We start from the raw sequence: 268,417 nt of genomic DNA on the forward strand, positions 1-268,417 counted from the left end.
TTATGTGGTGAAACATTAATGAAAGGGCTTAGCTGTAAACATATTGTTACTGTCTATGAGATTAAAACTACGCACATACATCTATGCTCTAGATTCTACGTAACTACGTACTAAGCCCTTGCTAGCATAAATTATCTCTTACATCGGAATTTCATGCAATTTGAATTTATTGTTTAAGTGTATTTTTTCTCTTTACTTCAGTTATCGTTTCGTAATTACGAATATATTTTCTATATTTCAAATTTGTTAAAAAAACTCAAAAGCACTCTCTTCGATGTAAAATGAGAGTAGTAGTCTGTTTGTATACCAACAGTAGGCTGCAATAATGAACTGTGGTCAATACAATATACTTACTTTCCGCCCAATCCTAAAACTGAGATGTAACCTGTGAATGTTGATCCGTACCGGAAATCGCATGACAGATAGATCAAAGGGTTATCCTGAAAATCATTTAAGAATAGGCATTGTCTTTGGATATTTAACTCAGATTTTAAAAGCATTTTCTGACACTTAAATCTGAAGCATGTAGCTCCAGACGTATGTGAGTTTAGTTTATAGCAGCTGACTGTAAATAATCAAGTGTGAACCAGATAATCCAGCGATCAACAGCATGAGCATCGATCTACGCAATTGTGATACGATGACGTGTCAACCAAGTCAGTGAGACTGACCACCCGATCCCGTTGCCGTCTTACGGCAAGTATGGGTTGCTGAAGATCAGTTCCAATCCGGATCTTCGATCACGAGTCAGATCCTGACGTATGCTTTATTTTTATGTAGTTGAAATCGTCCATGTTGCTTTTCATGGCCACAAACGCAGCATACGTCACACATCACTTTATTGTGAACAGAGGTGAAGGAACAAATTTTATGGATGATCAACCTCTTTATTTCCACAATGGCGAGGTTGGTTATCCATAAAATTTGTTCCTTCACCTTCAGCTCAGCAACTTCTAACATGCCTCTAAAATAGTTAAAAGTGAACAGGTCCTGAAGTTAGAATTGCATGCTTTGCATGATGTTCTTGCTCTTACGATGCTACTTAAGGAATGCAGACTGTTGGACGTCTTCACTCGTATTTCCATCCAACAGTGAGCGTGCCACGTTTCAGTCAGTATCAACACACACACACTGTCTTTGACCACCCTCGTAGCGGACGTCCACGTGTGACGACATACCGGCAATTTAAGACCGATACATTGTGACCTCTCACTTGCGAAATCGCTTCATACCAGCTACTACAACAGCCCGTAACGCCATAAGTGAGTGAGCGAGTTTAGTTTTACGCCGCACTCAGCTATATTCCAACTATATGGCGGCGGTCTGTAAATAATCGAGTCTGGACCAGACAATCCAGTGATCAACAGCATGAGTATTAGTTTGCTCAACTGGGAACCGATGACATGTGTCAACCAAGTCAGCGAGCCTGACCACCTGATCCCGTTAGTCGCCTTTTACGACAAGCACAGTCTCCTTTTTCCGCAAGCATGGGTTGCTGAAGGGCTATTTTACCCCGGGACCTTCACCGGTCCCATAACGCCATAAGAAGGCATAGCAGACCTACCAGCGACACTATGTCGCCGTCTCACCCAGGCCAGTTTACGTTGCCGTCGACCAAACGTTGGTTCACGTTTAGCGGTAGTAGAAAAATGTCATGTTTTCACTCACTTACAATATCATCATTTCACCCTATTCGCGTTTCTTTTCGCGGCGTGTATATTTCTCACTAAAAAGGGAACATATATATATATATAAGGAATAATATTCATGATATGTTTGCCCTCATACTGTGTGTAAATGTAATGTACATTGTATAAGCATACATTGTACGTACTTGCTGTGTCCACTGTGTTTGAGACTCGGTGCAGTTAACGCCTGTTGACCACTTGCCGTTGGCCAGACAGGTGGACGTGTTGCTGTGTCCACACAGGCTGTAGCCCTCATTACACCTGTACACCGCCTCCGCTCCAGTATGTTGTCCAGACAAACTGACCAGCATTCCATTGCCCACAGCTGACGCCACCGAACATATGTCTGAAACATTACAGAAAAGCCTACTCCATTTAACAAAGCGGCCTTAGACAGTCTAAGTAAACGTGTCCTCAGTACTTTTCGTTAAACTCCACTACTGAGTCTAACAAGATCCGAGATAGAATGGATCTTGTTGTAAAAGGCTACTAACAGGACTGGGTGGTCCGAGATAGAATTGATCTTGTTGTAAAAGGCTACTAACAGGACTGGGTGGTCCGAGATAGAATTGATCTTGTTGTAAAAGGCTACTAACAGGACTGGGTGGTCAGGCTGGGTGGTCATCCTACCCCAGTTGCGTAGATCGATGCTAATGCTGTTGATGACTGGATTTTCTGGTCCAGACTCGATTATTTACAGTAGTATTGCTGAGTGTGGCTTAAAACTAAACTCAGGCAATCAGTTACGTGTAATTGTTATACATTATAGTAGAGAGGGTGCCTATTAAAGGCACAGTGTGACACCACGTATCTCTAAAACAGTGCATTTCTCTCAGTAATATTAAGTACCAACCCTTAGAGAAGCTACCATATAAGTTTTTCAAAAAAAAACAAAAAAAAAACATACCGTAATTATATTACAGTATTAAAATCAATTAAAAAGTTCAAATGAATGAAAGTTACGTTGCACTGAATCGACTCTCACGTACTCCACCGGCCTTAACTTAGTTAAGTCCCTTGGCACACTCTTTACGAATATCCAATGACGCAACATGTCATTGTTGCCAGTTCAACAAACACCGACAACATCGCGTGCGACTGTTTTCGATTTACGGAGCAACTGTTTACATGGCAAGTGCTAATGTACAAAATATAGGTCAAAATATTGTCGCCAGCTTGTAACATTGTGTCTTTAAATCTCACCTCTATGCGACTCATCCTTGTAAACCACTGCTCCGCGTTCATCATCACCCATTGTCTCGCTGGGCACCGACTCCAAGACGTAGCACGTTCTGTTTCGGTACGCGAAGAAAGGTTTGTTGGAGGCTGCTGAAGTCGATGCACAGTCGAGAAAGGATTTTACCCTAGCGATGCGGTCAAGGGCCCTAATCTGTTTCAATCCGTAATTGTGAAAATCTGCCATTTTCAGTTGTTGCGAAACATTTAGAACGTTAAGAAAAATAATAAGGATTTGTACAACCATTCTGTCCCTGTCTCAAAGCGTTGAGGTTTAGTACACACACTGCAGCAGTATTTGACATTTAGTTCCATACTTTCACTCGGTGCAGTGTTCAGATTGGAATTAGTGTAAACAATTTAGACGGTTTATATCACGCCGGTCAATTAAAAGCAGCTGATTAAACGTATAAAAATATTTGAACGTCGTTTTAGCTGAATAATTCATCGCGTAGTACCAATTCCATCAGTTGAAAACACTAAAGGATCCGATTATAAACCATTTCCACTACAGTAACTAGACGTAGTTTTTTAATGGATGTTTCCATAGTTTCATAGTTGTAATAGTTTAGAGGTTGTGAGAGGCCAGTCCACCATAAAGAGTGAATTCGAAGTTCAGCATGATAAGGTCTGTCACAGATTTGTGATAAAATAGATGCGTTATTAAACTTACAGTGTCAAATTCCATGCATTTTATGAGTATGCTTGACCTGACAAAAATTGAAACATACCATGGACAAGAAACGTGATGACGGAGTAATACTTCCTCTTTGGGGTTGACCCTGTTCGTCATTGTTCCACTGAGGAGGTGGAGGAACATACAGGATAAAGCGTTCGATCGTCATGCCGAAGACCCGGGGTTGATTCCGCACATGGGTACAGTAAGTGCAGAACATTTCTGGTATCCCTTGCCGTGTTATTGCTGGACCACTGCGGCGTATAACCGACCTCATGGAAATACTAAACTGTCCATGCACCAGTGAAATGAATTGCATAGTGGTGATGAACTAATTGCATTTTGGTGATGAACTAATCGCATCGTGCTGATGAACTACAGGGGAAGAAAAACCTATCACCTGATTTTGCGGCTCGTAAAGAAGACATCAAGGCATATATGAGAAATAGTGTTTATTATACAAAATTTGACTATTTACCAAACATGAAACAGAATCATCAACCCAGTCAAGTCGATAGTAATCTGGTCACGGAATCAAGCATTGACGATGGTCGCCGGATGAGGTCAACAGGAATCCTGTGCCACAGGATCCAAGAGAACTTGTTCGAGTTGCTGTCGATGCTGGTTGGGGTTAAACTGCCGTTGTCTCAACTGAGTATCATTATGATCACAGAGATGCTCTGTCATATTCATATCCGGAGATCGTGCTGGCCAGGGCAATCCGTTGATGTGCAAGTTGTTTAGGTAGTCTTGTACGAACCTGGCAAATTGCTGACGTGCATTGTCCTGTTGCAAGATCAAACCCCTCGGTTGTTGACGAACAGCTGGTCTCAATACTTCGTCTCTGTACATTTGAGCCGTCAAATATCCATTAAGGATGACAAGTCGTGTTCTCTGCTGACCACATATCCCACCCCATGCCATGACATCTCCTCCACCAAAAGGATGCACCTCTTCGAAATAGTCTTGGGCTAGTCGCTCACCTGAACGTCTGTAAACACGAACTCGCCCATCGTTTTGGAACATGTTGAATCGAGTCTCGTCTATAAACAGACCTCTTTCCAAATCACGTCGCTGCCACCGACGTACAGTTCGAGCCCACTGTAACCTGCGTTGACAGTGTTAATGGTTACGGCCATTCCACAAAAGGGACGGTGAACGCTGATGCCAGCCATGGGGAGTTGTCGTAGTGTAAGGTTCGTATGCTGATGGGGTGTCCCAAGGTCGTCAGCGCCGTTGACATCGCCGTGATGAATCTGTTCCGAACTTGTGTTTATCTGGATGAGACGGCTCTTAACTGGATTGACAGCCCTTGGTCTATCCATTCTGGGACGTTTTTGCGTATGGTCTGTTGGTAGCGGCTCAACAAGTTACTGATGGTTGCTTGGCTACAATTGAAGACTTGTAATGTGAGGCAGCCCATTTCTGCCACACCAATGTTTCTGTCACTTTCGGCTTGGGAAAGTCTCAGCATTTTAGTGTGATGTTCTTTTTGTTATTGATGGGTTGCACTGTTTCACATCTGTATTAATGCAACAATTGTGCACGGGTATTTTCAGCAAAGTGCATTCATGCTGGTTTGGGAATTTACCATGCCAGTACGAAATTCACTTAATCACGAACTAACGACTTGCTACCCGACCACAGAACGTGTTCTGGCGAATGTTTTCTGAAACCATTTCAGTATCGCTCATTGCGAAAACGTTAACGTAAAAGTGATAAGTTTCTTTTGCCCGATAGTTTATTATTCGTTACATGTTCGGGTTTCAGGAGGTATTTACATTGATGATGCCACAATTGAACAATGCCTTCTTTGAACAATGAAGGTAAATCTAAAGTAACGTCTTGTATTACGGTAGAATCATCAACATCGTTGAAACTGAAATCAGTTGATGTAAAAGACAAGTAAGTAAAGTGCAAATGGATCAATACTTGTTTGCTGTTTGACACTGCACGTGCGCCTAAAATCTAAAATATGATTAATTGATCTCGTTATTATAACACAGATCGGCATAATTGATACAATGTGTTACTACCATTGTTGCTAGAACAATGTAAACGCCCAAAGCTAAACAACGGATGTCAGTAAATGTATAGTATAGTAAATTTTAAAAAAAAAGAAAAGAAACGCAAAATCGAAATATCAATGAAAGTTTGCTGTACTTCAAAGACGTGTAGATGAGAAAACAAAGTTACATGAATGAAAATTTTCTGGAGCAATGCATTGCTATCTTGTCCATATTCAATTAGAATAGCAGGCATCACAGTTTACCATCACATCGCCTGAGGGGATAACAGGATTCATCGCTAAAACATATGCACCTCCAGTATGCCAGGTTCCATGGCAGTACCTTGTTACTACATCTCACTCGTCGACGTCGATGTAGTCGTGTCAGGGAGGGGGCAACTTTTGGACGTTTGGGACGTATTCCTACTTCTCGGAGACGGTTCTTGATTGTCGGACACTCTTCGGGCTGGAAAATGTTCTTGTTCTTGTCCCGGGCGGTACGATGGCGGTCATGTAGGTGGGTTACCCGGATGAACCGATCTTGGGCAGGTGTGGTGACTCTGGGTCTTCCTGATCTTGGAATTTGTCAAATTTGTTTGACGAAATCGATCCCACAATCCCAGTTATTGTACTGGGATGAACGTTGAAGATCCTTGCCACCTCATTGTTTGATTCGCTATCTTACAATCGTCCAACTGCCTCATTTCGATCGGCAGCGTATTTGTAACTGCCAAGATTCCCGTTTTCGTGTACAGTACTTGCATAGATTGCGGATTCAGTTGGGTCTTTCATAGTCACATGTTCTACTCATGTTCTGCACGTGAGAAACAATCATTGTGCCTGATATTTGTGTTGCATGACATCCACGCACATCATGACAATCCTGATTGATAAAACAGCTCAAAATCATGTTTGGTTGCGTTCGGTTAAGCATGATCTTCCAAAACATTCCAGAAACAATGTGCAACCCTAAAAATGTTTACGTTTACATATGTGTACAAAATTGTAAGTATCATTTTTGAATTTCATTTTGCGTTTCTTTTTTTTAAAGAGTGTATACATATAGACTTGTTACAAAACCTGTCCTGTTTGGTAACTGATCCTTAATCATAAAGAAAATCTTTAGACTTAATTCTACCGTGACTTTAGTAAATACTGGATTGTGATTGGTTAATCAAAGTCATTCTGAGGTATATAATTACGTTATATACCTCTCATTTTCCAACACAGTATGTTTATCTCCTAAATATGTTGCCTCCAAATGTAAACGTAACACATACATTTACAAATACAGTTTGTGGGCTGATTTTACAAGAGCACATTAGGAAACATACACACAAGTCAGCCACCATGATCGGGCGTCAGCAAATGTTTCCAGTTTGTCTACCAGCAGTTCCGTTCTGGAGATAACACACGGGATGATAGTCAGGATATAAGAGTGAAGGAGTCAGTCAGTCGGGTTTAGCAATATTCAAGCAATATCACGCTGGAGACTCCCTGAATCAGCTGCACACACTGTATCTATGAGCGGCATTGAATCCGGGCCATGTTGACATGCCAACGCTTGAACCACTGGGGTACCAGGCTGTCCCTGGATATAAGAAAACATCTTATAGCCGTCTAGAGAAAATCATTGATCATCACTGTGAATAGTCACATAAGCCAAAGAGAAACTAGATTTGCACTGACAGTGTTTCAAAACAAAAATCTGCCAACGCCATCGTTTTCCGGTATGACAAACACGCCGATGCAGCCGAAGCAAGAATCACTTCTTTCCTGTGGAAGATTTGTTGCCTCTCCTTCGGGAACCTTCCGCAATGCACGAGGTAAATACAGGACTTTACTTTGTGCTACTGACAGAAGTTAAATATACAGAAGTTTAAGTATACTTTAAATCCGAACTAACACATAATCCTGAATTCTTGAATTTGAAATCTACAGGCTAGGAAATTGAAACCATTAATTTATGTAGCATTTGCACACAAATTAGTTTTTCCAACTTAAATTTACCGCTATATTTCTAATTCCAGTAAAAGCCCAGAATTTCTTTTTCCTTTACGGACATAATTTCATCAGTTATAGGAACGTGCTACAGAACGTGGGTTTGGCAGCCCATGATGTAAATATTTGTAACTGCCAAGATTCATCTTCCTGTCTGTGTGTAACCTTAGCCACATCATCTTTAATGATGGAAGCAACAACCTTCAGTTGTGAATGAAGATGAAGCATGTGCCACAATAGGGTCAAAAGGAAACGCACCCTTTTAAATTCTTTCAGGGTGGGTTGCGTCAAGATGTAGCTACCACTGACAGAACGCACAATTCTAATCAAAGAACAAACAGAACTGGATCCGAGTTAGCTATCACCCAAACACCTTCTGGATAACGTTAGTATTTATTAGTAAAACAGTTGTTCACACTGTCATGGCCTAAAAAATAACCATTATATCATGGACTGTTTGACCTTGGAACGTTCGCAAGAGACATGACAAAGGGTAAGTCATATGTTAATTGAGGAAAACATTTTCCAAATACATACATCAGCACCATCATGCTATGTCATGCTGAATCAATGTCCAATCCTCTTTGTACTGGGTTTTCGAAAGTACATTAACATTCTGTAAAAGGATTAATTAATCGAACACATATATCCAGTCAAATAAAGGCACTAGCGAAATGCTGTCTCAAAGGCTACACATTTCTAATTCAAAAGGGAAATACCTTTCTCAGTATTTACAGAAAATATATCAGACAAGAGGGAATAATACTATGAGCCTTCTCAAAACAAAAAAAGATATAGTTGTCTTTTCATAGTCTCAGAAGAAAATGCATTTTCATTTCTGCCCAAACTTAATTTTTATACATTTTTCCAATTTTGAGAAACATATTCCATGAACCATGAAGCTTGTGTTTTGGAGACATTAGATATAAGTAGTTATCTTACCTCACACATAAATGTCACTGTCTGATTGGCAGAGCGCTCTCCTATTATTTTCAATGTACCCTGCTGCCAATATCAACTCCATGGTAGTTATCTCGAATAACATTGCATCACGCTTGATGCACGGAAATTACCGATGTTTTACAAGTGCAAATCGATGGAAGGGAGATAACTCTCAATCTGCTTTTCTTGTGCCGTCCGCCATCTCACGCAATGGCTATGAACAAATTTGCCTTGCATTCCAATGAGTACAGTTTGACAAAACGTTCAAATGTAGTCACTGTGAATATTAAGAAGGGGAATTACACCGCGTCGACTTTACTAAGACAATACATACAGGAGATGCAAGGTTTTAATCGTTTGATTCACACAGGTTGACTGAAGTGTACGATCCGTTAATCATGATTCAAACAGTTCAAAATTAACATTAGGGGGTTCAGTAAGATATATACGTTGTTCACTGGTCCCTAGGGGCCCAGCGAACATAAACAAACATCGAGGGTACCTCAGCCCATGTTCCCCTCGTGACCAAGTGAACAACTTTTAATATATCCCTTTCCGGAGATCCAGGACAATGTGTCACAAATGAAATCATATACTATATCTCAAAACAGCAACATGCTCGACTGCCAAATTGATACTATGTGCGTGAAAAGATAGAGTAAGGCATTTAGGTCACAGGAAGGTATCCCAACAGGCTACAGTTACACAACCTGTTTTGTTGATCGTCCATGACACAAGAAACAGAACACACATTCCTACCGGGATGGCTTCGAAACCCAGTTTTCTCTCATAATCCGCTCGTTTTAGTGTTAGATTGTGTATTGTGCCCGTGATGGGCGTGCGCGGTAAGAATGAGAACTTGAATCTTAAGGATAGAACAGCTGAAGGATAATTTATAAAGTTTGCAAGTAGTCTTATCATTGTGAATTTAATTCAGTGTGTCATATGTTTCATCGGAATATTTTAAAGTGTGTTACACTACGTCTGTGGAATTGTTTTGTTTGTTTTTATCATGTTTAAGTGTATCTAGTGATGGTTAAAAGAGATATATCTATTGTATAAATCTTGACGGTGACAAATGCTCAAACGTCGAAAAAGTTGTCGCAACACAGGACCAAAATAGTGTCTATTTTCGTAAATGATTTCGAATGGTTTGCGTCGATTCTCTCCTCAAACCAGGCACTGTACTTGTATTGCACTTGCTGCGACAGTTCGATTCCGCAGATCAAGTAACCGTAAGTACCTATCCTGCGCTGCACTGAAGGTTTACCACTTTGAGGCCGATCTTGCGTAGAACTTGTATGTTGATATTGGCCCCAGAAACTAGTGATTGTACTCCGGGGAACATTGAGGCGACGGGCAACAACAGGCTAAGACTCCCAAGCCTACGACCGTCCAATGGCAATGACTCCATTAACAGCAGTGAGTCGTGGCAGGAGGATATTCTTAGTTTTAATTTTGCTAAGAAATGCCAGTGACTAACTTAAAGCCTATTGCCTTATATATAGCAATGTCCCTGCTCACGATTCCTCAGAACTACACTGCAAACCACATTTTCTCTATGACATCTTCATGCAAGTTGGCACTTTGAAACGTAAACACTCATTAAAATGTCAAAATATACTTTTATTGTGCTGCTGTTGTTCACAGACCACCATTAAAATGGCGAAATTATAACAATCACACTCTAATTTTGAAACATTTTTACAATGCCATATGTCAATATCACCTTCGTCTTTCGTTTTGGGATAGTATAAAATGTTTTGCCGTTCTAGACGTTTGTGGATGAAACAGTTTCGTAAAACTCGTTGGGCCAAGAAGAGCAAGAAGGACACAAAGAGCAAGGGGAAGAACACAAAGAGGAAGAAGAGCATAAACAGGAAGAAGAAGAGGAAGAAGAGTACAAACAGCTATAGTAGGAAGAAGAGCAAGAACAGGAAGAAGAACAAGAACACAAAGAGGAAGAAGAGCACGAAGAGAAAGAAGAGGAAGAAGGGTTGCAAAGTTAGGCCTTAAATTATTTGGATTGGATGCGCTATTCTGGATTCGAGAACAGACCTGGCATTGTTTTTTTCTTTTCCGATGGTCCGATTGTAGAGCTGATGATAAATGCACAAGTCACAGATGGGACTAAAATTTTTATGTCGGTGTGGACAACTTGATGGATTATACAGATGCCTGTTTTGACAGCTTCCACTGAAAATTCAATTCATTCATGTGTTATTGTAAGTTGTTCTCTGGTCACGAGGGGATTTGATGAATGCTCGATGTTTGTGGATGTTCCCTGAGCCCGAACACGAAGTACCATATGAAATTCCCACAGATCGGTACTTCAATTGGGTACCATAAAAATTGTTGTATACTGGGTACATAGATTGGCTCAGCCAATCAGAAAGCGACATTTGTGTGTCAGGTAAGATAAGTGCGCTAGTGTAACTGCTCCACTGACCATAAGGCGAGTATTAATGCAAAAACTACTTCGAGGAAGATTTATTTAATAATATGATACAAGGAGAAACTGTAGGCACACATAATGCTATAAACAGCGTGCCAATGATTCTCATTCATCAACTAACTTAAACAGGAGATGTTAGAATTTGTATTTCAAACATTTAAATCCAAGATCTGTCGTTCATTACTTGACGTCTATGACTGAGTGAGTTTAGTTTTACGCCACACTCAGCAATATTCCAGCTATATGGCGGCGGTCTGTAAATAATCGAGTCTGGACCAGACAATCCAGTGATCAACAACATGAGCATCGATCTGCGCAATTGGGAACCGATGACATGTGTCAACCAAGTCAGAGAGCCTGACCACCCGAACTCGTTAGTCGCCTCTTACGACAAGCAGAGTCGCCTGGTATGGCAAGCATGGGTTGCAGAAGGCCTATTCTACCACGGGACCTTCACGGGTGACGTCTATGATATAGTGTTGCAGGGATCGTAATATTTCACGTAAGGTAGCACGATATCTGTTGCATGTCTTCAGCATTACCTGTGAGAACATGTATCTGTACCAAGACGGCACAGTAAAATAGTAACAGGCGGTGTAGGCTAGTGGGTAAAGCATTTACTCGAAGTGTTGTTTCCAAGTGAACAGGGCTGACCGGTCCATGGAAGTCCATGAACGGTTTCCTGTGTGGTCGCTGTTCCGTCGAAATATTCAGCTGCTCTTGATTTGCACCATTATGTGCTAAGTAGCTCAGTTGTGACAACATTCATGGATTTGTTAATGCGAGTATTGCTATTCTGACAATTATGGGAAAAAATGCGTAAATTCAGAAACAGAATGCCATTTATTCTTTCAAATCTGCCTAAAATCAGTATAGCACATAATACATGCATATCTACGTCCATCTGTGTTCATGACTGGAGGTGGAGCAGCAAACGCTCATCGTTTCGCGGACATCATCATTATCACCATCGTCGTCGTCGTAGTAGTTGCAAAGTAATATTAATATTCAATAAACATGTGCTTCTTGCAATTGCTTAGTGAGTGGGCGTGTGTTTTTTTTTCATCATACCCACTCAATATTCCTCCAGCGGAGGACACCAGAAACTGGCTTTGCATATCGCACCCATGTCCTCCGCGTCCTCAATGTCCACCGCGTCACAATCAGTTAATAGACTTAGCTGTTGCATCTCTGAAGAGATCTGATCATGGAAAAGAGTGTGTCCGTTTTTTTTCCAACTTTTCGATGTTTGCTAGGAAATTGGATATTTAGCATGTGTTACTTTACGTTAATATTTGAAGGTGACTTTGTCAATCTTCATTTTGCCTTTCACGCTGTAGATACTAAATCCACATGGCAGGTTTTTCGTCGTATGTCGGAACAAATAGATTTGTTTCCCATTCAGGTAAACCTGCAAAAGAAACGACAGAATGTTAGACAATAAGACCGATGATCTCAACGTATATATTCAACAGCACCCCTGCCCTCGTATTCAATGAAACATCGAAACATACATTCATTTACGATTCGAACACAACCTTTCATAGACACTCTGCAGGTAACGAAATGGGATGTGTGTCGGTGTAATCTCTATTCATATACAGTCCATAGAATAAATGATGAGTTTGAGTAAGCAAGTAAAGGGATCGGGTAGTCGGGTTCACTGACTTGGCCGATACATGTCACAGACACTCGACAAAACAATCCAGTGATCAACAGCATGAACATTGATCATCCGGGAACCGATGACACATGTCAACCAAGTAAGAGAGCCTGACTACCCAATGCCATAGTCTCCTGTTATGAAAAGCATGGGTTACTGAAGATCAATATTCTAACTCGGGCCTTCATGGGTTAATGCCATTATGTCAATCATAAGACCCGACCAATTACAGACAGTATTTATCTGGAATATTGTTTCGAGTGACAGTGTTACATTTACACGTTGTTATTCAATGTCTCAAGTTTCATGGTTTATTAACCATAAGAACAATTGCGTATTGTCATTCAAAATCCATTGACAACTCACCTGAAACCCTCTTTCTGAGTACACAAGGGCATATTCAAAGAGACGATTTTTCTGAAAGTTCTTCTTTACTCGAATGCTTCCTGCAGACGATACCTTTCCATTGACCATCCTTTCAAACCTAATGATTTTGGATGGAACTTGGAAGATACTTCTCAGTATAATATTGAATCGACGGTCAATGATATTCTGGAAAGTCCTGTGAAAACATGGAAAGGGTTTACGTGTAATTTAGGTTTAGATGTTTTCTTATTTCCGCCATGATCTGTGAGACATGTTATCGGGAGCTGATAAAATTATTTCATAGTGATATGATTCTGAAAACTGCCATTTTACTATAACCGCTGTTTCACTTCAGCATAATTATTTAATTGTGATGCAATAACCCTTATCAACCAAGTCAGCGAGTTCGCCTTTTACAACAAGCATTGACTGCTTCTTATCTCCGCTATGAATCTCAGATAAGCATATGCACAGGTGTTGGATCAGGGTAATTGTTTGTTGCTGGTTATGAAAATAGGGAAAGTGGGGTGGCCGAGTGGTTAAAGCGTTTGCCGAAGGCCCGGGTTCCATTCCAAACGTGTGACAGTTGTGTGATAAAGATAACTTACAATGCCAATTTTCAGCGTTGTATATTATGGATGTGCAAAAAATGACATCAAAAATTGAAACAATGATTAACCGATGACAGAGAAATACTACCTCTTTCCTTTGATTCCAATGTCGTATCGTCCCAGTTCATACTTGTTCCATGGAAGAGCTGCAATATTGCTAAAAGCGGCGTAGAACCCAACTCACTCACTCATTCGTCTATGGAGTAGGTGGCATAGCGCTCGTCATGCCGATATATAGCAATATTCCTCCAATGCTACAGCGGTGGACACTACAAACTGGCATCGCACATTGTACACAAGTGGGGAATCGAACCCAGGTCTTTGGTGTGACGAGCCAACGCTTTAACTACTAGGCTACCCAACCGTCCGTATACCGCTATAAGCACGGCTGTTTATGTGCTGTAAGACACGTGTAAAAGAATCGGTGGTGAGACTCGCTGGCTTGATGCATGTTTCCCAATTTCTTTGTGTCATGCCTATGATGCCAGGGTTTAAATTCTCCGGTTCTGACTCTATTATTTAAAGACATACAGCTAGCGTATTGCTGAATGTGGAGTCAACAATCAGACCCAACATTATGACGTCTGAATAGGGTGATTTAGAAACAATTAATATTTATGTAATATATACTGAGTTTTACGAGGCTTTTGAGAATACTCCAGCAATCCCACGGTGGGGTATACCAGAAATGGGTTCGCACTTGCATCCCCACAAAAGGCAGTGTTGAAACCGGGTCTCAGGCGTGAGGATGGAACGCTTTCACCACTACGCTATCCCCGACGCCCGCATTATACAAAAATGACTTCAGACTTTAAAACAACCTTTCGCATTGGCAAATTGAAGTGATTTTTACCTGACCATAATCTTCGTCAGTGCAATGGTAGCTGAAAGTGATGTACCATATTTGAAGTCACAGGGTAAAGTGATCCCCACGTTAGTCTGAAAAAAAAAAACAAAAAAAAAAAAAGAAAATGAAAACGTGTGTGAAATTTCAATTCTACAGTAACGGAAGCAAATGTCCGTTGTTGCGATCATATTCATATTTAGAGTTGAGAATTGAAGTCTAATTTTTCCTATAATGCATTAAGTCTCGAAAGTGTGAGTGAGAGGCATTTTTTTAAATTCGAGCAATGTCTACCGACTCAATATCTTCTAGCGCAGAGACGAAGATTTGCTAAGAGTACTGCTCGACTCGATCTTTCTCCGATTCTTCACTCAAAGCAGTTTTTAGGCGTTACAGACACAGTATCAAGCCACACGTCTCTCAAAAAACAACACTACATGTCTTCCATTAATACTATCAGCCTCCTGCGATGATACCAAGATTATTCCAAAAGAAATTATGCATAAAGACTGCAATAAAAAATTAAATAGTTCGAATGATTTAATGCAACGTTGCAATGAATAGACAGCTTGTAGCATCTATTTGCGCGCCTGTTCTGTTAAAGCGGTGGGTGTATCCTGAAGCGAGCTTCAGGAATGAGATTCGAGGTAGTTGTATGAAGGTTGTATAAAAGTGAAATCGCTAATATTATCCTTACAAAACTACTGTTGGCTGCACCAAAAAATGTTTCGCGGGCATTCTCTTTCAAAAGAGACGGGTGAAAAACACCTTTTTATTTTCTACTTTTTTCACTCAGAAATACAGCCTGAAAAGTTCAGAACGTGTTAGTGAGTTGTAGACACAAATGGATGATCGGGACGCGGCCAAGTCAATTATTCTTTCTTTTGCCAAATCGCAATTAAAGATTGTTACGCACACAAATAGAAGTGACGCGCCGGTGCCCGAGAAACATGCCACTTTTTTTTATTTAGCCTTACATGTGTAGTCAGTTGAATTATGATTTACTCTGTGTTGGTTTAAAAGATAGCCCAAATTGTGCTTGTGGAAATGTGTGCGAAAATTCAGATCGAGAAAGGGTCCTCTCAGTCAGTTCCACACTGTTCCTGACTACAGTGCTGAAACTGACGATATGAACCAAATGCAAATTTACAGTTTGACGCTATCGGGCAGCCGCAGGTGTTGTTCTGGAGCTGTCAAAGATCTGGAACTGGGTATTCGTCTCCTGTCTGGAGCAAAGCTTCATTCTTTCCAAGCTCTTTCATCATGGTGCACTACGTTGTTGTACAATGGTTTTATGAAATGCATTTATCACTGTTAGATATTCCTCGTGGAGGCATGAGTAGGTACACACGGAAAGAAATCTTAAAATTGAATACTTCCGGTCATTGGTCACCACTCGCCCCTTTCCATTCGTAACTGCTCGTCTCTTTCCATGACCTACAAGAAGACTCGTACCCCTCTCGTACGCCATCATTGGCAAGAATCGTGGCAAACCAATCAAATCGCGCGTAGTAAAACGCATTTCAAACCATGAAAATGGCGGGACTGTTGAACTTTGAAACTTCGCTAAGCTATACCGCTAATATAAACATAAACTTTGAGCTTAAAATTGGACAACTTTCAACACTAAAACATATGTGCAAAAGTAATGATAGTATTGCGGTTTTGTCCACGGGATGTTGGATATTCTAAATTCAGAGTCAGTCTAAGTAAACCTATCCTCAATACTTTTCGTTACATGGGAACAATGTGTGAAGCCCATTCTGTGGTGTCCCTCACCGTGATATTGCTGGAATATTGCTGAAAAGCGGTGTAAAACTAAACTCACTCACTCACTCGCTTTTCGTTACACTCCAGTACTGAGTCTAACAAAACCTTATAGGAGGTCGCGTCAGGTAGCCTTTGAGACTGACCAATCAGTACACAGCTTACCAAATCGCGAAAGTGCACATTCGCACATACCTTTTGAACTTTTTATCTCGAAAACGTACACACCCAAACGATTCCGAATGCTATTTAGCGTACGCTCGCTTCCGGGTGATGCACACGGTATACGTACAACCATGACAACGGTGAGTAAACAGTCGCGGAAAATAGTGTTTTGGCAATATTAAAGGATGTTATCTTGCGAAAATATTAGCTGATGGTAACCATGTCAATTAAAAGAACCCTAAAACGTATATACTGCGTAACGAAATACACCGAGACTAAGTGTACTTAGACTGAATTCAGAGCTATCTTTCCTTGATAATAGTACTAGACAATTTTTATCTCCATGCGCGTTTGCGCTTAGACAGGACCCAGTCATAAACATGGCCGCCAGAGGGGTACGAGATGCCACCCGGCTTGCCGGATTGACACGAGTAGTTACGAATGGCCCCTTTAAGAACTCGCTTGTCCCGGAATAACACGAGTTGGTCACGAATGGCTTAGATTATCTGGCGGGCCAGGTTCAGGTCATTCTCTTCCCACAGAGAAAACTCCTGTCATATCTTCCTATGTATTGATCTGCCATTACATGACTGGGTTCTGTCTAGACGAAACGTTGGCGCATCGTGCTTGGGTTCTAGTTTTCCCGAAGCACACCAGAAATCACTTTGAAAAAACGTCGCTGATGGCTCATTTAAATCTGATTGAAACCAAAAATGACTCCAGAACAGTTGCACCATGAAAGGGACGTATTAGTTCAGAGGTTACATGGGAAGACGTGGGATAGAGAATGGGTTCAAGTACACAATCAGTTCAGTTTCATCTAGCTTGAAATTCCTTTAAAAAAAAACAACCCAAAATATACCCCCCCCCCAAAAAAAAAAAAAAAAACAAAAAAAAAAACAACCAAAAACCCCCCAAAAAAACCAAAAAAAAAAAACCCAAACAAACAAAAAAACCAAAAAAAAAAAGCAAAACAAACCAAAACCAAATAAAATAACAAAACAAAACATACAAACAAACAAACAAACAACAACAACAACCACTCCCTCCCCACCCCTCCCTCCACCACACACACACACAAAATGATGGTGTGTGCATTGCTTGATCTCATTGCTTGTTGTATGCATTGCTTCTATCGTCACTGAATTAAAAAAAAAGTATCGTGGGATATAACGTGAGTCAAATCTGGATGTCTAGATCAATGAGTTATCTACACGTCGTCAATGTCCGTGGTATCACATTCACTGTCTTAGGGTTTAAGAAGTTCGGACACATGGTCTGTGTAGGCGATGCCCCTTATGATGTTTTTTTTCAATATTGTCAGGGTTTAGAGTCGGGAATCAATGTTCATGTAACGTCTTTTCCTGAGTAGGGTTGCGCCAGTTGCCTGACTCAGTGAAGTGATTTTTTTTATTTCAAGACTCACTCAGCAATATTCCAGGTCTGTTGCGGCGCTCTGAAAATAATCGAGTTTGGACGAGACAGTCCAGTGATCAACAGCATGAAGATCGATCTGCGCAATTGGGAACCGATGACATGCGTCAACCAAGTCAGCGAGCCTGACCACCCGATCCCGTTAGTCGCCTCTTACCGCAAGCACAGTCACCTTTTATGGCAAGCATGGGTTCCTGAAGACCTATTCCACACCGAACCTTCACAGGTCATAATACATAAATACTTTAGCTTAGGGGGTAGAACATGTTTAAGGTTTTATTTGGTGACGGGCCATCAGACTAAAGTTCCTTCTGAATGAAACGACCTACCTGCTTTGTCCACTTTATTTCACTGTCGGTGCAATTAACACCTGTTGTCCACGTGCCGGTGTCCAGACAGGTGGACGTGTTGCTGTGTCCACACAGGATGTAGCCCTCATTACACCTGTACAACGCCTCCGCCCCAGCATGTTGTCCAGACGAACTGACCAGCGTCCCATTGCCCACAGCTGGCGCCACCGGACATTCGTCTGAAACAACAGAGAAGATCCGACTCCGGGCGAGTACAGGTGTTATGAGCATTTCCTGATTTTTCGAAAGTTTTCCAAGATGTTGAATTATTTTAATCACTGCTTGACAAGCATTAGATGAGCCACGACCTGACAAATGGCCGCGATTTGCATATATGGGAACGCCCTGCAGAACATTCCATTTGAAACAAGAGTTGAACAAGTTAAGTTGTCGTCTAAATATTGCAAAGTTCAATTTCCTCGTGCGAATCGTGTCGTGATGGTGTTTTGGTAAACTAAATCGTTCTACGAGACAAGTGTTAAACAGTAGCGGTATTGATTTCACGCCACGGTCAAGATGTATCGCACATGCATAATCGCCAATATACCTGTAGCAACCAAGTGTATTCGTCCAGATTACTTGCCCCACCTGCTTTTCACAAAGGCTTTCACTGGCCTGTCTCATCTGAGTCTTCTCAAGCAGTATAAACACTGGCGAGCAAGGAAATTTGAAAGTTTGAAGCGTCGGGCCAAAATTCGGAAGAATCCAATAAATGGTTGTTATTTCATCCATCAAATGCAAACAATCCGATTTCCCGAGTAAGCACAAATGCAGTACCAAGATTACAGATTTTGAAGTGAAATCAATATTGTCCATGCTATATGCAAACCAAACCATATACAGGGCTAGAGGGAACTAGAACTGATCTTCAGTGACCCATGCACGTCGTAAGATGCGACGACCTTGTCGTCTTTATTAATTAATAAAAAACACCCCAATCCTAAAACAGTAAACAGATTTTGACAAGTTCCATCACAAGTGAACCAAATACTAAGTCTTGGCGACATTGTAAGTTCGATCCACTAACCATGAAGGACTAAGTGAGTGAGTGAGTGAGTAAGTTAGTGAGTTTAGTTTTACGCCCCACTCAGTAATATTCCAGCTATATGGCGGCGGTCTGTAAATAATCGAGCCTGGATCAGGCAATCCATTTGGTCAGTATATAGACAACAACATGAGCATCGATCTGCGCAGTTGGGAACCGATGACATGTGTCAAGTAAGTCAGAGAGCCTGAGCTTGATCCCGTTAATCGCCTCTTACAAGCAGAATCCCCTTATATGGCAAGAATGACAAAGTAAACGTCGTGACATTGCAAGGCATAATGTTAAACAGCAGTCAGAAGGTTCATAACTCAGATATGCGACTATAGTTCGCTATTTCTAGGTTTGTCCATTAGAATAATTCACACTTTTACTTGTGGTTACTTCTAAGTAGCGAGTATGGTTTTACACCGTCTGTAGAAATATTCCAGCAATATTACGGGGAGGGATACCACATATTAGCTTTAAGGAAACAGTGTTAGAAAGTATCTGAGGGCACTAAAGGACAAGAGGCGTGGGTGCCTCGATTCGGTAAACAGACTGAACACCGTAAACCAGTATTACTCCGGGGTTTCCTCCCTCACACCCGGTTGTAACTGGACAACATTACTGCAAAGCTATTGCGTATATCATTTTCATCGATAAATGAATCCATATTCCGAGAAAGTACTTGCTGACATTCGCAGAAAGTATGCCTGGGGCGCAGTATTTGGTGCGGGACAAATGTTCGCTTTGGTCAGTATATAGACTTGTTTGCGAAGCATATATATATAAGCTATCTTTGTTGTGATACTTAGGGTCTGTGTGGGTGCAAACAAACAATTCTGATCCCCGCAGATGTCCTACCAATACAAAGAGGTTACATCTTCAGGAAGGTGCGTGCCTGACTGCAAGCGTGTGTATTACGCTTACCTTTCACCGAAGCATCCTTGTATATCTTCACATGACCATGTGCGCTGTTACCATGACCTTCAGACGCCAAGATTCCAGACATGGGGAAGCACCTCCTGTTTGAGAATGCAAAGTATATTTTCAAAGATGACAGAGTCAGGGATGCACATCCGACGAGAGAGCTTAGTTTCGTACTTTCGTCATGGTTAAACTTGTTCCTCATGCCATGAAAGTGAAAGTGTCCCTTTAAGTCACTCCCGAAAGTTCCCTGGACAAGAAAGAACACAAAGAAGGGAATCGCCACCTTTGTCTGGACGTACTGCATTTCTCTATATGAAGTTAAAGCCAGTATATTTGGCACTCGATACTGTATTTAACACCATCAAACCAAAGGTTCGCCGACACATCTTTTTTCTGGGCTTAGACTGGGGTCTAAATGTTGATAACCTTTTCTAGTTTTGAAAAACACAGTAACACCAGACATAAGTCATCTTAGGAGGCTAATAAAAATACCGAAATTCGAAAATGCTGTAAACTGATAATCAGCATCAATATTAAATGAGAAATGCTGCTTATGCTAGTTGTGGAGATAAGGGAAGGAGGCGAGTTTGCCCTATCAATAACCGGTAAAGTAGGATCTTAGAGCTTGTTTGTCATACAAAGCTGAAAATAAACGTTATTTTCTTTCTTTAACATGTTCACCAAGGGTCGTACCGAACAACAATCAAGTTTTATGGTGCCGAAACTTGAAATTGAAATGATACTTTATTCATTAATGATTGTTAATGATGGTTTGATGTCGAACAATTTAGAATGCGGACAAAGCGAACATGTTTCGGCTTAACTATCTTTGGACAGGCACCTTGAGGACTTAAGGGAGTACACGAAAATGAAATATAAGGCGAGTGTGGCGTAAAAACTAACCAAACAAATTGTAGCCATAATTTGCATTTTGGTTCACTGTGCGTGAAGGTCCGGGGTAGAATAGGCCTTCGGCAACCCATGCTAACCACAAAAGGCGACTGTGCTTGTCGTAAGAGGCGACTAATCGGGTGGTCAGACTCGCTGACTTGGCTGACACATGTCATCGGTTCCCAATAACGCAGATCGATGCTCTTGTCCTTGGTCATTGGATTGTCTGGTCCAGACTCGATTATTTACAGACCGCCGCCATATAGCTGGAATATTGCTGGGTGCGGCGTAAAACTAAACTCGCTCACTCATTGGTTCACTTTGATATCTGATCGGAGGCATTTTCATCGAGTGATCAGCTCAGCTGCAGTGGTGTAAGCTCGTTAAATCTCAACACATAAACAGGCGCGATAACTCTTTAGCCTCCGTGTGCACATGCAGGAGTTTATAGCAGTATTCCAGTAATATCACGTCGGGGAATACCACATAAGTGTTGCATTGTACCAATGCAGGGAATAGAACTCGTTACGACCGAACGATTTATTAGTATCCACTATGGTACCGATGACTTGATGTGTGTTGTGGGCCAATAGGAATCATTGTGATGTGACGTGTACCACGATATTTGGTTAAACAATTAACGATGCTTACATTCATATTTGTGGTCAAACGAGAGAGGTAGTGGTGCTTACATGTGCTAGTTATGTCCTTTAGACCTTCTCAGTGGTACAAGCAACACTTTTTTATGTATGGAAGCCAGACTGCGTAATGGCCAGCTGGGGCACAATGGATTAATTACAATACTGTTACAAACCCCTTTAAAGGACATTCCTGCGGTTCATCCTCACCAATTCCTGGATCCGCCCATGGTCACAATTGCAGTCTGGGGTTCATGCCAATCGGTGATGATCGCTTTTACCACTACAGAACCACACGAAATACTCGAAGCGTGACATAAACTGCTTGGTCCGGTTTGGGGCAAATGCTTCACAGCGTCTGCTCAATTTTCAGCTTACAAGGTGAGTTGGGTGAGATGACTACTACAGGTGGTCGGATTCCAGTACTTGACCAATGCACTTACGCCATGCTTCTTGAAGCCTGTTGGCCGTGATGGCCAAGTGGCAAATCAATGTATTGCAGACACTGGCTCATGTAGCATTGTAGCACACATCTTCTCCTGTCATCTGAAGGACCACCTCCAAGGTATAGAGGGGTGAGCCTGGACAGCCGAAAGCCATGGTCCAAAAGACGTGACAATATGGCTTGCACTTGTTGGTCCGTGCCTGGCGTTCGGCACTAATGGGGACAAGGACTGGTCGGCTCGGAGTCAGTATAATGTGTCCGAGTTGGGTGTCATGGTATCTCAGTGAGCTAGCACTATGAAAAAAAACAAACACCCCCCCACCCCACCCCCCACCCCAAAAAAAAAAACAAAACAAAAAAACAAAAAAAACAACAAAAACAAAAAACAAAAAAAAAACAAAACAAAAACACAAACACCAAAAGTCTGGTAGTACATGCAGCCACACATACACGTCGTCCTTAATATTCTTAAATACAACGTTAATCCCTATTTCAGTTCACCTTTTTTTCACTCACTACTCGCGTTGATAATGAGACCTCGCGTGTACTTTAAGAAATGACACGTTTCTAAATCATAAATGCTTTTTATTCCAACTTCAATCTGCATTGTTCATCTTAGATGCAACACAAAATAAACCCATACACTGAAATGTAACATACTTCAAACAAACACACAGAGGAAAGTTATACTGGACACAGCTTCTCATCTAGACCTATCTTGTATAATACAAGTACCACTATATTTTACATATATATAATACTCATCTTGTAAGAGGTAACACATCACTGAACTATATGTCCTACTTGCAAGCCTTACTTCCTTCTTGATTGTTACCTGTAGGGATTTTAGCCTTGTGTCTGCTACTGGTTTGCTAGTAACCTTTAAAGTACTGCCTGCTAGAGGCTACCATTACAGTGCTGGTCTTTCTACTGGTAACCCTTAAAGCACTGCTGTCTGCTAGAGGTAACTGTTACTGTGCTTGTGTTGCTACTGGTAACTGTTAAAGCACTATGTCTGCTTGAGGTAACTGTTACAGTGCTTGTGTTGCTACTGGTAACCGTTAAAGCACTATGTCTGCTAGAGGTAACTGTTACTGTGCTTGTGTTGCTACTGGTAACCGTTACAATGCTTGTGTCTGCTACAATAAACATTACACGCATTTTCATAAGATTAACTACAAGACTTTATCAAGCATGACTGATTACTAAACATTTACGATCCTCAAAAATAATTTGGCTTTTCTTCCAAATTAATCCAAAATACAGCTAAATATTTCTTTGCACTTAAAAACAACTGATTACTGTTTTTCACACAATATTTACATTCAGTTCTTTAAGACATAAGAAAATAAATAGTCCTATACAGCAAAAAACCAGCACCTTGGTTTAACATAATATATTACCAATATGTTGTCTGGTGCTGTCCACTAACAACATCGAGATTCTTGTGGATAACTAGAGTGGGTTATTGTGTCACTTGAAATAGATACAAGCATTGGATATATACAACTTTTTGTACATTGCACATTTCTGTTTCAATTGTCATGTTAATATATTTCACAACCTAAATTGTGATGTTTTTTCTCCTATTCAGTTCTAGCCCATATAACACTTTAGCAAGATAATTTTTTACTAGTTGCTGACTTAACAGTTTTTGTACTGTAAATACATATGCTAAAACTGTAAACAAAACCAATCATAAAACAAAACTGGATTTTCTATCAGCAAGTTGTTTTATCCTAAAAAAAGGGAGAAAAACAGTTTTTCGGCCCAAAATGAAACGGGTCTATCACTCTAAACTCCAGGTTTTAAATTTTGAAGCAGTTTCTGGTAATAAACATGAGTCCACGGTTTATGGAAAAGAAAACATATACATGATGACTAAAAATTTGACAAGTCATGAGTAGCATGAAAGAATTTGATTACACAGTACAGGACTAAAATAGATCTGTGACAACATTCCACAATACATCAATGAAAAATGATTTCCATATCAATACCCAAACTCTCTAAAACATCCCAAACCCGACTTGACTGAACATCTGAAAACATCACTATTTAACAATAAATGCTTAACAAGTAAATATGTACAGTTTTGCAGTGAATTGTCTCAAGTCCATATCAACAGGGATGGTTTGTGACCACTATCTACAGCTTTAATTAACAGTGCATACACTTTGTTTCAGAGTCACTTTGCATGAATTCTACTGTAAATGTCGATATGCAGTTGCAGATCTACAGCTGTGGATCATCATTTGCAGATCTACAGTGTGGATCTGCAGCTGCAGATCTACACCTGTGGATCTACAGCTGTGGATCTGCAGTTGCAGGTTTACAGCTGTGGATCTGCAGTCAAGTGTTATCACAGGCAAGGAAATAAATAATTTCATCTTTCATGTCACAAAGCTACACATTATTCATGCATTTTCAATTGCGAAAGATGTGTTTTGAAAATGCCAAACACCAATATCAGTATAATATAAAGGGAAAGTATAATTGAGCAAAATTGTGAGAAAAAATAAACATTGCCTCTAACTAAACAGGAAAAAATAGGCTGTTTAGGCCATTTCTCACTAAACATAAATGCTAACATCATATGCATGTGGAAAATAGTAGTAAAAAAATTTCAAAGGGTGTTAACCAAGGAGGAGATTATTTTTTGCAATTAAAGACTAAAAGATGTGCATTTGTGTTAAATTGTGTGGACCTTACTGCAGGGTTTTTGTCAAAGGGCATTATTTGTAGTTTGATGCCATGAAAAAAAAACTGTACTAAATCACAAAACGCTCATCTCAAGACAACATACATGTAATGAAACTGACAATGTGTTGGCTAAGATACTGAGACACCAGTTTAAATCTCACACAGATGGAACCAGTGATGACAGAGTGGAAAGTACAAAAATAACATGAACATTCAACTTCTATTATCTGCTAAAATTATCTGAATGTCGACAAACAATCAAAATAAAAACACTGATAATTACGACCTCATTAATCCAATCAACATCTATATTCTGGACATTAGCTGTAAGGAGTGTCTGATCATCTTAAATATGACGTTACTCCTTGGAACTGTCACTCTGGACGACTTCATTGGAACCGGCAGTGTCCGGTATATAAAGGTTTCATTGTAGGTAGTTTCACTGTCAGGGAAGATGTAACAATCTGAGAATATTGCACTGTAGGTTGTCTAACAATTATACTTTTAAGTGACACAAAACAAAACAATTCATGTGTATAGTTCCTATACATTGAAAATGCTGAAAGTGTCAAATTTGAACATTGTCAGAGTACATATCTGTGGATATTAGCATCCGGATGTAGACTAGATGATGTTCAACATTGTGGCCACATTAAATATATTGATCAAGTTTATGGCAAAGAACAATACAGGAATGTCTCAATTCCATAGCATAGCAACATTGCGGGGTAAACAGTTTTATCAGGGCCCTGTGTTGCTAAGATGATTGCAACTCACATGCTATAACAAAGACTTACGATTGTTGTTGTGCTTTGATCGCTTTGAGGATGGGCTCTCGATACATGCTGCAATTGCACATGATTTTCTGAACAAAACCTAGAATAGCCGAAATATCACATAGAACATCTCTTCAGTGTTGTTAAGTTGGGAGATCCATTGACGCAGTATAAATGCCTTTTCAGGCAACTAAGAGGTCAAATTTACATGTAGCAAAACTTGGAATGTTTGTACAACAGTTAGGAGACAGGTTCAAAGTGTTGACTACTACCAAGGTAGGTCTTTCTGTGTCTTACAGATTTCACACTTCTGACATTATCAAATATATAAGTATGATTCAAATCAGTGAATGAAGCCAGATTTAGAACTTCAACTGAAAAGGAAAGTGTGACCAGACCCTAAAATCAGGTTTTTTCACAAATCATCTGAACATTTACTCTTGTCTGTCTCAAACATGCAAATTTTTCAAGTGAAAAAGACCTGGTTGTCCTTCAGAGAACATATCAATTAACCTCCACAACAATTTCTAATAGTTTTGTTCAATACATGAATAATGCTGATCCTGTGGTTCAAGAATGTCTCCATCTATTTTGTTCCTTGTGAGACAAAATAATAATATTTTTATCATATTTACAAAAAATTCTGTTTTTCACATACTTATCATTAAAACAATCTGTAATAACAATGGACAGTATCATGCTGATATACATTTGACAAAGGACATAGTATGGGCATTTTGTAAACGTGTCATTCAACTGTGACAAATATACTACTCAAAACAAGTTTGGGAACATCTGGTTCTTCCATACTACAATACATCATCTGTTATGAAACACAGACTACAGTAATACAAAAGAATTGATATTTCTTTTCTCATTTTAAGTAAAATGTATCACAAGCCCAGTGGTACTGTTCATAAGCAATATTTCAAATGAAAAACTTGTTACATTATCCCAGACTATGATCAGCTTCCCTGCTTTTTACCAAAGGAGGAGCTTTTGATTGAGGCGCTTACCATTCCATTAATTTCATTCCCTTTATTCATTCAACACTGAAGTCAACAGCTATGGAGACAGTGTGAAGGGTGAAAGTTCACCCCTGAATATCTCCATACAAGAGACAGTCATATGAGAATTAATCTTCATAACAATGTGCAGGTTGATTACCCTACAGATCTTCATTTCACATTATGCAAAATGTATCCTGTTGCAAGCCAAAGGAAATTTGAATTGCAAATGACATCCCATATTTGTCCATATTGTATTTGATATTATGTATTTGAAGGAACTTTGAATTGCAAATGATATACTATATTTGTCCATATCATATTTGATGGCATGGTATTTATAAAATTTATGAAACCTCTCCAAAGAGTTGTAGAAAATGACTGATTCTGGACTGTTTTTACTGAGGACTGGCTTTTAACTAAAGGGAGACAACTCCTCTTGGCTTGCTGATTTGGGTCTTGGACAACGGCATCAGTCTGACTCCATTGTTGCTAGCTGCAACAGCTTGCATTCTTTTTCTCTTGTTCTACATAATCTGCTACATTAAATTTCGGCTCATTGGGACGACGTGTCTTCTTCATTTTCAGATCTCTGGAAAATACATCAACATATTCGTAGATTAGGAAATTGCACTTCATGGCATTAACAGTGGATAACTGGAAGGAAACAGAGTCTGTAGACTGAACACAGAACATGATTGCTGAGTCATCTGTCAACTGACCCCAGCCAGCACCATACTTGTGGAAACTGCTTACCCAGGAAATATCTAAGGATGCATCTGTCAGAGTTTTCTTGTCGTAAGGACTACATGAAGATGAATAATCAGGTTAACTTATCCTGACATAAGCTGCAGTTTTCTGTTTGACTTAAATCCAATGACAAAGACCAAAAATATGCCTCTTTCCCTGACTGGGACACTGTCATGCTTACTAACAAGAGTTATCTTTCTTTGACCCTACCCTTCCCTCTAATCACTCACCGTGATAGACTATGCTTGAAATATGGATTCCATATCCGTGTTTGATCTGTTTATAATTCTATATGAATAAATCTATTTAAGGGCCTTTTGAGAGGATACTGCCTCATGTTGTATTTATTTTTCATTACTTATCCAGAGTGCAAATACCAATATATGATCTCTTAGTAATTGAAAAATGCCAATTATGGGATTTAAGAAAACGTTTTAAGAGATAGTACTTACCTAGCTACTGCCATAAATGCTAATTCTACATTCATGCCTGTTTTGGCACTGGTCTCCATGAAGGCAACCCCATATTCCTGGAAATTGAACAACATATTTACACCTGATGGAAGAAACAGTCATCACATAGGCGGATCCAGATGGGGGTTGCAGGAAGTATTCTACGATACTTAAGGAAAAATGTCAAATGTTTATTTGAGTACTCGTACTAAAGCATGAAAAAATGCATTTAATGTTTCATTATCCATGGTTACAGATTAACTGCTTCAGTCATTCGACGTAAAGGTCTTACCTTTGCTAACCTCTCACCATCCTCTCTCCTAATAACCCTCTCTCCAGCAATGTCTGCTTTGTTGCCTAGCAACATGATCACAACATCTTCTTGTGCATATTCATTAATCTCAGCTAGCCAGGCCTGAAATGCAGATGTATTACAAGAATGCATTAAGATGGCTTCTGTGTACACATCCAATGAGGCAAATGCATTCTTCACAGGCTCTTAGCTTGAGCTAAGAAACTTGCAGTCAAAGTGACCCAAGTTACTAAATTAAACCGTCCTTATATGAAATAAGGGGTCCTGTAAAGTATCGAAACTGAGAAGTCTACAAAAATCATAAGATTTATTAATTTAATTATCTTAATTTCAGGAACCAATACTTCTGGTCAAGTGTTTCATTACAATGAATATTCTTTCACATCCCTCAGAACACAACCTATATATATATATGCACCCATTCTTTAAGTTGCTTACTGGAAACATGTTGTGTAAGACCCTGCAAGAACTGTTGAGCAGGGTATCTGGAGACCATTAGTAATGTACAATGTAGACAGTTAAACTTTATTTCAAATTGAAGGTTACACCCAAAAGACCGAAAAGGTTGTTTCACAGTTTAACATATAATCCATCTTGTTAGAGAAGATACCGATCCTCAAATTGATGTTACTAGTCACGTTTACTATTACATCATTTCCATCTAGTTTCAGTTGTTTGAGTAGTCGCAAAACTCGATCATAGACAAATCATGATGAATAATAAATGGCATTCGAGTAAAGGAGGTTGTGGTTTGTGAAATGGTAGAGCAAATTGTGTCCTATTTTGCCGACTTCCCCACCTCCCCACTTTCCCCCATTTTCATATCCCAATAAACATGTTTTCTCGTCATACAATATTACCCAAATCCCTTTTCATCCTCTCAATAAGTTTTCACCCCTCTCTATAATATATGATCAATCCAATTTTTGTCATGACAAAGTTTTGAAAAATGACCAGTCCCTATAGGCTGCCATCTACTTACTCTGATAATGTCAAAGTTGGTTTTATTTGTGACATCTACTTACTCTGATGTTGTCAAAGCTGGCTTTATTTGTGACATCTACTTACTCTGATGTTGTCAAAGCTGGCTTTATTTGTGACATCTACTTACTCTGATATTATCAAAGTTGGTTTTATTTGTGACATCTACTTACTCTGATGTTGTTAAAGCTGGCTTTATTTGTGACATCTACTTACTCTGATATTGTCAAAGTTGGTTTTATTTGTGACATCTACTTACTCTGATGTTGTCAAAGTTGGTTTTATTTGTGACATCTACTTACTCTGATGTTGTCAAAGTTGGTTTTATTTGTGACATCTACTTACTCTGATGTTGTCAAAGCTGGTTTTATTTGTGACATCTACTTACTCTGATATTGTCAAAGTTGGTTTTATTTGTGACATCTACTTACTCTGATGTTGTCAAAGTTGGTTTTATTTGTGACATCTACTTACTCTGATGTTGTCAAAGTTGGTTTTATTTGTGACATCTACTTACTCTGATGTTGTCAAAGTTGGTTTTATTTGTGACATCTACTTACTCTGATGTTGTCAAAGTTGGTTTTATTTGTGACATCTACTTACTCTGATGTTGTCAAAGCTGGCTTTATTTGTGACATCTGCTTACTCTGATGTTGTCAAAGTTGGTTTTATTTGTGACATCTACTTACTCTGATGTTGTCAAAGTTGGTTTTATTTGTGACATCTACTTACTCTGATGTTGTCAAAGTTGGTTTTATTTGTGACATCTACTTACTCTGATGTTGTCAAAGCTGGCTTTATTTGTGACATCTACTTACTCTGATGTTGTCAAAGTTGGTTTTATTTGTGACATCTACTTACTCTGATGTTGTCAAAGTTGGTTTTATTTGTGACATCTACTTACTCTGATATTGTCAAAGTTGGTTTTATTTGTGACATCTACTTACTCTGATGTTGTCAAAGCTGGCTTTATTTGTGACATCTACTTACTCTGATGTTGTCAAAGTTGGTTTTATTTGTGACATCTACTTACTCTGATGTTGTCAAAGTTGGTTTTATTTGTGACATCTACTTACTCTGATATTGTCAAAGCTGGCTTTATTTGTGACATCTACTTACTCTGATATTGTCAAAGCTGGCTTTATTTGTGACATCTACTTACTCTGATGTTGTCAAAGCTGGCTTTATTTGTGACATCTACTTACTCTGATATTGTCAAAGCTGGCTTTATTTGTGACATCTACTTACTCTGATGTTGTCAAAGCTGGCTTTATTTGTGACATCATATAGCAAGAGAAGAGCTGAAAATATAACAACATTTGACAAAAATATAACTGACATAAACTACTATCAAACATATCAAAATCTGTAATATATCTGTAATCATAGGAAATTTTTGCAAATTGTCCACCGATATTTATGAGATACAAATAAAATCTCTTCATGTGAACTGATTAATTTTGGTTAGGTTTTAAATAAGGAATGCATTATTGATTTATTCGATATGTAAAGATGAATCCTTTCAACGTGCCAAAATGATTGATCATGGGTTTCAAGGTGCGATTCAACTTAATTTTGTGTCATTAGCGCCATTCATGTGCAGGTACGTTTTCATCAAAGAGCTAAATTTATGAGATCTCCATCACTCCTCCCTTTCTTCCAGAACATGCCAATATTACATGAATCCCTTTCAGTCCTCAACTGATATACTGTTGAAAGATGCGATAAACCGACTGCACTCAGACACACTCCCTCACTTTTATTAAAATGAGATTCTTCTCGGGATTTGTATTTCTTCTCTTGTAATTCTGCCACCAAACGCCCAAACTTGACATTTGCCAGTAAAATCCCTCGACACTAAGCTGAGCATCACTTATATAACATTCTCTAACAGCAAATATTTAAAGGTGCTTTCTTTGATTTCAAGCTTAGTTCGATGGAAAAGGAAATAACTTTGATTCCGAATATTTGGAGCTGCTCTTCGTATGGTAATAGGTGAGTCTTTGGATACTGTGTTCAAAGTATTAAGCACTCTGGGTGTTAGATAATTTGATTTCAAAGGCGGTGCTAACTTGGAAAAAGTCAAAACAGTCAATCACCATGTACATTTCTTGGTCATATTCTATGTGGAGTTATTAAAATTAACAACTCTTCAAACATGTCAGAAGAATAAATAATGAATGGCATGAACAGTTAATACCAGAATATTTTGCAAATCAGGGAAGGATGGTACATGTATTTCTTGCTATATGAAACTACACAAATATTAAAAAAAATACACAGTTGTGTACAGAAATAATGAACACACAAATGGAATTCCTAGATATATGCATTGAAATGAACAGACAACACCTGACTATACACTTGTTACACATAAAATCCAGAGCTGTGCACAAAAACATGACAATCCTCATTTTGCTGAGGGCTGTCAGGAAATGAAATGTGACAGGCGAAATGGTATTATTAGTAGAACCGCAGTATTTTGCCTTGTTTCGGTATACTATAATGCAATCCAAAAATTTGGCAATTTCAGGTTTTGTACCATCATTTCATTAACCTTTCTATACCTTCTCTAAATGTTTAGAAATCTAATCATTTTGTTAAAATCTATGTATTTCCTTTTTTATCTGTATTATGATAGTATTTCTTATACCAAAACAAAATGGACCAACCTGAAGGCCTTGTTACTAACTGCCAGAAGTACCGTATAATGGTAATAGTGTACCATTTCACCCAGTGACGTGTGCATGTCATGCATAAACAACATAGCTATAAATTGTACACCATAACCATATCAGTATGCCATGCATGTTGTACTGACATGCGTTCTGTGGAGGAGCAGTAGACAATAAGCAACCAAAACAGAGGTTGTCAGGGGTGTTACAAGAGTGTATTTTCTGTAAATTGTATTATTAATTGAGTAATAATTATTATGGATCACATTTCATATCATAAATGTTTACTATTTTCAGTATTTGGGTAGCAGGCTTTCAGGAAGTGCTTTAGAGTTACCTCCTCTTGAGTTTTTGTTTTGATTATTTGTGCGTATTTCTGTGAGACTGCTAGAAGATTCCACGTTAATGGAAATGGTCGTAAGTCCTTGAGTGAGTGAGTGAGTGAGTGAGTGAGTTTAGTTTTACGCCGCATACAGCAATATTCCAGCTATATGGCGGCAGTCTGTAAATAATCGAGTCTGGACCAGACAATCCAATGACCAACAACATGAGCATCGATCTGCGCAATTGGGAACCGATGACATGTGTCAACCAAGTCAGCGAGTCTGACCACCCGATCCCGTTATAGTCACCTCTTCATAAAAGCATAGTCGCCTTTTATGGCTAGCATGGGTTGCTGAAGGCCTATTCTACCCAGGGCACTTCACTGGTCTGTAAGTCCTTGAACTGTAGGGAATTGATGACTGATTGTATGAATAATGCTGGTAGTCGTGTTGTCGACATGGATACACAGATTAACAGGAGTACATAACTCTGCATCTCTGTCAACACTTGATCTACATAACCGCTGCCTCACTGCTCGCTGTGTTACATTCTGGGAACTGATCCTTGTTTTCAGAATTATATATACTGTGACTGAAACAAAGATCAATTATCCGCCTAAAAACTGACCAAATTATACAAAGGCATATCTTATGGCTTTTTGGAAAATTTGAACAATGAGGTAGTCATAAAATCTCTCAGCGTCTGTCCATATACATGATCAACGCCTATAAACATATATATTCGATAGACAACCATGATCAGGATCTCCACAGTAAAACTGGCTCCCTGCAGTTGTGTCCTTTGAAGTGGACATCACATGGCTGGACAACAAATAATGGTAAGACTAGCCACTGACCATGTCAGTCGACATGATTGCTTGGTGAGAATTAGATTGTGTTAAGCTACAGGTTCATTAATATAATTGACAACCTCCTTCTCTGTACATTAGTGGTGTTGACCTTCTGTCTACTGCCCATTAACAATACAACAATACTTGATGCATTTGCTTGTAATTGCTGACAGTGCTATGTACAGAGGTGTGGGAATGACTGTTGATTTGTCATGTTGATTTACAAAGCAGGAATTCACTTTGATCATTGTCTTTTTCTAAAACAACACCCACACCATGCAGTTGCTGGAAATTGATAACACTGTCACATGTTAAACTTCAAAAACCACTCAAATAAAATCTTAGTTCATGAAGCAGGAATGTCTATTGATTAGGTCGTTTTTTAAAAACACTGACAGCATGCACTCTTTTTAAATTGACAAAAGTGAGATTGTGCCATTCTCTGTGACGAAAAAAATTAAATTTAGATTATAGTTTCAAATTATGCATTTGTAGCTTTGATAAAAAGATATTGACAACACTGCTGTTAGTATCTAGTCTACGACTAGCAACAACACACTGAGTTATACACCACCAAAATCATTGATTGTTAGTCATAGCTCCAAGTTGACAGTGAATCGCATTTGAGAGTAAATTTTGAGATATGCAACAAAATAATGTGAACGCTTAGCTTTAGGCAGTTGAGGTAAAAATTAACATAAATTTAAGCAGTTATTCCAGTTTTCATCATAAATAGTTCAACACTGATTTATTTAAGAATTCAATGATAATAATTGCCATGTTTAGCAACGTTTGACGTACCAAGTGGCTAGAGTCTAAGGCTCTATTTACAAAATATATATTAATAAAGATCTCTATTTGTGGAACTCATAATATATGAACAATAACTGAAAATACATATGACAACATAAATATTGGCAAGCAAATTTTCATTTTAAAAAAATAGTCAAAATATGACCTTGGAGCCCAGGTTAGGAGAATAAAAATATAGGACAGAAGTGTTAACACACTGACAACAAGCCATAGATAATATTATGACAGTGACAACAGCTAGACTGGTGCTAATGATACCATGGGCATCTCGGTAGTAAGCATGTGTAATGCTGCGGAATCGCTCTTGACCAGCAGTGTCCCAAATCTGCAATGATAAACTTGCTGTACATTTCACAAAATCATTGTACATTTCATGACAGTCGTAGCATTGCCAACCTACCATTCGCATCACGGTAATAAGCACGAGTGATGCTTCTGAAACGTTCTTGACCAGCCGTGTCCCAGATCTGAAGAACAGTGTTCATGAAATAAAGAATTCATCTCTGGCAGAATGAATCAGGCAGTGTGAGTGAGTGAGTGCGTGTGAGAAAGAGACACAGAGAGAGTTTATTTTTATACCACACTCGGCAATATTGCAGCTATATGGCGGCGGTCTGTAAATAGTCAAGTCTGGACCAGACAATCCAGTGATCAACATCATTAGCTTCAATCTACACAACTGGGAACTGATGACATGTCAACCAAGTCAGTGAGCTTGACAAATGGGTCCCAACAGTTGCCTCTTACGACAAGTATAATCGCACTTTGTGGCAAGCATGGGTTGCTGAAGACCTAGACTACCCTGGATCTTCATTGGTCAAATGTACATGATGAATATACAACGCTATTTAGAAAGTGGTCAAATGTAAAACATTTTATATTTGGGATTACACATTCTCGGTAAAGAAGAGATTCTAGTACCATTGTCCCATCTGGGATTTGAACACACATTCTCAGTCAGGCACCTAATCACCAGCACGTCAGGTCAGCTGTCTGACCCTCTCAGCCACCACAGGTTCCACAAATGAAGAGTGGGTTACATACCTGACTGTGTGCAGGCAATTACCAACCTGCTAAATCAACATAAAATTGACTCACTTATCCGCACAAAAGCTTTGACCTACCGCTGATTGTGTGAAGTGAAGCGCGAGTGTAACTGTGTTTTGACACAAGAAGAAGGTCTGGTAATATGGATTAATGACTGATCACCAGGGTATTGGTGGTGATAAGTCGGTTTTATGGACACTGAGTGAATTGTGACAGGCAAATTAAAATGACCAGGTTCTTTTGAAAATGATTCTAACCACAAAAGTGTAAGCTCACTACTATTTCAAAAACAAAGCCTGAATGACAGAAATCCAGATATGAGGATATTCAGTTATCTGGATGATTTGTGCAAAAACAAATGCGTCAAGATATCGAGGTCTCACTGTACATGTTGAAGTTCTCAACTGCCATGCTGCATGTTTTGGTTGTAAAACACTTATTCGCATAATCATTGATGATAATGACGGGATAAAGGTCTCTATTATTCATACTTCAGTCAAACCAGTGAGCATGGCATGGTGGGACAGATCCAGAAACATAATTCAGTTCAACTTGGATTTGAACCCCAATCACAGCTTCCTGGCAACTCCAAGGGATGTAACTGTTGGAAAATGGCTGCCTTAGACAAATTGGTCAGCCATGCTAGATGTAAATGAGAGAGATTTTGTTTTGTATGTCACATTAATAAGAAATGTATGAAACATGCAAACGTTCTAAGATGAATATCAACAACTGACTTTGCTATGCTGCACGACAGAGATAGAAAGAACTTGAATTTTGGTATACTGTGCCATTATAATCCCAAAATCACAGCTCTCTCAGACAAACCAGTGGTTGATAGTGTCAGCAATAGTTCACTGGAAATACAGTCAAGCTGTGTCGGCATCATACCAAGTGTTTAACTGTAATCCAGTGATTGACTGCTCATGAGACAGCTCTAAGGATGAGAGCCTGGTGTGGTTAAGAACAAACCACTTGTCTCACGCAACCCTTCCTTGCTTCCAAAACGCATGCTTGTATACAGCAACCCGTGTTTATCATAACAGGCACCTTACTGGACTGGGCGGTCTGACTCAGTAGCTTGGTTAAAGCATGTAAGTGCAATGTATACATATTCCATTTGTAAGGATCGATGCACTGATGTTAATCACTGGATTGCCTGGTCCAATCGTGATTATTTACGGTCTTCAGTCTTCAGAGAGAACTCATACATACAACGATGATCCTGACGTAAAATGCAGTTGATTTACTGTAAATTACCATCAGATTTTAGCTTGCTTAATTGCTCGGCAATATTTGGATCAGATCTCTGTGTGAACTTGGAACAATTATGTATTGTATGCTTCTATTTTGCTGCAGGATAGTTCCAGGATTCAGTGCCAAATTAATATGGCATGTTACCATGGTTACATAATTTGTTACTGAAAATGTCATCAATCTTCATGTGATAAAAAAAAGTTACAAAATGATTCTTGAGCAAATCTGGTGCAAATGTTAAAAAACACAACATATTTGCAGTCATCCTCCAGGTAAAAATCTACTAAGGACAGATCCAGGTTCAACTGGATTTATCAAATTGTGAAACAGTAGCAAATGATATGTAAACTAATGAAATTTATATACTCGGTCAGACAAGGATGACAATGTCAGAGATTGATTGGCAAACAACCGCTTGTTCATGCACTATGAAGTTGCTGAATATTTTATGTGCTGTCTTTTTAACAAATCTGTCTAAAGTAGATTTTAGTTTAAAACAGAAAGTTCTGCAGTTAGCCCCATGGTTAAAGCATTTGCTCCTCATGTCCATGACCTGGGTTCAATTACCAATATGGGTACGATGAGCGAAGACTATTTCTTGTGATCCCTACTACGATATTGTTGAAATGTTATTAAAAGGAGTGTAATAGTATAGTCACGCACTCAGGTGACCCTGGTTTGAAGTATCTATGTTAGGTATGTGTTTGTGTCCCAAACACTGAAAGTTTGATGTTGAAGTAGCCTCATTGCTACTTGTTCATGTTCTAGCAACATTACCTGTTTATGTTCTAGCAACATTACATGTTCATGTTCTGGCAACATTACGTGTTTATGTTCTGGCAACATTACGTGTTTATGTTCTAGCAACATTACGTGTTCATGTTCTGGCAACATTACGTGTTTATGTTCTGGCAACATTACGTGTTTATGTTCTAGCAACATTACGTGTTCATGTTCTAGCAACATTACGTGTTTATGTCCTGGCAACATTACGTGTTTATGTTCTAGCAACATTACGTGTTCATGTCCTGGCAACATTACGTGTTCATGTTCTAGCAACATTACGTGTTTATGTCCTGGCAGCTGAATGATGTTGTGTATCACATACCCTTGTTCCTTGGTCCAAAGGGTTGATGTACTCTTTGCTTAGTTCTTTACAGTCACAAGATGTATGATGTTGAAGTGCCTTTTTTGTTCCAAAAGCCCCCAAAAGTGATGAGAATGTGGCTTTTTAAAATTACATTACGGTCCCAGAAGCCATGTGGACCTATGACATAACCTTCATATTTTCTCTAACAAGTGCCAAGTCTATAATAAGCGCCAGACCCAAGTAAGTAATGATGGTAAAGCAGCAATATAAGAAATAAGCGCCGAGTCCCTACTAAGCACCTCGTACGTTTTTCATAAATGTATCCACATTTGAATCAAAATCCAAAAATAGATTTATGAAGGAATAGTCCCTGACTTTGACACAATGCTCACTGACAATTAATTACACTCAGTAAGCATAATAAGCACTGAGTCTCCAATTAGTCTGAAAGTCCATTGAAAAAATGTGTTCCCTAGGGAAAAACAGTGGAAGCTGTCTAAACTAGGCACTCATGGGGACTTAAGAAATAATCCAGTTTAAACAATGTGCTCGATTGTAGAGCTGATGAGATTTTATGCCAGTGTCGACAGATACGGATTGGACAGATACTGGTTTTGACAGCTTCCACTGTGTGGTACTTGATAAATTACATTCAGCACTAGTGACCCTGAAAGAGCTATCAGGATATTTCTACAATACTAGATAAACAAACTAACAGATGTTTTAAATTACTTTCCCAAATTTGAACAGCTGTAAACTACTAAATTGAGCAGCTGCTTTGCGTTCGGACGAAAAGTCTTGTTCATATCACAAAACTGACTCTAAACCATAACAAGCACATACAAAGTGAGGTTATTTCCTGAGCTAATTTATCCTGGGAACAATCAATACCTAGATAAAACATGCCTCTCAGTGCTTGGAAATACATTCCTTTCATTGCATGAAATGTACGAGTTAGCTGTTGCACACCTACTGTAATCAATAGCAGAGTTATGATAAACAGTCGTCAATTTCAACATCTGGCACAAAACAAATCAGCCATTACACTGATAGTATTCTTCCTGAATACTGAGTTGGTTTATGTTGTGACGTCAATCTGGCAGTCACTCTGAGATTGTGGATTCTACACTTGTACACATGATACTGAATGAAGGATATTTATAGTTGCATGCTCAGTCAGGTCTTGACAGCCTCATAAAGTCATTTACTGGTTTACGACAAAATTTTGCTGTTTGTTGCATGAAAGTTGTTTGAAGTTGTTTTAGAGGGTTTGTTTTAACTGAATCATCGATAGATTGGAGGAGATGTGAGCATGGTTACCATTTTTGGCTTTGTTTACAGGAAAATACACTGATAGTCATCACTTCACATAAAAGAGAGCAGGACAGGAGATATAATGTCATTAGTAAATCATTATGTTTAAAAAATCTGATATGTACTTTTTTAATTAAGCCCAGACCAATTTTATTTCTTGTTTTACAAATCTGAGAAGAAATCTATAAGAAAATATATGAAAATGAATATTCCCCACTCAAAACAAAAAAAAAAGTCCTAATGTTTGCATTGGTCAAAAAAGTAAACTTTCAAGAATTTTTTTTAAGATTGGTTTTTACAATAAACACTTCATAAATTGCTCAAAGTAAATTATTTCAAGTATTTAGAAAAAATATTACTTTGACTGGTAATTTTCTGCAACTGGGATATGAGGAAATTCATCAACCAAGGTAGAAAGCTTGACCCCGGATCCTGTTCGTCACCTTTTACAAGAAGCATGGGCTGCTGATGACCAAATTCTAACCTGGAGATAGGTTAGGATGTATCTTACCTGTAATTTCACCTTTGTTCCTTCCACATCAACGACTTTGTTCTGAAAACAACAAAAATAATTATTGAGCATGTATGGAGGTAACATGTTTTGGGGGACATAAATACCCGATTATATCTCAGATGAAGATACAATTATGTCCCCTGGTATGGTCGGCCCTTGCTTTGGATGACATTTTGCTCAACACCATAACAAAGTACAAGTAGTGTCCGTAAATGACAGTAACAGCTGATTACTGTTCTCTGTTTGATCGATGTTTTAATGCCACACTCTGCAATTAACAAGCTATATGACAGCGTTGGAAATAATCGAGTCTGGATGATACAATCCAGTCATCAACAGCATGAGCATCACTATATGTAAATAGGATACATAATACAATGACATGTCTACCAAGTCAGTGATCCTGACCACCCGATGCCATTAGTCTCGTGTTACGACAAGCATGGGTTACTAAGAAGACCAGTCTCCTAACTCGTGTCACTGTGTCAGTCATAAGACCCAATCATTTACAGACAGTATCTATCTGGAATATTGTTTTGAGTGACACTTGACAAGTATAATCTTGCATTTGAGGTATCATGGCCTGTAGTGCCAAACATACAATTCTAACCCGTATCTTCGCAGCTCAACTGATTACAGGTATCAGATGTGTGACAGAAACTAGTGGTAATTAGTTTTTGATGGAACTGTTTCATTACATTTCATTGGCAACATCAAAATCAGTTAACCCCAAGTGTGATTAAACACCACTCAAATTGAGTAATTTCCTGATCTCACTGACAAAATGGGTGTGCAACCAACCCTCACCTATCCTTGTATAATGTCGTTGAATGGCAATAAAATGTTTTAATATCAAAGACATGAAACAGTCTTTGAGGAGTGTTTCCCACATAAAATTTGGCCTTGTATTACAACCTAATTGCTGGAGGCAATCAACACAGTGTAATCAACAACTGAAACAGACGACAGAGTAATGGACGACACTCCAGTCTGCAGCACTGGGAGGCTATCAGATTATGTGTGAATGAGGGTGAGGAGATATTGCCATATGATTGTCTTGTCTGGTGATGGAGTGGACATCAATCTAAGATGGCCTAAAGAGTATTATCAACGCCAGTGTGAGAACAAATTTCTCTGAATTGACAAAATATTGCATCCTGGGACGTCCATTCAGTTTATCAATATTGTAAAGATATTGACTATCGGGACACTTTTAATTACTGCATTCTCAACGGAGAAGCCCACATGCTCTAGGGTGAGGCTGAAGTTGTTGGGAGATCCCCCTGAGAGGGATTAATAGCCATTAGAGATAATCCAACCTTCTCCGCTGGGAACATTTAACATAGAGTTGAAACTGTTGTAGTGATCAATTCACACCTTGTTTTTGGTGCTCGGCTTTGCATGTTTATCACAGCAGCATAAAGTAATATATCCAGATTTCTTATTCAACAATATTTGAACATACTGTATTCAGCAGTAGAATGCATGAATCACATCAACACTTGTCATTCTTATGTTAATATCACATTGACAGAAATATTTCTGTCAATGTTGCATTAAACACATTTGTATTGATGTCTGCATGGGTTATCTGGGTTCACTGTTTCAGGAAAAGACTAATTATATCACTCCTGGCTCCTTTGTCAAGTTTGCTGTAAGGCAAGTCTGCTGTAAGTGTTCTTTAAGTTTAGCGGTTGGGAAATAAGTGCAAAAATTATAAATAATAAATTAGAAACATCAATATCAATGCATTGAAGTGTATCCAGCCTGCTGTCATCCTCGATATCTCCAGGGTATAAGTTCTCATGAACCTCCACTCTACCCTGGATGCATCTATTGCTTGGCCCGATAATTTTATTGCCTCCCTTAGCTGGCTTTTTATCCAATTAGGAGCCTACCAATCACATCTCACTTTCACTTTTTGAATTATCTAACCGATTAAACATGGCAACACAATTCATACAGAAGAACTCAGAAAGAGGTAGACGGAGTTCTTGCATATATTTTTTCAGAATTTGGGACCTGACAAATTGTCTGTATGATTTCCCCCAAACTCTGAGTCGGACTGCGAACAAACCTTCACTGTTGCTACTGCTATCTTAGTTGACACTGGCTAACTCAGCTAACGTGGGCGTATCTGACTGTCTACAGAAAGAAAGAAGAGCCAGCAAAGGGAGGTTATAAAATTATTGGGCTGACCTGTAGGTGCATCCAGGGTATAAGGAAGATTTATCAGAACGTTTACCCTGGACATCCTGAGGATGGCCTACTGTGTACTAATTAGGAAAGTATTCAAAATCCGGAAGACAAGAAAACCGCAGACTTTGAAAAGTGAGTGAGGGAGTTTAGATTTATGCTGCATTGAGCAATATTCCACCTATATGGCGGCGGTCTGTAAATAATTGAGTCTGGACAAGTCAATCCAGTGATCAACAGCATGAGCTTTGATCTGCACAATTGGGAACCGATGACATGTGTCAACCAAGTCAGCAAGCCTGACTACCCGATCCCGTTAGTCACCTCTCACAACAAGCCTAGTCACCTTTTATGGCAAGCATGGGTTGCTGAAGGCCTACTCTACCCTGGACCTTCACGGGTCAGAATTTGAAATGTGTTGATTCAAAAGTATATTTTTTCATTGAAAAACATTTTGCTTAATAAATGAGCCATTCCAGCCATGGCATTTGTTGAGTATTTTCTGATTCCCACAGCTGTAAATGTTCAGGTTTACCCTCTACCTTCTCAGAATTTTATGTAAAATCCAAATTGAATTAAAAACTGCTGTCTAAACCTTGATTTGGTAGCAGAACATCTATACCCCCCCGAAAATTCATACTTTGATGATGAACCTTTTAGATTAACATTTCTAGTGTGACTGAATGTATTTTTCACTTATCCAACCGTCGATAATCTCTACAGGTATATGTTATGATAAATCTCCACTATACCCTACATGCATTCATGGCTCAGGCCGATAATTTTGTTACCTCCCTTTTGCTGACTCCACATTCTCAAAGTATAACAGTCGCAGCTGCAAAGGTTTGTTCACAACAAAACTCAGATTTGGGGGAAATCATACAAACACATGACAAGTGACAAGTCTTTACAAAAATATATAGGACCTCTTCTTCATCTTTCAACGTACCTCTGCATAATATGTGTTTTCACATTTAATCAGATAGATAATTTAAGAAGCGAAAAAAGTGAGTTCAACTTCCAAGCGTAGAGACCTGATTGGATAAAAAGCCAGCAAAGGGAGGTAAAAAATAGATGCATCCATTGCATAATGGAGATTTATCATAAGGCATACCCAAAATATATAAAAAAAAATTCAAATATGCTCTATGAATGAAGACCATTGCTTCAGCTAAGAATGTTCTACAAATTTATAGCACTGAAACTGAAAAAGAACATACCAAAATAACAGTATCCATACATAGAATTCCAAAGATACAGAACACTAAATAAAAAAGTGAAATGTTCATCCTGTGTGTCACTGAACATATTAACAGCAGCAATTGATGTCAACAATGAGCTTTCAATTATTTTCTGCTTTGTGAACATCCTTCTGACGGTTCAGAGACACTTGATGTGTGTGTGATGATCATCAATAATCTCTGCTTATAATCTCACCTCAAGCAATGTTTAACAACTTTCATGCATGAACATGAAATAGACATGGTACCATGAGGTGGGTGACGCATGTCTCACCTGTCCATCTGAGTTTCATGGTGATGTAAGCTATTTATAAGTGGAGACTTTTAACTGCTTGGCCTGGGTGACACTGCGTGCATACTGAGGCTGTAATGATTAACTTCGCAGAAGTGAATTTAGCATCACGCCAAACTCAGCAATATTCAAGCTATATTGTAAATAATCAAGTCTGGATGAGACAATCCAGTGATCAACAACATGAGCATCAACCTACCCAACTGGAATATGTTGATGTCCAAGAAGTGGAACAGTGTCATAAATCAGAGCAGGTGGAAAATTAGTCAGGACAAATTACTCTCCTGAAGTCAGTGGCAAGTGACTTCGAAAAAAAATCTTCAACCTCTGTGCAAGTTTGAAAAAAATGAAATCTCATAAAATGGTTAAACTTTTCTGTTTTGATGACAGACGGAACAATTCTCAAAGGATATGTACACGCATTTGATGATTTTTTTTGTATCTTATTGAAGTGGTTTGCATACAGTAGTATAAATTATAAATAGAAAATTTAGAAGCATAAGTGCAGCTTAAAAACAATCAGCACTGATCCCTGGAAATCAGTCAACAGATTGAACAGAAACCATACAGCTTATCACTTCTGTCATTACCAAAGAGTTTGACTTCGTCATCATGCATGGGGTTTAATGTATTTCATCATTTATCTTACAAACTGTGATTTTAAACCTGATCCTTGGTTCAAGATGAAACCTACAATACCAATTTCAGAAAAACAAGACACTTATCTCCTACTGTCACAGATGTAATGAAATAAGAGGTATCATTTTCCAAATTAATAATTTAACAAGCTCATTCACTTGTTCTTTGTGTGTAAGGCTAAATGTCATCATTTATCCTCTGAGGAGTTCCTGCTATAAATCATCTTCATATTTATCAGTTCTTGAAATGGTATTCTTCAGTTTTGGAATCATTTGTAAATGCTGAAAAAACTTGATTGTTAATCTTAGGACCGTTACTACAAATTCTGAAAGAGTTTACACTGTTTTTAGCAATATTCCAACAACATCTTGACTAGGGACACCAGAAATGGTCTTCACACACTGTAGCCATGTGCAGTGTGTGCGTTTTATCACCGCTTTTAGCAATGTTCCAGCGCCATCTTGGCAGTGGACATCAGAAATGGTCTTCACACTTTGTAGCCATGTGGAGCGTGTGAGTTTCATCACTGCTTTTAGCAATGATCCAGCACCATCCTGGCGGAGGACACCAGAAATGGTCTTAACATAGTGTAACATAGGGGAACTGAACCTATACCTTCAGCATGACAAGCAAATGATTTAACCACTGAGCTACCAAACTGAACGGTGAGGCTACTGAATACAACCTTACAGGGCCAACTTCTTATATGCAGATACATAATCAGTATTATTTTACAATAAAAGCATTGTTTGAGAAACCACATAAAAAAATGATTACGTTTTGGACTGCCACAAAATATACATTTTGTGATACATGCTATAGTGTTTGACTATTTCTGCTCAAAATTTTAACAAAAGAAATATCTGGTTTCATAGCAGCTGCTGAAACTTATCCAGTCTTCATCTAAAATCCCTGCCTCCTTGTCAAATTCCACCGGTCATGTTAACACAGAGGATAAAGTAACTATTTATACAGCCCGGAAGATATTGACGATGTGCCACCACGATTCAGGTAGGAACAAGAAGGGAGGGGCTCTTACTATACAGATTATGATACACCAACACTTTCCTGTAACAGATGTCAGTTGATCTGGAATAACTCAACACCTGAGACAAGGTCATGGCACATTATGGTCGTCTGTGCCAGCCCTTCTCCAGGTACGAAGGTAATGATTCTCAATACATTCACTCTGACATTACAACACAGATTGACTAAAGTAATGATCTGTGACAGACATTTGGAGACTGGTTTTTTTTATAAAGGTCCTACTTGCTCAACCATGGCCAATGTGTACTGTCATTATTCTGGAATGCTAAATGGTAGCCACATCTGTGTGACGAGCGTAGTTTTGTCACTGCGGAAATACTTGCGAATGGTATTTGAGAGTCATACTATGAATATGTATTTATTTTCTGACTGATCACATGACCAGAATAGCAGGTATAGTGATATAGTGATATTCAGTATATTCATACTTGATATATGCATTTACTTATGATATTAGCACGATAATGAACGTGATTTTTAAATATTTTAATTAGTATTTAAACACATGAACAAAACACAGTAAACTATGGGTATACAAAGAATTTAACTTGAGTCTTTTAATATCAAATATATCACCATGAGTGATCTTGCATAAGCAATATCTCCTGTCAAACAAAGTTTTGGGTAAGAAAACTGATAAAACTGTATGAACAATTTAAACTAAAGTAAAATAAACAACACGTTCTGCTGAATATGTAGGAAGACACATGTGTTATGCACACTCTGGAAGCCTTTCAGTATGACTTGATGATTATCTCTCAGATTAACACTGCCAAATAAGGGCTCATGTGACTTAAAGTCAAGGACCTCTGGCTGGCTGTTCTGCCTTGCATTTCCCATAGAGCTCAGACAATAAGATCATCATGACTTTGGAAACAGTATGATGAAATGAAATATTGCTGACCCTTGCATTGTTTTCACAAGATGATAAAGCACATGAAATATTTTTTCTGTATTCATACAAGACAATGCACTTGGTAAATTACACTACTTGCTACTCTGTCAATGATCCTCATGTTTTTTGAGTCAGACATTGAAAAATGAGTTGTAATTAACATTTTCAGCTCACTACTAAAAGTACCCACTACAACCATTTTCCTAAGACTAACTTTCCTTCTGAACATTCTCTGAAATATTTAGATGCAAGTACATTTAACAGGAATAGACGTAAATGGGTGAATGCAACATACATCTATCTGCAATATAAATTCTGTACTGGTGTCCTGTTGACATTCCATTGTTAATTATGTTGTTTATCTAAGTGAGCAACAAGAAAATTGGCTAGTATAGTGGAAAAAATATCAGGGCAAGTGATTTTACAAGTGCCACTGTACCGGGGTACATTAGCAATTCAAGAATTATCTCCATCCCTGATCATACTGAGGCCTTTGAATCATGATAGGCATCATATCTTGTAATGTCTGTACTGTTTTAACCTTGGTGAACAGCCGCTGTTATGCTCTAACTACTGTCATGGCCAAATACTCTAAATGAAATTAAGAAACATTAATCATCTTTACAAGGCAATCTGTTTACCCAAGAAATACATGTCTTGAATATGTCAAAAACCGATTCCGTGCAACATTAAATATACATACCAGTAATCTAGGTAGTGTCTTTATCATGAACATTTATCACCAGTGATCTCTTGTCATCAGATCTCTCCTAACAGATCGTCTCACTCAACTCATGTCTCAATGATTTTAATGGGAACTTTATTGGCTGAAATGTCAAGTGTGAACTACATGGTGGGTGTCTTACCCTAAAGTCTATACCAACAGTAGATATAAAACTCCCTGAGAGAAAGGTGCCGTCTTTAAAGCGGACGAGGAGACATGTTTTCCCCACGCCGCTATCACCAATCAGCATCACCTGTAACAAACACAGAAAGAGTCGTTACACATCTACAGTCAAAGAACAAGAAAAATGTTCTAAAGGACAAGAAATTTGAAATTTTCTATTAAAAAAAGCCTTATCACCATTATAATATAGATACAATTCCCAGAAGACAAAGCAAATCCTTTATAAGGTTATGCGCTGAAGATCTTGACAAACACACAATGGTTAAGTTTCACAACAATCTCATTTTCTGAAAACAACAAGTTATCAATAATGAATATTTTCAGGAAATTTTCATGACACTTAATACTATGTCGTCATATTTTCATTAAAAAGAAATAAAACCCCAAATATTCACATTTCTAAGCCCGTAACATTTTGGTTCATATGTACATGATAGTCTATGGAGTTTTGTACATTGATGGAAGGAAAGCAGCCTTTTGTCCTCTGTAGATATTAGACACATGCAGATTGGGAAAGTTTACACGGCAGAAGAAATTATGCTGTACAATTACTTCATGATAAAGTACTGTTGTTCTCATGAAAGAGGAACAAGCAGTGCTGGTCAATGTCAAGCTCTCGTGTTGACGATGAAACACATGTTTCTCTGTTGTTTAAGGGCTAACTCAATAATACATCTACATGATGACCGCCCTAAATAACTGAGATAATCCTGTGATTGACAGAATGACTATCAACCTTCAAAATTGGATTACGATGACCTGTATAAAAAATATGATTAAGACTGACAACCTCAGTTCCATCTTCCAGCGGACTGGGGTTGTAAACTTTTGTTTGTTTCTATAAGTTCCATTTAAAGTTGTACAGTTGGCAGGTAACTGGAGAAGAAAGCTTCAGAAATTCTTATACTGGATACCAATTCTCACGTGACATGGATTCCCAATACTTTCACAAGTAGTACAGAAATACCTACAATCTACTACTTAAATCTTGTCAACAAGAAAGACATCTAGGACAAGGATAATAAACTGAACAGGTAAGTCAGTGAGTCCAAATCAATTCTTCACAATGTTACGTTATGCTAATAATTGAAAAAGATCTGCTATTCTTTTGAAGAATATCTTTGGTGAACGTGATTAATAATCAAATCCATGGCATTTACGCCATTTTACACATCGTATTGATCAAACCTTGATTAATCATCTCTAGATCAAAACAGACAGTTATCATGGTAACATATAAAATACACAGGTATGACAAAGCAAATGCACTGAAATAATTAAATACCTATTTCAGCAATTCAGTCTTTCACATCCATTTTCTTTGAAAGTTCTTTCAGTTTTTTGTAGTTCTATTCTGTGTTTGAAATATTTCTGACATATCAACGCCGCAGAAATCAAAATAAACTGCAATCACTATTCCAAGAGTCTGCACTCGCAAGTAAGTGCCCCACCTTGCTTCCAATCTGTGAGTAATAGCTACATTACTGAAACAGTCCTTGGTCACTAGACCACGTACGTGTACATGCAAGCTGAAAGTGATGAGTAAATGCAATCATACTATTGAAGAGGAGGTATTAAGATATTATTGGAACAGTCCTTGTACAGGTAACCATGGAAAAAATGTAACCATGGTAACATGAATTCATGACTATTGAGGTTGCTTAAGTCGACCACATAGAGTGGCTGAGCACCTGTAGAATGTGTTTCAGCTTGAGCCAGGAAGACGATCTGCAAGAAGCAGATGTTCATGAATGCAATTGAGTAAAATCCAGCAATCCTTACAAAATCAGCAGATCCTGGCAGAAAAGGGACACAACTCCTAACACACTTGTCAAACCAGCAAACTGAGTTAACGAGTATTGTTTTACACTGATTTCACCAACATTATAGCAATGGCAGCGGGGATACCAGGAATGGACTTAACAGCTTGTACCTACGTGGGGAATCAAACAGGGGTCTTCAGCATGACAAGCTAATACTTAACCACTGGACTACCCCAAGCTCACTGAAGTGATATGTGTGTTAACGGGAAATCCCACCTTTCATCAATCATCGCTAGCTCAGGTGTGCTTGTGCAAGGGAAGTCCAACACCTGTTATTACCTGTGAAAGGCAGGTGTTACATAATGCAACACAGGACTTGGTAGAATCTTGGGTGACTTTATAACCTGGTTTAAGAATGTGGTTTTACTACAGTTTTATCAATATTTCAGCAATATCAAAGTTTCCATTACATTAATGACTAATTCATATTTTCCAGACCATCCATGACTAGTATTACAGAAGCAGTTATAGAAAACAGCAATCAGTGAACTTCTAAGAATCAGATAAGGAGAAACTTTATGGATGAACAACTTCTTTATTTGAGTGAAGTGATGTTTTGATACAGATTCTCGCTTCATTGTCAAGCAAGTATCAATGATACAAGAATCTGTTTCGAAATGTCGAATCACTTTAATAAAGAAGCAGTTCATCAATAGCATTTGTCCGTATTTGATACAGATACTTCTAAACATGCCATTCAAGGAGGTGAAATTCTACCAAATCATGCATATGATCATAAATATACCTGATATATACTGAAGGCAACAAGTAAGGGAACATGACTTTATGGCAGAGTTCCTTTATATATTCTCAGATTTCTCAAACAGCACTTTCGAAATCTGGTGAAGAAAACTGGAAAATATTAAAGGAACAGTTGAATTTTTCTGTGTTCCTTTGTTTCTCTCAGCATATTTCCCTACCTGACAACAACAAAGTGTTAGCAAATAGTTTGATAATCTGATTTTACATATACAGCACACTTAATGATTAACCATATTGACATAACCATTATCATTCTACCTTCATATCCAACAGCTGACTGGTCACGTGATCACTATCCAACACCACCGACAAGTGAGTCGAACATCAAAAACAAGATGAGGACTATGTGATACACGATGTCACCAGCTGATACAGAATTAGTTCATAATGTTCACTTAAGACTAAATAAAGTTCAAAGCAAGAGCACTTTCCAGTAATCTCGTCTCCCAGCCTCCATGGTGCTACCTTTGATCCTGAGATTTATTTCGGGCTTTTGTCTTTATGGCTTGTTGATGCACAATGCTGACACATAACAAAAATAAAGTCTATTTCTATAAATACATACATTATCAAAAAATCAATAATGGTAATGTCTGAAAAATTAGGTTCATAAATCTCTACATCCACTCAGGACTCACAAATTGACATATGTTTCAATCATTGGTCCATTTCTTTGACCTGTTGTGGATTACTGTCACATTGTTAAATGTCAACATACTATTTTGCAAGTGACAGGTTCTAGATAAACATGACATAGATTGCTGAATATATTTTCAAAACATTCAATTTCATCAATTTTCAAAACATTAATGACATGAATCATGCTTCATTTCTTAAGCTGCTACAATGACGCTGATTACGGTGATAAAAATTTGAAATTGTTTCCTGGATCAGAACTAAAACCTCTGTCAATTAGTAATGTTCTGATAACCTGAAATGATTGAAGTTTGGTCACAGTGACCAAACAGCCAAACAGTTGATTCTATTTTCTCATAAGCGAACACAAACGATTTTGGAACCACTGTAAGAGAGTTTGAAATATTTGACTGTAAAAACATATCTAGGATGCTGTCAGGGCCTGAAAATATATTTAATTCTTAGAAATTTCACTTCACTTACTGAAAAGTCATGACTGAATATTCTTTGAAAAATCTGGGAAGCTTTTGTTCATGATATAGTACTCTTCAGTTTAAACAAGCTAGTTGTATCATTTTACTTTGGATGTGTGAACAATTTTTTTTCACAAAAAACAACCTGAAGGGGAAGATCTACTTAAAGATGATAACCTATTTATTCTTGTGATTAAGTGAGATTTCAACCAAGTACCAACACTACTGTCAATGTCATGCATACACTTCACATGGAAAAAAAAGTGTTAAATAACATAAATAACAATCAGAAAGACTAACTCTAACCTGCAGAAATTCTGTACGGATACAAGCCAACATTCCAAAATCTCGGCATCAAAACCATCCAATATGGACATGAAGCAACGACACACATCACCATGTAATTATGTGTGACACTCGCAAATTACGGAGCTGAGGACGCTAAGTGGAAGCTATTGCAACTCAGGCAATCATGTACATTAGGCACAAGCTGGGAGACTCAAACAATGTGCTTAATTTTATGTTTCACAATTCTGTTTGCTAAATAATTAGCAATGACAGGTTGAAATAAAGACCTATTTGATATGCTGTTTTATTTCATGTTCCAGTTGGCTAAAAAAATGCATGTGTTTTTTTATACTATATAATATACACCAAAATGTTGTTTCCCTCAAAATAAGAATTTGACTTCAATAAGCTCATCTTTTATGACACGTGGCCATGTTCTTTGTTAATCCTGGAGATTCAGAATCATTAAAATGTTTCTCTGTTAAACTGTACATCATCATGGCTTTTAAAGGAAAAGAAGAGCTTGGTTTAAAACACATATATGTGTATTGACAATGAGATGTATTGCTCAAAATGGAGGGTCATTTCTTTTGGGGATCACTGACACTAATGAAACTAGGCGATATGAGAATCACTGGTCATCTTAGATTGCTAGGTAAGATCATTTCTCGAAGCCAACATCCTTAGTGGTCACTAGTGGAGAAGTCGCTGAAACGGTCTTAATTATGATAAATATGAATATAGTCTGATTTAACTCTTAATGACAGTCAGCTAATTTACTTAGACTTAATACAAGACTCACAGACCACAATAACTTCCACAGGCCTGTACTGTCTGCAGGCATCTTTTCCAGCAGATGACTGTTCCTGGAAAAACAGTTTTCACCTGAGCTTACAAGACAGAAATAATAATCACTGGTCTCAGTTTAAGACAAATGACTGACATTCAACACTTCACTTCAGCAAGTGCTGAAAGACTTTATTCAAACTGTTTCATGCTGGGATTTCAGAGTCAGTTCTGACAAGTGTTTCATGGGAACATACACACAGTAAATGTTTTCAAGGCTTCAAAGAATGGCTGCATGTTTTGTGAGTGAGTGAGTGAGTTTAGTTTTACGCCGCACTCAGCAATATTACAGCTATATGGCGGCGGTCTGTAAATAATCGAGTCTGGACCAGACAATCCAGTGATCAACAACATGAGCATCGATCTGCGCAATTGGGAACCGATGACATGTGTCAACCAAGTCAGCGAGTCTGACCACCCGATCCCGTTAGTCGCCTCTTACGACAAGCTGAGTCACCTTTTATGGCAAGCATGGGTTGCTGAAGGCCTATTCTACCCCGGGACCTTCACGGGTCGCATGTTTTGTTACAGAATGATAACTGAACTACGTTAAAGCTAAAAATGTTTAACAAAAATCTACACCATATAAACATTTTCAAGACCTCAAAAAATGGCTTCATATTTCATTATAAAATGATAACATGAAACATGATAACCTAAACATGATACCTACATGTAGATGTCTCTGTAGGTGACATGGGCTGGTTTAGAGAAGTAGAAAAAACAATCAACTTTTATCATGTGTCTGTCTGACAAGCAGTAGTATCCTCCACAATGGCCCACATCAGCAACTGTCTCCACCATCAGACATCTATATATCTGTTCTACAGTTCCATTATCCCATATTTCACTGTTTGAATGGTCCCTGAAACTACTTGTGTTTCAGTGATTATACACCATTTTCCCCTGTGACCAAAATGTTTCTGCTGCAGACAAGAACAGCCATCATAAATCTCAAAAAAAAAAATAATCCAGCAAAACAAATTCTAAAGAACTATTCCAGCAAACCAATTCCCTGTCACCAGCCTCAAACAATCCATCAGTCTATTTTAACTATAGATTTACTTTTGAATAATATTGATGACCAAACAAACTTCCAACATCTGTTCTTGGTCAATGGTCCCTGAAACATCTGCATTTTATTTTTGGCCTAATGTTGCCTGGTGAAAGTACCGTTCATTCAGATCTTGCCTTCATCATCTAGTTCCTGTTTCCTGTTCTAAATCGTCCTGGGTTAATTACAAGTTCTCTATAAATACTGCTAAGCACCTCCTCCTATCTTCATAAGAATATGGCAATAAACAAACAGTTCACTCTAGCAGGACTCACAGATGATTTAGCAGCATGTCTGTCAAAGTGTGGGTGGTAATATGACTTGAGGATTATATGCAGATGGATTATCAGGCAGTTCTTGTCATGGAGTAATGGCTCCAGTGCACGTAGATAAACCATACAGGCTGTCAATAAAAGTTGTGTCTCTAACCAAACCAAACACACAGTGGATCTTTGCTGTATAAATTGACTCCTACTTAACTTCAAGTCTTCGACCAGACCACTTAAATGTCACAAAGTGATACAGAGGTAATAAAATCATTGAAAAAAAAACCCCAACTGTTTATACCTGTCAGTTGTTTGGTCCAGTTAAAGTAGAATTAATGGTATTTCAGTTGTTTCAGATATTGTTTTGGGATAGATCTTGACATTATGAATTGATATAGAGAGAAACTAGTGGTTACAGCATTCGCTTGTCATGCGGAAAGCATGGGTTTGATTCCAATATGGGTACAGAGTGTGAAGCCCATTTCTGGTGTCCTCTGTTGTGATATTGCTGGAATAATGAAAAAGCTGCAAAAAACCATACTCACTCACTACTGCAAGTTGTACAAACAAATGCTTTCCTACATAGCTGTTCATATGGTTCGACCATACCTGAGATTCAAACTCGCAGCTATCCACTCTTGGGACAATAAAGCCTATTAAGCTAAACCTGGATTGATGACTTGAAACAGTCCAGGTGATGGAATCATATAACTAACTCAATCGGGATAAGACAATCAAGTGATTGACATCAAGAGCATCAATCCAGGGTAGGATGATATATATCACCCAGCCAATCAGTATAGCTATCTGATCTGTTTAGTTGCCTCTCACAAGCACAAGTTATTGGGGAACTACATTCTTACTACACAGTCTTGTTCAGCACCAATTTCAGCCTTAAGAATACAGAGGCAGTGGGGAAATCTGGTAGTTAAAGCGTTCGCTGAACAGTGGGGATTAACTCCCCACCTGTGTACAGTCTGAAGCCTATTTCTGGTGTTCCCTGCCGTGAAATTGCTGGAATATTGCTAAAAGCGGCGTAAACCTAAACTCACTCATTCACCCACTTTAGTATATATGTATCATCTTAAAAGGTTTCATAGTTCTTTTTTCAGTTTTATTCAATACTTATTATTACAAAATGGTATGATTTAAAGTCAGGTTTATTGGAAAGATGTCAATATGCTTTACACATTTTCCCTTTAAAACAACATGAGCATTGTACACAGGCATTTGTATCAAACAATCCATAGTACACCATACATAAATTGCATATTGTATAAATGTCAGTTTATTTCCTGATGACCTTAGGATTGGGCAGGATGGGGTGGGTCGGCAGTAATAAAAGGGAGATCTTTTCAGTTTGTAGCTGCTGTATTGAATTGAAGTACACACTAAATCATTCACAGTGAACTTACTGTGAGAATTACTGCTTGATTTCCATGCATTGCATGAGTGTAAGGTATTATGTTTTCTACGATATTTACATAGCACATCTGTTCATGTAACTAGTGTGCTGGTAGTTTTTCCCCTGTATCATTGGATGTCAATCTCAACTGCACATCGTATTAATATACAACTCCTGCAGACACTAGTTGCACAAAGTTATTGAGGCTTTCCCATCCTTTTGTAGTAATAGGCATGATGTAAACAGCAGTCTAACTTGTGACATAATTCACGTACAACAGAGTTTACATGACACCGATACCTGTTTCATGCATTGCGATAGCAGTGCTGTATCCACAGGTCTACTGGCACCTGGGGTAAATTGTTTATAATTGATGACATGCATCAAATAAGTCAGTGAGGCAGAACATCTGATCCCGTTAGTCACTATTTTACGACAAACATGACTTGCTGATGACCTTTTCTAACCCTGGTCTTCACAGGTACGGGGAGTACGTTGTGATATCGGAATGTCAACAACCTAAACAGAGAAATATGACTGGTCCTATGCAGTGTGCTTTACACTTGATATGGTATGTTAATCTTAGGCCCCTCAGTCAATAAATTTTGACACTTGAGATATGATGATGACCTTTCACTCTAATCTTTTCACACTGGTAGAAAGTTGTGGGTATGGCGTGGCTTCTAGCCTAACAAAGTTCTGTGGCCTAAATGGTAGCAGGTACTTTTTTAACAGGTTTATGGATCAACACATCTTCATTCAAGTAAGCACAGATTTAAGATATTTATAAGCTATTGTCTGTACCCATCTGTCTCGGTGTACAACAATCGATATGAAGACTGAAAACAGCTTTGATAAACAATAAAAATCAAAATGACCTGTAGGTTCATATTTGTTGACCTCTTAGGGGCAGAAATGCAGGCCAGTAAATCACATAGGGCAAAATGTACGAGCAAACAAGATGAATTTGATAACAGCCCCACCCACATTTCTCTGAGCTCAACGTTGCAATAATCTGCAAGCTATTTCCTGTCTTGTCTTAAACTTACACGGCCACTTATTAATCCTGTACTAAACAACGTGATTGACCTACATCTTAGATAAACATTTTGTCCGAGTCACATCAACAATATCTGTCATCACCTGGGATAGCAGATTCTGGTGAATTATACAAACCACAAACTTTGTCGGGAATTGATGAGAGCGACAGAATGATGTGTCTTTCAGCCCTGTGTGACATGGCCCCGTCTGTCAAAATGACAGGTCGTCACAGGGGTTGTAAATATCACCCACCTTACAAGAGGCATGGAACTCGGAGCTCTGACACGACGTTTGTCTGTGAAATGTTAAACCGTTGGAAGGAACTGTTGTTGAACCAGGGAATTTATCCTTCCCCATTGTTCTTCTGTTTGCATTAAGGCACTACGAGATCCACACGCATGGTACTTTTCATGCTAAAGCATGGATAATATTGCGCGTTTGCACAGGAGTAGACTATCGATCACGCACGCTTTGCAACCTGTTGTCATTTGTGGCCGGTGTTTATGGAAACTGTTCCCTATTGAAAACGCTCAATATGGCCACCCACGCGGATAGCATGCGTCAGTTCAGGTGGTAATAAGTGCTGGTCTACAGTATGGAAGAAGAGCACTTAAGTTATGCGCTCTGAATGAATTCTTGGGGAACTGTTACTGCTTTTTGAAACGATTGTGGTCTGTTTTGTTTACAATAGGTGTTACTCACTTATGGTGCAGTAGGTTTTCATGGTATTAATACACGCTGTTTGTGTGTTTGATTTTCCTGTGTAATTCTCTCGTGTGGTTCGTATCCTAAGCTTTGTGTCAACTGTGCTGAAACACTGTTTGCAAAAACTGGCCGAAAACCACCGAGTTTACTCGGCTGTGTTCGCCTCATTCCGCTGGAGAAGTTAGTTTATGTCGTGGTGACTGCACCGCGAGCGGTGGCTTAGTCGCGTGATCGTTAATTTCACTTGTTTCTTAATGATGATTTTCATGGAGCAACATGTACAATGTGAATAGTAAGAATGAAGATTTTTTATGGATATCAACTTCTTTATGAGAGAACACAACGTTTCGGAGTTAATGCTTACTCCTTCATCACCTGATGAAGGAGTAAGCATTAACTCCGAAACGTTGTGTTCTCTCATAAAGAAGTTGATATCCATAAAAAATCTTCATTCTTATGTATTTTCACTTCTAAATGACATTCAAAGACCTAATGTGAATAGTGAATGACACCCCTTGCCACCCACCCCCCTCCCCTCACCTACAGCATGGCATGTAAACGGCATGTATCTAAATGTGTAGCCTCATCTAAAACGAACTAGATCAGACACTGGACAATGCCACTCACGTGTATATACTTAGGTGACCTCGTGGGCAGGAAATCGACTGTCCGAACACGACCGAGGCAAACTAATAGCGCAATCTGGGCTTTGATAAACACTGGCTTCTAACCTAACCCTGTTGACATGTAGATCTAAGTATTTCAGCTCTTCCGCGAGAAAACACACACTAGCTTTCTCTTCAGTTTGCTTGTAATAATTTGTATACACATATCGGGAATTGGTTTAATTTGCTCTTTGTCGCTTCCTGTTGTTTTGGAGGAATATAAACAACCTAAGGCGTGACTTCACACTCATAATTATTTCATACATGATTAAGAAAACAACGAACTGACAGTTCCTTTCCGAAAATATGTATATACAATGTAAAAAAGTAAGAATTCTGTCGAAAAATACTCTCAAACCCACATGGCTTGCCCTTCCAGACATATCTGACCCTTTTCGTTATCATCGATCCTGATATATTTTTCATTTGCAGTACGTAGACTTGACATCTGACATTTGAACCCATGTTCTGGTGGATAATCTACCCGAATACTTGTGTGCGGTTTATGCTGTATGTTATTTGAAATGCCCGGTATTAGTTACAGATTGCCCGCAATACTCTCATCTATATATACATAATGTGTACTAATGGAAACAAATAAAGGAACACATACAAGAACAAGTGTTCTTTTCACGATTTCACCCACAGCGCAATACGTACAGTGTGAAGAAACCTGGAAAATGATAAAAGAACACTTGGAAATTAATGTGTTCCCTTATTAGCTTCTTTGAGTATATACGACTCTTCGGCGGTATGTAGCGCGTATGTAGCGCGTATGTAGCGCGTGTATCTCTCGAAGGCGAAGAAGACTTGCAGGCAGTATCTAATGGTGAATCAATATCGCTTTCGAAGTTTAGAAAACAAAGTTGTATCTGTTCATGACGGGCTATTACTGTCGTGTTGTCAGTTTAAACCCAAAACATTAACAGCTATTTCAGATATAACAGTCTATTTGATGTCTGATGTTTGCACTCAGCAGTATATCTGCCATTTAGATGCGGTATAACACAGACATAGTTATAAAATATATACGGCATCAATAACAACTATTAACAAAACTGCGTCACCGACTACCGACATACGATCACTTATATATGTATATTGCTTCTATATGACAAAGGTCACAGCAGAGCATGTTTCCACGTCGGTCAACATGTACAACAGGAAAGTGTTCTTGATGGGCTTACGTGTATCGATTTGGGAAGAAACGATGGATCTAAGTACATGTGAAATACAAACTGATAACATTTGCCTGCGAAATATTGAGTACATGGCAGAACAATAGAGCTATCACGTGCACCTTTGAATTCACACGGAACCATGTTTAGAAATGCCATGGCATTAAACTACGACATCGTCGCCTCATTCAAATGGCAATCGCTGCCTTAATGACGTCTATGAATATTAAAATGCAATTAAAACAGGATTCCTATGACTGAAGCATCCAAACGGAGAGTCTGATGTTGTTCTTGTTTCTTCTTATTACAATTGATAATGGTTGTTAGAATACACATTAGTTCGGAGATAATTCCGAATTGTTAATAATGATAGTAATATGTCCATTTATATAGCGCCATACGCCACACCAGGTATGTTCATAGCGCTGAGACCCGTGAAGGTCCCGTGGTAGAATAGGCCTTCAGCAACCCATGCTTGCCATGAAAAGGCGACTATGCTTGTTGTAAGAGGCGACTAACGGGATCGGGTGGTTAGGCTCGCTGACTTGGTTGACACATGTCATCGGTTCCCAATTGCGCAGACCGATGCTCATGTTGTTGATCACTGGATTGTCTGGTCCAGACTCGATTATTTACAGACCGCCGCCATATGCTGGAATATTGCTGAGTGCGGCGTAAAACTAAAGTCAGTCAGTCACTCACTCACTCACTCGTAGCGCTGAGAAAGTAGCCTATGCCAAGGCTGTGTCACTGGTCAGATTCTATTAATGGTGTGTGTCAACTTGAAGTCTGTTCTCGAAGCTTTAACACTGGCTACGATAACTTCTTTTCGCATATCAAAGTCCAGCCAATTAATCTTAACTGCGTCTAATATACTGTGCGGCCTAAGTCAGAAGGTCATGCAGTGGTTGTTTTACCGACGCAATACATCATAGCTGCGGCGATACAACGTAACCAACCAGGGGAGATAAGCACTGGGCAACGTTTTAATTTGGGCAGAGAGGTAGGAGGAGTTTTGATGGGAGTGAGTGAGTGCATTTTTAACCTCACATCGGCAATATCTCAGCCATATCGTGACCAGCAGAGATGGACATTAAAAACATTTCCAGGACGCACCCCTGCACCTCCTCACCGGATCCGCCTGTGCTGATGCTTAAAGATACTGCCGGGTACCCACATGGGTATGATATTAGTGGAATATTGCTGAAAGCGGTATGAAACCCAACTCACTAGTGCGCACCTGTGTTTTATTATCTTCCAGGCTCATGGGTATCCAGTAGTCCACGTCAAAACCTGGATTCTACCCAAGACATTTAAGCCTACATAAAACAAACAGCATATAATACAGTAACTGATAATGGAGATGGAGATTTCTACAAACATCTAAAGCTAAATCACAAAATTGACATAATGAAGTTCCTGAATCATCAAACGAGACATCTGACAGTTAAGTAGATGATTGGTTATCTGGTGTACGATACGACTGGAATGGCTGACTTGGTGGATTCCATGCAGCAATTTCCAGGCATGGGTGGACGCTGACCAAGACTCATTGGGTCAGTCTTGTTGCATCATGCATCATGCTACTCTTATTATATCCCTGTATTTTCATCTCATCTGAGACCCGTCAAGGTCTGGGGTAGAATAGGCCTTCGGGAACCCATGCTTGCAATAAAAGGCAACTATGTTTGTCGTAAGAGGTGACTAACAGGATCGGGTAGTAAGGCTCGCTGACTTGGTTGACACATGTCATCGGTTCCCAGCTGCGCAGATCGATGCTCATGCTGTTGATGACAGGATTGGCTGGTCCAGACTCGATTATTTACAGACCGCCGCCATATAGCTGGAATATTGCTGAGTGCGGCGTAAAACTAAACGCACTCATCTCATCTGACATCGTTGTGTATATTGCTCATTTATTTCTTTTTTTGACCTTCAAATTGTTCCTCAACATATTTTTTTCATTTCAAATAGAAGGGACAATCAGTCCCGATGGTCCACGCGTGGTCCACGCGTCGTCTTCTTAGGATGTAACTGCCCTTAGAAATCTCGTAAAAAGTCTGAAGTATGTGGTGAAATACTCAGTTAAGCAAACATGGATTCTGTTCACATAACCACAAATACCCCAGGAGTCATTATACTGATAAGTAAATATACTTTTACTTAGGTCTCTTTACTCCGGGAGTATATTTACTCATGTAAGGAAATGCTTTCACACGCCATCCTACGTAAATTTACTTACATAAGTAAATGTATCCATGTGAAAGGGGCTTAAGACATACATGCACGCGATCAAATTTTACAGAACTCATGTTTCCAACAAAATACTCAGTCTCTCTAGCACGCAAAACAAGTCACATCACATACGTGAGCCTAAATGGTAGCTAGAGTTAATACATGGTAATATGTAAATAATTAATGTTTATTCAGCAGTTTTCGCAATCAACATAGCTAGTGCACAGTGTATTGGCTCTCTCAGTATCCCACCACCGTGCTACAATAGCGATGACATTTCAGCGAGACTCTACAACACTGCATCCCTGGTAATTAGGTGTAAAGTAGATGAGACTCTACAACACTGTATCCCTGGTAATCTGGTGTAAAGTAGACATGATGAAATACGTGCGTCCAACTAGAATCTTGTCTGACACACCAGATCGCCGAGGATGATACTAACTGATCCATTCCAATGGTATGTCAGGATGTTTTCTAAAGGAATGCCACTGCCATAATCCTCACAGCATTTTCCACCACACTCTATTCATCTTGAGCTGATACCAATGATATGCCATGATCTAACACTGATCGACAGCCCCGTTGTCGTTGTCGTTGCTGAAGTATACGTACAGCCGTTACCGTTCAAACGTTCTCTTCTACTACTGTAATTTTAGTCTTTATTACTTGCCCGTGGAATAATTTTAGTCTGTCTCACAGTCCCTGAACTACAATATTCCCCCTTCCGCCTAGCTCTTTCTGCAATGCTAAATCTCTGAATGAAGCAAGTGTAGATTTTCTCAGTTTCAGAATTTTCAGTTCTACTTTAACGCCTTTTCAATATGAAAGGAATGATTTGTTTCTATCAAAAGGTATATATTCAGAGCTCGAGTCTACTGTCTACTGTAATTTCTATTTCCGTTCTTGACCACACACAGTCCTTTGTTGAAAGGTGTCCAGCACGTCAAATTCGTAAATTAACCGATTAAAAAAAAAATACATGTTTACTTAAATCTTGATTGATGTTCATGCTGTTGATCACTGGATTGTCTGGTCTAGACTCGATTAGTTATAGAGTACCACCATATGGCTGGAATATTGCTGAGTGCGGCGTTAGCCAACCAACCAACCACCCAGTATGACATTTTGATTGTGTAAGTCACGTTAGACTGGGCATGAATTCCTGGTTGCTTTTGTTCAGATGCAGGGAAGACGTACAGGGGCTGTACCTCAGTAAGGGAAACTATTCAGACTCTTAACTAAGTAAACAGGTGCACTCGTTGAATTTGTCACGTCTGTGTTTGTCTGTTTCCGCTCGAGAGACACCCAGTGAATCTTCTCCACATACGACTTTAAACAGTGACGTGTAGAAGTCATGACCTGCCCTCTTGTACCTTTGGGTGTGTGGGGTAGCCCAGTGGTTAAAACGATCACTCGTCACCCGAACACCCAGGTATGATTCCCCGCTTGGGTACAATGTGTGAAGCCCATTTCTGATTTCGTCTGCCGCGTTATTATTGGGATATTGGTTAAAGCGGCGTAAAATCATACTAACTCACTCACGTACCCTGTCGTTTTGAGCAAAACTATTCCGAAACATTATACTCGAAATGATACCCCTCAGTTGATTTGCGTGTGATTTGCAATTGAAATATCTCAAATTTGCGTTATACTTATTTTTATGCTATACATGAATACATAACATTTTTTATGCATAGCTGCTTTTTTGCTATGCCGCCCCAGAGCAACATTTTGCTTTTTCATCAGACGAATATTGAATAAGTGCATAAATGTGTATACATTTCCGTCATACATGTACAAAGGTAACACAATTACATTGTGATAGGATAATGTACATAAAAAACAAGTTGTTATGCATAAAACGTGTTATGTATTCACGCTCTCCCAACGTTTAAACTAAAAAAATGACTGCTGGCGCTGCGACCATCGGAATTCTGCCATATGGTTTAATTATATAAATCTATTTTATCTCTTACTTTTCATAATTAACAATACTATAGTACGAAACATTAGAAGCTGTTCACTGGTCATGAGGGGTACATCAAACCATGGACCCAGAGGGACCAGCGAACAACGTATTTATCGTACCGAACACATCAATGTTTATTTTGAAGTGTTTGACGTCCGGGTATAAAACTCCCCGTAGCCATCGCTAGATTTCGCAGACAAGAACCACATATTTAGAGTTTTCTCCCTTTCATCGATTTGCATTTGCAAAATATCGGAAATTTCCGTATATCATGCCTGATTCAATGTTATTCGATATAAAGAATTACTACCACGAAGTACCAAATGAATTTGGCTTTCCCAGCGGGTTACACTGAAAATGTTACCCGCTTGTAAGCGGAGTATTTGGAACATAACAGAAGAGCCCTCAGCCAATCAGAAAGCGACATTTACGTGGGAGGTAAAATAAAACTGCTTGTAGGTATCTTAGAGGCATTATCGTTTAAGATCCAGATTTCTCCTTCGGCATGCACTTACAACCTAAACATGATAGCGTCAGGTACGTGTTCCTTACCCCAGCCTTCACTGAAACAGTTCATCTTAACACAAAATTAAACATCCCCAAATTACATTCACTAACCGTTAATTGAATAAGTGGTGGCGAAAACACCCAAACCAACCAACCAACCAACCAAACAGAAAAAAGACATAATGAAACTAATCAAAGGTAATTTTCAATTTCAATCACATAAATGACAAACTCAGTGCAGGTCCATTTGATACTCTAAGTAACAGAAGGTTGTACTCTTTTGCAATATTCCAGCAAATATCGCGGCCGGGAAGACCAGAAATGGGCTTCACACACTGTACCCATATGTGGAATCGAACCCATGTCTTCGGGCGAACGCTTTAACCACTAGACTTCTCCACCGCCCCCTTTGATAAGACGTCAACCACCATTACATATATTCTTAAGAATATGTTTTAGCTTTACATGAAGCTGAGTCCGCTCTTCATAAAACGAATGACACTAACAACATGCTGTGCACGCCATTGTATTTTCTTTCGTTTTCTTCATGGAAAAATACGAAGACTTAATGTTCATTCTGAAACAGTTTATATAAGAAAAGAACAAAAACATATTATTAAAAATTGTTACCTCAGGAGTTATAGCATCGTATTTTTATGACCATCGATTGTTAACCAAAAAACCCCAGCTTATGTAATTCATGATTAATCGACACCGTATGACAGAAAAAACAACGGTTAGCATTGTACGAAAGAGAACAAGGTGCGAATTAACTCCAGGCCTTCTTATTTCGGTTCAATCGGACGATTACACATCACTAAGGGCGCAGAGTGCTGTCCCGAGGCAGGCTTCATCCAAACAATAGAGAGTCTAGACCATGATAGGTTCCCAAACAGATTAAAACTCGTTCAATCTTATCCCTATATCCGCTGGGAAGTTGGTTAAAACCAACGTCTAAAGTTACAAACACGAAACGAATAAACTGGGATATAGGTCAAAAGGGTAATTACAGCTGTAACGACCAGGGAGACTATATATAGACTGTTGTTGTAGATTATCCCTGTTGTCACGTAACGGTGTAGATTCTACTATCGTAATCCAGCAGGTTGTGCACGGAGTAGGTGGGATATACTACCCAAGAATTAGTTTGTTGCTTAACGCCGCACTCGTCAATATTCCAGCTGTATGATGTTAGTTTGTAAACAATCGAATCCGGACTAAACAATCCAGTGATTGACATCATATGCATCGTTCTTCGAAACTGGGTGAGGATGATATGTGTTAACAAAAGTCAGCGAACCTGGCCACCCGGTTCCGTTTAGTTGCCTCTTACGACAAGCATGAAGAGGGTGATCACAATAATCATCACAATAGGCATGTGTTAAATCTTAATTCGAAGTTCTACACAATTTACTTGAAAACGGTACTGGGTTGTACACTGGCGCTTAGTCTCAAGCATAAAAGAATATGACGATAATCCGTACTACCGCATCACTGTCAATATCCTACCTCAGAATGCCACTCAATGATCAAACAATATCTTATGGCGAAACACATACTATAGCGGGTATTGTGAGAAGCGGCGTTACAATCTTCTAGTCTTAGTCACAAAACAAGCTTGTCTCCGTGGCTTCACCGATCTACATCATGTACACGAGCTGCCGCAGAGCATAAAGTTAATAACGAACATGTTTATAAAAAATTGACGGATATAACGATCTGTTTTATGGTGTCAGTGGCTCAATGGATATTTTAGTCGAACTGCGTATCACGACCTAAGGTTATATCGAGGGAGATCAGAGTTACCCCGCTTTTAGCAATAGTCCAGCAATATCATGGTGAGGAATACAGAAATGGGCTTCACACATTGTGCCCATGTTTGGAGTCGAACCTGGGTCTTCAGTGAACAAGCGAATGCTTTATGCCCTTATTCCACTAGGCTACCCCACCGCCCTATGTCGAGCTAAAATTATTAATAAATATCACTCTGAGAGCATTACTGCCTCAGTTTACCGTTTGTTGAAATTTATGTCTTCAAAACATATGAAAACGTTTTAGTTTCCTTATATTGATACAAAGTTTTCATATATATAATCTGCTTTCATACTTAATTGCACTAATATGGCATGCTCAAATACCGATTTACTAACATGGACATTTAATCAGTGTTTGGTAATTTCGTCCAACGCCGCATTGATTAATATCCCAACCTAGCAACTGCATTTCTGTTTCAATTATTCATTGAATTTTTTTATCCGTCGTATTTTCGTCAATATCTATCCTGCCCATCAAACATTTAAATGTCCATAGTTTGATGAGGCGTCCCCGAGTATTGATCATGCAACTAGTCTAGGAATACTTTGTAAAGAGGACACACAAAAGTACTAAATTAAGCCACAAAATACTTCTGGGAGAAAATGTCATCCTCATCAAAGCTGAGGGACAAATTCAAGTTACATGTATATGAAAAACAGGTATCCTGAAAACACTGTTATCATTGTTTTGATTAAAATAGATACAGCTTTCAGAGAAAGAGGATGGTGTACAATTCATTTCCACCCGGTTTCACGAGAGGTTCAATTAATAAACTTTCAGGACAAAGGTTTGGGGTGGGTGGGGCTGCGCATTCCCGTGCACGTGCAAAGGTGATGTAAACACGTAGTTAGAGCTGTTTGACATGCTATATGATGTCCTTTGATAAATGTGGGTGTAGCACTGGCTGGTAAATATTCTGTACTCAAGACATACCAAGTGTCATTGAAGGCATGATATTACAGAGTTATAAACCGTTACATACACAAACACAACACACACAAACATCACACACACATACATACACACACGCGCGCGCACACGTACACACAGAGTGACGACAGACACACATCAACTGCTTCTGTTCAAAATACTGCTTACACTTTAAAAGGAGCACGTTTAACATAAAAAACCAACAAAGCAAGACGGTTTTCATTTCCCATAAGTCTGCGAATTAAAGGCAAGAACTGGAGACAAAACGAGCAAGAGATGTAAAAAAGACAATCTGCTCAGCATACCTGATAGTCGAGGCCGCCATGTTTTCTTCCTACAAACCTTGAGCACGAGGAGGTTGAAAAATGGGACCCGTCAGAAAACCTCAGGAAACTAATTATGGTAACAAACTACTCTAGAGGTTCGCCCTTTAATCAAACAGCATCTTCCAGATTTGTGTTCATTATCGTAAGCCCAGTAGTAATGGAGTCATTGCCATCAGTATACCACTGAAAGAAGGTAAACCCTCGCCTCCGGTCAGATTACTGAATACAAAACCGGGGAAGCCTCAAAGCTATCATTAGCGCTGCTTTAAGACGATCGGTGAAGATGGACGGTTTGAATCTTTCTTGATATGTTGAAAAGGAGGATCTATCTAACGTGTGGACATTATGTAGTTACGTCTAGTTAGGCGTAGGTTGTACGATGGCGTCTTCGTATTTACGTCCTTCAAACACATTCGAGGTAATGGAGAGCAGTATGTTAAGGCAGATGTTCCCGCAGTGGAAATGATCTGAACACACTTTATCTAGCCTCATGTAAGAATGTCGAGTTTTGATTGGTCCACGTGACTCCGATAAAATACCATGTGCAGCGTACCTCAGGCGTGTATGCCAGTTTTCAGCAACTTGGGTGACAGTTCTTGTGAAGTCTTTTAAGAACGTTTTATGCTCTGGTGGTGCTGTGTAATGCTGATCTAGACAATATCATTAGAGTACTGGATGAAACTGGTCAACTGTTTCTATGAAATTAGGGTGGTCTAATTTGAATTGGTGGGTTGTGTGTCTGACTGACAGAGTGAGTTGAGTTTGACGTCGCGTTGGTTAGAACTTCAGACACATCACTGTGAATCACAACTGTTGTGTTGGCATCCATGGGATTCGAACTTAAGCACCTTAGGTCGAACTTTGGACAACGAATTAGTGAGCGTTTGGTGGATGGACGTATCAATGGTCTCATGTTCAGACGATTTTCTCACGAGACCAGTGACACTCAATACGTCAGCTTTACGCCTGTGACTGAAAGTGAGTGAATGCATGCGTGTGTGTGTGCGTTTGTTTGTTTGTGTGTGCGTGCGTGCGTGCGTGCGTGTTTCAGTTTGTACATGCAAAATCCCTGACTTGTGACGGTTTCATACTGCCAGTCCACTCAGATACAATTCCTCAGGGTGACATCCTTGATGCCGAAAACATTACCTTATTATCGGGCACAGGCACTATCCACTACACCACGGGCAGTTCCAAAATGGTGGCTATGCTATTTTAACCTCTGCTGGTGGCATTGGTAGTAACGAGCTCTTAACATCGCAAAGTACATGCTCCAGAAAACATATTGTTCTGTATAGGAATAACAACACAATTTAGATAATGACCAATCGCCTTAACGGAGTTCTATACAGCCTAGCCCAGTTCAGAAACGTTCATTAAGGGATTGTGACTGTCGTTCTCGCCCTTTGTGAGGCTGAAGTGTTTCCACTGACAGAAAGATTACAAATGTGCATGACCTGTCTCAAAGCGACATTAATCCTCAGCTACATATTTGAAACAACACTTGATACAGTAAGTCCTTTATGAGCATCGTTACAAGTTGTCATTGAGTGTCTGGATAGTTGCTGAGACTGTCGCAGTGTTGACGTAATGCTGCCGTGCACGTTGCCGGGGATCGGTCAGATTAAGCTGCAGTCGAACACGTCAACGTTTCTCGTAAAAATGCAAGAAACGAGACAAAAGTGTTATCAGTTACGAAGGTCAACATGTTTGCAGTCTCTGTAGGTCATCGCTCGATGGTATCTGTTAAGATAGTCTATGTACAAACTGCTTTAGGGAAAATAAAGGTATAAACAAAATAGACACTTGAAAACGGGATTCCGTAGAATGACATGATGGCAATGATGACAATGACACTACTTTATTGCCCCGAGGGGAATTCTTTTTACATTTGAAAGTGAACACATATGAGATTGTAAAAAACATAAATAACTACATACAGATTAAGATATATAAAACGACAACAAAGACAGACAGTCAACAGTCATTTAAAAGGCGGATACTTGATGGAACAAAAGAATTTTGGACTCTTTAGTTATAAAGTGGAAACGCCGGCCTGAAGGTAAAAGATTGTACTCTTGTGACTTGAATCTGATAAAATTCTCTCAGCGAGATTAACAGCAAGGTCATTAAAGAGGGATTGTAAAGATGAAACAGAAATTCCAGAAATCTTGGTTGCCATAAGAACAATTTTGTTAGGATAAGATTTGCTTTTGAGGTTAAGAGAACCGTACCAACAACGATAAAACAACAACATTACTTTTTGACTAACATTAAAGGGTCTCAGTTTACGCATAAGATGTAATCTTTGTTGGCACTTTGTTGAAATCAGTATTTGGGCCCCACTGTAGTTTGTCGTCAATAACAGTACCAAGGTATTTGTACTGTGTAACAATTTGAACATTTTCATTTTCAACTTTAGCAGGAGGAATGTCAGTTTTCCTGCTTCTAAAATTAATGATGAGGGTTTTTGTTTCGAAGCATTTAACTAAAGGTAATTATCGTCACACCCCTGAACAAAGTTATCAACGCCTTTTCTGTAGTGGGCTTCTGTCTCTCTAATCAGGTCAACCAAAGCCGCGTCATCAGCAAATTTGACAGAAGCATAACATTTATGCACAAAATAAGTGACCCCCATTCATGTACAAAATCAATTACCTCTCCCACCCAAGCATATGTTTTAAGCTAATTTTAGACACAGTATTTTCTACAAACAATATTGTTATAATTGTATCCCAGCAATATTCCAGTCGGAGAAAACCTGGGTTGCTTCGAAGTCACAGACTATGTGATATTTCAATGTCAAGAACATGCTAAACTATCAAACGGGCATTATGAGATATGCACGGTAATTAGACATAGCGCACCCCTAGGTACCAGTAGATGAGATTGGTCTATGGCTGATTACTTGACATAGCAAAGCATTGGCCATGCGCATTTATATTTAGTAATTATCATTTAAAGGTAATTACGTTTATATCAGTGAAGTCTCAGCACATCTGGACGGTGTGTAGCACGTGGATACTCTTAGAATTAGAGTCCCAACTGATGGCGAGTCACGCAAACACCATGATTCTGAATCAATAACAAAAGCACATTTGAGGCTTGAACTATTTCTATTGAGTAAATATTCCCCGATGCTCCCCAGTTGTGTCACTTTAACAATAACATCGCTTGGGACGAAATGTCAAGAGAGGAAACCGCTTAATTTGCAATATAATGTCCTAGCGCTACGAGAACATTATGAGACTGACAAACTTTATAGATGACAAACTCTTTTATTATTTCGATACTGATTCTTGTACCGTTTTAAATGAAGAATGTAACGTGGAGTGGAGGGGGTGTGTGTATACTTAATGTACCAAAGAACACAAGAAACGAAATGTCTGGACAGTAAGCTGAAAAGCTGATATTTCATCTAAGAAAGGGAAAAGAGTCTGACACAATGGATATGCAAATAAAAAAGTAATTTAGAAAGGAAATGTTAATGCAGCTGTATAAATTGTATATACATCCCCTCCATTTTATATTATATTCCTTCTTGAAAACAGTTCAAAATTTTTTGAAGTTGTTATCCATTAAGTTTGTCAGTACAGTGAAAGCTGTCTAAACCGGCACTCATCGGGTCTGAAGAAATAATCCATTTTACATAACGTGCCGGATTGGAGAGCTGATGATAATGTAAATGCCACAAATGGGACTGAGATTTTATGCCGGTATTGACAGCTTATGCGAATGGACAGAGGCCGGTTTGGACAGCTTACACTGTATTTTACTTCCCAACTTCTATGCCACTCAAGCAAGGTAACATAATGACAGTGGACCTTAGTGCACGATGGCATGTTTGCCTCATCACCGATTCTGTATAACTGTGAGTGCACTGATAGAATAACCGTAATATTAATCTTAAATAACCGCTCCCTACGAAATAAGACACACTTTCTTTTAATTAAAAGTGAATGAAATAAAACAGGGGTTAACAAACCTAAGCCGTTTAATTTGAACCGCGCTCATGCAACAATAACGTGGGCACTATTGTCGCCATGTAATTACGAGTTATTTCGACTTCAATGTAAATGCAAAGAGTACAAGTCCTTCATGACCTTCTTAAGTTAGATGTAATATCCCAAAGAATACCCAAGGGTATCTTAGGTATTGTAGTTTTTTTTGCGTGGTCGTGATTTCATTACCAACGCCGATGATTGTTAAAGTGGAAAGACGTGTAAAATTGACGGAATTTGGAATAATTTATGACGTAGCGTTCAGCTGCACGTGTGTGTGTGTGTGTGTGTGTGTGTATGTGTGTGTATGTATCTCTGTCTCTCTCTCTGTGAGTGTGTGAGTGAGTGTGCATGTGCTACATGAAAAGTAGCTCATTACATTCTTCAGCGTAATTTGGCATGACGCCTCTTATGGAGGGGGTCACTGACGTTCAGTTCTCTGGACAGAAACTAGCCATGGAGCTGGTCCTACTCACACGATGATTAGAACCGTAGTCTTACGTATAGGCATTTCGTGAATGAAGCCAGATACACTGACGAATGCCGTAGATTCCACACCACTAACTCACCTACAACAAATAGCTGAATTCAACATCCAAACAAAACAGAAGTATTAACTGTGCCAGGAGAGATGCACAAAGGCGAAAGGAAGCCAGACATCACATTGGTCACGATTTTCGTCTTTACGATTTCATCACATAGAATTAGAAAGTTTGGTAGCAAGCTTCTCAAACCCTGCACGCTCTGGTGAAGGTAGACATTTAATTGTTCAAGAGAAGACGTCAGCCGAACCGAAGCGAAAGTCGGCATCCCAGCACTGGTAAAGTACGATAGAAGCTTCCGAAACCCTGCACGCTCTGGTGAAGGTAGACATTGAATTGTTGAAGAGAAGACAGCCGGACTGTAGCCAAGGTCAGCACTGGAGGAGTATGATAGCCGTTGTTAATCATTTAAACCACCTAAAATCCTCTAAATACCATTATAATCGACACAGGATGTGCCCACTAACGTAATCTATACCGTCCTTAATCGCTACCAGAAATTGGTAGTTTGGTGTAGTTGTATGAAGGGCCAACATGAGACCTAATCTACCTACCGTCTGACCACATTGAGATGGCAACGAAGCAGTCTAGGTAATTAAGCTCGATCTTCCAGCCATCTGAGATCCCACCATAAAAATGACCGGATCTTTGTATGCATTGCAAATGCGTGTAAACTGTTTTCATAACGGTCATTCAAATATTCATGATAAAAATCGAAACGACAAAGATACTGTTGTAAAGTGTTTCGAGCTTCACTGAGGAACCTCATTATTGCGGTCACGTAAAGAGAATTGCAATAATTTTGGAAAGAGACGACAAAGATACTGTTGATGTAAAGTGTCTAAAGCGTTATTGTGGGACCTCATTACTGTGGTCACTTAAAGTGAAAGGTTGGTGGTTCGCTCCGGACGGGGTCCAACCCAACAACGTTATATAAATGGCACTTCTTGTTACCCCAGCGGTGTGCAGTAAGGGAACAAAACATGGACATCTTGCCTTGCAGTCTAAGTAAACTTAGTCTCACTATTATTCGTTGTACTCCTACACTGAGTCTAACAAATCCATATAGAAGGTCGCGTCATGTAACCTTTGACCGACCTATGACCGTCCAATTAAACGCGAGACGGTCGAACGGACTTTACCAATCAGAGAAAAGCTACTGTTTAGGGTTTGGCGGGACTGACAAAATTCCCCGGTCACTGACAATGATCTCTCAACGAAAGACAATGCGCATGAAACGTGGAGATTCGATCTGCATTGTATACACTTAGGGCTTTCTGATGACACGGTTACCATTAGCCAATGTTTCCCGAAGCTGACATCATTGAATATTGACAAGAACGCTATTTTCAGTGACTGTTTACTCACTGTTGACAGTATTGTAGCTTGCTCCATGTGCATTACCCTGTAGCACTTGTGTGGAAAATAGCATTCGGAATCGTTCGGAAACAAACCTTTCCGAGGTAAAAGTTCAAAAGCTATGTGCGAATGTCCACTTTTGTGATTTGGTAAGCTGTGTTCTGATTGGTCAATCTCAAAGGTCACCCGCCGCGACCTCCTACTAGAGTTTTTTAGACTCAGTAGAGGAGGTTTACATAGACTGCTTGCCTTGGAGACAGTATACAAAATCCGAGATGCTTATCCATACTAAACTGTGGCATCACAGTGGGCTAGCACATTGAATTTGACTAGAGCGCAAAACGAAAACCCGCCCGCACGCACAGACTCGCAATGAAATAATCTTGAGCGGGTTGATCAACTTCATGTCACGAAATAGCCAAAAGAAAAGACAGACAATGTCACTTGGACGTTTCCACGCCATCTGGCTAACACACGGACCAAAGTTACCACAGACTTAAACAGAGTAAGTCACAAAGGAGATTCAAGAGTCAATCAGCATGGTCAATCCAATTTAACTGTCGCACGTGTTCATGCATATATTATTCATACCATTATTACATTAACCTACTGTGGGCAGCATGTCCAATGTCCTGGTGACGGAAGAAGTCAGATTTTGGATATGTCTGCTCCTCGTCGGAAGCAGCACATGGTCCACATTCGCTCTGGTAAGTCCCAACTATTAATTTATTCCTGTGGGGTGAATTTGAATGTCTGATGTGCTAGATTAGGACTAATTTTCAGGCGGGACTTACTTGCCTAAAGGTTATTTCATTGTATGTCTGGAAACACGGACTCGCACTCATGTTATGTCTGACCTGAAGCCTGTAGATGTGGCACGGGAGATGGTACAACGGTTCTTACCAATTTATTCATCTTGACTTGACATTCAGTCCAGTCTGGTCAGACAATATTGTTTATGGACTCCAGCCACGAATTCATTCGCTCTCCTCTCCCTTTCTATATGTCAACCAACTTTGATTACATTTGCTTCTGACCCAGCCGAAATAATAATAGTGGTCTACTGTCTTTTCCCGGACAAGTTCTAGAACAAGTAAGTCATTTAGAGATGTTCAGTCGAACCGATTACTCACGGCTGTGCGTGGAATATAATAAATCTCGGTCATAACGAACTCGGAATTTTAGTTCGTTATAACCGAAGTTGGTTAAAAACATTCCAAATGAAAATTTCAACGAGTGGTTGGTAGGAAACAGTTCGTCATGTCCATCCTTTCGTTACAAGACTGTTCGTTGTAAGCGTACTGTATCCTTTCTTGCTTCTCGAGTCACTAGGGGTGGTGAGGTTAAAGCCTCACGCCCGTGACTCGGGTTCGATTCACAAATGGATAGAATGCGTGAACTCCCTCCGAGCGCTTGTTGGAATGTTTTTTTCGGCGTAAAACCAAACTCACTCACCCTCGAATCACTGAAATGTCTAAGCATCAAGTGCAATTCAACTTGAAGGCAACGGTATATCTTGTTTGAGTGTCATTTCGGAAGTTGGGACATACAATATCGAACACACTTTATGTATTTTAAGCATAACAACTTTGTACATGAAACAAAAGAGGTTGTCCATGAAGAAAAGCCAGATTTATGGATGTCAACTTCTGTATTGTGGATAACACAACATTTCGGAGCGTATGCTTGCTCCTTCATCAGATGAAGTTGTCCATGAAGGTTGTTCAATATTGAACGATGTATCTATTTCAGTGTAAGGACATAAATCATTATGTGCTTCCATTGCGTCAAAAGGTTTGTATGTGGGTATTACCACAGTACCTCTGTCCTGTGTAACAAAACAGTCCTCAGTAACAGATAAGGCGACATTACCAAGTGAATATTTATTGCTTGTCTTGATGTCTGAGAGGAGACGGAGGTCTGCCAGTGCCATATGGTGAAAATATGTTCTGTGAGTTCAAAATCGTACCCGTTCACGCGTACAATGTCCAAAACACATTCGGAAATTCTCAAGAAGGCCGCATGGTAGCAGCCAATTATCGTTTGACCAACAAACACTTCATCTCCCAGAAGAGTTGCTTTGTAATCCCAGAAAACTGAAACTCTCACCTTACTTGCTGATGGAAAAGATAGTGCATTTTTCCTCGGCGATGTCAGATGTTTCCCAAACTGTTACTGTTGTTTGGTCTCTTGTTGACATTAGTGTACCAAAGATTTATCCATAGCTATAAACCGCTCAACACGCACTTTGGATCTACTTCAGAACGAGTAGAATTTACCCAGGAGACGAGGAGCCTCGACAGTTTTTCATTAGGGATCAAAGGACTTGGAACCAGTTTGTTGATTTGTCATGCCAGGTTCATTTCTCAGGATATACTACAGTGTATTATATATTTGATCTATGGGGACATCAAAATTAACTATATCAACATTTGTCGTAGTCCTTGCGGGCCTGACCGCCCGATCCCTTTAGTCGCCACTTTCGACAAACATGGTCGCCTATTGTGGCAAGCATGGGTTGCTGAAGAAGGTCTTCCTGAACTTGGAACATCTTGCTTGTCACTTCCCATCGTTGAAGCCCTTCCACTAACAGAGCAACATCACCTTATGTTTCACCACTTCAGCATGGATGGGTGTTGTGGTACAGTTTCAAGTACCTGATAACAGCGCCAACATTCGTCCACAGAATACCTGGTCACTTCCTGCATGTACTGACTGAGTGTGTATTTGGTTCCAAAGCAGCTTGGCAGTGCACTTGATGTGTACACAATATCAAAAGGTACCACCTGCAACCCCCTCCAAGTGAAGAGGTAACTTAGAACTTTGAGCCATCCCTGTTGAGTTTCCATGCCTGATCTAGCAGGATTTGTTCCAGAATCGGATGACATTTGTTTGGCCTTTCATAAATCCATATCGAACATGTAAAACGTCTCCAAACAGCACAATAGAGAGAGCTAAGTGTAATACGCAGATCTATTCGTCCACATGATCGTCATGTGTTTTTATGTGGACTTAATGTGCTGCTGCCCGTGTTGAATACGCCGGGTAGTCTTTTTTGAGCTTAATACATTAAGAATTGAAAAATGAACAAAGAATATGAAGAAGGACAGCATAGTTATTTGAGGAATCTCTCAGTAGGCAGAATCAATACTTGGAATGTCATCCGTAATATGATAAACGATAGCTATGGTATTTGTAGAACTTAACGCAATAAGTCCTGATTCTTGGTTTCAAAAGCACAGATCTGAAATAGAGAATCTCTAGTAGAAAATGGTGTAGGTAGGGAGAGTGTGAATGTTGTTTAATGTCGCATATTCCGACTGAGGCTATTCATGGTAGCCTGAAAATATTGTACTAGGCAATACCAAACGTCGAAGAGTGAGTTTTAATTTTACACCGCACTCAGCAACATTCCAGTTTTATGGCGGCGGTCTGTAAATAACCGAGTCTATACCAGAAAATGCAGTGATCAACAGTATGAGCCTCCATCTGCGCAATTGAGAACCATTGACGGGTTTCATTCATGTCAGCGAGCCTGACCACCCGATCCCGTTAGTCACCTCTTACGACAAGCATAGTCGCCTTTCGAGGAAAGCATGGGTTGCTGAAGAGCTATTCTACCCCGGATCTTCCTGATTCGAAACGTCGAAGAGGTTTCTTCTGAATGTACGGTTTCAAATATTTGCTGCCTGAAATTCTGCCAGTGACTGAATATTTGCTGAATCAACTCAACAATTTCACTGTATTGTGCTGCTTAAGATACAGATTATCGATACATCTATAATCAAGGCCAGAAACATATCTCTGGAATGTGCGGAGAAATATTAGAAAAATGTTTCACTCAGGGCACGCAAGCAAGCACAGATATGCATTATAGGACAAAATGAACATGTGATGTCATCATGTTATTTTCATCATATTTCTGTTTCTAAGGATGGTAAAGACTGCATGTAACTTTGTCCATGTACTATTAATGGAAAAACCATAAAACCTGCAATGTACACACGGGACCTATTAATTAAAGAGACCTTGTCAATTAAATATCAAACATACCAACTGCAGTATTTAACAAGTGAATTCAGCCGTACGACAATGAGGCATTGCGAACAGTAAGTGCAAGGAGGAATACAAATCACGTGGGACACTTCCAAGGCCCTCAGTTTGATAAAGTACATGCTTTGGGCTGAGGACACTGCTAACGGCAGATACAGAGTCAAATCCAATCTTCCACAGGTTAAATAAGATTACCGGGCTGTGAAACAGGCTGATTGATTGCATTCGGAAAGAGTTGTTAATACTGGACTTATGCTGTGTAAATTTCCCTATGCATTCAGGACGTGAACCGGTTGTGAATGTGGTTGAAGTCGCAAGACACCGTAATCAGAAGGATATGTCGGCGTGAAGCGTGGCAAGGACGTTCCTGAACTCGGTGTCATTTAAAGATGGAGAAACAGGTACAACTTCAGATCTGATTATCCGCTGTTGCCGTGCAGGAATTACCCAATTGCGGGATAAGAAAGATCGTTCAGATGAACCCGGTCTTAAATTAATCTGTCAGGACGCTGACAGGAAAATGGATACGTTTTTAGTTGATAAGTCAACTGAAGTTCCTGAAAACAAATTGAGGACGTCAGTCTTCTGTGCGCAGAAGGTATAAGAAGTTTGGTGTTAGGAAGAGTTTAAGATTTCGAGAAGAATTGGAAATTAAGAAGTAGAAGATCAGGATTAAGGAAGTTTATTTCGTGAAGACTACCAGAATTTAAGCATGGCATGGCATTTGGTAATTCATATAAATGTGGAGCAATATGTTTCATTGCATGACGATGGACGCAATAAAGCACATGATTCGAGTTATGAAGGGCTATGTGACCTACTGTGTCGTGACTGAGCTTGGCAGATGTTAGCTGTACAAATGAACGTTTTTAACTGTTTAAGAATTGACTCGTCTGAAGACTTTATAAGAGCCTATATAATTATAGCTGCCTATAAATGACTACAAAATCTATGAATGACTGCAAAGGTCGTCTGACGAAAGAGATTACTTCAGCTTTCGATTTACTTTGGGCGATATTATAGCAGCTCAAAGCATCTGAGCCACAACTAAACATGCTCTTTCAAATAATATTATACCATAAATACGTCCTGTTACTCTCTCTCAAAGGCTGGGTGATCAGGATCAAATTCCAGGGCCTCAGTAAAGCTTTCAAAATGTTTTATAGCAGAACGTGTGATTTACAAATACTTACTCCGACTTGTACCACAATTGTTCAACCGAAAACCTCCCCTGCCCTTGTCTTTGTGATGATGTTGGCAACCGGTGGAGTAAAGCTTCGCTCACCTGTTATCATCACAATTTGAACTGTAATTCACGAATATGTACACATGATATGTGCAGTGGGAATCGTACACTAGGTTCTGTGAATTTGTATAGCTATAGAAAATGTTTTATCGAATGAAATCAAACGAGCTGGACATCTTTGAAACATTCAACCATGTTTTAACTGATGCGAACTGAGGGCAAAACATGTTAAAATGTTTAGGAAGAACTAAATATGTGGGAACTGAAGGCAGGTATGCATGATTGATCGTTGCTCATGTGGTCATCCAGTGGTTAGACGTGATCCTGTCGCCACACTGTAACAGTTCCCAGTACTTTGATAAGAGCAGAAAGATATCATATAAATCCACAAAGACGTGACCTGGTTGTAGATACAGATTTCTTACGAATGACATCTGGTTGGAATCAATTGCCCCATCCCCAGATGCCTGCAGTGACGTCTGAATGTCATAGTGATCCTCGAGTGCATTTCATCCAGTGTCTCCTTGTCAAGTGATTCAGAAAGGAGGTCAGACTCCCAGAGGACTCGCCTGAAGTCAGGAGTGGCAGCTGTCAGCTTCTGCACAAAGGTCAGCCTCCTCACAATCTCATAATTTATGTCTTCCCTGATACAGCTGCGCACCAATATTATTTTAACGTATCATGGACCCCGAACACGGACACCGAAAACAGCACGATTTTGCCGTCTGAAATAACGTTTAATTGGTTCAGTACCAACCTGTATGTTAACATACATCTTATCCATTTGAACACCCTTTTCCCATATTCAAAATAAGTCTCTGCGCAAAAGAGTCTCGGTTTTAAGATTTCAAAATCATGCGCATGTTTCTGAATCACGATCAGATTGTAATGCCAGCTACTTGGGAATACTTGACGATATCTTGCACCAACGGTGGCATTCGTCACAAACACACACAAAGACCAGTTAATTCTCAGCTGGAAAAAATGAGACGTGAAAATGTGGCACGAATTTAAATAGAAAGTTGCGTCTTAACATTGAATTTGTAAAAGTTAAGAATTCCATAAAATGCAAACAGGCAGTCATCAGAAACAGTGAGGCTATATTGCATTATTGAAACACCTTTCTATAATGAAGTACGTTTGACGTACACTCACATGCACATAACACTTTCAAAGGCGACAAAGCACCGTTAGATGTAAAGGGCACCTCTGTCATATCGTTGAGCTATTGAGGAGCATAAGCTAATTAGGACTAACCGTTTTGTGATTCATATATACTGTCTTAACTGGCGTTCTCTATGGGTGACATTACCACCCAGCTATATCCTGGCGCCATCGAAGTCTTGCTGCAAGCGAGGACTAAACAAATGGCCATCACACTGAATACGAATAGCTGCTGTAAATGGGTTTACTGAATCGTTACCGTTAAAGCCCAGATCTGTGTATGGACAGGAGGCCAAGGGGGTCAAGGGGACCAAGTGAACCCAAGGCATTCAAACCTACACGTGTTGGCAGCAGTACCAGTCATGAAATGAAAAGCATCACGGAACGTTTACTGTCCAGATAAGGTCAGCCAATACCAACGAGTGTTTTATATGTACCAAGAGTACTCACCCTCCCGCTATGCCAGCACATCATGGGTGACCTCATGAGGTCCAAGGAACATGTGTCACCGCGGCTTAGTGACACATGTGGGTTGAGGACAGTCCCCAGATGTTTTGTAACCTTTGTGCTAATCTCAGCAGCAATGCTGTACCAGATGGTTGCTATTCTTACTGACAAATCGGCGTATAATGAGGTAGAAGTGTGAGTGAGTGAGTTTAGTTTTAAGGCGCACTCAGCAACATTCCAGCTATATGGCGGCAGTCTGTAAATAATCGAGTCTGGACCAGACAATCCAGTGATCATCAACATGAGCATCGATGTGCGCACTTGGGAACCGATGACATATGTCAACCAAGTCAGCGAGCCTGACCACCCGATCGCCTCTTACGACATGCATAGTCGCAGGTAGAGGTGTATTTTGTATTGGAAACCAAATATGTTCTATGATCTCCGTACATTTGTTGAACGTGTTTTGCAAACATGGCTGACATTATCACTGGGTATAGGAGGGCGAGCATGTGCGAGCGTGCGTGCGTGTGTGCGTGCGTGTGTGCGTGCGTGCGTGCGAGTATGTGCACGTGTACCCTGTTCAATGGCTAAGACTACACCGAAATCCCATGTGAGGCTGAACTTACTCCGCTTTATTATTACACGCGAGGTGGTCTCTAATAAAGAAAGGCTAGCTATGTATTGATCGACCTGCATCAGAGAGAGATGGACTGATCTATACCTTGCCATACCATATACAACAACGCAATGGAGATGCACGCACAGGAATTTCTATGGCTGTATGCCTTTACGAGTTCACATACAGGTACTTCTACTCCATAAGCAACTTTGAAAGAATATAATTTGTGTCAGGTCGTCGGAAGGAAAATCAGCTTAAAAAACACGCCCGATATGTGTTAGACCATGCCATTCATCCGTGCACCTAGTTAAGTTGTCATTGTTTCCATTTTGACACCTTTGGAAGGTTTCTTTGGTATATAAGGTCTGAGTCCAAACCTGGACAATTCAGTGATTGAAATCAAGAGCGTCGATTTTCGGATTTGGATACCGTCAAGTCCGTGAAGCCGACCAATCCATTCTTTGCCTTCAAACATGCGTTGCAGAAGACTTCTCTAACCCGGATGTTCATGGGTCCCATAAACGGTTATCTAATCACCCTGAACAATTAATATCGGTAATTATCATTATTCATGAACACATAATCTCCGTATTGCTGCTTTAAGCACCGATGTTTAGCAACACTAACAGATCGAGTGATTTTGACCAAGTACGGTGGAATGACATTATTCGTCAGGTCATCCAAAACGTCAATCACACACCTGCCATCTTTCTTGGTGTTTACATCCAACCCTTTTCATTTTTGCAATCGTCTGTTATTTTCGAACCTTTCCTGCTTATTTTAGAGAGTCTATTTTGGGTGACAATCAGCCACGAATTGGAGCTAGGTTCACGCCTTACACATGTTTGGACCCTACATATGTAGTGTCTGGCGATGGCAGGTCTGATTTGACCAACTTCTGTGAACCTTCTAAGAAGTAAAGGGAGTTCAATTTGATATGTGTTGGACATTCCGTCTCAGAACTACTTCTACTGTCGTAATTTTGTTTCCTAGATTGTTCAGATTGACTTATAAAATGTGTGTCAAGTAACTAACACATCCAATAATAGAAACATTCCTTTAAACTTTAGAATATTTCGAGTTTAAACAGATTTTTTATTTTCACAATCAGGCATGTTTTGCTGCACAGATTTCAAATTAGAAAATAAAGTTGGACAAGAGCAAAAGGAAGTTGCCATTTTTTAAGATGTCTTTAAAAAAATCTTCATTTAGTAGGATATAATCAGTCTGTAAATTCAATGGCTCCTTCATTCTTTGGAGAGACCCTTGTTGACGAATCGGTCAAGTGTAAAACGCGCTCTACAACACAATTATATTATGTTAAAACCTTTCGATCCTCTGAGAGTGAATCCTTCGAAGAGCATCCCTTCTATGAGACTTAATTAACTTGTCATTGAATACCTTCTTACTGTTTCGAAGCGGTTCCGTTGGTTTATTTGTGGCTACGTTTTGAAGTGAATGTAATAAGGGATTGTCATCTAAGGAATATAGTTACAATCCTACCTTCCGACATATTTTCAAATCAATGCCTGATTTTGACATGACGATAATGATATATTGTTCACAGCAAAATAACGCATTCCTGAATAAGAACTAATTAGAATATCTGACCTAAAGGAAGACTTACAGATTCTTCTTCATTGACTGAAACTTCCGATTGGTCTGTTCGTGCCCAATGAGAGATCGGCATTTGATCATGTGGTGCATATTTAACCCTCTACAACTCTTTAACCTTCTATAACTCTAACATAATGTATAACCTTCTATAATTTTACACAAGAGTATAATGTCCTCTGTAGGCTGGATAGTGCATTAATTAAGGTTACCAACTGCCATTTTTGGCGTGTATGGTGGTTTAATCGACACGAGCGTCACACTGATTTGATTGCGTGTCGTTGAATGCAGACGACATTGGTAGTCGTTGGAGTCGATCCTGATTCGTCAGTCAGAATACTCAGTCCACATAAACCATCTCTGACCTGCCCTGGCATCAACAGGGAAGCTAATATTTACTAAAAAGGCCAACGTACATATGAACCAGAATGGACGTATGACCAGTGTATAGCCGTCTGTGGTCATCTATCCGACAGGCGGGCCTCATCAGTTTAGCGTGTATTTGTCCAGTGGGAAATTCGAGCATCAACATGCTACGACCGTGGCGTAATTCGGCAACATTTCACCTCTCTACAACACTATGCCATCATAATCCTTGGCGTTCATGACCAGACAAAGGCATGCTTTGTGAAACGCGAAAACAAGCGTGAAACATGATGTACCAGAACGTGCTTTGCACACCATTATCAATCAAGTCAGCCAGGCCTAAAGAACAATTCAGCGTGACTTATTCAAACGGCTTGATCTCAAAGTCGCAGATGATATAGGCGTTTGAGCCGTACGGGCATCATGCTTGTTACATAATTTCGGTTCGGGCTCAAGATCACTGCAATGCTGCCCCAGTCGAGTATGTGCAACTATGCAACCAGTTCTCTGCTTCTGTTGAATGCCACACAATTTTACGACCAGGCAGAACCCGAAGTTGTCACCAAAACATCATTAACGAACAAAGAAATCTATAACCTTCTGTCGTTATATAATACATTGCTTTGCTTGAGGCAGTGCGTCTGTGTTCCTGTCACGCGAGAGAAACCCTTCAGGGAGATGGTCTGACTATATTATGGCATTGAATACGTTTAGTCGATGTGTGCTCCTGACGTCCAGGTAGATAAGTGATATGTCTTTATATCGAGCTTCAACAACGAACAGCTCCTCCGGGAACATCCAGCGACAGGGTTTAATATGCAGGGATTAAGACGATCTCCTTGTCTACCATACAAAGCGGATAGATCGCGAGCTATCGCGAAAATTCGCTAAGTTCCCCACAAGAGGAAGTGTTTAGGCATTCACATCGAAATTGAATTTGTGTGTGTGTGGTATGGGAATAATATTTCTGTGCTTGCTGCTTTGGTAGGGGTGATTGTCATGTCCGCTGCCTGAATGATAAGTTATTTCTCCAAGGGGTTATATGGCACTTTAGGTTAGCAATAGCCATAAGAACAGTGAGTGTTAGCGACGTGAGTGAAAGCATTTCAAACGTATTGCTTTCAATAAACATTTACATAGCATATTTGTTCTGAAATTACTTTACTGACTTTCAATTTGTATGCACGCGGTGTTCCATTCAATGTGTGATAGTGGCAACATGAATTTTCTAGACATGGCGCCTTATGGTCCTAATAGTATAACTGTATTTCAAGGCTGTTCCTCTGTTCATGACTGTATTTCATGTGTCACACTAACTCTGAACTCTTAAAAAAGTGACATCCTGCTATAGAACCACGAAAAGATTTTCATCATAACAACTATTCGCTGAACAATTACCTTTTGTCAGTTGTAACATGAACATGAACAGCCCATTAGCAATGAGTTACATTCGTCAGTAGCAGGGTGACACGTGACGAGTTCATTAATTCGTGCTCGAGGGACAGAGATTAATATTCGGGAAAAAAATTTGTGGGGCGCCAACCATGTAACAAGCTGATGGCGTTGTATGACACACCATGACCTCAGATGAGTTCGGTACTCAGGCACGGTACACCGACTACCCCACTCAAAGGCCATATACAGACTGCACTTAACTTGGGTACTCCACTCAGACACGGCAGACCGTCTCTACTTAAAATGGGTACCCCACTCAGACACGGTATACCGCCTCTGTTTAACATGGGAATCCCACTCAGTCATGGTATATTGTCTCTACTTAACATTGGTACCCCACTCAGACACGGTATGCCGTCTCTACTTAACATGGGTACCCCACTCAGACACGGTATACCGTCTCTACTTAACATGGGTATCCCACTCAGACACGGTATACCGTCTCTACTTAACATGGGTACCCCACTCAGACACGGTATACCGTCTCTACTTAACATGGGTATCCCAGTCAGTCATGGTATACCGCCTCTACTTAACATGGGTACCCCACTCACACACGGTATACCGTCTCTACTTAACATGGGTACCCCACTCAGACAAGGTATACCGTCTCTACTTAACATGGGTATCCCACTCAGTCATGGTATACCGCCTCTACTTAACATGGGTATCCCACTCAGACACGGCATACCGTCTCTACTTAACATGGGTACCAAACTCAGGCACGGTATACCGTCTCTACTTAACATGGGTATCCTACTCAGTCATGGTATACCGCCTCTACTTAGCATGGGTACCCAACTCAGACACGGTATACCGTCTCTACTTAACATGGGTACCCCACTCAGACAAGGTATACCGTCTCTACTTAACATGAGTATCCCACTCAGTCATGGTATACCGCCTCTACTTAACATGGGTATCCCACTCAGACACGGCATACCGTCTCTACTTAACATGGGTACCAAACTCAGGCACGGTATACCGTCTCTACATAACATGGGTATCCCACTCAGTCATGGTATACCGCCTCTACTTAACATGGGTACCCCACTCAGACAAGGTATACCGCCTCTACTTAACATGGGTATCCCACTCAGACACGGTATACCGTCTCTACTTAACATGGGTACCAAACTCAGGCACGGTATACCGTCTCTACTTAACATGGGTATCCTACTCAGTCATGGTATACCGCCTCTACTTAGCATGGGTACCCAACTCAGACACGGTATACCGTCTCTACTTAACATGGATACCCCACTCAGACAAGGTATACCGTCTCTACTTAACATGGGTATCCCACTCAGTCATGGTATACCGCCTCTACTTAACATGGGTATCCCACTCAGACACGGCATACCGTCTCTACTTAACATGGGTACCAAACTCAGGCACGGTGTACCGTCTCTACATAACATGGGTATCCCACTCAGTCATGGTATACCGCCTCTACTTAGCATGGGTACCCAACTCAGACACGGTATACCGCCTCTACATAACATGGGTATCCCACTCAGTCATGGTATATCGCCTCTACTTAACATGGGTAGCCCACTCAGACACGGTATACTGCCTCTGCTTAACATGGGTACCCCCTCTCAGACACTGTATCCCGTCTCCTCTTGACATGGGTACCCCACTTAGACATGGTGTACCGTCTAAATTTAACATGGGTACCCTACTCAGACAAGGTACCAGCATATTGCAATTTGATACAGTGTAAATACTTAGCATGGGTACGATACACAGGCATGGTACATCGACTCCAGTTCTTCAGGCATCTAGTTAATGCCCTGTGCCCTGAATACAACAACAAAATTGGACTACATTGTACAACAACTGGGGATCGAATCTCGACCTTCAGTCATCAAAACAAGCACTCTAACCACTACATCACGGAGGTCGATGTCAAAGAGAAAGCAAGCTACGTTAACAGAAATGATTGATTATTCAAATCACCTCGTGTGCAGATGATATACACAGTAAGATGATGAATTAAGTAGATATTCCGTTATACATTCGTGGTGTCAGTTATTCCTCCTCATCATAGTCGTCTCTATACATAGCACTAGATCCGCGCTGAGACAACTGGTGGAAACTGACACACTTTAGTCTGATTTCCTAAAGCATGTCTGCACGATTCTACAAGCACTTGGATCTGATTTGAAAAGCGCCCTCAGGGGAGGCTGTTATTTCCCTAGTACAATAACAAAGGGAATAACACATCGACTGTCTAATACGAAGACGAGAATTAGTTACCAGTGTCTCACATCTCAGGTTATTGAACTACTACGACAAGGTCAGCACTGAGCGTTAATAGTGGACAGGTACTATATATATTGCTGTCAGCGATTGGTCAGAGTAGAGGGTAGTCCAGATATTGGTAGTACTTTGCTGTTGCAATCATCCTCAGTGTGTCAGGAGAATATGACTGTGGCCATGGTCTTGCCTAAATGGCGGTAAACGTATAACCTATGACGTCTCATACAATGATAACGGGTATTGATTAAAGCCGGATCGGATTCTACTGGGTATGAAAGACACCACAATGATTTATATTTGAATGTATCGCTGAAAATGTGTGTGTGTGTGTGAGAGAGAGAAGGGAGAGAGAGAGTGTGTGTGTGCGTGTGCATGTGCACGCATGTATGTGGGCGTGTATGCATTCTTGTATACATTGTAGCACTCTCATGCATATATGTAGTTTATTACAGAGTGGAGTGGTGTGTCTACTCCGTGTCTCATACGTATATACTTTGAGTGTACTACAGTGTGGTGTATCTACACCGTGTCTCAAAGCCGACATTTAAGTGTATTACAGTGTGGTGTAGCTACACCTTGTCTCATTTCATATATTCAAAATTTATTACAGTGTGGTGTAGCTACACCGGGTCTCATATCATATATTCAAAGTGTATTACAGCGTGGTGTAGCTACACCGTGTCTCATATAATATATTTTAAGGCTATTACAGTGTGGTATAGCTCCATCGTGTCTCATATCATATATTTAAAGTGTATTACAGTGCGGTGTATCTACACCGTGTCAAATAATTACCAGATTTACAGTGTATTACATAGTGGTGTTTTACACAGTACCAAATGGCTATATATTACGCTGTATTACACACTGGTGTATATTTTAGTGTAACATAAGTATATATTTACACTGTATCACATAGAGGTGTATCTATACTGTGTATCATAAGTATTATATTACACTGTATTGCACAGTGTTGACTCTACATAATGTCACATTACTATATATTTACACTGTTTTACATGGAAGTGTATTTGCATAGTATCACATAGGTATATATTTACACTGTATTATTTCGTGGTGTATTTAAACCGTGTCAAATGAGTACATATTTATAGTGTATTACAGACTGGTGTCTCTACACCGTCTCATATGTATATATTACACTACATTACATAATGGTGTATCTACTCCAAATCAAATCTAAACACTGTGGATTCTTCGACCCTTCGATCCTATCTTCATAGTTCTGCGATGTTTTGTGTTGTGAAGTGGTGGAGAACATTCTTTCTTCACATGGCGTAAGGTCTATGCATCTCCTGTATTTCAAACGAGGGGTAAACCTTTTTGTTACATCGGTGAAATAATATTTCCGTAACCAAACGGTGAAAACAGACTGTACCTACCGAATGTTGCCAGTTCATCCCCACTGAAGATAACAAACATACGTGTTACCACATCAGATGACATCAGAATCAGTATGACATTCACTGTCAACAAATGGACTTCAGTCATTTGATCCGACTCACCCCAGCAGACTAACACCGGATTGTTGAAGGAAAATGTAATATTTGCTATGTTAGGGACCGTTCATTATTTATGGCGGGGTGGTGGTGGTGTGTGTGTACGAGCGCGCGCGTGCGTAGGATTGCATGTGTGAGAGAGATGATTTTAAGGGGTAGTTGGGGTTGGGGGTCGTTCCGTGGGGTGATGTCATCAATTGTGTACACATGTGCTAGAGGGTTATGGTCATTGATTTTGTTCATGACAAGCAAGGGTCAGGGGTTGACTTAATATGTACATAAAGTAGGGGGGGGGGGGGCATTCACATTGTACATGCTTCTGCATAAAATGCATTATCACCAGCTACCCCCAGCCATGTATTAGGTACGGTCTATTAAATAAGACGAAGCATCACACTCGTTACCGTGGCAACAGTGTCTGAAAGTCGCAGTTACCGCAGAAATACCTGCTTGTTGATGGCACCATGGACAGGTGTCACCTGAAGAACGGATGCAGGAAGCTATTTCTCGACTGTAAAGCATGCATGTTGATATCACTCTTGACAACTGATTGCTAAACATGTCTTCATGGCCAGACGAACAAATTACACGAAAGGTAATCTAATACGGCTGTATACTTCATTCAGAACAAATAGTAAAATCATATTATCAAGATGTAGGTTTGCTCGTTGAACTGTAAAGTACAGAGTGAGTGAGTGAATTATTTCAACGCCTTGACTGGCATAGCCAGATACACTGACGTGCAAAAGAAACTATACAGTTAGAGTTAAAATCCATAGTTACTTTTTATAAATGTTACAAAAAGGTTGCAGGCCAAAAACATATCAAATACGTCCTCAGTCCAAGAACATATCAAATAAGTCCTAATGACATAAGCAACAGTGATCACCCATATACATCATCATAAAAGAACAATGTCTCGCTTTATTTCAAGTCGGTCACCATGATAACGAGTTTTTCCACTTTCATTCGTGCAGCATCTTATACCTACGAGTCTATGCAAACTAATGATCACAATGCTCTACGTTCCGGACCGACTACTCAACTCAAGTGAATCAGATCCCTAACTGTAAGTGAATATTTCATGTCCTGAATAACGAACTAAATTAACATATTTCATGTCAAATCTTTAAACATTTTGAATAAACACAGATCAATAAATCATTATGGAACTATCTGATTTCTCACAATGTATGTGTGGCAATTGCTATAATCAAGTAGCAAGATACGACGTCAAGGCTTGAGGATAACCAGTCTTGATAGAGCTATCTACTGGGCGGGTAAGGCAAAACAGCTGTGAATTACATCAATCGACCACTGGTAATTAATAATGACAGGTGTGGGAGAATTTGATTGAATATTTCAGGTAGAATACCACACATCTATCTAATAAAGCCGTAACGATTATAAGCAGCATATCTACCAATTTTCATGCTTGTAACATGAAAATGCATAGTTATACCATTATCCGCTGGACTATTAGCCACAGAACTTACTATGTGAATACTGTAACGGTTACATCTTCGTTCGAAACATCCCAACAAGGATTCATTCAAACGTAGTATCCAAGATCTAAAATCGGCAATGAAATCGTTCGACCAATGACCACAAAATGATGTTCTGAAGGCATTGATGACGCACTTTTAGGGAGCTTCCCACAACGCTGGGAGTGAGCAACATGCCTAATTACACCTCATATTGGATCAAACTAGACGTCACTCCCCTCCGGGGTCTATATCGACACCGAACGTATAAATAATTCCGCCATATGGAGCGGCAGGGATCCACCTCTCCCAAAAGTGACACATGTACAATATGGGGAAATGAAATATTCATGCTTGATCGACGGATAGTTTGTATGCGAATAAAGAGCATAGTTTCTGCGAGTCGTTAAAGGTACAGTGTTGTGTTACGGTTGTGTAACTGGTACTATCACGCATTTTCATATGGATATGTTACATATAGTGTGAGTAGTAGACGTCTAGAGGTAACATAATCACCTGAAATCTGTAATGGCGTAACCAGATTAACGTCTTTAAAACATCTTTGAATCACACGTAACTCAATTTGTCATCTTATTGGTAGCAACTCAATGTTCCTGACAGCTCATGCTGTCCCTTGAACGTCATTCTGATGAGATCTGATTGTAGAAATCACTGCTGGATAGAATGGCACAAGCAGTTTGTAATTTGATAGGAAGCAATCTCACATTTTAACAATCGTGATCACGAAGGTTGATACGTTTTCGTTTTGAAAACGAAGACATCAATTAAAACGCAAAACAGTATCAAGATGCTTAATGTCATCTTCAGAAGTGGATCAAACAATGCCCTGACATTAACATATATAGACTAGTATCAATAATTTTTCAGAAACATTCGGATTCCAAATGGGAAAAAGTCGTGTAAGAATGCTCCAAGATTATACTAACACACGACGCGATCGTATGTCTTCAGGGCGACAGTGTCACGACGATCGAAACCTCATCGATACGTTGATGCTTCCCACTAGAGAGACTGTGGAAATATGAATGCACACCACGAAATATTACCTTATATTCCACGGCATCTAAATCTTCATCCATTGCCATATTCATGAACTCCGTCGTTGACGACATGCTGTGAGTGACAGATTCATCGTCTCCCATAGTGGCCGCTGTGTTTACTTTACCATACCGTAAGGGGCCTTGTCACTACTCGAGCAGACGACACAAAATGCACATGGATAAGATAATCACAATATCGGCACGTTAATATCCAAACATCCAGCGTGAAGGGATAAGCAGGGGGATTTAAATGTCTAATCCGCTATACTGATGATTACAGCTGCTTCTGAGGACCCGCTACGAAACTATCCTAGCCTACTGAAATAAGCAGACGACTAAGGCATATTGAGCGGTCACGTGATACAGTGTCGCCTGCTCATCGAACTGAATGGCAGATGGACCCGATATGGGTTATCAGAAACAACTGGTGGAAGAGACTGTGAAGTAACGCTGGAGTTTTTAGCTATTAAGATGCGACAGTGTGATGATGTTAAGGTTTTTATTCAATTTGTTCCAGTGGACTGATGAAGAGTTCCAAGTAAGGATGCTTCCTTCGCGTTTCTTTTTCCTCCTCCACCTTCTGTGGTATTGATTTCTGTGCGTAAGGATTAGATTGTGCATGTTTATGTGTGTCCGTTCCTTTATCTGTCAGGATTGGAAACACCAGCGTGAGGACTCCGCAATTATAGTTCAACTTGTAGTCAAGTATTTAAGAGAAAATCCTTGTAGAAAATATGATCTTGTTCCACATGTGCCAGTTATTATAGGTGCGGAGGGTTCAAAGTGTTCGTGTATTCGAACACGAATTTAACTGAATTTGCTGGGCACGTTTCAAGTTCCGACTTCAACTTTCAAACATCGTACTGCAACTAAAAAATAATTAGTAAATATTATATAGCACTTAAAGCCCACCTTTGCCGACTGAAGATCTGACATTTAATATGATACTGTCATTTGTAAAAAGGTTTGCAGAAACATTATTCTACTCTGGAAGAAATACTGGGGTTTGCAAAATTATTGTTTTTCTCCGAAAGGAGTAATATAGTGTTCAGAAATATTGCTCTCCTATGAAAGGAGTAGTCTGGTGTAGATGTAAGATTTATTCAGTCTTTATACGAACACAGAACCAAGAGAGACTATCAAGTTCCATGACAAAACTGAATGTTCGAAGTCACAACTTAGTTCTCGTAGCACTGTGCGTGAATTTGTTATGCCTTTGGGAAACGCTGTGGGCGTAACGATCAATTTCAACTCATTTGTACGACATTATCAGGTAAACAGGTTTGAATTGTATTCACTGTGGTGCTACAGTTTGACAAGGTTCGAAGTTAACATGTAATGTGTCTGTACCAGCGCTCTCACTAGGCACTAAACCATTCATAATGCATAATATTTACTTGATATCACCATGTCCATGAATGCACGAAGTCATAGAATAGATTTCCTTTTCAATATGCAGTTGTCTTGTAAATTATTGAAGAGAGCTCACTGGTACCACCCCGCATCTAACGACTACAACGACAAATCGGTACCTCTGCCATTACTTGGGAACGACGTCTAACTGAAATATAGAATCGATATGAACTGAAGTGAATTCAATATATAGCCGTCTCGCGAATATACACAGACATGTTATCATGGGTCGATTCGCAGCAGTAGAGGACACGTCCGCATGACGTGCACGGCATGACTGTCGCCCCGGACCACCAGGTGTTCATTGTCTTTTAGTGCCGACATTGCCATACTGTGTGGATATCAAAGCTGTGCTCATTTATATGAGGATCGGCTGAGTAAATGTCTCACAAGAAATCGTTTAAGTAAACAGTTGGGACAAAGTTATTGCATGAGGGGGTGACTGTTTACTGAGGCGATGTTTTCGGAGGTTTTCATTAGGACTTCATCAGACGATAAAGTTAAATTAGCATTTTGTAGTGTTGAGATTTTGGGGCAATGACGGGATCAGCTAATTAAAGAAATAAATATGGTGATGTGAAGCATTCCTATTGCAGGTTCAATGGCACCTTATGGTCACGTGGGGGTCTCTCTGTGGGGTGGGGGTAGCCTAATGGTCAGTGCTCGTCTCTCCGAACACCTAGTTTCTTTTCCCCCTATGAGTACAATGTATGATGACCATTTCTGACGTCCACCGACTCTTCATGTTGCTGCGTAATAGATAAGGCGGCGTAAAACTAAACTCACTCACGAGTGAGTGAGTGAGTGAGTGAGTGTGTGTTGGTTTTATCGCCGCTTTGAACAGTAGTCTAGTTATATCATAGGAAGAAAACCCAAAGTGGTTGAAACATTTACCACCAGGACATACAAGTAAATTCGACGTGTGAACGAGGATTCGCACCTGTGGTAACAGTTCCTCGACTGCTGAAGCTAGGCAAACCAGCACATAATTCGCCAAAGCTAAAACGTGTGGGACACCCATGACCCCAAAAGTGTGGGACACCCATGACCCCAAAAGTGTGGGACACCCATGACCCCAAAAGTATGGGACACCCATGACCCCAAAAGTGTGGGACACCCATGACCCCAAAAGTGTGGGACACCCATGACCCCAAACGTGTGGGACACCCATGACCCCAAAAGTGTGGGACACCCATGACCCCAAAAGTATGGGACACCCATGACCCCAAACGTGTGGGACACCCATGACCCCCAAAGTGTGGGACACCCATGACCCCAAAAGATTAAGACGATGCTTACTAAATTACATAAGTTCTTTTCTGGTGAGTTTAAAGGTATCGGGATCAAAGACACCGGTACCCCTGGTGTAACTGAGGCAAGACGTGGAACTAGTCCTTGTTACACCGAAGACACGGGTTCAAATCCCGCAATGGGTACAAAGTGAAAAGTCCATTTCTGGTATCCCCCTGGCGTGATGTTGCTAAATGCGGCATTAAAAATACTCACTCACTTACGGATCATGTACCCTAAATTTCATGTTGTGTCAGTGTTAACGTATGGGCAATACTTTTGTTTCAGCAGTGTAACGAATTTCCGACCTTCAAGAAAACATATCCTTTTCAATGTAATTTCAGACTCGAAGCCTTTGACATGAATACAATCCGCATCTAATCTAGTTTATTACTTTCTGTCTACCTGAAAAGTACAGCTTAAATGGATTCACTGCGTCGACGTTTCTGTTGGAGTTTTGGGTGACTGAGTATGGTAGTATACCTTTAGCAATGTCAAGGCGGTGGACACAATTAATGGACTTCACACACTGTATTCATGTATTAAGAATGGGTCAACAGAAATTCGTCGTGTCCAGTACTTGTTACATGAAACGCTAATCCAAGCAATCAGGGTTCCGTTCCAAGGTGCGTGACTCCCATGTATTGAGTCAGTGAATATAGTTTTACGCCACTTTCAGCAATATTCCAGTAATATCACGGTGGGGGACACCAGAAATGGGGGGAATTCACATTGTTCGCATGTGGGGAATTGAGCCCAGGTCCACGACGTGACGAGCGAAAGCTTTAACCACTAGGCTGGCCAAGAGCCTATCTTGTTTTGATACTGGTACACGACGCTGCCATTACACCCGTGAAGAACTCGAACCGAGTTTGAACCGATCTTCAGAAACCCATTCTTGTCGTAAGAGGCGACAAACGGGATCGGGTGGACTAGTTTGATACATGTCATTGTATGTCAACTGCGTAAAACGATGCTCAAGATACTGATCACTGGGTTGTGTGGTCTAGACTACATTATTTACAGACCGCCGCCAAATAGCTGGAATATTGCTGAGTGAGGCGTCATACAGCAAACGAAACAAACAAAACTACAATCACATTGTGGAACGAGACCCACATGTCAAGAAATGTTAAAATATACTGAAATCAACGACAAGTGATCACCTGCATTGTCACACCTGTACACAGACATAAATTTCATTTATTGTGACAACTGAACATGACACCGTATTTCGTGAAGTCATACTTTATAATTATTCAGAAAAAAACTACACGGAAGTCCCTGAAAGACGAAACCAGTAATTCCCAGCTTCATGATTCTGCATTCAATTGTTGACCAAGATGGAGGTCCAAATCGCCGTACATTAACGCAAACATATCGCTCGTGACATTCCCGTCTGGACGTGCGATGGATCAGGTTGATATATGAGGTCTGGATCGCAGGGCGAGGAAGGATTACAAGTAGGACAGTGACTGTCTGCAGAAAGCAGGACACCAACAGCGGTGAACGGTTCCTTCAGAGTACTGAACCGTGATGATGTGTAAAGTAGCTTTGTCTTGTCTACACGTAACGTTGTATTCATTGATTCGTATTTTTAATTGTCCGCTCACTACATTTGTTTATTGCTGCACTCAGCAATATTCCAGTCATACAGTATGAGAATAATCGAGTCTGGACCAGACAACCCTATGACGAGTAAGCAACATCGATCTACGCTAGTGGGATACAATCACATATGTCAACCAAGTGAGCGAGCATGGCCACCCGATCCCGTTAGTTGCCTCTTACAACAAGCATTGGATGTTAAGACCAATCCTAACCAGAATCTTCACGGTCATCCTTACTAAATAGCGATACGATTTCGCGATTCGTGTTATTAAATGTCTTTCCTCTAAATAACGTCAGTTGCCTGATAACGGTGTTAGAACCTACACTAACACCGTTGCAATATAGAAAGAAGTTGACTAACCAGTGAACTTGGATTTCTTTCTTCTATGTACAATTTCTAAAATGCCCCTCCAAGAAAATTATGTTACGTTTAGTGATTCGTGTGTTTAATCGTCTCGTGACAAAATATCGCTACATGAAGATACATCAGATGAAACCGTTACACCTTAATTTGATATTTTCAAGTATGGACACAAACATGTATCTATCCTTGAAAAGGGAGGTCTGAGTGAATAGTAAGTGAGTAATTTTTTTCTTACAGGCTTTCAGCTTGACGTCTAAGGCAAACCAGGCAAAAGTGGCGTTCGAACTGTCGATCACTGGTTCTGGTATGACAACGGGAAGTAGATACACTTAATCGCTGTACACGGAATGGCCTGGCTGAGCTTTAAAGAGCTATACCACCCGTGTAATCTGCAATTTGTATCAATAGTTTCACTTAGTCGACGTCCAGATTTTATCTTTTTAAGGGTACCGAATGATAACAAAGTTAATTCATATTTACATAAATGTAAGAACAGGCTTCACGCTAAATCCGATAACAGCTCTAGGCTGGAACGACGGGAAAGCAACCTTTAAGTTTTCATCCAAAGAAACAGTCCGGTAACACATTTATGTCATTGTATCTTTTTGTTTCACTCTTGAGAACATTTTTTAAGATGCCACTTAAAAACTTTTTTTTTTCAGCGTTGTTTTATATATCGACCTCCGTAATCGACCAACGGGAAGACTCCGCAGGTTGGAATGAGCACCACAGATGACGTTGCCATCAATGTTTTTGTTACAAAGAACGTTCGTCACAGATACGATATCCACTATTAATGTGCAAAGAACACAGCACTTAAGATGGGAACGGAGACATAGGATCAATCGCAGAGCGAGGACCTCTTAATCCTGCAATATGCCTGGTTACAACTACAAAACTCAAGATCGCCGCAGTCCGAAATAGACACTCCACAAAACCCAGGTCTTAAACTGACGTTTGAAAGATCACGTTGTCCCCAATCTTTGTAACTAAAGAGCCCCTGGCTGGACATCGTTCAGTAACAAAAACCAACCCTGGGCATCCGCAGGGAAATCATATTCAGAGAGTGCCACAATTCTAGACGCAATCACCATTTCATAAGACTGCACAGAAAATGAACAAGACTCCCATTTAAGGAACGGAAATGCTGCATTGTGAAATAGACGACTATAGAAGCACTTGTCGTAAGTTTGTATTGATATGTTCATAGGAGTGAAATATCTAAAACACCGACCAGAAGGATGTGATTCCTTCTTGAAGAAGTCCTTCTGTCATCAGCAGTAGGAGTCAAATCCTACAGGAGTTGCAGGTTAATATATTTCTTTTTGACGTTTTCAGAAGATATGAAGGGAAACGCAAACATGTCGCTCGTTTGCATGTGATAGTTTGCTAATTTATGAAACTTTATTGACCCAAACGCGTTTAGCGGAAGGAAACTTACCGTTCTTAGCTGTGAACAAATCAGTGCCAACCTCTGTTGATATTGTATTTTCGGAGAAATTGCCCTTAGGCCAAAGGAAACCTTTTACTTGAATGAATATCCTGTCATTAAAAATACACTTGCATTTTCTTCTTTCCATAGATATTTAAATGGGCGAGATGGCCAATTAGAAGCTAATTCTGTTTCAAATATCTAAAACCCATTGTGAATCACAACAAGCTTAAAACGTACTTGCAAGTCATAAGTTTGAAATTACACGAAAATATCCACGATGAAAACAGTTTGAACCGAAAACGTCTTTTGATTGCACGAGGAACATCTAACATGATTTCGCTCGCACAGGACCTTCATGACATAACGCGTACGTGGGGTAGTTTTACGCCACACACAGCAACATTCCAGCTATATGTCTGTAAATAATCGCGTCTGGACCAGACAATCCATGAGCACCAACCTGCGCAATTGGGAACCGATGACATGTGTCAACCAAGTCAGCGAACCTGACCACCCGATCCCGTTAGTCGCCTTTTACGACAAACATAGTCGCTTTTTAAGGCAAGCATGGGTTGCTGAAGGCCTATTTTACCCCGGGACCTTGACGGGTCCTCTGAGCGGCGTTGAGGCAGCTGAACGTAAATGATATATTTCACGATTACTGTGCGTCATAATTGACTATTAGTAACAAATTTAACGAGTTGTTCCCACATGCTCAAATATTTTCAACAAAATTTACCATACAACTCGTTCAGATATGCAGCTGGTTAGAATCTTCTACACATAGCACACCCTGATATATAGATAAAAGAAACGAGTGAACACCTGATCCTGTTTGCCACATTGACTCCCCTTATGATCTTAATGCAAGCTGCCGTTCTTGACTGAATGTCCTTTTAGCAAGATCAAATTAAATCAGTTAATCGACAACTGACAAGAAGCAATTGTTTTTAACAGCGATAAACGACAGCATCGGAAATTTAAAGTTCGCGTTTGTCACTGTTGGGTTCAAATCAGGTTTTTTTCTGACTGAAATTGGTTTAATGACATTTAGCTTTAGCTTCTGCATTAACGGTTTGACACAAGGTTTAACATCACCATGAGAGCATTGGACGGTCAGGTTTGAATAATCCGAAATGTATACCTTTTAGAAAATTGTAATATGCTTTTGATGCTGTTAAAGGTGAGGCGTATAAATCATGCTCTAGAACTGAACGTGAACAGTCCAACAGGTTAGTACAACTGCTTGGCAGAACAATAATTGGTCGACAAGGGAATCGTGCCATTTTACTATTTTTATGGGGGTCATTTTATTCTGTTTTGTTAATTCAGTATTAAACTTTAACTTTATGACCAGTAACATATATTTTTGGTGATTCGAAATGATAATGTTTAATCTGCTAATAGTGGACTGAATGCATTGCAGTGAGTGAGCTTAGTTTTACGCCACACTGTCTGTAAATAATCGAGTCTGGACCAGACAATCCAGTGACCAACGATAAGAGCATCGATCTGCGCAATTGGGAACTGATGACATGTGTCAACCAAGTCAGTGAGCATGACCACCCGGTCCCGTTAGTCGCTTTTTACGACAAGCATAGTCGCCCTTGGGTTGCTGAAGGCCTATTCTACCCCGGGACTTTCACATGTCAAATGCATTACAAGTTCCCCAGTGTTTATCATTAGCAAACCAGAAAGAAGCCCGTTGTCTGGTACATTTACCGTTTATAAAATGTCAGAGAAAGCTTTTTTGGAAAACATATTTTGAAGTCGTAAACGATAAAACAAATACTGACAGGTGAACATCCGGGTTAGAATGGATATTCTGGCACCCAAGAGGCGACCAACGGATCGGATGGTTGGCTTGTTGTTTAAAGCTGCACTACAAATATTCCAGCAGAGGCGATCTGTATATAATCGAATCTGGACCAAGCTATCCAGTGATCAACAACATCTGAGCAATTAGGTTACAATGGTATGTGTCAAACAAGTCCGAGAGCCTGGCTACCCGATCGCGTTAGTCGCCTCTTAAGACAATCATGGGTTACTGGAGATCAGTTCTAACCCGGATCTTCACAATAAAGCAACGCGATCTTGAGATGCAGATGAGCCATATGATTTCTTAACTACAGTGTTTGACTGTTGCATAATGTTGTAAAATGCCAGATTTTCGTTCATATCAAGCATACTGGTCGATAATCTGACAAAAGGCGTCATCTTTCACTACCTGCAACTTATCAAGCGAATCACCGGCAAAATGAAACCATATTACTATCGATTTACTGTAATGAGAAAAAGGAATGCATAGTGAATGAATTGGGCAATATGCAAAGCAAGCTAATCGATGGCACGTCGGGAGTGCAATCACTCGATACCTATATGGATAACCTCCTCAATTTAAAACCACAACCCGTATTAATCCTCGTCTCCCCTTTACAATGATATATCACAGAAGGCGTTGATTGTGTCGTCTTAAGGGAGTAAATAATCTGATAATCGATGTTCAGTTTTTCCACAGAAAGTCTTGATGCTGAGGAAGCCGGGTATTATATTGGGCAGTGAATACAGAAACCGTGTTGCAAGCTCGCCCGGGATGATGAAGTTTTGTTTTCGTATTTGCTGTTGATAATTGCGATATCTGGTTGAAGAATCAATTACTATGGACGAATCATACACTCCGTTCCGCTTAACGTCACTCTCCACAGCTGTTTCACTTACCAGCACACCCAACCGCTTCCTTCTGTTCACAACCTGACATAACCACTCCGTTCCGCTTAACGTCACTCTCCACAGCTGTTTCACTTACCAGCACACCCAACCGCTTCCTTCTGCTCACAACCTGACATAACCACTCCGTTCCGCTTAACGTCACTCTCCACAGCTGTTTCACTTACCAGCACACCCAACCGCTTCCTTCTGTTCACAACCTGACATAACCACTCCGTTCCGCTTAACGTCACTCTCCACAGCTGTTTCACTTACCAGCACACCCAACCGCTTCCTTCTGTTCACAACCTGACATAACCACTCCGTTCCGCTTAACGTCACTCTCCACAGCTGTTTCACTTACCGGCATACCCAACCACTCCTTCCGCTCAACAGTACACACCGTCATTCCGATCCGTTCTACAGCACATCCCACCACTCCAGTCTGTTCGAATGCGAAGAGAATCCCTCTGGTCTGCTTAATGTTACCCCACAGAGTTCCGATCTGCACCCTGTCACTTCTTTCCTCTCAACCTTACCCCAGCCCTCGTTTGATACACCTCTATTCTCTTCCGAACGCAACCAGCGCCGTTCCGCTCAGCACCACGCCACCCCACGCAGCGCAACACCACTCCATTCCTCACAACACCGCTCCAACCCTCTCCATGCTCCACTACGCCGCTCCTCACACCTCACAGCTTTTTTCACATAACCATCCTTTTCTCCATCCCTCTGTCTCCCTCTCCGTTAACCTACTCTTCTTTCCACTCAGGCTTCCTCAGAATATGTCCAATTTCCTTTTTTCGCAAGTAATAAATAATGATATGACCGACCGCCATTATTGAGATAATGGACCTCTGAATGCAACTGCCGACACTGAATGTGGAGGGGGAAATGACTTTCGATGGAACATGGGGAGGGGCGTGTGTTGTTATCGAAGAGAAATGTGAAATGTGTCCTCGTAAACAGCCAGTTCACAGTCCACTGGTCATAAAGGTCAAGTACCATTTTCTAAAATGGAATCACTGCAAATTGACACAAGCGATGCATTTGGAGTTTGCAGTGTCCACCTTTCAGATCGTACTCGGTCATATTTCTGTAACATCCATGTGGTGACCTTTGAAGGGCATCACTGTGCTGGGCGACATCCTTGTCGGCGTTCATCAAACAGTACTTGACCACTTCATCGACGTATCCCACGTATCGTCCCTAAGTAAACACGTCATCTTTGGATTGACATTTTACTGTTTAAGACCTATCTATATTTGCGATCACAACCCCTATCTATGTCCTCTTAGCACAGAATGAATTTGTTTTTAGTCACATAGAAATACAAATTTCACGACACGGATATTCACACTTTACACTTCTTAGACTAATGTATCTACGGAAGCGCAGTAGGGCCACGTTGAAAATTATTTTTGGTGTACTATCTCCTACGTAGGACTTACTATCTCCTACGTAAGACTTACTATCGCCTGCGTAGGACTTACTATCTGCCACGCAGTACATAATATATCCTTTTAAAGGTTCGGATTATGAAGTGTGGTTATTAAATTGAGAAATGTTTGGTTACGCAGGACGTTAGATAGTAGAAATGCACGTCAATGCATATTTATGACACCAACACAGCGTTACTTCACAGTGTTAGTGTGTATGTGTGTATGTGCTACGTTTGGGTGAGGTGGACCTTGTTCTAATTGCAGTTATGGGTATTCTCTCTCTCAATCACTTTTTCACATACACACACTCACGCACGTGTACACACACAGACAGAGGGGTGGGGTGGGGGTTCTCCAAAAGTTTTGCTTGTCTTCATATGAGGCTAGGTTGGATCAGACATAACGCTCGTTTGCGGTTGGATTTTTCGTAATTGTTTACAAGTTGACTTGACTCGGGTCGAAAAGTATGGAATGCGGCGTAAAGCAATACGGAATTGTAAAAGGCAAAAGATTGTCATTATAGTCGTTGGTATAAGTATAAGGGAATAAGTACGGATAGATTGCCACCGACAGTCTGAGACACGTCTGTGCACGCAAATTATGACTAATGTGATACTATCTCCTACGTAGCAGATAATGAGACTAAAAAAATAAATTCACCCTGGCCGTAATACGCTTCGGTATGTATATCTCAATACCAGAGATGTGGGGATAACTATATACCACGAACTAACTAACCAAAATATTCATACACTGACATCTTACTTTTTCAGACCCTATCCTTCTGATCACAACCCATATCTGACCTCCATCTTCCTTTCAACACAGAATGAACTTCTTAACATTTTCAACAAATTACACCGGCTTACAAACCCCGTCCATTGTGAAAGTATGAGTACCTGGTTTTCTATTCAACAACATCACTAGAGTAGAGATCTCTCGAGTGGTTTTACATGTCATTGTGAAAGTAGTCAATAAACGAGACTTGAGTCAAATGGTGGTTGTATTGCACCGAAAGGTTAATCCAGGCAGGGGGAATTGTGGTAATGACTACTGGTTCCACAGAGTCATTACGAACTCACAAAACGAGCATTGGAATATCTTGAATCTACAAACGGAGAACCTTCACGCAGACTAACCCACCATTTCGTCTGAGTGCATTTCCAATAGTGTTATTTAGAGTTTTTTTAACATGTAAAAACTTGAGAAACCAAGAATATTAATCCTCCAGACAGCAAGTGCTGACAAAGTCTATTACTCCTTAATGTTCTTTGCCCGAGAAGTAAGAAGCATCTGTCCCAGAGCCCCCCTTGCACATCACGGGAAAGAATTGGACAAAGGGATCTGTTGTCATTACCCGGAAGTGCCGCATCGCATTATCTGAAGATGGGTCCAAGCAATGAAACAGTTGCTGCAATTGCACCTGCTGCATGTCGCTGAAATGCACGCTTTCAAAGGAAACATACCATGTACAAAAGAAGCATTAAAGAAATCAGTGTGCATTCCTTCCTCCCTGCCGTTTAAAACTTTAAAACAAGAACAATCATGCCTAAAATGTTCCTCATTCTTTCGTCGATTCTACTCATTTGTCTTCTTCTCCACATGTACTTCTCCATGTCTACTATCAACCAACAACGTAGGTCAGCCGCCATCACGAACACTCATATATGGAAGTGCGGTAAGGTTGATTTGGATTGAGAGAAGCTCTTTGCAAAATGGGAGCACAAGTGGAACTGGCGTCAGAGCGCAGCAATTTGCTAGTTACACATACGGCTCTTGGGCATGCCAGAAATATTAGGTTCGAATCTCACTGTGGCCAGTTACACTGCTACATTTCTCAACACTAATTGCTCATCGAGGAAATGTCCGATCACGGGTGATGCCAAGTTTTGGCACGAAGCCGAAAACTATATTTGAAATAAGAAAAAGAAAGAACTACAATGGAAGCTGTCTAAACCGGCACTCATTGGGACTGAAGAGATAAAACGGTTTAGTCAAAGTGCTGGATTGAGCTGATGGTAAATGGACAAGCCATCGCTGGGGTTGAGATTTTAAGCCGGTGTTGACAACCTGCCGCATTGGACAGATGCCGGTTTTGACAACTTCCATTGTATCTGTCTTCAACTGCTCGTGCCGAGCATGGCAGTGACGCGAAAAATGACTCTTTCAAGCATGTTTGCGGACGTATTGTCCAAGACATTAAAAGGATTTGTGAAAGTTTATAATGTCTGTATCTACGATGGTTGTAGCTGACACAGTTTTCATGATTGAAACCTCCATCCATATATGGGACGTCCAGCTACAACAATGTAACTTACTAGTATTCAAATTGGGCCTCCTCCACGACCACTTCATCTGGATAGAATCTCAACTGGGTTTCTTGTACAAACTCTCCACTAGTAAACAGTTAAGATATATTTGACGACAGGAAAGTATATATTTTACACATTCTTAAGAATGTATGTAAATTCCTCACATCGGATTGCCTTTCAACAGCAGTAGGAGAGGCAATGACCTGACTTATCTCTTAAAATGGAGGAGGAATAAGACCCCACACATCAGACTTACCCGTGTCAACCGCATTTGACAAATCACGCCAGAATGGAGGAGATATCGATTCACGGCGCACCGCCAGATTTTACAAGAACATGTCAAACTGAGATACATAGTCTGGGAGAGACTTGCAGCGTGTGTTTTTCGGTGTTCGTGTGTGGATCATCTTTAATGCATGTTATTAAACAGTAAGTTGTCACAATCCACACATTCGCACCGCATTATAGAATAAACACATCATTCCTATTTCACAGTGAAGTAATGTCGTGAGACAGCCGATATTTTTGTTCTGTCACGTCTCCAAGGAATTATATTAAAGCAATTCTGTGAATACATTTACATTTTCTATTGCTTAAATAACATATTCATTAAGCATACAAACTGAGCATTTGTCTCAATTAGCAACAGTCTGAAACGTAAGAGTTTTTTCCAAGCAGTTTCTGGAACCTTTTTCTGAGTTTCTGATTCATTAGCCATAGAGAAATGATATCAGGCATCCGCGGTATGGAGCGTATCCGGCACCATTCACAAACACATGCTACGGCAGGTCAAATGTTCATAAAGGGGTTCAAATTAAAGGAAAAAAAGAAGAAGAAAAAACAGACGAAAAAGAAAAGAACCAATACTGGCCACAGGGGAAGAAAGTTACTTGTCCTGACTAATTTTCCACTTGTCCTGGTTTTCATGACGTAATCGAAGTAATTATAAAAGAATATATGAACGTGGTATTTGATGTTAATGTTTGATGAACTATTTATCGAGAAGTGAGTGAGAGTTACTCTACTTTACTTTATTATCCTTGCGAAATTTTATAGCTACATTTCGAGCAGATATGAAATAAAATTTCAGTTTGACACTGAAATAGTCTAGTAGCCTACTGACTAGTACGATACCATTACTTCACTGCCAGAAATTACACCTGACTTATCCCGGACATCGGGCGATTTTTGAACCCCTGCTAAAGATACCAAAAGTGTATTGTTATTGCATCGGACATCACAAAGTCATTAGTCCGTCAAATTTGTAAATGTCCCCCTATGTATACTTCAACAAATATACTCATTAAACTGAAATCCCCTCTGTATGACATCTGAAACATCCCCAAATATTGTCGCGTTGTGTCAAGGGATATATTGAATCACTGATGTACATCACAACAAGCCTCTTTGATGCAGTATTATATTTTGAAATTGCGAGGATGAGACAAATTAAAGTGACTCAGTGCTTATAAAAGCATGCATTATAAAACTATTATCATAGTCTTTTTGCAATTCAGCAAAACGTGTCTCATCTGTATCAAAGAATGTTTCGATTCATTCGAGGCTGCTTTTAGAGCATCTATTTTTCGTGACATTAGTGATGTACAAGTATTGATTTCATACCCATACGAGACAAAACATGCTTCACAAGTTTGTGACTTCTTTGATGTCGCAAAACACGCCACACTAATTACTGATATTAACAATGGTAGAGAGAAACTGTCAGTTATTAAGGGAGATGTACGTATGTTGAAGCAAGGAAGTGTTTTTTTCTCAGAGCTAATATCCTTTTTTTACAGGAGAACCTAAGCTGATTGAAAATACTCATGAAGAACATTTTCCATATTGTTTGATTATATCCATGCAGCTGGATTTATAAATGTAGATGAGGTGAAATAGGTAATAATATAGCGAGCAAGATTCAGCATATGGTCGAGTCTATACCGTCAGCCCAACATTCCAAACGTTTACCTGGGTAGAATATCTAGACATTCTGTACTGGGTTAGCGCCAACCAGCTATTTTCCGCTCTTTATGTTGCACACTAGGCAGGGTAACAATAAGTACCATTTATACGTCGATTTGGTCTCACATAGTCTGAACATAGAACCACCACCAGTACCACCATTTCTCCAAGCATAAACTGTATCATAACCCATCTTTGGAAGTGTACATTTGTACAAGTATGGTGTGAGCTGGAACATTTCAGCTTTTAGTCAGTTGAATCTGACGCTGCTTTTAGTGATGTTCCATTGATATCAAGGTAGGGCACAACATTAATGGGCTTCAACCGGGTCTTCGGGCTATCGACCAAAGGCTTTAACCACTAGGCTTCATCGCCCGTCTCCATCGTGTATCAGGTAAATGCGAAATAGAAACGCCTAATTATACAGGGCTGTTTTTTCACTATTTCTTGACACGTAATGTATGGATCTGACAGACCAAGAAGAATATAGATTGTGTTTGAACACGAACGATCTGTGAATCCTGGTCTATATATAATGCTAATTATTATGCTTACATAATATACAGGTAGCAGTTTTTGGGTGAACGTGATCAGACTCCTTGACACACTCATGTCGTCAAATAATTCGTTATTTGTATCGTTCAAGCCAATCAGAGACAAGTTGTCAAGCGTCTCTTGTAACCAGGCAACAGAGCACAGTCCGACTATGTCCATTTGCCTTCGGAGATTATGTGACAACATGACACAGGATTTGGCGACCTTGGCAGTTTGGCCAATAAACAACTCTCTTTGGCCTCCACTAGATCTGGAAATGAGCTATAAAGATTCGTCCATGTGGAAAGCACGGAGTGGAATGGGCCGCCTCTTCACTTTCCGCTGCTACTTCATTTCCGTGCTGTTGTTATGCTGCAGGCCATCGATTTCACCAGAGGCGGATATGTACAGACGCCAATCTCGCCACGTGAGAAGACACGTAACACCAATACTAGATGGACAAAGTAAATGGGTACCGAATAGCATTTTGACCGCAGTTAATAGAATTTCATATTGAATAACAGCTATGCTCAAGGGCTTTTCGTAACAACTAATTTCTCCGTAGTAACACCACTGGCCAAAAGTTCAAAAGGTGAATGCGTATTAAAGCATTATTTGTGTGAACAAAATACGGAGAACATCGTGCAACGGCAATTCTGTTCACGTCGTCATCAGAGGCAAGATATTTGTGTCCTTCATCCACAACATGCGAGACAGTGTTATGGATATTGAAGGACGTTTCATTTTTGGTCCTTTTCGATTTTTTGATATAGGAAAACATACAAGGAAGTATTGTGAAGAATACGAAAGAGACAGTTAAAATAAAATACACTACATAGTGCCACGGAGAACTAGAAAAGAGGACGTTTCCTTTAGTTCTGTCACAACCAATAACAAAATTGAAACAGAATTGTGAGGCAGCTGACCTACATATTTGCCGTCCCCCACCCTCTCTCATAAAAACACGTGTTCATCGATAAGGAAAACATCAGTTCTGTATACTATCGTACTATCGGGTCACCGAACTTAAAGTGAGGCAATCTCTTGGAGTTACGACAGTTCCTGCTCAATGTCAAAGAATGTTTCGCCGGTCGTAACGAGGCAAACGCTTTGTGTAGGCGTTCCGTTGGAGTGCAAACATACCACCACGTGGGCACATTAAGGAAGTCAACTTTCAGGGAGTTTGGATTTGCACATGACAAGAGCAAAAACACTTCCTAGACGAGTCCATTTGCTCTAGTCAATAACAAGGATCTTCATGACACAAAACCTTCTGTAAAGGTCAGGGGACAGTGGTATTGGTGTTCACACCTTGATACCTCTTCCACGAGGAATAAGGCAGACAACCAGAAAATATCCATTACCTCCCTGTAGCAAGATCCTCAGAAATAAGACCAAAATTCCACTCAAATTCCGGGGAAATTGAAAATCAATAGAATGTCACTGGATGTTTTCTTGCACGCCAAAGGTGTTTCACGTGCCCGTTTGCACGCTGGAATAATCTGCCGAATCTAAAATCTCTTCATAGAATGCTGAAGCAGCACCGTGCCGGAAACAGGCTTTAGAAACAGCAAATCTTCACAAATGACACTTCATCGATCGAAGCATACGATTTACAGAATTATTACAAAAACAAAGCTACGTTCTTCTTCTGAATTGACATGATGAAACAGCTGATGACTTTGTAAGTGGTATCTCATTTAACAGAAACCCTGATGATGTCGTGTTCTTACTGGATAATGCTCGTCAGCGCCCACTGGAATATCACTTTGCAGTAAGCAGTGGAGAAATACGTCATACAAAATGGGAAATGAAGCAAAGGATCACTCACCTGTCAAAAATGAGATCTTCCTCCACTTCCGTTGTCGTAAAAAGAACGGAAATACAAACGGCAGTACTTCCGGTATCCAGTTCCAAATGTCTTCACTTCCGGTCTAACGCTGACTGTCCATAAAATGGCTGAGGTATCAATACGAAATACTCACCACGATCAAAGTAGAGTGCATGCACCTTGCCTTTCAAAATAGGTGTATTACAAATAACCCTTCAAGTTAGTATCCACGAATATAGATAGTGTTGGTTCCTATCTCTATCTCAGTTCCAACCATTGTATTTGACTAAACGAGTGGATGACTACGTAGCATTTATCTGGATACCTTGTTCATGAAAAGTTAAAGTTTTCTAAATCATCACGAACCTTTGTCTATAATAATCATTTCATTTATCAAAACATTTTCTAAGAGCTATTATAGTAACTAAATACCTTACATATAGTGGTGAGTAGGCTCTCATAACAGGAGCCCGTTCTTGGAATGTGGACATGCCTCACCCCGGCATATATATATAAAGCAAATCGGTTAGTAACTGAAAATAATTTACATCGAATTCATCGCGAAAGGTCGATTGCCTTACATACTGAGGTCAAATTATATATTTACAGTACTGACAATCTACGTTATATTTTAGTTTTCAAACACACTTGGAGATTTGTGTTGGCGAAACAAGCTTTAACATACAGTGTAAACACGTTTAAAAAATGATGGGTTCTTATACACAAAGTGATCTAAGCGCTACAATGAATGTAACTCTCATTCTCCAACTTAAGAGAGTCGTAGCGATAAGACCGCTCTGTGTGTACTCCCTGGTAAATGAGTGAAGCAGGATTCTTCTGTACACTGCATGGATTAAACTCAATATTTTCTGCGGAGTCTTGTTGTAATAGAAGCATTATCTAACCCAGACTGTTTTCACTCTTTTTGTCAGAATCAACCATGAAGTATTTGTGAAATGGTAGACGTATTTCAACATTAGCACTTTTAAGCATTAGTGATTCAGGGTAATAAAATAGGAAGAACTGGTCGTCGTTTCAAAGTATTATTGCATCAAATTAGAATGTCACATCTGTAACACTATATTCAGAATAAATAAGATTTCACAATTGTAAAGGTTAAACGTCTTCCACAACTGACACCTGGATCTTGAACAAGGTAAGCTGTAAGGTGCATTAACATAATGTTCCCTTACCGTAAATCCTATTCCAACTGTCGCAGAGAATGCCCCCGCCTGGAACTTGCACTGGTCAAACTGCACCAACAGGGACGTCTTACCAACTCCACTGTCTCCAACCAAGATTGTCTGAAATGTAAAGTACTAGGTTATTATTTTGCCTGCTCCGACCTTAAGATCATGGCGTATCCATATTGTTGGTCTCCAATTGCCACGGTCATAATACAACATATGTGCGCCTGGTGCTTTTGTTAGTATTGTGTCATCAATACTGAATACTTCAGAGTGGTAAAATAGGTATTCGATAGGAAAAACCTGTTCTCTGAGTGAGTTGGGTTTTCAGCAGTATCACGGAAGGAGATAGCAGACATCGGCTCAACAAATAATACACATGTGGGGAAACAAACCCGGGTCTTTTGTGTTACGAGCGAACACTTTAACCACAGGCCTACACCATCGCCCCTGTTTTTATGTAATCTGGACTGTGATGAATATGTGAAATCAGAGAAAAAAGTGTTTATGAAAAAATATTAATAAAAATAATGTATTACCCATATTTTGTTATGTTTTTTCACCTGGAAAGTTACTTTCCGGCGCCCGAATGATCACATCATTGTGAAGTAACGTGAGTATCTAAAGACGAATTAATAAACTACGGTATATTATGCGCCAGTATTATTTCCTCACATTTTTGGTTCAATATGATGCTGGAGAGACCAAGGAGTTCCGGATATTAAGAATTGATTTTACGGCCCCGAACAGACTGTACGATATAAACGTCAGTGACTGGCCTGGAAAATGTAGAACAACAAAACTCTTTAGGATCCACTCATTACAGTAAACGATTACAGCAGATGATAAACTAGAATATGCAAACATGAATAATGTAACTTTCAATGAAAAGTGACATGCACATCATTTTTTCCCCCACACAGCTGCAATATATGTCTCATGTTTTTTAGCGATGAGGTCTACAGCCATTCTTAAGACGACGTGTTTCAACATAAATCTTTTTTTCAACTCTTGATGTTGACACTGGTATGTCACAATCCAATATATGTTTTCATATAAAACGATTCTATATGATTAAGTGATTGTATTTATCTGTAATGATTACATTTAAATATACTCGACAAAGATTTGGTTATTGTGGTATCTGAAATGTTTGGACGGAGCTACGTACCTGAGTGTATGGTCGGAGTGAGAGTGAGTAAGTGAGTGGGTGAGTGGGTGAGTGAGTGAGTGGGTGAGTGGGTGAGTGAGTGAGTGGGTGAGTGGGTGAGTGGGTGAGTGGGTGAGTGGGTGTGTTTTAAACATATCACTGCGATGCTGACGTAGGAACAAAGTCTAAAATCTTGCAGGTGTCAAACGTTACCACCTTCCTGATACCTACAATCTATGTTCTCACAAACCTGGAGACAGTGGGCTCCTTCCACGTACTCCCATTCTTTGGGAAAACATTGACATTACACTAAGGTTACCTTAGTGACGTGCAATCACCTTAGTGCCTTGTGAAAGGACACCCTGGGTGGCGTTGTACAAAACAATCTTAGCACTAAGACTACCTTAGTAGACTACACGGGACCAGTTTGAGCTACACGGTCACCTAAGAGCTTAGATCGCTTTGGACAACGGCGCCCTGGACTGTAGAACATGACGAAGAGGCAACCCGCTATTTCATTCCGAGTATCTTTTTGTAACATAGGCCAATTCATATTAATTTGACTATGTCATTCTGTAGACGCTCACATGCCATGGGACCAGTTTGATATCATATTATGTTATGACATAAGACATATTGTTCGAAACAATGATTAAAATGAAAATTGAAAAGCCATACATGTTCCAGACTGTTAAAAATTGTAAAAAATGTATACTGTAGCATTATGTTTACTTTTTGTTAATAAATTTGTATGATTGCAGTCTAACAACCAGCAACATTTATCCTTACACAATCCTAGAAATGCCAGGAAGAGGGCATGATCTGTTCCTAGACTTGTGTTATGAACGTATCCTATTTTCCCTTCATGCTTAAATATATGATGGATCGGAAGGAAGATAAACCGTTCGTAAGGTGAAATAAATCCAACGTGATTTTGAGATTGGGCTTTGAAATTATCTTGACATTAATACAAATACATTGTTTGGTATGGCATTAGACTGTCCAAGCGAATTATACCTAAATCTTGTTCGGTCAAGCAATGGTCAATATCAGATAATGAAGATGGACAGTGCAGCTTGGATGGACCTTGAAGGCATAGGGGCATCATCATTAGACGTCCAGCAATTTGTCACGTGTCCACACGTTCACGGCGTCACTGACTAAATTGAATTTGTAGTACATTGACATTCCCAGTAAACAGCAAGGAAGAAATGATCAATTCTGATGTACGTTAATATACTGGCGTATCTGGTCTGCGTGCGTGAGGTCGGTTTTACACCGTATTAGCAGTATTGCAGCAAAATCATCTCAGGATTCACCAGATGTGGCTTTCATACACTGCACTTATGTGGAGAATCGAACCCAAGTCTTCGGCTTGACGAGCAAAAACATTAACTACTATCCTACCCACCAACCTGAGATTTGTTCTGAAGGGATTGTTTCAGGAATGTAAACAAAATTTATAAAATGTTGTTCATGGCAATAAACAAACAAATGCTAATGTTTCCATAGGTTACGAATATTAGACTAAGAATGTTTGTCGGAAGGGTATTTAGATAGCAAGATTGATTATTGGTCGGGAACACGTTGTAGTGAAACACGTTGTTGATTGACATCATACCATGTTTTGGAGTAATTGGACTATTGCCATTCTACATTGTAGTGAAACTCATCAAACTTATTGAAGTCTAGAGGGATACCTTTCAACAATAGTTCTTATTTTATAATATACAGGGGTCTGTTTAATTGAAAAGGGATCCCACTGAACAGTCGTATAAAAACTATGCCCTAATGTGTAAGAAACCTGTTCCAGAACAGTCTGTTGTACTGTCATATGAAAGGTCAATGCTTATGAATCGCTAAAACAGGAATGATACCGGGTGTTCGCCATGGATGAGCCCATCCTGCCACACTCTGCCCTGTTGACATGTGGCAATTTCAAATCTTTACCAGAACACATCTGAGGACATATGACATAAGTTAAAACAGCTGAGGTAAATATATACTACCCCTCAAACGTTTAGACTCACAAGCGTAAACGCAACCACTTACTTAAAGCATCTGTTCTAAATAGATTTTGCCAAATATTCCAATCTGTTTAGGGTTACTGGTTATACGTGAAACCATGTATTGTAAAACAGTTCGTAATTTTGACAAAGATTATTGGCATGAGTTCAATAAATGATGAAAATGATAAATAAGTGAAAATTGCCGAATTCTGAACAAACGTTTACACCAAAACGCAGCTGTTCACAAGCACGATATTTACACATGCCTCAGCAATTTGATCCCCGTGCAATTTATCTGTAGAAGGTCTGTAGATGGTCCCCTAAGTAAGCGTAGACATTCATCTTCGAATTTTACGCCGCACTCAGCAATATTCCAGCTATATGGCGGCGGTCTGTAAATAATCGAGTATGGACCAGACAATCCAGTCACCAACAACATGAGCATCGATCTGCGCAATTGGGAACTGATGACATGTGCCAAACAAGTCAGCGAACCTGACCACCCGATCCCGTTAGTCGCCTCTTACGACAAGCATAACATGTACTTGTATACAGACTGGGTGTTTGAAGTGGTTCTAAACTTTTGGTGCGTAGCCACTCATACAACGAAATATTTTCGACAACAAATTATTGTCTTTTCTTTACAGGAAACTAAATGGAAAAACATCCAATTGATGTAGCACCTTTTACTACAGTGTCTGTTCACGATGGACAAAACTATTAGTATCTCCTAGATGTGCTTCCCTATAATTATCAATATAACTCAAATATGCAAATTGAGTACCAAAAAGGCAACACCTGAATCTTGTGGGCATATTGTATCTGACAAATGTTGATCAATGGCAGAAATTTGCCTAATCAAGTACATATTTCATCATTTAAATCCATCTTTGGGCACAGCTGATGTCTTCCAGCTTGTGGTTGCAGCGTTTTGAAGTTTGCGGATGTCATGTTCGGTAGGTGGCCATCTGGAACGCGACGTACAGTCTGCCCGAACAAATTGTGGCTGGCACGCGAGGCACAAGCCAGGAATTAAATTCAATAAAACTGACATATAGATTCCACAGAGACACCAACAGAAACATTTAACAGGATCACTGTGGCATGCGTCAATTTACCGGTTATATATAGTGTAATTGGATTTATTCATGAGCGAATCAGTATTAGTACTTGAAATCACAATTTATATCACAGAATATCAAATTTGAAAGATTTCACGTGTCCTGTGGATTTAAGTCATGATTAGAACATGCTAATGAAGAGCTTTAGTTACACTGAAAAGCATATATCGTCAGTTTGCGTATTTACGAAAAGAGAGATATAATTACATATATGCATGAGAACATAATTGCTTAAAAGACGAATCAGGCATGTTGAAGGCTTTTGGAATGGGAAGACCCGCTTTCGGCAAGGTAGTGCATAAGATGGATGCGTTTGGAGCTGAGGTAATTTTATCAACACGTCTTTTCAACATTCCCTTCAAGTGAACATGTACATCAGCGACCACGTAAACAAAATTACGTTTTACAGCCCTCAGTAAAATGCCGTTGGCCGGGGAACCAACTTTTTAGGAAAATCGTTGTTAGGAATATAATAATTTCGTAATTAGGGACGGTCGGTCATGTTGGGGTGAATGTGGTGGCTTGTTCCCCGAAGCCAGGATTGTTCCCTCATGTTAGTACAAAACGATTTGGGATCCATCGTACAAATAGCTTGCTAAAGTTGTGATGGCGTACATATAGAGTGGTTTTCTGACTGGGATTGCGTCTTTGAATCGTAGTCGCTGCGTCATGTCTACCAGAGACCTCCGCACTTCGTTAAGCGTGGCAGCATGTAAGTCCAGTTTATGATACCGGCGTTCGATCTCGCGCAATATGCTCTCATTTGGCGTGTTGCGAGATGATTAATAAACCGGATTCTGTAATTAAAAACAACGTGGAGGCCCTGATTGGCCGTGGGAAATAACAGAATACTGCAATGAGATTTACCTCCTGGAATTAATCCTGGACACTCCGCCAGAAAAATACACTTGTCTGTTGCAACAGAAAATCAATGACAATGTCATTTGATTAACCCACACAGCCATTTCTTTTCTTTATTTTTACGGAATTTCCGATTTAGAACGTACACTTGCGAAATCCGCTGCACTTTATAGCAGCTGGAGGAGGCTTTAATATTCATTTTACAGGGATTATCAACATACCACACTGATAAAAGGATTATCAACACACCATACTGATAAAGGGATTATCAACACACCACGCTGACAACTCATATGGGTTTCTTTTGGTAGTGTTTATGCTGAGTGTATATTTTCAGCGTTAGTGTTGTGTAAAATGTTAGTGTGTGTGTTATAATCCTAGCGTTCATGTTACTATGTTAATATGTACGTTTACCAGCCCGAGTATAGCTGGAATATATCTGAAAGTAACGTTACACAAGCGAACGAACAAACAAACAGTGTTTAGGAGGTTCTTGAGAGGCAGATAATGACATATAGTCTAACATATACGGGATATGTATACAATTAATGTCCGTGAAGCCAGAGTGAAGTTCTGCATGTACATACAATGGATGATATTTAACAGTAGGTTAAGCGTTGATCATCCACCCTTTTGTACACCAGTCAGACCCAATTAGCCTTTATCACTTAATTAATCTGTTGTAAAAACACCACATCTGCTCTTGTATATATATTTCTTTTAACTCATAATTCCCCCTTAAAGTGTGTGTGTGTATGTATGTATGTATGTATGTATGTATGTATGTATGTATGTATGTATGTATGTATGCATGTTTATATTTATACACACACACATATATGAATGCAGAATGAATATGTATGAATGCTGACAAACAGTTATGCATGATACACACACACATATAGATAGATAGATAGATAGATAGATAGATAGATAGATAGATAGATATCCTGTATAGCTGTTCGTCAGCATTCACCCGACGAGGGGCAAGGAAAAGCCCTGACACGCTGTGTATACAATAAAGAAGCTCACATCCATATTATTATTAATATTTTGTCTTAAAGATGTTTACGCTTTAACGTTAGAGCTTATGCTGAATTTTTATGCATTTGATTTTAATTTAAGCTTCTAAGTTTTAATGTAAGACAGTGTTATTTTATGTGTTAATGAGATTGCCTAGTGTTCAACGTTAGTGTTTATGTTTCAGTGTATTTGTTGAAATGCGACTGTTTACGGAGTAACGTGCCAATATTTGACAAGTAATTTCATGCTAGTGGGGAGTAATTACGAATTAATTCCACTGTGATGAAAAACTAAGATGGGGAGATTCTGGGGATGAAACTGAAAAAAATGCTTTCGAAATTTAAAAGAGGTAAAAACAACATCACCGAACGTGATATAAGAAACTTGGCATCAGCAGAAAGGCTGATATATCATTCCGAATGCATTCTTGTTCTTCGAGACTTAGTTTTATTGACCAAGAGTCAGAGTGCCGCGAGGCATCCTCTTTGTGAGAAAATTGCAACTATCAATGCACATACTTTCTCCCAGATCTACCAGTGAGTCAGTTACGAAACACCACAGAAATAAAACTAAATGTCAATTTGACAAAATGATCTGAAGAAATTGTATCTGAAACTATAATTTTACCCGTATTAATGTATTCGTAAAATACTGATTTCTTGGCTGCGTCTTTCACTATAGATTAGTATAATCATTATCAAGTAGGACAGTTTGTCAAATGGCAGCATATCTTGACATATGGAACAACTTGGCAATTCACCGTCAGCAATATTGCACTCTTTATTGTGGTTCGATTGGGACAACTATAGTCAAACTTGGATTGACCCACAACACTACAAGGCAAGTCATACAGCCCCTGTAACAACTATATCCAATGCCGCACATGCAGATTTAGACTGAGCGGCAATGCTAGATCACAACAGTGACATTTCTGAAAATGAAGAATATACTGGGGCTCTTTCGACGTATTTTGTTAACATAATTTGGATAACGTCTTTTTTCTGTAAAACATGCTCATTTTAGAAACTATGTAATTAATTTAGTCAAGCAATAACTTCAAACAAGCCACACAAGGGCCTTCACAAACATGCATATGTTCCTTGTTGCCAGTGTTCGTTGCAGGGCTCGGAGTCTTAATCTGTTCGTGGCTGCTGTGAACATTGTTAACAATGAGTTGCAGTGTGGATCATTTCACACACGATGTAACTGATACAGTCGATGATAAACGTAAGTCCAGCTATTCATAAGTTTAACAACGTGATGAACATGCGCATTTTAATACAGATTTGTTGGTGTTGTATTTCCGGTGTTACGCGCTAAAGGTAATGACTTAGTGTGCTGGACAAAACCATCAAACAATCATAAAGTTGTGCATCATATCTACCCCCTCTACAAAGCTGTATTAGGAAAAATGTATTCACTGATAGTTTGAGCAAGACATTTCATGATGGAGGATGATACATTCACAGATGACATCGTGCAAAGCAGGACAAGACAAGTGACGTAGAGCACAGCTACTAAACATAAATTCCTCTTTTCGTTCTGTTAGTTTGATACCTAATAGTTTTTGTCAAAGAGGACTGTTTATTCCTTCCTCCCCAAAAAACAATAATAGTAATATTTAAAAGGTTTTTTATTTCACCCGCTAAATGTAGGTTTCGGGCAAATACTCCGTAAAACGCATAATCAAAACAGCCTTTGCGCACTGCACATATAAAGATAGTCAGCACAATCAGGGCAGCCAGGCACGTTCTCGTCAAAAGGTTGCTCATAATTGGCCTCAGTCCCTTGAAGAAGTGTTCTGTAAGCAGATCGCGTACTCGGACGACTGGGGCAGTTCATAAAGACAGATTACACGCTGTCCAGAGGAAATAGAATACTTAATTTCAGGAAAACCGTGCTCATTTCATCGACGCTGCTTTTCCTTACTGTACGTTCAGGGCTTCGAAATGGCAACTATTTCAGCTCAATTTCAAAAGCGCGCGTTAATGTTCAAAGCCAACAACTTGCATCCGTAACACCCACGGATAAGTGGTAACGGGGTGGGCTGTAGAGTCCGTATTTAAATGGTGAAGCAGTTTGCCATTTGAAACGGACTCATATCACCAACTGGTCTCTTGTGCATTTAGCCAATGGGGAATAAACGTTATTTCACTTCTCCGGTGAAACCGACTGTCATTACATTTTTAAGCCAAATTTACATATGAGCCACGACACGCACATTTGATGTCACTCGTTATTACTGCTGTTGTGTGCGTCGCTATGAGGAACAACATCTAAAGTTTAAACCCAAGGCCTTTCCGACCAAACGATGGAACCCATTTAAATGTCAGGGTCTAGGAAGGTCGTACTACTGCTGCTGCTGCTACTACTGGTGCTACTACTACTACTAATGTGCTGCTGCTGCTACTACTACTACTACTAATGTGCTGCTGCTACGGCTACTACTACTGTGCTGCTGCTACTACTGCTGCTGATGCTGCTGCCACTACTACTGGTGCTACTACTACTACTAATGTGCTGCTACTGCTACTACTACTGTGCTGCTGCTACTACTACTACTGCTGCTGCTGCTACTACTACTGGTGCTACTACTACTACTAATGTGCTGCTACTGCTACTACTACTGTGCTGCTGCTACTACTACTACTTCTACTTCTACTACTAATGGTCAAGCCACTGCTACTACTACAACTAATTGTGCTGGTCACAAAACAGTCGCGTCTATATTCAAGTGGTCTGCTGCACAACAAATAACCAGAAGAGCCACAGAGCATACTGAAGATCCGGGTTAGAACTGATCTTCAGCAACCAATGCTTGTCGTAAGAAGCGACTAATGAAACCCGGTGGTCAGGCTCACTGACCTAGTTGACACGTGTCAGCGTATCCTAACTGCGTAGAACGATGCCCATGCTGTTAATCACTGAACTGTTGGTCCAGATGTGATTATTTACTGACCGCCGCTATATTGGTGGATATACTGCTGAGTGTAGCGTTAAGGAACAAACAAGCAAAAACAAAGACAGCATATACTCATGTCACACTGTTGCCCATATTACGTGACCATACAGGAGGCACGTTTGACAGCAAATGAAACTTGTGATTCTTGCCCTATTCAGGATTCAGTGTACCCAAATCCAACTTCACTTGAAAAAAATACACTGATACATTCCACACAATGAAAGGTTGACAAATGAATGACAAACACATTATACCAAGATAGCAGAAGACACGCACCATATGCTTCTTTTACAAATCAAACATTTCCACTTATAGCCAGAAATAGCCGCGTTGCATGCCGCCATAAAACACATCGCGTGGTATTAGCTATTCCACTGAACAAACCATCTGCAAGGCATCGATGGAGGATGATGAGATGTGCCGTAAATGAATGTTGTTAAGAATACGTTCTTTCAAAACACGTCACCAACGGAGTAGGTACACACGCCAACCACCCGAGACCGTTACGTCGGTGCTGGTTTAATGACAAAAAGACATTGTTTTAGAATGATGTTTCTTTGATGTCGCTAAATCAAGTGACAGAACCTTTTACGGCAGGACGAACGAGGAGACTTAGTTGGTATGACAGTCTTTGAAGAAGATGCGTGCAATGCTGACCATATTGTTAGGTGTGTCGTTTATCAAACATCCTTGGGTAAATGCAACCGTGGAGGCAGTCATTTAAACCAGTCTGGAATCCGTGCCCAGGAGATGGAAGCTATATCTAAAATATTCATAATTAAAACAATACTACCGTAATTCACGTAGGCAATTTTGTAAAATTCATTTCGGACTGAAAATAAAAGTACGAACGTTTCCAGGCCATTTTCTTGGTATTAACTCCACATGCGTACGCAAAACCACGGACTGCGTTCACGGCAACTTTTTCAAACACTTTCAGTCTTGTATTTTTTATTGCTTTAATAAACGCTATGCTTTTTCACGTTTCATAAACGCACCCAATCAGTGTGGTAAGGCCTGAGCAAGGGGTTTTTCAACTGTTAATCAGATTTTCACTTATTCATGGGTATTGACGCTTGCTGGCATCAGTGATACCTCACAGAGCTCAGCGATGTTTCAGTAATGAAGCTGAAGACATTTAAATATTACTGTCCTCCAAATTCAAATCGTTGGACATTTTGGTCTTAGATGAAAATAAAGACAGTCACTATACATTATGTGTCATGCGTCAAAATGGTATGACGTTGATATTACTGCTTGCTTAATTGGTTGAGTCTTGTATGACGCTTAACAACAGCGTGAGTGAGTAACAATATGTTTTTACGCCGCTTTAAGCAATATCCCAGCAATTTCGGGGGACACCAGCAGTGGGCTTCCCACATTGTACCCATGTGGGGAATCGAACCCGGGCCTGTGATGAGTGGACGGCTTAAAAACTATGCTACTCCACCGTCCCGTCTTAATCATGAAAAGCTCATGCTTCACCAAGTGATACTCCAATATTTTCAAGCCTCAAATCTTAGTGCGCAGGCATTATGGTACTGACAGTACTGCAAATCTTCTTTCCGCAAATATTTGGTGACAGTGATAGAGGTTGGTGCCGGCACCAGAACATTAAATTTATTGGAGTATGATGGATGCAAAATAGTGATGATCTACTGACATATGCTGGGCCAACCATAAGAAAGTGGAATTCAATTGCAGCACAATTTAAGTTACAGAATGTATTTTCTCTATTTCCGCAGTATATAGAGAGAACGCCCACGCCAAACGTCCGATTCACGTCAACTTACACGAAAACGATCAGGAGCAGGTTTGGTTTGTGTCACGAAAATAGTTTATGGAAAGTATAATAGTTGAATGACTTGCCAAAGAATCTCTCGGAGACTGTCCTGTAAACGCAAGTGAAACTTTTTGAGAAATACATTTTTATTACTACAAATCTAAAATAACCATATTGCGTGTGGCTGCCCGTACTAGTCAAGACTTAAGTTGCTCGTATAGTGCAAGTGCACTGAGATACCATGATGCACCTAACCATGAACAACCTGCTCAGACACAGTAAACTGACTCTGGGCAGACCATCCTTCTTGTACACATTAATGCAGAACGCCAGACAGGAACCAAGTAGCATATTGTAACGTCTTTTGGTATGACGCGGCCAGGGATCGAACCCGTGACCTTCCGCTCTCCGGGAGGGCGCTCTAACCATTGCACCACGGAGGCGGCCACTTTACTCAGATCCATAATACCAAATGTAACATCTGTTTTATTTGACTATTATCTAAAACGCTATTGTGTATTCATGGCCTTTGGCAGTGGGAATCCATCCGCCTTGCACTTGTAAGAGGGGAGTTTGTAATCCCGTCTACCAGTTGTCCGGCTCCATTAGTAGGAGCAGCGGTGGGTGAGTGGGTTAGACCACTGGCTGTGTGTATGGGTTGTGCGAAATACAATCTATATACTTTACTGAGAGAGGGAGTGGGTGAGTTTAGTTTTACAGCGCACTCAGCAATATTTCAGCTATATGGCGGCGGTCTGTAAATAATCGAGTCTGAACCAGACAATCCAGTGATCAACAGTATGAGCATCGATCTGCGAAATTGGGAACCGATGATATGTGTCAACCAAGTCAGCTAGTCTGACCACCCGATCCCGTTAGTCGCCTCTTACGACAAGCATAGTCACCTCTTATGGCAAGCATGGGTTGCTGAAGGCCTATTCTACCCCGGGACCTTCATGGGTCATATACTATACTGAGGATTGTAATCTCAAATATTTTACCTGATAATAATTTCCAGATTTGGGTTTAGACATTTCAAAGCTGCAGTATGAAAGTGGTTGGCATATTGGGTTTTTTATTTTCCACATTTTATGGAACAGGCAAACATGTATAGAAAGATATCGTAATCATACAATGGCATATGCATACATCTTTAAAAATGTGCACTTGGCTGATATTTCCCAAGTAATAAATGTAAAGTTGACCAATACTGAAAAGAAACAATTGCTCACTTACCGTTGATAGATAAACACATCTTGGCATAATACAGTGACGGAGAATTTCATTTTAAACACATCTTGACATATCACAGTGACGGAGAATTTCATTTTAAACATATCTTGACATATCACAGTGACGGCGAATTTCATTTTAAACATATCGTGACATATCACAGTGACGGAGAATTTCATTTTAAACATATCTTGACATATCACAGTGACGGAGAATTTCATTTTTTCAGTCATTTCAAAACATTTCAATGACGCAGTTTTTCATTTGGTAGAGACCATGAATGTGCTAAAAGGTGACTTAACACCAAAAACTGCCCTTTAAGAATAATCTACAAGGGGATATGCCTGCCTTCCTTAACAGGGTGAATACAAGTATCTGGAGACTTTGAACCACCGTACCCACGCAGAATGTCGACACACCAGTCCAGGTCTGGCGTGAACACCCGTTTATCTATAAGCCCTAATTTTGAAGGTCTTGTAGCTAACATGGAGAAAAGACTCTCTGATAAGACAGATAACAGGAATATGGCATTGGTGACGTGGAAGACATGGCCGTCATTCATGAAAGTGAAGTGAAACATTTGAAATCAGAGATAGAAACTCATCAATCCAAACCAACTGAACAACGCACTACATTTGAAAGAAGATTGGTGCGACAAGAAATCCGTGACCGTAACACGAATCTTCTGTTTTACGACATAGAGGAAAATATAAATGACGACTCGGTAAGGGTGCTTCGCGATACGTTCGCTAAAGACCTCAACCTATATGACAATACAACAGACAATATTTGCTTGAAGCCATCCACAGACTCCACAGAAAACCCTTCCCTGGTCATAGCCAGCTGCTTGAGTATGAGTGACGGAGGTATGGTGTTAAGGTCATGGAAACATCAAATGTCTTCATCTGGAAAGGCAAACGAGAGTCAATTCGAAATGACCTTCCAGCAAAACTGAAGAAACAACGAGCTAATATCTACTGCAGTCTCGCGTCATATTTCAAGAGGAGAAGGTCCCGACCCGTGTATGACAGACAGATGTAAATCATGTACTGGAGACGAGAACTAACAGTGTGTCACCCTGGCAGGGACGCATCGCGTACACCTGTGATATGAATCCCCCACATGACAGATAAACTGTGTTAATCAAATACTGTGCCTTTCAGACTTCACATTTGGACATGTTTTGTTTACATCTGACATTGTGTGAGTGAGCCCTATGGCCATTAGATCAATGTGTTCATCGTAATACTTATATTCACTAAATATGAGTGAGTGAGTTTAGTTTTACACCGCATTCAGCAATATACCAGCCATATGGCGACGGTCTGTAAATACTCGAGTATGGACCAGACAAGCCAGTGATCAGCAGCATGAGCATCGATCTGCGAAATTGGGAACCGATGACATGTGTCAACCAAGTCAGCGAGCCTGACCACCCGATCACGTTAGTCGCCTCTTACGACAAGCATAGTCGCCTTTTATGGCAAGCATGGGTTGCTAAAGGCCTTTGCCACCTCACTAAATATGAGTAAGTTAACAAAGCTGTCAAGATATCAAGTAATCTGTCTTTTCAACAATAATACCTCATGATGTGATGATCATTATTAGCATTATTGGACATCTCTATTAGTCATTATGATTCACTTGAGTAAGTCAAACAGTTTTTCAGTGCCTACATGAGTGAGTTTATTATACGCCCAGGCAGCAATATACCAGCTATATGGCGGCGGTCTGTAAATAATCGAGTTTGGACCAGACAACCCAGTGATTAACAGCATGAGCATCTATCTGCGCAATTGGCAACCGATGACATGTGTCAACCAAGTCAGCGAGTCTGAACTATCGATCCCGTTAGTCGCCTCTGAAGATAAACATGAGTTTCCTGAAAATCAGTTTTCTAACCCGCACCTTCGCGGGTACATTGCCTAAGTGACGTTATACAGTCACCAAACACAAAGGATGCTTTCTTTACTTTGTAATACGCATGTGCGTACACACATACTGATACGTCGAAACGTTATCAGCTGTTACTCAGCTATTGGCAATCACATCTATTTTAGTCTATTGCCGATTGGAACATGTAATATGTGTCAAATTCTTCCATGAAAGAAAACCCATTAGTATGACAGCTTAACTGACTTGATCATTGCACAGTCTATCAGTTTACTATCACAGCATATGGCATAACGTTCCTAATGCTATATGAAAATGATTTATGCTCTGAAGTATGTGCACACTTCTATAAGAATACAAAGTAATTGTGTATACCTTTAATACCATTGACCTCCATTGGAATACCATAATATAACATAGTGATTTACTTAATACTGCGAAACGGTCGAACACTGTATGCGTTCATATGGATTGGCACACAAATTGTATGCACATATATGCATTTATACATGTACGTGTGCGTGTAGAGATAGTTTTGTAAACGTTATCAAAGTGAAGTACGTGTGTCCGAAATATTTTGGACTGTGCACATGCATATGTTATTACATAAGCTCTTAAACTACCAAAACATGAAACTGAACAATATCATGCTTACCTTATCAAACGACTTATCCATACAAGAATAACCACACAATATAACAATCCTCTGAATCAAATATCTCATATCCAATCGTACTGATTTCTGTTTCCGGCGATCATTGCACTGGACCCATGGAACGTAGCAGTTTTTCAAACGCACGATTGACTCGTGCTGAAATGTACATGCACGGATTACTCACGTCTCCATGGTCCCAGGTATGGTGATCTATCTTCAGTTGTTTCCAATCTATAGCCTGTTTTCACATTGTCTTGTTATTTGTCATTAAAATGTTTTAGGTTTAATTACTAGTTTAAATGGATATCAGTGATACACTGGAGGTTTCACTGTTCTTCGTTAAGCAGGATTTTGTTTTCTGATTTTATTGATGCATAATATCAGTATTCATTCTTCTCGTCAAGATATGGCTGAAATATTGCCGATGTGACGATTAATATTAGCTCACCCACTCTCATAATCATATGCTTTAAAAGCATATTTTGGGTTTAAATGTCGTTCCTTATTATTTTCAGTCACTTTGTTTCTATATCGGAAGAACGTCCTTCCCCCAAAGCACGCAAAATGTATTGAAACATCTATTGTATTCAAACAATATTCAGATTCGAGGTTTGAATCCCAAATCCCGCATCCGTTTCTTACTTCATGGTACTATTGTACCCTCCCCCATGAGTACATCTGACCCCAGGTTCCTTGGCATTACTCCAATAGATCATGAAATTAAAATTGACGGAAACTCTTAAGACACTACCCAAAAACTGCAGGAACCAAAACAATACCTTAAAGTTTAAAAAGTTATTCAATTTCCTGTGAGAGAAAGACAAGCCAGGTTGACATATTTATTGTTTTCACACCAAGATTGTGCACTGGAATTCCAAATACGTTGATTATACTGAAAAACTGAATGACAATTTCCACCTCATGTTTCATGTAACCATTATAAAAAATAGACTTAAATATATTCATAAATATCTTCATCAGTCATAGACTACATATCTGTAAACTGACTACAAAATGCGAAACAGATATAATTTATGCTGTCGTTTCCACTTTCTTCCTCATTGTTTTCAGTATGTGTATTACCGTATTAATTTCCTCTTGATCACAGTCCAGTCTAGACCAACCGAAATAACATGCCGTTTTACTGCAGTATTAACTGCCTGCTTTACTTTGAATGTGACCCACTTTGCTGTGTTCACTGAGCATACTGGCGAATAGACGCTACTTTGTCACTTTCGTGCCTAGCTTAACGGAACAGCCTTTCGAACCCGTAAAAGTAGAAAAAATCTCTCCCACTCTTAAAAAGAAAATTATTGCAGACAATTCTTAACGTACATTGGAAGCCATGGTTGCGATATGTCGGTAAATGCTTTTTCGTTTATTGAAAATGATGGCATTATATTGCTACGCGTACAGTTCGTCTCATCGAGCGAAGCTGAGTTGACTTTTATCTCATCGAAGATATATCGGTCTACTTGTACCTAAAACGAACATTCATACTTGCTTAAGAATTGTGTTGTTGGTGTCAAGTCATGTTCCAAGCAAACCATCTAAACATAAGCCTACACAGCCCTCAGCGCATAACCTACGGTGTCTTTTGTGTGTCGAACATCTGTGACCAAATCTGTGGCTTCATCTATTACTCCTCCACACAGGAGCACTAAATAAGGTGCATTAAGAGAGGACTGATAACATTAAGACTACCAGCAAGTATCCAGACGGATGCTTCGTAAATGTCAAATTCTATCAGTGCCTGAAGGTTTGATTGAAGAGGAGTCGCAGGCAGGACACTCATGTTCTGTTGATGAGGTTCGAGAAGGCTCCTGGACATCTTGGGGATGCACTTCTACGCAGAAGTCGTAATTCAAACGTGACCTGTCTTCTTCACCATTGATCACAAGATTGTCTGGTTTGTTTACAAGACAGAAGGACTGTTGTGTGTGGTCGGGTGGAAACATTAATATATAACTGAAACATTCGAATCACAGGTGCTACTGATAGGGAAAGATCTGCTTACACTCGTGGCGACCAACCTGGCGTTATTCAGATTCTTAGTGGTCCATGTATACGATGTTTCTGAGGACAAACAAGATACGGTATTCACTGGCGTTTTACATTAGCTACAGTCACCGAAACTCCCGCTACGTAACGTTGGCTGTGGATCATTTAGCGTGGACATCACAGACTATATGTTTATAGGCAAGATTAACACCGATGGTTGTAATGTTTGTTTGCTGTTTAACCCGAACTCAACAACATTCGAGCGGTCTGCAAACAGGTCTGTAGCAAGTCTTTCTTTTCGTGTAAGCCGATCGGTTGCAAAGCTTTATAGTGCTAAGAGCTTGCCCAAGCCCATCCCGTGTAGCCCCGGGATTTTCTTTTCAAATCGTAACTATGCCCCTGGTAAATATTCCACCCTGGACCAGACAATCAAGTGTTGGTCATCAAAAGCATCAACCTTTAACCTGGGATACGATGAAATGCATCACCAAAGTCAACGAGTCTCAGCTAGTGATTACCCGTCTCCCACGATAAGCAAGGGCTGCTGAATTCTATATCGGATGGTCACAGGTTGCAGCTTTGTTGACCTGCACGCAGTAAACTACATTATGGTAAACTGGGAGACCGTGTCTATAGTACAGTGGGAAGTGAGTCTGTCCATTAAGTGGCAGGTTATGTCATAAAATACGTTTAAAGATGGACAGTATTAATGGGTTAAACGATGACGTGCATCAGATGGATGTCACAATGGTACCGCAAGCAGTCCCAGCTAATACAAGCAGCCACAAAACCACCTTTAATTCCTTCTTTTTCTCAGGGGAACACTTGTCTCGCCTTTGTATACAATTGTGACGTAAGCTAAATGGAGCAGGATCTACTTACATTTTTGCGGACACATGTACCATCGCTATTACATAAATAGAATAATAAAAAGTCCATGTCTACATTTTAGTAGGAATAATACAATGTGTATGAATACTTATGACAAAGGAAAGAGTAACGTTAATGGAACACCTCAGCTAATGTTGTGGTTCACAAATCGTAGTACACGAAATCCATCGCCTGGTTTGAAATTCGATACTACATCAAGGCGTGAACCAGTCTGACCCTGACCTTTAAAATGCTGTCTTTTCATAGATTCCAGATATTTGTTCCACGATTCTCTTAGTTTATTTTCAATCGTATTCCAACCAAATATTCATCAGTGACTTCATTTCAAAGACAAAATCATAAGACCTATGATCTATGGTATGGACTTGTCTCTGCAATCTGCATACATATATATATATATAAAACACTGAAAATTTCATTGCTCGATTATATCTTTCGTTGATCAACGTAGTTTATGATAGGATAACTTATTATAATTTTATGGTCATGTAGGTAAATAACAGTAAGACATTCGAGGATTATTGCATTGTCTTTCAAAAGTATCACCATTTTATAGAAGCATCAAGAACGATGGACGGTATCGAGACAGCAAGAGTCAAGTTTCCACTACTGCCCCTAACATAAAATGTCTACATATTGCATGGGCGGTCTAGATTTCGTTCGGAAAATGAAAATGTCTTAAAAGTATGAAAAACAAGGCTTCATATCATGTATAAACTGTCATTCAAATATACATTAAAACTGGTACCACGTGCTTTAGTGTATTTTCCAGTTCTTGTGTCGGAATGAAACTGTAAATTTATATAACATACAGACACGTCACACAGCTTGCCAAGATGCGACTTGAGACATGAGTCAGTATAGCGTGCTCACTTACATTTGTGTTGTTGCATGTTTTTTTATTTTATTTCCATTGCAATTTTTATTTAACGTTAGACATAGTGTCAATGACTTATGTTCCAGAACGTATAGGATTGAATCATGTTATATTACCAGTAACTGTAAAATTTGTGGATATCAGTTTCTGTAATATGCGAAGATATGGTGTTCCTCATTTCAGAGAAGTTGACGTCAAATTATTTCCCTATAATGTTTATCATGTCCATTTTAAAAATTTAAATATAATTATAAAGTTATTTTTCATCATAACTTGGTTCGACACTCTATTTGCATCTTCGTTTGGTCGAGCTGTTCATGCTGAAGGTGGAGTGTAGGGAAGTGCCGTCTGGTAATAATGTGATGCAAATATCTTGCTTCACCTGACTGAAGACGTCTACGGTCGAATGGCATAGCCTGCACACAACTGTATATGTATAAACGATTTTCTATTCCAGGGAGAAAGAATCCATAGCCATGCATGACACGTAGTCATGCAGTTGGTCCTCAGTGCCGTTTAGGAACTGGGTACCGTGACTGTGTGATCGGTGTAATCGGTACATGATGTAAAACCGGTTTGCCAGGACTTCCAATCTGCCAAATCGAAACCCCCCTTTAACTTGAAGGATGGATTTAGATGCCTGTGGTTCTGTCCATAAAATCTCTTTATGTCCGTTCCTACAGTTCTTGAACCACCATATACTCACCAACGTCCTTTGTTGTAGCGGTGTTACTGGTCTAATGTGTTTTGAATTGTCTGTTTTAGGTGAGGGGTGCACGTCTGTGTGTGGATCTGATTTTGGAACGCCAACTGGTGCAGTTTCATGTGGGATACCACGCTCAGACATATTCTACCGACTTCTAACATCTTCTTAAATGAAGAGACTAAGCGATCGAACAACTAACATTCAGCCCTTTGGGAGGCAAGGCTGGTAACATATTGCATTATTTAAATCTTTCGACGTATGTGATACTGAGCCACCAAAACTGGCGAGGACATGGCGATGTTTGCCTTTGTCTCCTTAATGGACCTAGGTAATCTAGACACAATCATTCTCTGCCTTCGCGAAGATAAGAAGATTGTGTTACTTTCAAGAATGCCATTCGTGACAATGACAGATATTTTCTACATATACATTTAAATAAGTCGTGTACAGCTTTGATGTTTCCAACGCGAGACACCATACGAGTTCGGGTAAAAACTATATTCAATTATTCAAAATTCCCAGAAGAAAGTGATCTCACATGCCACCATCTTCAGATCTTTGGACGAACACAATGTTCTTGAGAAACTGTTCTTTCCTTTTAAATCTGATTGAGGGTAAACCGACCACCTAATGGTGACAAACAGCAATATATCTCGATATCTGCACCTGTACCCTAACAAAATTCATACCAGAAGATATGTTCACGTTTTGGCACAAGTTCTAATCACGGTTAATTAAGATAACGAACCCAAAGGCACCACTAATTCTACTTTGTTAAAACCGTAGTTAATTATTCTCATTTCAAATTTAATGAACAAGGAAAAGGAAAAACACCCACTTTGTTATATCCGTCGCTTCGTTACAAGCGAGTTCGTTACAAACAGTCAACTGTATGTGACGCAAAGACGTACAAACGTATATGATGATGGTGCTAAAACTTTAACGTACGAGGGGATGTCAATAGGTTTTGAGCCTTGCATAGAAAAACACAAAATATTGGTATGAACCACATTTATTTTTCAACATAGTCCCCTTGTGAGTCAAGACACTTGTTCCATCTTTTCTGCCAGGCGCTGATGCCATTTCTGTAGAAGCAATTTTTGGTCCTCAAACCAATCCTCAGTGGCAGCAATAAGCTCATTATCATCCTGAAAGCTACGACCATGCATGTGTTTCTTGAGATTTGGGAACAGATGGTAATCACTTGGTGCCAGGTCTGGAGAGTAGTGGGGATGCGGCAAGATTTCGTACCCGCATTCCTCGACAGCAGCGGCTGCAAAGCGAGAGGTGTGTACTGGAGCACTGTCTTGATGTAGAAGAATACCACGTCTGATCTTGCCCCAGCACTTCTCCTTGATTGACTGTCGCACTTGCCTCAACAAGGTAGCGTAATATTCCCCATTCATTGTTCTTCTTCTTGGTAAGTAATCTATGTGGATGACACCTTTGCTATCCCAGAAGACTGTCGCCATTACCTTCTGCACTGATCTGGAGGTTTTGAACTTTTTGGTCCTGGGAGAAGTGACATGTTTCCATTCCATGGATTCTTGTTTGCTCTCAGGATCACAGTGGTCGATCCAGGTTTCATCACAGGTTACTAGCCCAAAGTGAAAATCTTCTGGATTCTTGTTGTATCTGGTTAGCATGGAGTTGCTTGTGGTGACCCTTGTTTGTTTCATTTCATCTGTAAGCATTCTTGGCACCCATCTTGCGCACACCTTAGACATGACGAGATGTTCATGAAGAATTGTCTCGATGGATCCGTGTGAAATGCCTGTAGTCTCCTCTAACTCGTGGAGTGTGATTCGACGATTTTCCAGCACAAGTCTATGCACTCTGTCAATGTTTTCCTGATTAGTGCTTGTTATTGGGCGACCTTTACGGGGGTCATCTTCAAGATTCTCTCTACCATGCTTCAAATTCATTGACCCATCGTTTGATGAAGGGGAAGACTTCCCATAAACTGCTGAAAGCCTTTCTTCAATGTTCTTCGCCGAATTTCCTTCAAGAACTAAAAACTTAATTACTGCTCTATACTCAATTTTATTCATTTTCACTGCCGTGAGGGGGTCTCTTTCTGTCAATGTGAGCTGTTCAATTCAATACTTCTGAGAGTAGGATACCAAAACTTATATATCACATCAGTTACACCCCAAGGTTCAATGTCGTACCATAGGCTGTGACACCTGGGTATGAAAAATGCTCAAGGCTCAAAACCTATTGACATCCTCTCGTATGTATGTCCTGCGTCTTAAGGAGCTTCTCTGTATCTGAAGCCGACTATTATCGCTATTGCTGGGAGGCATTTTCGTAAAACTTTGTCGTAAAGGATTATATTTACAATTTTAAAAATATTTTGAAAAGCCACAACAGTTTCCTTTGCAAAAGCAACATGACATCGATGTATTCACTGGGGCGAAAGAGTTTGGGGAACATGGCGTAAATGTTTGTTAGAGGGTCGACCTTTAGAATTTTAAGACCAAGGTTTGAGTAAGTTATCGAACTCCACATACTCACCATCGAAGGACGAAAATAGTTTGATTTATATTCGATAAACACTATTGTTTAATCTCATCGCGCATAATCGCCAAAGATGCACTAGAGGCATCCAATTACGTCCATTTGACCTTTTGCAAATCGTCTGTACCGGTCTGTGGACTTTTTTTTCTCGTTACTCAGATTTATAACTACTACTTTGGTGGGTTCATTCAATCGAAAACAGTTCGTTAGCACCAGCGATACGACGGCTTCGACCGGAGCGGCCTTTCCAATTACCCGAAGCCAGATTAGTGGTCAACGGAAGGCTATAATCCCAAGTATTGCCGGTATCTCCACTCCACGGAACCTCACAGACCTCAATTACGACAAGTGTCATCAAACGGTGTACCCAGCTTTCCTAACAATGGCGTCTGCTGCTCTTCCGGTCAGCGCCACCTGATGGCATCAGAAAGAAGACTTTCAAATCTCCAACAAAGAAGACTTCAAAATGCGAGGAACGGAAATCAGAAGAGATGCTCTCGTCCAACCCGAAGTTCTCGCGTCTCACTTGATATACTGTAAACGCATCTCTATCATTTAAAGGGAGCTAATTGGTAATGTCAGAGGATATTGTGGTCGTCGTCAGAAAATGGAGACTCATCTTTAAAAACCTTTGAGTGTCTGAACTTGTCTTGTTGAGTGGTTCTCGCGAAAGGTTGACTGCTGGCGATGAATTTGTTGGAGATAATGATTCAACATATATTAATGGAACCACCAGTCTGACCAAATGCACATCCACACACTTCACCACATACAGTGGTGAGTGCAACATTTTTTTTCATCACTAGGACTTCATCACTCTATAAAACTTGACTGAGGAAATGGTATGCAAGGAAGTAGGAGACGGACATATGTTCTTCACAACAATTAATCGATACTTCAACATAACAGCGTGTAAAGCAGATATTAGTTTCAGGTTGTATTTGTATAGAATAATCGACAATTTAGAAACCCGTTAGAAGCGGTAGCGAAGACTGATACTCGATGTTGTCACAGTCAAAGATCTTCAAGGACGATAGGAGCAAGATCGGCATTTTCAAAATTCACGATTTTGAATCCGTAGAGTATATTTCAACGTTGTGTACACCCTTAACATCTAAAGATAATGAATCCATTTGTAAACGATCACGATTTCTAATTACGATATGCAATTCGGACTTTACTAACCAGTTTGGAACGATTTAATTCGCCATTTGATAGTGGATCCACAGAGCCTGGTTTCCGATTACTCGATCCTGTCCTTCGTCTTTGACCTGGAACGCCCTGAGTGAATTCGATCGTCTACAGTTTCGATACCTGTTCGATAATTTCGAATCGCAGACTGAGCATCATTAAACGTATTGCCTCAGATGGCTGACATCTACATGTATCCAGCCGTTTGTCACACGTTACTGCAAATGCAAAAGGTGAATTGAGTGAGTTTAGTTTTTCTCGTCTTATAGCAATGCTTTGAATAATATCACGGCGGGGGACACCAGAAGTGGGCTTCACATATTGTATTCATGTGGGGAATCGAACCCGGGTCTTTGGGGGTGACGAGCCAACGCTTTAACTACTAGGATACCCCGCCACCCGGAATGAAATCACAAATGTTCAGAATCAACAACCAAAGACAACAAGGACACACAGAGATTGACAGACTTTCCTTGGAAATGTGGAAAATCCAAAATACCACCCTACGCCCATATAGCGCTCCTCCATCCGTCATTAGCTCCAATGGCTGTCCCTAACGCCTTTTGTTGAAGCATAATTATTTCATAACACCAGCTTATTTACGATTATATAAATTATTCAAGATCTGATGAACGAGAATAGTGGTTTGGACAACACACCTGACTTGTTTTCCCCAACAAGGCAATGTGCCAGTTCTACTGTTCAAAATAACAACAAAACACACACATCTTACTCATTCACTCACAAGTCCGCGATCTGTCGAAAATCCAGTACTCGCTGATGTGTACATATGAACATAATTGAGATAGAGTCATGATATGATAATTTGTTACACATGAACCATGAAGCCACCTGGAACAATACCAAACACCATCCTCTCATTCGGCATTAATTTCACGCATTGTGACAGCTGTCATTGATGTAATTTTGGATGTGTGGAGGGAATGGCGCACCTGTAAGCTGCAAATTTCATTTTGTGGTGGCTGCTTCCATTAGTCACAGATCGAAGTGTTCCTCTGGTCCAGTTCCCTGTCTGCCAGAACAAACTGATTCCGGGTAAGCGAGATTACCCGTGATTTACAATATACTCCCCTGATTAATAATCTTTTTCTTTCTAATAAACCAGCACTGCCATCGTTTGAGATCTATGGATACCTAAACACTCATGTAGATGAGTAGACAATATTAAAATACCATTTCTCCTATGTCCTATTCTCGTCATCATCATCATCATCATCATCATCATCATCATCATCATCATCATCATCATCAACAACAACAACAACAACAACAACAACAACAACAACAACAACAATAACAACAAGATCATCATTATCTCCAGTATTTTATACCCTTTTCTATTTTTATCTTATCACCGCGCAGCGCGCTGTGAAATGTTTGACAGTTTCCACTCGAGGTTTTTCTACTTTTTCAAGTGATTTTTTACCAGGACAGAGCCGGGAGCGCCTGCAGTGACGTCAGTCTCTCGTTTGAGGACATATCTGAAAGCAATTACAATTTTATGACACGAGGTTGCTCCTGTCGCCTCGGGAATTTGACATCTGTCGAACAAAGAGACGTGCGAAGCGTGATTTGAATTGCTTAAAAGTCTTCAGATTTTCTACATAGATTTTATGGTTGATCTCGGAAGGAGTTGAATTTAATGCAGTTTGTAGAAAAATGACTTTGGGAACAATAAAAAACGACTCAATATTTTAAAAACAAATATCGGGATTTTGAACTAAATTAATCTCAGCTTTCTGACATTTATACATTCGTTGTTTGCACACATGTTTTTAATCTACGAATACGGACGGCTGAGAATGATTTGAGGAATGTATGTGTCTCAGTCGCCCTAGACTTCAGGAGTTTTCTCCCTTAGAAGAGAGCTGTACAATGGTTTCAAATTCAATATAGCTTAGATTTCTCTCACCAGTTTTTGTGTGCCAAATTATGTTTCAGTTGATGACTCAATCGGAAAATAACATTGTAACAATCATTTTACTTAACAATATTCTCAAGATTGTACCTTCACATAATAGCCTATTTTTGTGTGTTTTTTTAATTACAAAAACCATTGTGAGTGACCTATATGGCGCAATACAAACTCCTCAAAATAGTAAAAAGCGAGACGAGCGAACACTAAGCTACCCCAACGCCCTATAGTTCAGTGGACTGAAAAGGTTCATGGATGATGGTATATAAAAAATGAGTACAATCATGAAAATATGAGTTAAGAAACATACTGTTAAAGAAACCACACGGTTCAGCACAAACAGCGCGTAACGCTTATTAATGGCCATTAATCATACATGAACGTTTTATCCAATAGTCCATTCGTATGATGCCATATACAATTTCAAGTGAGACAATGGTTTTGCCAGACATACTTTAAGCGTGTCCTTGAAACTAGAAAAATATCTGTTTGTTCGGAGTTTGAGTTAATTAGATGATGTGTACAAAGTGATTATATTTGCTTAGACTGATCGATCTGTGAATAACACCTGGGGCTAACCCACACAATACACAATTTCACCGTGATGAGATAGGCGGTGTGAGTGGGCGCGAGGTTACCGTTGAGTGATGGGTAGATAGTTCTGAGGTAATTGTGGGCGAGTTTAGTTTTACGACGCTTGTTGAAATATTCCAGCAATATCAAGACTGTGGACACCAGAAATGGGCTTCACACAATGTATCCATATATGTTTGATTTTGGCTGATAGAACCGGGTCTTTGGCATGAGAAGCTAACGCTTTAACCACTAGACTAAATAAACGATTCAACCACTAGACTATATAACGGTTAATTTTAGACGCGTGGTTCCGGGTAAAGTATAGCGACTTTTTCTTGGTGGTGTTTGTGATAGGTAGAAATACACGTTAAAAAAATGTCATCCACAAAGTGTTTCATATCATTTCATGAAAACATCCACTAGTGCGTGAAATTACTTTTTTTATAACTTTTAAACTACAAGCGAATTTAAGGACGGGGCTCTAAATTTTGTATTTGTAGAAGTGTGAAAACGCTTTTAAAGAACGTGTGACATTGTTTACTGTAGCAATGGATTTGATTTAAAAAGCACTGAGTGTTAAACAACGTCATCCTAAGGGACTAATATAACACAGCTGTGAAAACACTTTAATGAAACTGTGGGTTTAATTCAGTTATCAAAAAACATCTGAGAAGGGCGAATATTTATCTTTTCTCGGTAACTCAAAGTCGCGCGATTATAAAAATACTTATTTTTCAGCACATAGACAATGATTAGTAAACTCATTGCATTCAATATATTTGCATCATGAAGGTTTATCAAGCTGCTAAACAAACATGACTATGCAGATGAAAGCATGCTAATCTCCAAGCGATCTACCTGCCGCAATGCTGGGGTGGTAACATGGTAACGAGATACTGTTTAAGGTATTGTGTACACTGTTACTCTGATGTATTGTAAATCGTACGTTGAAAAGATCATTTTCATGAGTTCAATAAATGATGAAAATCAATGAAAACTGGAGAATTCTTCACAAAACTTTACACCAAAACGAAGCTGTTCACATGCACCATATCTGCACATGCTTTACAGCAGGTTGATGTCTGATTCTCGTGCAGTTTATCTGCGTAGGGTTTGCAGTTAGAGTAAAAATTTATCTTCGATGGAACCATATATATATTTATTTTTATATATACATAACATGTACTCATAAGTGACTCTAAAGTTTTGATAGGTAGTATATTTCCTACAGGATGTACGGACGATGAATAAGTACAGATCAAGGCCTAGATTTTCGGAGTTCTTATAGCGTTAAGATAGTCATAAGTTAATGTTAAGGTATTGCACCCACGACTATCTTACAGCTAAGAGAGCTTCGAAAATCTAGGTCCCCATTTTTTGTATAAATCTTTATTTCCTATATTCAGATCATCTTATGAATTAAAATACTTTATTATTCGAATGTGATCGAATAGCCTTACATTAACATTAACTTATGACTATCCTAGCGCTAAGAGAGCTTCGAAAATCAAGACCAAGGACCCGTTTCACAAAGCTCTCCTAAGCCTAAGAACTAAGGTTTCTCGCATCATTCGTTCCTCCAATACTGTAACATAGAGGTACGAATGATACGAGAAGAGTTACGAGATCTTGGTCTTACGAGAGCTTTGTGAAACGGGGCCCTGGATCGCGTTGGATGTCTGAATCTGTATTAGTATAGCCGATCATGCCATACAGCTCACAATACAGCATTCCGCATATTATAAGTAGTACACTCACACATACACACACAGACACAGAGAGAGAGAGAGAGAGAGAGAGAGGGAGAGAGCGAGAGAGAGAGAGGAGAGAGAGAGAGAGGGAGAGAGAGACAGAGCCCATTTCTGGTCTTCTCAAACGGGATAGTACTGGAATATTGCTAAAAACGACGGAAACCAGACTCACTAAGTATGAAACATTTACTATATAATATGGACGTAAATATGGTATACACAGATACACGTATAAAATATAAAAAAAAATAGCTTGATGAAAAATAAGAATACTTATCGAAACATTACGAGGCCGAAAAAAGTCGCGGAAACCTGCAAAACCAGCATCCAAAATCCAGTCAAGTTGCCTCATCATGGAATGACCATTTCAAGTCTCTTTCATTGTAGCCACCATCAAATAAGGTCGTGAGCTTTATTTGCCTTGCAGTTTAACACTGAAAATACGGTTATCAGTATCGGGGGCTAATGTGGACTACCCGTCAAAGCGTCAGTAAAAGATACATGAACGCGCAGTCACTGCAGCAATTCTGTGCTGTTTCGCCTGCTGCTGAAGCGTTAGTAAAATGAATCACAAATTTCAGAATATATCAGTATAAGTAAGCTTCGGCTCAGTATATTCCCTTACACTGTCATACGTAGACTCAGTACAACAGTGTTACGAGTAATGGAGCCTAAGTTGACTTCGACTGAGAATAATTCTACAGAAAAAGTAAAGGGCTTGTATTATTCCACACTGTTATTTACAGAACCGCCTCATTATTACGTCACCAGAAAAGGACAAATAAATGTTTTACAGTTGTGGAGATTGGAACAAGTGTTTACGATCTGAAGTGTGACCCTCCACCCAGACTTATGATTTTTGGTTTGTCGGTCAACGCCGCGCACAACAATTTTCCAGCTATATAAATAAAGTAAAGTCCAGTAAATAATCTGGACCAGAAAACTGTGACTATCATCATAAACATTGCTCTATGCAGTAAGGATATCATGACACGTGTCAACTAAGTCAGCCAACCTGAATACCTGATCCCGTTAGTCGTCTCTTACAAGCATGGGTAGCAGCCCAGAACTTCACGGGAATAGTCCGAATAAGCCACTGGTCCGCTAGCCCGTGGCAAGCAGAGATGCAGTCGGACATGTAATCTTACTGGCCCGAGTGGTTACTGAATCTTCATGGAGTCATTTTGCAATACATCACTCACTCCGACATGTGACACAATTTGAAATAACGCAAGATAACAGTCTGATAAATGTTCTTCATATTAGCAGCTTAACGATTGAACCCATCTTATGCCAATATCTCATTCTCATCTATTTTTGTAATCTCTCGCTTAGTGTCTACATTCGAATTTCAGTCTTTTGAATTTTTTCCAGTAACTTCCAACAATAGCTAGGCCTACTGCCTAGCAAAACTATGTTGCACACTGTTGGCGGGTCATTCCAATACAAAACGGCATACCTCAACGTAGACTTAAGCACCCAGGTGTTAGCGGTAAACGCATCCTGATCCACTGGTGGTATTAAGTATTCAATGTATATAAATAAATATATATGAGGGAAAATGGTGTACTACTAATAAATTCAAGGCGGGATATACTAGAAATGGGTTTCACACATTCTACCCATGTGGGGAATAAAACCCGGGTCTTTGGTGTGACCAGCGAACAACGCTTTAACCAGTATTCTACAACACCACCCTTACGTATAAAGAACTTCAAATACAGGTAAATAATACTTCCTTTTGGGTCACATATTAAGGGTACGGGTGCTAGCGGGTGGACAGGGCACACAACCCTTCTCGCGAACACCTGGTGTCATCATCATTGATTCATTCATATAATTCTCATAGCTGTGTTCCTTTTCACCAAACGATATTTGTTTCTGAGTCAAGACTGGGTATTCCCCTACGCTGATGTTCCACATTTACATGAAGCCTCAATCATGATAGGATCTACCATATATTTTGTGTCCAGCTCACCAACATAATCTCATGGTATCGGCAAGGGATTATCGCAGAAGATAATCTGTGTGAGAATGTTCTGCGACAGATCCCCCAACAGGGAGAGTTCACATCCAGAAATGGATAACAGATTTGCTGGTGTCACGACATTATTCAATAAGTCGCCATGCACCAGTATTATTGCTTTGACATATATTACTTTGACATTTTAAAAATATTTTAAAAGATAGAGGCCAACGATGAAATGGTACCATTATTTCAGATAAAACAAGTTTTCATTAAAACAAACACCGTCGTGTAAAACGTTTTGTCTTGAAGTAAAACTTTGCTTTGAATATTCTCAGTTTGGTATTTGTTCGCTTGTATCGAAGCCTGTATAGGCAGACCTCTTCACGTCGACACAGAGGGATGTGACAGTATGTACGTGAACAGATGTGGCAGACAGTGTTGTTTCAGATGGTTATCGTCCTAATTAAACCCGACCGTAAACACCTTGGCAATGCGATATGAAGACGGTTGACGTATACAAACAACACAATACAGCTGTAATGCTGTAAACAAGTATGTTCATGATATAGTCATAATTGTAAATCGACACTGCTTCGGAAAAGATTTCTTATGATTGTGAAAAGGGTTTTGTCGCTTCTTTTGACAATAATCCTTTCTTTCAAGACAATTCATCAACCTCTAGACTGAAAATTTACAAGGAAGAACTAAACTCCCAAAGCGAGATGAAAGATTAAAAAACCAAGTGTATTTGCAGAGTCTGAGCGGGGTAAGTTCAAACCTTATTCCTTTTAAAAAATACTCAACTCTTGACAACAGCATTATCTGCACATTTCGCTTAATGATGTCACGTGTGTAAATATCAAAATACATAATGGGCGAATGGATACAATTTGATGCCGTGGCGTTTGTCCATATTGTCAGCAATACGCCAGTGATCGTCAGTTTCAAGAGGTAAACGCCGTAGAAATGCGGTACACTGGGATTTAGATTGACGTTCATTGACATAATGGACGTCAGTTCAAATTCATTCACCAAATCACATCACTGACTACATGAAGGGTACAGATTACCTCCAGAAAAAACACACAACATAAGTATAATCCTGAAGTTGCCTCTTTCCTGCCTCGGACACAACTAGCAATCAATGTTACACTGATGGTACATGTTACAACATTCTGAATATATACTGAACATAAGAACAAAGAAAAAAACCCAACCAACCAAACAAACAAAAAAGCAAAAACAAAAACAAAGACAACCCCCCACCCCCCACCCCCCACCCCCCAAAAAAAAAACAACAAAAAACAAAAACAAAACAAAACAAATAAAAAAAACCCAAACAAACCAATAAAAACCAAAAAGGAAAATAAAACACCGCAAGTTTCAGTAAAATGAAATCTCGTAATACACGGCGTTCATCGTTATATTAGAAACCTTGAGAAAAACTGAGTAGCTTTTCCTTCTTGTCACTATATGTGTAGATGAGTAGTATGTATTATTGAGCAGAAGTATATATTTATAAATAATGCAAATAATACTTATCCATGTCAATAAGAAATGTACGTAAAACATTTTCTATTGAACGATCCCAAACTAATACTGTACCGATTATATCTGTATGCGATATCTGTATATGAAATTAACTTATGAAAGCAGTTAGGCAATAAAATACACCATGTGGAAGCATTTTATTCTCTTGTGGATCTGCTATAGAAAGAATGAATGACTGAATGAATTACCCTGGACTCAAATCTAAACACCGTTATAAGTTTAAGTGTGTTACTGGTGTGCACTGTTGTATTATGTTGATGTGATACCTGCGTTGAGGTAGTGTTTTGGTAGGATTCCCATTGTAATTGTAAATTGATCGGCAATCAACGCTGACAAACCGCCTGCATCAAGCGAGAATTTAAGAATTCTAAACAAATTCAGAAACTATTCTTTTAAATCTTTAAATAGTCAAAAATGTTTCTTTCACTTAAATTAAATTATCACTTGATGTTTCCACCGAACATTTTTCAAACACAAATGAGTGAATAAAAACATCCCACAAGTGATAAGGATTTCACGCACTTTCTTTATATTTCGATCGTTCCTGACAAGTTATACCGGTTTTTAAACAGATAATACTCTACTGAAGGACTTCTTTAGTCTCGGCAGCTGCAGGAAATGCAATGCAATATTGATTTCCAACACTGAAACAGCGGATGCTTTTCTTTGCCGTCAAATCAAAGGGCAAAATTTCCATTCAAGAGGAATTCCAAAGTGTCATTATCTATGGTCGTTTCATAATAATTGTTTAGAAACGGAGCTGCTATACATGATGAACTGGAGGAACATAATATATAGTGGTCTTTTTTTGTGTCTACAGTTGGAAATATTCACGCTATGCTCTCATCAGAATACTTTTGTGTCACTATCTATGATCTTATTGTAGCAACTGTGTAGACACTAGAGAACAGAACAAAGCCTCTGTACAGCTAGTGCTATGAATGTAAAGTGGTTTTGTTACGTGTCTACAGCAGGGAATATTGACGAGATTGAGCGTTTACCATAGTCGGGCTTCCGATGATAAATGTGTGTGTGTGTTTGTGTGTTTGTGTGTTTGTGTGTTTGTGTGTGTGTGTGTGTGTGTGTGTGTGTGTGTGTGTGTGTGTGTGTGTGTGTGTGTGTGTTTGCACCCTTACATGCCACTAAATAACACTTAATCGACACGATGGAGAACTTGAAGTCAGCTGAAATGACAAGCCATATTATGGATATTGAACATCTACATATAATACTGTAGCTATTGTAAAATTATGTTCTGCAATATTTACTGTTATATGTGTAGATTAATGGGAGTGGAAAATTAACAGTTGTAAGAAGCACTATGTCGTCGACATGAATGAAACCGCTCTGAAATGAATGAGTTGTGAATAACACAGTAGTGAATTTCACAGTTGTGAATAACACAGTTGTGAATAACACAGTTGTGAATAAGACATAACTCACTGAGTGTGAATTGATTAACACACTACCTGTCAGTGTGTCTTGATCATCAAACACAAATCACACACCAGAAGACCATAGTCACAAGAGACACTAAAGACACCAGATGGTGGACCATTCATGTATGGATGTCACTAACGATGAATATACAGATCGGTTACATTTATATGGATCACATACAGCGCTGGCAGCGTCGACAGTTCACAATCGATAAGTGAAACTGGCTAATGTCTTGTCGCGTTACATGGGCCGCAAGGTATTTCATTAATGTGTTCATTCTAAGACCCGCAAATGGATACAACGATACCCACTTGTTGTGTCCAGTACTGCGGTTCCGCTGGAATTTTGATAAAAACAGGGTAAGACCTCACCCACTCACTCGTTGGATCGCGTTACTGACAACATAGGAGGGTGTGTATATACGTATTCTTCACAACCTGTGTCTCGTCGATGGCAACGTCTATATCATATTATAATGCGACGTTACGCAGGACAATATGGTATAAGAACCAATTTAAAAATATAGAAGGTATCCCCCACAAAGAATTATGTCTTTCGCAGTAGCCATCAACTTCTAAGATGCCACTCTAACAGATCAAAGTGTGTCTCAATTTGAACCCATCTCTATAAGAGGTTTTTAAGAATGTGAGGATCACAAGAGTGCATGTGGGAGAAGCAGACAGAGACATAAGAACGGCTGCAGGTCACTTCTACTGATTAAGGGCTTTGTCTTGTGAGTACTATAGCTGAGCTCGTGGGTGCCATCAAAGGAATACACGGCTAACATCTGACTCACTGTGGGCGATCACCATCTTAAACTTACACGGAGTCGTTCTCTTGAAAAACTGGTTAGAATTAAACCAACTCACTCATGAATCGTGGGAGGAAAATGTGAAGAAATCTGGTGAAACCTTCAAGTGCGAATAGTGTCCAGTAAGATGCGCATGAGGCATTTACTGTTTTTATACACAGACTAAACATATACAATACACATGAGAGAATAACCAGTTATTAAAATAGGGTTGAAATGCATTGTTGAAAATCAACGATAGAACCGGGTATAACAATCTTTTTTTACCGAATGCAAGTGTCAGTTATATAATTTGCATGAAGTTATATACTGTTTGTTTCCGGAAAATCTGTCTTGTAAATAACTGAAGACGAACCTTTCGATACGAGTTCTTAAAACCTTTCGAAAGCAACTTCTTAATGTTTTCAAGGGCATCTTCATTGTAACGTGGATATTGCAGTACAGATTGTGGACAATAGGGGCAAGGTCACATAGTTCATGAATTAATTCAACAAACCCAAGGACCTAAGACATATTGCCAAAGAGTACGTCAACACGATTCTCGATGTACTACTAAATCAAATCTATCCACATGGATGTCAAGTAGAAACTCATACTCACGACTAAAATGTCACTGGAGAATTTTCAGGATTTATTTCAACCGAAAGGACTTAGTTTGATTTTATTACTGATCATCGATCCGCTCTTGATCGCAACAAGTGTAATCCGAAAGATGACAAGTGGGACATCAACACCAAATGTCAATTCCAAAAGAGCTTTAGAGACATAATTTCCACACATTCTGGTCGAGTCATAACTCTACCTAACGAGAGGAGCACCCATACCATAGGATGCTATTGATTTTGTTCCACTTGGACAGAGGAAAGACTCAACAATTACAAAATGAATCGACGTGGATTAAACGTGGATTGGAATGGCAAAATTATTGTAATCGTAGGGATTGTAGAAACATGTCACATTTGAAGTTCTATTTTCATTAGCATAACAGCTGACATTGCAAGTCTGGGACTGCATAGCAACAGTTGTATTTACACAGCAACGATTATGTTGTTGTGCAGAGCAAACAGTCGATGGGTGACTGATGGTTCTTCATTTGACCTCAAATGTAGTTCATTTCTGGAGTTGCATCTGTGGCGATAGACATATACTACGAGACGAATGGCTGTGCTGTGTTCAGTAGCATTTAAAGAACAGAATATCTGGGATAACTGATGGACATAACATAGAACCACATCCACCGCATATAAGATATAACAGTCAAACATCTCTGTGTTGAAGCTCGGGTGTCGAGATTGATAAACCTGAAAATGATTAAAGAATGTGTAGCGCCCAAAATGTTACTTTGAGACAGCCATACACTCGACACACCCAAATTCGACACAACTGAATAACAAATCCTATACACTATAACGAAATAATTCAGATTTCCTCAATAGATTTTACCAACATTACATTATTGCAAAGTGACTACCGTCCTTGTCGTCAGATTTGACAAACGGGATTGAGTGGCCAAGCTCACTGTCGTGCTCCATGGTTTCCCAGATCCGTACACCGATGATCCAGACACCCTTTTCACAAACCACCGCCATGTAACTGACATATTGTTGAATGGTGTTAAGCAACCAAGATATAGCAGAGTGGAAACAATGACACAGATGGATTACCTTTCCAGAGAGGGACATGTTCGTCGTTTACAGGCCCACACATAACAGTAAATCCATGACGTTCTGCTAGGTTCACCATCCAACTATTCCTGCACTGAATGTCAAAACGTATGTGAAAATTATGTTTGGTGCAAGGATGGACAATGGATTCAGCATTACCCAAGAGATGCTTGAACGTATTCCCGTCATCTGTCAATCCTCGCCAAACACTGATACCGTTGAACCAAGACCCAACGGCATGTTGGTGATATATAATTCAAACAGGAACACTCCGATGTATGTAAACCAACGCGCTAAGCTATATGTCATGTAAAACACAACTCATTTGTGTCACGTGTTTCTTTGTTGACATCCATTAGTAGCTATATCCATTATACATCGATTCCAAAGAAATGAAGCACCATTGGTGCACATGAGAACCTGACACACTGAGCCATGAAATTCACAGAGGAACGGAGCCGTGGCACATCTGATTCTCTGTATTCCATACGGTCAAAGATGATACCTGGTGTCATTCGATCCATTATTTTCTTTAAAAGATGACAGCACCACGCTGCTTTCCGTTCCCTTTGGCACAGTACACACAGGTACATGTACATCCAAATATTGCCTCTATGGAAACTGATGACGTCAAGAAGGATCCTCACCAAGATGCTGATGGAAACGGTCTAGCCATCACGCTTATCATTATCCTGTCTGATGTCTGAATTCATTCAGCAATTCCCACTCCGCCAGAGTCGTCAGCGACGCATACAGACGTGCAGGAACATGCAAGCATGTCCTTAGACACCTCTATATTTAGGATCTGCGCCACAGATGAGAATGGTCTAACAGACACACTTACGATAGGAAATTGGGAATGCGTGGTGAATGATGTTTCTTTTTCTATTTGAGAAGTTTGCTTCACCGATAACGTACCTGGAGGCGATGACAAGAGTGTGTGATAGCACGGAAATGTAATTAACTTCACGCTGTGACTTACGACACCCAAATACGTTCATGGCGTCTCTTGTGACGTTGTTGACATTTTTGCGGCCATAACTGGCTTTGATGGATACTGCTGATTACACTAGGGTTGTAATTGAAACATGAACAATGTAGTTTCATGTTGTGTTAGTCTGCAAATTTAGTCTGAAAGTTGGTTGAGTATATATACAAAGTAATTATGTTAATGAATCCTTATCATTTGTGTCTATACCACATACATACATACATACATACATATATATATATATATATATATATATATATATATATATATATATATATGTGTGTGTGTGTGTGTGTGTGTATGTACGTACGTACGTACGTACGTACATACATACATACATACATACATAAAATGGTATTCATATAAGCAAGAATGCATGTCCATGCAATAAGATTATTGTTACGGTTAAAAATTTGCCATGACAAAAGGTGTAAGGAGTCCCCTCAGAACCAGCAAAATACAACACTCAGAAGTCTGATATTTTCAATATTGTATTCAGCAAAACAAAACCAAGATACAAGAATTCACAAGAGAGGTTTCACATACAATGCAAATGAGTCGAATCTACAGTAATGAGTCACAAATATAATGTCAACTCACCGAAGTCTTGAGAGTGAGAAACAGTTATGCAGAATGTAACACAGCGAGCGGTCAATGAGCTGTTATGAAGACCAAGCGTTGACGGAGTTTGATGATGTATATTCCAGTAGTCTGTGTGTATTTCCGTGTCGACAACACGGCAACTAACCTTTATATATACATTCTGTTATTTCCTGAAAGTTCGAGCACATATGACCATCGCCACTAACGTGGAATGCTATAGAACAGTAGTAGCCTCGTGTTTACCTTTCTTTTAAGGGATGGAACTCTAGAAAACTAACTACAAGGCCTGCCGATAAAGTAACGAACATTTATGATACGAACTGTGACCCATAATAATTATTGTGCAAAACAATACACGTTGTGAGCCAATAATAATTATTACATAATTAATAATACAATATACAGAAAATATACTCTCGTAACAAAATGTGAAATTAACCATTTCAATCTTTTATATGACTGTTTCTTCTGAGAATGTGATGAACCATTCTATCAGATAATTTCATGTTATCTTTTAAGCGCATTTGTCCATGAGCGGGTATTTCAGTTGACCTCAAACTTTTCGTAGGAAGGACAGACCTAGACTTATCATCATGTGAAAGTACAAAATGTATTCAATGCAATCGTCCATTAGTGAGACAAAACAGTTTGTGTAGCTTATTTATATCATTCTGTATAAGCTCTATTTCTTCTTTCACTTATACTACTTTCGTGTTCACTATCTGTCATCGTTAGTTGCGGGAATCAGAATTACCTATGTACATGCCAAGGAGAGGGTATTCTAAGTTGCAGTTCCTAATCATTTTCTCCGTGAATAGAACATGTCTTAAACAACCCTTCATGTGTGAAAGAAGAAACAGATTATATATACAAAGAGGTAGGGTTAACAACAGAGAATCTTGCAATAACCTGCAGCTCACAATAATAGAACTACAGAGTCATTTCGATAATAACGACTCAGGTTCGTCAGAGATTCACAGTTTCGCTCTGACCAAAGGCAAAATCAATTATCTGTTATTACAATCGTGCACGGCTCGGCTTAACTTCCTACATAAACATCACTCTATACCGGGCGCCGTCCTCAGAGGATATAAATTACTGTATATAGATTATACTCTGAAGGGGTTGCCAATACATACAGTTAGTTCTCCAACCATATAGTTCGTCACAATCATGTTTTGGTTTTGATAGTTGATTAAGATCCCATGTTTGATAATTGATTAAGTTCGCATAGATGGAATTGTGCAAATGTATGGTACATCGTTGTGGATTTTACAGAACATCTTAGAAGTTTATCAACAAAACATTGAGTATGGTGTGCATATTGTATCACTGAGGATGCGCTTGGGGAATGTGCAGTTATCAAGTACACAGATGTACAACAGACACTACACCCCGGTGTTTGGGGATTATATAAAAAAGCAGCGTAACTATATTCAGAAGTATTATGATTGAGACTTATAAGTCTACATTACTTGTAGATTGTAGTTTCATCTGGGATCATAACTGCAAAAATCTTTCTGGATCAGCAGCAACACAGAGATGTATCACTGGACACGTGACTGATGTGTTAACACCACGAGCTGATACCGTGTTCACTTCCAAAGTGTCTGATACGTATCTTCACTATAAATCATCTACTGGACATATGATTGATGTGCTAACACCACGAGCTGATACCGTGTTCACTTCCAAAGTGTCTGATATGTATCTGCACTATTAATCATCTACTGGACATGTGACTGATGTGCTGACACCACGAGCTGATGCCGTGTTCACTTCCAAAGTGTCTGATACGTATCTTCACTATTAATCATCTACTGGACATGTGACTGATGTCCTGACACCACGAGCTGATACCGTGTTCACTCCCAAAGTGTCTGATACGTATCTTCACTATTAATCATCTACTGGACATATGATTGATGTGCTAACACCACGAACTGATACCGTGTTCACTCCCAAAGTGTCTGATACGTATCTTCACTATAAATCATCTACTGGACATGTGATTGATGTGCTGACACCACGAGCTGATACCGTGTTCACTTCCAAAGTGTCTGATACGTAGCTTCACTATAAATCATCTACTGGACATATGATTGATGTGCTGACACCACGAGCTGATACCGTGTTCACTTCCAAAGTGTCTGATACGTATCTTCACTATTAATCATCTACTGGACATGTGACTGATGTGCTAACACCACGAACTGATACCGTGTTCACTCCCAAAGTGTCTGATACGTATCTTCACTATTAATCATCTACTGGACATATGATTGATGTGCTAACACCACGAACTGATACCGTGTTCACTCCCAAAGTGTCTGATACGTACCTTCACTATAAATCATCTACTGGACATGTGATTGATGTGCTGACACCACGAGCTGATACCGTGTTCACTTCCAAAGTGTCTGATACGTATCTTCACTATAAATCATCTACTGGACATGTGACTGATGTGCTAACACCACGAACTGATACCGTGTTCACTTCCAAAGTGTCTGATACGTATCTTCACTATAAATCATCTACTGGACATATGATTGATGTGCTAACACCACGAACTGATACCGTGTTCACTCCCAAAGTGTCTGATACGTATCTTCACTATAAATCATCTACTGGACATGTGACTGATGTGCTGACACCACGAGCTGATACCGTGTTCACTTCCAAAGTGTCTGATACGTATCTTCACTGTAAATCATTTACTGGACATGTGACTGATGTGCTAACACCACGAACTGATACCGTGTTCACTTCCAAAGTGTCTGATACGTATCTTCACTATAAATCATCTACTGGACATGTGATTGATGTGCTAACACCACGAACTGATACCGTGTTCACTCCCAAAGTGTCTGATACGTATCTTCACTATTAATCATCTACTGGACATGTGACTGATGTCCCGACACCACGAGCTGATACCGTGTTCACTTCCAAAGTGTCTGATACGTATCTTCACTATTAATCATCTACTGGACACGTGACTGATGTGCTGACACCACGAGCTGATACCGTGTTCACTTCCAAAGTGTCTGATACGTATCTTCACTATTAATCATCTACTGGACATGTGACTGATGTCCCGACACCACGAGCTGATACCGTGTTCACTTCCAAAGTGTCTGATACGTATCTTCACTATTAATCATCTACTGGACATGTGACTGATGTCCCGACACCACGAACTGATACCGTGTTCACTTCCAAAGTGTCTGATACGTATCTTCACTATAAATCATCTACTGGACATGTGACTGATGTGCTGACACCACGAGCTGATACCGTGTTCACTTCCAAAGTGTCTGATACGTATCTTCACTATTAATCATCTACTGGACATGTGATTGATGTGCTGACACCACGAGCTGATACCGTGTTCACTTCCAAAGTGTCTGATACGTATCTTCACTATTAATCATCTACTGGACATGTGACTGATGTCCCGACACCACGAACTGATACCGTGTTCACTTCCAAAGTGTCTGATACGTATCTTCACTATAAATCATCTACTGGACATGTGACTGATGTGCTGACACCACGAGCTGATACCGTGTTCACTTCCAAAGTGTCTGATACGTATCTTCACTATTAATCATCTACTGGACATGTGATTGATGTGCTGACACCACGAGCTGATACCGTGTTCACTTCCAAAGTGTCTGATACGTATCTTCACTATAAATCATCTACTGGACATGTGACTGATGTCCTGACACCACGAGCTGATACCGTGTTCACTTCCAAAGTGTCTGATACGTATCTTCACTATTAATCATCTGCTGGACATACAACACGAGGATTATTACCATTTAGAAGATTTTCTTGGTTTCGGGTTTCCTCCAGACTGTCAAAGTCACAATTAACTCCCATCTTCTCTGATGCTATAATCATAGCCCCATGCATGCTTTGTATTTGATGTTGAACCTTTTCCTTCGGTAATTTGATCGTTGCACGCCCCTAACGTCAGTAGAAATTTCGAAAGATCACATACCACAGGTAGTTTGCAATGGAGAAACATTTTGTTGAACAGACCCATGTTCAGGTTACCACTGTAGAAAGATTTTGTTTCTGCAAAACAGACCCCTTTACGAAATTCCTTCTATGAGATTCTTAGTCAACCCTCATATACTACCCAGCAAAACGTTAGACTCACTAGTGTAAATGTAGCCAATTATCTCAGTCAACTGATCTTAACTAGATTTAGCAAAATAATCCATACTGTTTAAAGGTACTGTTGTACATGAACTGATGTATTGTAATACAAATTTGTAAAGTTGTCATGAGTCCCATAAATGAAGCATTCACAAAATGTTAAATCAAAACGCAGCTGTTCACATATTTGCACATGCTTTTCAGCATCCTCGTGCAATTCATCCTCGTAAAGTTTAAAGTTGGTTCTCCCAAGTTATTGGAGAAATTCATCTTCGATATAACCATGCATATGTACTTAACAGTTAGTGAGTGCTTCGGTGACTCTAAACTCTTGATGGGTAGTATGTGTTAAACTTGATATATCGTGCTCTGATCACGTCGCGGTCACGTCCATGTTGCCTTTGGTAGTGCGCTGTACCTGTCTATGGATGTAAGGCCTCCCTAGGCATTGTAAGCCTAGGTATACACATTTCATTATCCGAACACGGATGGTACAGACGTGAATCGTGATCCGGTGATGTCAATAAGGAATGGGTGTGCCAAGCCATTTGATGTCGTAATCAAAAGAAAACATGTCCTGTCTCCTAGATTTTCTAACAAAAGCACTGAGATATCACACAAATTTAAAAAAAGAATGATTGACTTTATGTAAAGGTAACATACATCTATCCAATGATAATGTGGTGACCGTCCCTTTTCATGGACATCTAAACAAAGCAAAATTGACTTAAACATTCAGGCATGGCAACCATTTAAATGGAATTATTAACTGTACAAGAAGGCAACATAGTGCGTCATTTCTGTTGCTGCTTTCTGGACTTGTGACTAAAGTGATAGTGATAAGACCAAAACCAAAACAACGTATGATCTGTCTAGAAATATACTGCCACGTTTTCTGACTGGCAATGTTTGTGCCAAGACCAAAACAACGTATGATCTGTCTAGAAATATTCTGCCACGTTTTCTGACTGGTGATGTGTGTGACAAGACCGAAACAACGTATGATCTATCTAGAAATATACTGCCACGTTTTCTGACTGGCGATGTGTGTGACAAGACCAAAACAACGTATGACCTGTCTAGAAATATACAGCCACGTTTTCTGACTGGCGATGTGTGTGACAAGACCAAAACAACGTATGATCTGTCTAGAAATATACTGCCACGTTTTCTGACTGGCGATGTGTGTGACAAGACCAAACCAACGTATGATCTGTCTAGAAATATTCTGCCACGTTTTCTGACTGGCGATGTGTGTGACAAGACCAAAACAACGTATGATCTGTCTAGAAATATTCTGCCACGTTTTCTGACTGGCGACGTGTGTGACAAGACCAAAACAACGTATGATCTGTCTAGAAATATTCTGCCACGTTTTCTGACTGGCGATGTGTGTGACAAGACCAAAACAACGTATGATCTGTCTAGAAATATTCTGCCACGTTTTCTGACTGGCGATGTGTTACATTTACATGTTTGACTATTTAAACCTACTACTCAGAAGAACAACTCCTTCAGACAGAAGAAACGTCAGTCACTATCTTCAAAATAAATAACTCTTTATCATGCATTCTCTATAATCACAGAGACGTGATGCCCTGAACAACCAGATGACAACCAGATCTACGTCAGGTCGATACCAGGTGAAATATCAATAAACTGTACTTCTTTAAATTCAAAATGAAATTGGATACATCCCCACAAACCCAACTGTCAAAATAGTGAAATGTTAACCCGTATCACAGAAGACTTATTTTTACCTAGTGACACGATGAAACTAACCGGCTTTAAGTAAGTACTATGGTTAGTAAGTTCTCTATCTCTAGTACATGTTCGCTCTACATAGTCTGGGTCACAACAGTGGCGACATAGTTTCACAGAGATTGAGACTGAGGTGGAGGAGGTGATGAAGATTTACAGAGATAGAGACTGAGGTGGAGGAGGTGATGAAGATTCACAGAGATGGACACTGAGGTGGAGGAGGTGATGAAGATTAACAGAGATGGAGACTGAGGTGGAGGAGGTGATGAAGATTTACAGAGATGGAGACTGAGGTGGAGGAGGTGATGAAGATTCACAGAGATAGACACTGAGGTGGAGGAGGTGATGAAGATTTACAGAGATGGAGACTGAGGTGGAGGAGGTGATGAAGATTAACAGAGATGGAGACTGAGGTGGAGGAGGTGATGAAGATTTACAGAGATGGAGACTGAGGTGGAGGAGGTGATGAAGATTTACAGAGATGTAGACTGAGGTGGAGGAGTTGATGAAGATTCACAGAGATGTAGACTGAGGTGGAGGAGGTGATGAAGATTTACAGAGATGTAGACTGAGGTGGAGGAGGTGATGAAGATTAACAGAGATGGACGCTGAGGTGGAGGAGGTGATGAAGATTTACAGAGATGGAGACTGAGGTGGAGGAGGTGATGAAGATTTACAGAGATAGAGACTGAGGTGGAGGAGGTGATGAAGATTTATAGAGATGTAGACTGAGGTGGAGGAGGTGATGAAGATTCACAGAGATAGAGACTGAGGTGGAGAAGGTGATGAAGATTTACAGAGATGTAGACTGAGGTGGAGGAGGTGATGAAGATTTACAGAGATAGAGACTGAGGTGGAGGAGGTGATGAAGATTCATAGAGATGGAGACTGAGGTGGAGGAGGTGATGAAGATTTACAGAGATGTAGACTGAGGTGGAGGAGGTGATGAAGATTCACAGAGATGGACACTGAGGTGGAGGAGGTGATGAAGATTTACAGAGATGGAGACTGAGGTGGAGGAGGTGATGAAGATTTACAGAGATAGAGACTGAGGTGGAGGAGGTGATGAAGATTAACAGAGATGGAGACTGAGGTGGAGGAGGTGATGAAGATTTACAGAGATGGAGACTGAGGTGGAGGAGGTGATGAAGATTTACAGAGATGGAGACTGAGGTGGATGAGGTGATGAAGATTTACAGAGATGGAGACTGAGGTGGAGTAGGTGATGAAGATTTACAGAGATAGAGACTGAGGTGGAGGAGGTGATGAAGATTCACAGAGATGGACACTGAGGTGGAGGAGGTGATGAAGATTAACAGAGATAGAGACTGAGGTGGAGGAGGTGATGAAGATTTACAGAGATAGAGACTGAGGTGGAGGAGGTGATGAAGATTTACAGAGATGGAGACTGAGGTGGAGGAGGTGATGAAGATTAACAGAGATGAGACTGCGGTGGAGGAGGTGATGAAGATTAACAGAGATAGAGACTGAGGTGGAGGAGGTGATGAAGATTTACAGAGATAGAGACTGAGGTGGAGAAGGTGATGAAGATTAACAGAGATGGAGACTGAGGTGGAGGAGGTGATGAAGATTTACAGAGATGGAGACTGAGGTGGAGGAGGTGATGAAGATTTACAGAGATAGAGACTGAGGTGGAGGAGATGATGAAGATTTACAGAGATAGAGACTGAGGTGGAGGAGGTGATGAAGATTTACAGAGATAGAGACTGAGGTGGAGGAGGTGATGAAGATTTACAGAGATAGAGACTGAGGTGGAGAAGGTGATGAAGATTTACAGAGATAGAGACTGAGGTGGAGAAGGTGATGAAGACATAGCTTTAAATACCGGAAGCTGAGGTAGAGAAGGTGATGGCGACATAGCTTTTCAGAGATGGACACTGAGGTGGAGACGGTGAAGAAGACATAGCTTTATTTATCCATCGGGGGATCCTAACACGAATCCAATTATTCCGAGGCGCTGCTTGGATCCCACGTCCCACACATGGGACCTACATACAGTATTGATCTTTGAAATGAATACCGTTTTTCAAACCAAAATGAATAGTAAATGTCTACTGCCTGAGAATAATTCCCCAGTTTCCCCACCGTAGCGTGTAGAGGGACAGTTTCAATACATCCTTCTACTGAATAAACGTACACTGTTAAACGCTTAAAAGATAGTGGCGGTGAATCCTAGTTACGTCGTATTTCTGGAGATCGTTAAAGCAAAGGTCGTGTTATCTGCAGATGGAGTCAGGTCCTGACATACGCGACCCTTCGACTGCTATACATCGAAATAGAATATAATTCAATTCCCCAACACCACTAAGGGTAATAAAAGTTCATGATAATCACTAGCGACTCCTGCAATTATTACAATGCATTATATTGTTACTTTTTTGAAATCCCGTTGGTCTTCGTTGGTGTTTGATGTTAATCCAGCTTATTGACATACCATTAAGTTTGTTTAAATCAGAAGCGCCAATGAAATGTACAATAGCGTTCTCGTAAGCAGGGATAATGCATTTGTCTAAAGAACGTAGACCGTGCTTGTCGGATTCAAGCATACTGCTATGAGTCTGTTCATCTCGTGTGTGTTAATAAATATACATGTTACTATCACCAGTATGACTGCATTGACCCAACTGCATGCAACTGGCGAATCATCCTACATCCCGTCAAATAACCCACCACCCTTTGCTATGTCAAGGTTATTCTACCCTATTGTCGGGAAGTTCAATGTGACTTGTTACAATCCGAAACAGACCTCCTTGGGGAACCGACACAATCAAGCTCCGCAAAGATGTAATCCCTGACTTCCGGCTGATTGATCCGGATGCGATAAAGTAGCAAAATGACTCGTGAGCTGGTTGCACAGTGCCCTGTTATCCTATCTCAAAGGCTACAACATGCCTCCAGGTCAAGGACACCACTTACATCCTCTAGGCTCGTCCCGGGCTTGAGGGCAAAGACGCAATGTTCTGAAGAAGGATGCTTATTGTGCCAATGATGAGACTGGATAGCATGGTGGGAATGCAGTATGCTTCTAGATTTAAGGTATATCCAAGGGGAATTAATTTGAAATTGAAACAAGATGAATCAATCCCACTTTAAAAATCAATTGAAGCTGTGACCTTTAGGGTGTTTGAGGGATCATCTGGGAGGGGGTATTGATCTGGAGGGAGTCAGGGGTCTTGTGTTGACGCGCTGTGGAATGTGACTGATCAAGGGCCCTTGATAGGATCACAATTCATCAACTGTGGCTGTGTGTTTAGAATTTCACTTGCTTTCTGTTTTCGAGGACACGTTGTCCGTCATCCCCTGCTCGGTGACATGCTGAACGCTTTCAATGCAGCGTTAATTAAGTCACTTCAGTGACGTCCTCGAATTTGTTTTGAATTTAAATTTTTATCTTCGAGTGGCTTTACATCATCAAATGAGTGGGTTATTGAGGTTCTTTCGTATTATCTGAATGCCATTGCGTTGGCACTTGTGCTGTACTGATTGAAACATGACACAGCTTACACTTAACACTTGTTCATTGTATCATCTATTCATGCCTCAGTTCCTGTCTAAATTCCAAAGTCCACGTCTCACCCCATGTCAGGTCTCAATATATGTCAATGCCTCACCCCATGTCAGGTCTCTGCATGTGTCAATATCTAGGCTAATGCCGTCTCTTTACTTGACAAGTGTTAGTTGAAGTCAATATCTCACCCCATGTCAAGTCTCAATGCCTCACCCCATATCAAGTATCAATATGTCAATGCCTCACCCCATGTCAAGTCTCAATGTATGTCCATGCCTCACCCTATATCATGTCTCCATATCACCATTCCCACGTCTGACCCCATGTTATGTCTCAATATATGGCCATGTTTCAGACAATGCCGTCTCAGTATATGCCCATGTCTCACTAGGTGACAGGTCTCCATATATGTCCACGTCTCGCCCCATCTCAATACATGTCTCACCATAAACCAAGTCTCATTTCATTTCTGGTGTTTCCTGTCATGCCTGCGCCAACACAATGCCGTATGTATAGCTCCGTCACCTTAATGTTTCTGCTCTAAATCGCAAGGTTCTGCGATTCAGTCAAGTGGTTAAAGCCGTCGCTCCTTACGCCGTAGGTCCGGTTTCGATTCCCTACACAGGTGCATTGTGCAAAGCCTATTTCCAGCTTCTTCAGTCGTGCCATTGCTGGCATAGTTCTAGAAGCGGAGTAAAACTATACTCACTCATACTTCAAACACCACGGTAGAATGTCGGTCATCAACACTTCGGCTTATTCCCTGAAAAATTACTTTCAATCTGTTTTCACTCTAGTCTCCCCGCCAATTCAGTGGCCTATCAAAGCTAAAAAGACTTCTTAAAAGCTAAATACAGACCCAGTATAGTTTATAGGTTGTGAGAACACCCTGTTTCTGTGCCCTGTAATCACAGAATGTGAAACGTTCAGTCAATTTATTGTGTGTGAGTGTCGACATAACTCAAATTGTCAATCCTAAGAATTTGTCAGACAACCAACGACACAACAGACACGAAAACTTCTCCAAACACCACAGAGTCATTTTGTATGCACACCATCATCTTTTCGCCTTACAGTGTCATAATTCATCCAGAATGACTACAGAAAAGGTTTAAGGACAAGGAAAGTGTCGACAAAACAACTGTCACTTAATCATGCAGGATAGAAATGATGTTTCCTGTGTTAAATATCATGTAATGAATCGCGAGTGTCTTCAGTTGTCCCTGAAGAACTATTTTTTGAAGAACTAATTTTTTGTCATCACGAATAATCAATGATCCATCCGTGTAATTTTCGTAGCCCTTTTACCTTGGCATTAAACGGAGTACGTATCGGGGGATAGTCACGACTAGGTATGCATTTGGACTGGCGTTTTATACTGAACGGCAAAAGAAACGCTATTTCGAAAAAAATGAAATTTCATAAAAGTTAGCGTTCGGGTTTATGTCTTTAATTTTAAAAATCTGACAAAAAGAGAAAAAAACCCCAGCCAAACAAGCAAATAAAAAAAGAAAAAACATAAAACAAAACACAACAAAACAAAGACAGAGTTGAGATTCTTTTGCTCTTCAGTATATATTAGAACCATTTTATCGCCCTGAATATGACCAATTACCCGCACGATGCCTTGCACGTAGGCCACATAAACATGTTTAACGTCCGTCACGTGCATCACTGTCCTTCCACATGCACGTCATGAAAAGATTGTTTTAAAACATTGATAGGCTCTTTCAAATGTACATGCTCTATACCAATGTTGTAATTTGTGTTCGATCGTCGTTTTTGTATTGCAGAGACAAGTCTTCCTGTACGTCAGTGTTAAATGATATTTGTTGTTTGAAACATCCAAGGATATTAATTTTCTCAACGCCCTAAATATTTAGCTTTTCCAATATACTAGAATACTCATTGTCCTGTATACTAGAATACTCATTGTCCTGTATACTAGAATATTCATTGTCCTGTATACTAGAATACGCATTGTCCAGTATACTAGAATACTCATTGTACTGTATACTAGAATAGTCATTATACTGTATACTAGATCTAGAATACTCATTGTACTGTCTGCTAGAATACTCATTGTCCAGTATACTAGAACACTCATTGTCCTGTATACTAGAATATTCATTGTCCTGTATACTAGAATACTCATTGTCCTGTATACTAGACTATTCATTGTCCAGTATACTAGAATACTCATTGTCCAGTATGCTAGAATAACCATTGTCCTGTATACTAGAATACGCATTGTCCAGTATACAGTGTTCCCAGAAATTATTGAGAAAATCTTTGGTTTTTTTTCTGATGATGCTAAGATTGGAAAAAGGGCTTTCACTATGCACTAAGCATACTAAATAAGGGAGACAAGTCTTGAAGGCTTAGAAGGCAGCTCATTACGTCAAGAGTTATCTCCCTTGTCTGAGCAGACGGCTTCCTGTGTTGACATGGCAGAATTTACAGCAAGAGAGAAAAGAAAGCTCATTCTAGATGATTTTGAAAGGGGTGAGGCTGATGCTAAAGTGGTAGCTTGTAGACATGGTATTCATCTGTCTACAGTATACAGAACTTTGAAGAATATTCAAACAGGAACCGGGATAGAGCACAAAGCAGGGGCATGTCGGCCTAGGAAATTCAGTGTTGTGGATCGCCGAAGACTTGGGCAGATTGTGAGTAGGGGCAAATTGAAAAGTGCTGAGAACATCAGAAATGAAATGATTAGCAGAGGAAGTCCTCAGGTATGCAATGAAACAGTTAGGCAGGAATTACAGAGACTTAATTGGGTGAAAAAACGTGGAATTCCCTCGCCGTTGATGAAAGATGCACAAAAGGAAAAACGTTTAAACTGGTGTCGGGCTCATGAAAATCAAGATTGGGATAATGTTTTCTTTTCGGATGAAAGTTCTGTTTGGCTTTTCCCTAATTGTGTGAAAATTTGGACCAAAGATACTGTCAAACCTATCTACCAGCGACCAAAACATAGCCCGAAGTTTCACATGTGGGGTGGCATATCGGCTCGCGGAGTGACGCCATTGTGTGTTTTCACGGGAAACTTGACAAAAGAAAGATACGTTGACATTCTAAATGGTCACCCTCTTCCGACAGCACAAACATTGTATGAAGATGATTGGATTTTCCAGCATGATAATGACCCAAAAAACACTGCCCGCTACACAAAACAGTGGTTGTCGGGCGAAAATGTTCAAGTTTTAGACTGGCCCAGTTACAGCCCAGACCTACACCAAATTGAGAATGTGTGGGGAGTCATGAAGGACAGAATAAACCAAAAGGGACTGAGAAATATTGAAGATATGAAGGCCGAGGTGGTCCAATATTGGGATACCCTGTCACACGATTACCTACAAACTTTGATGGGTAGTGTGCCTAGGCGTATTCAGGCATGCATTGCTGAGCGAGGAGGTCTAACAAAGTACTAAAACAAGACTGAGACTGTAAAAGGATGATGTTTTAACATGTTTATGTAAGTAAAACGCCAGAAGTTAATAAACGTAATGAGTTACATGACGCAACATGATTCTCAATAATTTCTGGGAATACTATACTAGTATGCGCGCTTTTTCCGAAGTTTCTAAGTACCACGTTTATTCCAATGTGTTATATTTTCTGTTGTGCCCGATAAACTAGAATGTTTGATCTTTGTCAAAGATAATCAGTATTTTAATGTTTCAAGTCAGCATTGACGTCACATCCTCAAGTAGCAAGCCCCTCAAAAATCTTCTTGAAGCCAACGGCAGAGGATCCTGCACTGCTAGCCCTAACCAAAGAGGATGCATCTACCAGTTGTGGACAATCGTACATGAACAAGGACCAAACAATCTACTGGGAAGCCCCCTAAGCCCCCAAAAACAACAACAACAACAACAACTGGTTCCATGGGAAGCTTCAGGAAGCCAAAGACACACGGAGACAACAGCCAGCCATCAACCGTGATCAAGGAGTCCAGTTACCATGTGCTTGGGACCCACTCATAAAACGCACTTTTCATGCTGTCTTCTTCTCCCCTTTGCATTGTGCAACACTGTTCTCCACACCATTTTCGGTATTCTCCACTCCATCAATTTTATTTTATTTAATTGTATAGTTTTGCACACATATTTGGTGAAGGAGCAAGCATACGTTTAGAAACGTTGCGCTCGCCACAAAGTAGGCAACCATAATTCATGCTTTCTAATGTTTTCCACTTCTAAATAACCTTCAAAGAGTTCAGGGTGTTCGGTACTTTCACTGTACATAGTCAAATAGTCGTTACGTTATATTTTCTTAGAACATCAAAAAGTGTAATGTCTAAACATGGTATTTCGATGGCAAGTGTATGTTGTGGTCACCCTAGAATTTATCTAGGCCAGAGTTCACCATTCGAACCTAAACTAGAATTTCTTTGTTGAGTGCACCTTCCTAACAGGTCAGTTGTTTCTGCCATCGAAAATGATTTAATATAGCAATGTACAAACGGGTGAAGTAAGTTAAACTCACCGAGACATGACAGATGAATGCCATGTATTTATAAGCAGATTATAACCAAGAATCTGTCTCAAACCGATTGACAATAGCGAAACAGAATTCTAGAATGTTCCAGATAGCTAAGAATATTTATACACCCGTATGAAAGCAAGATTCTTGACATCTTTTTGATATAATAACTTCGACGATGCTTTGGACGGGTCTGGGTCAAGGGTGAATGTAATTATGATTTAGTGACGGTTACCATAACAAAGTAATTAATCGAGCTGATGATGGTAACCTCATGATGAAGCTCATCATCACCTCTTTATCGCATTAACCTTGGAAAGTGCAACGGCCCAGGACAGAACATTTTATTTGCCTGTTTCATATCACTGTGTACCAAGTAATTAATGATATTTCGTATTGATTCGTTCCCCTGCGGTAATGGAATATTATGCCCTGTGATCAGCATCTGGTCGGCTTAACTACACTGTGAAGAACTGATGGGCTGTGCGACTACTGGGGACGTCCCATCGAATCAAGCTGATAATGTTCTTGAGTTGCCTTTGCATGTGTTTATGACACCGGTGGAGCAAGACGACCACCTGGGTTTTACACCGCTCTTGGCAATATTCCATCAATATCATGACACGGGACGCCGGAAATAGGCGTTACACATTTTACCCATGTGGGGAATCGAACCGGGTCTTCGGTGTGACGAGCGAACGCTTTAACCACTAGGCTACCCCACCGCCCATTTGACACATAGAGACATTATCATGATTTCGTTCCATTCTCACGGTGCCTTTGCTTTCATTAGATGTTTATTTTCATCTTGGAAATGGGTATTTTGTCGATGTTTTTATTTCTCACCTCAACCTCGAATAAGCGAACTGGACTGATTGGTATGTCATTATCAGACATTCTGCTTTATTTGCATTATTAAACCATTTTACAGAATCCAAATATTGGCTGCAAAAACTGTACCATTGTTGAGAAACGACCTCGGGTCTGAGGTACGAACGCTTTAGCCGTTAGGCCCTCGCTTCCACGTTGAATCACGTAAAGCCTTTCATTGATGGCGACTGACGACTTCAGACATGCTATTTGCGTCGTAAATAGCCCTCATTCGGTCTTTAAGGAATCAGTTCCAGTATATCAAATGAAGCTACAGAAGTTAATATATAATGACATACAAGCGTTCTTCTAGTCCAAAGGAAAACACACGTTATTGTCAACAGCAGCTCCCGTGGGTGAATATTGCAGATACATCGCCATGGCTCACTATTTGTCTTTAGTGATTGATGACACCGCCATATAGAACTTGTCCTCTTCCATTACGAATCCTATTACCAAGTTGTGACTGCCCTTTTTCAACTAGGTACAGAATGCCAAGGTGCGTTTAGTTGAGTCAGTCAGAGTTGAGTACGCTATTGAGAGTTGAGGTGAGATGAGTTAGTGAGAACTGAGTTGTGGTGAGGTAAGTTAGTGAGAACTGTGTTTAGTGGAGGTGAGTACGTTAGTGAGAGTTGAGTTGAAGTGGGCTGAGGTGAGGTTAGTGAGTAAAGTCGTGGTGACGTGATTTTTAAGTATGTTTTAAGTTTAACGTCGTGTTCACACGGAAAGCGGTCTGCATGCATGTGCGTGCGTGTCCGCTCGCACTACCACGTACTGTTAGCCCGCAGATGCCTCAATGCATTTAACCACAGATATCCCATGAGTGGTTATGTATTTCGTTCGTCAGTGTACATCAGATGACGAGAAAGACGTGAAGTGAGGACAATCGAGATCCAGTCAGGCTCCACAAAGCGATTGTATCATCACCCTGCCACAACTCTACTTTCAACTACAAGTACTATCAGTTTGACTCACGAATGTCTCGGGGAACTTCGTGGCTCGTTCTTCAAACACCTAAAACACGTTTGGCACTAAAAGTACTAGTGAAAAAATGCCCTGACTGGGCCTCAAAACAGCCTCATTATGCGAATACATGCTCGTACTATTAACCACCCGTTCGTTTGATCAAGATTTAATTACTGACGAAGGCGTACATAAACCTAAACATCATAATTGCAATGACACGGCATCGATCAGAGGTTGTTTGATCTAGATTGTTAAACATGTCGACTAAATTGCCCTCATGGTTTGCTGAACAGAAAATAAAAACATCAAACAAGCAGCTTCGCTCGAATACAATCAATATTCAAATTTCGGTTCTCCTTTCAACGTCGCCCACTACGCATGTTGTATTGCAAAATAAAGTGTTCAAGTAAAGCATTTAGCTTGTATAAGCCAAAATAACCAATAAACGATATCCATTTATAGCAAACGCACCAGGCTGAACACTGAGGACCTAATGATAGTTGCATAGAGAAATAACTAAAATTAGCGTAATCAAAATGCAAAATTGTCCTGCAGTTGAGTTGCCATGGTGACGAATGTGAAAGGAATAGGTTTTTTTAAAATTAATGATAGGGTGTTTAAATCTTCTTGTGGAGATGAAATATTCATCTGATAAGGGATAGTTTCAGTTAAAGGTACACTCTTACCAGCAATTTGCATTTTAACATGTAATCAGTGTTAACAATTATAATGATAACGATGTTGTTGACGACGACGATGATGATGGTGATGATGATGGTGATGGCGGAGACGACGATGACGCTGGTGATAATGATTAACATATCAATTTACCCTCTCACTGATATATTTCAATCAGTCATTATACATGATTTCTCAAATACGTCCTTGTACGCTTGGACATAATTCAATGGCTCTGTCCTTAATGTCTCATGGCCGTGAAGAAACGATGACCATCAGCGTCAGGGGTCTCATAAGAAACAACTGAATCAACATTGATCGAAATAGAGCTGCTTCATTTCCTCCCAAGCACGGTCTTCCCACAGTGACATCACGAAATAGACATCTCAAGGTTACAACAGGAAGCCAGACAGGTACATCGATTATTCGACATGTTGCTGAAATATACACGAATCAATTTCAATCCGTGTACATTTCCTCTCACGAAGGCACGCGGCAAGTAGGACTATAAACACGACGACAGTGACGTCAACTGCACCCAAAACATCGGATTCAACATTACATGAGCGGAAATTAGCTGGACGTAATTTTGCTAGCCCTGCTTTTATAATTTGTCCCTTTACAGAAAACTTGCTCTTGGAACTGAAATGCTGAAAGCGACAAAAGGTGTGCACTTCTCCCTCGATATAGTGTATATGGATGCAGCGAGAGTGGGTCCTATAGATCCCTTTGACGTATTACGCCAATTGTATATTTAAGGACGAAAACGCGAGTCTGACATTGGTTTGACATGGAATCAAAATCTAATACAGCATTCAGAGATGCCAATTCCTGGTGGGTGGTCTTTGGAGAACAAAATGGTAAACTGAGTGGCAATCTTTGATAGTTTTGTTCCTGTTTCCGTAAAGTTTCGAAAGGTTTAGTAAGAATACATATGTTCTCTAATATCAATGGAATTGGCATCTAGGGCAAAACTATGTATGTGTTTCAGGTAGTCACCGAATTCTGGAAAAACAAATATCAAGGTTTTACTTTCAGTTAGATAGACCCCTTTCCAGGTGTTACTTTCTACAATCATCTTTCCCGAACTCTATGTAGACATCAACATTCAAATGATATGTGAGTGTTTGAAATCAGTTGAAAAAAAATATCGTTCAAGATTAAGGTCAATTTGCAACTTTTATCCCAGAAATATTGGAACCGGAACTCTCTGGTTTGTAGGCAGACGCTCTACCAACGGCCACTGGACCGACGAAGGAAGTGAGGTGGAAATATCTGTTTATAGTTACTGTCACAAAATTGATTTTACGTGTTATTGTCATGTAGGGTCATTAAATGGTCATCTACATTGTAATTATCCATCACTGATGGTATATATGTTACAGAAAACACTTCTCCTCAGTTTGGGTAGACAATGTAAAACCATCGGGGTCGGCCCCTCGGGATTGCTCTTCCCCTCCGGTTTTACATTGAGGAGGCGTGTTTTCTCCTGTACTAATATACGTGAACATCCGGGTTATAATGGTTCTCTGCAGTCCGTGACTGTCGTAATTTATAATACGCGAGTATATAGAGTGGTGAGGCTCGCTGACTTGATGACATATCATCATATCCAAATTACGTAGATCGATGTGCATGATTTCATCACTTTATTATCTGCTCCAGACCAATATTTACAGACCGACGTCGTGTCGCGCGATATTACTGACAACAGCGCTAAACACCACCCCCAAAAAAAACAAACCTAAAAATAACAACATAATATTGATAAAACTTTCGAAACAAAAACAATGATCTGTGAAATTGCTACCTTCACACATTAAAAAGGTAGGTACTGATTAATTTATCATGATCGATCCTGTATAATCAGTCGAGTCTTATTTATAACTAATAAGTCCTTCCTACTTCCGCATTGATGTTACTATTATTAACTCACATTATTGATTACAATGTTAAGTGCACTGCGTTGAAATCATTGTTGTCACATAATGATGGACAGTTTAGAGGGAGCAATAGCCGTGTTTGCAGTTCACTCCAGAGTTTAATGTGAGATAACAACCATGGTTCCATGCCAGGAGTGTTGGCGGGATGTGGCATGGAATGAGGATCAAATGTCATGTTTGTGTGAAAATGATCACTTGTGAAATACGAGGGTATATTGACAAGTTCTTTGCCCTACATAGAAAAAACGTTCAGAATCACAATTTGTTTCGGGTTGTCTTTCAAAAGTATATACTCGTCCTGTTCTTGGTCCAGTGCTCTAGTTTCGTTATGTTTAGGGGCGGTGGGATAGCCTGATGGCTGAAACGTTCCTTCGTCACACCGAAGACCTGTGTTCGATTCCCCACATGAGTAGGATTTATCTTGGTGTGGGCGGCCGTGATATTGCTGGAATGTTGCTAAAAGCGGCGTAAAACCAAACTCACTCAACCTGAATGATCGATGCAAAGTATAATCACCTGCGCCCCGGTGAGTGTCAAGCCTTGCTCTGTTTTTAATTGTTTGCTTGTTTTTAAGGCAGCACTCGGCAATATTCCCGCTGTATGGAATAATAATACTAACTCACTCCCTCGTCATGCTTACAGAAGTCTTCTAGTCATCCAAAAGGTCACACGGTGGCAATAAGCAATTCGCAGTTTGTTAAGGCTCTTAACGCAGGTGTGAGTTTAGCGTGTGGAAATGTCAGAGGGTGGTCAGGGGAGGTAATACGACCACGATCTGATGTCATAGCCGCTAGCACCTATAATATAACAGTATCATACCTGAACGGAACCATTATCAACGTTTATAATTGATGACATCTCAGCTGTATATATGAGACATAGAATTGCCCATCCATTGTCTTATCTCGTGGCAGGTAATCAATCAAAATAACCCCGTGTCGTCCAAGAGACTGAAACCATAACACCGATCGATTTGTGTAACAAGTCGGGAACAGATCACAGCGAATCTGTTCGTGACTGCAAGACGTCAAGAGCTGCGTTCTGTCGTGTCAGTATGATGTCAAGACTCCCCTGATTCGAACCCGGGTCTTCGGCGTGACGAGTGAAGACTTTAACCAAGAGACTACCCCACCGCGCCAAGACTCCATGGACCGATCTCACATAGATTCAACTGGTGTCAGACTGTAACACACCTGTAACACACCTGTAACACCATCTTTTGACTTTCCAGCATGGCATCTGTCCGACGTCATGTAATCTTCTGTGTTAGTTAGCCTCGGGCGTCTTCACCAGCCCAGTTGTTAAACGATGAGCACTGGTCAGAACGAGTCATAGCAGGCACTTCGTATATTTCCACTTGCGACAGGACCTATACATGCAGGTACTTGAGCACAACTACGAATCTTTGAATCCTCTCCCGGGCAGACGTAATTTTCAAGACACAGCTTCCAAACGTCTTATATTCGCATCGGTTACCCAGATACAATTGCCTATCGCCTATCCTCAGCGTTCAATCAATGATTCTTGTGACCTAAACCTTCCATTGAATCCGGGAATAAAACGTTTGCGTTATGACCCATGGAAGACCGTTTAATGACTGAACACATTACAGGACGATAACGTTATTCAAGGACTATACGGTGGAACATCATTTATCCAGATATAAGGATCTAGCATACCGATCGATATTTACTTGAAGAGAAAACACTCTGGTACTATATAGACTGATTCACAGAACCTTCATTACCACCGGCATTCTTATGTTATTTCTGCCTGTTACCCACCATTTGTGGAGCTTAATTTCGTTGACTGATACAAACATATGTTGATGAAGCCAGTCTTAAACTTCAGCTAACTTTGTGTTACCACTAGACAAATACTCCTTACATGATACATTCTACATCTACAATTATTCCATCTTTTTCTTTTCTTTTCTTTTATAGACAACTTATGTATTTGAAAACTTGGGAATCATGAACGCAGAGCATTACGAAGTGCATTACGAAGAGCACAGTAATGCACAAGACAATAACTTATTAACAGAAATAACTTTCAGAATGTCAGCAACGTAATTCAACCCAATGGCAAGACCAGACAAATCTTATATTGTAAACAGCAGAGGCAGTAAGTAAATTATACATATAGTGAGTTGAACAGTTGACTTAACCAAGATAGAGTGAGTAAATATTCTTATTTTAAGACATACAACAAAACATGTTTTGCTGAGCTATTTATCTCCTATCCTCAGGAGGTGGAGTGTAGGCGTTTGGTGGTGAAAGCCTTTGCTCGTCACGCGGGAGACACGGTTCAACTTCCATACAGTCTGTACAGCCCACTTCTAGTGTTCACTCAGTGATATTTCTGGATTATTGCCAAAGGCAGCGTAAAACTAAACTCACTCACTTACTCAACTGGATCGAACCCAATTATACAACTCCATTCTTATGGCCACCAAGGTGCAATCACATTTTTGTTCAGCAGCTCCGAAATTAAATACCAAGCAGACAGCACTCGCTATCCAATGGCTAATAAAACAGTGTAGAGGCAATAATCTCTGGAATACCTAGGTGCTAGCTGATAATCGATACACTGGATACAGTCGCCATCTAAAGCCTGCTTGGCGGGTGACAGTGTACTTGGAAAACGTTTCGTTCAAAGTGTGATGCGACGGTTATGCGGCCTTATCCAGTCTCAGTGTAAGTCAATGGCAGTTGAAATATTCATTGATTGAAGTGCGATTATGTCAAGAGAATGTAAATAGATGGATGAAATTCAAAACTATTTTGCAGCTTATACCTTTGTGTTATATATTCATTATATTGCAACTGAAAACGAAAAATAGATATAATTGTACCCGATAAATATGTTTTCTTTGTATAAACATAATATATTGCAATTCAAAGGGAAAAATAAATGTACATGTGCCAGATGAATATTCTTTCTTTACTAAAACAATAAAACATACATGTTTACAAATAGTCGAATAAATCAAACACTTGGACGAAATTGAATGTACGAGAAAAAATACAACTGCAAATTCCGATGTATTGATTCCGATGTGTTGATTTGAGAAAACGACAAAATAACTGATGCTAGCTTTCCAACCTTGAACGCAAAGCGATAATGACATCAATCTTCTCATCAGTGGTAACCTTTTATGAAAACAAACTATTATACCATGAAGCAATTCCTCCCCAGAAATTCGATCAAAATGCTAGCAAACCAAACCATTAACAGCCCCAACAAAGTAGCTTGTAAACAATACATCAACAGAGTCGGACCTGTGGCAGCCTATGGTGAAACCAGCTCACGAAAATAGGGTACGGATCAATAGAAACCTTGATTGAAAGACGCCTGAAGTTATCGACCGTCAGAACAGCTCGGCTTGTCTGTAGGTGCAGAGTTCGTCTGTCCGTAGCAAGGTAAACATAGTCGGTCAGTCAGTCGCTGACGAACCACATATACAAATATCCTGGAAGAAGGAACTCGTTGGCGCGTTCGAATGTGATAGCTTCCGTGCTGATGTCTTGGTCAGAGAGAAACGATATGGTCTTTGGTCCAGGGCTTGAATGTGCCCGGGTTGAGGTTTCAAGAACTGATGAGGGTAGCAGGGTCGCTCTGTATTTAGAGGTATTGACTGATAAAGCCATTGACGTGATGTAGTAATTTCATTATGTGAGGTAACCTTGTGGTTTAAAGCGTTCGCTCGTTACGCCGAAGACCCGGGTTCGATACCCCACATGGGTACAATGTGTGAAACCCATTTCTGGTGTTCCCCGCCTTGGTTTTTGGTGGAATATTGCTATAAACGGCGTCACCCACTCATATTGTGAACATGGTTTACAAACTGAGACTCATTTACTGTTAGATTAGAGTTTTTCTTAATAAACATACACCCTTGAGAGGGGATTTGCTCAACAAGAGACAGTATAAACTTAATGTCAAACAGGGTTTTTATATGAAGACGTAGTATTGTTTTCAGGTAATGATGCGTAACTAGATAAATGTTCCGCAATTGAGTGAGTATAGTTTTACGCCGCACTCAGCACTATTCCAGCTGTATTTCTTGACCAGACAACCCAGTGTTCACTAGCATGAACATCGATCCACGCAAATGGGATACGATAACATGTGTCTACCAAGTCAGCGAGTCTGATCACCCGATTCCGTTAGTTACCCCTTACAAGAGGTATGGGTTATTGAAGGTCTGTTTTCCGAATAGAAAATTTGGAAAACATTTACAAACATGTACTTTCTAGGGCTGACGATGCATTTATTATTCAAGGTTCTAAAGTATAATATAATTTATTAAGCAGCCTTCAGAACATTACAGATCTCCATGACTTTGTACTAATCTTGTGAAAAACGCCAGCCAACAGAACTCCCATCTCTCGATAGGAAAAGGTCAGCTCCATTGTGTAGAATCGAATATACCTATATGTAGGGGGCTGACGTGCCGGCGTAGGAGGAAGTCAATATTGGTACGCTTAAATAAACCTCATTTAATAATGAATCAATAATATTCGGCAAGTAAATACATAGAGCAATTCTCAATAGGGTGATTTGGCGCAACAATATCAATACAAGTCGATGTTCCGGCCTCTGAAACTTCGTGAGAGCGGCGCTGTTGCCTTTGTGACATAAACAAATGACGTCGTGGAGCCGCGTTGCTATGCAATGACGTCACTGCTTAATATGTTTTATATTGAGTCGGAGAAGAGGTGACGTCAATAGAAAATTTTAGACTTATTCGAGACAAATGGTACATCTTGGGAGAATCAACAGTATATCAAATTACATACAGCATGACCATGTCTACAAAATAGCGCGATCTCCAGATATAGAAACAACTTGATTGAAAGAAACACAAGATTAGCGACAACACTCTATCGTCGGTGGTACAGAGAAACACTCCATGAGAAACGTTATGACGCTCTGTGCGTAAGTAATTAATTACCACCCGGTGTTCTGAAACACCTTGTCTCTTCAGGCATCCTTGCGTTCTAAGGATTGAATGATTGAAGCAATGATGTTTTAGCAAATTGATTGCTGTGCTGACAGGCGCATGAATGCATTTGGTGTAGAGCTACTGGAGTAATCTGCACGTGTCCCAAAACAAACATGTTTTATACATTTGTGAAAGATGCATTTCATTGAGTGATCGAGTGAGTGTAGTTTAAGGGCACTTTAGGAACATTCCAGCTATACCACGGTGGGTGGGACCAGAATTTGGCGTCACACATTGTACCCATGTAGGGAATCGAACCCGGGTTTTCGACGACCGCTATAACCACAAGGCCACCCCAATGTCCCTCAGACTGTGAACAGATGTCTGAACAACTCCACTTGCCTATAGGACATGTCACATGTGTCTAGGTAACATCGAGAGAGAAGTCATGTTGCCGCTGTCAGTACTATATTATCACTGTACATTATGAACGGTATAAATGACCCCATCTAAGCGCAGTGTCTTTATAGCAGGGAATACCAGCATCCCCTGAATTACTCCATCTAGTTCAGTTGGTAATAAGAGCACTTACAGAAATATCAGAGATTCCGCCAGGATGTCTGAATAGCTTAGCGTGATAAAGCGTGTGAAAAACTGTATTGATATTCTCAGTGAGGTCGTATACTTCATCACCAGTGAGGGAAAGCCAGTTTCGGTATTGTGGCCCGACATTTTAACTGGAAAGCAGTTTTTTGGGAGAAATGGAAACTACAATATAACAATGCCAGCCCATATCGTGCATAGGTAATCATCGATCAACGTAAAGACGTGAGTGAGTGAGTGAGTGAGTGAGTGAGTGAGTGAGTGAGTGAATGAGTAAGATTTTTTTTACCGCTTTTAGCAATATTCCAGCAGTATCACGGCGGGGGACACCAGAAATGGCCTTTGCACGTTGTGAGTGGGGAATTGAATCCGGGTCTTCGGCGTGACGAGCGAACACTTTAACCAAACACTCTCAACCACCGCCTCTTATCGATAAGAAGACACTGGACTGGTCAACTGTGTGTGAATCTTTACCACCGACATTAATTTCATAGATATTTATGGAGTGATATTTCGTAACACTTTCACTATCATTTCATCAGCTTTCCTATTTTCTCTCGGTAGTATAGATGGAGCAGGGACACCATGGGGATGATTTAAACAATTGATTTGCCATTGCGTGTGTTTGTGACATATCTGACAGGTGACTGGCGGGAAAGGATGGTCAGGCTCTGCGTATTTCATCGTTTCGCAAACACCAGAGTGTCATTTTACAAAGCCACCTTAGCGATACACCAGTCGCAGGTCAATGTTACCGTATGGAAGTTACGATCACCTTAGCGCTAATATAGCTTGGCACCAAGGCATCCCGGTATCTTAGCCATGTGACAGTCTTTCACAAACACATGTTAGTTTAACTGAAATCGTGCAAATGGCTCTGGAATTATAGAAAGTGTCTGTCGGTCTAATTGCTAAGCAACGATTCGGTGTAAAGTTTTGTAACGTCATATAGTTACTTTTCTTTAGATGGAGGACGTGTTGTCATAGTTACAAGAAGGTTGAAGTACAGCGTAAGTTTATCGATTTTAATGCCAATTATCCTATCAGATTTAAATAACTATATTTAATACTGCAATGCAAAAAACGTTTAGTGTTTGAAGATACTATACTGAACTACAAAAGAAACGTCGTACATGTATGTATTTGAAACTGTCTTATTTACATGGAAACATATTTGTTATTTAAGACTGAAATTGAAGGAACTGGTTTTTCTTGTTGATGTTTTACCTAACGACAAGTCAGCCCTGGATGAACAATCTGAATATATTTCACTTGATAAAACTCTAAAGATAATGACTTAATGCTCATTTAAAAACCTAGCAAACATGCAAGGTATTAATTAGTCTGTCTACTGAAAACAATAATGTACTCCTCAGTTAAACACACAACTATTTATATCTGCATGAGAAGATGGTTTCTCCGTCCACAAAGGGTTGTATTGTTATGTTGGTATATTTAACGTTGCAATGATCGATTCTGGACCAGACAATCCCAAGATTTACAGAATGAGCATCGACCTACGCAATTGGTATACGATGACATGTGTCAACCAGGTCAGCGAGCCTGACCACCCGATCGCGATAGTCGCCTCTTACACTAATCATGGGTTACTGAAGGCCTTTTCTAACCCATATATTAACGAGTCCATATTGAATGTGCACAAGCTGAACTTGATTTTCAGGAGTCCCCATTGAAAGAGCACAAAGTTGAATTTGATTTGATATTGCGGCACGTTCGACAAGGATCAGCATGCACAGACAAGTGATTAGCAGCAACAATTAAATGTGAATACAGAAATCTCACATGGGGGACAATCGATATGACTCTTCTCAGACACATCATCACGAACCACAAGACCAGGTTCTTCTCGATAATACAAGTTGGCTACATAATATTAATCGCATCAGTGCACAATACCACCATCCTCTCCAGCCCACGAAGATCCCGCTCCTGGTAATAACACGGCTTACACTTGGGCAGGTCAAACATTAAGCAATGGGTCATCCTCTGTTCAAATAAACGAGCATTAATGTTCCCAGGAGTGAGGAGGTGATCGGCGCTTGTGTCTCTGATGTCGGGCATCTGGAAGGTGTCACAAGCCTAGTATCCAAGTCCTGCAGGTCCATCTATACAGGGGGTGGATGAGATTTGTTTTCTGTTTGCGTCAGTGATTACAGTAAGAATCCCGGTCGCCGTGTGTGCGAGTGGGGGAATAGATTTTAGAAAAGGACAACCAGGTGTGCGAGAAAGCATGGAGACGGCACAGGTTAATGAATAAATAGCTTTCTCGGCACGTGTGTGCGTGCTTCTCAAACACCTGGCTGTGTCTTTCTCTGCAGTCCTCCAACGTAATAAACATTGAACTGTGTCAGTATTGTAATGATAGTTTATTACGCAACTTTTTTATCGTTAGGACAAAAAATCTGCAAATACCTCACAGAGTTGGTACGATGGTTTGCTTATGGTCAGCGTTTGTTACATTGCAAGTTATCGGTTCGTTCCTCAGCCAAACGGACTATACACAATGTGAAGCCCGTCTCTCGTGTTCCCCGCAGTGATACTGCCGTAAAACCCAACTTCCTGTCTCACTCACTCATTCATAGACAGCAAACCAGCCATCTATTCAATCCGTCAACTCTAAACGGTCCTGGCCGTCCGTCTAACTGAGATCTGTGTGGACATTGTACTGACCAGCACCTTCCTGCACACAACAACTGACGGTCAATAACAAAGTGGCAGCCAATGTTAATCCATGTGGTTCACCGCGATCAATGCCATCACGTGTACACCGCTCTGTCATTCAATTAACCAATGGTTCTCACCGGCCATGTCCGTCATGTCCAGACAGAGACTGACCAGATGGCGCTCTAATCGGATCCTCTAGCACGTAGATGGTTATATGTGCTTGAGGATGATATAAAACATCACGTGCAAACTGATGTTATAACATGAAAAACTGTAAGTCTTCCTTTCATGTGTTTTATTAAAATTTCGAACGCTTTTTGAAATTAATCAAAATGCTGGCTAAATGGATTAATGAAGTGTGTGATTGCAGCGTGGGCAAACTGTACGGTCAATGCTCTCCTTTTATGTGTTTTATTAAAGTCTCTTCAACGTTAGTTGAATTTAAAGCTGAATGGATTAATTGAGTGTGTGATTCTTGCGTGGGTTATTCATTGTGAGACAATTTTATCATGGCTTCTCAGCAAATGGCAGCTTGTAAGTGTGTTTATGGTTTACAATAGGCCCGCAACAGGACAACAGAAATACATTATATCTTTAAGGGGAGGCCAACTCTGGCCATCGGCGTGACGAGCTATCGATCCACTCACTCCAAAGCAAATACAGTGACAACTAATCCTCTTTTCGGTAAATACGTAAATGAAACGTCGTAGGCCGCGTCAGATATATTCGGATATACACGCCTGACAGGAATCAATGAGACAACTTTAAGAACAGACTAAACAGAAATGTCCATGTAATAACTGCATCAAAGCTATTCCTGAAATAGCAGATGCTCAAGGCTTGCATCTGACTACATAATGTATATTAAACGCGTTTTGAAGAAGTTCGAATGGAATAAATAAGACAGTTTACGATATCAATGTAGCTAGCTTCATCTGTGTAATCATTAACATCAAATGAGAAGCAACATTGACCACTCCATGTCAAAGCCTAGTGTACACATGTTATGGTATATAGGACTTACAACCCGTTCCGTGATATGTTGCACAACGTAGCCGTGTTATGTTATTAAGTGTTTACACCTGTTATGAGATATATTACACATGCATATATGCATGCTATGTACTAAGATATTTACACCGGTTCTGTGATATGTTACACGTCCTTGCCGTGGGATGTTATTAAGTGTTAACACCTGTTATGAGATATATTAAACATTCATACATTCACGCTACGTACTAAAGGGTTTACACAGTGTTCTGTGATATGTTACACGTCCTTGCCGTGGGATGTCATTAAGAGTTAACACCTGTTATGAGATATATTAAACATTCATATATTCATGCTACGTACTAAAGGGTTTACACAATGTTCTAGTGATGAAATGATAATATCTGCTGGGGACTGGTTGTCAGATCCAGTGGGTTTAAATGTTTGGTGGTCTGAAATAGGACGGAGGTCAGTTATGAAGTTCGCCACGCTAAAAGTATCAAGAAACTTGAGGGACAAAACCTTTTTCTACACCCAAAAGAAAGTAATGGCGATTGTACAATCCGAATTATATGAGAATGTGTTTGTGACTGATCACTCTCAGCACTGATGATACCAGGTGTTCGCATGAAGGTAAGCCCACAGAACGGTAATAATATCTTCGAGGTATTTTTCCCACGAGTCCACCAAAGTGATCTGATGTGATCGATGTGGCAGTAGGCCTGACTGATTGCTTGGGCATGACACGGATGCTATGCTGCTTGGGATACTGTATCAAAACCCTGGGCGATGGGCACGTGCGATATCATCTTGAAAGATGATTTAAATGGCTGCAAGAGTGGTGAAATGAGATTTTTCCGATAGTATTGACCTTTGACTAGGACATTGACGGATCGCATTTCGGCACTACGATCAGTGGGCACCTGTTATGAGCTACATACGTATTCACGGTTTATTCTACGGGTTTACATTTGTCGTGCATTGAATATATGTATACGTGTATATATCTGAGATGTGACACGCGTGCTTTACTCAATACAACCTTGTCCTCCTTAGCCTTCTGGACAGACAGTCAGCCCGGAGAGCCCGAGTTACGCTGCATGGCGTTTGGTTAAAGGACTCAAACATGAACGGCTACTTATAATTTGTGCTGGTGGCCTTCGACATGGCATTGCTGGTAGAATACTGCTAAGAGAGTCGTAGAACACTCACACACTCATGACTAGTATAAGCAGCACGTAATTACACTACATTTATCCGCCAATCTCGGACACGACATTCATTCCTATGTCATATTTACCTTAACAATTACATTGCTGATGCATTCATCATATCACGCTCCTTCAGATCCATGCCTATGATGTCAATCACTAGATTATCTGGTCCAGACTCTAGTATTTAAACACCGTCGTCTTATACCAGAACTATCTGGGGACAAAACAAACACAGATATGTGTTCCTTTTTGTATAGCTCCCACGCGTTGGAGAACTTAGATCGATCAACAACAAAAAAAAAAAAAAAAAAAAAAAAAAAAAAATGAAGTATACTTTACCTACATAAATGATTTTACATCAGTGGTTGTGCCTGCGCTGCTCTTCTGCTATCACACACAATGATTGTAGGTCAAGGTCACGGTAAGATGATGTCCCTCGTGCATGAGTTTACTCAAACAATGGAGAGGGATTTTACATACACAAACATACCAGCCATGATATTCGTTCTCATTCCTAAAATCCTGTATTATACGTGGTAAACTATCAATGACTTTGATTCATTCGCGTATATGATACTTCCATTCATAATCATTCAGGCTGGGTTTAAATGTCATACATAATGTATTATCCTGTAGTCGGTGTTGCTTGCAGCTTGTCATGTGCAGCGTTCTGCCAGAGATACCCTACATGAATGGACAATAGTATTGCCTGTCTTATAAAATATGCATGAATGGAGTTTTTTTCAAAACTCCTGCAAATTTCATTGACTGAAAGTATGAATAGGTTGAAAATGGTATTGGTTACAATTAGGGATCTGTTGGCGTGCGACGAGCCATTACCTAAATGACATGGTGAGGTTCAGAGGAACTTGAACATGATTATTTATGCATGTGACCGCTATATAAATGAGTTTGGGTATATCTAGGAAGAGACGGTGCAAGACACAGCCGTACACGCGCACGCACGTGCACGCATGTACTCATAAACACGCCCAGCTTATTATTCACACGCCCAGCACCCCCGCCCCTCCACAACCACCTCTCACTGCACTAATCCCATCCTCATCCTCGTGGCATAATTAACATGAAATACTGAACGCCCACTCCCCTTCACTGCTTGTCTCCATTGATCTGATTTTTTAACTGACGTCGATGCTATGCATGTTGTATGTACGTGATTCGACAGTATTCTTCCGCACGACTGTTCACATCAAACATTCATGGAGTCAATATTTTTGTACATTTGTTTTCGTGTCAGATCATGCGATGATATTCAACATAAAACCACCCTTGCTACAGAAGCAACCCTTACTATGTTAGTCAGAGCCCCAAAATGTCAGATGTGGTTATACAGGTTATAGGTACAATCTAAGCGATCTAACCTTTTACACATCTCTTACATTATCAGCCTGTCGAAAGACACTAGACATCCATGTTTGGCTAACCAAAACAAACCAGAAACGCCGATGACGTATTTGACACAGGTAGCAAAGCAGCGTGTGAGAGTTGCACTGCTACACGTATACGGCGACTGTTAGCAGCCAAATAATGTTGGATAACATTTGTAAATATCCAGTTAGTACTTTTAAGCATATAAATTCTTATACACAATCGTTTGCCGAAGGAAAATAATTAGCTTTGTGGAAGATTCCAGACTGCTATCAAACAATTGGAACATTCCAGACTGGTATCAAACAAGTGTATGGATGTGTATGGTTACGGGATGTGGTCGATTCGCATGTTGACGTTGTGACAAAGACAATCCCACGATAGTAATAAAGGAACAATCGTGTCCTGTAACATAAAAGAACGCGGATGAGCGAGTATGGTTTTACGCCGCTTTTAGCAATATTCCAGCAACATCACGGCGGGGCACATCGTGACGAGCTGACGCGTTAGTCATTAGGCTATCCTATCGCCCTACAAAGAGTAATGAAAATCTTTGTGGACAAACCTCAATGAACTGATAACCGCATATTGAATTATTGATTAAAGAAATGTGGCATTTAGAGACATCAAAAGAAGTTTAAAAAGAACACGACACCATTTTATCTGTTACCATTGAAATATCACAGAACTGTTTACATATGACCTTTTCAAAAATTAAAATCGCAGCTGGCCTATATTAAAAGGCCAGAATTGATAACATTATTTGATACAGTGAAAATAAATTTTTGATTACATTTAGCGTACAAGTGTATACTTTAGTTGGTTTAACAAGGCACGTGGAACTAATTGAAAGACAAAAGCATAATAAGTGGGGAGATAATCTATGCATGGTGACAGCAATTACAACCGTCACTATACGAAATGAATTGCCTTCGAACTCAATGTTCTGTCTATTATTGCGGAGCAGTAGGCTATATTCCTATAAGAAAAATCCTATGTGGGAATTTCTGATTAAAAATGTCCTCCAGTGCCCTTGGAAGTACTTGGAGGGTCGTTCACAGTCTCAGTCACTGGATTGTCTGGTCTAGATTCGGTCAGTTACATATTGTCCTATGGTTATAACATTGCTGAATGTGTTCTATATAAAAAAAACCAAAACCTGCGTATCTCAGACCATGCATGATTATAATAAGGTGATAGCAAATAACAGCGGGTGGTGGGGTAGCTTAGTGACTAAAGCGTTCGCAAGTCACGACGAAGGTTCGAGTTCGATTCTCAACATGGGTAGAATGTGAGATAAGGTGCATCACATTTAGCATCTTTGCAAATCGAAAACACGTACAAGAAGACTTAGGAAAGACTTTTTTTTAGAGAAACGGTAATTTCGTTGAAAATAAGAAATTAAAGTAATCTTACGTAGACCTTTTGAAAAGGCGTTTCTACAGCTGACATTTATATATTAGTTATCTTTACATTTTTCGGTTCAATTCGCAGATTGGAAAAATATAGCATTGCTTTCCATTTGCAAAATGTTTTACAGTTCATTAGCCCTAAAACAAACGTTCAGCACCTTTCACCTTGCACGGGAAACGTCAGCCTCAGAAGAATGCGTTGTCAGTGTTGGCAGGGGTATTTTCGTCAGTGATTTACATTATTAAACTCGACTGTCTACGTCAGCAGGTGCTTCTCGTATATCCTCATAAAGGGATCATGAAGTATTGATATGTACCGCACAGAAGTATCTATATGTACCGCATGGATACAAGGGTAGTATCAATTTGAAATATTTTGAATTTTAAAAAAACACATGATGGGACGTTTCCAAATGCATGAAGAATTTGAAGGTCATGAGATTTTTCCTTAACAGTTGATGAGCATATTGGTAGTTCTTGAAACAATAGCACTGATACCCCCAGTCGGCTACAGAGTCCGACAGTATGGCTTTTAACAGTTTGAGCGCTAGTTAATGTGTGTTTTTCGAGGGGAACCAGACAGGTCCATTAATATGAAATGAAATCCAATTACGCCATGTTAATGCACATCCACGAGAAGAAGACACATGGTCATTAAGATCCACTATGGTGGTTGTTTTAAATGGGGCATTAGTACATTGCATGAAATCAGCATGAAATCGGTATTATCAATATTACGTCGATTGATATTGACACGTATGCCAATATCTGCTCTCCTGCTATGATGTAGTATTTTCTCTGTGGAAACGATACAACAAATGATATTTTCATCTCGTATGCGTCAGTTAAAACAATAACATCGCTTGCAGGAACCAAAGAAACAATACGTGCTTCAATACGCGGGGTCCAAAATAGACCGTCCACTACGAATAGCTGTCATAATGTTACGTGATATTGATCTCAAGAAAATACCCATGTTCATGGGGAACTGACCTTGTGTATTGCCTCCTCGTCGTACGGTTCTGCTTCAATACTCTGAAGTTCATCCCCGGGTAGGGAGTTAGGTCTCCCGTTTTGAGCGATCCTGAGGGACCCACTTTCGGAAGCAGCCATAATCGATTTATTTCACACAGAAGCTCCTATCCTTTGTGTTTAGCAAAGAAACATTATTATCACACTTATTGATTGAAAAATAATCCAAACCCCTTCTCCGGAATGCCAGTTCCAATAATCCCGGGAAACAAGGAGCGTTTATTCCAGATGAGAATCTACTCCACGGAAGCGATGGCCTTGCTCATAACCTTACAATCCTCTCGTGAATTACTGTTACAAAACCTGCTGACTGTCTTCTTAGGCTGAGAGCTGTGTTAAAATGCACCTACTAGCATCCAATTCAAACCTCGTCTCAGAAACGTCCTCGCGAGATTCTCGTTTGACTTTGGTTTGCAGGAACCATAACTCGGGTAAATGAGTCATCTCCGTCCACAGTGTTGAATGCATGAAAGGGAGTTAACTGCTGAGGAGTGGATAAAATTATCAAATGTTATCGATTGGTATTGTCCGCTCTCATGAGATGGCGGCACAGAGATCATTAACTAGCGTACCTACAGAAGTAAAGCTCTTGGTTCAGAAAACTGTAAGCGTGAAGCAGTGATAGTGACCACACTACTGCAATTCGGAGATAGGGTGTACCATTTTCAGCGCCCTTATTCTAGCGGGACATATTCTCTGTTAATCATCAAAGGGAGACAACTAGGAATGGTACACCGACATCGACAAGGCGATCAATGACGTTCGATTTAGCCTCAGCGATATGATAAGCATGTTGTAATTTCATCAACTACACACAGTGTTGCTTTTATTTACTCCTTTCTTGTTTCTATGGATACGTGCAGGACAAATGCCAGATTCAGGACACTATGACATCACTGGGAGCTCTCGTGACCCCAAAGTACCTCCGTCTGTGATCCCCAAGCGGACCTGTCAGTCTTTGACTGAGGAGCTTATCTTCAGTCAGTGGAATATCTCCATGATTGTAATTGCAAGCAGAAGAGTGCCATTCACTGATTCATGGGTAATCAAATTTCGGGTGTTACAAAATAAACGGATAACGGCTTCCGTTAAATATGTAATCAAATTAGTCCAGACTACATGAATTATCAAACAGGTAAATTGTTCAGAGATTGTGGGCTCTCAGTAGCTTTTGAAGCAAATAGCAGCTTGTCAGTCTTCATCAGATGAAAGATTACTTATTAATGAACGCAGGTATTGCAGTTTGTGAGCTGGCATTGCTGTGTAGTGAGTGAATATTGTTTTACACTCAAACACTGAATTGTGACTGAGTGTTGGGCATGTCGTGATCATAAGGCACCGAAACGGGGTGATCCCATAACGTATGAACTGTGCTGACTCTTTAAGGGGTCTTGGATATACATGTGCATTTCAAGATTTGAGTGGGTAAGTGAGCTGAGTTTTGTTTTAAACATATTATATTCATGAGAAAAGGATTGGGTACAAGTTATACAACTTAGAACACCTTCTCCGTAGTATTTACATAATATTATTTACATTCATTATACAAGATGGACAGACAAGAACAGAAAGCTTCAAAGATTGGGGCAACTGCAATAATTAAGAAAATCTTTTTGATCGACAAATACTGTAAATCATTGCATACATGCGGAAGTACTCCACTAAATGGTGTTCAAGATTAGCGGCAAACTTTAATATGTGATTGGATTTACTTCAGATAAAACTTTCAGATGCAGATAAGCTTTGAAACTGTCAAACTAAACTATGTTTTGAGAATTAGGCAAGACGCAAAAATATCGTGACGCAAAAATGTCTGTTAGTCGCCACTCGCAAAAATATCATGACGCAAAAAATTCGTGATTTACAGTATATGTTTGAACAATTTTAAATATGTTTTGATTGGCATGATCAGTCAGATCTGCATTGCCACGTAGCAGTAACTCAGAGTTTATACTAGTATTAACATTGGTAACACTGCGTAAATTAGCCATCATGGTAGATTTCTGTTGAGTATATAGTTGACAGTCAAGTAGGTAATGATAAGAATTTTCACAAACATATCCACAAGAACATTTTGGATTATCTGTTATACCAGCACGGAACAGATCGTAATTCATAAGAATGAAGATCGTAATTCAGTTTTGTAAGGGTGATATTAGTGATTCTCGGTCCAAAACAAAAGTATTGCGGAGCTGTGGTTTGTGTTACAACAATATTAGATTTAAAAGAATTCGGTGACACGCTTAAGTGAGTTGAGTTTCAGCAATATTCCAGCTGTATGGCGGCGGTCTGTAAATAATCGAGACATGTGTCAACAAAGTCAGAGTGCCTGACCACCCGATCCCGTTAGTCGCCTCTTACGACAAGCATAGTCGCCTTTTATGGCAAGCATGTGTTGCTGAAGGCCTATTCTATCCTGGACCTTCAGGGGCCATAAAGCTTTGATTGAAACTCATATTATTCTGGGGATATTAAGACGTGAAATGTTCATGTCCGACCATGGCGTTTAAAGTGTGAATGAATATAGTTTTGCACCGCTTTCAGCAATATTCAAGAATATCACGGCTGGAGACATCAGAAATGGGCTTCACACAGTGTAGCCATATGGGGAATCGAACTAGGTTCTTCAGCGTGACGAGTACACGACTACCCCACCGCTAAAGTCATGGTATGAATGTGCGGTGTATACATGAGTGTATCCTAGTGTATCCAGCATCCTACCCAATGTTATTATTATGTTGATGTATGCAGCACACCGTAGCCACACATATTTACAGTGAAATAGCGGCCTTTTTTCAGCATCATAATACAAATGTCACATCTCTGTCATCGATTATAACTAATCCCACTGGGTATAAGTAAAAACACTGATATAAATTATACCTGAAAATCATTGAGGATCAATGTGACACCAACTGTTCGGGAAGCGAAAGGAGGTCGTCCAGGTAGCCCAGTGGTTAAAGCGTTCGCTCTTCACACTGAAGGCCCGGTTTCGAATCCACACATGGGTACAATGTGGGAGGCCCACTTCTGGTGTCCCCAGACGTGATATTGATGGAATGGTGCTAAAAGCGGCACAAAATCAAACTCACTCAGTCTTTCAAAAAAGTAATTCATGTTGGCTAAGTCTCAGTCTCAGTTCATCTAACATATAAGAGAAACAGCAAACCCTGGACCAGACAATCAAGTGATTGTTATATGTACGCCAGTATATCCGTATAGCGTTCTGGGTAAGACACCAGGGCGTAGATTCTCGAAGCTCTGTTACAGCTAAGACAGTCATAAGCCATACATTAACATTAGTGTACGACTATCTTAGCGCTAAGAGAGCTTCGAAAATCTAGGCTCGAGTTTCAAGCACGTTCATAAACATTTACACCGATCTATTACAGAACGCGCCTAGGAGTCTGTTCCACAAAGGCATTCTCCATGACGACAAGAGCATCCCACTTTGACCACAACTTTGCAAAATGTTATGCCAAAAATCTGTCTTGTTAGAAGGAACTTGAAGCTCGTACAACATTTTTAAAGACAGTTATTAACAGTTGTCAAACTTTCATATAATTATGTACATAGCTGCTTGGTATTAAATACATGTAACACGTAAAACAGTTTTATTATACACTCACTCACTGACGGACATCTAATGTGTTCTGTTACTGAATGTTGAGTTAACAATGGAGACATTCACAGGAATATAATCGCATTTAATAATAGGTACACGCCAGATAATTATAAGAGACGTTCCTGTTAATGAAATGTGGGTAATTATCGATTACCGTCTTATACAATTACCGATCTCCCGCGAGTTACGTTCATTCGACCTGTGGCCAGTGTTGACCAATGAGCTTCACCGGCAAAATATTCTCGGTTATTAACGTAGTAAACGATGTCTAGACTGGTTATAAGGAGAACTGACACTTCAGTTTACGATATCACTGAGCCATCGCGTTGAACGCATGGGAGGTTATAACATAGTATCGTATTGCTTTTTTTATGCTGGAATTGCTGCTGACATGGTTTAGATGTCTTAAAATTATTTGGGGTGTGAAATAGTTTTAGTTGGTGGGGTAAAAGATTTTCCTCCTCTTTTATTTGGCTTCATACATTGTACCTTTGTGGGGAATCGAACCCTGGTCTTCATCAACGAGCAGAGGCTTGAACCATTAGGCTACCCCACCATGCATTTCTTTCTTATTTTATCCAACTTTGACGTGAGAAGGGTGAAAGGCGATTGTTGCATTGTCTATTTTGAGGTGGTAGATACGACAAGCTTGTGGCATTTCGATGTGGTAAATAGTGTGGACAGTTGAGCCCCTCTTATGAGGACAATAATAATAACAAGAGCACTTTAATAACGCCTCAATCACATCATGCTCTAAGCCCATACAGGTCACAGTTCATTATTACCCTGGCAAACCCAAGCTGCCTATGAGACGCTACAGGGTTATCTCATTATACCTGACTTATCACTTTTCTGTCGAAATACATTTAGTAAACTACGGTAATAACTAATTATTTTTGTGCCGGTCAGTTATTGTATATTTTGAGTAAAATGCGTTATTATCAGTAAAAACTAGTTATCTCTTTGAGTTCGTAATAAAGGTTTACCATACAAGAAGTGTGTCACGGAGACAGGAATTCCGGACTCCGGATCCGAAAAGTGAATTTCAGTCACCAACAATGGAAAATACACAGGGCTGTGCTCGACTTACCGCACAACAACCCTACAAAACATCGTAGGCGCGGCTACCATGTGATCTCAGGGTCAATTTGCTGATTTCATTACACGCACCGGTTCCTTATGACTGTCCATCGTGTATCTGGACTTCTGTTAGTAATCCATTTTATTAAATAGTTCATTGACTGAATTTAGTTTTACTCCGCGTTTAACAATTTTCCAGCAATACTAGGGGGAGATATCATAAATCGGCTTCATATTTTTGTATCCATGTGGAAATTCGAACCCGGGCCTTCGGTGTGACGTGCGAACGCTTTAACCGCTAGGCTACTCCACAGCCTCTAAATTGCCGTACAGTCGTAATAGTGCTGGAATATTGTTAAAATCGGCGTAAAACCATACTCACTCACTCTTCCACAGAGACTCGATGAAGTGACATAATGCAGACTATTACTTGACTGAACAAACGACTTGTCTCATATATCATACAATAGAAGTGACAAAACCCTTTCCTCATTCAAAAGAAATCAGTACTGATAACACAGTCCATTGTAAACTGTGACTCTCTCATGAGCATATGTTTGTTTCAGCAGTATATTGTTTGTAAACAAATAGGGTCTGAACGAAAATATCCAGTGATTACTACCATGCGATACAATGACAAAATATGTGTGTATGAATCATTATAAAATAGCGATGATACCAGGTGGTCGTGAGCGCACTCAGCTCTACATGTGCCGGCCGCCATCAGCATATGGAATATTTTTCAGTAAAGGTGACTGACATTTAGAGGTTATCCAGAAATTAGTTTATCCTGGCTATAGTTGAGAGTCCGTATAGGTGGGGTTCTACGGTAATACTGTAAACATGAAATGAAATTATGAAAACATTCTAAGTTTTCATACTTCTTTCCGTCACATGTAGGGTGGGTGAGTGAGTGAGTGAACGAGTTTAGTTTACAGTGATCATCAATATGAGTATCCATATGCGCAATTGGAAACCGATGACATGTGTCAACCAAGTCAGCGAGCCTGACCACCCGATCCCGTTAGTCGCCTCTTACGACAAGCATAGCCGACTTTCATGGCAAGCATGGGTTGCTATAGGCCTATTCTACCCCGGGACCTTCACGGGTCCACATGGAGAGAAAACAAATCAAGTGACTGGGTGAACAATATCAAGGCATGGACACAAGGAATAGTTTCACACATTGTACCTATTCTGAGTGAGTGAGTGAGTGAGTGAATGAATGAGTTTACCATCAGCAATATTCCTGCAATTGCAAGTGTTCGAAAAGAGTGAGAGCCTATTTCTCTTCAACACCCGGTTTGAGCAAAAGCAGACAGTAACCGTTTGACTTTTTCCAAGTCTACTTTCTTCAGTCATCAAGAAGTATGACATTTCTTTTGAGAAAGTGACAGACATCGACATTTCCGAGGTAAGTATACAGGCAGTCTGAGAATAAATAAAGTTAATGTCACACATTGCGATTAGTCATATTGCCCAGCAGGCGCTCTCATTACAGCATTTGTCTGGAGAAACTTAATAAAGGACTTCAAGTGTTTTAAAATTGCAATTTTCAAACGTATATTGCGTTTTAGCCTGTGACTTCTTGCTGACATCAAGAAACCTCAAGGACTGGCAAGCAATGCAAGACCCAAACATGGACTGAGGAAGTTCTGAAAAATGCCGATATCCAGGGCCGGTTTCACAAAGCGGACGTAGCGCTACGACTGTCGTAAGTCTATGTTAAAGTATGGGAATTACCACCACCTTGACACTGCTATATAGCTGGTTTATTGCTGAGTGCAGCGTAAAATAACAGCAGAAAATAACACAACAAGGCTTGACACTTAATACAGGCCAAGTGCCAAACAGAACAGATCAAACTACAACATCAAGAATTACGCTGAGTGAGTATGGCTTTACACCGCTTTTTGAAATATTCCAGCAATATCACGGCGGGCGACACCAAAAATAGGCTTCGCACACTGAACCCATTCGGAAAATCGAAACCACGTCTTCATCATGACGAGCGGACGCTTTAACCACTAGGCTACCCCGTCGCAAATCAAGCATTCGGGGAACCCGTGAAGGTAGAATAGGCCTTCAGCAACCCATGCTTGGGTTAGGCGATTAACGGGATCGGGTGATCAGGCACTCTGACTTGGTAGACACATGTCATCCGTTCCCAATTGCGCGGATGCTCATGTTGATCAATGGATTGTCTGGTCCAGACTCCATTATTTACAGACCGCCGTCATATAGCTAGAATATTGCTGCCTGCGGCGTGAAACTAAACTCACTCACTCACTCAAGCATTCGGGAACTCTCGTAAACGTGTGTGTTTGGAGACATTCTGTACCTTAAACCTGCAGTAAACCTGTTCATATCGAGAACGCCCTTAAGGTATTTCAGACTGTCGAGTTTATTGACGTGACCCGGTCTTCAATACGATTACTGTCTTCACACACAGGCAGATTGACACTTTCCGATAGAATTAGATTACAGCTGTCACTTCCAGAAAGGATATGTAGTAGCGTTGTTATTGACAACACGTGAAATAGACATATGGTTATTTTAAGAATAATCTGCTGAAATAGCATGTCAAGTAAAGAGTAATCATTTTAATAATGTTTTATATGTATGGATCCATGAGTAAAATTAATCATAGGATAAATATAGCATCGTACTTACGTAACAAAATGGCTAAGGCTATTTTCGTAAAAATGGCCAACTGATAAGATATTTAAAGTAACTAACTATTCTGAGTACGTTTCCCACATAAATATTTTACCTATTTACGTAAATTTAGGAGGAATGTTGGTAGTTATCACTTTATGAATATCCTGTGCGGATACAATTACAGCACAATGATGGAAGCAGTTCTCAGTTAAAGCAGCCTGACATTTTCGTTCCTCGCTATCGTTTACGAATAAGATGATGAAGAGTATATATATGTATGACAAGAATTAAAGTCAATTGGTTGAAATCAGATGTAGGGTTGTCCTCAATCCCACTGGATACTTGGTGTTATCCATCCGACCAAGCTGAGCTGGGCAGCAGTTTTGTGTTAACAAGAACATGTGTGGAATTTTATGATAACTTCGTAATGAATTGTCCTGTTTGTCTGGATCTACCTTTTAATCCTGAATGTTTAGTTTGTTCTACAAATACTTACGTCTGATTTGATGAAATTCAGGGTTTTAATATCAAAAGAAGACTGGTGAAATGAGTTTGCCAAATCCTACATGATATAATAATTGCATCTTATTCTCACGGTTCAGTATACCGTTGGTATAAAGTTACATACTGCTTGTACTTGATGTTACATATTTTCATATTGTAAATATAGATATTGTACTTTAAAGTGAACATAGGTATTGTTTAATGTATGTTTCATAATTCTATAAGAAAGGTATTATACCTATGTACACAATTATTCATGATCATAGCACTGCAGCTCACACGGTGAGACTTCAATAAACTGCTCTCTCTCTCTGCCTCTATCGGTCTGTCTGTCGGTCTGTCTCTGTCTGTATGTTTGTCCATCTGTCATCCCTGCTTGTGCCAACATTGCACTCGCAAATCAGATATATAATACCATGGTTTCTTTTTCAAATTTAATATGAAACAAACCAAAAATGTCCACAGTTGTCGGAACATTAAAGAGTGTCTTTGATCACGGCTTTATCTCTGGCGATCGTAATTTGATGCGTGAGTACGAAAACCACCTATCGTATTATATGTATCTTTGATGCAGTAATCCACGTTAGTACTGCCTGACATCAGTCTTACGAAGCATCTAAGCCTTTATAACATTATCATGGTTACATTTTGCAGTATCAAACTGAATCATTTGACTTCTTATACATCACTGATTGACGCAACAAGAGTACGCCCTTCACTGCATTCCTTGATGTCGACAGTCTTCCTTCAACACGCCACTCACGTAATGGCTGCAGACAGACTAAATCATGGGTTTCGCTGTTCTGGGAGGGAATTGTGGTTCCAGCGTTCCTTGTTTTAGTATCACAAGGAATCCGGAACATATCTGTACCACAGTTGCTTCCTAATTCTGGGTTAATAATGTGATAATAAAGGCTTTTAAAGCGATTTAAGAAGAATGCGTGCTTCCAAATCCGTCTTCAAGCCGCGTTTGAGACTATCGGGGTAGAAAGTAATTAACGTATGTCATCAGCACAATTGGTCAGTCTCAGAATAGCGATCACATTGTCGGAATCAAAGACATCGGTTTCATCAGGTGACCTATTTCGATTCAGGTAAATTACCTTTTCATTTTATGTACATTATAAGAACAGCAATCTGAGCTGTGTTTTGAGGCGCATCTACTTACATCTTCCCATATTGAAACCAGTATGCTGCTATGTTTGTTGTTGAAGTTATTCTAAACCCGGAGACCCGTGAACGTCCCGGGGTAGAATAGACCTTCAACAACGTTAACCCATGCTTGTCGTAAGAGGCGACTAACGGGATCGGGTGGTCAGGCTCGCTGACTTAGTTGACACATGTCTTCGGTTTCCAATTGCGCAGATCGACCGCCGCCACATAGCGGAAATATTACTGAGTGAGGCGTTAAACAGCAAACCAACCCGTCAACGTATCTAAACCTGGAATTAACTTGCTATTCTAAACGCGCATTTTAAAGAAGTAAACCTATTGTAAGTATATATAAGTGTTTCTGTCAATGTAGAGAGAAATTGTCTTCAAGTAAATTCTCGATTCTCGTGATTCAAGAAAATAATGAACCGATGCTCGTGACTCCGCCTTTAGAAAGACTACCAGTTCAGGAATGGCCCGAGACAAACCATAATCGACCATGGTGGGATCGTCCAAGGCCATGCCGACTCAGGAAGACAACCAGAGTGGAAGGTAATGCCATGCTGCTCACATCTTGTGCGACGTCAAGCTTTCACCACAAGTGGCGTATAGAAAACCCTTTGGCTTCCAAACTAATCTCCATAAAAAGTCCGTTTGGATTGGTGTTTGGCCAGACGTCAGAGGAATTTGACGTCAACATGTTTGGAGGACCAAAGACACAGTGTATGTGCCAAGAACCACGCAGGCTTCAGATTCATTCGGTGGTTGTGGGGCGGGTCTGTGGATGCCTTTCCCATGACTGTAAACTGGATCTTGTCACGGTTTGGGGGGATCTCCATGGCGATCTCTACATCCGGGACATCCTTGACCCCGTCCTTGTACCTCAATTGACAATCATGCTTTAAATAGCTATTCGTCCCTCTTTCTTGGATGACAACGATCGGTCTCACAGTTCCCTTGCTGTCAAGGAGTATCTTGAGAACAACACCATCATCCTCCAGTGGCCAGATTTGAATCCTTTAGAGCATGTCTGGGATGTTATTGGACGTCGAATCCAAAAGCTGGAACCTCGTTCACAGCATCTTGCTGGTTTAGCTGCTGCATTGTATCGCGTGAATGGCAGCATCTGCCTTTGGAACGAATTCGATGACTCCCTGGGGGCACTAGGAGACGGGTAGAAGGCGTCATCCGGACTCGTGGCGGGTGCACTCGCTCCTGACATTTTGTTGGTAATTTGGCTTCTCGATACCTCACAGAACACGTTCTCCCACAAATGAACTTATCTGTGTCTTTGCCGATCCCCACAGCACCAAAGTCGTATCGTGGAACAATCTTACTGAAATTCCCACTTCAGAATCACATGTCTAAAACAGCTTAAAACATGCTATCACATTTTACATTTTGTGTTATTCATCACTCAGTAAGTTCAACTTACATGATACAATAATATAGCTGAACTCATTCCTGACTGACTTGATATGATGGCAGTGTTACATCTCACTTATCCACAGTTGGCAAAGTCGTGTGCAGCGTAATTAATTCCCAGGTTTCGGATGCGTAATATAAACTGACGGCAAAGGAAACTAAACCAAATTTCGGATTTCAATATTTGCACTAAATTTTGTTTCCAGATTACAAAAAAAACGTATCACAAAAGCACATCATACAAAAATGTCAGCACGAGCTATGTGAAAATGCATTGGTTCCTTCGAAAATCAGTTTTAATGATGAGAAATGTAATGCCCGAGCATCACATGATCAAAATAGTAATATAAATGAGTATAAAAATCGTGCAGTGAGTATTCCAAGACCGTAAACAAGAAGATTACTTCAACTGACATGCCGAGATTAACTGCAGAACAGCGCGAGTGGGCGATTGGCATGTTTCAAGAATCTTTGGTTGCACGCGAACAACAATAACAAGGCTGCAGACAAGACTGAGACAAACAGGTAGCACTACTGACAGGCCAAGGAGTGGCAGACCACGAGTTACTACAGACAATGACGACCGGTACCTGAGTTCATTGCATCTTCGTAAACGCTTCATCACAGTGACGTCATCAGCAGCCACGTCGTTGAATCACGTGGTCAGTCGAAGAACAGTTACCAGATGACTGAGACATTATGGTACATGTATTCGTGCTTATTGACCATTCCGTGGGATGACCTTGACCCCACGTCATCGACGAGACAGAGTGAGGTGGGCCCGCACTGTATTGCCAGAACTGGAATTGGCATCACATTCTGTTTACTGATGAAAGCCATTCTCAGTTATTCCGTGCAGATGGCAGGATTCATGTCAGAGAGCACCCTGCTGCATTCAAGAGACGGTTCGTTTTGGTAGAGGGAGTGTTATCGTCTGGGGCTGCATATGCAGATATTTGAGGAAACAGCTTTTCGATGCAAACTGCCCAGCGTTACATTGATGAAGTTTTGCGTCCTGTTGTGCTACCGTTCCTATTGCAACATCGGCGTTTCTTGTTTCAGCAAGATAACGCCTGAGACAGGATTGTACAGGACTTTGTCCATCATAATAACATGAATGTTATGCCATGGCCAATTCGATCCCCAGACCTCTCGCCGATCGAACACTTGTGGGATCACCAGACAAATTCGTTCACGTAACCCACCACCTGCAAATCGTCAAGACTTGGTAAATGCATGAATAGTGGAGTGGCAGGCCATTGGAAACAACGTTATTCGGCGATTGATTTAACTCTGTTAGACGTCGTGTTCAAGCATGCATCGACGCATATACCCGTTACTGACATCGAATTGTGTCTGATAATGACTCCTCCGATCTGATCATTCAACAAGCTCCAATAAGTCTCCTAACAGACTGCGAATTTACAAATAACACCTTCTTCATTTAAACTTCTGTATATTTCTAATGTCAACCCCAAATGCTGTCAATTTTATGAACATTGACAAATGAGTGATTGAACAATGACCTACATTTGACATTTCTTCTTGTTATATTTTCCCATTGACAAATTTGTATTGGTATTGATTCTTTTGCCCGTCAGTTTATATAAAACGTCAGTGCAGGAGAATACAGTCCTGACTATCGTTAAAAGCAGAATCTATTCTCAGTAAAAGGAAACTTGTCTATGAATATTATACTGAACAACAAAAAACCCAACTGTTATTTGTCAATTTTTAAGTAGACGAAGTAAACATGAACCCTTACTTTTTTCATTTTGCGTTTCTTTTGCTGTCAGTATACATGTATATGAATGGATCACTAAAAATGAGTTATGGCGATAAGAATCACGAGTCCACAGTGATTAATTGGTATTAAACCTTTTCATGTTTATGTTTGCATAACCTCACGTGCAAAAGAAACGATCTCACGCGTTTTCAAACCATAAACCAAAACAAATAACTGAACACCTTTCAATGCCAACGTTAACGTTTTATATCATGAACATATTTTATATTTAACATGTTGGAAGAATTTGTAAAACACAAATACACTTTTGGAGAGTTTTACAAAAAGATTTGTGGAGTATAGATGTAAAGTCCAGTATTCGATCGTCCGTCAAAATATGAATCACACTGGTGGATGATTAAAACCGCCCAATACCGGGTGTGCTCACCTCGTGACCCTACAAGTGACGATACACGACGTCGGACAGAGGTTGTACGTCTCCTAATCACATGAATAGGGATCTGGCGCCATTCTTCCTGCAAAGCAAGACTCAAGTCCTGCACCGTCAATGGAGGCTGTTGGCGTTGTCGAATACGGCGCCCGAGGTAGTCCCACAGATGCTCTGTCGGGGACATATCCGGTGATCTCGCTGGCCATGGCAATACATGCACATTGTTAGCGTGTAGAAAGTTCCTGGTTATGACAGCAGTGTGAGGATTGGCGTTGTCTTGTTGGAACATCGTTCTGAGATTCTGTCGAAGGAAAGGAACAACGAAAGGTTGCAGAACCTCATCAATATACCGACGTGCTGTCAGATTACCAGCTACAGTAATCAGATCAGTCTTCCTGTCACCCCCACACACCATAACGCCTCCGCCTCCAAAAGACCCTACTTCTGTGACGCAACAACGAGACGTTCTCTCATCCCGCCGCCTGTAGACCCGTATCCGGCCGTCAGGCTTGTTGAGCTGGAACCTGGAACGCTGAAGAGCACTCGGCTCCACTGTCGCTGCTGCCATTGACGAACGGTCTTCGCCCAAGCAAATCTTCGACGTCGAATTTGATGCGTTAAAGTGATCCCTCGGAACGGTCTATAGGCTCGTATACCGTGCTGACACAGTCGCCTGGTCTCTGTCCAACTGCTGATTGGACGGTTCTGGCTTTGTCCAGCAGATGGCGTCACGGTGAGAAATCTGTTCCTCAGGAGAAGCACCCGTAAATGTCTGCCTTCTTGGGGCGTTGTCACCTTCGGTCTGCCGCTACTGTGCCTGTCTGCTGTTCTGCCAGGCTGCCTGTAACGTGTGACAAGTCCACCAATTGTTCGCTTGGAACAGTTCATGATTCGTGTGATTCAATTGCTCGCTCTCTCTTCTCTGAGGTTAATCTCGGCACGTTCTTCCTGTTGAACTGATGTAACTGATGCTGAAGAACATTTTGGGGGGTGTTTTATACCCCACGACCATACAGGTAGTTTTCTGTACATACTGTAAATTTCACTTATGTAAGTCATTTTTCTCGCTAAGCACGTGCAACCCATGCATTACTTTGTCATATCATCACATTGCGTGTTCAGGCGATAGGTTCGAATTCATGACACTGAGTTTTGTTCATGGTCATTTAAAAGAAAATGACAATTAAAGATCTTTTGGGGACGTTTCTGTTGCACATGAGTATATGAATGCACAGTGTTTTGTTTCATGCTGATGGAAACATGCATCAGTGCTGCATCAGTTAGTGCGGAAAACAAATCCCTTCTAAACAATGACTTGAGAATAGAATTATCATTAAGGAAGTGAATAGCAAATTTAAGGCACAACAAAAATACAGAAAATATATCCATTAGACAGACTTCCTAACCATAACGAAAAATTTACACCATAATTGTGAAAAATATCTGGCGAAATAAGTATTAGGAAAAATAATGAAACAACTGTTACAGTTCGGAGATTACACGATGAGTGAGTGAGTTCAGTTTTACGCCGCATTCAGCAATGTTCCAGCAATATGGCGGCGGTCTGTAAATAATCGAGTGTGGACCAGGCAATCCAGTGATCAACAACATGAACATCGCTCTGCCCAATTGGGAATCAATGACATGTGTCAACCAAACCAGCGAGCCTGACCACCCGATCCCGTTAGTCGCCTCTTACGACAAGCATAGTCACCTTTTATGGCAAGCATGGGTTGCTGAAGGCCTATTCTACCCCGGGACCTTCATGGGTCCATTAAAAGATGAAAGACTGTTCGGATAAATGAAATTAATAACTAATAACTTTTAATAAAGGATAGTAAACGACCTTGTGTGAAATACCATTTTCATTAAACGAGATAATGTTTTTATTTCAAACGAGCGAAAGCGAGTGTGATACTAAATCTTTCTCGAGTTTAATACAAATGTTATTTCATGGAAACGAGTAAAAAAAATAATAGAGACTGCGGCTACAATCACTACTTTCACAGAAGTTAAATGCTACACTCCTGCAGTTGAACACTACAGTAAAACTTTAATTCATCAATAATTCATAGAGAACTGTGAAAAAAGTCTGCTAAATACACAACGCCATGCAATCCATGAACGTTATACAATACTATAACGTGTCTACCAGAAGGAAACAAGCAGGGCTATTTACCATAAAGGGAAGACGGTGTGTTCAGCAACCAGGGTAATGTATGACAGGCTGTTACATGTCATACGCTGATAACATAGGCGACTGTTTGTGACTCGTTTTTCCTGCCGTATCCCTGATAGTAGGATGTACCAACGGCTCTTCGTGCCTCTTGTAACCAGTTTAGGGAGACCCAATAAATAATCCGAGGAAGAACAAATGAGGGTTATCTTTCGGTGAGATCACTTGAAATTAATCAGTTCGCGTCTTCATTGATGTACAATTTGTACGTGCACGTTTAAGAAGTGAAAAATCGTTGTTGTTTTTTGTTGTTGTTGGTTTTTGTATAATAAGTTCCACATTCTCTCATTATCGAATTTCGAAAGGAAAATGGTTCTGTACAACATTTATTGCTTAACGGGTGTTGAGCAAGTTCGGCGCCTTATATAATAAACAGCTAGTCACTTCGCACATGATTCCTGGGATTTATAGCACACTAGCGATCGGTAAGTGGCAGCAAATCACACGTGCAGTATCTTGAGGTTTGTTTTGCCTGATCTTAGTAACTATGCAAATTGGAGATAACTCTCTCTATATGTCAGTATTCATTGCAGGACAAAGTACAAAGCGCCGTGAACTGACAGCTGCGAGAATGTTTTATTCACCTGCACAGTGCGAGAAGGGCTGTTTGGCCTCTCAGCTGCAACTGTAACGTTCCAACACGTCATCCTGTTCAAACTGTAAGATTCTTAAGATTACATTTACGTATTCTGATTACACAAACGATGCCAGGATAGTTATGTCCTTTGTGCAAATACCACTTCTTGATGTGTGAGATAATTAATAACAGGACATTGTACTGCTTTTCACAAACTGCACGCCAAAGGTTGTATTTATTGAGCATACCTTCAGAGGACGAAATGATAAGGTGATAAAACAAGGATAATATTATGATACGATCATTCAACCGCCACATCGTCATATTGCCCATGATTTATCACAAGTTGTAATGGTTGTCGTTAGGCAATATCCCGGTAGTCTTTATAGAATCGAGTCTGCATCAGACAATTCACAGATAAACATCATGATCATCGAGCTACGCAAGTGAGATACGAAGTCAACTAAGTCCAGCACCACCCGACAAGATTCTCATGGTGAAAACTAGATCCAACCCGGATTTTCACGGGCCACAAGGCCCGATCCTGCTAAGCATGAAAGAACCCCGACATGCAGACAGCAAGCGACATAATGCTGCCTTTAAACAAATTAGTTGTTTCCCTGGAATGCCTTGGCAATCAAAATCCACTGTCTGGCCGAGAACGATTTCGCGATCGCCTCTATAGACCATACCTTCTGACATGACCAAATATTCCTCCGGTCCTGTAACGTGCGTGTCCTCGTGGAATAATCTCCACTTACTGAGATTAATCCGTTTATGTTGCCTTATTATTGAGATAGATGAACGAGGGTAGTCGTAAGCGTGCTTATGGTGGCAATAACGAGAAGCTACGTCGTCCAGGGTCGTATTCACGCATACCACACAAGAACATTTATGTCCAATCGTTAGCTTCGGTCATGACCACCGGCAATTTGGGATGTATTGCAAATATGAAACAGACCGTGTGCGTGGGAGATTGAACAGTATAGAATGGCAAATGAACTAAAACGAAAAACGATTTCACATTTTGGCAGCACAAAATAATAATGAAACATATTTCTGGATAAGCAGCCAACCTCCCTTCCTGTTCGATGTAACCAGTATCGGAGTATTAACGTTCTAGTTAAGGTTATAATGTAATGAACCCAGGCGATACCAGTTGCTGTTAAACAGGTTTCGGATCAAGGATGCTTATAAATGAAGAAATTCTTCCTTAAATACACAGTGAACTAAAAGGATGTATAAACTGACATCGAAATATCTATTCGATGTTGAATTATAATGATAAATGTATCACATTTGAATTTTGGATTGGTTTGCAGTGTTTGGGGACAGTTTGCAGACATGTCTTGACAACATTTGTACTTTGTCGTGTGTGTAGTTTTCTTTCGTTGGGCAGTTTAGATTCTCAAACTGGTAAGTAATAATTCAAAAAGCAGTGTGTAAGTCCCAACATGAATTAATCACATCATTAATGATATTATGGAATATACGTACAAGTTGTATGAATAAGATATACAATCTCCACAGGAAGAATAAAAAAAGTATACAGCTGTGTAAATTTACGGAAAAGCGCCATCATATTGATTTTATGCATGGATTTACATAGTTAATTCTAAAAATTAAAGTTTTCTCTGTTTTTCAGCACCGCATTATGAACGTCTGGTTCCGGAGTATCGACAATTTCAATAAATGTAAATAAAACGTGGAAACAAAAAATAACATGTAGTAGAACTGAATGCAAAATTCATGTTATCAGAACCAATCTCTGATACACCAGGACTTTAGATAAGAAATATTTCCAGTGTCATATCAAAATTATGCAAAAAGCTACCAAACAGAATGATGCATGTGCATATGCCACGATACGCATCGACCGTGTCGGTCAGTAACGAATGAGTTATCTCCCTTACCAAAGGAAGCATGTCCCAATGAAAAGTGCAGTTATTGCATGTTAATGCCTAACCGTTTTACATATTCACAAATTCATATGGTTACAACTATTTGTGTGAATTTAAAATTTATATTCAAGTGCAAAAAATGAACATAATATAATGAATCAACGCTACTAAACCTACGTTAAATAATTTAGCGTGTTCATAAAACAGTATAGTACATGCCTGTAGCAAGGATTACGTACTATTAAACGGCATAATGGTTTGATGTTAAAGCATGCCAAACATATTGAACACTGAATCAAGGACACTGGAAAAATAGGTAAAGGGTAGATTCAAGGACACAGTCCCTGCACGTGTCAGGAAATTAATGTCTAGGAGTCAGATAAATCGTTTGGTAAAAACAATGGGCCCTACCTGCATCAGGGATCGGCACAAGCCATTGATGCCCTTCCCCAGGCGAACGACCGACTCATTTCTCTGCCTCATTTTCCATGGCGACAAATCCGCTGATATACACATCTACACAATTCACATCAATGTCAATTTTTGCCGACTATCTGAGAAATGTCATTGTTGTTAAAATCGACTTCCAGACTGCTGTCACACATGCGACATTTGGCGAGGTGTTGTGCATTCCTTCATGATGTAAAGATCTTTTTGCTGAAGAGTTTTACAGGCTGAACATTTTCATATGTTTTATATTCTTGATGCTAAAATCCCTTCATGTACATTTCTTGATGTTTTATGCTGAACATTGTTTAAACTGTACTTTTCTTGATGTTCATTTAATCATTTCTTGATGTTGTAAAATATCTGATGTTGTGCATCTTTATGTTGTATATTTCCTGACGCTGTTTTTACATTTCTTTATACATTGTTTGATGGTGTACATTTCTGCACATGTTGTATATTTCCTGACGCTGTTTTTACAATTCTTTATACATTGTTTGATGGTGTACATTTCTACACATGTTGTATATTTCTTGAAGCTGTTTTTACAATTCTTTATACATTGTTTGATGCTGTACATTTCTACACATGTTGTATATTTCTTGAAGCTGTTTTTACAATTCTTTATACATTGTTTGATGCTGTACATTTCTACACATGTTGTATATTTCTTGAAGCTGTTTTTACAATTCTTTATACATTGTTTGATGCTGTACATTTCTACACATGTTGTATATTTCTTGAAGCTGTTTTTACAATTCTTTATACATTGTTTGATGCTGTACATTTCTACACATGTTGTATATTTCTTGAAGCTGTTTTTACAATTCTTTATACATTGTTTGATGCTGTACATTTCTACACATGTTGTATATTTCTTGAAGCTGTTTTTACAATTCTTTATACATTGTTTGATGCTGTACATTTCTACACATGTTGTATATTTCTTGAAGCTGTTTTTACAATTCTTTATACATTGTTTGATGCTGTACATTTCTACACATGTTGTATATTTCTTGAAGCTGTTTTTACAATTCTTTATACATTGTTTGATGCTGTACATTTCTACACATGTTGTATATTTCTTGAAGCTGTTTTTACAATTCTTTATACATTGTTTGATGCTGTACATTTCTACACATGTTGTATATTTCTTGAAGCTGTTTTTACAATTCTTTATACATTGTTTGATGCTGTACATTTCTACACATGTTGTATATTTCTTGAAGCTGTTTTTACAATTCTTTATACATTGTTTGATGCTGTACATTTCTACACATGTTGTATATTTCTTGAAGCTGTTTTTACAATTCTTTATACATTGTTTGATGGTGTACATTTCTACACATGTTGTATATTTCTTGAAGCTGTTTTTACAATTCTTTATACATTGTTTGATGCTGTACATTTCTACACATGTTGTATATTTCTTGAAGCTGTTTTTACAATTCTTTATACATTGTTTGATGCTGTACATTTCTACACATGTTGTATATTTCTTGAAGCTGTTTTTACAATTCTTTATACATTGTTTGATGCTGTACATTTCTACACATGTTGTATATTTCTTGAAGCTGTTTTTACAATTCTTTATACATTGTTTGATGCTGTACATTTCTACACATGTTGTATATTTCTTGAAGCTGTTTTTACAATTCTTTATACATTGTTTGATGCTGTACATTTCTACACATGTTGTATATTTCTTGAAGCTGTTTTTACAATTCTTTATACATTGTTTGATGCTGTACATTTCTACACATGTTGTATATTTCTTGAAGCTGTTTTTACAATTCTTTATACATTGTTTGATGCTGTACATTTCTTGATGTTGTACAACTTTTATGCTGCACATTTCTTGACATTGTTCATTTCTTTACACTGTAAATTTCTTGATTTTGTTCTTGTCTATAAATGTTGTACATTTCCTTATGTTTTTCATTTCTTTATACTGTACATTTCTTGGTGTTGTACATTTCTTTATACTGTACATTTCTTGGTGTTGTACATTTCTTTATAATGTACATTTCTTGGTGTTGTACATTTCTTTATAATGTACATTTCTTGATGTTGTACATTTCCTTATGTTCATTTCTCGATGTTGTTCATTTCTTGGTGTTGTACATTAGGGCTGTGATGTACTGATGCACATTTCATTGTGTTGTATGGATACTCCAGGTAAGGTATTCGGTTCCTCGTCTTTGTCCTAAGTGCAATACCCAACCCAAATGTAACAGAAATTAACGTAGTTTCTACACTGCGTGTTAAGCTTTTGCTGAATAGAATATGATGTAATCAGTATTAGAAGTATAAACCAAACACAGAGTTAAAAATCCTCAGACAGAAGTTTGAATATAACGAAGACATAACATGGCTGTTCGTGGTGCGGGTTCGAATCTCACGCAGGCACTACATGTAAAGACTAATATGTTAGTGGTTTTCGGATTCCACAAAGATACAAAGTGTGTTTAGGGCCAAGGATATGAAGGTTATACGCAGCACGGGTCCGAATTAAACACAACCACTAGCACTTCACCATGCATGCTTGAATCATACATACACACACGTCAAGCGTGATCTATGGTCGGGTTTGATTTCTACTCACAGATCAAGGCACAACGCATGAAGGAAATTCATGATGTAGCTTCACATCCTATATAAAGGGTACGTGGAGAAGTCTAATGGTTAAGGCGTTCGCTCGTCACGCCGAAGACCCGGTTCGATTACTGAAATGGGTACAATGTGAGAAGTCCATTTCTGGTGTCACCCGTCGTGAAATTGCTGGAACATTACTACAAGAGGCGTAAAACTCAACTCACTCACTCGCATCTTATGTACACGCAATGATTAATGGTAATCTGTGATCAGGTTCGAATTCCACATACAGACACAATATGGTGGCTAACGATGGTGTTTCCATTACTAATGCTGTTACGAGATCTCCGTCATGTAGAACAGACTATAGCAGACAATCTGTTACACCACTGGGGAGATCGATCATCTTATTTCTCGTTTATCAGTAAGTTTATCAATACTAACACTGAGCACTGTTATGAAAAAAAATGTGTCGCTGAAAATATTGCTGTTATATATTACAACTTATCGACCAGCCGCTTGTTGTCTGTATATGCTAAGATCTCAGTGAATAAGATATGGGAGTCGAGGTGTGAGAGTTTATGGCAAGATGCATGCTGTCTGTATATGCTAAGATCTCAGTGTATAAGATAAGGGAGTCGAGGGGTGAGAGTTTATGGCAAGATGTATGCTGTCTGTATATGCTAAGATCTCAGTGAATAAGATATGGGAGTCGGGGTGTGACAGTTTATGGCAAGATGCATGCTGTCTGTATATGCTAAGATCTCAGTGAATAAGATATGGGAGTCGAGGTGTGAGAGTTTATGGCAAGATGCATGCTGTCTGTATATGCTAAGATCTCAGTGAATAAGATATGGGAGTCGAGGTGTGACAGTTTATGGCAAGATGCATGCTGTCTGTATATGCTAAGATCTCAGTGAATAAGATATGGGAGTCGGGGTGTGACAGTTTATGGCAAGATGCATGCTGTCTGTATATGCTAAGATCTCAGTGAATAAGATATGGGAGTCGAGGTGTGACAGTTTATGGCAAGATGCATGCTGTCTGTATATGCTAAGATCTCAGTGAATAAGATATGGGAGTCGAGGTGTGAGAGTTTATGGCAAGATGCATGCTGTCTGTATATGCTAAGATCTCAGTGAATAAGATATGGGAGTCGAGGTGTGACAGTTTATGGCAAGATGTATAGTTATAGATGGCAATTATTTTTTTCACTTTCATTCCTTGTTTTTTTGTTAATACGGTTATGGTAGGTTAGAACCTTATTGTACAGAAATCGATCCTGGATACAAATAGTAAAATAATGTTTCTGACTATCACTGGATACTCATATTATTCAGAATGAATTTTCCCAAACATCCTTTCATAACCTAGGCTGAGAAAACGAATAAGCGCGTATCACTTGTATGAGATTTAATTGTGCAACAAACACAACCAAACAGAGCATTGCAAAATATGTTGACATGCATTCAAATGTTATGATCAGCTTATAGACAATACAGATACTGTTAATCGGGTTAAAGGACTATTTCATCATGTTGCGTAACTTTTCAATGTGTGTACAATGAATCCGCCATATTTCAATGTGTGAAATCAATATCCGGTGCGCTGTGTCGTGTTTTTGTTACAATATTGCTAAAAGTGACCAAGAAAAAAATACTTACTGTCTCCCTCATTATTCCAGACACCCCATAATACGGGCAGTTACTACAACTGGGCACAAATGCAGGACCCTCAGTTGGGAAAAAGGGGTATTTCATAATTATAAGATATCTTTGTCTGAAACAATGCCCATTGTACTAATCCGACTATCTCATAAGTATTTCTTTAGGACTCACTATCAAACTGAATACAACTTAATCAGAAGAGTGCAGCATGTACCGTTCGGGGTAACGGGATTCCGCTGTATATTTCTTGTCATTGATGTGCATTTTGGGAGTCACGAGTCACAGGTATGCAAGGCTCTCGCTAACACAACCATTTGGAATTGTTCTTAAATCATTTTTTTTATGCGGATATTTTTTTATAAAAAAAAATCGTTAATATATTTTTTTCGTGCGTTGCCTGGATACAGGATTTGAAACAGAACTGAAACATATAGTGTTATCTGTGAAATTATAATGGTTGCCTATTTACCGCTCAGCTGTGATTATTACTTAAGTGTAGAACAACAAGGCTCGCTGACTTAGTTCATGCATGCCATCGGATCTCAACTACTTAGATCGGTGCTCATGATGTCAGTCACGACTGATGGTCACACACACACGCACGCACGCATGCACGCACTCGATTTAAAAGCCATTTCCTTGCGTACTAGTGAGCACATGTCAGTTAAAATATTCTTCTGTCGGAAATCGTCGGCGATCGGGATCTGTTGATCAGTTGTCATTAGTCGAAGGATATGTGGATGTACATGTATAATCGTTACTCTGCTATATCATCATGATATCTTTCAGAGATATTCCTATACCGTACTTATTTAAATGTCATTCTTGTTAACTTTCACGAAAGGTGAGTCGAAAAGAACCGATTTTTGTGTCGTATAAACATGCCGGGCTGCCTGATAGTTTGATGATTAGAAATAGGAAAAAACAAACACATTGGCACATTAATTATTAGGCTCTAAAAACCAAGCATTGATTGGAATATGAAAGAAGCAAAGAACATTTCTGAAACTACGCCCGAAGGAGACAAACAATTCACAAGTTGCGAACTTTACCAGCTGCTGTCAACGCTGTTACGATGGCAGATGAGTGAGTGAGTGAGTTTAGTTTTACGCCGCACTCAGCAATATTCCAACTATATGGCGGCAGTCTGTGTAAATCGAGTCTGGACCAGACAATCCAGTGGGACAGCAGCATGGGCATCGATCTGCGCAATTGGGAACCGATGACATGTGTCAACCAAGTCAACAAGTCTGACCACCCGATCCCGTTAGTCGCCTCTTACGACAAGCATAGTCGCCTTTTATGGTAAGCATGGGTTGCTGAAGGCCTATTCTACCCCGGGACCTTCACGTGTTCGGTGGCAAATGCTTTATGTTAGGGTATGGTGTCTTAGGGTATTTAGGAATTTCAAATAAATTGCCGATTCGGTGTCTACTGTGTTTACAGAATGAGCAGTATGTATTGAATATACATGACAGTGAATAATAAAGAAAGTCTTTTGATCAACGGGTCTTATCTACTACTGACTGAAAGATAAGAAAAGAAATCCGATTCATTAAACAGCTAACGCCGTCGTAAATAAATAAATAAATAAATAAATAAATAAATAAATAAATAAATAAATGGACGATTTGGACGTTTCTATATACCCTTTCAACTACCTGAAATTTACAATAAGACTTTCTGCAGAGAGTGGTCTGTTAGTTTGCCTGTGGGCCTGCGTGAGTGCGCGCGCGAGAGAGAGTGTATACGTACTGTTGTAAAATTGTAATTGCCTTCTCCTCCTTCTCCTGTTCATATTCCAAACAGTAAGCTGACAATATTATAGTATGAAGGAATTTGATAAACGAATTTTCATTAATTTGATCCACTCGTAAGGCAATGCTGTACGGACCTCATATCCAAGCATTGAGCGTATATAATGCTTTTACGGTAGATTACCAGTCAGAGAAATGTATACAGTAAATGTAAAGGCACGTCATATGTTTCACTGTCTTACACATGAATTAAAACACTGAAATCTGTCACTATCAAAACGCATGTGCATGACATCGTCCACTTCACCCATGAATAACGTGGTTGTTTCAATTTGATAAAAACGAATACACAAACGAAACGAGTAAACAATAAACTGTAAAATGTTTGAGAAAAAAATGAATTTAGTAGATGTAACATTTAACAAAAAGAACGCACAGACTAAAAGTGACTAACAATCATATCCTGTAACCCCTAATCTCATAATAGACTCGTCAGAACTCCAGCAGTGCCCCCGGGCAGCGCTCTCTTATTTCAATCTGACCTACTTTCAGTCACTTTCCGACTCCCGTCCCTACAGTCCAACCACAATAAAACTACCATCGGTGTGTCCTTAGGCAGCTACAACTAGCCTTCTCGAGGTGGTAGACCTATCCGTAAGCTCTCATCTGCCATCAATTCAGCAGACAGTTGCAATTCGAGGCCTGTAGTCGGCACGCAGACTGCCAACCGAGGTTGGTATCAGGGGCCGTCTCAAAATAATATTGTAAGATATCGTTACACTACTTATAATAGTAATTTACACTGTTGCATGTCTCTTGCATGAGGGTTCGAGTTCTGATGGTAAACACACTGGATACGAGCAACAGAAATACGGGTAGCATTTACATCATATTTTTGAACAATTACAATGTTAAAAACGGTCACTGGCTGCAAATCACATTTCAGTCAAAATGCTGAAATGCTAATTGGGGTTTGATATATGTCTTTAGGAACTCAACCTTTAATATCATGCAAAAAGGCCTGGCACTTCGTAAGCAAGAAGTGAAATGTTCAACTCACCAACTAGAAACGGTGTCTACCTCCAGTTACACGTTTTGAAGACGCGGTGCATGTTCTTTTTACCGATTCACACATTTTTTTTATTTAATAATCCCCATATGCCTCGTGAAAGGTGATTGATTCTGCATACATCCTCCGTCGTTGTTAAAATATGCTAACCAACAACGTATTCACTACGTCTTTTTTAATTAAACGCCGTATTACACGTCAATTGAAAAAAAGAAACCAATCAATTTAAACGTACGTAAATGAACAGAAAATATATATCAACTGACCCAGCATTCACTTGATGAAGGCGCAAAAATCAGCTCTGAAACGTCGCGATAAAGAATAAAATGAAATTGCTATTCAAGTATTTTCACAGTTTTGAAATTACCCAAAATTCGCTTTCATCACACTGACAGTTTTACGAATTTTACATTCAACGTTTTGTGTTTCCAGCTTGAAAACACAATATAGAAAACATACATAGCTTTGTTAGCGTAGCTTGTTATTTATTATTATGACATTACGTCGCCTTCCATATGCTCCAAGTCTAACCTCCCATGTCATGTGGAGGACTGATGTCCAAATATGCTATATAACCTACTTCAGATTTACTGATTGAGACGATCTACATGCTGTTGTTTCAAAGGCATTTAGAAGTCACCTCACCTGAAGAAGAGACTAGAATCTGTCTCGAAACGTTGTGACCTTGTATAACAAAGAAGTTGAACCATAAAGCACTTTTAGTTTGATCTACATGCTGACCAACATTATGAAAGCGTATGACGATATTGTCAGGCAAGTCGTATTTCGTTCCTTCTATTAACAGGTATTTTTCGTTTCGTTTTGCATATCAGTTTTAACGATTACGACGAATAAACAGATTTCCCTTGGGCATTGCGGCGATAACCAGCAAGTTTTTTTTCGATGTCTACCACTAAAAAGGCCATTTATTAAACGTCAAATCACACTCAAGTGAATACTCATGGCGCTAAAATATCATTACCCCGTCAACCTACAGTCTCCACTTGATTTTAATTATAAGCTGACTGTGGAGACACATTTGAGAATGGACTAGTGATCTAAGTCTACTGATACTGGTGGGTTACTGCAGAATCATTAAAGGAAGGCAGATAAGTATACAAGTCTAAGGTGTCTATATTTATCAGCGATTGTCTTCATAATTTTTGTAAATGTGAGTTTTAGAAATCTATCATTTACGCCTTACTGGAGAAATGCCAACATTTCTCCAAACATATGTTCAATTGAATTCTTGGATAATACCAGACCAGTGTAATTGGTGGTAATATATGAAGTCGTTACAAATACATTTCGTATAAGATGACACAAACAATATGTTTTCATGCACACATGCACAGTCATGTAGGTTATGAGCTTAAGGGTATATTTCTTGAATAATAGGAATGTTTTAATGTAACTTGAATGACATATGAACCAACTTTTAAGTACATATATTTCAGAATTTCTCATAAACGAAACAATCTATGGTTTCCGACGGTTTACGGTTTGATTGACTGAACAGCTCTTCCTATACGCGATGGAATTTACAAATGAACAGAATATATCTCGACACAGGGATAGTCGTTATGTCAATCCTTTCCACCATAAATACTCAATGCCAATTAATGTGTGGACTAACCTGACAGGCAAACGACAGCATGCACTCTATAAGTATATGAGATCCCCAATACTATCACTTTAAAAATGTTACCAAGAGGTTCCCGAAATACTGGACACACAACGTCCAACACACACCTATAATAGTAACGAAACAGGCCGATATTGTCTGTTTGCAGTAAAAACGTACCGGTGAATTTCATATTTACCAAAAATGTAGATCGAATTAACTTAAATTAGGATTGCGATTCCCCATAATTTTACATTGCCAATTGGAAATTTAAATATCAGACTTCTAATCAATTTAGCATAAAAGTTGTTGAACAAACGATCATATTTTCAATCGCTATTATTAGTAACTATTTGTATTACAAGGGGGTAGGCACATTAAATGAAACATCGAGGACAAGCAGGGTTTATCTAATTTAACGCTCGTCACGTACCGCAGTGCTTTTGTTTCACTGCTCCAACTACTACCCCCTTGTAATACAAGCCAATAATAACGATTTGAAACTATATATGATTATTCGTTAAACAACCTTTATCTTAAGTTGAAAAAGCTTCTGAGATTTAAATGTTTATTTGACAAGCTGAAATTACTAGGATTCGCAATTTCAACGTCACTTTATCTGATTTCCTTTATTGTTTAAAGTGAAATTTCACTGCAATCAGACTATACCTAATAACCGTTTCTTGTTTCCTTGTTTTTAACCACCACCTCTTGTATGAGTTTTAAAGCAATCTTTGTCACAAATAAGTCAAGCGAGTGGAGGGTACTTAAGCTGACAGTAGGCGTATATTGGGCGCTTTCATTTACCAACACAGTTTAACATCAGATGTGTTATGTGTCTGTATACATCGTCACAGAACACTGAGGATGTGATGCACCTCGAGGATAGGATCTCTTAAATATCAAAATGTATCACCATGTATTACGTTGCAAGTAATTACGCAATTCTTTGAAGTGTACTTTTTAAAAAGCATGCGCGTCATGGAACCTCAAAGAAACAGCAAATTTATAATATATTCGATCATGACAGCCATGCTTATTTCAAATAACGTGAGAAAACATTCTTTGTTAACGTTGAAATTACGCTGCATGAGGTGTACGGTAAAAGCGTAAAGTAGAAAACGATTGAACATAATAAAAATTATAACTCAAGGTCAGAGAATATCCCAAATCGCGATTATCAGAAAACAACGGTGAAAATTACGTGCATGATCACTGAAAATCACTGATGACAAAGGGCGTTCGCGGAGGCTTTGTTTGATACCAGCCGCATGGTGGTAAACGTTTGTAAACCCCATGACATACGTAAGTAAATAAATATTCGTGATGCATGCACGTTAAAAGGTATAAAATATGTGCTATAATAGCATGTCATTGCATCTAAATGTGTCTTTAATCTGGCTGAGGTGTGAAGTCAGGGGTTCATTATACTATCTGCAGCTATCGAAATCTTAGTCAAACTGCACGTTGAACTAACAACGTAGTAGGTGCAAAGTGCACTTAAAGCATGACGTGAATTTACATTTTTTCAACAACTTCATTAATGACAAAAGACATTGCTGACATGTGCAGGCAAACGCAACTCAAGACCACGTGTATACGAAATTTTCGTTCTGTAATTCAACTTTATATTCATCGCGATTGTGTCTCGATAAAAACGTTATGATGGTAAACAAAATTTAAGAACGAACATCTTTTTCTCATCATGAATATAAACAACACAATTAGTGACTATGGTGACGACGGACACGTTTACTTCCTGTACTGCGTAAGTGAGTATAATTTTACGCAGCTTTTACCCTCAGGTCAGCATGATCCGACAAGGAAAATAAGACATGGGCGCATTGTAGACATGTTAGGATTTGAACCGTAGTCTTCGGCGGCAGGTATTCAAACGCTACTCCCCCGCCTAACCATTTGGTCGCTGGTATGCGTTCCTCATTTTGTATCGGTACCAGTAAACCCTCTCCTGAAAATGTGTGCTGCTGTTAGGCTGGTTTGTTTGAAGTTGTATCTATGACACATACAAGCAGGTCTATGGGTAGCATTTGAAGAAAGCAGAAAAGTGTTCTGTCCCTTCTTTATGTAAGCCACACCAGTGCGAAATAACCTGTGTATGTCTGGACAATCAAAATAACTCAATAGAGCTGCATATTGTGAATGCTTACCTTTACTGGTGCAGATATACGCCGTCATACATTTCAATACACGTACATGTGCTGTATGTTTTGTATTTCTGTGTACGTGTATTTGATTATTAATATTCCATAAACAAAGGGGTTTGGGTGAATTTTCAAATTCCAATAACACACACGCACGGACGCGCGCACGCGCACACGCACAGGAAGAAGCAGCTCTGTGAGACCAACAACATTGAATTCTGCTGTGTGTAGACCGGGTACCTTGTAACTTCCATAAAGACGGAGTAAGGTGCAAGTTCATAAGTACAAAAATAAAAATATTATGAAAGAATAGACCTTCAATTAAGGGGTGAGATATATGTCCTATGATTGAATAGACAGTCAATCGTTTCTTGATGAACGTCCACCACAATTTACACCTATGCCATGACGACGTAGAGAGCTCACGATGAAATATGGGATTTCGTTATGTTTGCCGTTATGATATGTCATGAAAGATAATAGTTTTTTTGTTTGTTTAGCATGCAGATGTACCGTTAAAGGACTGTTTGTGGGTACTAAATAATCTGTACAGTAAACCCGAACATGCATTTTAAATTGCATGCAAACGGGAAGCCGGTTTGGGTGAACCTAAAGTGGATCACACACCGGCCTATATGTGTCTACCACTGTGTCGTCCACAAGAAGGTAACGGGAGATTATTAATGAATACATGTGACAGCCCTCCCCCCTCGGTAGGATGGTGGGGTGGTGCGGGGTGTGGGTGTGTGAGAGAGAGAGGCGCATACACACATACCTAGCCGTACATTATCAATGGTCTCTTTCGACTAAATCATTTGAGGACATGTTTTCAACAAAATAAATAATTGAATATAATTAACTGAATTATTTTATTTTTTCAATGATTGGGCAAATTCCCGAACAATTTCAATTCATGTTCTTCATGTTAGCATTAACGTATATTTGTAGTTGTTTATACATTGTTTATAAATAGATCTCTGGATTCAGCCTGTCAGCTAGTGTACATACCGCACTGCCTGACCGCTGTACACCATAAACTTCAATTATGCACAGCTCAAACGTCCAGCTTAAGTGCTCATGGGAGTCACGGCATGTTATGACGTCAAAGAGTTCCCGTAAATCTCCGTTTAAAGACAACTCACGTGTGCTTAGCAACAATTACAATTATTATACAAGCAATTTATACAATGTAATCAGCCGACTGGGGTATACTTTGAAAACTGGGTTTTCCATTTAAGGATATACATATGACCTCCGGAAGGAGGGACTAGGCATGCAAATGTATGCACTTAATATATTTGTGCATCTTCGTTAATTCACTGTTGCAACTGACATTGAGATAAAAATACAAACTACTCTAGTGTAGCATGAAGTTGGGACCGAGTTAACGTTTACAAGAACGCTATGGGTTTTGTCTCGAATTCGAGTTAAGGGGCCAAATGTTTACGCATACATATTTATAGTAGTGAGGTCGACGCAGGAAAATGTTTTCGCGATATCGGTTAATGGCGCTCGAGACAACGGTGTTCAACTTACGTGGGAGCAGATATTTAGATAACGAGTAAACTAATTAATGTATATTGTAGAAGAAAGGGAAGTTTGTCTGTATTCTTTAGGGCCCAGACTATATATACGTTAGCTTCATTTTCTTCAAGAACACTTCTTACTATCTATGCCGCGGTGTTTCGTTTACACGGCTAACATAAATGTTGAAAGCGTTTTCTTTTCTGTTTTTGTAGGAGCCAAGATAACTTTAGCAACTGGCAATATGATTGTGATAACATCATTCAGAAACAGTAATTCTTTGATTAACTGAAACATTGATACTAGTGAATTGCCGGCGAATACTGATAACGAATTTGAAACTCAGACTGGTAGATCATGAGCTTATGAAAACAGTTTCGATTAAGTTTTACACAGTATGGGTTTTGATAAATGTGAAATTTGAAAATGTCCCGAAACTCATCACAAACATCTGATATATATTATATCCTTGTTCCGGATTTACTTGTACAAATATGTAAATTACATACGAGGAAAAGACGTTTTGATGATTTAAATTGTACCATTTGAATAACACGCATATGAATTCAATAAATCACAACTCTTTCAAAATCGCGATCCCAACTGTGTGATTGTAATGACAATCGTAGAGATCCTGTATAGAAGCTGATCAATATTAGATTTATGAAAACAAGATACTGTCTCATTTTCCTGTTATGTTTTATGTTCACACTGGGAACAGTTATGCATGACACTGGGAAGCCTCATCATGTGACTGGTTCCGCGCTAACGATCAGGCATGTCTGGACACAACGTCAAATATCAGACTGGACTCAGTTTGGCATGCAGGTGTTACAGAGTCCAAGGGTTTTATACGCTGTGCTCTGTATGGAATTAATCAGGGATTAACTCCGTCAAAGGTATTAGCAGTATGTATAGTAAGGCCTGGGGCGGAATGTCAGTCACAAGTTACCGGGGTTAGCTTCAGGAATGCAATTGCAATACTCGCGGTGAAAATTATTTAGCGGTACATATTGCAGAAGTTCAGCTTGACGTATTAATCAATCAGTTATTGTTACTGTTCTATAACCAATGGATAATTAGCGATGAAACACGTGACACAGCTATTGGTGGTAGAAGTAAATATTCAAACAAGAGGTTTGACTGATTTGTTTGTTCCCCAAACCATGCAGAGCAGTATGTTCACACTGAGGTGTTACTGTGGTATATCCGTATGGTAAATGAACGTTAAACAAACTTAGATGTGGTGATGCCGGTTTCTTCAGATGGTATGCTTCAATAAACGCAGAATTTGTAATAAAATATCAAAATAAAAACATATTTTAAATTTTTACAAAAAGCTAATTGAAAAATACAGTGAAATGGGGGTTTTCACATACCACTTCTCACATTTTTTCCATTTTATTTCTGTATTTCATTACATCATACAAAACTGTCGTTTCTGTTTGGTAAGGCTTTACGCAAGAGATAAATTTCAGGGAAAACATACTTGGTCTACACCGGTAACTGAGAAGGCGTGGCGTGAATGTCAAGCTGACCTAAGGTATCGCTGGGAGCAGGTGTCACGTGCAACTGTCATGGCGTCGTTTGTTAGGAGAATCGCTGATACTTGTCGGTGCAGTGTTTTTCATTTGCATTTGGTTATAGTCATGTCAAACTCATAGATAATATAAAATTACACTTTTACGAAATATGTACTAATCCTTCAATGCAAATCCGTGGTCACAATCCTTAGTTTCGTAAGCAATGTAATTACAGGTTTTCAAATTATCTCTAAAAAGACCTCTCACTGCGTGAATACCCTGAAATATTATGCTCGCACGCTTGTTTTATCCTTTCCACGGTATCATCACAGTGTCAGAATCTACCATTAAATTTCGGTACAACTACAGTAAAGATTAACAGCGGGGGAGTGTTTTGGATATACAACCTCTTCAGTATAATATGAGCGAAGTTGTATTACGATAGGTTTTTTTTATATCTAATAGTATAGACATCTCCTCGTTGTTCACCACACCGACTTCTAAATGTCCCTCAAAGAAATTACGGTAAAGATGTTCACCCACAGACGCGTCACCAATCCGACTGTCTTTGAGGGTACAGTCTTTGAGGGTACAGTCTTTGAGGGTACAGTCTTTGAGGGTACAGTCTTTGAGAGGTATTTCAGTATACATCACATAAGGCGCATTATCGCCTGGTCGGGTAGCCAGTATACGACTGGATAGACAGATGTAGGTGTATAGTGCTTTGTGAAGGACAAGAGTGTCATTAAGAATCAAAGAGGACAGATGCCAGTTGACATACAATTGTGGACCCACCCTTTTACATCTCCGCTAATTTGAAACTGGTAATATTCCGTAGATAATTAACAACAGGAGATTAAGCCTGAGTAGGAAATACTACTGCGCAGAAATTATATAATACCCGTTTGTTTCGTATAACTCATATTTCAGCCAAGCCACTGGTAATTACTGATAATGAAGCAATCGTGTCTCTTTGGCCACTTTCTAAAATATTTCAGTATGTATTTTCCTTACAAGAATTGTAGAACATGAAGGGTTTATAGTCCGCTTGGCTCAAAAGCGGACCGATGAATTGCAATGTAACTCGAAACCGAATAAGCATAACATACTCAATGAAATGCTGATCATAATCAAAACATCGTACCAACTCTGTGAGGATTTTGCAGAATTTGTATCCTAATAATAAAAACGTTGTTGAATAAACTATCATTAAAATATTGAAACAGTTCACTGTTTATTACGAGGGAGGAATGCAGAGAAAGGCACGGCCAGGTGTTCGAGAAGCACGTGCACAAGTGCTGAGAAAGTTATTTATTCATTCACCTGTGATATGCTGTCTCCATGCTTTCTTGCAACCTGGCTGTGCCTTTCTCTGCGCTCCTCCCTCGTAACAAATATGAACTGTGTCAAATTTTTAATGATAGTTTGTTAAACAACATTTTTTTTATTTTAATTAAAAAATATTCTGCAACAAACCTCACAGAGTTGGTATGGTGTTCTGATTATGATCAGCGTTTCATTGAGTATATTATGTTCATCAGTTTTCGAGCTAGACTGCAATTCATCGGCCCGCTTTTGAGCCAAGCGGACTATAAACCCTTCATGTTCTACAATTCTTGTAAGGAAAATACATACTGAAATATTTTAGAAAGTGTGATGGATGCATCTTCTGATTCCGATTTGGTATTTGAGAACAAAACTCGCAAAAGACAAATCACGTTTTGACAAAAGTTTGAGATGTCACAAACTGATTGGTACCCATCGATGAAGGCCCTCGTAGTTTTTCTTATGTGCCCTGCGTCAAATTCTTATTTTCTACCATTTCAGTTCTCGTATTTGTCTTAGTTCGCCATTCGGAGTCAAATTTACATTCACCACGATTTTAAGAAATACATTTTATGAAATATTTAGAAAATATTTTGTATAATAAACTGAAGAACCCTCAAATCGATATCGATAAAATGATATCAGGGTCATATAAAAAATTAATTTGAAAAATATGCATTTCATGCGCCTGTTTACAAATTCGGATCCATGTAAACTACATCAAATAGAAATAAAACACCTCGTTACCAATCCATTTGTAAATATTATTGCATCGAGGAATTGATCGGTAGGCGATAAAACCTGCCCTTGTGCAGAATCAGAGGTAGTGCAAAAGGGGCTCTGTCGTTTTGACATTGATTTGTAATTATCATCAAATGATACACATTAATTTCAATCATCGATAATTTCATAATTTTACAACATTAGCTGTAAAAATATTTTCTTGATCTCTAGAAATTTACATTTGTCGGCATGGGTTTTATGTTCCACAACGCTTCAGGAACTGGACGCGACGGATCGCCACTGACATAGAATGTAATTCGGAGTTACAGCCCATACATTGAGTTTGGAGTGAAATAAAGTGCCCCACGCGGACATTTAAGTGCATATTTGTACGGATAGACAACATGGTAAATCAGAGCGTGTGTGTTTGTCTGTGTGTCTCTGTCTGTATGTGTGTGTGTGTCTATGTGTGAAAGAGAGAGAGAGAGAGAGAGGGGGGGAGAGAAAGAGAGAGAGGGGGTAGGTAAGGAGGGAGAGAGATACACATACGCACATTAAAAGACATATGAACGCACGCGCACACATGCAGTCCATGTGAGTCATTGACAATACTACGTTTACACATTACTGCACATGATCTGCATCACCTATACGTAATTGCAATGCTCATACTGATAAATACAATGTATTCACTTGACAGGATGTACTCGCCAGATAACTAAAATCGATTAGTGGTATTAACATTCAATGCATGCATAGCGCTGGAATTGGAACCAGTGCCTGAAAAAAAACCATTCACTTCCCGAGTCTAACTACACCGTAGCCATGGTATCCACGTGTCTACAGTGAGTGAGTGAGTTAAGTTTTATACCGTTTGTAGCAATATTCCAGCAATATCACGACAGGGGACACCAGAGATGGCCTTCATACATCGCACGCATATGAGGAATCGAACACGGGTCGTGACCAAGGAACGCTTTAACCAACAGGCTACCCCACCGCGTTTGAGTCACTTAACAGCCATTGTTAAGCCCTGATGTTTTGCACTTTGACTGTCTGCCATTTTGAACGACGCGTGCAGCTATATATGACTGTCACTCATAAATTAAAATTACTGCTGCTCACAATTATGACTTTACACATGTCGTGCGACGATGCATTGAACACCTTGCTCCAAAGACGAAAATATTGGAAGATGTCTGGCTTCCGATCCAAGTACTATACACCTCACTCAAGCAAATTCCGTAAGCAATCGAGAACCGTACACCGAACCCACACATAAACTACGTACACGTTACCACATTTTAGCGCGATGTGGATACTTGTTTACAGTGTATGATATTGTAAACAACACGTCCTCTCCAAGGTGCAATGTAAGGTAGTTATTTCATTAATGGCCATCACCACAGGTGTAGTCTGTTTGCAGTGAAATGTACCGATGTACATTACATGAAACGCCGATAACAAGTTGAGTTTGTCAAAGTTAGCGCTCATCAGGAACCGCTCGTGCTTTTGTTCACTGGTCCAACTACTGAGCTTACCCCTTGTAACACAAACATATAATAGCGATTGGAATCTATGATCGTTTGTAAGACAGCTTTCATTTTAAGTTCGCTAAAATTCTGAGATTTAAGTGTTCAATTGGCAAAACAAAAAAAACCCTAAACAACAACAAAAAAACTAAAGCTCCTTCACAGTTATTTCGAACTGACAGGAATCAAGGAGAATCAACTAGGAAACTGTGATAATAAACATGTTTTCAGCTTTGTAAGAATGCGAGACCCAAATGCTATCTGACGTGTTCCAGTGAAAGGTGGCAACGTTTTTACGCGATTCGGTGGTTTTTTGTTGACGCCAGTTCTCATTTTTAAGAGCATTCGGGACTTTCTTAACGTATTCGGGGGTGTGTATTCGAGATGTATTCCGTCATCAATCAAAATACTCGGATATATCTGCAGAATCTTCCACCTGAAGTCCAGCAGCAATCGAGATACATTCCGACTCGTTCGAGAGATTCTGACAGGATTTTTAATTGGCTTGTCTTTTCTATTCTCCTTAGAGAATATGTTTCTTTACCCTTAACACTATTTCTAATTGTGGAACCTGACTGGTAAACAATCAGGATGTTTTCGTAAGATGTTTTCTGACTATAGTTACCAGGTTCGTTATTACTTCCCCGCCATGTAGCTGGAATATTGCTGAGTGCGGTGTAAAACTAAACTCACCCAAAACTCACGTTATTACTTCCCTTTTCACACATAGGTATAATAACAGCAGTAGCCAATGTAGCTGGGAAATGACCTTGACACAGCACGCATGTATTTTTGCAGCTGCGCAAATCAAGGGACAATTATCACTTCTGCATGGCCAAAGTCATCACGTGATACAGGACTGGGTAAATCTATAAAATATGTACGCCATGTTTCTGGTAAAATATTATTCGTATCAGATCACCTAGATGAATATTTTTTAGAACTTTTAAACATTATTTATTACATAGATATTGATGAAATAAATGATCACTTGCTACAAAACTCGCTACATGGGTGATGCCATGTTTTCCTGTACAGCCTACCTATCACAACCAACCATAACCAGTGTTGTTTTTTTTTAACGGGTCATCGTTTTCGGAGGATACCTTTTTTTCAGTTGTCACCCTCTTGGGAGGGTTGACGCGGAATTTCAAAACTTGTTAAAGCGTCATTGACCAATGAAATCAGGGTACTTTACATAAAGGTAAGATAGTTTTCGTATCATATATGCAACAATACAAAGATTATGTTTAATATTTGAAAGTCAAAGGATGAACATGCAGTTATCTTAATTCTTTCATTATAATGATACAAGATACACAATAGCTTTTCTTGCGTGAAAGTTCATATATTCGAAAGGAATGAAGATCTATTGCAGTAATATCTTGTGCAACCAGGGGCCCGTTTCACAAAGCTCTCGTAAGCCTAAGGTCTCGTAACTTTTCTCGTAACATTGGTACCTCCTATGTTACGGTATAGGAGGTAGTGATGCTACGAGAAAACAAACGAGATCTTAAGCTTACGAAAGCTTTGTGAAACGGGCCTTAGGATGGATATTCATTTTCTTCCAAAAACAAAAAGAGTAAATAGGTTGTTTGTAAAACAACACTTCGCCAAGCGCCGTGTAAGTTAGTCTGTCACACAGACCCTGAAACAAACATATCCAAGAAAGCCAGTGTAAGTCTACATTTGGTGGCAACTCTAGATGAAGAAAGTCTCAGGGCTCCATTTCGTTATAGTTTATGTTTTTTCACTATGATCTTTTATTCTTTTTATAAAACAGTGTATTCCAGAGACTAGTTGTTAGTCTACTTCTCAGTGTATAATGGGCCCGTGGGTTGTTTTCACTTAATCTCTATCTATGCTTCTCATCAACAAATATTGTTTTAATCAATTTTACAGTCAACAATGACGTGTTCTTTTTCATCAGTGAAAATCATATGTCTTAGAAATATGATATGTTTTTAAAATAACCACCTTGGGGCAATGCTTTCGTTGTGGCAGAACATTTCTGATTTTTCATTCTAAACCCCAATCATGCTTTTTCAGTGGCAATTTTCAGATGAAATCCCATCCAACCCACAAAATATCGACCCCAGGCATGCATCGATTTAATAAGCGCCAATGTATTTTCCACGTAGTATTTTACATTGATCCTGAAACCATCATTTAGGTTTCGCTCATGCTCGTCAGGGCAAGTGTAGTTTACTGTGTTAATGCAGAAATCCGACAGGTGAATATATGCATATACTCTGACTTTGTACTTTCATCGAATCAAAGATAGCGGTCTCTCTGACGGCCAGGGTTAGTAGGCATGTCCCCTGCAACCCATGACTTTAGCAAATCGAGTCCCGAGTTGCATGGGCACGTATATGCTACTCATGAAAGGTTTAGACTTACTTAAAACACTGATAATATGTTGAGTATGTGAGTTTACATCGAAAATGGATTCCTCTTGAGGGGAACCAACTGAAAATCTTATGCGGATGAATCGTACGAGGATCATGCATCAAAATGCTGAATGATGCATGCAAATATCGCGCATGTGAACAGCTGCGTTTTGATGTAAATGTTTATTCACCGCGTTTCATCATTTACTGACCTCAGTTCACGTGTAAACAGTTTACTATTTTGCAAAATCTAGTGCAGAACAGTTGAGTGACATATAAGTGTTTATATTAACACTAATGAGTCTAAACTTTTGATGGTAAATCGAAAGTATTATGGTCCCCTCGCATTGATTTTTATTTCTTCTTCATCTTCTTCTAACTTCTCCAGCAAATATCATCATCACGACATGCCATGCTGAATTAGCGTAAGGTCGCCCTGAGCGTGCGCGCGCATGCCGCTGAGACGGTATCAGCATCTTGAGAAAAATGCTCACCGTGGCACAAATCAATAAACTGCAAGGCAGCCGTAATTTTTAATATGTGTGGCAATTCGCTCTTCCTCCGTAGCAAAACCTCCATATGAGTCAGGACTCCGCAAAGAAATGACTCTCTCAGTTTGAAATTAAAGGGCTGGCGGAGATCGCATTTTATTTGTTCACAAACCGAATAGCGAAGTAGTCCCATAAATTGAGAACAAAACTGAAATAGAGTTGACATCTTGACAATATCTGATTCTGTGCGTAAACTTTGTTGTGTACAAAATATGTCTGTATGAAGACATGGTGGCGTAGTTGCACACATGGCCACCGGCTGATTTCGCATTGTATAATTATGAACAGTATGAATGAATGGATGGATGCTATGTATACAGCTAGAAATATGTTACAGAACATCAATCATTTTCATATGACTAGTCTGACTGCTTCATGGGCAGTGGCCAAGTGGTTAAGGTGCTCGTCGCGCCGAAGTCCCGCGTTCGAATCCGCAAACATGGTCACAACGTGTGAAGCCCGTTTCTGATGTCCTCCGCCGTGATGTTGCTTGAACGTTGCTGAAGCGGCGGAAACGTAAACTCATTCAGTGACAGCTCTAACTCTGGAAAACGACAGGGAATCACAAGTCTTATCTACATGATTTAGTCGCTATAACAGACTCACTGGATGGGACATGTTAAATGTTAGAGGACATTATACGAATGGATCTGTGATCACGGAAGACGGGGTCAGTCAACTCCATGGTCGCTGTGTCCTCTCCAACATTGCACGGCGGGACGACGGGGAACGCGGCGTTAAACAACACTCTTTTACTTTTCGAAGAATGTATGCACATGTAAATGTTTATAAATAAAATTAGTTGGGGGTGAAATTCGAAGCTGGGGGATGCATACATATGATTCAGTGTATACGCAGCCGATATATCCTGTCACCGAATCCTTCTAATGTTTCTTTCATACGGAAGGAATCAGAACCGCATCAAAGATCGTTTTGGCACTGGTTAAAAGGAACTGTTGCGGATCACATTAGTCAGCTTTAACACTACGGTAAATATTAGAAAAACTATATGACGAATCAATCACAGCTTCAAATAGTTATTTTTCGCATGATTATCATTAAATCTGAAAGAGTGATTATTTCTTAAACCTATCGATGAAAATGCATGCAGCGTTATCACACAAGAGTTATTATCGTTCAATGTTTAAACAGGATAAAATGCCGATGCATGTTATCTCTCGAAATAGCATGTATCGTAGATCCCTTTACAACTCACTTACATTTTTAGTGGTAAAAGCCTGGTCTAAATTATTGCCAGTATAACCAGGAGGGTGTTCAAGATGCATGTGTATAGCAATAGCCAGAGAGGTGTACTCAATATACTTTCCAGTAAATTCGGCCATAACATTAAAATATTTTTTTCATTTGAGTCGATGAATCTGCTTTTACTAAAAGGTTCGTTTCACAAAACTAATGGAACGGCGGCTTAGCCTTAGTGGTTCATGCGTCCGTTCGCTGAAGATCCGGGTTCGATTTCCCAAAGTGGGTACAATGTGTGAAGCCCTTTTCTGGACTCCCTCGCCGTGATATTGCGGGGATATGGCTAAAAGCGGCTTAAAACCATATTTACTAACCCACTCACATGACTAAAAGATGAGATCTTGTTTCATTAACAGTCGAGATTATTAGAAACAAAACAACAATTTATTCACTAAATCAATGCACAAAATGCACAAAATGCACAAAAGCGGGTTTTGTATTTTATTGTCCATGCCTCTGTGGATACGATGTAAATTGTTAGGGCACGACAACTTGTGACTTCAAAACAACGGGTGGGATTTCGGGAAAAAAAGTTTGATTATGGTTGTGGTTCTAGCTATACCGGTCAAAGTCGGGAAACACAGGAATGGGTTTCACATGTGTGAAATCGAAGCCGAGGAGTGAACACTTGATCAACTTGGCTTCCAGGAAGTGAATGCGTAATGTCCCTTTCTATGTATACGTGTATGAACCCTTTAAGCGTTATTGACCTGGTTCCATGGCAACCTGAAGCTTTGTCAGCGATAAATGCTGGCTAGTGTTCAACTCCAAGCCCTGCATTGTCAGAATACTTTTACACTTTAACCCTAGATGTTTATAAGACAAAGTGTAATTTTGGCTCTGTAAAGAGTATTTACCAAGTTTATATTTGCCGTTTATATATACAACATTCTAGCCACGTGTAGTGGCCGTTAGGGTCGTATGTAATAACAGATGTATTTCCTTCAACATGGAAATAATAATTTCTAGTGGAACGACATAATACAAAATAACAAAATGGTAATACAAAAGCCCAACACGAAGCAAGCACAATGTAAATATTTTCTTCAGGTGTCAGTCGCCCACCTCTCCTTGTCGTTAGTTTTCAGGTTAAATTGAGTTCTTCTTTGTTTGTACTAAAATATGCATTTTGAAACATATACACGTGTATGTATATTATGCATATTGTGGCGATACACGAAATGGGAACATCTTGGCTACTCAGATATTCTCAATGATAATCGTGCGTTTAGTCACTTAGTTACCGAACGTTTGCGAAGATTTCAAGTCATTTAATAACATATGAAAATAACAAAATGACCCCTAAATATAAAATATGTCTGATTCTTTTGATCACGCCTGCACTGGAGCTTTGCAGAATTGCATACATTTGTCCCGCTACTAGTAGCTGCATTTATAGGATTTACAATGTAATTGTACAGTGCTACGTGTCTTTGTTGACTTATATAGATGCTACTAATCACGTGACGTCTCACAACCGGTACCGCCCTGCATATTTTTGCAGTTTTTATACAGCGTGACTCAAAATAAACCGGGAGTTCTAATTCAAGAATTCCCGTCTCCACTTTATTTCACTTCTGCAATTACATCTGGTTACTTGCCGTTCAAATCATAACGTTTTCGTTAAATGCGTACTAGTCAATGAGCTACTCTATAACATATGACCTATATTTCCCAAGGCTGGAGAGAAACAGCGTTATAATGTCTGCCCGGAAATGGTCTAAACGGTTCAAAAGAAAATTTAATAAATGATTTAATCTTTTCTCTACCTAATCTAAGACTGTGTCGTTTTTTAAAAGGGGTCACTGATGTGTGTTATGATTTCGTCAGTTCATGTACTTTATTTCTAATTAAGTGACGTACGGACGGGATACGCAGTCAGCTGACATGAGAAGTCTGTAATCACGTAGACTAACATATAGTCTCCGACATAATCACTTTATTTACAAAATGTTTACTAAATCATGTTAATAAAAATGAATAAAAATGAGCCCAAAGATTTTCTTCAATTTCAGACTTGCCACACATTGTAGACTTGGATTGGCTATATGTGTTTCCGGTCTGTAGGACAAACTGCCGATCAGGGTGACAAGGTACATCTGTTAGGAGACGTCAAAAATACCTGAAGGTGCCTCGTCGAACGTTGCCTCGTCGAACGTATACACCATCCCAACCCGATAAAAGTCTATGTAATAGATATGATCGGATAAACTAGGATGCATCTATAATAAGTATACGGCGAGGATCCTATAAAATGCTTCAAAGCCTACCCACTGTTATCAACAGGCGTTGAGATATAACTTGACACTACGCTTAAAACTGGAAAGATGTAAACGCGTATATTCAAAAAAGAATAAGTTCTTGTGAAAATTTCTTCAAAACGTCTCCCAAGACCCTACAGAATAAAATAGTTTAAGTCTGAGCATTCTAGATAGCTTAAGCTTATTCTATAGTGTGATGTGTTTGGGGTGGCGTTTGGATGATATTTATCCAATATTTGTCGTTGAAGATATATATTTTCAAATAAGATAATCCTGTTTGATGGGCTAAATGCTAGACCTATAGTGACCAGAATATCACGCGTAATTTGACTTTGATACCTCTGTACTGTTGTTTGAACAAATGGACGGTTCCGTCACTGCTGTACTTCTGTCCTGATGCACCTGAAAAATCTGACGTAGAACACGGAAGTCTTTATCTGTTTTTTTTTTTAAAAATATGACAAAGATTTTCATAGGTAAATATTTGGCCTATCAAATGTTCTTCGAACTTTCTGAAATATGTGACTGACAGATTTCATGAAAATATCTTTTAATGTATACTGACAGATTTAATTTAAATACCTTTTAAAGTATATTGATAGATTTCATTAAAATATCTTTTAAATTATGCTGACAAAGTTCATTCAAATATCTTTTAAACTAAACATATAAAACTGACTATTTTTGAAAATGCCACTACTGTTATTATGTCTTCTACATAACAATTAATGCCATGTCTATGCCATAACATTATCAATTTCTTCCTTTAATTGAAACTGATTTGATTCATTTGTTTATGCTTGGATTTGGTAATGCAAGTATATTTGGTAGTAGAGCTCCAAGTAAGCATTATACGAGCCGCATTCTCACTATGACTGTTTGTGCTACATATTACCTTACAAGAGCATATCATGCTACATATTACCTTACAAGAGCATATCATGCTACATATTACCTTACAAGAGCATATCATGCTACATATTACTTTACAAGAGCAAATCATGCTACATATTACCTTACAAGAGCATATCATGCTACATACTACCTTACAAGAGCATATCATGCTACATATTACCTTACAAGAGCAAATCATGCTACATATTACCTTACAAGAGCATATCATGCTACATATTACTTTACAAGAGCAAATCATGCTACATATTACTTTACAAGAGCAAATCATGCTACATATTACCTTACAAGAGCAAATCATGCTACATATTACCTTACAAGAGCAAATCATGCTACATATTACCTTACAAGAGCAAATCATGCTACATATTACCTTACAAGAGCAAATCATGCTACATATTACCTTACAAGAGCAAATCATGCTACATATTACCTTACAAGAACAAATCATGCTACATATTACCTTACAAGAGCAAGTCATGCTACATATTACCTTACAAGAGCATATCATGCTGCATATTACCTTACAATAGCATATCATGCTACATATTACCTTACAAGCGCATATCATGCTACATATTACCTTACAAGAGCATATCATGCTACATATTACCTTACAAGAGCAAATCATGCTACATATTACCTTACAAGAGCATATCATGCTACATATTACCTTACAAGAGCAAATCATGCTACATATTACCTTACAAGAGCATATCATGCTACATATTACCTTACAAGAGCAAATCAGAATTGAAAGGAATTGTGTGGCTTGTTGGTCCCTTTAAGCAATAAATTGACAATTTCATAATTCTTTAGCCATGTTATATTTTTAATATACTTGTACTTTAAATGTACTTTCAGCTTGCATACGTATGGTAAGTATTTCAGAATACCATGAATGTAATCAACAATTCAGTGTAAAACAATTTTGCCAACATTAAATATGCACGAATATATATTATATTTAATTCATTTCCATTAAGTAACTGCTCTCCTCTCTACTAAAATCTCCACCCTGCTAAGTCAGGTGATCAGTATCTGTTGTTTCAGTTCAGTGCACTTCAATTCCTGGGTTATTCCATTATTTAGAAAGGGGTGGTGAGTTGTTGTTGTAACAATGACGAGGAAGTTTTGGGATGTGGAAGAAAATACACGACACTAGCAGTCGTTTACCGCTCCGCTCAATTATGATTGTCCGGGTATAATGCGGCAACGACAAGATTCAAAGCGAAACTGATGATCGAACTCACGACCAGCTGATCCGACATAACATGCTCCGGGGGTGATTTTCGTTTTAAGCCGCATACAGAAATATCACTGCTATATTTTTACGTCGGTTTGTACAAAATCGAAAGGAACTGGACAAGCATGAAACTGAACATCAAAGCCCAATGGTACTACTTGGCATTACTAGCACGTTGGACTTGACCGGCAATCACGGCAGGGTCAGTTGGTCTGCCATTGATAAGATGCCATCTGTCATCCTCAAAGACAACTTGGAGACAATAAGTTCCGCAGCATGTAACCTACTCACCTCGTTGTTCTAAAACCACTTTTGTATGTGACATTTATTAAATTTGCAATTTGCATTCATCAAATATAATCTTTGGGGCGATTAAGAAATGGACATTGATGCGAACGTGTCTGGAATATTCTGCCAGTACTCCTGACTGCCATTATCAAGTTACGGATCATTTAAAAATAAATAACGAGAACCCAAAGAGAAGGTTAGAGCTGGTTATTTTCCCCTAGCGACTTGTTGAAGAGGGCAGTCCATTACCGAGATTAAATGCAATGAAACACAAAAGACGGTATTCCACAATATGTAGCAGTCAACAAGCAGCGACGTAGGGGAACGGTATCAAACAGGAATAAAGCTTCAGTAAGCAAATTGCTTGGAGGTTTCAATTCTTAGGTAATGTGATGTATTAATATGAACAATTACAAAGACTTGTGTCAATAACATCATAGTGGTTTAATCTGATTTTTTTCTTGAACACTTGCGGGCTTTAATTGACAGCTCATCTCTACATCTGATGTCTGCGAAGAAAATGGGAAACTTTAGTCCTGTTCTGAGGAGTGGGTGAGTATGGTTTTACTCTTCTTGCAATGTCCTCCACCATTTGGAATTTCACATCCAGTCAGTCTGTAAGAGCGAGTAAATGATATTCGTCATTCCCTGTCGTTTCTGAGAGTTAGGGCAGTGAGTTTGGTTTTATACCGCTTCTACCGATATCCCAGCAATGTCACAGCGGGGGACACCACAAATGGGCTTCACAAATTCCACCCAAGTGGGGAATCGCACCCAGTTTTCGGCGTGGCGAGCGAACACTGTAACCAGTTCCCGCGCCCCATGGACCATCTTAATTTAGGTAGTCGATACGAATCTAAAGCTAATATGGCTTAACATGTAAACTGGTAACCTGTGCCTATATAATGTCTCTTTTCAACGTTCTCTACCCTATTACTTATGACTTACCGACTTACCTTTACCGACCTGGCAGTAAGTATGAAAGACAGGCTTCCAATTCTCCAATGTCAATAATAATCCTCCTAAGCATACCGACTCTCCTATTTCTGCCTTTCCAGAACAAAATACTCCGCCTTTGATTGAGAAATGTTATCGATTCATCGTTCACAAAAAATAATTCCCAAATGTCATTTGCACATTAAAATAGAATAAAATATTCCAGTATGTCCATAAAACGTGTTTTTGTGTTGTATGTTCGGATTCCAGTTTATATGCTTTAACGGTATTCAACAATACTATAATCACTATCAAACATGCCTCAATGCAAGTAATGGGGACTGGCGCACTTACAAATTTCGCCCGTTGTCATGGCATTATTCCTGAAAAGTAGTGCAGAGCAGACGACCATACTGTGTGTGAAATTTTCATTTATCTCTTTTAAAACCACTTAAAATCCAGTTCGACATTTCGTGACCTTTTCATGCATTTTTCTCCTCTAAACCCATTAAGCTAAATCTTAATGTCGATTGAGGATTCTACAATGCAGTTTGGTTCATGGGTCTCACAATATATATCTTTATCCCTGTCGTAGTCATTCATACATGTCAGCCGGAGCTATACACAACAAATCATGGTGATCAGGGCCTGTGTTTAACCAGTCTTTTGAGAATACACAGTTTTGAAATACGCGAACGTCACGTAATATGTCACTGCATGGGAAGATTCATTCACTTGAGAGTGAGTGTGTGAATGTGGTCGCTTTTAGCGATATTCCAGCAACATCATGATTGGGGACACCAGAAATGGGCTTCAAACATTGTACTTATGTTTGGACTTGAACCCTGGTCTTCGGCGTGACGAGCGAACGCATGAACCAGTTGGCTACCCCATCGTCTCGCATGGCCTTGAAAAACTCAATAACAATCATTGTTAAGCCCTGTTGTGTTGTATTGGGGGGTCGAACTCTGGTCTTCGATGTGACGAGGACACCACCATGCCGCTCTCACGGTACAGGTTTCCTGAAATCCGGGATGATCTACACCTGTATATAGTCACCCTGATGAAATGCACTCTGAGTCTTCAACTCTATCACCAGCCGCATAGTAAAGGCGTTGATTGTTTTCCCCCTGCTGTGACACAAAGCGGCAATATCTTTTAGATTATCGACTCGAGATCACGGTAATAAATTGTCGAATTGTCAAAGACACATCTTAACATTCAGTCTGGTTATCAAAATACAAACATAGATCTATATATTCCATATCATGAGGCTTTATTGTAGACATTTTAATTAATAACATCACAACGAAAAGGTCGAAGACGGTATTCAATTTAATCAGCGGAAAATACGCAGCATTCACTTACACAAAATGTTTTAACATGGGGTGATTTAATAAGGAGACACAGCGCATGGTCCCACTACAACATATGTATCTTGTACATAACATGTACATTTCACCACGTTGCAAATCAGTCTCTCACAACTCGCTCTCTCACTACCGCCGATCGCATGTCAGTACCACTACCGTCTTGTCATTTCAACTTCCTGCTGAAAACGTGAATCCAGGTTTTAATGTTATAAACTTATCACGTAAAGCGAAAAAAAACCACACGTGTATAGTTCTTGGTAACTGATTTGGTAACTGATAATATTATTTTTCCTGCGTCAAATATAAATACTTTAAAATTACTGACTACGAATTGAGCGTTGTGACTAATTCACATGTTCTAAAACGATTTAAAACGTCTCTCTACCACAAACAAGTAACGAAATATCAATATTAAAATATGCATCATTCATGACAAGCTGACACATCGTATGAGATTAGATTTATCGGCTGTGAACGTAATAATAACCTCTCTTGCTGAGCTCACTTCGACCTTCTAATAATGCACATTTCTTCAATACAGCGAAGGCCGACACATGTCCCAGTTCAGAATCGCTTTCATTCAATCACGTGACCGCCATCAAACACGTGACATATCCAGAGCAACAATTAAAAACACTCTCCCATGACGTCAACGAAAGGTGACATGACGGCGCAAGAATCTACTCGGCGACACAAGTATAAAAGCGTCAATGATCACGGCAGTGATCATTTGCATGATATGAGGTTTGTACGTCACACATTCAACGCATAATAATAGTAATCCATTTCTGAATATGCACTCATTCATTATCCTCGCGCTTCCGGAAGAAACCGGAATCGGAAGTGCACTCTCTCACAGTTATCGTTATGGAATCACGCAATGATACGTCTGTGATACAAACTTGATCCAGAATAGGTTTGATACTTGATGGTGGACTCCAATAGCTTTTCGTTTCCACAGCTTTCTCTTTCACTTTCACGGACTCGGCCGGGGTCTGAAGATTCGAGTTGACATCGGAGAAATTATAGATTGACGGATCGGAAATCTTTTTCGCATCTCCGTTGGGTTTGTTGTTACCAGAGTGTCCGTTCCTTATTCCAGTATCGCCCGAAACGTTTTCTTTCTCTTTCAGCTTGGCCTCTTCGGCTAGTTTTAATGCGTACTGTTGCTGTTTCAACCGTTTAGCCGACGGCGGGCGTCCGACTTTTCGTTTCCCCGGGACGACGATTTGAGGTTTGCGTCTACCCGGCGGGCCTTTTAATTTATGTTTGGGTTTAGGTTTTGGTGGTACCCAGCCCGGGGGTCGGGGGTATTTGGGAGGCCTCCCTGGGCCTCTTTTGACGGGAACTGGGGGTGGGAGGGAGTGACCACTCGTGGAGGGTCCGGCTCGGGGGTCACTTTTGTCCTTCCTGTCGCCTTCATTCCTGTCGCCTTTTTCCGACTTGGCTATTTCCTTGGCGCGGATGTTGGAGAGGACTTCCATGCTGCTACAGCTAGAGTCGTCGTCCATGTTGGAGTCTCTGTCGCGACGTCGTCGCACACTCGTCTCAGATTCTGTGTCGCTGTCGTCGTCGCTCTCATCAGAAACAGTCTGGAAATGAATACATAAATGAATCGGTATGCAATGCACTGACCTCGGGTAACATATTCAATGTTAAGAAACTTCCCAAACTGTTTCAGCAATATCACTGCGGGGGACACTAGAAACGGGATCCATATATTATATGCAAGTGACGATCGTACGCTTCAACCAGGCTACTTGTGTGATTGACATTTGGACATATATAAAACTAGGGGTCAGTATTGTTGAAATAAGCGTAATAATATTTCGGAAAATGGGACTTCAGAAGAAAACGCTTTATCTAATGAAATGTTTCAAGTGCTTTAGCAACAATAAGAAATCAAAATAGTCTAATAACCTGTTGCTCTGTCTCATGTTCGCAAGTTCAAATGTGTTCCAACTCAATTCGATTCTAAGGGTCTAAATCTTTTCCTATATAATTTACGCTGAGAATGGCTTTTCACTCCATAAATGTATGTAACTATATATCTGTTCACCGAGTAATGACATGTTTTATTACCTACACGTATTGATCCAAAAACAATATCGTTTCTCAAATTATCCATATTCCTGCTCTTCTCCCTAATTATTTATCAGATGACAAATACATATTTCATATAGAATAGTCATGTTTTATATGTCAGTCTGTTATGTCTCAGTCATGATCTGGTATGTTACTACAAGCCACATTGTGTGAATACAGTTGATTACAGTTCCAGTGGACCCGTTTCGCACAGACTACGTCTCCGGTAGTGAATATATACGGTTTTATTCTGCAACCCATTTCACACAGACTACGTCTCCTGTAGTGAATATGTACGGTTTTATTCTGCAACCCATTTCACACAGACTACGTCTCCAGTAGTGAATATGTACGGTTTTATTCTGCAGCAATATTCAGCATGACGAAACACAATAAACAGGCATACCAAACTGTACAAATATACGGAATCAAAACTAGAATTGGTCAGCACACTCAAACTCTTTAATATCAAGGAACCTCCAAGTTCACATCAAGCTGTATGACTTCTTTGGGTGGTATTTTTACAAGTTGGGAGTCAGACAGGACAAGGATATATAAATGAGTTCTTTAATTCTTGAGCACGACGTTTCGATACAGGTTCTTGTATTGTCGTTTTCAAGATGTGCTGTCAGTCTGTAAATAGGATGGATGTGACAACCCAGTGACAGACAGCATGAGCACCGTTCTACGCGTTCTGGATACGGTGACATATGTCAAACAAGTCAGCGAGCCAGACCACCCGATCCCGTTAGTCGTCTGGTACGACAGGCATTGCTTGGTAAAGACAACCCCCAACCCGGATCTCCAAGGGTGAATTTAAATCAGACTATTGTTAGTGAATTCCGGCGTCATTACACGCAATATTCTGTATCTGTGGCTTTAACTTGTTGTGATCATGATGACAAACACAACCAACATAAGGCAGACATGTGCGACAAGACGCTTTCGTTCATTAGTTCATGACGAACAATGCAGTAAAACTACACAACCCTGTTGCAAACAAAGACTAATTTTATCCTTAAAAATGTGATAAACACTTTTTTTATATAAAAAATGTCATTCTCGTATGTAGTCACTGGTACCTGATTATGTGGCGAGACATTCAAAATAACAGAAGAATGTTTTTATATCAGAATCATCTAATCTGGTTCATTATACTACTACCAACTAAAACTTCACAGAAAGGCAAGCCTTTATGTTTCTAAAATATATTTGGCTATTGGATCCATTTTACAGAGAATTGGTGTTGAATCAAAATTAGTATACTGGCTAACTAACAACAGCTAATTCCGCGAATGTCGCAATTCCGCAGCAAGTGATATATTCTGAAAATCTTAGTGAGACCGAGGTATCGCTGAATTCTAGGAAATCGCTGGCACCGGTTTAACTTTGCAGTAATTCATTCAGGAAGGAATCCAAACCCCATAACATGATTTCCAGTTTTATTACAGCTGTACCTTAATCAACATGCTAAGCGACACTGTGTAATCCTACCATAATCTCATTATACACAGGATTATACACTCTATTTTGTCTTAATAAGGTTTCAAAACACTCATTGCAGTGCAAGTTTTCTCATTCTAATAAACTGCTTCCTTATTCTAAGAAATTTAATTTTCTAATCGATAACAAGACGAATTAAAATCAAAGACTAAATGTTTAAATAACTGACTTGCTTTGAAGCCCATTTCATGTCACGTATCAGTTTGATCCGGAAGCTCCGCACACAATCACAGTCCTTGTGGGGTTGTAACGATATCATAGCGATATGATACGTGTCTTAATATTAAGATCTTGACACAAAACCGTTCAAATTAAACGTCACATCGGCGATATTAAAAGAAACATTTTGAAGAGAAAAACATCTCGACGATGGACAGCAAAAATACTAGAGCATCACAGACATGAATATGAAACTAGTACGTAAAACTAAAACATTCAATTAAAAAGGGAAATACAATATAAAACACGGACTATTGGTCGTCAACAGATGAAGGTATATATCACCATGCTAGGAACAATAGGGGCTCATATTACTGTTGCTACCTGCATGGACCCTAGATGGATTTACACCATTCCTTCAACCATGATACGGGAGATCCATTAAAATAGTTGCTTGTGGGATCCTGCACATACAAGACTAAGATACATTCTACACTCGTCTCCATCTTCCAAAAGGTTCAGGGCCATATTCTATAGAAGAGCTTAAAAGCAATGTAAACAAATCGGTACTGTATCCTTTGATGAACATTTTCGATAAACAAAGACAAATGACGCGAATGTAGCAATTCTGCAGGAAGTGACAATTTTGGAAAATCTTACTGCTATCAATGCATTGCTGAATTTGGGGAAATCGCTTGCACCGGTTAAACCCTGCAATAACTTATTCAGGAAGGAATCCCAACCTCACAACATGATACCTACAGTTTCATTAAAATAGTAAAATAATCTCCTTATACAAAAAATAATGTAAACATCCAAACAAAATCCACGGGACCCAGAAGGCCAAAAACAACACAGTGAAATATATATGACCGGATGATGGTCACCAGCTGTTCACAAATACGACCATTCCCATCGTACACACAACTTGCATACTACTAGCTGTCTGTCATACAGACCCTGGAGCAAATATATCCAACAAAGCCCACGCAAGTCTAGAAAATGTGGCATGTCAAGATTTCCACAGCTTCAGCAATGGAGAAAGTCTGATTAATGTTTTACTACAAACTTTCTGTAAAATATGTTCCTTTCAGAGACTAGTTGTTACTTTACTTGCATACTTGTACATATTGTTATCGTTTTGGTCTTTTATGGGGCATTTTATAAGTTGATGACTAATAAGAGACGTATGATATTCTGTCGATGACAAATTCTTAATTATATTGTGATGCGATGCGACGTTTTGGTATGGGTTCTTATACCGTTGGCAAGCCGGTATTAGCGTCGGTATAAGCACTAATCCTTGACAAAGGTATAAGACACTGTTCCGAAATGTTGCATCATAGTACAATAAAGAAGTTGTTAACCATAAACCCTATTAAATTTCTAATTATCGTATTTCATGAATACACTGCATACTGATACGCGTATTTGTACATGCGACATTCGTATTGAGCCACAACCATTGTTAACTCACAAACTCACATCAGACGTTGTACACGAAAAAATATTAGTGATCTCAACATTTTCTTTATTCCATACACAACGTTTCTGAGATTTTCCTTGCCGCCTTGTCAGATGAATGGCGAAGGGACAAGGAAAAGCCCAGAAACATTGAGTATAGAATAAAGACGTTGACATCTGTGATATTTATCTTATACTTGAATACCTGTATATGCCTGACCAGTTGGAATCCCTGTTATGACAAAAGAATATAATTGGTTCTTATTGGCTGGATGTCTAACGCTGCACTCGACATTTTTCCTCGTGCCTGCCAATCCAGAGGTCGACATCATGAACATCGATCTAATCTACGCAACTAGGATAAATAGGCATGTTTCAAGAAGACACAAACAGTTGACAGAATAACGATGCCTTTATCAGAACCGTCCTGTCGTGGACGACATTTACGTCATGATAAGAATGATTCTATACGATGTAATATTACCGTCAAGTAACATATTAGGTGATGAATATGCCTCATTATCCAAGTGTATTGGATACGGACAACACCTGTCTAGAAATTGCCACACTACACAACTGATTGTTGGCTATGGGAGTAATTTATTGAAACCAAAGAATTGCGTTAATTATGACTTCTTTATTTGCATGTGTTTAGGCATATTACTGTTGATTGTTTTTTTTTAACTAACATTAATTGTTAAACATTGTGCCACCTGGCTATGCATTAATTTATTTAACGCATCACTGACATATTTGTTTATGTGTAAGACACAAATGTGGTATAAGACACTACAGATATATATGAAAACTGGTTCTGAACCGAGGATTGCAAGGACAGTGGACGTTGAAAGGTGTATGGCGCATGGGTCTTCATGAAAATGCGTATTTTGTCAAGACAGCTTCAAATATAATGAAAATATGTGAAGTACAATTGCCCCAGCGACAGTTTAACAGGTTCTGCGGGTTTATAAAAGTACATAACATTCATCCCCAAAATTAACGAGACAATTCATTGTGTGATATTCACTCACAACGTCAATGTAAAGGCAGCTCGCGATAATGCGACATTGAAAAGAATGTGCTGGGGTGGGGGGTTAGTTAAAGTTTAACATCAGGCCATCGATTCAGCAATACGCAGCGTCGATGGGGCGAGGGTTTGGGTGTGACAGCGGATGTAGCATATTATTTCTATACCCAATTAAAGCGCTCTCTCTTGCAAGCTGCATACGTTTGACATAACAATTGTTTGACCTTAACGTCAAGCAAAAACAGGAACGAGCTTCATTTTCACTTAAAGTGTAAATACAGCTAAATAAACAACAGTCACAAACTGCAACACATTAACAGAAGACAAAATGATAAGCCGTATTCCAATCACGAAAGTTACTTTTTACATTATTTTTGTTTCTAAGTTACAAAAATTATTCAAAATGAAATGACAAAAGAGTGAGATATGAGTAAATATGAAAAAATATGAACATCAGTAGCATTCATGATACTGAACACATGCGATATCGAAGAAAAAGCAGCAAGAAGACTTCGTTTAATATCAAATATTATAAAATATACCTATGGAATTTATCTATGTTTATTTATCTATATCTATAGATCAATATATACTATAATTACATATATATACAAACATATATCCATATCTACATACATACGTGGATATACATATACTCCTACACATTCATAAACAAAGCTTCATTTAAGATACGCAAATGAACAGTTCGCGCATTCAACGTATGCATCAAAAATCATTTCTGCGGAATTTCTAAAATATGCAACAAATGTCACGACCCCTGAATTGTTTAATCTTAGCTTAAACAAGGTTGAAATTTCAAATCTGAAATTTGAAAAAAAAACCCAACAACTCAAATATTCTACAATATTTACCTGCAGTTTCTGTTTCTTGGGTTTGGGTCCCCGTTTTAAGCCAGTCGGCGGGTTGTCCCTCTGACTGTAGACAATCACAAAGCGGATCCAATTACAAAAATTATCAGGTGAACAAATTACACGCCAGAGTAATACGACAGCGCGACTTGAATATTCAGAACGGCCATTATAATCTCACAAAATCAACATACCTATTTTTGAAAGCTTCGATTAAACGCAGATCTAGAATGTTTTCAGCCGGCTCCCATGTATTGTGCCTGAAACACAACAAAGAACAGCGTCGAGCCCGTGTGCACAAGTAACAACGACCCCAGTATCCCACGAAAATAGGTGATAGCTACTTACTTAACAGACCAGCCTTTCCATTTGACGAAGTACTCTGTCCTTCCCTGAAATCAAAACACGAGGACGATTAGACACAATCATGGAGGGTGCCTTCGCTCAATCGACTCGAGCAAGGAAACTGGGATTCGTAGTCACCTACCCGACGTATCCTCTTTTTTGTGATGCACTCGGCAGCAAAAACTCGTTCCCCCATGTTCGATAGTTCCATAATGTGGGAGCCAAACAATGTGAAACGCGACCTTTGTTGACGACGCTCAGTTTATCTCGGCCCAGCTCATTCTCCATCCCATAATGCTCCGCGCGTGACGTCATGACTATCATTTTCCACTGTGCGAGGCTGGAAGTGAGACGGGTTAATGGAAAGACAGGGTTTCTACTCCCTCTCACGGCTGAGTATTGGGGTGAAGGGCTGGGATGTCTATGTGATCCTCTTCCCATATCATTGTCCTACTGATAGAAAATACTGTATTATTGGATTAAGGTTTTTACTGAAAGATATAATCATGACAACACATTCGGTGCTTGGTGGAAAATTTCCAGAGTCAAAGGTTTAAAAAAAATGTCAGAATCTCAACGCGTTATTCAAATTAATGACAATACGGAAATAATATACAGCGTTTGTGAAAGGTGTTGCCAAAGTAGGTTATGTTTATACGTTTTGAAGTGCGCGAGTATTTTTCATGAAAACATTTCGCGTGTGTATTGTCGGTTATATTCGATGTACGAGTTTTCGTACAGTTTAAAGTTAATCCTGCATTTGTAGCCTGTGGTACCTTTCCTTAAATTTTCAGTATAATTAATTATAAACAATCGATTTAAGAATTAAAAGCATTTTATTTAGTTGTCGCCAGATACAGATGCCAGATACAGATACTTGAAACAGATACTTGTGTGGTCGATTGGGATTTACTATCTCGCTAGCGTCAATACTTATATGTAGGTTGCGCGCTCACGTGGCATTTTAATTTTTATTTGTTTACCTGAAGAATAAATATTTACATTGTATAAGATACAACAGCTTAAAGAGTTGTTTCTGTGCCATTACCTCTCAATGCACCACAGGGAGATGTTGCTCCTTTTTATTATCAAAGAAAGCTAACTGTTCATAGTCGTGTATATTGGAAAATGAAAATATTAAAAAATGTTAATAATGATATAGACTATATTGCTCAAAAGGTTCATCAATTTTCTATATACATAGTAAACTAAATCCCAACCAGAGTTATATGTTTTGCATTCTGAGTCATAAAATAAAGCTTTCCTCGATTTGTTTTACTCTTACAGTGAAACATAGATTAGTGGATAGGAAATAGCACATCACAAAACGTCTATATAAACGCAAAATCGTACTCAGAATTTAAAAAAAAGGAAACTTCAGAAATATTCCGGTATATGGGTAACAATCTCCATTACAATACTGGATGTGTGGGTAAATGGGATTTTTCAGCTGCATGTTACTGAAAGATCCTGAAATGATTATACTGGAACATTATCGCCATAACCTTTACCTTTCAGTAAATGTGGAACAGTGGTTTATTTTGAGTCTATGATATGACTGCACTTGAACATTATAAAATTACTTTTGTCCTTCAGTAAATGCATCAGGATGGTTTAAGGCAAATACGTGATATCCCCAGTGTTTCCTGTTGATGTAATCCTCAAATATTTATTTCATTGTTATTGGATAACATTAAGAAAAGTTTTGCATTCACGTATTGCATTATTAGTTGACGCATGAGTAAAGCATGAGTAAAGCATGAGTATTATCATTTACCTAACGCATTTCTATATTTTAAAGTTTTAACAGGTGAACTTATCTAAAATTGGAACAGAGGAAATCATGAAAACTGTATTACAAGATCAGGAGGTATTTCTGTTTATCGTTAGTGCATCGCCCACTATAAACATTGCCTATAAATAGAAATAAACAATGCGGTCCAAATGTCCACCCTGATGAAACAGTACTAGCTTATCGTTATGAACCTTACCATGAACGTGTAGGTGAAGACAAAACGGGAAAGAAACATGTAAACCTTCTGTAATGTAAGTTGAAATTCCTCTTTTTCTTGTTTACTGAACAAAACCATGTTATAGGTGATTACCGTGAAGGAGAGTCGTTGTATACACCACCACACTTTTTATTAATAGTATTTCTTTACGTTATAGTGAGGAGACAACTTGATGGATTTCCGTTCACATAGCAGTGGGAATGCACACAACCGTTAATATTTCTGTCAATCAGACGTTTATAGTTCTGCCAGTGGGAAAATAGGAACTTTATAAAAGACGGTATTCAAAATTTGATAAGTTTTATTAAAACAAAAAAAACCACGTTTCTGTTTCTCCTAGTTCGTATCAGTGTCTCACGTCAGTAAAACGTACCGCGTTAATAATGAATGCTTTTGTAAAGGCGTTTATAAATTAGGCGTGATACTGTTACCATTGTTAGTTGGTATTAGTGAATTTGTCATTCCAAACTACCCCGGGGGAAGTTACCCTGCAATTTGTATCGTGAATTACGGATTGTTTGTTCTTAAATTTTGTGCTGTGACTTTTTCTTTTTGTAGATAACACTGAAATGGATAGATATGTTTTTGCCAAGCCCATTTAAACTTTGTACTTTAAATTAATGCATGTGCAGATTTCGTCTTGTCGCTGCGACCTAAAATTCAACTCAACTTGTTAGTTTTTCCGGTCCGTTACGCATGGGTATGCATATCGCATTGTTTACAACTGGCTCATCATAACGGGTAGGAACACCGTCCATATTTGTCCTTTAGATATGATGGTTAAATATCTTGTTGCTACATGCATTAAAACACAATCAAACATTTTTCAATTTCGTGACGTTCTATACCAATCTTGGCAGTAAAAACATAATCGAGTCTTTGAAATATATGTTTATTACAGAAAAAAACACTTTTGCTAAATATCTGAATAAAAAGAGACACTCTTGAACTGTAGTAACGTGGCCTTACCAAGTACTGTAGAATTGAATGGGTTGTTTGGGATAAACATGTTTCACGGTCTGTATGACAGACTGTCTACGTAGTTCAGTGAAAAACTATTCACGTGTAATTGAAGAAACACAAAAGAACTGGACAAAGGGGTTCTATAATTTTTTTCTTGGTGGTACGCTAGTACATGGCATAGATAATATGCCTACATGTTTGTCTTCATAGACCAATCCTAAACAAACAGAAGGGGAAAAACTGTACCTACCAGTTGCTGCCGTCTCGTTTTGTATTTGCCATTGGATATCTTAGATTGGAGATATCAAACCCGGAAAACGGCATTTGTACTTTCGCTCAGTCCGCACTTAGCGAATACCTCTCCGTCGTTCTTTTTATAATAATATTGATTGAAAGTTGTCAATCTTTGTGAAACTAAAATCACATATAGTACACAATTGCCACAGTGAATCTGAGACATAATATCTTTGAAAATCAACGAGGGTGCATTTTTCGGTCCAAAATTGCTATTCTAAAAAGGACAATATGGATGCAAATTCATTATATAACCCAGTCTTTATTGAATCAAGGTATTTTGATCAAACTGTTACAACAGTCTTTCAATGATCAATTGCAGACCCCCCAAAAAATAAATAAAATATAACGATATAGTTTTATTTTATCCTCAGTTTACGTGCAGCTGCATATTTTTCAGTTGGCAGTGGAACTAAGTCTTAACTGGACAGTAATTGCAGTGTTTCTATCAGCTTGACTTATGTAATAAGACAGTAAGAAAGTAAGAAAATAGGTTTCATCACTTTGAAACAGGAATATCAAGTTCAAGTGATGTTTTGAAGTATAATATCTGGAATAAAATATCTTCAGTGGGCTAATAAATAAACACTATAATACAACATTGACTTCACTAGTGTATGCTAATATACGATCTGGCATCACTATTCTGTCTAAAGTCAAAGTTGGTATTGATATTCTTAGAAACCTAACAACATTCTAGCACCAGAAATGTATCATAAATGTCTTTTACGCAGCAACGGCGATTTATAACAGCTCCTTGGAATTATATACGTGACGGTGCTGGAGACAAAAGCCTCTGACGTAGTCGACTAGAGCATAATAACATATACACAACTGGTTAATATCATTTTCTCTTTGTCTCAGTTGATTGCGATTGAGGTGTGACATAATTTCTAAAGTTAACATTATTAATAGATTTAACAACAGTTTTTGTCGACTTACATAATACTTAATCTTTTCGAACTGAATACTGAATTGTCAGGTAAATGAAACTTAGCGCCAATGTTTGATTATGGCTGAATATGAAAACTTCAAAGCATGGGTAGATTCAAACGAGATGTGATGTTTTGAAACACAGTTATATATAAAAATGTAATCGGTACATGAACCATAGCTGTATTCTTTACCTAGACCTTGCAGTATCTTGTCGGTTTACAGCCTCATAACGTTTAGCTAATGTTAATTCCTAATTCATATCATCTTTCCGATGGTATACTTTATATTCCCAGCAACTGCAGTACGTCTTTACCCATCAGTGTTTACTGGGATGTATATTAAAAACTGTGTATATTATGTGAAACGAGGTATATTGTTGCCAGTGTGTTTCCCAAATACTAAAATGTGCACATTAATAAAAACGTTTGATTGGGCTTTTGTCAGCTGGATTGCCTTCTGTTGAGTGTGATGATTTGTTTTGAGTATTGCTGGGTGAACGTTTATGATACGTAGAGAAAACAAACAAAAAATAGACTCAAAAACTCCCCTACTTAACTAACCGACTCAACAGTTAGCCCGTAAACAGCAATATTCCATATAACGGAAACATAGTAGACTTAGGTGACATAATATCGTAATCGTGTTGTGTTGTAACTGCAGATTCTTTGTTTACTTTCTCATGCTGTTTTCACACATGTGATAATGGTTTTAGCACCTGCTTGCCACACAAGTGTCAATACAGGAGTGGTTATCCAAATGCAAACAAAACGCGAATGACGTAGTACTTTACAACACCACTGAAAAAAACCATTCTGTTAGCTGTAAAGATAGCCAGTTCAGGGCAGAAATGTAAAATTACGAGAGTCAAAACATAAAGTACAAAATGAAGAGAGTCAAACCATCCAAAACCCCTTGTGTGCTTTTATTTGGTATGATCCAATGTTTTGATAACTAATTAATGGTTATGAGCATAGTGCCGATCTGTCGAATGTATTTCACTACTCTGAAGATGGACATTCGACGGATCGGTACGCGACCAACACCCCAAGTAAGCCATAGATTGCTCCTTTGTTGAATTCATCGAGTCCGGGTCAAATATCGTGGTGATGTTACATATAATGTTACTGATATATAGGCAAATTGTTATACATACATGAAAGTGTTCCTCCCACACCCATCTAACCAATTCATGAAGCCTCTTGGAGCACTCATCCATACTATGTTTAGCCGCAGAAATATTTCCATTGAATACTTTTATCTGCATGTGTATATGGATAATAAGGTCAACATGTTTGCTATTTATGTAACTTAAGCTTTTATGGTAAGAAAGTGAATGTGCATATGCGTGTGAGTGTGTGTGTGTGCGCGCGCGCGTGTGTGTGTGTGACACATTAATAAACTATACTTCTTCTTCTTCTTCTTCTTCTTCTTCTTCAGTGTGCTGTATATAAATACAAATGAAAGATAAATATTGTAGAATAACAAAGCAAGCTATGTAGAATTAAGACCATAGTGCATGTCGGGAATAAACGTAGCATAGTCATGTATGTACTATATGGGGAGGCTGAGCTCCCTGGAGTCTGGGTACGACCGACTTATAACCCAGCTGGGTCAGCGGCGAGGGCCGACCCCGGAAGATCCGAACAAAGTTCAGAGGTTTGGCTCTGGACGGGAGAATACACGACAAAAAGCTACAGCCCCCTGTGCTGTCATATTTCCTACGATGCGATGAGTGGAATTAATTCATTTACGACCAAAATAGAGAATATAACAAATTCAGGCCTCTGGTAATGTTGAAAATATAACGTGGTCCAAAACAATTTTCCGCTAATGGTAGCATCCAATTTTTTAAATTCTTGTCACTCAAAAGTGAAAGTAGAGGCAGTAATGCTGACACTGTTATTAACAGCCAACATGGCTTCCATGGAATTGAATCAGCGGGCTGTAGTCTATGTTGCCTGTGAGTTCAATTCTTTCAGTGACAGAAGACGTAACTACTTTGGACTTTTAACATAAGAGATGGGAGTCGTTGTTCAAAACAACCTCAGTGCTAAGTCTACCTGATATGGGAGTTAAGGTCACCTTAACGCTAAAGACGGTTTGTACAACGGCACCCTGATCATTCCGTACATGCACTAGCCAGTACATAAACAGTATACCTTGCTATTAATTAAAGTTTCAAGTCAACGCGTCTATCGTCTTATACAACATGACTCCCCCAACCCCCAACCCCCCCCTCCCCCGTTATCAATTTCGTAATCTTGCCCAGACAACTTTTAAACTGTTCCAACGCCTATGAGCCTATGATAATAGTATAATTTATAACTTCACTGCGATACATACACCTTAGAACGACCGTCCTTCATACGGCATTCATATCGTGGCACCGCAATAATCGCGATTCAACGATAGTACTTACCGATTTGTAAGACCAAGGAGTAGTTAGAATGCTATTTTGTTATCGTAATGATATTAACATTATTTCCGAAAATAACCTTCAAAGTAAAATTTAATGTCTGGGTAAATACTAACCATTTCATTCAAGCTTACAATAATGTTCTATTTAATCTGCATTTGTAGAAAGATTTTATTCTGAATGCAAGACATGACAAGCTCAGATATGGTTTCCCTCAGTTTCCTCTATACATATTTTGTGTTACCCCGCCGATCACATGTTAATGCAATATGTTCATACTATGTAAGGGCTGAATATATGTTTACCGTTTTCACTCGGAGTGTTAATTTTATGCTCGGTCGGGGCCTATTACCCTACATATCCACTGTTAAAACATTTTACCGCTTGAAATTTTCTGGGCAATAATCTTCTGTCTTGCGAATGCACTCCCAGTTTGTCTTTAATAATACTCAAACATGAATAAAGTGTGTGAACTGACAAACAGAATAGAAAACTAACACTGGATGTGTCAATGTCTGTAAACCAAATATTTGGCAGTAGGCTCGAGTACCTTGGCACCGCTTCAATACGCAAAGTCCTTAATTTGCCTTATCATGAGCACTTTCCTGTACATGAAACAGTCAGTTTACTGCATCGAATTCAAGGTACAGTATATAAAATATGTACAGAAAATATGGCACGACATTCCGAGTGCAGTTACAACCAGCAAGGCTATTGTTGGGAATTATTAATATGCTTGAAAGTTTATGTGAGAAAAACATTGTAGTCTTGAAGAATCCATGATTGACTGTTAAACCTAATCAGTTGACATACTATGTTCAACAAGAGGAGGAAAGGTTCAGCTCCAAGCAATCACAATATAGTGACATGTCTCATGTTTAGATTCATAGGCTGCCAAAGCAACGTCTGAAAATTCTACCTCGTGTGTTCATTAACACATATTTAAAAAGCCAGCTCCAATGGATTATCAGATATTTCTAGTGATAATTCCTTAATCGGGCTTAAAGGGCAAACTGGTCATGAGTGAGTGAGTCAGAATCCGGTCAAAATCTAATGGTACATACAAAGAGGGGGAACGCGAGAGAGGACTACTGTATATATGTGTACATTTGCGTATTTTATATATACACTTTGTAAGTTGCATGTAGTTGTAATTAAGTTATGTATATATGATTGCAGTAATATATGATTTACAGGTGTAAAAGACAATTAAAGGTGTAAAAGACACAAATAACATCAGATAATACACTCGATACGTCCCTTAGAGAAACAGATTCTGTCCTAAATACAGTTTCAGTAGAAATAAACACACTGCTTAATCTCTTTGGAAGATTTAGAAGTGCAATTCTAAATGATATACATTGTAAAGATTAGAAAGACGAACCCTGACTTTCCTTACCGGTCTAACAAATGGTAATTCCTTATTGGGCGCATAACCTTGTACACTCCTTTACTGATTGGTATATGTGTGGCAGTCATCCCTGTCAGCTCACATTACAATCCCTCTCAGGTCGGTAGTTACAATATCTGCACATGCTTACTGGCTCATTATAATGATTAAACACGTGGACCAATTACAGCCCAAATATTGACTATCGATGTACATTGCAATCAATCACTATGCATGCGTTGTCGGGAACTCACGAAACTCTGAAATGACACCGGACTAAAAGGATAATTTATTTTATTTATTGTATGTGTAATGTAGCCTATAAATATTATACAGTCAGTGTATATTATGTAATCTCACACATGCATTTCTCTTAGGCCCACCTTCATCAAACTTTTAAACAGGGGAATGATTGACACACATACCAGGGCAAAACAAAAACGACTTGAAACCTGCATTTAACAGACAGATTAGAAACGTTATGAAAACGCGAATGCGTTGACAGCATTGTAGAAATATTTAGAAGTCTAAAACACATGTAGTATACTCTTATCAAATCTATCAGACATGCTGGGTATCAACGATATTTATGGTCATGTTGGAATAAATTCTTTGATAAGTATTGATTTAAAAATTGTAAGTTATGTCCCGAATAATCACGATCCCACGTTGTTTTTGCTCTCTTTACATCGCCATAGAAAAACACCATGGAAAAAACATTCCTTGTTCGTTTCAATTTATGTGACCAAGGATGTGTAGATTCTTTTGAATCGTTTATGTCATTGTATGAATTACTTTTAGTTTATCTTCGTCTAAACGATACCTTCAATATTTGTGATATTTTGATTCTGTGTTTTTAGTATTCTTGGACAAATATATACAAATATTTACATCGAAGGATAAAAAAAATCAAGCGATTCTAATTGTTACAAACTGTACCACTACAGAACAATCAGTCTTAATTATCGAAACCAAATACACCAGGAATTATAGGCAAGTAGTGCATCAAATTTCAGGCCATTTTGACGGGTATCAGTATGATTTAGCAACTCTGTATATTTTGAATGTTTCAAATGTTCAATTTTTCACAACCTCCACCAACGTAAATACTGACGTCTTTAGGAATAGATACGTATCTATGTTCTGAACCTGTCATTAGGTTGTTCTTGTTCTGTAGTAGTTGATTAAACTATTGTATTGTTGTTGGTTAAAATGCTTATGTATGTTCTCTTTATCAATGCGATCAACACTTGACATTTGCAACCTTGTATGTGCCTTGCATACTGTTCTTGATTAAAATGTTTGCGTGTGATCTCTTTACCAATTCAGTCAACACTTGACTTTTACGACCTTGTATGTACCTTGCATATTATTGTTCATTAAAATGTTTACGTATCTTCTCTTTATTAATTCGATCAACGCTTGACGTTTACGACCTTGTATGTACGTCGCCTATTGTTGTTGGTTAAAGCGTCACACGCTCTTGAACATGAAGTATCCACACAAATATGCGGAGTGCCGAGCCAGAAAAACTTCACTTTTAATACATAAACAATGTGGTGTGAATACAAAATACAAATGTAACACTGTCAAACTGCATGAAATGTGCTTGACTTCATTTGTACCTTTCTAAATATCGTAACAGTGGAAGTAAACGAATTAATAGTCTTTTAGCATTCAGATGAATAAAAAACTTATCTTCATCATGAAAATAATCACAAGTTTTGAACGAATTAATAGAGAGCAGACGCACCGACTTATTGCAAGTATGATATATCGCAGAGTCCATTTGACTAAAGAACACCAGGAGTTGGGGTTAGCAACATGCAATATGTACATGTATACAATAAAGATCAACACTTAAGTCGATCAACACGTTTCAGCAATTGCACGGTGACCGTGGACTGATTTTTAAAGTGGATTATTTTGGAGTAATAAAACTGTACGTGATTTCAACACATTTGCTCAGATGTAACAAGTATCTATGATGGGAAGACGTCGCGGTGGGGATCATTTCCACTACTAAGAGAGACTGGTACTGATTGAAATGTCTTACAACAATGACGTCACTCGGAACGTCATCAATGGATCAAGAACAGACAGTCTCAGGTACAGCAGGCCCCATGTGCCTGTAACAACGATGTGGGATGGATGACAGGTGCGGTTCATTTTTGCATGAGTATTCTGTATGGGTATATGAGAATGTATACAGATTGTAACACACGTGGAAAGGGTGGCGTGTGCGTTGCTTTGATATTTTAACACGAATATTCTTTATGAGTGTATGATCGAGAAAGTACAACAGCTTGTTTGGAGAAAGAAACTGACAGTAAATTCTGATACTATATTGGGGAAATAAGTGCAATATCGGGGATGCATCTAGTGTTATATCGGGGACGTATTATGTATCTCAATGGCGATTTTAATCTGACTCGTTCCACCGGATGTTAAATAATAGTAATATTTGGGTCACGTTGAAAGTACGCTAAAGACATTAAACATTTTCATTTAGGAAGGCTTTTGCATAGAAAATAAACAAACAAAAACTATCTCAAGTAAAACAACAATAACAAAACAAACATAAGCCCTAAACGACGTTAATTGCACTGCATTACTAATAATAATATATATTACTGAACTGAATCTCGCGCATGCAGTCTATTTGCCTCTTATATCGCTTTGAAACAGATGGGTTTTTTGAACACTTAGCTACATTCACTACGATTAATTATCAACTGTTCGGCAGTGTGATTTTACACATATTGTTTCTGTAAGCATGAATTCAATCTTTAGTTTTCCGTTTTATAATTGTGTGCGCAACCATCACCAATACATACTTCCATTCCAGAAGCTCTTTGATCCCAATCCCACCCCGTCGACGTAGAAACGAGTTGCGTATTTGTCTCTCCTGTAATTGCTTAATACTCAAATCGGCATTGTAATAAATCAGGTGCTCTTGCCTTAGTACTTCTTTATCTCGAATTTGCTTTCCTATCAAAGGCATGGGTCGGCTTAGCTGAATTACACAATTCAACACGTATAAAAATTCTACATTAAGCTTTATTAGGTGTTATACGGCCCCTCGGGCGAGTCTATCACAGAATAAGGGGAGAACAGGATGGCGTTTTCCCTTGGCCGCTGTCAGCAGAAAATTTTCGGACATAGGGATGGGGGCATGTTATTTCAACGTCAATCGTTGATGATACGGACATATCAGTATCACAAAAATATATGCTGACCTTTACAAAATCATAATAAAAACAGAATATTTATGTTGATATGTTTATATATTTTAAACAATGACATCAGATGTACATTACAACCATGCTTCAATCACACTTGTCCGCATTCGAGTAACAAAAAGACATCATCTGCATAAAAATTAATATACTTTCTGTTTGCATTCGTTTCCAGACCAGAAGCAGCACTTCAGTATCGTTTAACATAAAAAGACACAATAAATTATGTTACGAACAACGGTCAATTCATATCACCGTCTGACTTACATTTTACAGTTGATCTGAATTGAGAATATTCTTCATCTGTCAAATCGTTATGATATATTCTTTTATATATTTTTGTAGGAAGTTTGACAGAAAACGAAAACAATGCATTAATGAATAATACACGTTTTATGTCAATCCTGAAACGTTCACTCCAAAAACGTGCTTCTTTCGTAGAGTGACATCTTCCTTGCTGATTTATCGGCGTTCACCGTACGTTTCGTCCGTGTCATTTCGTATGAGTGCACATGTTCAATGAAATACACGTTCACGCAAAACTACCCCCTTTGAACGTCTGCATCTCATATTGTTTTTTATCCCGTGCCTCTTATGAGCGTTTTGTTTTCTGATGCAAGGTACCAAGCTTTAAGAACAGAGAACCTATATATTGTCTTTGACGGTTTAGAGGACTTCGATTCGCCGTGTTGTTTAACATGCTAAACTGCCTTGGTCCACTAGTTCTTTGTTCGAATCCCAGATTAAACCATATTATGAACCTTGGTTTGTCCCTACAATAACCAACCTCGTGAGGTTCATGAAAACGGTGAACGTTAACGTTTTGTGGCGTTGTTTTCCTCACCTCGGACTGACTTGAAGACTTAACTCAAATACTTGGTGAATGTAACGTAAATTTGAACACGCTCTGTACCATGATATTTTGTTTGATACATGCCAGTTTCAGCTAATCTCTTCTCAAAGCTATGTGTATCAATAAGGGTACAGGTAATTAGTGAAATCAGTTTTAGTTTAAGAAATTGTTCAGCCAGGTGGGTAACACGAATATATTTTTTGTAAATAATTGAAGTCCGGAACTCACAAAATGCCTTCGCTCCATATATCAGTGTACACACTACTTGAAATATACAACAGTCACTAACAGTCCGATAGACATGAGCCTGTTTACTATATACTACACAGATGTCTGTTTCAACAGAAATCAAGAATACACATTTTCCAAAAATATTTTATTCAAAAACTGTAACATCTAGAAGTTCGTGGGTGATAATGTTATAAAACGAAATCATGATTTATTTATCAGTCTATCAGATATGATAATGCATACAGCGACCATAACTTCATTTATGTAAGCCAGTGAATCCAGATCTTGATTTTCCTTCAAAGTGTTTTGTTACAATGTTTACACAAATGGCACTGCGTGTCCGGCGAAGAGATCCAGGTTTTTTTAAAAATTGCACGTTGAAACCTGGTCGATGAAGTCACATAGTCTCTGGGTGGCGTTATATCCCGTCCCAGGCGGACAGTCGAAGGGGTAGTCGATGCCGAACACGCAGATGTGGTAGGACGTGCACACGAAAGGGTCGGGCACCCAGGCCACGATTTCGCCCTCGCAGATGTTTGCTGAAATAGACAACGCCACTCAGAACTAATGATTAACAAGTGAACTTAAACAAACAGATTTATTTGGGTAAACTCGCAGTCACCTATAGCTCCATGGAATGTTAAAGCCCCGGAGACAGAGTAACCTAGATAAGCGGACTGCACAGTCTGTTAAAGGAACAATGTGTTCTTTTTGTTGATCTGACCACCGGATCCCGTTATTTGCCTCTTACGACAAGCATAAGTTGCTGAAAACCAAATTTAACCCGGACCTTCGCGGATCTCTGAAAGGAAGAGTGAGTGAGTATGGTTTTACGCCGCCTTTAGGAATATTCCAGCAAACTCTAAGCTGTGGACACCAAACATTTGCTTATTACATTGTAGCCAAGTGGGAATCGAACCCGGGCCCTCGTCGTGGCGAGTGAACACTTTACCACTAGGCTACCTTTCAGGTAAGCACCGCCATACGATCGCGGTCATATACCAGTCTTTCCGGAATGCACTTTCCTTCAGTTCTCAAATTCGGAGTTGAAAACCTTGACATAAGTGTCGTTCTCACGTGACTTACAGCGTACTGAAATTTTCGTTTTGTGGCAGCTTGAACAACGACCTGATGTAATGACATTCACGGATTTGTGAATCAAGACACAACTTCTGGTTCACAGCAATAGGGAATGTCTTCACCTCAAGAGGTCAGGTATATTCTGTGAACTTATTAGGCTGCACCGGAGTGACACCTTTTGGTCTGAAACGTTCCTGAATTTCCCCGAATGTTCATACACGTAATGTTCTACATAGACACCTTGCATCTCCCAAAATATTAATATTTCTGAAATGATATTGTTTTACTATTTCTTTTCATCATGGCACCGGCACGAAAGTTTTGAATGGCGCCAGGTGTTGGATACTCAATATAAACGTAATGTTGTACAGCCCGAGTGTTTCCATTTTCACAGATAAGATATTAATCAACCTTGCATTCAAGTCGGGGCGAACTGGGATTCGAACTGTAAGTTTCAGGGACCCAACTCTGCATGACGCATCAAGGCTCCTATTACCACAGGCTATAGGTGCTCTCCTAGTCCAAGTAAACTTATCCTCCGTACTTTTCGTTACACTCCACTTCTGAGTCTAACCAAAACCTTATGGGAGGTCGCGTCAGGTATCCAACCAGAACACAGCTTACCAAATCGCAAAAGTGGACATTCGCTCATAGCTTTTGAACTTTTTGTCTCGAAAAGGTTCGTACCCGAACGATTCCGAATGCTATTTAGCGTACGCTCGCTTCCGGGTGATGCACACGGCGTACGGACGACCATGACAACGGTGAGTAAACAGTCGCTGAAAATGGTGTTTTTGGCACTATTCAAGGACTTCATCATGCCGAAATATTAGCTAATGGTAACCATGTCAACAGAAACCCCAAAACGTATATACTGCTGGTCAAATAATTGTATTATATGCGGATTTTTGTTTGTGGAGAGATCTGTATATGTCTGGGTTTGTTTCACGCAAGAAATACCGATACACTTACCACCGATAGGGGGATCGGGTCTACGGGTAGTGGGTCTTCGTGTGGTGGGTCTTCGTGTGGTGGGTCTACGGGTAGTGGGTCTTCGTGTGGTGGGTCTTCGTGTGGTGGGTCTACGGGTAGTGGGTCTTCGTGTGGTGGGTCTACGTGTGGTGGGTCTACGTGTGGTGGGTCTACGTGTGGTGGGTCTTCGTGTGGTGGTTGGACGTCTCGTGGTGGGTCTGCGGGTGGTTGGACGTCTTGTGGTGGGTCTAGGGGTAGTGGGTCTTCTTGTGGTGGGTCTAGGGGTGGTAGGTCTTCGCGTGGTGGGTCTACGGGTGGTTGGCCGTGTTGTCACCGGAGGTCTAGTGGCGACATCTCCTGAACAAGCTGTCCTGTAAAAAGTTAAGGAACATCATCATGATCATCATAATCATCATTGACTTGTCGCTTACTGTGAAGGTCACACGTTTCCTAAAATATAGTGAGTTAGTGAGTGAGCTTGGTTTTACGGCGAAGGACACCAGAAATGGTCCTCAGACATAGTGCCCATGAGGGGAATCGAATCTGGTCCTTCGGCGTGACAAGCCAACACTTAAACCTTTAACCGCCCCACCCATTGTGAATAGTAACCTCAGAAACATTAATTATGTTTCTTATGTGAGCGAGTGAGTGAGTGAGTGAGTGAGTGAGAGTGATTGAGACTGTATGTGTGTTTACATGGGAATGATGATGTTTAACATTTCAACTCCGTGTATTATATACTGCACTATGTCAGTGACAAGAAAACCAGAGAGAACGAGTCGGGGTGACTACTGGATTAGAACCAACGATCACCAGATCCAGAGAAACAAGAAATCAGGTCTGTACAAAGAATAAATGACATCAAGCAGAACACACTTGTGAAAATAATGACATCCTTAATATTCTCTTGTCTAAAGAATCTGACTTCGCAATAATGCCTTCTTTGTAACTGAAAGTACAGTTATGGTCATTGAAGTTTTGTAACGGATGGAATTAATTATATATAGAATCATATGACCACTTAAATCTCGAATATCATTGAATGGAGAATGTATTTTCTTGTTTTCCCACAGTCCGTCCCTTTAAGAAATTCGCAGTGTTTTCCGATATCCGCTTGTGATCTGCTTCCCGAGGCAACTGATATTATGTGCAATGTTACAGGGTCAAGCTCACAGCTGACGTAAATACTGCTTCAAAGTGTTTGTGCCTGTGAATACTTCAGGTTTAAGTTATGGTGAAGTTTACATTCTAAAAATGTACACGGTTATCAGTTACTTATTGATAAGTTATTAAGTACGTGATGTGAAATGGGGTTCAACGTCATACTAAAGAATATTTCGCTCATATGATGACGTGCATGCGTACGTGTGTGTGTGTGACTGCGTGTAATGGCCAGGTCTTTTGCTGATTTTGCTTTTATATTGCTAGCTCACTGGAATACCATGTTGCATTTAGGCACGAATACCCCACTCACACACGTTACACTGACCCGTAGCCGACAAGTTCTTGGTTTACCCACGAATGTCAGGCAGGCACCAACGAGTACCATACTTTCACGTCTTTTGGCATGGGGCGGCCGAGGATCGAACCTACTCGCGATCTTCCTCTCTCAGGGCCACTGCACTGCTTATTTATTTTGAGGAACAGGTTTACCAAAGAAACTTTCTATTAAAAACATTACCAACGTACCCGTCTCTGTCAAGAAGACAGCTCTTGATTACATTCATCAGAGGGTATTTCTCACCGCACGATTCCCCCGAAAAGTCATCCTGGTCCACAGACCACACCATCCCGCCACCAAACCCCTGTCGCCTCAGCCAGTTCATCTGAAGCACGACATGCACGTGTAACTAGTCGGTCGCAAGACAGATTATCGTTTCAAAGACAACATACAGCATCCACGGGAGTTTTAACGTAAAATTCTTTATCAACCACCAATATCAATGAAACATCATGTGAAACACAACTTGTGGGTGTAGATTACAATTTCAGTTAGTACATCTCTTAATTCTATTCATAATTCTCTCAAAAAGTAAAGTGTAATGCTTAACGAAATTACTCTGGTTTTAACCTTAAATATGATAGTAAATCCTTATATGTAGTCTGTTTTTGTGTCCATTTGTGACGTTAACGTTAATATCGAATGTGTACAAATAAGCAGATATATTTTGTGTCCACTATATATTAGTGAGCGGGTTAGTTTAGTTTTACGCCACACTCAGCAATATTCAAGCTATATGGCGGCGGTCTGTAAATAATCGAGTCTGGACCAGACGATCCAGTGACGAACAACATGAGCATCGATCTGCACAACTGAGGACCGATGACATGTGTCAACCAAGTCAGCGAGCTTGACCACCCAACCCCGTTAGTCGCCTCCTACGGCCCCGGGACCTTCACGGGTCGTATAAAAAATTGAGTTTAGTGGTCCTTTAAAGGCCAAATGTCCCACATTACAACTGATTTGAAATAACATTGATAACGAGAAAATAGAAATCTTAAATAAACTTGTGTACTGGAAGAGCGACGCGTGTTTTAGACATAGCCATAGAGTGAATGTGGACATTCTTCAAATTTCGTACACTGACAAATTGTCTGTTGACAGTCGGGAATATGAGTAAGAAGAACCAAAAACTGTAGCCGAAAATGCGGAAGTCAAAATACATCATCAGTCTGTACAAAATATACCCCCTGTTTAATGACTACACAATGTCAATCTTGAGTTAAACCTAAAAGGAATATCGACAATAAATATGTCTTATAATTGTGATAAACATTGTGCCTATTTCTTCTAAATTTTCAAAAGTTAGCGCAACACGGTGGACAAATTCACAACAAAGTAACTTTGACACATCTATTTTTAAATTAAACTCATCATAATGGACGTATATTCTACTTTAAAGTTCAATGTTTAACTCCATATTCTGTACACAACGCTTGTATGGTAGTCAATGAGCACGAGGTCAGTGTGCTATGATTTCGCTTAACGCAACCCGAGTTACTTCCCTTTACCTTATTTGTGATGCTGGACTTGTCGTCGTATCCCACCCATTGATCCCCGCTGTAGCTGTACGGCGCTTGGAGGGCGTCTGAATACTGCGGTGTGTATCTGTTCAGTACCCCCGAGCAGAGCTGGAATAATGATGGTGGACTTAGCACCTCTCCTTGCAGAAGACTACTGGAATTTAATGTCAACTGACATCCACACACATGTAAAGTACATACATATTGTCTACATTGTTGCCAGAACAACTTTTCAAAGTAATTATGTGGTTGTAATAAAATACATAATCCCAAAATACCAAGTGTGTAATTTGTCTAACGTAAAAAAATACCCAGCAAACACAAACAGCCAACAAAACACTCAGTAAACATAAACAATCAACAAAATACCCAGCAAACATAAACAGCCAACAAAACACTCAGTAAACATAAACAATCAACAAAATACCCAGCAAACATGAACAACCAACAAAATACCCATCAAACATAAACAACCAACAAAATACCCATCAAACATAAACAACCAACAAAACACCCATCAAAAATAAACAACCAACGAAATACCCATCAAAAATAAACAACCAACAAAATACCCTGCAAACATAAACAACCAACAAAATACCCATCAAACATAAACAACTAACAAACCACCCATCAAAAATAAACAACCAACAAAATACCCAGCAAACATAAACAACCAACAAAATACCCAGCAAGCATAAACAAAATACCCAGCACACATAAACAACCGACAAAATACCCAGAAAGCATACACAACCAACAAAATACCCAGCAAACATAAAAAACCAACAAAATACCCAGAAAGCATAAACAACCAACAAACTACCAAGCACATACACAAACATAAACGACTATCAAGAGAAGGTGCATATACACTGTAGAGCCTACAGGACAGATCTTACACTAAATCTGTGGCTTATTTTCTAAAAAGGTAAAGTTTAAGATGTTTTGCATTAGTCTTTGAGTCAGTCTATAACATAGATCAGTTACTCCCACAACGAATCTTATATAAACTTAGCTGAAAAAATTCCATTTGACTTCTTTCATTCTGACGGTGCAAAAGTATTAACACGATAATAATATCGTGGAAATTTGTGAAAACAAATACAAATTCAGGTAAAAAAGGGAAACGGAAAAAAGGGGGAAAGGAGAACGGTAGAGAAATACCTTGCCTCTTAAATATATTTACCAGGGCTAGACCCATCACCTACTTACATACTAAGCAGCAATAGAAACGTAACTCTGTCTTTTTTGGCAAGGTTTTAAACAAAAGAAAAACATGAACGCGTACTTTTATGAGATTTCATTTTTCCGAAACTTACGTTGCTTTTGCTGTTCAATATATGTGCTACTCAAAGAGTATTATGTTCACGTAAAGGTAACAAATACCCGAAATACGACACACAATTTTGGCCGGGGCACTAACTATATATACCGTATACAATGGACAATAAAACTAAATGTAGGTCGACGAAGGTGAAAGAAGGTGACTAAACCAATAAATCATAGATCAATGAAGTACAAACTACAAAAAATAAAACTACAAAATCCAAAAAATGAAAAGCTAACACATAGATATGTAATTTTCAATAAGTTGTAAATGTGTAATAAATTAAAGTAGTCAAGACGAATGAACGAAACGGTTTTAAACGATTGAGGGGAGGGGGAGGGGGAGGGGCAACAAAATGTAAACTATTATGCAATATGTATATCATAAAACAACAGGCTTTACATGACACTTAACAGTGTTTCTACATGCGATCAGGTAAGTGATACAGAAGGAATCACCTTCTCCCTTGCTGGGGGCAAAATTCAGTGACGCTCGCGAGGAGATTACTAACTAGTTTCCACCTGTCCACCTTTGATGTAGCAACGTGTCGACAGGTACACGGAAAGGTGTCTATAAACATGGAGGTCAGGTAAAGCATCCGCCCATACACAGGTAAGACAGGTACAAATATGTTTGTATCGTGACTCCCCACACTGACCACGTACGGCGATTAACCTAACTCCACCAGCGTGTGACTGTCACTGGGGTGGGGCAACACGAATGTATAGTCTTCGTAACATTACATAATGATTTGTATTTGTGGTTTCCAGTACCTCAGAATAGGTAATATATCTTCACAGAAATGAAGACTGAATTCTGATTTTTTTTAACAGAGGGAGTATACGTTAAGTTCACATTGTCCCATTGTCTTTATGGTCAGTATCCTCACCCAGAGGAATTTTTTAAACAGAAAACGTTTGAAAATGACTGAATAACACATGCACATAAATTCTAAGCATCGTTGATGATAGATGGTGATTATTTTATTTCAGTATCAATTACTGCATGCAGTGGAGTGTGTGAGTTCAATTTTACGCCGTACTCAGCAATATTCCAGCTATATGGCGGCCGTCTGTAAATAATCGACTCTGGACCAGACAATCGAGTGATCAACAACATGAACATCGATCTGCGCACCTGAGAACCGATGACCTCTGTCACCCAAGTCAGCGAGCCTGACCATCGATCCCGTTAGTCGCCTCTTACAACACGTAGTCGCCTTTTATGGCAAGCATGGGTTGCGGAAGGCCTATTCTACCCGGACCTTCACGGTCGACAACCATTGAAAAGCACATGAAAATATACAGATATGTATAGAAAGTAACTATATTAATATATGGTTGGTCGGGTGTTCTTTTGAACCAAATTATCCAGCCAACAGTAGTTCGGTGTATCCAGGTATTTGATATCATACACATAGCTGCATATTTTTTCAGGTCATCATATGACATATATCGTGATAGGATGAATTGTTTTCAAATATCATGTCAGATGAACAGGGTTTGTTTGCTTGATTGCTTTTTGTCGCACTCATCGCACTCATCTGATATATGAACGTGGTCTATAGATAATCAAGACTACGTAACAAGTCTAGACGTAACAAGACTAGACGTAACAAGACTAGACGTAACAAGACTAGACGTAACAAGTCTAGTCGTAACAAGACTAGACGTAACAAGACTAGACGTAACAAGACTAGACGTAACTAGACGTAACAAGACTAGACGTAACAAGACTAGACGTAACAAGACTAGACGTAACAAGTCTAGACGTAACAAGACTAGACGTAACAAGTCTAGTCGTAACAAGACTAGACTTAACAAGACTAGACATATAACAAGACTAGACGTAACAAGTCTAGACGTAACAAGTCTAGTCGTAATAAGTCTAGTAGTAGATGACGGGAATGCACAGCGTTATGGGCCGTTAGTCGCCTCCTATGGAAAGCATGGGTTGCTGAACTCAGATCTGCTCTGCAGGACCATGTTTACGTTCGTCATACCAAAGAGTAATATTGTATTAACTATATGCAGCGTTTGAAATATCTGTATGCCCTACTGCCCGGGACGGGTTATTTTCAACATGAACTACCAGATTCACAAATTTACCTGCCCGACGTAAACTTAGACATGTATATGAAAATCTTCATCATATATATTTCAGGATAAGAAATCATTATATAATATTAATTCACTCGAAAAATTAAACGAGGAATTACAGTTGGATAATAAACTACATCTCTTGTCCAAGCTAAATTATTTGCGGGCAGGTAAAGTTTGGTCAGGGCTGGCAGGTTTTACGTCTAACTATTAACTAGCCCTATGATCCGACTGAAAAGTTTGGAGTTTCATGCCTTGCTATATGGACACAATTTGAATTCAGTTATTTTTGCAAAGTCGGTACTACTGCCTACTCTGGTGAATCACAGCACTGGCAGCCTTCAAAACAACAGTAGGAAATAAAACATATTCACAAGATCTCCTGAAGGATCAATCATTGTTCCATTACTTCATGTTACGTCCCTACCTCATAGAAGAGAAGAATGCCCTTCTCTCCCGAGACAGGTCCAGCTCTCCCTCCTCCTGTCACGGGAGCGCCGACACCATTGTTTTGGGGATTTGCCAGTGTGAAGGACCGCCCATACATTGGCATGCCAACGGCGATCTTTGACTTCGGAGCACCCTTTTGATTCCAATAATTTGCCGTATAGTTCTGTAGAAGTCAAAGCACTAAGGTAAGTCTCTTTACTGAGTTCATTCCGGTAAAGTTTCAACCAAAGGTAAATGAGTCATAAATTAATTGCGAAATAAAAACAGTCGTTGGGTACAGTAGACTATGTGATAAAGAACTCATAGGAACCACTAATTATATTTTGTGAAAAACTGTTTTGGAATCGACACTGTCAAATAGAAACAAAAGCATAAACCCCCACCTTTAGCCTAGTTGATGACTTACCACGTTCAAGACAGAGGCGCTGTCGTAGAGCGGGCTGTTGTGACCGGTGACGGGGTCCCAGGCGCCGTGGAGGTCGTAGGCCATGATATTTATGATGTCCAAGTAGCTGAAATTATTTCATTGTTTGTTCTTTAACACTCCAAAACTATTCATACGTTTTCAAGCTTCTCTACAATTCTGAACAGTTGCTTGTTCATACAGTGTAACTGTGCAATCGAACCGACAAAGCCCTGCTCACATTCAAATGAAATCTCTGCGAAAAGCACTGTCGATTGTACAATTGTGACTATGTCATGAGTATGGATTTGTTTCAGCAGTTTTACAGCTGTATGATGTTGTTTGTTAACAAGTCGAGTTTGGACCAGGCAATCCAGAGACTGCCACCACCCGATACGATGACAGAGCATGTGTCCATGATTCACTATGAATCACAAGGAAATAGTGATGATATCAGGTGTTCGTGGTAATCAATGTTTCATATTTAGTTCATTGAGTTTCCTAGAGACACATTTTCTGTAAAGTAGGGGACAGTGGGTTAGCGTAAAGGATGAAGCGGTCATTTCCCATGCCGAACCCTCGGGCTCATGGTTAATGTGTGTAGGCCATGTCTGGTGCTATCTATAGGTTCTGTGATGGAAATACAGGAAATTTTGGCTACATCGAACCAAGTTTAGATTGTTATAACCTCAAGTATGGAAACGAAATTACGCAGCCAGTACCCGGACCCAGAAAGGTTCGATGGATCAGTCAGCTCCTTATGTAGTGTTCGTTTATTTATCACTCTTGGCGCTAAACCTACTTTGCTTACATTAGGGTGTTCACTCAACGCACACATCATGGTGTACATAGCTGAAATATTACCATTATGAACCTCGACAGTTACTTACTCAGATAATTCGGGAACTTCATATCCGCTATCCACAATGGCTGGATTCGCCGGGACTGCTGCCGTCAGCTGGAGACGGGGTCGGCCAGTCTCTCTCGCTTCGGTTTCAAATCCTCGCCTCAGATCCTAGGATGCAACATGGCAACTATCAGCCTTTACGAAATATACAGACTCAGAAGTGGGTATCATAAAAGTTGTTATGAGTAACATAATAATGACTTATAGTGGCCAACTCTTACCCGACATAATAGCGTAAAACGGCGCCTGTCTTGTGGTGGGCTGCCACGTGGTCCCCATCCAGGGTATTCCCAATCAAGGTCAAGGCCGTCAAAGTCTCTGCTTCGGAGGAAGTTGATAGTCGAGGACACGAACTCCTTCCTGTTTGCGGCTGTGGAAGACATGGCCGAGAAGGTCTGAGTTCCCATCGACCACCCTCCAACGGCAAGCAGGACCTTCAGGTTGGGATTCCGCTGTTTTAGACTCATCATTCTACCGTATCTTGAACGAAATAACGACGTAATATTGGTCAAACGTTTGTGCTAAATCAACGCGGGTTTGTTCTTGTTTCAAAGTTACTGAATATCGTCATGGTTTAGAATTACTCATATGTGAGCCTTTCATGACATCAACTTTGAAACAAATAATCCATTGAGGTCACAAAAAACCGCTTAATTTCAGGAATACATTAATATTCAAGATGTTTTTGTCCGTTTCCTAATGTGTAAAACATATTTCAGCCATATGGCGGTAAAATATATAGAAGGCGGCAAGATGACGTTTGTACCTTTGAAAAATATTTTGTTCTTGGGATTGAAGTGTTTGAGTGTTTTTCATCCACAAAATATTGTCTCTATCACGGATATGTGAATCTGTCAGCTACCATAGGTCTTATCAGAATTAGAGATCACAAATTCCTGCACAAGTCGATATTTCATGGTTTTCCTTGTATTGCGTGACTGTCGGATACGGTTTGGGAAAATATTTCTGTACGAAAATGGAGATCGTTGATACAATAAAAACTCGCGGTCGGCCAATTAAGTATGCATTAAACAGTTTTGACAGGAAATATACAAGATGCAGTTGTTCTTGAAAGTTTGGCAGCCAATGACAGTGGCACCGAATGTCCACGGGATCTTTCACATATACTCACAGCTGACATTGTTTCGTAAAGACAACGGGTAAAGACGGGCGTTTAAGACAACAGTGACGATGTTTCCCATCCGTTGTTTCATGCAAACTTACAAGCCTGGGGGATACACCGTATCGTCATTCCACTCTGTCGGGATGAGGATGTTGCCTTGAAGGAAGGCGAAAGAGTAGATTATGTGGGTGCATAAGAAGGGGTCAATGTCCTCGGGAAAGAACTGTCCTCTCCCTATTCTGTACTGTGACCAGTTGGCGTAGTAGCAAACCACGTTGAAGTTCTGCGAGGTCACTGAAATGGAAAATCAGTTTAAGTTTACACTGCTTGTAGATATCTCCCACCAATATCAAAACGGGAACGTCTTCACTCATTGAACCAGTGTCCACGTAATTGCATATTTAAACAGTCGATGCGGGACGTGGAGTTTCTGCTTTTCCGATGTTTTCACGTGTAATGGAGAGTCCACGATAATAGAGAGTCCACGATGACAGAGTGTTCCACTGAGTTTGAATTCTTTGACAGTAAGAGTAAGAAGAAGATTTATGCAGGCTCTTTGTCGTATCAGGATCTGCTAATCCTGAACAAAGCTCACTGATTTTGAACCTTGATCTGTCTGAACCAGTTACCTGTAGCACTGATCTGATCCCTTCAACAGAAGACTCTTGCTCGGATAATAGTTGTTGTGAACGAGTTTGAACCCCAGTATAAAGCTGACTACCTAGTCGCTATCGGTAATTATTAGTTCCCGTTCAAACGCACTAAATCTAATAAATCTGTTAATGTTTCCAAAGAACAAATGTTCTTTCGCTGTTCGCAAGATATAAGTGCGGAACACTGAATGTAATTTCCACCACGTAGCCCAGTGAATACATACATTGTATGGCATCTTGTCAGCCGTGACATGAAGACACACATTCTGGTCACAGGTGTCAACCAGCCACAATTCGTGAGATACTGGTGATCTACACTGAACAAGCTTCTCCGCTGGAACTATCATTTGAAACTTAGGGAAATTACAACAAGTGTCCTATGATTCAGTCATTCCGACCCAACCATACTTAACCTAATCCTAATATCTGAAAAAAAAACACCCAGTTCTTATTATGAGACCACAACCGTTGGATAAATGAGCGAGTTTGGGGATGTCATTTTGTAGTGAAGAGCGAGCACACAGTATGACTGAAACGGGACAAGAATACAACAAACCAAAACACGAAAGAGATCAAAACGAAAGAAAACAAGCAAATTAATAAACAAACAAACAATATACCCGAACCTCCAAACCATTATCCTCACGTTGTTAGGATATATATTTATTCCAACAATGACTGTATCATGAAAGGATCAACGCAATCCAACAACAACAAAACCAAAAACAAGCAAACACGAAAAACAAACAAAACCAAACCAGATAGAAACAACAAAGCGATAAAAAAAAGAAACGAACACGCCCCAGCCCCTACTCACGCACGCACGAAAAATAATAACAAAATAAAATGAGAAGAACACCAACGACAAAACAAAAAAGGCAAAAAGAAACACTCTAGAGCTATCGAAGATACCCTCTACGTGATACACTAACATTCCTTCTACATTAAATGTCAAATGCTGGAACTGTTTGACTAATGCGAGGTTGAGGTACTGGTGTCGCATTCAATGTACAGTTGCCATGTGTGGTCATGAAGGTCACGACCCTCGTATTTGTAGTACTTGTTAATTCAATTTCAGCGGTATAGTCCATGATCCTTTTGCTAACGATGCCAATGGTGCGTCACAGCAAAGTTGTGTTATACATAAATTTTGCTTTGGATGCTGTTGCCGTGACCTCCTATAAACAGTGAGTGAGCTTTGTTTTACGACGCTTTTAGCAACATTCCAGCAATATTAAGGCGTGGGACACTAGAAATGGGCTTCAGACATTGTCCCCATGTGGGGAATCGAACCCCGGTCTTCAGCGTGACGAGCGAACGCCGTAACCGCAGCGATGCCAAACCGCCCGAGGCATAAGCAGGATTTTCATACGGGTACCTTTCATTTGGATGTTGACACTAGTCATCCGTGTGCAACAGATCAAACATAGGATTAGTTCTGAATATGAAAATGCTATGACGGTATGCGTTAATCCACATGGTAGCACTTCCAATACTTAAATGTAGACTTTCCTAAGGGCAGTCCTCCATATTATCGGTTCCGATTCCAGATATCATTGTCTACATATTCTCACCTTCTTTTGCACAGAAAGCCAACAAACAAGCCGCTATTAAATATCCAACACACGACATCTTCAAAACACAAGGAATCACGAATTCAGGGATGAATATCAACTGACCCCCGTCGTTGACTGAGGTGCCACTGGGTTATACTCTTTCCCCACCTCTGTTTTCGTTAACAGAAGATCACGCGATGGGAAATGGGTGCAAGTAGGATCTTACCATCTCTTTTTACCTTCAACTGTAGGAGGGAGCGTCACATGTTTGTCCGTCCACAGCTTAATCACCTTTCTCACGTGCTGCGCATGCTCAAAGAAAGTGTTGTTGTAGAATATTTGTTCAGGAACACCGTAAATGTGGCGGTGAAAGTCACTCTGTAATTTAAGGTATTGTGTGACATTGATTGTCCTGTCTGTTGTAAGATAGATGTTAATTCGAAGTCAAACTTGTTTCACAAACACATAGCCGCCAAACCCATCCAAAGGGAAGGATGGTCAATCGAGTCATATACCAACGGTAAATATATTCAAGGACATGATCGACAATATTTTACAGTTTAGATTCGTTTTGATTCGTCCATTACCAACACTATCACTAATACACATGTACAGGTAAATTTTAATTCAAGCCTTTGTTTTTATTTAAAGGATGCAAACAGTTACGATGGAAACGGACTACATTACTAAATGTATGTGTTTAATGTTCTTTTAAGTTTTCGTTTCAAATGATGACGTGCAGGATGGGCAGTTGAACATGGAGACACGTTTGCTTTCCCGAGATATAGTAAGCCACCACATCTATACTACGTCTGCCAATATTGTGTGTCTGTTTTAGTGTGGTCTCGGGATTCTAAAGAGACCTATTAAATAACCATGGCAATGCTAGGACGTTAATTGCTGGGATTAGCTCCCATGGCAACCGTGTCATCACCAGGTAATCCTCAACGTGCACGTTTCTCTGATGACCGTAAACTCGTGACATTTTGGGAACATTTTAACGCTCATCCCAAATAACATTAAATACCGAATTGTCTCAGGGACAGTCATTTCATACTTGTGTCATTCAACATACAGCTTGACAACGTGTCACCATAGAACTGGAGAAAATATTTGGAAACAGAGAGTTAGTTCCACTCACGTGGCTTGTCGTTAAGCCTCATCTTTTCGACGCTCTTATAACATACAGGATCTGGTCAGTCATCTATCATTAAGTAGTGAAAGAATCACATTCCCGCATCAACATGCATATCACATGGACTCATGTACGAGCCTTTCAAACGTCATTCTGAAGACGTTGGGCGTTTTGAAGAGAGATGCACAGTAAATATTACGAGAGGCCACTGATGTAGCATATGCTGTTGCAGGAACGCGCAACATACATACAGAGGCATCCTATTATTTCATTTAACCAAATTACCTTTCAATGACCTTAAACCAATTAACCAATTAACGTGGGGTCGCGTTGATGTCTTTGCGTGCTTACAAATGCGGGACAGAATACGACAGATATTTTATGTAAGTCTCACCTCATATAAAAGTGCACATATATATTCTATATTCATAAAATGCCTTTCAAAACCACCATTTTGTTTGGGTAGAGTTTATGTTTGTTCAGAGTCGGAGTGCAGATGATAACCTGCAGTCTCAGAGGCTCCTAGTACTGGGTTTCGTTTAATGTAGATTACATGACGATTGTTTATTATTTGCGCGTGTCTGGTTTCACCACATTAAGTTCTAATTCCACCTTAGCCGGGCCCCATGTGTACTCAGTTTCTAGCAGTCGTGTCCATGCCAATAAGTGTTCAGTGAGTGATTGAATCTAGTTTTATGCGGCACTCACAATATGTTACGGCGGTCTGTAAATAGTCCAGCCTTGTCCAGACACTCCAGTGATCCACAACGTGGATATTGGTCTCTTCAACTGGGATACGATGACACGTGTCAAGCCGCACCAACTTGACCTTTCAGTAGGGCAGATAATGAAAAACCGGTCACTTTGTGATGCAAGCAACAAACTTTGCACTCATGTTTACTTTGGTACACTTACTGATAAAATAACGTTGGCCGCTCAAAATTCCAAAGTGGCCGCCATATATATTGCAATATCTTTGTTTCAGCTCCTAAAAAACAGAATCTTTCTGTTATTTTCAGCGTATTTGTGTCTCAACTCAAATTAAGATATTGTTTATGCTGTGTAGCAAATATGATTGCTTCTCAAATACGAGATGGCCACTGGCACAGATTTGATAGTATTTGTTGTATTTTGATATCATGTTATATAATATACAGATATTAAATGAGGCAAAATACGACAATTGTTTCAGATACCGTTGTTAGTCTTCATCTTGAGCAAATACATAAGGTTAGCTACGCCAGAAGAAGAGGCATTGTATTTCAAAGGCCAAACTATTTTTAATTACGATGGATGTCATTTTTCATTCCTTAACATTTATTATCAGGTCATGATCACTTAATACAAGACCAGGATTTAGAAGACAATGAGTTTTCAATGAAAAAGGTAAAATTATTTTTAAGGAAATATAGACTTCAAAAACCTCTATGCTGTAACTGTTTACCTGGCTCATCTGGTTCATGTATATTAGTCTCTCTAAATGATCAGATCAGCGTAAGGATCATGAGTTACATTCCAGTACCAATTAAAAGACATGCACTTGAATTGAGGGCTTTGCGACTGACGTTTCTCATTTTGTTCAGAAAACATTTGAGTGGGGTTTGAATAGGCTGTGCTAGAAGCAGCTATGGTGCAGTTATCACATATTTCTGAGAATTTGTATTGTATCGCTTTGGTTTACAATTAAAATCTCAATTTGACATAGGTCAACGGTTTTACTTACTTGATGATGAGATATCAATGTTTCAATACATTTTGTGAAACCATACACAATGTTATCTAATTTTGTATACTACTAAAAAAGGAAACGCATAGCTGAAAATGGTCGCATATTTATGCATGTAAGTTAGAGTGATATAGAGATAGAGAAAATATCGTTGAACTTGTATTGTAAAAATGGAAGTAATCGTGGGCCGTAACAAATTATATGTTTACACTACATTACATTTTTATTCATGAAAATTCTGCATGCTCCGATTGAAGGAGATATGTGGTGTGTACAATAAGCAGTTTCGCTTTTAATTTGCGCAGCAAGCTGCACAGCATTTCGAGTTCAAGAAATTCGTACCGCCGCTGTTGAAGAGTCCGATCTAAGTTAAAATCGCGATCTTCGATCCATGTCGTCTCATATTCGCTCAAGGATCGGTTTTGTGCAAGTGGAGGTGGAAATTGTATGGTGAGTGCAAAGCGGGTTTTGAGGCGCTAAGATTGATCGTAACAAAGACTGCTGTATGCAAGTGGGTCCTCCTGAAGTAGCCTGACATGGGAGAGAAGTCTATGGACTCATAGTGATGTGGACGGGTTCCAAAGGACATGCCGATGCCAAACCTAGAAACATAATCGGGAAAAACTAGATTCGAATCCGATGCAGATTTCTGTTGAAACTTAGACGACTTGACCATTCGGACTAACCCGAAATCCCTATAGCACAACCTCTATGTATATAGAACACATGTACGCAATGCAGCGAATGCAAATAATCGGCTGTGAGCTATTTATTCATGCCGGTTTCCTCTCCGACAGCAGTAGTCCGTATGCGATGTTTTTGTCAATTGAACGTACACCAAAGACATGATTGCCCATTCAACATAGCAAGCTTGAAAACAGAGCATGGGAGTTGGGTTTAATTAACGTGAGTAATCTGTAGAAATCCGCAAACAAACATCCTCTACATGTTTATCCTTCATCTGGCGTATGGTGCACAATGAACAAACACAAACAGTGTATACGGATGTATTGACGATCTCAAAGGTGCACATGACGGGCATTGTACGCTGCAAAGACGGCAAACATGTTTCAACCTGAGCGATATATACTAACCATCAAAGGTTTAGACTCATTTTAAGCCTTCACTGTATGCTACACATACACTTCACTTTATGTTACATATACACTTCACTGTATGTTACATACATGTATACACTTCACTGTATGTTACATATACACTTCACTGTATGTTACATATACACTTCACTGTATGTTACATATACACTTTACTGTATGTTACATGTACACTTCACTTTATGTTACATATACACTTCACTTTATGTTACATATACACTTCACTGTATGTTACATACATGTATACATTTCACTGTATGTTACATATACACTTCACTGTATGTTACATGTACACTTCACTGTATGTTACATACATGTATACACTTCACTGTATGTTACATATACACTTCACTTTATGTTACATATACATTTCACTGTATGTTACATACATGTATACACTTCACTGTATGTTACATGTACACTTCACTGTATGTTACATATACACTTCACTTTATGTTACATGTACACTTCACTGTATGTTACATATACACTTCACTGTATGTTACATGTACACTTCACTTTATGTTACATGTACACTTCACTGTATGTTACATACATGTATACACTTCACTGTATGTTACATATACACCTCACTGTATGTTACATATACACTTATGATTACATCGAAGATGTAACCTTCGAAAACTTATGCAAATGAACTGCACGCAGATCATGCATCACATTGTTGTACGGCATGTGCAAATATCGTGCATGTGAACAGCAGTGTTTGGGTGTAAAGTTTTGTTCATAATTCGCTATTTTCATCGATTTTTTAACATTCATTGAACTCATGACAATAACCTTTCCAACGTTATAAATTTGTTTTACAATATGTCAGGTCATGGGAAAACAGTAGCTTGAAGCAGCAGTGGAATATCTACTTCAGAGCAGTTGATTGAAGTAGATGGCAACATTTACTCTGATGAGGCTAAACTTTTGATGGCTACTATATATGTATATATATTGTGAGTGAGTAAGTTTGATTTAGCATCGCTTTTTAGCAATATTCCACGTTGTGTCGAACGAATATGAGCCTTCGCTGTGGCGTAGACACCCTTATATATACTTTTATTCATATTGTACTTGGACCTGTGGCCTCATACTGAAAAAATTCTTCAAGAGAAAATATTGGTTTATGTATTATTTGTGTGCTAACCATTTTGATAAGAAAGGAACGACATGAAACACTCAGAATACATAATTCAACATGTGTACAACTAACAAAAAAAACAAAACATGGCTGCTCCATACATAACTCCTCCAAGTCACATCACCAGGAGACGATCCATGCACCTGATGGCGGATCAGGGATTACTTTGGGTTCATGTACCGGGGGCATTCTGCGGTCAACTGATCATCAGGTTGTACTGAACATCACCGTCGCGCATCATTAACCACACATTGATATCGATATCTGTCTGATATTAGTTGATGACAAGGGTAAACTGATACGTCACCACCCGTTCGCAGAACACTGACATCGAAACATTGCCGAGGAGCATCGATGTGAACTGCATCGTACATGTTCAGGACGATCTTGGCCGTCAAATTCTTTTCAAGTCCTGCTTTGTACTTGCACGAATTACAGTTTCCAGCCACGCAGTAGTTCACCATATCTACTGAGATGATTTTGACTTGGATCAAACGCAAATTCAGAGAACATGTATTTACAAAACCTAACATATACATTATGGATAATAGCTTCTTTTAATGTATATGATTCTGTTTGACAACGGTATATGAATCCATACTGAAAGGACGCATCAAGTACAGTAAAAGAAGTTGTTTTCTATAAAGACTCTTACTTTCTTGTGACTCGTCATACTTCTAAAATGCCCACCAAACACATCAGCTTTCTGAACACACAAATTGAATGAACTAGCCAATCTGAAACCGTCGTTACATTGAGTGCATACCCACCCGCTATGACTGGGTTCGGTCTCCCGTGGGCTTCGTTTCGAGGGAAGTAAGTCCAAGTACAAAATATTGAACTTTTGAATCGCGATTGTATGCTTATAATTTTTTATTTGTTTTTTACAAGCAGCAATGCTCCTTGGGGCCGGGTGTTGGGTGTCACTATGCACAGATTTCCACCGGACCTCGTAGTTCGTGCTAAATGCTATTGAGATTTGTTTTCATCGAGTTATAGAATCAAGACTACTTACTACACATTGCTGACCAAAGGGATTTTGCGTGAACATAACGATTTCTTCCTCGGAAGCGAGGTTGTGGTCGAAGTGACAATAATATTGTAAGTAATATTGTATTGACCCCCGCCTCAATTCCAAGAGTAAAATTGTTATGTTACAAGCAGTGTAATGCAGTATCCATCAATCAAATACAAACGTTACTATCTGCAGAAAGTAATTTTGATTTTGTAAATCGGTGAAAACTTAAAAACTATTAAATAGCATTTATCCTCAGAAAGGGCGCCGCCATTTTTGAAAATCATGAAGTCACGGGCTAAAGTCCGTTAGCATTAATGAGATTATTGTTTGTTTTCATCAAGTTAGAAGATCAAAACTACTTTCTACTCGTAGTTTAATATGTTTTTGAATCATGACCAACAGGAATTTGTATGACACAACTTGTAACATAACGACTTCTTCGACGGAAGCGAGGTGGGGGTCGAAATGACAATGCTGCGCGCTAAATTTCTTCAGTTTCTAAATTCACTTGGTTTATAAACGTTCACTCACTAGTATGTAGACACTAGCTAGTCAATGCACGTCTTTACATTTGGTCTTTTAATCCCAATTACTCTATTATCATACTTGTATGTATTTTGAAACTTAATAAAAAGAAGCGAGCTGCTGATACTCATACCGAATGTACAACAGGAATGTAATATCCAGACATTTTATAGTTTGCCAATGTGAATCATAATTCGCATGCACTGTGCGTTGTCTTTGTCATTACACTTCACGACGAAAACAACGATTTTGTTGAATGCTACTGTTACGAGTGTGTATTTTCTGTATATTTTGTTATTAATTCAGTAATAATTATTATTGGGTCACAACATTTAGTGTTTTGAATAATAATTATGATGGGTCACATTTCGTTTTAATAGGTGGTCAACACTTTTAGGATTCTGGTTGTCCGGAATTTATCTGCTCCTAGTTTTCTATGTGTTTACTTCCGTGAGACTTATTCTAGGGCATTCTACAGTGTTGACGATGTTCGTTTGTGCCCTAATTATCGGGAAATGGCTAAATATATATATATATACAGGCTGGTTGCCGTGTTGAGGACACTCATTCATATTTGCTGGACTTACACCACTGCCACGCTTCAAAAGTCGTCAACGCCTGATCTACATTATTTGCTGTCACACCGATCGCTGTGTTGACATTCTGCATAGTTGATTACCTCTCGTACTGAGACTTTGGTAAGTTTGATATATTATGTTTTTGTGACCCACTGACTTAGGTTTTGTGTCTCTGGAATTGCATTTGTAATCAGCATTGTTATATTGACTTGTGACTTTGTATACCTTGCTCGCGTTGCATAATAATACAATTTCAACGTGTACGACTTGTCTTTGTTCTATTTTGGTGGTTCACATGGGGATTTCTTACATTGTTGTCATGGTAAATTCTTAACTGTAACACTACGACAACTTACTAAAATCAAAATGCAAATATTAAAATTAAAACAAATTAAAGTTATAGGAGTCATGCCAGGCTGTTACCTTGTTCGAGGGATGTATCCATCAATATCCACAAAACAGATTGATATGCCATTCATCTACCTTTTGACAAACGCGCATTTAAATCCGCATAAAAGTAATTAATCAATCAGTGTGTTATCGGTTATTGATTTGATCGATCTAGACACAAGAAATGCCAAATGGGGATCTTTGTCGGGTAATCTAAGTGACGTTACCACTAATTATACCTGTTATAAATTCATTAACTGAACATCAGGTGAATGATGACAAATAACGTGTAGGTATATACCAACTAACACGGATTACAACCTCGCGACACCAAGTGATTTTGACAGAATCGTCTGTGAAAACAAGGATTGTAACTCGGAAACTAGGCCAAGCAGCAGACAAAGCTAAATGATGGTAGATTGTGAGAACATATAGCTTTCATTTTTCACAACAGTTGTAGCTATTTCAGGTTTGTACAAACCTGCAAAAGAAAAAAATACAGCTTACCCCCTGAAATGTAAATGAATGTTGCATAGGCCCTCATATCTATACCACATGTTACGTCACGGAGACGCGCCGTTCTGATTGGTTGAAATGTAATTCGCGGCTGAAAATTGTGCGCTGTTGTCAAACAGGTCGATTTAAGGTAATTAAAGATCGATATGAGTAGTTTTACTGACGGGGTTTCATTTATAACGATGACAATGTTATATGTGATCTTTAATGCAAACAAGTGCTGTTTGTGACGATTATGAGAATTTCCATTGCTTGATCATGTGACCAGCTGTCTTCTATTATTTCAGTTGATTGGCCCACCACTACAACGTGAGGAGGTGACTGGCAGTAGCTGGCTCATGGCAAGCATGATTTGTGATAATCGATGGTGTAGTCATGAAGACTCACACTTTGCGGGGTGGTTGATGTTCTTGTTGTTGTTCATTCCTGTCAGATTGCACGTAAAATTGTTGCCACATCAAGGTGCCACGAAAACGTATTACATGCATTTAAATACCCGAAATTTGTTTTTCAGGGTATGGTAGGCTCTCTCGAAAGCGACATCATTCGGGAGAGGTGAAAAATGTCGGTTTATAATTTTTAAGAACAAAAGAGGTTATTGTTTCCACAATTACCATTCCAGACAAGGTCAACGACTGCTTGATTCATGTTCACGTGAATGAGTGTAGTAGTATAATTAAAAAGAAACAGTCAATATTTGTTCATATTGAAATTACATTCAAAGACAAAGGTTAAAGAACCATTTATTTCAGTTTCCACAATAACAAATAATGTCTAACCCTATTCCATAGTTGAAACTCCATACTGATTCTTTTCACTCAACATTTAACTGAGCATTAGAGGAGATGTTTTACTTCTTCTCATGAGAGATACAATGAACTAGAATTATACCAACTCAAAGGGACCACAAATCTTAGTTCGTCAGTCTCATCATTTATAAGCATTTCGACGGATATGTACAACAAATTCATATTAATATATACAGATTGGACGGGACGAAACGAATGTAGTTTCCTGTAAGTGCCTTTTCTCGATATTGAATGTAAATGGTCATCACATTTATAGGCACTCAGTCCCTGTCAACTGACAACAAAAAATGGGGTTGACTGAAGCAGGGATAGAACAGAGATCACAGACAATATAACTTGAAACTTGTCCAGCCAGCTAGGACATGAAGTCATATACTAGTAGCTGTGTCTTCCTATACCAGATTCACACACAGAACTTGGATAAATGCACTTTTTCGGAATAAATACACGATCATGTACATATAATGACTGTTTCTGAGTCAGTCATACACTGACGTACAATATTAACTGCGAAAGGGATTTATGCGAAATGCACTTCGTAATGAGTAATGACAGATCGCGATATACATATGTACACGTATCTATTATAATATTTTCACTTTATCCAGCAACAATTGCTCCCCCTTTTGGATATGCATATGCTGCTATTTGTTTTCCACGTGTGTCATATACGTCTACAGTTAGTGTTCTAACCACATGCAGAAACGTACCATCGGTGATAATGTCTAAGCAGTCAGTGCCGCTAAGGGGGATCTTCTTCGTCTGCCTTGTTTTTATGAAGTAGATATACAAATAAGCTAAGCGTTTGCAACACCACATGATGCTGTTCTTACCTGCTGCAATACAGGTATAACGTGGACATAGTCCGGCTGTGACATACCGTTGGCATCCCCTCTGATAAGGAATACTGTTGTCGATGTCGTATCGTACTTGGCATATACTCTTTTGTCGATACAGACTAAAGAACAGCTGTTTTGTGTGGATATCAATTGCAACAGCCCGCAAGGGCTGTTTGAAAACTGCTAGTCTTATATTTTTACCTGTTGTCCTGACCATGTACACAGATGGTGGTGATGATTTAGTTATGTATATTATGTCACCTGATATGGCATCGTTAAGAACATATTTGAATGAAAAAAGTAACTTCACAATAACACTTCGGGGTCTCCCACTTAAGCATGCCTTGTAAACAGCTCCTGTGTTTGCTGCCAGAATCACTCCATTCCTCCTGGAATCAACTAATAAGGTCTTAAATGAAGTCTTGAAGGAACTTACTTTGAAAGGCACAAGCTGGTATTTCAAGGAGGAGAAAATGTACAGTTTATAATTATTGTTGTTTGGAAATCTCAGTGCACACAAAACATTTATCCTCGGTTCTTGTTTGTTACTGTGTTTCAGGAAGAGTGATGAAGGTTTGCATAATCGTGAACGGCCAACGGATTTGGTTGATTCGGGAAGATTGTTTGACGATCCAGCCAGCGTCACATCATGCCTATGTCTTACGGTCAAGTGGGTATTGTCAGATGGGTACACATTTTGGGATGGACACACTTCCCTGCAAGATCCATTTCCAACGTTCTTGATGTAGATTGCTGTAGTATGATAGACCAAGCGCAGTAAGGCAACTGCTGGTGGAGTTGTCTTACGCCCGACGACTGTGGTAATTAAAAGACAACACTTCTTCACATTTCTGTTTGGTCTCCACACGGCACTGGTGCACGACTTCTCCAAACAACAGCTTAACATACATTGTTTTTCACTCAGGTCACGATCATCTTGCAGAATACCGTTTGGACACGATGCCACATTGTGACTACGAGTTGGGTGAATATTAACCAGCAGACAGCTCAATAGAAATGCACTGGCACCGTCCATGATTTCTGACAGTCTGGAACAGCTAGTCTGGAAATCTGAAAATAAAGTTATTGATGATGTAGAAGCGGCTGACTCAATAGCAAATGTACATACATATTTTATGAAGACATATACTCCTCGTGGGAAGGCAAACGTTTTAACTCACCTGGCAGAAAGTTAAGAACGTTCGTTCAGCTAAATATGCGTATTTACCCTGACTGACACCTGAAGGTGCTCTCTTCTTGTATGATCGTCATAAAATAAAAGTTGGTACTCACTCACGCTCGCATTTGTGTGTGTGCGTGCACCTATACATTCTGTGTGTTAGACTGATGCTAAACTTTGAAATTTTAGATGATTTTGAAAAGCGATTCTCGATCTCAAAATCTATTGAACACAATTTGCCTAGCCTAGACATGAGGAGACATGATGTTTGGAGGATGAACTGCTATAACACCACTTATCTTACCTCACACATAAACGTCCCTTTTTTCTATGTATCCCGCCAATCAATGTATCCCACGTACAAGCGAGTAACGTGTTCTATGTTACCTGCTGGTCCCTCGTAGCTCATGGGTTGATGCACCCCTATGTTTCCCTCGCCTCCCAAGGGCGAAGGGAACATAACTTACAGTGTATACATCAACATTTATCCTACCTCACACATAAATGCCGCTTTCAGATTGGCTAAGCGCTATTCTATTATTTTCAATGTACCCCGCATACCGACGATGTATTATTTTCAATGTACCCCGCATACCGACGATGTATTATTTTCAATGTACCCCGCATACCAACGATGTATTATTTTCAATGTACCCCGCATACCGACGATGTATTATTTTCAATGTACCCCGCATACCGACGATGTATTATTTTCAATGTACACCGCTGGGAATGTACACTCTTCTGGTGCATCATGGTGGTACTTGCCTCGAATAACACTGAATCCCGCATCAACCACGGAAATTATCGATGTTTTGCGATTGAAAATCGATGGAAGGGAGATAACTTTAAATCTGTTTACCTTGTGTCTTCTGCAAAATGGCGATTCGCCTCGCATTCAACAGAAGTGCTTCAAACAATTCAAAATCAAAATTCAGGTGTTCGGTAAGATAAATACGTTGTTCACTGGTCCCTTGGGGACCATGGGCTCATGTACGCTCGAGGTTTGTTTAAACAAACCCATGAGCCCATGACTTCCTCGCGACCAGTGAACAACTTATAACGTACCCCTTCATGACAGTTATAGTGTCCGTTTTGTTATTTTCCAAATTGATGCATATTTTCTGTAACTGTCAAAGTGTAGAAAATATATGCCTCAGAAAATGTTTCAATAAAGATGCTGACAACCACTGTCTGAAGCTGCCTACTACATATTCAGATAAACTATGGCACCACGACAATCATTACAGAAATGCGAACCCGGATCAGCATCAAGATTACAAAGCTGATTACGTCACAAGACTGTCTTCAGCGGTTCGGGACAATGTGTCAAAATGAAATTTACCTTGAAAACATTAAGTGAAGTGCTGAACTTCTCGATTGATAACAACGCAACATTTAAAGTAAACCACTCAGAAAAAAGGGCACTAATTGTTCCCCCTCCTTGTGGATTTGTTTCTTTAGGCACATGCGTTCAGGTTGTTTTTCTGTTTCTGTTCAGGTTGGCAAATTCAAAAGAAGTTAACAAGACCAAAGAGTTCCAACGATTCTTCGAATATATCGAAGCTCTAATATCGGTCAATACCCATCGAATTTCGTTCAACTGATTTGCCTGTAAATGACATAAAGAACATTTCATTTTTAACGTCGAACGATATTCCAATCGCTCTCCCCTTTAGATTTTACGTTTCCGAGATCTAGAGGTACAACCAAACATGCTTTTCTCACTAGGATTTCAATGAGCGTCGTAGAATTCTTGCTGTAGAGGTGTACTGTCAAGGTGACATCATTCACAGACCCGTGAAGATCCGGTTTAGAATATTGATCTTCCCATGCTTGAGGCGGCTGACGGGATCGGGTGGTCAGCCTCGCTGAGTTGGTTGACTCATGCCATCGGTACCCAATTGAATAAAACTATCTCATGATGTCGATCACTGGAATGTCTGGATCAGGCTCGACTATTTACAGACAGCCGCAATATAGCTGGAATATTGCTGGGTGCGGCGTAAAAGTAAACCCACTCACTACAGCATTCACGTCCCCAGTAAAACACACCAAAGGTTTCACGGGGGACATGTGGACGCCATTTTACGCATCGCTAACAAAGAGTGAACTGTGTCAATATTGTAATGAAAGGTTGATTAAGAAACCCTTTTTCATTTATAGGACACAAATTCTGCAAAGGTTTCACTGAGTTGGTCTGATGTTTTAGAGTTTTATTGAGCCGTTTATGTGTATTGGCTTTCGAGTTAGACTGTAATTCATCG

The 268,417-nt window shown here is 39.5% G+C and overlaps 3 protein-coding genes across 9 annotated transcripts; all 3 read right to left on the reverse strand.

Annotated features, from left to right (window-relative positions):
- Positions 1-22,698: 22,698 nt before the first annotated feature.
- LOC137284897 (ras-related protein Rab-37-like) lies at positions 22,699-175,695 on the reverse strand. 7 transcript variants are annotated; one of them, XM_067816926.1, is made up of 8 exons: positions 175,244-175,695; positions 106,437-106,547; positions 38,998-39,039; positions 34,037-34,103; positions 30,365-30,417; positions 28,115-28,237; positions 27,823-27,899; positions 22,699-27,212 (listed from the first exon to the last, which is right to left on the reverse strand). In XM_067816926.1, the coding sequence occupies exons 1-8, from the start codon at positions 175,361-175,363 to the stop codon at positions 27,113-27,115; spliced, it is 693 nt and encodes a 230-aa protein (XP_067673027.1). In that variant the 5' UTR covers positions 175,364-175,695; the 3' UTR covers positions 22,699-27,112. The 7 variants fall into 7 exon arrangements, with proteins under 7 accessions (XP_067673027.1, XP_067673028.1, XP_067673032.1 ...); XM_067816927.1 differs by lacking the exon at positions 34,037-34,103 and adding an exon at positions 34,179-34,245 and having other exon boundaries at positions 175,244-175,584; XM_067816931.1 differs by lacking the exons at positions 106,437-106,547; positions 175,244-175,695 and adding exons at positions 46,177-46,287; positions 88,347-88,626.
- Positions 175,696-221,732: 46,037 nt separating this feature from the next.
- On the reverse strand, positions 221,733-229,553 carry LOC137284898 (chromobox protein homolog 8-like). Its single transcript, XM_067816934.1, has 5 exons — positions 229,381-229,553; positions 229,242-229,285; positions 229,088-229,153; positions 228,897-228,960; positions 221,733-223,378 (listed from the first exon to the last, which is right to left on the reverse strand). The coding sequence occupies exons 1-5, from the start codon at positions 229,447-229,449 to the stop codon at positions 222,587-222,589; spliced, it is 1,035 nt and encodes a 344-aa protein (XP_067673035.1). The 5' UTR covers positions 229,450-229,553; the 3' UTR covers positions 221,733-222,586.
- A 12,382-nt stretch (positions 229,554-241,935) lies between these two features.
- LOC137284899 (chitinase-3-like protein 1) lies at positions 241,936-255,245 on the reverse strand. Its single transcript, XM_067816935.1, has 10 exons — positions 255,188-255,245; positions 253,062-253,254; positions 252,059-252,317; positions 251,821-251,945; positions 250,934-251,039; positions 250,505-250,690; positions 246,637-246,756; positions 245,287-245,450; positions 243,625-243,860; positions 241,936-242,111 (listed from the first exon to the last, which is right to left on the reverse strand). The coding sequence occupies exons 1-10, from the start codon at positions 255,243-255,245 to the stop codon at positions 241,936-241,938; spliced, it is 1,623 nt and encodes a 540-aa protein (XP_067673036.1).
- Between the last annotated feature and the right edge of the window lie 13,172 nt (positions 255,246-268,417).

This window comes from Haliotis asinina, chromosome 5 (assembly GCF_037392515.1).
Source record: "Haliotis asinina isolate JCU_RB_2024 chromosome 5, JCU_Hal_asi_v2, whole genome shotgun sequence".
NCBI lineage: Eukaryota > Metazoa > Mollusca > Gastropoda > Lepetellida > Haliotidae > Haliotis > Haliotis asinina.

Bases quoted from the DNA above. Each gene is read 5' to 3' on its own strand.
- LOC137284897 (XM_067816926.1), bottom strand. From the start codon at position 175,363: ATGGCTGCTTCCGAAAGTGGGTCCCTCAGGATCGCTCAAAACGGGAGA. The intron at 39,040-106,436 runs GTAAGGGAACAT...TGTTGTTTTCAG, and splicing joins CAGTTGGAATAGGATTTACG to AACAAAGTCGTTGATGTGGA. The intron at 28,238-30,364 runs GTAAGTAGATGT...TCTGCATTTCAG, and splicing joins CCAGCTTTGACAACATCAGA to GCCTGGCTAGCTGAGATTAA.
- LOC137284898 (XM_067816934.1), bottom strand. From the start codon at position 229,449: ATGGAACTATCGAACATGGGGGAACGAGTTTTTGCTGCCGAGTGCATC. The intron at 229,154-229,241 runs GTAAGTAGCTAT...GTTGTGTTTCAG, and splicing joins TGGAAAGGCTGGTCTGTTAA to GCACAATACATGGGAGCCGG. The intron at 228,961-229,087 runs GTATGTTGATTT...GATTGTCTACAG, and splicing joins ATCGAAGCTTTCAAAAATAG to TCAGAGGGACAACCCGCCGA.
- LOC137284899 (XM_067816935.1), bottom strand. From the start codon at position 255,245: ATGTCGTGTGTTGGATATTTAATAGCGGCTTGTTTGTTGGCTTTCTGT. The intron at 251,946-252,058 runs GTAAGAGTTGGC...GTTGCATCCTAG, and splicing joins GTTTTACGCTATTATGTCGG to GATCTGAGGCGAGGATTTGA. The intron at 242,112-243,624 runs GTAAGTGTATCG...TGTCTATTTCAG, and splicing joins ACCCGATCCCCCTATCGGTG to CAAACATCTGCGAGGGCGAA.